Source organism: Lichenostomus cassidix, chromosome 7 (assembly GCF_008360975.1).
Source record: "Lichenostomus cassidix isolate B80296 chromosome 7, HeHo_3.0, whole genome shotgun sequence".
NCBI classification, from domain to species: Eukaryota; Metazoa; Chordata; class Aves; order Passeriformes; family Meliphagidae; genus Lichenostomus; species Lichenostomus cassidix.
In genome coordinates, this window is record NC_139488.1 from 6,694,643 (window position 1) to 6,924,904 (window position 230,262).

General features: G+C 38.4%; 1 protein-coding gene and 1 long non-coding RNA gene across 10 annotated transcripts; one reads left to right on the forward strand and one right to left on the reverse strand.

The window, feature by feature from the left end:
• The first annotated feature begins 24,587 nt into the window (after positions 1-24,587).
• On the forward strand, positions 24,588-163,336 carry GULP1 (GULP PTB domain containing engulfment adaptor 1). Of its 9 annotated transcripts, XM_085065971.1 has the most exons (15): positions 24,646-24,713; positions 25,759-25,807; positions 43,343-43,396; positions 91,644-91,732; positions 103,025-103,086; positions 124,437-124,508; positions 132,620-132,718; positions 134,877-135,014; positions 136,267-136,383; positions 136,757-136,849; positions 145,456-145,680; positions 148,485-148,623; positions 154,570-154,664; positions 156,437-156,472; positions 161,292-163,336. In XM_085065971.1, the coding sequence occupies exons 4-15, from the start codon at positions 91,705-91,707 to the stop codon at positions 161,361-161,363; spliced, it is 1,176 nt and encodes a 391-aa protein (XP_084922097.1). In that variant the 5' UTR covers positions 24,646-24,713; positions 25,759-25,807; positions 43,343-43,396; positions 91,644-91,704; the 3' UTR covers positions 161,364-163,336. The 9 variants fall into 9 exon arrangements, with proteins under 9 accessions (XP_084922098.1, XP_084922096.1, XP_084922101.1 ...); XM_085065970.1 differs by lacking the exon at positions 25,759-25,807 and having other exon boundaries at positions 24,598-24,713; XM_085065975.1 differs by lacking the exon at positions 25,759-25,807 and having other exon boundaries at positions 24,598-24,713; positions 156,437-156,447.
• LOC146434446 (uncharacterized) lies at positions 103,958-109,239 on the reverse strand. The gene is made up of 3 exons (XR_014853386.1): positions 108,967-109,239; positions 107,584-107,712; positions 103,958-104,380 (listed from the first exon to the last, which is right to left on the reverse strand). It is a non-coding gene; the product is annotated as an uncharacterized LOC146434446 (long non-coding RNA).
• Positions 163,337-230,262: the final 66,926 nt, after the last annotated feature.

Here is a 230,262-nt window from a genome sequence, read left to right on the forward strand (position 1 = left end):
GTCACACATTTTCCCACACCCTTTGCCTCCCTAGATAGGAGCTGTTCACAACTACAGCTTCATTCTCAGATATTTGCTAAGGTCATATAACACAGAGGAATATGTTTTTCTTGAGCTAAATCTTTAATTATAAGAAGCACTTTATTTTTTTTTCCTTGCTAAAGACAGAAGAAATGATAGCAGGATGCATAATTAGGAAATCCACATTTCCCATTAACAACGTAACAAGTAGAGGAAGATACTCATCATTTTTGTGAAGTACAAATTCCGCCTCCTTTTCACCACTATTTCTCATGGTTTTAACAGCATGACTCAGCCATTCATGAATTCCAGTACCATTTCACAATTTCCATACCCAAAACCTCCAACCACCACACCACCCCCCAGGCCATGTTTGCAAACAGAAGGTACCATGAGGCACCTTCCCTGGTTGGCTCACTCACCAGCTATGCCAGGAACTCATCTTCCACGTGGTCCAGGAACCTCTTGGCCTGTCTCCTCCTCAGTGTGTTGTATTTCTAGCAGAGACCTGGTAAATTGAAGCCCCCCAGGAAAAAGAGGACCAACCCCACCCCAGCATGGACAGAGCCTGCCCTTGACCCGGGCACTTAAAGCCTATTGGTGCACTGAGGACCATGAAAACTGCTTGGTTGAAGTTGATGAGATTCCTTGCAGCTGAGAATGATTAGCACACCTGCACATCTTGGCACAGCTAGATAACCTCTTACCTGAAGGCACTAATTACTTTTACTGTAGCTATCACAGCTAATACTAGATTTTCTCTAGCTAACAGAAACCTAAGTACATTTTGCAAGGCTTTCTCCAAGGGATTTTGACAAACTCCTCAGTGGATAAACTGGGAGTGACTTGTCAAGGCTGGTGACATATTTTATGCCTTCTGCATTGGTCTTTCCTGCTGGATTTGATAAATCCAGGTTTAGTCAGGGAAATCAGAGAACTGCTCAAAGCAAACACTATGTAGCTTAAACTGAGAGTTTGAGAGAAGCCAAGCTGTCTTTGTGTCTGTTCAGAACAAGATTAGGTTTGGGCCTGTGTAAATCACCTTAGGTACAAAATTGCAAGACTTGTGACAGGGAGCTGTGGACTGTGCTTACACGTGCCGTGCTTGTTCCAACTGGGACTCAGTTAGGGAGGCCTTTGAGAGAAGGCTGATTTGACAACACCAAAACACAAAGCCACAAAGTCAAGCAGGTTTGTATTTTTAACACAAACCACTGTTTTTTCTTCTCCCTCTGAGAGCAGCATGTCCCTCTAGAGAGATATGTCTGCACAGCCAAATGAAGTGTGACTATAGCACATGTAAGCACACTTATGCTAATATTCAAATAACAGTAAACCCCTAAATATTGCTGAAGGAATCAAGCATCACGTCTCGGCCAGCTCTGCACCATATCCAGTGAGTCACCTGATAAGTATTTTAGCTGCTAATCCGGCTCAAACTCTGTGGTTACACCTGAGGGTGTAGATGTGGTTACAGTTCACAGCAGTCAGCACAAATATGCCAGTTAAACCTCGCTGTTGTGTCATGTTACTTGGATATAGCCTAAAAAGCTTTGCATGTGTTTGTCTCTGAGTCATGTTCAATGCTTTCTAGAATATCTTCAACCTGTTTCTGAGCCTTAATCAGGAATTAAACTTGAGATCTCCATGTGACTTTACTTCTGGAGGCACAAAAGCATCAGTCTCTATCATTGCTGCTTCAGCATTTTTGATAATTCAGTCTTAAGCTGGGCTTTCAAAGCCATTGAGAAGAAAGAACATACTATTTGTCTAATAGAGCCACTAAATATATTTATTACATAAAAATATTCATGTGTTTAATGAGATTTTCTAGCTACAAAAGCAGCATAGGTATATTAAAAGTAAGTATTGTATAAATTACCATATATATAATATTAATAATCTGCTGGTGGATGTGATTATTTTATGAACTAGAAAGATATTTTTGTTTATTTTTGTTATAAGCAACTATCAGGTTTCCAATGATAGCAGTAACCTTATCAGAAGTGAAACAATATATTCCAATATCCAAAATTATCTGGAGAAATTCAAAGATAAGGAATTAAAAAAAAAAACAAACAAACAAAAAAAAAAAAACCAAAAAGCAACAAAAAAAAAACCCCAAAAAAACCAACCCACAAACAAACAGCCAAGCAAAAAAAAAAACTCAAAAAAAGCCAAACAAAACAAACAAACCAAGACAAACCAAAAAAACCCCCACCACCACAAAACTCAAAAATCCTCCACCGAATTTTTAAAACAACATTGCTTCACTTTAGTTTAAAATAAGCTCAAATATAGAACATCAACCTAAAGTTCATAAAAATACAGAAAATCTACAAAGCTAGAGTATATCAGTTGCCAGAAAATGCCAGGAAACTCACCTTTCTTGGGAGGACTATGGTAGCACCTCATGTGGAAGCAATCACAAGTATTTAAGGCACTGCAAAAACAAATCCAAAACTACACTTTCACAATTACTTTTCAGGTTCACGTACCATAGAATTATACACTGTTATACTGAAAACACTGTGATCAGTGTTTTCACCCCTAGTGAAGATAAAATATCAGCAAAAATATGCTTAAAGTAAGAGCAGATAACAAAGTAGTTTGTAGTAAAAGCTATACCATTCTAAAGACACACATAACTGCAAATGCATTATTGCCCCTAAAATGAAGGGGGAGAGAAGCACCTGCAATATTTACCACAAACTACCCACAGGCACTAGAACAAACACAAAGCACCTGGGAGCTAAAGGGGCTTAATAAATAATTTTAAAAGGCCTGAGTGCCTCAAGGGCCCTGAGGGGATTCACCTGAGGGGATTCACTTGAGGGGATCTACCTGAGGGGATTCTCCTGAAGGGATTCACTTGAGGGCACTCACCTGAGGAGATTCACCTGAGGGGAGTCATCTGAGGGGATTCACCTCCCCACAGGGTTTCACCTGAGGGGATCCACCTGAGGGGATTCACCTGGGGCTCCCTCAGCACCAGGACTACATTAAAACCCAGCCCTAGGGCTGCTCTTACCTTGCTCCTGAGGGCCTGGGTTGTGGTTCTTGTGATGTTCCTGGCTAAATGGTGGTTTTTGAGCTGGTTTTGGCTGGTTGGTGGCCCTGGTGCTCCCCTGCTGTCTGGTGAGTCCTTCTTTTCTCCTTTCCTGCCCTGTGGGGCATGCCCTCCCTCATACCCTGCATGAGGGAAGCTCCTGTGTTTAGCTCTCCTCAGACATCAGCTTGCCCTTCCTGAGGGAACAGCCCCACTCTTACTGCTTGCTTAGGTATAAACCATGTTTTACTTTAGTATTCCTAACTAAATACATGTGGGGAGCAGGATTTTTTGCCCCAGTGTCTAAAGGCTCCACAAGCCATGTGGAAAAAGCAATTGCTGCCTTTTGCTAGTTGGTTATTTTCCCCACAGTGAGTACAGAGGTGATGGCAGCTTTTCTTTGGGAAATCTAGCCTGCAAAAGGTGAGGCTTAGGATATCTTGTGGAGGGAGTGGAAAAATAATTTGGCATGGATCAGAAAGGACAGCAATAGTTGCTTTAAAGTTCAACATAATTTATGGAGGATAAGTTTTACAGTTCTTTGGTGTGGGCTATTAAACACAAGGGAGTGTGCCAATAAGCAGACTGAAAAAGCAGTTTCTACCCTCCTTCTAAGGACTAAGAAAACTTTTCTAGGCTGATGAGAGACATGGGGACTCAATGCTGGTTATACTTCCTCTACAAGATATAAAGGTGTTCTTAAGCTTTTTAAAATTAAAGTAGTCTTATCTGCTATATACTAAAGCTTGTATTCGTTGAGGGAAAGGTTACAATAAAGATATGTATAGTTGTTATCTAATTGGCTCTCAGGGAAAAGAAGAAGAAGCTGACAACTTGCTTCAGTGCCCCAGCTTGGATCCCAATTATGTGGACATTGTTTTCTTTTCCACAGCTACTTGATGAAGCCAATTTCTCTGCAAAAGGTATGCCACTGTACAAACTTCAAGTACTCTTCTGAATGTTAAATGATAGCAGGAGGGGAGCTGTGGGTCATTTCTGCTGAAACTTTGTATTCTGAGATACATCTGTGTGCTTCTCACATTAGCAATCAGACTGGTTCTTTGACACCTCTGTTTGTTAAAGCCTTGAGCATTTCATGCCCATCCAACCTCACAGGTAGAGCAGGGAAACCACAACAAGCCGATAGTGGAATTAGTTACTGATAGTGGTTACTGATAGTGGAATCTAAGCTTCATGTTAAAAATGCTTTCAATTGTACATGAAAAAAGGCTTTTTGATTAGAAATATGCAAAATTGATTGTTTTTGCCAAATAGTGACAAATACGTAATAGCTGATGCTTTCAAATTTTTGAAATGAAATGTGAATGATTGTTCACAGCTTTGCTTTCAAATATTGATTTCATATAAAAATTAGCAGGTTACAAGAAATCAGGTTTTTTTTAAAGGTTTTGTTGAAAGAAAACAGTATCCACATTTTTGCATAGAGTTTTTTTTGTTGCTGTTTTCAGTCTGGCTTTAGCCTGGTAAATTTGGTCTTGTGACCTTTTTTACTTTATAGTTAAATGGCATTAACAGGACTTTCTTTTCTCAGAAATCCTAAAATCAAGAGGCTGTTGCAAGGCCTGTTTAAATACAGTATAAAGAACTGTGACAAAGGAACTATTTCAATACAGTATTTAAAGATAAAGTCTGCTTTGATGATGTGAGGTTCTTGTGGGGTGACTCATTCTGAAAGCTCTGTGTCTTTCTACCTTGACCCTGCAGTACCTCTCTGGTTCCCCTGCAGTCTGCTGCACCAGGGAGTTCAGGAATTGCATAGTTTCTGTCAGGCAGTCCCTGCCTGGATTCTATCATGCCATTTTCAGTTTGCTCAGGTATCACAATATGAATGTAGATTGAGATTTCAATGTCATTTCTTTGCCAAATGACACTTCACGTAGTTGCTTTTCAATGCTCATATCAGCAAGATGTTCCCATGCTTGATAACTTCTGTAATGCTGACAGTAGCAACAATAGTCTTCCTGTATCACCTATATCCTTCCAAGAACATCTCCAATGGGTGTTTTTACACAATTGTAGTAGATGAAAATAGCTGTGTGTGCTCTCAGATAGGTGCCAGGTAAATTCCTGGGGCAGGAGGGGTGAGAAGTGTATTAGGGGAGAAGCCCTGAGGTAGTGTTGGGGCAGAAAGGCTGAAAGCAGAGTTTGACTGGTGAGCTGCAGCTTGGGCAGGGGAGCAGCTGCTGGGCAGGACTCCAAAAACTGGATGAACCAGAGGGCACTTAGCTGGAGTCTGCTGCAGCTCAGCCAGTTAATTGAAACAAAAGCTGGAAGCAAGAAGCTACTCAGGAAATACAATGACTGGAAAAGTGTTCTTTGCTAATACTTATTTCTAGCTATCTTCTGTAGATCATCAAATGTTTTTCTACTTAGCAATTATCCTTAACTATACAGATCTACAGTTCAGCCTTTCAGATATTCAAAGAGAGTATGCAACTGAAGCCTGGCCCTCACAATGTCAGAGGCTGTGGTGTGTAAGGAAAGTTACCTCTGTTAGTCTACTGTAGTTTCATGTTATGAATATCTGTTGCTCTGATGGCTATTTCATCTGACATGAACAAAAGGAATGAGACAAAATGCCATCAGTGTTATAGTGAGCTCAAAAGAGCAAGAAATTACTTACTTAGGACAGATATGTCTTAGCAAATATCTCTGTAGAGTGGAACATTTTGCATTTGGTAATGCTAACTTGTACTTTGGGGGTCTTTGGAGATGGTCATTGTCCTTGCATAAAGTCTACTGAGGTGTTTTATTGGATGTTTGTAGGCCATGGTTTAAGAATCTGAGGCTTTCCATTTGAATTTCCTTGACTTTGTGATATTTCATTCAGAATGCTGTTTAAGCACTTTTGTTTGCAGGGCCTTTTCTTTCAAAGACCAGGGTGTGCTTTATGCCTTAAACTGAAGGTAAAATAATAAGCTAATTATGTCCAAAACTGTTTTCTTAAGTTACTTTAAATAGAAAAACTAAACAACTTAATTACTTTGCATTCCTTGGCTTCTTTGCAATGATCTGTGGCAGTCAACAAAGCAAATTGAAGTGGAAAAGATTTTGCTGTTGTAATGTACTTGCAGCGCAATGTTGCAGTAAGCTATTTAAAAAAACTAATTGAAAACTGAAATCTAGAGAAGTTGCTATGCAGCTAATATGAAGCATTTAAAATAGTGCAGATTTATGTCTTGTTTGGAAGCATTAAAATGTTCTGAGGGTCTGGGTTTTTTTCCAGTTTTGGGTGAATACTATGGTCTTTCATCTTTCTTTTAAAAAAATTATACTTTTACCCGGAAACACAATATGGTAACATTTTAAGAAGGGAAAAGGAATTTTGACTTTCATAGGAACAAAACAAATGGAGGAAAGAGCTTTGTACTCTTATTTCCATGCAAGAGCTGTATATACAGGTAAAAAATAATGGAATAGAAGACAACATAGTTATTTGTTCATGAATTGTCTGCACTTGTTGTGAGAAATTTTTGATTTCTTATCAGTTTGTGGAAAGACACTCTGATCTATATTTCTTATGCTTTGTATTCCTCTCAACAGTGCTAATTGCTATTCCAGATATTATGGCCATTAATTGAACTTCAGTTGAAAAAACCATTTTTTTCAGATTCTGCTACAGGTCTAGAGAACAATATTTCTATAAATAAGATGAAAAAGTCCAAGTGGCTTGCAAATTGTTCTGGTCCCTAAATATTTATACTGATTTCTCATACATCACTCTGCTGACTGAATGCAAAGTCTGTTGACCTTAAGACTGAAGTTTTTTCATCTCAACTTCCTTGATTTTGTAGTATTTGCCTCATTCTGATTGTTAATGATGAATAATTATTCTAATGCATTTGGAACTGGCAAGAAATGAGTTTAATGCCTATATCCTCTAACACCCATTGCCTATTATAATAAGGGTATGCTGTGAAGGAAAAAATGTTTCACTTTTTTCTTGGCATCTGTTGGAACCTGTAGCTGAACAATCCACGACAAAGGATTTCTGTCTACGCCAACCAGGAGACCAGGTATTTATTGGTTTGGGTTTCTCTAGCAGATTCTTCATATCTGAGACATTTTGTAAGGGTATCATATTCTACAAATAAAACTCCTGTAACATTTTCATTTTCAGAATAAGACTACCGTAACAAAACAGCCCCCCAGTGAAGTGTTTATTATTTGGTGACTTCAAACATTATATATATACTATGTTAGGAAAAAAAGACAGCCAAATTCAACTTTGTAGATTTAAGTTTTCTAAAGCTATAAAACCCCTGGCACAAGTCATGTACAAACTGCAAGTGCATCCTGACAAATTAGGCTAAAAAATCTGGTTTATAGAATTCATTCTGGAGCTAATATACAAAAATAAAATGGAAGACTTGCAAAGTATTTATTTGGCAAGGAAGAATGGATGTGGCTTTTCTGCCTATGTAAATAAAAATGTCAGTTCCTTATAATGGCACATTGCTACAGTTCTTACATGGCAGTTTCATCAATCTTCTTAAAGCTTTACCTTAGATCTTGAATGAGTTCTTATCACTGTAAAATGCCACTGCTTTATGCTGTACATGATTAAATTGCTGGACTAGGCACAAATTTCTACAGAGCTACATTCTGCAGGTTTCTAGAGCTGCTCATTTAAAGTGTTTGCTTGCACAGACTAAATAGAAACTTTTTTAAAAGAAATTTTTGAGACCTTTGCCAGTGATAACAGGGAGAGAATGAGAGGAAATAGTCTAGAATAGCAAACATGAGTGATGTTTATCATCTGGATTCTAAAAGAGAAGGAATAAGCTCTTTGAGGAGACAGTATTCTTCAGGAAGGACAACACCAATTACCAAAATATCCCACCTTTTTCACTTCTCCTTAAAAAGAAAACCATGCAATAAAGTCCTAGGAGGACTATGCAACCATGCAACTCAACTGTCTATTTTGACTGGAATAACTAGCACATTTCATTGCCTGAAAAATTTGGGCTAAAGTGAGTTTACAAATGTTGGATCCATTATGATGTTGGTAACAGATCTGTTCTTATTGGAATTCCATAATTTCCTTCCACAAAAGAATTATCAAAGACAGGTGTCTTTTATTCATATCACATGTATGAATTTTAAAAAAAGTGAAAATTTATTATTTCTGTAAGAAAAATCTGCCCTAGGAAGATACTTCTAACATTTCTCTCTAGCATTTGCTGTACTTTCTTTTTTCCACCCCAGTCCATTAGATTATCATTATCTAGGTGTTGTTTGTAAGCTATTTTGATGTGCTCTGAAAAATCTCAGGATGCTGTTAGGAAGTGCAACACAATGGCAGTTTCATCAGTCTTTTCCAATTCCCTTACTACTTTTAGTCCCTTGATTGGGATTATGGCTGTCAAGAAAATAATCTGGAGAACACAGAGGAGTATGAGGTTGGTTTGTTGCAAGTTTAAAGTTAAAATAATAAAAAAATCTTGGCCTCTTTCCCAGGTACTTTACATCACTCATTTAAAAACATTAAAAAAAAATCTCTTCTGTATTAAGTTATACAGAGCTAATTTCAGAAATCTGAGCAGGGCTCATGCCTGTACCGTGGAAGAATTGTGTGTATTAATTTCAGTTTTGCACTGAACCAGAGCTATTCCATCTCTGCTTTCTAGTAACCTCTACTTTCTAGACTCCAATATAGTAACATATGCCAAAAGAAGTAGGGGGAAAATTTCAAATCACAATTTGTTATATCAGGGAGTACTATAGGGCATGAATATTTTCTTGGAATTTATTAACAAAAATCAATAAATTGTGTTGCTTGTTTCCAGCAATATCCTTCAAATAAGACATTTCTTGTTTACTTCCTTTTCCTTTGCTAGTGGACATTGACTTTCCCTTTTTAAAGTGATACAGAGATTTGACCAAATGTATTGCTTGTTTCAAAAGGGATGAGTCCATGACATTTGAGGAGAAAAATAATTTTGCTGGTTTCAAATCTTGTTTGTAACAGTAAGATGCAGTATTATGAGCAGCAGTTCCAACCATGAATAACAAACAGAATTTAAATTAATGCACGACCGCACAATATACATCAATTGATAAATTGTGTAAGAATGAGTAGAATCAGTTTACATGTTGAACTACCATATTCTCTTCGTTCTCCACCTCTAAGCTGCCAGAAGATGTTTTTCCCCATTTAAGATTTAGTGATGTAGAAAAAATCACATTAGCTAGACACCAGTTACTTATTACTGTATCATACCTGATTGATGGGGTTTATTTTACAATCATCAGATTAGATGTGAGGGGAGATAAATTAAAGAGAGGCGGGGGAAGTTTTTTTTTGTGGTGTCATGTGCCTACTAAGACTACCCCTAAAAAGGCTAATGAGGTTAATGCACAGCAAGCTACAACAGCAAGCTACTTTGAAAACCCCTTGCTACTTCTTTGCTGTGAACTCATAATGGCAGTGTTGTGCCAACTTCCAGAGACAGGCAAGCAACCTCGAAACAAGTTGATTATCTGCTGGGACATGGTACATCCTAGAATAAACACGTGAATGAGTTACATTTCAAGTGGTTCCAGAGCAACTATCGTTCTGCAGGCTTTCAGAAATTGCCAACACAAAAGAGAATATGAACTTGGCCTGGTGAAGGCTCATCAAACAACTCAGGAAAGGCTGTGGAGTATATCTACAGGCAGGTTCACTGAGCACATAATCCAATTTGCTTATTTTCTGCTCGCTTTGTACCACCCCATCATCCTGCTGAACTGCTTGTGGAGTTCATCTGTGTCTCACCCTACTTGACTTTCTCTGAGGATTTCCTATAGTGGAAGTGCTGTAACTGCCACTGTCTTCAAAATATGCTACATGAGCTTGAAAAGGGTTCAGATAAGGGAAGAGTCAGTATTTTAACTCCTGATAGTGTTTTCTGTGTACACTTGGGAAGCGAAATGTCTTAGGACTTTGACCTTTTGCAGTTTCTTTGCTTTATAGTTAATAAGAAATTATTAGAAACTATCAGAATAGTTGCATATCACCACACTAAGATTAATGTGGGATTGATTTTTGCATGGTAAAAGTAGTGTGTAATCCTGCATTTCTGAAGTGTACTCAGTCTTTTTGCTGAATATTGCAATGTGCAAATTTTCTCTCTCGTTCTCTATTTCTTGATGTTTGGAAGCTGAGTTAATGCTGTGACTGTTGAATGCAATTCAAGCTGTAGGAAAAAAAAGTAATCTATTTTAAGACTAGAACACTAGGAAGTGAATAATTCAAATGATAAAATATTAAGACATGTTTTGCAGCCAGTGAAACAACGATCTAAAATTAATGCATAGACTTATACTTGCATGGGATTTGGGGACGTAGGAAGACATACTTCTAAGAAATGCAGAATAGTGAACGCAGCTTGTGTGCACAATTACAACACACAGCTCTGTCCAAGTTAAATGTGGCTTTAATCAGTTTCGGCAGTGGAAGTGTAATTCAAATTAGAGTTTATATATGGTGCAATTGGCTTGCAAGGAATATCCAGTCTATTCTGCAATCATGTAATGAAAAGGGTCACAACCTCATCTGTGCTTTGGACTTTTGATGTATGTTAAGGTGTTTTGCCCACTGATGTAATGTAGTAGATTTTAGTGTGAGTAAAGGCACTGACTTTCTCCTGGTGCTAAGAGAGAAAGACCTTTATCTGAGGACATTTTTTTGCCCAGGACCAGCCTTAAAGCACATTTTTGCCTGATTTCCATTTTGTAACATATTTTATCTGCTTTAATAGCCAAGCCTCTCAAACATAATCATGTAAAGAAAAGGTGCTGTTTAAGGCATCATTAGTAATAAAATATCACTAAATGATAGGCTGTGTTATGCAAATACTGTCTTAGTATTTCTTGATGAGATTTTTATTTATTACAAAAAATTGCTTTACTAGGAAATAGTTGAATCTCTCTGTAAGCAGTCTACAGTGTCTGTTTGAGTTTGTTTTTAATCTTAAAAGTTTTTCAAATTGTGTGGTTTATGCCCTTTACCATTCATAGGGCTGGGAAGAGCAGGGTTGTTTTGTTTTCAGTCTGCAGACACATATAGAATGAGGAATGAAGTGCAATCAGTATCCCTAAAATATTAATTTTAGTATTCAGTGCTGCTGCCAACAAAATGAAGGGCCAAAGTTCTTATGCATTAACCTAATCTTGCAGTATTTGAACTGTGAATAATTTATACAATTTTCCGAATGCTGTTTGCTTGATGACTTTTTTAAATGCCAAAACCCCCTTTTCTATTAGCATATATTGATCACCAGATTTTATATAAAAGTAACATTCATCATTTTATTCCACCACTGCACTTAGGTTTTTTACATCACTAGAAATTTCATGGACTCTTTTAATTCTAATCTTAAATGCAAAATGTTACGGAGCAATTTTCACTTGGACAGTCACACATGTTCAGAGAGAATTGCCAGATGTTTTTAGCATCCCCTTATCTAATCTGTGCTGCTTTCCATACATACAACAGCAGATCCAAAGAACTTTACTGCTCAGTGCACTCACAATTTATTTTCCCAAGGATTTTTCTCCTGTTTATTCTGCTGCCCCACAACTGGACATTGCTCTGCACAACAATCTCATCATCTAAAGTTTGTTACAGATCACAAAATCAGACTCAGAATTATGGTGAAAATACACATCCAGGACTACACTTTTGCTAGCTAATAACAAATTCCGAACTTAATGTGATAGAATAATATTAGTCAATTTACTGTAACCTACACTCCTAAATCAGATTTGGTCTTAAAGGTCAGCTTTTCTATACCACTAAACTCTCACAGCTCTTAGAAGTAATTATGATTACACAGTAAGTTTAATTAAAAACCCAAAGCAACTGAGCCTATCAACTTTCAAACACTACAAATAATTTAAATTATATAAAAGCTGTTTTTTTTCTTCTACCAAGGGTCTCTCAGTTCCTTTCCTGTGACTTTGTATGTATTATGAATTCACAAAAGAGGAAAATTATGCATATTCACCATTGAAAGCTTTTTTCCTGCTCAGGAGTATCCTTGCACAGAACATTAACTAAACATGTTGGTAGTTCTGTTGGTTTAATGCAAGCCAAGATATAAAGGGAAAAATAAAACAATGGTAATTTGTTTTGATTAAATAATGTATAGATTTCTATCTCTTTTTCTGTTCTAAATGCACACCTTACAATTCAGGGAGGGAATAGATATTTTTTCAGGCTCGTTTCTAACACAAATATGTGATTTGGGGCCTTTTTTTAGCAGAATGCTCCTGCTTTTGTTTTATCACTTGTTCCTTCCATAGAGCTGTCTGAAAGACTGGCTTTCTTGATAGAACAAGGGAGTTTGATAAGGTCTTATCCATCCATCGTTATAAATACAAGCTTTTTATTTCCTTCTAGATATTTTTATTAATGTTTTCTAACCAAGGATATCAAGGTAATTTTAATTTAAACTGCTGACTTGCAACGGTGGTCTTTTCTATTCTGGAATTTTTCCTTTTCTCAAACAAAAATATTTTTGCAGCAAAGTAAATCTCTTCTTTCTGAAAACAGCTGTTTAAACTTGTGATTCTGGACACTGTGTCTGTTTTGCCATACTTCAGTTAAACGTGAAAAGTTTTTTTTGGAAATGAATACAAAGACTTAAGCAGTATTTTTGACTACTATTGATGTTAAGTTTGTTCAAACTTGAAACTTTAAAGCCACTCTGTTTCTCATGTTCCCTTTTCCCACTATTTTTATTTTTATAATGCTTTTTTCTCTTTGCCGCATAAGAAAAATGAACAGACAACAGAACCTCTGTGTTCTGCTGCTCATATGCTGAACACATCCAGTCTCTATGCATTGCAACTAGGACATGAAATGCAGCTGGTGTTGATTTCAGTAAGGAGACACTCATCAACCATCCTACTCTTTAATAGAATTGCACAAGGACACTCCCAATTGTACTGACACTGAAGATGTCCCCAAAACAATGACACTGCAATAAGATGGCAAAAATAGCTGTGCCTTTGAGTGTGTATTTTAAATGCACAAACTTTGAATAATTGCATCTTCTCTGTGTAGCATAGCAAGATCCATGATGAAGAGACAAATGCAGCGATATGTGATGTTATTTCCTAGATTCAGTTTCACAAACACTACTATGATTTTTTTTTTTGTTGTGGAAATCATAGTACCCTACAATGTTTCTTCTGTTGTGTTTATTATATTGTATGATCATAATTTCAAAAACTCATACTAGAAAAAGTATGAGAAACTACAGTGGGAAACAATGAGATTGCTGTGTAGATGCTAGGTGATCTTTTCACTACCTGATTCCAGAACCTGGCTTGGGACTGGTTTGGGTATGGTATAAAAGGCAAGATTAGTGCAAGGAAAATCATATATGTGGGCTGACATTCTCATCTCAAATACACCTCTCTTTTTATAGAGATGGATTAGCAATTGTCAGGGAGGGGAACATCAACTTGTTTTGCTGCTGAAGTTGAGATCTTTTTCTAGTAATCTCTGATAGCAAACAGTTGATGAATAAGTGAAGTGTATCCTTGTAAATCTAATCTGTTTTATTGTCTCTTCTTTGGGTCATCTGTTAGCTCAGTTGTCATTACTTCCTTTTCCTACCTGTTTCCTTTTTCAGAGTCTCCTCTAGTCTCGACCTTTATATGCCTACTCTCTTAAGAATTCCTTTCTATCCACCCTGGACTTGTGGATGTGTGGGCTTGCTAGACTCCATTTATTGCTGCTGCTGTTATTTTAGTCTTTTGCTGTCAGCTGTGAATAAAGGCAAGAGGCTTCCTTTACCCAGTTTGCTGGCACGTGGCATCACCAGACTTCAGACTGCAAGAATGCAACCAAACATGGCAACAAATAGCTAAAGGAAAAGGATATTTCTGCTCCAACTTCAGGAAGACCAAGGATTTTGATTTTTGTTACTTCTTTTTTTGCTTATTGTTGCCTCAGTTCCGGGTGGTTTTTTGCAGTTTCATTTGGAGTTTAAAACCCCCAAAATAGCTGCATGTGTTAACTAACTCTTGAATTAATCTGGCTAGTTAACTCTTGCTGTATTTCTACAGAGCTATAAAGCTATATACCAAAAATGCTTTCAGTTCTTCTATTAAATTGCGTTTAATATGAGAAAGGGATTAGTAATTAAGTCCCAAAATTTTCTTTGGTAATTTCTCTTTGGAGATGCTGAATCATTCCTTTGAAGTAACAGTGTATGCTTGCTAGATTTCAAAGAAGATAATAAAGAATGTTAAAATTTGGCTTTAAAAATACAATTTATATGCTATGAGTTCTCTACAATAAGCATGACTGATTGTGGGTGTACACTGAAAAACAGTATTTCTAAGGAGAAAAGAACTAATTAAATCCCCCAAAATGTCACATTAATGATTAGAAAAGACTTTTGTTTGAAAAGAACAAAGACATAAAGTGGTAGAAAGTGAGCCATTCATAGCTTAATTTATGGTTTTAAACCTAAAAATAATAACCTAAAAAAACCCTAGTTCCCATCATTTGAACAGATAACTTCTATCATTGACTTTGCAGTGAATACTAAGAAATTTCTTCATTTGCATTTTATGAAGAGAAGCCAACCCGGCATTCCTTAGGTATTTGTTTAAACAAAGGGTGATATCAGATCAAGGACAAAGCTAAAACTGGAGTGGTTTCCTTTATATGGAAGAGGTAAATAAATATCCCACTGTACAGTGTGATTGCAACATATGATTTCTGTCAACCTACAGCTGATTTAAACAGCTCCTGAAATCTTAATCTGTTTCTTGTCTCTCCCAGTTGCAGTTTGCTCTCTTTAGTTGTCCTAATCAGTCATTTTTAAGACCCTGCTCTCAAACAGGCAAGTTGAAAAAGAATAAATGAATGCTGCATTTCTAGGGTGTTCCTTTTAACTTTCAAAACGTGTATCTAAACTTGTGAAGAGGCCACACAAAGAGCTCAGCAAATAGAAGGTGAGAAAGCAAGTTTTTAAGCGTGAAGAAGAGTGATCCTATAAAATTCTTTTTGCCATCAGGAATTGTCCTAGGAATCACACAATGTTTCCTTCAATCCTTTGTGCATATCTTCAATTTCAGCCAAGCAGCTTTAAATGGGAGAGTTTCACTGGTTTTTGTTTCCTTTCAGTGCTCACATCAATACAGGGGAAATGTACCCATGTGGAATGTGTTTCAGTATTATTTACAATAACTGATCCCAAGCATGCAATACTTCCAGCTAATGAGCAATATAGATTAAAGGCAGATGTTTGCTGTAACCATGAATTTGGCATTCGCCTCATAGCAACATATTTAATCTGTGCTGTATGTTTACTTCTTGGTATATTGGTTGCCAAGCAGTTGAAGTTCTCTTCTGCTGTAGTTTAAATTTTGAAAAAGGCCTCAATCTTAGAATTGCAGAATCCTAGAATATCCTGAGTGACCCACAAGGATCCCCGAAGTCCAGCTCTGTCCCTGCACAGGGCATGCCAAGAATCCCATCATGTTCTGGAAAGTGTTGTCCAAAAGCTTTTGGAACCCAGAAACTTTAAGAGTTCAGGCTTTGTGCTGCAACCACCCTTTGGGGGAAGAGCCTGTTACTAATATCAACCCAAAACTCCCCAGAAACCTTGTGCACCTCAGACACACAGAAAAGGTAAACTGGTAGTGCTGATCTGTGTTTCATACGTTGGGCAGAGAACACCAGGAAGTCTGAGATCCAGAAGCTGCTGGAGGCTGAAACTCAGCAGGAATTTGATTCTGGGTAAACCTGTGCCACTTACAAAACTGCAGGAGTGAGCTAGCAAGTTTAAATTCAGGATCAGCTGAACTCTCCTGTTGTAACACCTTAATGATGTTGAGCATGTGTCAGACTCCTCTAGCAAATAGAGAAGTAGGTGCAGCGTGTCTACTTGGAATAAAGAGGTCCTGGGGGACAGTTAGCCATTTGTCTGACTTCTTATTGTCATCTGACCATGCATGAGATGCTCTGGTGCTCTCATCTCCTCTCAGAGCTTAGGTCTAGTCAATGCTTGATGCTGAGGAGTTGGCGTATGTTGTGTGAGCACAGGATGGAGGGGATCCCCAAGCAAGCAATATATCAAAACCCACTAACTATAGGTCAATATTTAATGATTTATCATAGAAGAATAGAAAGTAAAGTATTAATAAAAACAACCTGTTACCAGAAACAAATAGAAGCAGAAATAGACAACACTGGTTTCAGATGAAAAATAAGCAAAACTAGGATATAAAAAGAAAAAGAGAAACAGCTTGATTAGAGTAGGAGAAAATACACTTTCAGGGAAACTTATTTTGTCTGATGACATGGGTGAGCAGGACTGCACTGTCCTGCTCAGACATCCTTCAACTTGATTAAGGTAGTGAAGAGATTACAGTGGGGTGGTAGGAGAGTTTTTGGGGCATTGCTGCTTTGTGTTGCTAATATTGACCATATAATAATCTAAAATTACTTGCCATATTGGTACATTAGGTTTTTTGAATATCAAAAGCTGAAAGACTCTGAAAAGAGATCAAAGGAAGACAAATATCATGCTGAATTGTCTGTTTTGTTTCTACAGCTAAGACATTCTTTAGAAAAGTTCAGTGACAGGCTGGAAAGGAGATAGCAGAACATTTTACTGTTTTGCTGTTTCTTTAGGAACTTTATTCCTAATTTTATTAGTGAGGCTATGTTTTGCTTGGTGGAACAAATATGCTGTTTACTAGGATATTGGCATGGGTGGGATGGGCTACCCAAGCAGGTATTGGAGTGAGCAGTGAATACCAAAGAGCCACTCCACCCACCTGTGTGGGAGTGTGAAAGCACATGTCTGTCACTGAGCTGTAAGGATCAATCTGTGAGCTGGTAGTGGGAAGCATTAACATGCAAAGATGAATTTACTTGCTAGGTATTACCTAGCAGGAAGCAGGTGGTTGGAGAAATACTTTGCCATTGCAGGAGGCTAATGGCTGATTACTGATGGCATTAGCAAAATCAGTTTTTTGATCAATCAGGTTTTTTCCCTTCGTGTCCTGAGGTGAAGGGAGACTACAAGGTGCAGCAGCCAGAACAGCAAGGCCCTGTTGCCTTTGGCATGGTTATAATATACAGCTCTGTTTTGCCCAGCCTCATGCTGCACTGCCATAGATCTATGAACTGTTTGCTCTTTGTTCAATGGATAAGCACCCATGACTTTTTTGAAAATAATATAATAATAACATAAACCTTTACAAATTAGAACAGTTATTGCTTTCAAAGGGATGCTCAGACTCCTCTCTGAGATGTGCTGAATGTTAAATAGTCACTAGGGGGATGTAGTTCTGGATGAAGTTAAGGTTTATCTTGAATGAGTTTTTATCACAGCATTAAAATGCTGCTTCATCAATAGCAATTTTTAAACTTTACCTGAAACTATTGCACTCCATGTAATATAAACTTAAATACCCTCTCCTTGGCATTTCCTTTGAAAGCTCAGCTGGGCTTTTTGCCTGAGCAGTTTCAGATTAATTTTAAGCAATAGACCTTTCAGAGATAGCCTCACATATGGCCCAAATTCTGAGAAATGTTTACTCATTAACTTATAATTATTTGTTTTAATGAAAAGCATCTGAAGATCATTGTCAGGAGCAGAACTTGAACTGAAATGCTAAGTGCATCTGGTAAAGGGAAGCCAGTTTTAACCTCCACTTGTGGCACATGGACAGTACTGACTGGGGGATTGCCTTGTCCATAACTAAAGGCAGACCTGTGGGACTACTGAAGGCAGGGCCACCAAAAACCAGTTTAGTTCTGCAAGAGTAACAACTCCCAGACAAACAATAGAGTTACGTGAGAAAGTTCAGCACAGTACCATTCAGAGATGGATTTGTAGGTATGTTTTAATGTTCTCTGGGTTGCACAAGCTCTTCACACCTGTTACTCTGTTTTATAGAATTCACTATTGCCTTTTAGACAAGAGCTGAATTTTACCTGCAACATTAAATTTCATTCACAAGCTGTCTATAGGCTTAGCTGCTTTTCATCCTAAAGCATAAAAAAGAATTACTATTAAAGGACAAACCCAAAAAAATGATATGAGATACCTACCAAGAAAATGGAAATAAAGTATGGGTTTGAAATGTTTGTCAGAGAATAACACAAAACTTTCATGGTCTGATAGCTATGGAAATGTGTGAATTTGTGTCTGGTGCAAGCAGTTAAGACTTGTGAATGTGTTCATAAATCACATGTATCAGTTACAAAATAAGGAATCATTCTATTGTTCATTTCTCATTCCTGTAACTCAGGTAGAGTACCTTGGAAGTTGATTCAAATAGCTAAGCAAGCCTGTTCCAAGTCTCTATTTGCAGATGTTATCTCAGGGGGCTGCTTTCCATTAAAAAGTGTGGTGTTGTGCTCTCCTTGCCTGAAGATAGCTGTTTATGCTGGGGAGTCTACACCAGAGCCTGACAATCAGCAATCCAAACTCCGAAGTGATGCTTCCTCATGTTGTTTTACGTAAAAATTCACTAAGATTCATTGTCTGATATTTACCGAGGATTCTTATGAAGCACACTCACTGGAAGAGACTAATGGCACTCTCTGCTTTCTAGACAGATATATTCCAGTACAGAGAGCATACATAAAAAAATATTTACAATGCTAAACTTTTGCGAATAACATTTTCTATGAAAAACAAGTAAGCAAGAAATTTCATGGTTTTGGCTAGTGTTTATGACCAATGATGAGACCAGTGGGTTTAAAAATTATGGTACAGCTGACTACAAGGGAAGCATGTTCATTTCTACAGCACACAAATAACACTGACAATTCATTACACTCCAAACTGTCAGCTACAAGGTAGATCTAACAAGATGTTTATTCTTTCTCCTACAGATCACAAAAACATGGTGTAGATCAAGGCTTTATTTCTTTTTGCAGTGTTAGGTTCTTTGTTTCAATATTAATCCCATGCTGCCTTCAGCTTTCATCATTCCTCTAGCCTTTCAAAAGTGTTACCAAATTTCTTTTCTTGTAACTTTTCAGTTATACATGAGAAGTAATCCAAGGGTTTTTATGTGCATATTGAATCTACACAGCACTTCTGTTGTCCATTACTGAGGCTGTGATTTGTATCTAATGTAAGTAAAACTCAGCCTTAACTTCACATGCATCTACATGCAGTCTTCAATAAAGTAGAATGAAGTATTACAAAATGAAAAGAAAGGGAAGATTGGATTATAACCCATGTGCATAAAATATTGATTTGGTCTTGATTAAAGCCTCAAATAATGTTTGTTTTGTGAGGCCTTGCCTAGGCTATTTTAAGATTTTGATTATTTCACTTTCCAATTTACCTGTTGATAGATGTTGTAGTGTTTATGTCAAGGGCTTAGAGGTTCTTCCAGATCTCTTTCCAACATTTCACCCACAAGAGGTCCTGAAAGCAAAGGCTTTCTATTTTGAGGTTTTATTCCTGTACAAATGTTTTATTAATTATTGCTCTCTTTGAAGTGCACAGGAAAAATCCTTGTGAGTTTCATGGGAGCTAACTTGAAATTTTTCTTTGGTTTACACACCCTTGAGTAAATTTTGGTTACAAATTTTTTAAAATACTATAGATATTTTTAAAAACTTAAGTCTATGTGCAGTGGAGAGAAGAGTAATGGTTTCTTTGATTCTTTGTGTCATGAACTAATGGCATGGCTAGTTTTTTAGGCCTTAGTGTTCTAGGATTTTGTCATAGGCTAAGCCACTTAAACCATTCAGGTAATTTCGTGTGTTCTACCACACTTGAAAGGAAAATTTGCTCAGAAAAAAACCCCAACCAAAATAAGTATGTTCTACATTTGTTTTCTGCAAAGAATACTATGTTATACTTCAGTTTTTAATCAAAATTCTCTATTGCTTCTTCCTTTTCTCAAAACTTTAGAATGGAGTGCCCAATGTCTCTTTGTTTCTCTCGGCTTTGTTGGTGGGAGATTTATAACCAGCATTATTCTGTGATAACTTCTACATGGAATATTGTTTTTCTATTATGGAAGTAATTTCTAGGGGTAACTATAGTACTTTTAATGTCACATACTCCCAGAAAAAGCTTCAGGGATACAGAGTCTGACAGCTTGCAGGATGGAAACTCTGGTAGCTATGACATAAAGGACCTTCTTTATGTATCTTGTTATTCCACAGTGATCACCAGCTCAGGTTTGCAATGAGCATCAGTAAATCAGTCACCACCACCTGCACTCGAGCATTGTCAGCAGCTTGTTTTTTTTCATCCATGTAGTACTGCTTTCCTCAGGCTCTGAATGGACTCTAACAACTCAATAGTTAAGGCATCTGGATAAAATTGAGTAGCCTGTGGCACCTGCCAAATCAAAGTAATACAATAGTTCTTTCTACACGTTAATATTTACAGAGATGGGAAAAGGAGTAACAGCATAAAAAGCAGAAAAAAAAACTATCAAATATCTGGCAAGAACCTTTTAATTACTGGGAACATAAGAGAAGCACAAGAAATACTGTGATTTTGAGTGAATAACGCTTCACATCTTTGAAACATGACTGCACTCCCAGTTAAAGCTAGAACAGATATCTACTCATGTTTTCTCTCTTTCCTGTCTCCATGTCACATCTTACCTATATAAGCCTCTGTCATAAAATCTCTCCCTAAAGAGTCTTTTTTAAAAATCAAATCGAAGTAAATTTGATGTAATATGATGTTATATGGCTGCTTTAGAGAGACAAGCATCTCCTCTGATGATCTGGCAAACAGTAACCCTGTTATGTGGTTGGTTAAGTTTATAGATAAGTCAAATAGTTGTCAAGCTACTCAGGTCCTTCTGTGATGCCTAAAATGATCCCACTGCTAATGATGTCCTTTCCTTGACTGAAATACAGAGGCCTTTCTTGTTGTTGTTGTTATAGTCTCCTCAGTTAATTAAATCAATTTGGTGTTGCGGCATTTGTTTACAAAGTGGCAATTTACAGTTTTCTGGCAAGGTAAGGAAAATTTTAAATGGGGATGTACATTGTACTGCTGTAACATTAAAGGAGGTAGGAGTTGAATATGAAATTGAGAGTAACCTCCCTGTCATTGCTTCTTTATAAGGAGTACAAACAGCGGTTGTTTTGGTTTTTTGTTTCATATCCTTGCAGAGTTTTGTTATGTAGCTTTTGGTCTGTGAGAGATGAGAGTGCTCAGAAGGGTGGTGAAGTTCTCAGTTTTTGTAATTGCTGCAATTCTTTAACATTTCTTTCTTTCTAGTGACTATTTTCTGGCAAATCAGTTCAAGTGATAAATATTTATTCTTTAATATTGGCATAGCTCTAGGTGTAAATGAATTCTGATTCCATTTCTTTTGCTTATTCTCCATGATCTCCACCCTGTCACCTCCATTTGTTTACATGACTGCCATTTACAATCTCATGAGAACAACAAAACCAAACCATTCATGAAGGAGCCAGGGTGCAAGCCTGAAAGCTGGAGAGGCACCTTTTACAAGGCCATGTAGTGATAAGACAAGGCTTCAAAGTGAAAGAGGCAGGTGTTGATTAGGTACTAAGAGGAAATTCTGGGGGTTGAGAGATGCTGGAATAGATTGCCCAGAGAAATTGTGAGTGCTGCATCCCTGGAAGTGTTCAAAGCCAGGCGGGATGGGGCTTTGAGCAACAGAAAGGTCTCTGCTGATGGCAGGGGATTGGAAACAGAAGGTATTTAGGATCTTTTCCAAACCCAACTGTTCTATTTGTTTCTGAAAGAGTTTTTTTTGTCTTTTCTCTAAATAACCTCTTTTCATTTCTTATGTGCCTAGATCTTTGCTCAACTTCTCTGCAGCACACAAGTGTGACAGTCCTGGGAATAATCTGAATTTGTCCACTTGGATTGTGGGGGATCTAGACTATAGAGCAAGTCAGTTTTATTCTATTTGCTCCCAGACTTTTGCTTTACAGATCACCCCAATTATTTACTAAGAGGAACAGGTATAAATGCTAGAGTTCAAATATTTTTTTGCTCCACTTTTCCTCTCAAATAATGTCCTCATTCTACCCTGAGGTTCCACTGTTGATGGGGGAAAAAAATTACCATAGAATAAAGATATCATATTTTCTTCTCTTCCCTTCAAATACTATGCATCAAATTTAAGTTGAAAAGAGGTTTGCTCTACATTCCTTTTATTTAAGCATTTCAGTACAGATTATGTCAAAAATATATCACGGAAGAAATAGAAAGCTTCCCATATACTGAGTATTTTTTCTTGTGCTATAAAATGTCTCATTTTCTTTAAGAAAAAAATTTTGCATGGAGAAGAGATTTTGAAAAATGTCATTTCCTGGCTAATATATTCTATTCGTATTTTATTTAAATTTATGTATCAAATTATATATATAATTTGATTTTGGACAAAATCTACCCTGACTTCATCCACCATACTTTATTTCAGAAAAACCCATAAGTAAAAAATACACCTCTGCATAATATTTTATTTTTAGCTTCTTCTGGTGAAAATTCTGCTGTGGTACCAGAAGAGAATTTTAAAGTGCCCTTAATTTTACTTGTCTTCTGCATCACCTTCAGAAAACTCATGAGATGTTTCCACAGCCAAAATGTTTTCTCTTTGTCTAGAGTGGGCTCTGCTTTGCAGATGACAACTGAGCTTGTCTAATCAAATTAAAACCGGTACACTTACTGAACAAGTCTGAGCACTTGTTTATGATATGAAACAAAGACCAGCTTTGGATGTATGTTATGGAATGCCAAATAGATAAAGATGCTTCCTGACACTGAAATGAACTGCAGTTTTGCCTAAGGAAGCAGTACATGAACTGCCTTGTTGCTTTAAAAACCAGCAACATAAGCATGAAAAACAAGCAATGGAGGTCTAAATGTTTTATTACAATTTGAGTCTGCTGCTTGTACTAGATGAGTTTGTGTCTGTATCTCTGAGAATCTGCTAAAAAAGAAAGTTCTGGATAGCAGTTTACTTTTATTTTTCTTCAATGATTTCATACAATTCCTAGATTATCTCTCTTCCCATCCTCCCTGTCACTGTTTTTGACAGGGACAAATGGCTGAGGAGCTGCATGCAATGCAGTTGTCAGCTCCAACAAGATGCTGCAGAGTGGTGTATGGGAATAGCTGTCAGTAGCAACAAAACTCAAAAAAAAAAGTTTATTTCTGTTGGCCACTCACGCGTAAACTGTGAATGAAACGTGTTTTGCTCAGATTCATCATGTCTTAATGTTGCAGTAAAGACAGGTTTCGTAGAGGTGATTTTTGCTTGTCTGGGTTTTCTTCCCCACCTAAAATGTGTAAGATTTAGTACATGGATGCTGAAAACAATTCCTTGCTGTGATGTTATTTAGGATATAATGTTCATATGATTTGCCCAAGTGTTTTCCATTTTCTTTCCTTCTCAGAATGCATTTTCTATTTATCTTTTGGAATTTAGCTTGTTAGTTTCCTAGGAAAGTTTACAAAACTCTAAAACCGTGTGAAAAGTTAGCATTTGTTTCCTTTACTTGAGAGAACCAGCTGATGAAAAATTTCAGATGTTTCATTACGTCCAGAGCAGATAAACTACTGACTTGCTTAGGTTTTGTGTACCTATTTTGGAGTTTGATTGTTTTCTGTTTTTATTTTAGTCATGAGTGGAAAAGGCAACCACACTAATTAAATTTTTACATAATTCATATCTATGCATGTAATTATTTAGAGCTTAATGATTTAAAAAGCTACCTCCTCTTGACTTCTACCCTTCACAGGTTTTTTTCCTGCCATGATTTTTCCACTCTGAACTGTCAGTTGCCACCCTGGACTGTCTTCCATCTTGCCTTTAAAACAAGAAGAATACACCTGCTGCAGACAAAACACCTTTGCTTTGATTTCAGTGACATGTTTTGTTCTGCTCTCTAAATTGCCATTCTTGAGGTTTGTCTACTGATTAATGTAAAATGAAAGGCATCTTTCATGTGCTGTTAAAGACAATCAGGGAGAGGAATAATAGATGAGCTTCCTGCCCTTCCACAGACACTACATGCCCTCTTACTGGCAATATCATGGCAGGAGAATAAGATATCATAATATCATGGCACCAGGAATAAAAGAAATACGGCAGACATGAATTCCTTGCCTTTCTACAGGAAATACTTTGTCCCTAACTTGCACATATCATGACTGTCATAAAAATATATTGGTTTACACTGTTCTCATGTTTCTAAAGCACATTTTAATGGGTATTGCGTGCTTCAGACATTCTCCGAAGTCAGAGTGAGGTTGCCCATCTGTACCCTACCACATTTATTGCAGCTTCAACCAAGACTATCTTTAACCAAGACTGTCTATCGTCTTTTCCTTGGAAGATGCTTCCCTGAGGATCGCAGAGTTACTCCTTGCGCTCCTCACTTTCCGAACTGTTGTCCACTCTTCACGCCCTTTCCTGGCGCTGTCCGGGCTCTGCCGCGCCGGCGGGAGGCAGGGGGAGCCCGGGAGCAGCGGCGGCGGCCCGGCCCGGCGGCAGCCCGGCAGCAGGCGGGGTCCGTGCCGCCCGCCCGCGCTGACGTCAGGAAACTTTCGGGGCGGCCGTGGCCGGAGCGGGCGCCGGGAGCGGCGCGGAGCGGCGGCGGGACGGGACGGGGCTCCTCCATCCCCGGCAGGTACGCGGCGCTCCGCGCCCGGCGGCACCGCGGGGCTCCGTGCCCGGGGCAGCTCCCGCCCCACCGTGCCGAGGGGCAGCTGGCGGCCGGCAGCCACCGAGGGACGGAGGGACGGGTCTGTGAGCGCCTGTTGATCGCCGCGGCGGCAGCGCTGCCCCGGGCTCTGCCGCCCCGCTCTGCCGTCGGCGGGGAACTTGGCAGGGGCGGACGGAGCTCGGCGGGGCTAGCGCGGTTCTTTGCGGGGCGAGCGGAGCGCGGCTGGCGCCGGGGCAGCTGCTCGGTGCCGCGGGTCCCTCGTCACCTGCGTGGCGGTGGCTCTCCCGAGGGGTCCGCGCTCCCCGCCCCGGGGCGCCGGCAGCGGCTGCTCCCAGCCGGGCACCCGCACCGAGCCGGGGGTCTCGGACAGGCGGGCAGGGCTGCTTGAATTTCAACGAGCTGCGAATAATGAGATGCCTTTCATTCGGGGTTGGGTTTTTTGCCCGTAGTAAGTACAGTAAAGCCTTTATCCGAGGCGGGGTTTTGTTTTCCTCGTGAGGCTCTGCCGTGGCAGCCCGGCGGTGCTGGGCGGCAGCCGAGCTCGCTGCTGGGGCTGCTCAGCGCTCCGCTGCTCTACAAGGGAGGATCTTCGGCTCGTAACCAAACCCAAACCACCAAGTTAATTTTAACTCCGCGTGTGTCGGCAGGGTGGAGTGCTGGAGGAGTTTACTGGATCATCATGTGGATAGAAAGAAATCTGAGCGAGGACTGCAGCCCTGCCTTGGAGTCGGGGAGGGAGATTCAGGGAGAAATTCTCAGTTGGAGGGAGGCTAAAAGGTGTATGACAATTAGAGGAACGTGTAAAAGTATACTGCTCGTTCAGTTTCACCGTCCCTGTTATCTATTGGAGGGCACCGAGAGTCAATCAAAGGCCCGCAAAGGTTAATTGTATTCTTTATGCAAAGGAGTTGGTCCCTTTCGGAAGAACTAGATTTCTGGGGTTTGTTTTCAACTTAAGACACTCATTAAATTTCTAATTTAAATAGCATGCAACTTTTAAACTTTTCAGTTCCTACAGTTCCATCACAGTTGCAAGTTGTTAAAAAGTCATCTTTATGGTAAGAAAAAGTTATAAGATATTGGAAAACCCCTAGTAAACGAGAGATCAAGGCATATATGAAGGTGATTATGAAGTGCTTTGGATGTGCAGAGATTCACGTAAAATGTTTTAGCAATATATTTGGTTTATTCAGTATAAATATAAGTAAGTATCTGTATTTATGTATTATGCAAATATTGATGAGCATCTTCTCTTGGAATTTTTCTGTGATTTCCTTCCCCTGTATGTTAGACTAATGTGTAACTTGAGTTGCACCTTTCAGTTGTTGTGGTGAGTGATAAGCAGTACTTCAGAGCCACTTATGGTGTCAATCAATATCAGACAAAATAATTTACCAGAAAGGAAAAAACCAAAACTTTTTGATGGTCAAGTTTCTATTTTTTATGACAATTTCTAAATGAACAGTAAGTTTTGCCTAAGAGTTGAAGATTTACTTAGCTGATTTGTCATGTAGGAGTATGTGAGGTACAACTTCAAATGTTTGGAGATTATCCACATGAAATTAGAGAAACAACAAAACAGTGGGGAAATGCTCTCATGATTACTAGCCATACACTTTTCTGGGACACATTTTAAGTGTGTGAATGCGTTAGTGATTATAGATCTCATTAAAGGCATATGTTTACATGAATGGTTCGAATAAAGAGACTGATTTAGGGGTTAAAAGCCCTGCATTATGGCACAGTGTGAGGGATGCAAGGGACAACTTTGGTTTGTGCTCTCAACAGAGCTACAGTGGCAGGAATATCAGTGGAAGGAGAGTGGAAATAACCACAAACAAGCACAACTCCAGTTGCCGGAGAAGTTAGGATGACACGATTGGGTGTGTCTTGTGAGTGATGAGTACAGAAATTAAAACTGTTGCAACAGTGAGCTATGATGTGATGTTCTGTATAAAGCATTTTGAATCTCATGGGAAAAAGCTGCTACTGGAGGACCAGAAAGGAGGATGATGTAGTTAACAGGAGTGGACAGTAAGAGTGGTTATTACACAAACCACTGGTTTGTACTGCATCCTCAGTCTTTGGAGGCAACTTTGTAACCTCTTGGAGGGTTTTTCTAGAGTTCAAAGATTGTGCATCTGCTGTTCTGCAAAACACTCACTTGATGTGCCATTTCAGAATTTCCTTTACAAGCTCATTATAATTTGCTACTCTGTCACCTGTAGACAAGGCTACATCTCGTGGTTCAATAGCAGTTTGTAAACATTGTTTGTAATGTACAATGTTTGTAAACACTACTGGATGCTCTAAAAGTCATAATCAGGAGACTTACATGAAGCGCTTGAGAGGTCAAATACAATAAACTAGAATTTGTATTATGATTATGGAATTAGTTTTTCTCTTGAGATAATCCTTCAAGAGTGTATTGCTTGAACATATCATAAGAAAATAATTAGAACTACCAGCTGAATTAATTCAAGGAAAACTTCAGCTTGAACTTGGGAACTCACATAGCTTGAATGAGAATAGAGAGAAACTACCTTATTAAGTTGTGGTCAGACCTTGTAGGACTTGTGGCAAGATTATAATTCTGTCATTTTTTTCAGGAGAACGAGGTAGAGCACTGAGAGCTGAAAAGTCCACCAGGTTCTGTTCAAAAAAAATTCCAGATCCTTTAGTATTTTCAGTTATTACCAATGCATGGCAGAAGATGAGTGTGTGTTCCATGCAAATCAGCTCTTGAGACAAGGCAAAAAATCATTAGTTCACGACTTAATAGAGTTGTTGCATAAGGATATGCTAATTGAGCACAAATAAGAATTTTCCCCATCGCCTTTTCTGCCTTACTGTAATCTGATTTTGGAAGGGATAAGCTCCTTTAGAGAATCAGGTTGTATTCCAGAAAAGAGCAAACAATACTGCCCCTGTTAGAACATGCAGTGCCTCTGCATAGCTACCGAACAATATTTTCTTTGGTTCTCTTACCTTTGGTATGCGACTTTCCATGCAGATATATCTGTCAATATCTTTGGAAGTCTTGTCCTTCCTAGTATCTCCTGAATCCCTGAGATCAGAATGTTGGCTTTGTTCATGCAGATAGTTTTGCTACCCCACTGCCAGTGCTTCCTTGAGCATTCTGTGACTTTAATGCTTCATCAAGCTGTTTTGTGGATTTGCTGTCATAGGATGGCCAACTTTTGCCATTGAGTGTGCAGCCTTAATTTGTGGTTAGTCACTGCCTGTGTTGGTTAGGGCTGGGAGGAAGAAGGAGGTAGCTTCACTGAATTGCCTGTCCTTTTGTGGTCTATGCTCAGGGCACAGACCTGAATGCAGCAGTGGCATCGCTACTGGGCTACTGTGCACCCTTTCAGTCTCAGACATGGAACTGTGGACCTTGTCTGTGCCACTGTGTTTGCCCATGGGCACCAAAAGGACTCTGGGAATGGTGGGTTGTAGCTCTTATGTCTTAAAAAAAATTTAAAAATAAATTAAGCATTTTAATGCACTTAGAATGCCGTTTTTTGACCTAGGCTGCAGCTCCACCCCATGCAATAAGCAGACAGTCCTCTGAAATTCTCCTTCTTGCCATATGGTTTCAAAGCCTGTTTGTTACTCTAAACTGAACATCAAGAGTCAGGAGACATGTTACCATGGGTTTTATCCAGGATTCCAACAGAGAGGTTCTCCAGCTGAAAACACATCATGAATTCCCAGGAAAGAATTTCCACTTTCATTCCTCCTCTCCTCTGCTGGTTCAAGCAGATGTTCTTATCACCAAGCTAAGAGGGTGCTCTGAATTGCAATATGATTGTTTTGTCAGGCTGAAGTGACTTTTCTGATGTGTAATTACATATTAGGTAAATACAGAGAGAATGTAGAATTTTTAGCTGAAGGAAATAAGCATATGTGTAGAACAGACAGCACCTGGGTTTCTGACAGCCATCTAAGGGGTTTTCATGGAAGCAAGACACAGAGCTAGGGCTGTAATACCTAGGGTTTCACACAGGCTGCTTGATAATTTGGCAAAAAGTACTGGGAAGCCCCTTAGATTAAGCCACTGGATTTCTTTAACTTCTGTAATGTTCTTTTCTGTTTTGAGGGGCAGCCATTAAGAGACTCTGTCATTTAAATTCCAGAGTCTGACCGATTCAGCTTATTAGTATAATCACTTGGTTAGTCCTGCATTTCTTTTGTGTTGCACTCTGATCTTGCATATTCTGAGAACTGAGCTGGGTTTTCTCCATTTACTATCTCACTTGGAGTTGTAAAGATTCAGCAACATCTGTGCAGCCAAATGTTTTTCTGTGTATTCTGTCAGCAATACCTGATCAACACCCTTGCCTTGCATGAGTGTGCACAAGTGTAATTTGGTAAATAATTCTCTTATTAACGCTCTGGTTGGAGACTGCAGCTGGTTCAGTTGCTAGAATTAAGGTGTGGGGTTTTTTTAATTTATTTTGGTCGCCAGAAATTAGAACCATAATCTGTGGAAATTGTTTAGGTATTCTGGTTATTCTTGGGCTGTAGAGATATCCTGAGCAATGCAAGTAATAACACTTTTATGTTGAAAAATATGGGACTTCTAAGGCAAATCTTTTGATGTTCAAAAGATGGCTGTTTCTAGCTTGCTTTATTGTTGGTACTCCAGTACTTGGGAGTAGATCTGGATTCAGGAGCCTAATCTCCAAGGTGCTTCAATCTTCTCAGAATTCCTAAAATAACATGAAAACTGTAGAACTGCATGCAAATTCCTACTCATTCTTTTTAGATAGAATAAAATAGTTTTCTGGGGACTGTTGAGTTCTCTGGAACATTTCAAGATCTTTAATGTGATTTTTTTTTTTTTAATTCTTCCTCTGTTCTCTCCTTCCTCCTAGTTTTAATGGGGAAAATTCTGACCAAAGGTAAAATTCCACAGTATCACAGTGTGCAATGCAGAATCCTGACTAGTACCTGTTGTGACATTTAATATTCTATTCTGTCTCCACTTTTGTTCTTTTGCATGTAGGTATCAGATCTCCAGTTCCTTCTAGGCAGAATGGGATGTTAGGAGCTTATGCATTGTGCTTAAACTTTCCAAGTGATCTGCTCTAAGTCTGTGTAGTCCTTAAAGGTTTTTTTCAGAGATCTCAGTAGTCTAGGCAAAATCAAAATTGTTTCCCTCTAGAGACAAAGGGCTGGGATGAGGTTGCTGCTGCTGTGGGGAAAGGTGTCTGCAAGGGAGGTGTTTGCTCATTCTCATCTCAATCTTGCAATTCTCCTTGAGGCAGGGGAGGCCTGGGGAGAGCTGCTTTCTTCCCAGCTGCAGACCCTGCTGGCTCAGCTTTGGCAAGTCACTGTTGTGCTAGTGCTGGTAATTTATATCTGCTGCCCAGTGTCATTATTGGCTTTCCTATGCATAAAGGTACTCCTGATATTAATGAATATATTTTCTCTTTTGTCAGATTGAGAACTTTTGTTTTAGGGGTTGTGTCTGTGTGTGTACATTTTTTGAGGAAGGTATCTCTTGAAACAGCAGCATCTTTTACTTAATCTGTTGTGAAATCTTCTGGAACATATCACTGAAGTGAGGTAATGAGCCTAGATAAAGGACTGTGTTCCCAATAAAATAGATTATTTTTCCTGCAGTCGCATCTCAAAATGTTGTTTGGAACAGCAATCATCTTTGCATGCCAGTTACATTAGTAGTTGTTTAAAAAGTTTTTTGTGTTCTCAAACCTATTTTTTTAACGTTTGTCCAGACCTTGTTTCCAAATGCCTTGCTGTGCAGATATGTGCTGTCTCTAATACTTTCTTCCTACACACTGTGTTGGCAGCTGTATGCATTCAGAGATCATGAGTCAGGTTCCCTAACAAAAAAAAAGAAAAAAAAAATCATAAAAATAATGAGCTTTAAAATATGAAAGGCTCTGTGAACATTTAGTATTCTTTTCCTTCTTTAAAGCTTTTAATTTACACAGGTATGTAGATCTGAGCTTTATTTTGTATTTAAAACAGATTTTTTCTTTTTTTCTACAAGAACTCAAAATTTTAGGACTTGGATCTTCAAGAAAACATCTCTTGTGAGACGTGCCCCCCGACTGAAAATTCTAGGTGATAGCCTTTCTCTTGTCTGCTTGTAAAATTGATCAAGTGTCAGACCCATTGTTTCCAAAGCAGTAGACACTTGGGATTAAAGCTGAATGGTGGTTTCATGTTGCAGGGTATGCTATACACAAGTCATACCTGTTTTAGAGTTACTGCAGTAAAGATTAATGTATGAAACCTTGTTAAAACAGAGCAAAAACTGAGAGTCGAAATGCATATGATGCTGAATCTTTACTTGGGACAGAAAATAGCAGCAGGGGGCTGACGATGTAGCCAGCAGAAAGTTTGAGACATTAACCCCCACCATGGTGCCCCTTAATCTGTTTCACATGTGTAAGCTCTCAAGCAGAGCCTACTGTGGATTTGTAAACACAAAGGTCTTTAATGTCTGAGATTGGGACAGCCTTTTTCTTGATTCAAGCAGCCTAAAAATTGCATTACTAATTTTGTAAGTTATGTGTTGCATTAATATTCTATTTATCATGTTTTGCAAATGTGCTTAGGATGGACGAAATACTTTTCCAACAAATTGTGCAGCTGGAGCTGTTACTAATTCCCTAATCTTTCTGTGCCATATAGTAATTGCACTTAATTGTTTGCTTTTGCTGTGTTTTATGGTGTGAAATGCAATATGTCAACACTGCTAAACAGCTATGTCAGTGCTTGTAATGCTGATATTCTTGAAAGAGAGTATTTCCAGGTTTCACCTGACTGGATGAAATGGCTCTTGTGTAACTAGCAGTGCAGTGCTTCATACATCTTGCAATTCAAGGTTGTAGCTGGTTTTTCTCAGTGATAGGTTGGTTTTGTCTTTGTACGTGTTTTTGTGCAGTGTGTTGGACTGGTAAGATAAGAGACAACATTTGAGTGGGGCTGGGAAAGTGACAAGAAAAACATTTTCATATACAGCCATTTAAAACTTAGTATGCTAGCAGTTAAAATTCTCACTAAATTGCTTGTGGTCCTTATACTTCAGTGGAGCTCTTCAATGTGAATTCTACTTTTTATTTTTTAAAAATGCTTATTCGGTTTATTTGGGGAGCAAAAGAACTCACCTAGAAGCATTCCAGCTTGTAAAAATGCTTCTCCATCTTCTCCCTCATGCCATTCTGTGATGGGAGCCCTGGTTTTGGTTTAGTCCCCACACATGTGAAATTGTATGTTGGAAACCAACCAGTCTTGGAGAGGGTATTTGGGGACTTTAGTTCCTACCCTCAGTTGTCTCAGGGACTGTTGCTACTGCCCTGAAAGACAATGGAATCTGCAAGCAGTGCTTTAACCTGGCCCTACTGACTGGCAATCCCCTGTGTTTGTCACAAGCACTCAGTCATTAACAGCAAATGTTATAACCTAGAAGAGCATATGAGCTATTTATTGTTTTCTCTTTCAAAATTAAATACATCTCCCAGAGGTCTCGGCTTCAATCCCCTCGTTTTATGGCTGAGGATATTGAATGTAGCTATTAAGCTGCTAGACTGGTTTTGTATTAGTAATTTTCTCTGATATGAAGAGTAATTGCTGAATCCAAATCATTAGCTGGCATTTCAGCCATGCAGCACTGAACGATGTGCTTGCATTGGTAATATCCCCAGCTGTCAGTACAGCTACATGGCTCTTTTTTTACTGGTTTTGACTGGGATGGCACGAGACAGCTGGTGGCTACAGACACAGCAAATCTGCCAGTGTGGAAAGCTCCCAGAGTGAACAGAGCCTGCATGGGTGTTGCAGTGATCTGTCGGGAAACTGAAGTGCAGTTGACAGCACTGTTGATTATTCCTCTTAGAAACAAGCTGGTGTTTGCTTGGCTTTGGTGCTGACTGGCAACACAAAAGTGATTTAACTGCACAAGTGACAGTGCTGCTGCAAGGAAGGAGGATTTCTCTGTCACAGTGGGTGAGGATAGTGTGCTGGACTTTTGAGGAACTGCTGTAATGCCCTGTGTTCTGCATTGTGTTTCTTCTCCAGTCTTGCACAAAAATGGAAATGCTGGGCATTATCCACAGCAGTTGATATAAAATTGTCACATTGCTTAGATTTTCACTTCTCTTGTTGGGTTTCCTGAGGAGCAGGAGAGGGTGGGACTACTTAGCAATAATATGATGTCATGGCATCATGCTTCATGTAGCTATGTATTTAAAATAGATAACTAAGAAATAAGACTATTCTACATGGACACTTACTATAGATAGCAAGCATAGTGTGTCCACGCTAATACACACACATAACTTTTTCCTCATGTAACTGATAGCCTTCAATCTTCTCTGTCTTCACAATTACAATTTGCACCACAAATTCTAAACCCAGCCTCGCATTCAGAAAAGACTGACAATCTTTAGTGAACAACTTGCAGAGCCTTACTTAAATTTTTACTTGTCCCAAGCTTGAGCCTAATTGAGCAAAGGATATTCTAAGAGCAAATGTTACTTTGTTGAACTAGAACTTGTGTAGCCTAGTGTTGGCCAAGGTGATCTTTTAAAATGGAATAGAAAGCTCCTTCCTGTGGAGGCTCTCTGACAACAGGGACTTTGGGGGAGACTCTGTATTTGATGTACTTTGTGTCTCCAGGTATCTTTGCTGGGCACTGATTTGCTGGCATGTTTAAGGATTTCCTCATCTGTGAGACTTGCGGCTTGAGTCTAAATTTATTTTAAAGTCCACTGCTGGAAGAATCTGAGGTACTTGAAACAAAAGTGCAATGTAATAATGAACAGTCATCATCTAAGCTCTTGACTTCCAGAATTCAGAGCAGAGTCATGTTTTGATGACTTAAGGATATTGAAATTTATTATGTAGCATTTTTCTTACCATTCCTGGAGGATATCCTGAGTTTTTGTCATTTAATGGCTTATGAAGAATTTCTAAATAAGACTTTCTCCCCCTTCCCATTTTGGAGTTGTGTTTCCTCTGAAGCATTGTTAGGCTTGATTAGGATCTAGGAAATTTTTGAGTAATGAGTCAGAAAAATAAACAAAATCTGAGCAAGCAAAAGCTGAGGAATGGAAAAGACTTTTGGTTTAGATGAGTTTAAATCCCTCCAGCTTTAAATCAATTGTATAGTTTCCCTCTCCTGCATGCACACCTTTTCCTTCCTTTTTCCTTGTCCCTTTGCTTCTCTTGCCCTTGCACCCTCAAAAACCCCCAGGAGAATAGTTGTTATGCCTTACTGAGACAACTTTATGGGTTATGGTGTGTCTGTGGGATGTGTGTGCTTCTTTAAAAGGGCCAGAAGGGAAAGCTGTCAGCTGTAACAAATCTGTCATGTAAAAGATGGAAAGCAGTAAATATGCTTATAGTTGTAAACACTTGTGATTCCACAGAAGTCCCTTCTGTACTTCTTACTCAGAAAATTATCTGTGCTGTGAGTCTATGTGCTTTTCAGTTTGAGATTCCAAATTTTTTGACATTGTAACTGAGCTGTGATTAGAAGGTATGAAGAAATGGACCATGAAATAGATGTTTAGTGAAAGATAAGTAGAATCATACTTAATAGGATTAGAGGAATGTATTTGAGATGTGTTATGTTGCTGGCATACACATGACTACTTAACCACTGAAATAATCTGTTGCTATTTAATCCAAATCAATTCCATTTGCTAGGTCGTCTGGAAGTTACTTTACTGAATAAGTTACTTAGTTGCTTAGCCAAATGGCAGGGGGAAAAAAATAGTCAAACTACCCAAGAAATATGCCTTGACAGGAAAGAACATAATGAAATGCTAAAGATCTCAGTTCTGAAAGAAATAAGTGGTTGGCTGGAAATAATTGCTTGAATATTTTGAATTCATTATGGTGAATTTTGCCAGATGCTCTTGAAGAATATTTATGTATGTTATTTGCTGTGGTGTTTCTTGTACTTGCTGCAAGGCATGTGTACTTCTGGGTAATTTGATTCTGTTTGTTTATGGTCTAAATACTTCTTTTCCCCCCAGACAGCACTATTCAATTGTGTATTATTTCAGCTGCTTTTTAGTAAACATTATACAAATATAAGTCCCAGGCAGTGTTTGCCGAAGGTGGAATCAAGTGTATTTCTTCTTAGCTGACAAACTTGGTGGAATCTTGACATATCTTGACAGATTTCTGAAATTTGTATTTCACTGTCTATAGCTGGGAACATTTTGCAAGGCAAGATCTTTAAAGAGATGCTGCAGCTCAAATACATTTGTAGCATGTCTGGAGAAAGCAACTTACTAACTCTACTCTGAGCCTCTGACACTGTGGAAGGGTGAATGATAGAGTGTTTTCTGCTCACTCCTATCTTGTCACTTATCTGGAAATGTGTCAGTTGTTTGAGTCTGCCCTGGCACGTGGATATTAGGAAAACTTGTACTTATACATGGCAAAGTACCGGCGGTGCAGGAGCTGAAATGTGCAAAACTGCTTTGTGAATGACTGCAATTATATGGTTACTAGCTCTGTTTTGTATGCATGTAGGAATCTTGCTTGTGTCTGACTTCTCAGGGTGTACCTGGTTTAGAAGTTCATCCTGTAGTTCTCAAAGTCGTTTGAGAGAGAAATGATGCCCCTGAAATCATGGCTAGAGTTTTTCTCTGTATGTTGCCACCCTTCTCCTCCCTAGTGCACCTTCCTTTGGGTGCTGGCACAGGTATTTTGGTATGGCATTGGGAACTGGGTCAAGTATGACCAAGAACTGGGAACTGGAAGGAATATCTTCATTTTTACATGTTCAGTCTGACTGTGGAGAAGCAGAGTAAGATGCAATGCAATTACTTTTCCAAGCAGATAAAAACCCTAGGCATTGGTTTGTCGTATGCAGGTTTCTTCAGTGCTTGCAGTGTAGCTCATGGCTGACCTGACCAGAACAGATTTATCCAGGTGAGCACAGTTCCCACCTGGCCTTCACTGATACAGTTTTATGCTCTTCAAGGCACCCCATTTAGTAAGTGAGGATGAACAGTGCTGTAGCATGGAAAACCAGTGAGCTTGTTGTTATTATATCCAGTTTATTTAGCTTTGTCATGTATTCATGTTCCTATGTGTATGTATTAGAGAGGTTTGTTTTGTTTTCCTGCTGAGTTCAATCAGAAAACAAAACAAAAGCCCAAAACAAAACAAAAAACTCCAAACAAACAAAATTAAAACAAACAAAACCCCACTAACCCCTGCCCCCCCTTCAAAAAGAAAAGAAGAAAAGCTTTTTTTCTTAGTTCTTACCTTTCTTTAAAAGTGAGGAAAGTATTGACTTTTGAATGCACCAGAGCTCACCTTATCTATTAATTAACCCCAGAAAAGAAACAGAAATTGCAGCAAACATAGTGGCTCTGGCTTGTCCAGTGACTATTGACCCCCATTCACCCCCAATTAAAATAAGCTACTGTTAAAGATAGAATTTGGACTTTGAATCTCCCCTTTCATAAGGTTTATCATAACATGGAACAACATGCCAGAATTTAATTGCCTTTTGGCAGATCTTTTTACAGTTGATGGTGTTGCTGGTGCTTGAATGCAGAAGCGTTCAGGTGTTCAAGGGACTGATCTTTAAAAAGAAGACAGACTATTTAAGCTGTTTTTTTGAACTAGTCTCTAGTGGATTTGGGCTGCAGCAGAGTAGTCCCTTTTTTCCTTTTGTCCCTCTCCCTGGCAATGATTCTGGAACTTGTAGGAGTGCTCCAATAAAATTTTCATGCATTTCACAAAATCTGATGAATTGTTAGAAAAGACAGATTGACATCAGTGTCCCTGTAGGAGATGTGCAGCTGACTGGAGGATGATGTGGTTGAAACAGTGAATTCTTGCTCATCACCTAAATCTGCTGATTTTTAGTGACAGTTAGCTGTAATAAAACCTCTGATAAGATTTTTTTTGATCACAAAGATTTATCCATTAAGCACTGTCATAATGGATGAAACTTTTCCAGCACTTTATTTTGGAATGGCCTTACAGGTGCACAACATTGTGCATTTTAATGTTGCTCTCTATCATACTTACGCAGTCCAGTCATCTCTATTATTTATCTTCCATTTTTGTCACATTTTATCATATTCTGTTTTCCTGAAACTTTTGTTTTAGCCCTGTTCAGTCTGCTTTTTGGAGCAGACACATTCTTATTCAGCTGTGCTACAGCAGAATTGCTGTGTCACATCCAATGTATGTGTGGTATATATGAATTTCTTTGTTTTGCCTATGTCTCTTCAGTGCTCCGGATTTTTTGGGAGGGGACTATCAATCAAATAGCTTGCCTGATTTTTTTATTGGAATTCTCAGTTTTCTGTAGGTGGCCTCTATTGCAAATCCACATGTTTCCAGGATCTGCAGTCAATTTTTATTCTCACAAGTTCCTTCAGGAGTCTGGACAGCTTTAAAACTGGATAGCTTAGTTGTGTTCAGATGTCATTTCAGTATTCTTGGTTCAGCAATGTTCTAAATGACCTCTTCCTCTATCTGCACAAGATCAGACTTGCCAGGTTTTTTTGTACTTATTTTTGGGGGTTTTATGACTTGGCATGCTTTGGTGCTCTCAAATGAAAACAAAAACTAATGGAGAAAATCTTGTGTGCTGCCTCTGTTCTCCCCTTGCAAGCAGCTATGTAGTAATCTGTCTAGAGGCTTTGAAGGTTATTATTATTACATGAAAGAATTTTTAGGATCTTGTTGTTTACTGAGTTGCTTCATCAGCTGTGTTTGTTTGATTTGTACTTTTTCTCTACCGTAATTCTGTTGCTTTCTGTTTGATGCTTGTTCACTTGGTCTGTGCTTGGAGGGATTTTCTTTTTCCTTATGTTTCATTTTAACTGGATAAAATTTTAAAACATTAGATTTTGCTTTCATGTGGTTTTTTTCAGTACCTGTTTCAGCTGCTGATTTTTTATTTATTTTTATATTCTCAATTATTCCCTTTATATCTCTATTTCTTCACCACATTTTTAACCCAGCAAACCCAGGACATGGTCAGTGATTCTTATGTTCTCATTTGCTGATTTCTACAGCTCAGTGTCACTCCAGTGTTTTCCTTCTCTCATTGAAACTGCATTTGTGTGTCCATCTGCATCACCCAGTTCACTTACAGAAGTTAGTGATGATTTAATTAATGAAAACAAGAATTGGGAGTCAAAGGAATATCTCCGCATTTGATCTTTGTGCCTGACATCCCTATCTGTGGTTGCTCAGGAGAAATCAGGGAATGGGTCTGACGCAAACACTGAGGATGCAACTTCCGTCGCTACTATGTTTCATAAATGCTCTTTTCCTCTGACTGCTTTGTGACTCTCCACATATTCAGACTTCTATTTGTGATGTGATGTAGATGATAGTTGATAAACATGTACCAAAACCTCCTGGGTTAAAACAGGTTCTGATGTTCTTCTCTGGACAAAAAGATGAGTCCTGTTCAAAATTCTTTTCCTTTAATCTGTGGCATTGTAATGATGTCATGAACAGGACATTTTTAGCCTCTTGTGATTTGGTTTTTTTTTTTTAATACCTAATGTTTTACAAAGGAGGCTTTTCCTATTATTGTTCTCCTCTGTGATGAGAAATACAAATGTCCTGAGGAAAACGCTATGTATAATTTTAGCTGAAATACACTGCTAATCTAAAGACCAAATAGGACTCTAAGATGTGATGATATCTCAAGTTTCAAAAAAGCAAGTCTTTTTGCAGAGTTATGGTAACTATTAGGGCCAATATGCTTGAAGTATGTTTTTCTCCATTTTTCAAGTTCAAGGAAGAAACAACTATTCAACTGAAAAAAAAGAAAATCTGTGTTATAACTTCTGTCATGGTCGTAATCATAGCTGGGGGGACATTTTTAGTTGGTTGGTTGTTTTGTGGTTTGTCTGGTTACTTGGTTTGTTTTATATGCCATAGAAGTAAATGGAATACAGTAATCCTGTTGTCCTGGACTTTGAAATAAGAGTATCATCAGTATCCTGCTTCTTTTCCAGTCCTAAAATGCTCATTGAATATGGTGATACCTGTGAAAGGAAAATATATGGCATTGTACAGAACTCTGGACTGAAAACACAAAGAATATGATGAAAGATTTCTTTGTGGTGAAACAAGGATTTAAAGTCCTTCAGTCCCCAAAAAGGCTTGATTTTTACAAATCCAGAATTTGCTGTCCTGTTGTATTATAATCCAGGTTTAACAGAAGTATATTTCCATGCTAGCCAGCAAGTATGTCACAATGTCCAGTTACAATAGCAAACAGACTGATGATCCTTGAGGTGTGATTATGATTCATTTTAGAAGCTATTTTTGTTAAGATAAATCTGAGTAGTTAGTAGTTTTGTAAAGGTGGATGGCTGTGCTGGGGTGTGGATAATGGAGATTTTGATTTGTAAAGTAGCAAAGCCAATATAATTGTTCTGTTGTCCTTTATTTACTGCTTCTTAAATTGGTTGTTGGAGAACATGTAATTACACTATACAAAAGTCTTCTGCTGAAATTACTTTTTAAGTCACTGAAAGAGATTTCAACAATGCATGTGGGGCTCTTTTTATGTGCTTATTTTTAGTTGTGTTTGTTGAACTCTGATGCTCAATGCAGCAGTGTCACATGGATACCAACAGCTTAATAGGAGTAAAGAAGTCGGGAGAAATAAAAATACATATAATGACAGCTTTTGTCAATCTGTGAAGAGTCTTCTAAATTGAGAAAAAATGTCCAGTCCCATGCTTGAGGTTATGAACTTGCACACCAAAGAGTGCAGACATAACTGAACACTTACCTTTCTATATTTCTGGATGCAGTGATGGCTGTCTCTACATCAGTTGTTAGTACATGAGCATGGTCAGAATCTTTGTAGCTTCTTGACAAATATTATTGCTAGAGTTTTATTCGATTTTCTAGCACTTGTCATAAGATATTTAATGTGCCATGAGATATCTGGAGTAACTTAGTCATAAGTTATTTGGAGAAGCATGTTGAGAGAGGCCTATAGGTTAATTTTCATGTTAGCTAGTAGGTTGTAATTTTAATGAGGAAAAAGGGTTATGCCTGTATGTTAGGCTGAGGAAAGCTGTGGCTTTATGTAAAACTTCTGTCTGCCTTGCCTGGCTTGCTTTGGGCTGCCCCTGTGTGAGGAGCAGCCCATGGGTTTTATGTGAGCTCTCTGTGGAGTGTCAATTTTTTCAAGGTCTGGGTACATATGTAAGTCACTGTGCTCCCAGACATAAGCAGAAAGGGTTTATCTTGCATGTGATAGGAAGACAGAACTTTAACCTTGAAAGCTTATTGCCCTCTCCAGAGCCTGAAATGGAGCTTAACCAGTCAAGTATCATTCTGGAGAATCATTCCCACCCCATTTTTCCTATTTGACAGTGGTCAAGGTGCTGTAGGAAGCTTTTTGCTGATGTTAGGAATACCTGCCTTTAGCTCTTGGCTGTGATTTGAGCAAGTGCTGACTCTCATACCTGAAATCAAGGGCAGCCTGCTTTGATCATAAGGTACTCCACACTTTATTGCTCTTTAGGAATAACACCTGAGGGTTTGCACATGTTTCCTTGGCAGGTTGTTTCTGTAGTTTCTGCCAGGTTTTACTGCACCTGCAGCAAATCAGTTCGAGTGTAGCTGAGTTTAAGCTTCTCCCTAGAGCAGACAGTGAAATGCTTGATGATCATTTCAGACTGGGACCCCCAGTTCTGTCATGATGAGTAGCCACACTGACTAAGTGTGAAATGAGGACAGCACTATTTGGTAAATACATTCAAGTTTGTGGACCATACAGTGCTCTGATGAGTGCTCTGGTGAAAACCAGAGGGTTTTCTCTCGTGAGCATCCTCTGGGTTCAGGCTGCACTTGAGGAGTTTGTGGTAAATAATGCACCAAGCTTTGCAAAGAACCATCAGACAAATGCTCATTTGGTGTACTGCGTCTGTTTTGTGTACTGAACAAGGCAATAGCCTACAGAAAAAGTAATCACATACTGTCATTATTGTTACACATAAAGGAATCCCTATTATGATCATATAGACAACATTTTGCCATTTTACAACAGGGGGCTTCAGAGTCAGTTGGCAGGGACTCAAAGTCCCTTTCTTATCCTGGACTGTGCTGGTGGCTGGGCATGTATTTTTGTGACAGGAATTTTCAGCTGAAGCATCCACTTCCTGCTATGTCCTCTGCTCCTTCAGGAAGAGGCAAGTTTTCTATCTTATGGGGGAATTCCTTTGGTCTTCCTGTTGTGCAGCCCCTGCAGATTTATCATACATTTGATTAACAGCATAGCTTCTGCCAAAGGGAACATTGGCAAATACAGGATATGTGAGAACTTTGCAGAAGCTGGTCATGCTTGGAATACTTCATATGTTCTTGTTCATTATTTAGGTTGTTATTTTTAATATAATTGAAGAAGTTGACTATCATAGATATATTTCCTATTGGAAAGCTGGGGTTATTGCCCTTATGGGGTTTGACAACATACACTTTTGCAGAGTCATTGTGTTTGGATCAGCTCTTTCTTGTTCAGTGTCCATGACTAATCAGCTTATAAAAAAGTCATTGAGCTAATATCTTATAGAGAAACCTGTGATGTCAGATTTGATCCCCTAATTGCTCTCATAATTGGCATTTATTGGAGCTCTTTCACAAGCCAGGGCAACAGAGCTCATTTGTTTTGTTTAGAATGTTGTAAAAACAATTGAACTGGCAGCTGATTACAGTTTTCTATTCAGTAAGCAATTTTGGAAGACTGTGGGCTAGACAGTTGTCTGATTTGCCTAGGTTGTAAAAGTTAAATGTAAAGAGAGATGAATTTTCAGCATATGGCTCTGTGTTAGCAATTACATGCATTAGTGGTTTAGCTGGTGTATTGTGTCTGCTTTATAAATGTTTATATTGCAGCTTTCTGCTAATAGATATTGATGACAGGCAGCGTTATGGAGGCACAGTGTATGGCAGTGATCATTAGTTATGGCCCAGTAAAAATCCAGCTCCATGTGTTTGGTAGCATATCCAGCTCTAACCCATGCTCACAGAAACCTCAGCTGTTCTGTTGCTCCTTAATAATTTAACACGAGGTCATTGTCAACTGGGATGTAAATGTTTAATATTTTATGTTGAGCATATTCAAGTTTTAGAGCTCCTTAAGCATAAGTGAGCCTGAAAATGAAATTATGCTGATGCTTACATAAAACTTGTCTTATTAATTCTGAAATAATTTGGAATGTTTTCTGATTGCCTAAGTACATGTACAAAGGAAATATGCAGTCTCTTTGTCTGTTCTGAAACTGCAGAGAGCTCTGTGGTGAAAGACAGCTTTGAAATGTCACACTCTTGTCAAGGAAAAGTAATTCATTGACCCTTGTCCATAAAAATTGGTGAAAAAGTTGTATAGTTATGACCAGTCTCTGGATCTAATATCTCAAAAGTGTGAAGGACATGATAAGTTTGAGTTAAGCTATGATGGGTGTTCTGACACTAAAATATTTAACTTTTGCCATATGGCTTCTATCAAATTCTGTACTTCTTTCTCAGTTGCACATCAGCTCTGCACAGCATGGGGTTTGTGGAACAATCTCTTCAAGCTGCAGACACAAAATTGAGCTTTTTTTCAATTATTTGCTGGTTAGAGAGAGTCTTCTGGAATTGTTTGCATTAAATTTTTGTTACTGTAACAATGAAGGTATAATGTCAGTTAAAAGAATAAATGGAGTATTTCTGGTGGCACTGAAACCAAAGCATGATTAGCAAGTAATTAACTGTCACTATTATGAGTTTGCATGACTTCACTGGCTGGATCCCAGAATTCTGGATTTTTCTTCCTGGTGAAAAAGATCAAGGGCTTGTCTTGGATGTTGAGTTCAGGTGGCAGAGTACAAGTTCCTGTGACAAGTGTGAAAAATGACCTGTGGACCTTTTCCCAGGTGCATGAGCCTGAAGGGCAAGGACTGCTGAGCTTTTCTGTGCCTGCAGTGAACACATCCCTTTCTGCATTGGAAAGCATTTCGTTTCTCTGGGGATGTTGATACAGGCCACTGAAAATCATCTTTTCTGTTTTATTCCTCCACATTTTATAACTTTGGAGAAAATGCCTCTGCTTATGAATACTTATATTTTAATCTGTAATATGTGGGGGAAAATGAATGTTTATGCATTTGAGATTATTCAACACATTGTGCAGACAGTAAACATACACAAACTCCCTGTACTAGACGTAAAGAAAATTACTGAAGATTACCCAAAATTACCCAAAAAAGTCACTTAAGTGATTTGTAATAAGAGCTCATAGGAGCCTCTTAAGTTGTTAGGGACATTTGTAGTGGATTTGTGTCCCAGAGAAGATACCTTACTGAAATGCTTACACCCATTGAACCCTTGGGAGTTAATTAGTCCTTGGCACTGGCAAATTTTTCCTCTGGGGTTTAAGTGCAAAAACTCTCTCAGATCATATCTTGGTTCATGTCTGACCAAGTATTAGGCCAGATAAAGCTGATGTCCAAAGTATTAGTTATAAATGCAAGTATGGGTTGAAGATTTAAAAGTAATTTTATAAGTTACAAAGAATTTGATCCAGTGATTTTGATTTCTGAACTTTTTAACAGATACCTTCGAGGTGAGATGCAAGACACGTGGAGAGGAGGGAACCACTAGATCAGGTTCAGTAATCTTTTTTTATTTACTGTACATCTACATTTGATCATATAAATGTGCTTACTGATGCTGGCAGCTAATCTCTTATATTGGTGTTCTGATGTAAATAGAGTCAATGTATATTTGTTGTTGGATCAGAAATACTACAGGAGGTTTTGGTGTGCTGTTTACACAGGGGGAAATCCATAGACACCTATAGTACTTTAGCCATCTGAATGCTTCTGTTGTCAGTTCAGGGCTCATGAAACTGTAATAGTTGTGGAGTAATGAAATCTAATCCTTATCTTAGACCAGTGTGGATAAGATCTTTCTATCCAGCACATATCTTCAGACTATGTCAACTTTTATTATTAATTCATGGTTCCTTGATGTGCCTTTTCTTCAACATCATTTATCTGGCTTTCACAGGCTGATTATTTTATCTGTTGCTTTACTTTTATTTCAAAACTTGACTGGGTTAGATCACAGAATGTGCAGATGTAATTGTCAGTGCTTTAGGTGTTGTGTCTGCTCAGAGTGAGGTTGACATCAGTGCTGTGAGAGAGGACAGAAATAAGCTTTTTTTTACTGGGTTAGTTTCTTACAGAGGTGTAGTGCTTAAAAAGTTACACTTCTGAACTTCTGTTGAATTTGTTCTGTTGGTTTCATTTCCATTCAAGTCACTGCATTCTGGTATAAGGAGCCAGGATGACTGGCCTGGCCAGGTGGATTAGTAGGACTCTGTGGTTAAGATTTGCTGTAGGATTTGGGTTACTGGTTTAAATTACAGGCTGTGTTCTGGGGAGCTGGGAAGGGGAAATCCCTTCTAGAACTTGACAAACACTTTTATGTGCTGAAGCTACACAAGTAGCTAAGTATGGATTTGTTTGTGATGAAGTCATAGCAAGACTTACCATAAAACTGTGATTATTTTTGTTTTATTACCTGACTTCCATACAAACCTTTTTAGTTATTTTCTCTCAAGAGGAAGTCAAATTTTATATGGTTTTTGTTAGAGTATAATTGCATTTTTGATACAAGGCATGTGATTTAATAAAGGAGTGTGGGGTGAGAGAATGATGTGCTCACATACTCTGTCATGAGCAATATTGAACAGCATGAGCTGTGCACTCAGAGCCTGGGTGGGGAGCTACACTGGGAAACAAGGGATGGTGCTCTGGCATATGAAAAGCATCATAGCTGATGCTCAAGTTTCTTGACCAAAATATTTTTGAGAAATTAATCAGAAATACCTAGATGGTCTGATATTATGCCACAAACTATGAGCTTTGGCCTCTTAGCTTAATGAAAGTCTTGTATAAACAGGTTGCTGGGATTTTGCAAGTTGGTTTGAATTTATTTGGGATTTTAGTGGTTTTTCATGTCCTTTTTTTTGGGGGGGAGCTTATTTTTAACATAAAGATAAATCTTGTCTATAAAGAGGTGACAAGAGGTGTATAGGTAAAAAGAGGTGACAAGGCAGCATTTGGTGAGTCTCCAGCCCTTGCCCTGGTGTTCTCACACATCAGATTGAATTGGTCTATTGCAGAATTTGGGAGATATGAGAAAGAACCCAGAAAAATGAGTTCTGCAGAATCAGCACTATGCTGAAAGTCTTATAAACTTCAGATCAGGCTCCTAAAGATACATTTCAGCTGTGATTGTTGGTGACAGAGAAATATAAATGGGCCCTTTCTGCTTGTGCTTGTCACATGGGACAGTCACTCTTTGTGTAAGAGTCTGTATGAGCTTCACTTACTTGCCTTTTTTCTTCTTTCTTTTTTTTTTAGCTTTTGCCTCTCTGCCCAAGAATAAAGCCTCATATTTTAGTACTTGCATTGTGAAAATTGCTAGATATGTTCAGTTACAGTGAGCACTCTTCCAGTGTCTTGTTAATTGGAAAAAAAGGGAGGGAATAAATAGAAAGCTGTTGTTTATGTCTATTATCCCTGATTACTCTTACTAGCATGCCAAATATCTAATGAAAAACTGCCTTGTAAATTGTTCGTTTATTTATTTATTTGTTGGACAAAGCTTGGTGTGCTAATGTGATCTTATGATTCCATAGGTCTAAGCTAATATACTCTAAGTGGCATTAATCTGGAGCTGTCTTGGCATCTTTAACCCCAACAGTGGGATTAATGCAAGACTTTGTTGTCTTTCCGACTTCCTGTCTGTCTTTACTATTAATTTCCTCAGTAATGCTGGTTGTTCATTATGCTGAAATTGGAAAGGAAAAAAATCTGTTTGTTAAGTTTATAAAAATCTGTGTGATTTTTCTTTTTTCTTTTACAAAGTGATGCTTGTATTTATCTAAGGTGAGAAGGGAAAACAGTGGATCCTGTATGGAATGAAAAAGGAAGCACATTTCCAGTCCTTTCTACACATCCAGATGTTTTTACCATAAGAGAAGCCTTCACTGTAACAGATGTGCTTTTGCATGAGTTATATTCATCCTGTGGGATGTCTAGGTGTACTAAAGCATCTTTAAGGACAAGGTGGTAAACCTCTGACTACGTTAGGGAATGTAATCTGGGTTTTTTTGGTTTTTTTTTTAATTGTTCTAAACACTGGCATAGGCAGGGTTCCTTGACACAAGGAGGCTGTGTTGATAAGCCTGTGTTTAGAACCCTGATATCCATTTCCATGTCACTGTGTATCCTCCCTTTAGATTTGGAGGTGATTCAGTTTAGCTTTCACAAAAGAGAACCACAAATTACTAACATCGTACTGAAGTCGTTAGCTAACAGCCTCAATTAGCATAAAACACAAAATCAGAATAAATGCAGGAAGAGCAAGACTGACTTAGCCTTGAATCTTCCACTGTGTCCATATCACTGTGCTACAAGACTTCATTCAGTAGACCTAACAGACAACTGGAGACTCAAAATGTTAAAGAATAAATTCCATTTTAATCTCTTTTGGGGTAAAAACCACCTACTTTTGGAACCAACTTAGTAATTAGGCTGAAACAGCATAGATTAGCCCCACTTAAAGTGGAATTTATTTATTTGGAAGCAATTAAGTTAACATAGAGTCCACTCAGCTTGGGGAAGTGTTTGAGTGTAGGGGTTTATGTCAAAAAATGTTAATGCAGTCTCTGCACTCTAACTTGATAATTTAACGTAACTTTCTTCCTTCAATTTCTCATCAATTCAAAGACAACTAGTTTTCTGTAAATGAAATAGCTCTTCCTGGTAGAAAGAAAAAGACAAAACTGTCTGGATTGAACTTTGGTTCCTAGTTAGCAACAACCAGGCAGATAAGACATCCCCTCCTTTATTACATTTGAGATTTCCAGCCCTTCCTCTTTACTACCTAGGAATTACCAATAACTGCAGCACATTTATCAGGAAAGTAGTTTGTCTGGGATTAAGGAAGAGATTGAGTCATTTTCCCCACTCTGATTTGAGTCAAGATTCACAGGATGCACAGATGCATCCACCTGTCCTGGGGAGGAGAAGAGCACTTTGTGGTGTTCTGACCAAGGAAGGAGCAAAGAAACAAGATCACAGCTGGTGGAGCCACACAGGTGTCAGGAAGGCACTGGGTAAGGAGAGGTCCACTTTGTGTGGGAGCTGCTGAACTTTTTCATTTTAAGAAAGGATGGGAATGAAGGAACCCAAGACTAAGTGGTCTGGTGCTACCATCCTTTTGTGCAGTGGAGAAGAGGACAATATTGGTCACAAAGTGGCCCTAGCTGTAGACAAAGTGAAGGTTGGGGTCAAAACTGGGTACTCTTGTGAGGCAGGGCCAGTCCAATGCTGCCTGTTTGCCCTGGCTGGGGCTTTTTGGTGCTGTTTGTACCCACTGCCTGGGGAAATGTTCCCTCATAGCAGCTGTGCAGGAGTTCTGCAGTGCCTCGAGCTCCTGCTGCCATGTGCAAGATGGGAAATTGGGTGCTGAAAACACCTTGCCCTGGGTATTAGGAGGGATTAAGTGTCATTTCTTCTTCCCTCAAGAAATCCAAACTCACATTGCTGCTTTAGTTGCTTTTTGCTATTTGACTGTGAAGTATAGGGCATTGTATTTTTTGTGGCAACTTCAGGTTTCCAAGCATGTTGTGTCAGGGTCTCAAGAATCCTCTGAACATGTGACTTCTCTGTTTTCTGCTGGCACAGTAGGTTTAAATCTGGCAGTAAAGAGTAATAACATTTTAAGTTGAATATGTCTGAAGAATGTGGTTTGGGCATGTATTTCTAAAAACAGGATCACAGGTTCAGGTTTGTTTCCACTGACAGACCATTTTGAAAAATTGTTCAGTTTATGGATAATATTTTCAAATTTCAGGTTTTCACTAAGCAGGTTAATGGTGTGTGTTACTCAGACAGATTGCAGTGAATGTGCAAAGAGACCCAAAAAGATCCAGTCATCCTTAACTTCCTGTGAAACCCTTTGTATGCTGCTGGCTACAAGAATCAAGCTGGAATTTAAAGGGAAGGAGGGAAGAACTGAGCCCTGCTGGCTGTGCCTTTCCTCATGGGATGACTGCACTGTTTTGTATACAGACCATGAATGAAGAAGTGGTGACTGCAATTTTCCTCCTTAGCTTCATGTCCAGTTAGAAAAGACAAAGGCTATTCCAAATGTCTAACTTTCTGGACTGCATTTGAACAATGATCTGATAATTCTCACCTCTCTCTTATTCTCCCTTTTTCTTGGAGGGGAAGGAACTAGAACCCTTGGGATGCATCTGGGTTTTAACATCTGTTGACTGTGGTGCAAAATCCTGCTGTGTTGGTGGCTTTGTAGCTCTGCAATGGAGTGAACTGTGCTCACAGGACACTGTGGCTGAAGGCTTAACCTGGCACACCCTTTTGCAGTCTTTGGGGCACAAGGGGCAGGCAAAGGCCACCTCTGGAGGCATTTTGGCTTTGTTTTACTGTTGCAGATAAATCTGTTCCGCAATGTATTCATTGTCCTGTGACTGAAAGAGCGGATGTTTTGATTTGAAAGGGAATCTTGTTTGTAGTTCTTAAGTATAAACAAGCTGTGGGGAGGAAGCCTAACTGGAAAGCAAATAAACCTTACTGGACCATCTTCTGGTTCAGCAAGTTATAACCCTTGTGGTGTTTGCACCAGTGACAAATGTGTATGTGTACATGTATTTTTAGCTGGGCTTCCATAGGGCCCCCTGCTCTGTGTGGGTTTGTTTATGGTTCTGTTATGCAAACCATGGGATATTCCCAGCTCTGCTCCCATGCTGGTTTAAGTTCACAGCCTGGCTCTATGTGCCCCCCTGTGAACTGCTGGCTGGTGCAGGGAGCAGCAGCCTGGTAAACGATAGAGCTGTTTTTCCACCTCAGTTTCCTCATAAATGGCTCCAAATGCTACTTGCTTTTCCTTCCTCACTTCAGCAAGAGCAGAGCAATACAGAGCTAGGGTTTGCTCTTCCCCAGGCTGCTGTGGGTGTGACTGATGGAACACAGCCAGAAGAATTTGGCAAAGTAGCTGACTGTAAAGGGAATAATCTCTTTTTCCTGATGATGGATGGCACTTAGAAGGCAGCTGAGCCTAAAAGCCATTCCTCATGCTAAGGCTCTTCAATGTGCAGGTCAGCCATTGAGCCAATGCAAGCCTTCAGAATGAGAGCTAATAGCTTGGCAGGTTATGCCTGACAAGCAGCAAGTGATTTGATTTTAGTTCTTTAGAGTGTGGGGTTTGGTAGTCATTTTGTGGATTGTAATATCTAGCAATTCTAATATTTTTCTAGTGTTACATGATGATATGTTTCTAAGTTCAGAAATATCTTAAAGCACAGTCAATAAGGAAATCTATATTCATCTTCAAATATAGTGCATTTCTCTAATATCTAAAAAGTGATTTTTATTTAACTGCTGCACATGCTGTTAAGAATATAGGATAAAAAAATATACTTCAGCTGAGCAGTTGTTAAAATATTGGCCCCTCATTTTTCTGTGGAGCAAATTGACAGCTACCTGGGACAGAGAATCATGTGTTGCTCTCAAAGAAATGGTCATGGTGTTGTGGCAGTGAGATTGGACAGGAAAAGCCATAGTGCAGTAAAGGTACATTCATATAGGAGAAGAGCTGGAAAGTCTAATTTGACATGCAACATTCATAGCTCTTGGAGAGCTTATGTTATGTTTCTTTCTGATTTGGTAAAAGAAGAATGCTGTCTGGAATACTACTGGAGGAAAGGCTTCCTGGGAAATATCCAAATACTGAGTTTACCCCTGCAAGTTTTAGAGCTGTTTCTTGAAGAGATCTGGACTTTGAACAGCTGCTTTTCTTTGAAGCTGGAGTTTGAGAAGATGAATGAAAAAATTTTTATATTGAAAGACCATTAATGATAAAGCATCTACGTAAAAAAACAAAGTCATAAACCTTTGTAAAATTTGGGGTTTCTCCTAGGAGATATGGGACCCAGTCACTAGCAGTGCTATCTATTGCTCTGTGAACACAGGCAGTTCTAGTCTTTTAACTGCTTGTTAAGTGCTGTACTTCTGTTTAAAGGGTTAGGTTTTGAGATCTGTTCTCCCCAGAACCAAATAATTTATTCAAAACATAGACTTCACAAACAGTTTTGTGAGACTGTATTCTCTTAGCAGCAGCATCTTGACAATAAGTACTTGTAGTGTCTGAAACTCGCTGCGTTTACCACTTATCTGTGATGCTTGAACTGATTTGTTAATCACAAAGCTGGAGTTTTGTTTTACACAAATGTATTGACACAGTAATTATAAGTGCAATGTTTTCATCTTTATTGTAATGCCAGTTTTATTATCCAACATTTGACAAAATGTTTTCTAGGAAACAGACATATTGTATCTTGATACACATGTGCACTCTATGCAGTTTTCTTAAGAATGTTTCAGATTAGCAGTGGCTTAATGAAGTATTCAGGTGAAGTAGGAACCTCATTTAGACTTTCAGACCAGCCAGGAAGATGTCTTGTATTCTTGTAGAATGAACTCCCCTTACAGTTTCAATTCAGTGAAACTGAATATGGCTCTTAACTAGCTGTACATCAGTACATTCCTTATTCTACTTTGTAGACTTAAGTATAGAGTTTAGGAGTTAAGTACTTCTGTGGTCCTAGGAAGTACTTTTTCTTAAAATCTTGTTCTAAATTGGCAAATGCATTCCTGCTTCTTTTCTTACCATATCTTGATGTTATGAGGACAGCAAAGTATTTGCATGGTGTTGTTATTGTGATCTTATAAAATTCTGTGGTAAAACTAGGGTATTTGCACACAGAAGGAATTTCTCCCTTCTCAAATAGTTATGATCACCAGAGTTTGGAGAGCAGTGGTTTCTATCACTTAGTCTCCGAGGGCTAGTTTAACATAATGACAGATGCAGGAAACTGCCTGTACAGTTTGTCAGAACATCCAGTTAGTGATTGAATATGCTGGTGGGATTTAATTGAAATAATGCTAAGACTGTAACCCCTGAATCAGGGAACTGGCAACCTTATTTACTGGGGCCTTGGTGACATTAGAAATATGTTCTTGCTGTTCTTGCTGACATTATAAATACTTTGAGTATATGGACACATTTGAAATTTAAAAAGTAACTAAGCAAATTATATTTTTGGGAAGATCAGGAAGAAAATGTGGGTATGAATACACTTTGTGGTAGCCCTGGTGTGCCTGTAATGGGAGATTATCAACTCTGTAATCTTTTGTTTGATTTATGGGAAATAAATTGTGGAATAAACAGGAGATTGCTTGCAGTATGGGTATCAGTTCCTGCAGACTGTAGAAATAATGAATATATTAGTGTTTTATATGCAAAATAATGTGTTCTCATAAAATTTAAAAAGTAGAAATCAAAAATGTTAAGGCTGATGCTTTAGCTAAAATTTATCCACTCAATTTAGGGTAACCCTTGGCAAAATCTTTGTTCTTTCTTTCTGTATGTGAAAGAAAGACATACCACTTAAGGTTTAAGCAAGAGCTAGAGCAACAGATGGATGATGGTATATGTAATTTCTGCTTGGTTTAAGTTTACAATACTCTTTAGAATTTCTCTGATTTTTGAGGAGGTAACAAACCTAGTGCACAGAGAGAGAGGAATGTGGAATATTCCTACTGAATTTTCATAATTACACCTTTTGGTAGATTGATGCTCCAGGCTTTGACTGCCATTGTGCTAATATTGTGATACATTTTTTTAATCAAGCAGTTAACACAACATTTTGTTACCTGATCAAGCAATACAGTGGCATAAGACATGCATTTTCCTAGTGCACATGGCATTGCCATACCATTATTTAGTGTGCTTTGGTTTACCAATACTTCCTCATTTTTATAAATTCAGGGAATGCTGGTTACTAATATCTTCCAAATAGTGACTTAGCCAAAAATTAGCTAAGGATTATGAACATAACTGTTTCATTTTGCTTTTGTTTGTACCTGATGCTTTCTGCAGATGTTTCTGTTTCAGATATTAGATCTGACTCAAGTAAGTAGCATGAATATTGTTTGGAAGTAGTCTCTGGTTTTCTTCTGTGGTGTCTTGGTATGGCTGGCATTTTTCCTGGATGTGACTGTGTCTGCATTCTGAACTTGACAGCCCCAAGCAAGCTGCTTTTCCTGCAAGGTCTGTGAGGTTTTTTTCATGGTCAAGTGCCAATTATTTTTACCAGTCTTCGTTGTGAATCTTTCTGGAAGGTTATGAGGAAGGAATAGGATGGCTTTTCACAAATTTATTTTCTTAGACTTTAAAAAGCTGCCTTGTTTACAAAGGGTGGGTGATTGGTCATCCCTTGCTTCTTGTGGAAGAGGGACTCTTGTCCTGCTGTGCAATAAGACATGGGAAAAAATATACTGGCATGATGCATAAAAGGGAAATAATGCCTTATCTAGACCTTTCCCTTAACAGCAATGCCCTTTTCTATCTGCTTCTATGGAAAAAAAAAAAAAAAGTTCATCTCTACCAGGGTTCAAATGTATCTGAGATAGAGGGGGTAGACTTTAAGATAATACGAGAGTGCTACTGCACAACCTGGACCCTGACCACCCACCCAGAGTGATGCCTCAAACCAGCTTGCCAAGAATGGCATTACAAAAGGGTAGCTCATGTTGTTTGCCTTCCAAGTGTATAAAGAAGAATCAGGAGAAGCTGCAAAAATATATTTGTCTTCCAAATAACCATGCTAACTTGGTATCTATATTGTATTGCTGACATATATTTCTGGGGTTTGGCCACACCTAGAGGAGACACCCTTTAGTGCTATATTTCTCCTCCTTATCGTAGATCTCTACTCATGTAGTAGGAGGACTGATAGCAGGGACATGAACAAATCTGTTTATTTTACTTCTCTTATCAGGGTAATTGCTAAATAAGTGTTGCTGTAACTGCAGTAGTTAAAGTCACTTAAATTTAACACCTGAGTCTCCCAAACTTCTTGTCTTCCCTTTCACAGTTAAAATTTTGTTTTGCTGCTGGAAATAATCAAACTTAGGGAAATAAAGGATGAGCTTTTTCTTTTAGTTGTAGTAAAGAGAAGGCAGAATCATAATTTGAAGAGTACCTTATTGCACAAGTTTTGCAGACAGGGATTGTCTTAAGTATACAGAAAGGGCTTGCCCAATATGCACTTAGAAACCCCATGCTGCTGTTTTGGGAAATACTCCTATTACAGACAATTAAGAGGACTCATGTAAAAAACAGTTTATTTCTTTCTCAAGGCTGTGTACTCAGCATCGTGAAATCTCCATGTGTTATGAAACATGAAATTCCAGAGGTGGTAATAAAAAAAAAAAATAAATAGGCTGCTAATCCAGTTTGTCTCTTCTTGAATTCCTTTACAGGTTATAGGTTTAGTCAAAAGGTCTTCTTTTGTGGTTAGAGTTGCTGGGGGCCAAGTTGGAGCTGAAAATCTCCTGGGTGTCAATAGAAAGTGGAACAGCTTGATGTGAATCAAATTTTCTTTTAAGACTGCTCTATCAAAATTTAGGCTCATCAATATTCTTCCCCTTGCTGTCCACTAAGACTTTAATAACAAACATAGAAATACTCTTCTGAGACTTTTACAGTCTGAGAAACATCATGCTTCCAAACCTGGTAGTTTTTATCTCTTTTGAGGTGGTCTAGAAAAGAACTGGGAAGATCAGAAGGAGAGGTGAAGCAAAGGAGTGCTGCTACTGACTTATTGCACTTCCTTGGCTCAATAGGATTAGTACAGTCCCAGCTGTTCAAAGTAGCAGCCTGAAGGTTGCAGTCACAGTATGTGTTTTTGTTTTGGTGAAAGATACATGATCTTTTGTGACTTGCTTGAATGAAGTTTAATAAGGTCCAGTATCATCCAGGTGAAATGAATCCTGGCAGCTGCTTCCATGAGGGAATTTTTATTTGAAGCCTCCTGGGTGGCAGGTTTCATGCTGTTTAGTTGCAAGATCTTTGTGTTCTGCCAAAAAAATAAGTATGTATTCCAAAATATTCCTTTTTTTTTTTTTTTTGTTAAACCAGAGAAGTGTCAGTGGTTTTCTGGTATAATGGAATGAAGATTTTCTGCTAAGCAGGTACTGCAGACACCTTGTGTCTGACAGTGCATTATGGCATGTTTGACAATGTTGGAAGCCAAGGAATTGGAATTATATTTAATGCACAGCTTGTTTCTCTCAAAATACAGTTTCTGTTTTTGTCAACCTTACATAAGAGGTGTTAAATGAAACAGGTGAGCTACAGCAGATGGTACCCCTGACTGTGATGACATTCAGAAGATGTCTGTTCCTGCTCCAGAAGTCTCAGGCCAGTGTAGCTCTTAAACTATCTTTCAGAGCAGTTGTTTTCCTTAGTGTTCTTCAGCTGATTTGGGACTTTCAGGCCCATGTAAATGAATGTGAGATGCTCTGATGTGTCTGGCTATCTCAGTGTCTATCTGAATTACAGTTTGAAGGTCTTGTCAGTCACTGATGTCTGAAAGAATGGATCTGTAAGGAGAAGTGTCCTCTGTGACACCTGTGAGTATCAGCTGGAGGTGCACCCTGGTTCTGTGTTAGTGAGAGATGGTGAAAGGTGTAGCATTGGTACAGAGAATGAGGTGAAATATAAATGGAGTAGGTGATTTTTGCTTTGTCTCCATCTTAATGAAGTTTGATAAAAAAATACAGCCATGATCATGGTGCCTGCTTACAGACAAAGCTCTTGAGAACATACAGTTGTATGACTGCGGAAAAGAGCCATAAAAATGTGTAAAAGATTGGCAATTAGAGACTTAACGCTTTTCAGAAAGAGCAATTATAAATGCCTTTACAATATAGGGAACCAGCAGGTAGTAATGCTTGTGTTCATTTGGAGGGAAGCACATAACAAGTATCAATCACTAAAACAGATGCTGAATAACCGACTTTGGAGGTGAAGCATATGTTTTTGACGATGAAGATGATTCATCTTTTGGACAAACTACCATTTGGAAAAACACTGTAGCCATCCATTGAGACATTGAAATTGAAAATGTAAATTTTTGCTATAGCTTTTCAAAGGTGAAAATCCTTCCTAGATGAAAATTTAATGGCCTGTGACAGGTGCAGCAGGTAATTTTGGTCATGAAATTTAGAAGTACTCTTGTTTCCCAGCATAGCATTCTGATGTGCTGTTGGCTGTCTCATCTGGAACATTCTCTTTTGCTTACTGTTTTTTTCCTAAAGTGTGGTGTTGATCCACAGAGATGCTCCCAGAGCACTTTTGTAACTGGTCACTTATTGGCATTACAGAAGCTTCTTCTTTCTTAGGAAATGTCTTTAATAGGCAGCTTCTCTTTGATTTGTGCTAGTTGAATTTCTCAAACTGTTCAGAAGTCAGTAGCTTCCTGTGGCAGTGTTTTAAAAATGAGCCATTTCTTAGGCTTGTGGTAGGTGCAAATTCACTTTGTCCTTTTTGTTGTTGTAATTAGCCATACTAGAAACAAGGTTTGGTTTCTAACATACTGATAGTTTAGCTTTTTCTTACTTATGGTTCCAGGCTTTAGTCAGAAATATTTTGCTGCTTTCACCAATGCATTGAGTTGAATGCCTAGCAGAGCAGTCTGTAGCATTGTAACCTTCATGTTGTGGGCTCTTCTCATTTTTGTACAGTTGAAAACACAGCTATGTTCTTTACTCAGGAGCTGGGAGATTCAGGGGATGGAACATCTTTCCAGTTTTTTGTGTAGTGGTCCATTTAATTTCTCACTGTGTGGATTTTGTGTAGTATCAGAGGTAGTGTTTAAATTCCTGTAGTTTGGCTTTAACAGCAGAACTGACAAGGCTGGCATGGTGGGTGTGGACAGGTGCCTTTTGGGTTGCCTTTCGCTGAGGTAGAATGACCCCTCTAAAAATACTGGCTTGCCCTTGAAACTGCTTTGTTTCCATTTCATTTTGTTGCATGCTTGCAGTCCTTTTTAAGAATGTGGATCAAAGGTACAAAGTGGGAGATGGGAAGCAACTCCCTTCCTTGGGGCACACGAGTCTGCTTTAGGAGAGGAGATCCCAGAGACAGCAGGCAACCTGGCAAGTGCTGCAGAAAGTCACAGCTCCCATCAGGTGACAGAAGGAGCAGTGAAGAGAAAAGCCCCAGAGACTCTTCGGCTCCATAAGGAAGAGAAGCAGCTAAATTAGTCTACAGACTGACAAACCTGCTGAGCCCAAAAGGAGCATTCACTGGCAGGGAACCAGTGGGCAGGGAGAAGGCTTTGTCTTTTTTTGGATCAGTCACAGTAGGTTCTCTTTTCTCAGCTGATTTATTATCACACGCTTTGATGAAGCTGAGATTTTTGGTTTTAGCAACCCCTGGATGGTTTTTGGCAGCTCCTCGTAGGACAAGTTCAGTTCTAGCCCAGGCCAGCATGAAGTTCTAGGAGGGCATCACACAGCAGTTAAGTAGGACTCAAATGTGGGAGGACTTGGACAACAAAAGCTGTAGCTACTGTGGAATATATATCCGTGGCAAGAGTTAGAAATTTTAAGAATGGTTGTGTGGAATTAGATTAATATGCTTTGTGCTGTCCTCTGTGTGTACTAATGTTCTCCTTTATTATTTATTGAGGAAGAGTGTAAGAATGAAATAGCACATAGGGTTCCTTTCTTAGTGATCTATAAGTCAAGGACAGCTTGGATCAGAGGATTTCTTTTGTGCTTAAGGGAAATGGATGGACATTTTACCCCATAAGTTTGTTCAGACATTTTATGAATGCTTGAAAATTTGGAACATGCAAAAAGCATGAGACCAAGTTAGTCTATGCATATGTATTGAATACATAGGGGGAATAGTTATTGTAATGGTATTGATATAGTTGGCAAACATCAGTACTGCTTGATTTGGCATGTGGATTTAAACTGACTGCTCAAGGGGTTAGTGGACATCTGTTCCATGTTTTAGCACACCAGTTGAAATCATTAGGTAATGGTCCTAGCTGTATGCTATACAGTGCTAACTTTGAAAAAAAACATGCTGCCTTTTTATTTCAGGCTTTTTTTGTGTTCCTATTAAATTATTGATGTGGAACAGGAGAAGTGGCTCTAAAGTTTTGCTAGTTACATATATAGTTAAATGGTGTGTTGCTTCCAGAAAAATGAGAGGCTGATGTAGGAAGGCCTTTAAAGGAACTGCTCAAAAGGAAATTGAGCACAATAACATAAATTGAATTTAATTCCATTGGGTAGGAAATCTAGTGAATAGCTGGATTGTGAGAGAACAGAGGTATTGTAGCTATTCAGCTTTTAATTAAAAAGCAAAGCATTCATATATTTTTTCCTTTTCTATGCACCATGAAAAATGAACAGTTGTACTTGACTTTGTAAAATACATACCATGTCTTTGTAGAGGAGTGCAGGGGAAAGCATGCAACATCTTAGAACTGACCTATAAACTTTGTGGTTGTGGGATTTTTGAGATAAATGGGTGCTAGAAATCATTTTGATGCCTATCAATGTCCCATATTCTTATGTAAATGTGACTTTGAACTAGACCTATCTGAACTGAGAGGATTTGCTGATACAAATTTGAGAAGATCATACTTGAACTAACTTTTGGAGTATTGGAATTTTTTGGAATTATTTGCTATTTGGCTTGTCCTTCTCAGTAAATTTAATTATCCTTTAAATGAGGCTCCAAAAATTCTATCACTCGAAAAAGATGAAGTATGTGCACTCCAGGAAAAACTCCAAAACTTGGGTTTTTCTGGTTTGTAGGGGGAGATTTTTACAAAAAGCGAGAGAGGAGGGAAATGGTCTTGCAGCACAGTTTTAGAAGTTTTTTGATATGTGAGCACGGATATCTAAAAGTCTTAGGTAGCAAAAAGGGAAGATTGGAATAGAACTTACCATAAATGCCAGGGTTAGATGTTGTGCTGCTGGCAGGTGTCAAGAAAGAAGGCAAAGAAATATTTAGGGAGTTTGTGTTATTGACACATCGTTCTTTGAGAGCTGCTGCAGCAGCCATGGGAAGGGAGAGAGGGTTGGATAGCATCGGCAGTAGGAGAAAGGAGCTAACTGAAAACCCCTTGATCTTCAAAACCCCACTCAGAATGGCTGTGAAAGAGAGCTTCATGTATAACACAGGAAGGTTGCCTCCAGAAGTTTGCCATGCAGAACTGCTTTATGCTGTAATTCCATGTTCATCAGCACAATACAAGTCAGCGCCTGATTTAACTGTTGTCGCTTATGGGAATTGAATGTTCAGAGCCACATCTCCTTGTGTTTTCCTTTGATCACAAAGTCAATGTTTCTTGCCCTAAATATGTTTAGTTTTGTTTGGTTTCACCCACAACAAATAGCCTATTTTATTGTGATTATTTGTGGTAGTGGTATAGGTTTGATACACAAAGGTGTCCTTGGGATTCTGTTCTGTTTACAAGTCTCATTATAGAAAAGCCATTTTGACATGTGGCTGCTAATTGGTAAAGCTGTGATAATTTCATTCTACAGATACCAAATGAAAAGCATTTTTCAAATAAGGATAACTTTTTAGTGATTTTCAACATATGTACTTCAATCACTTTGAGAGTTGTTAATAATTCCTTTAGTTAATAGGGAAAAAATTATCCCTTGGGCTGCAGTGCACTAGAACCAGGTTTCAGATTACACTTGGCTAGAGGGAAAGGCTTCTGTCAACTTCCTCCCACACCCCAGCTACCTGTCAGGGCAGCTTAAAATCTGTGGGTTTTAATGATTTCAGATGACATCCAGGGCATTTCTCACTTGGGGAAGCTGATAACCTGCAGAGGCTTTGATGAGCTGGTGAGAGGTTTTCATGTCTCCTTCCACCTTGCTGTGGTACATTAGTGTCTTTCCTCTGTTAACCCAACAGTTTTGCTTTGGGCTGTTAGGAGTTCTGTGGGAAGTTGTCTTGGTTGTAACAGGCTTGGGTGTGGGTGTTTGTGCTTTTAAAGTTTAAAAGCTACATTTGTTTTACTATAGAAAGTAGCCGGGTGAAATGAGGGCAGGAGAGCTTTATTTAGTGTCCCATATTGCTCTCATGAATGCTTGGGTATCACTTTTGTGGTTTTTGCAGTTCTATCTCTGCTGGCCTGCCCTCTTCCCCACCACGGAAAGTTTGACTTAACAGCCAGTAGAGTAAGTAAAACAAGTGAAAAATGTACTATGAGACTCTGAAGTTTTCTTCACCAAAGAGTTCACTGTTACAAAATGCTGATTCCATATTTTGCTAGTCTTTACTAAGTATCTCATATCCTGATGTGTTCCTGAGTGTACATATCTTAATGTTTTTGCAGTTGGGCTACATTTCTCTTGGCTGTGGCTGTGTGGTCATTACTGTGCCCTAGGAGATGGTCAGCTGCATTCTTTCAGCATTTTTGGTTTTCATATGCTTGTAGTCCAGGCTTCTGTGGAAAAACATCTGTTTACTGTTGGACTATGTGAATACATGCCATCCCCTCACAACCTATTTAAAAATGCTATCCATGTTTTTCTTCTCTATGACGAGAATGTATTATGGTTTTATACCTGGCTGTTTTGAACAGGTAAATATTTGCTTTGACCGCTGCAGGTTTAGGTTGCTTTGAATCTGAAATGGAAAAATACAGAGATCAAGTGTTTGGGGTATTTTTTTAATGTTATTTCATGCAGAACTGCCTACAGCCAGAGAAGATAGAACTGAGATCAGATGGAATTTTTGCAGGCATATTGGAGGGAGCTTGTGTTGGGTCTGGAGATGGTTTCCTTGTTGTCCCCTTGGAACTGGGATTGTATGGGGCGTCACTGGTTCTGGTGGCTGTATGACCATCAGATCCCCAGTCTTCCCTGTGGGAACCCTCAGAGATGTGTGGTTAGAAGAGCTGCATTTTGGGGCTTCAAACTACTGTCTGACTGGAGGAGCTCCATCTACTCCTGGTTTGGAGTATATTACTTGGTGCACACATGCTTTCGAGAATCCCCAAAACTCAAGATGGGTTTTCCCCACTTGACAGTTGTGCTTTTGCCCATTATGTGTGTGCACCAGGATTGCCCATGGTTATAATGAGACACCAGACTTTGTGAAAGTTAATTCAATATTGTGTTTTACTGAAATTTAGGAAATGTTAGCAAGACTACAGTTCTCTAATACAGCCTGAGTTTATTTGTACCTTTTTTTTTTTGTCTAGTGTGTGGTATTAAACTGTGCCTCTAGGCATGAAAAGGTAATGCATATCTTAAAGAACATGGCAGAGTATCTAGCAACAGACTTGAGAAGAGCAAAGTAGAACTGTCCAAATGAGTCCAGCAGGTTTTTACCACTCTGTAGTATTTATGGGGAAGTGAATGGTTAGAGGTTTGAACCTGTGTCTGAAGCAGACACACCTGTAACATGCACATGAAAAGGGGTGTCCTTTAGTTCTTTTTGCTAGGTAGGAAGTGTTTAATCATAAAATTTACCAAATGAAAGAGTACTTGATAAGCTTTTCATCTCATTTGGAGAGAAGCAATTGATTCAAACCCTAACCTGGCAAGAAGTTGATGGGCTGAAGTTATTATTAACATTACTGCATGGAAGGCTATGGAATTGCAATGCTGGCTTTGAGTCTGTTTGTCCCTCTGTACAGCCAGTACAATATTTGGACTTTTTTTATAACAGAACTGTCTTCAGACAGCATTTAGAGGTAACATTCCCTAATTTATTGAAGTGTTTGCCAAGCATGACCTCACCAGAACTCCACCACTGTGGTGTTTAACTGGAATAATATGCTGTCCAAAGCCAGCAATGGCAGTCTGGTGCAGAGCACATAATGCAAGGTCCCCTCCAGAAATTGTGCATTGTCATGTCTATTGATCTCCCATCATCAGTCACTACAAGCTGATTGCTCCCATATCAACAGACAAAGGTTCTAACCAAGAAAACAAAGGAGGGAAAAGTTAAAGGTGGTTAAAATGGTTTTGAACAGGTAGAGGAGACCAAATGACTGTGAAATGAGCTGTATAATCAGCATATTTCAGGAAGACTGGAAACAAGTAAGAACTCTTAATTTCTGTGGAGATAATTTTCATCCATCTTACAAGATCAAAACAAGCTTTAGTGTGGAAGGAAGATGGGTAATGTGTACCTTATCTTTTCTCCTAATTAACTTAGTGTGTATTTTCCTGCTTCTAGGACAGGTGAGACTGAATGCACTTGCAGTGATAAATGACCTTGGCCTGTTCATCCATTGCAGGGGTCACTGCATCTGAACTGTGACAAAGCCAAAATACTGTGTTTTAGCAAGATACATTAGGTGTTCATTTGGAACTGGAGTAAGATAAGGTGCATTTCCTGTGCCTGACTCTCACTGGGGATGTCTCACTTTTGGGGCAAGTGGGTTTGCTTAAAACTAGAGGATGTCCATGTGAAATGCAGCTGTGGTGGCAGAACTGTGCTGCTTTCTTAGAGGTCATTGCTGTAGTGGAGTTAAAGATGAAAGGGGAAGCATTTTGATGTCATGTAAGGGGAATCTGTAAGCAGCCTCCCAGACACGCATAAATAGCACAGGGTGCCTCTTCCTTCAAGGGAACTCATGGGGGTTGCTGACTTGTGTGAGGAGTCCTTGGGGAAGAGTGATGTATGGCATGCAGTGAAGCTGTCCTTTAGTCTGCACTGCTGAGTGTCTGAGCTCAGGCTGACCATGGCATCCTTAACCTAAATGGGTACTGGGTTACAAGGATGTTATCTTACTGCTTGTAACATCTCAACTGACTTTGCCTGAAACTTTTGTTTGTGGGAGATGTTTAAATTTAATCCTATTAATAGCTTTGGTTCAGGGGTAGTTTTTGAGCTTTTTATCTAAAAGTGTTGTATTCATCTAATATGTTTTTTCACTATGACTTAGGCTTATCTTTGCTTTATGTAATGTGATTTGCAAAACAGAGTTGAAGAAGGTCTGGCTTTTAGGTCACTCATTGCAGCTTTTGTGGTGGAAAGTATCTGGCAAATAAAAACCTGAGAGAGCTTTAAAAAATTCAGATGAGAAGTGAACTTTCTCACCTTAAATATATTGCACTTGTTATAAATCTGTGATTATACTGTTGGGAAACCTGTGCAAAATACTATTAGAGAGATAATTGTTTTACTTTATTTCTAAAGGGTTTTTCTGTTCTGTTAGCACCTATGAAATATCTCTATTGTAGTTTAAAATATGGAGTGAAGCTCCAATTATTTCCATTCAGTGTATTTTAGTGATTGATAATTAATTGTAGATTTGTAGTTTGGCAGTCTTGTTTTTTGTACTGCCTCGCTCACCTTTCTCAATACAGAGTACTTATTGACATTTAAAACATGTCTGAAGATAGAAACTTCAATTTCTGTATATGACCTTCTCTACCATCTTACCTCACACAAATGAATGCTGAAATGTTTCTCAGTTGACACAGTAGATGTCTGCATAGTTTGTCATGTAACTTATTCACCACCTGTGTCTAATAGCAATTAGAGTTTTTCTTAAAAGAAAGAGGATGTTTCTATGGCCAGGGCAATTTAAGAAGTTGCTATGGATGCCAAAAATGTTGCAACTGCCATGTTCCATGCATTGTGGTGTGAAACTTGTAGCTTTGCACTTTGTTTCTTTCTTCTCTTTCCTGGATTATTCCTGAAAAACAGAATGAATTATCCAGGATGAGGCTGGGTGATGCTTCTAAAATCTCCCTATGTCATGCACTGACCAAGTCAGTTTTCCTTAAAATGGGGATAAAGTTCTCTAAGTGATGGTTTTGTGATAGTGACATAACCCTGAGATTTTTAATGAAGCCCATGACCCTCATTCCCTGCACTGCTTCCATCCACAAGGTCAGTTGTGGTTCATGTTCTGCTCTTAGTTGGGTGTTCCATGCCTGTAATTAGGGGCAGTGTGGATAGAGCCAGGTGTATATAATAATATTGTGTCCTACACATGAAGTGTAGCCAAGAGCAGAGCAACTGAGAATCTTTAAAACCATGATAGTAGTAGAGAAAACACCATTATGTTTTTCCAGAGTAATCTATTATTTACTAGATACCTGATGCTTTTTGTCTCTGTTGGTTTGAGTTTCATTTTCTTTGTGATTCTACTTAGTTACTTAGCTTTTTTTCCTTCCCTTACTCATCAATTTTGTGTTATGACATGGTCATAAAATGGAATAATATAGTAGAGGTTGAGAAATTAGATGCTGTCTACTGTGCCTTGATCCACAGGAGCAGTTCAGAATTGTAGGAGAGGGGTATGTATGTATGTGGCACCAGTGCTTGCTATATGATCTCAAATTACTAACAGAGAGGATCATTCCCCAGTTTGAATCATGTATATTCAGATTTTAGGCAAAGATAGTGGTTCAGATTAAAATTTTGGATGGATCTTTTTGCCTTCTGACAGATGCAGCATTGTTAGTCTTTCATGTTGGCAACTGCTTGTCTCAGCCTGCCCTTGCTGATTTGATTTTTATTTGTTTGAAGGCTTGATTAGAAGTGATGTACTGCTGGAGTGTCTGTGTATATTCTGAAGGTGTCACTATCTCATACAGGAATCCTGTGGGCTGAAATAACTTCCTCAGTCTGACTTTACATGGTGCTCTTTATGGCTGTTGTAATGACTACAGCTTGTTTGTTTCTAATCAAATGAACCCTTGATACATATTCATGTGCAGATGGCAGGGGCTCATCTCTGAACCCTGCCAATCCTTTGCACTTGGTTGAGAGTCAATGTGTGAAACTCTCTAGGTTTGATAAGGCATTTTTGATCAACAATCATGAATATTACTGGGTGTTAACATCAATTTTATTCTTGAGTTTTGATAGCAGCACCAATTAACATCTAGCGCATCATAAGATATCAATTTTATCCTTTGGATAATTTCTGTACTAAGGGCATTTTCTCATATGAAATGAAGGCATTGTCAGCTGCTCCAAATGTGACTCTGTGTTAATATGTGTTCACTGTCAATATTGTCAATAAGATATGTTATTTAGTTGGGATTGAGTTAGATATGATTTGGAGATCTCAATCTGGTTTTATTTACTGTTTGGAAAATTTCAGATTGTTTGGGTTCTTTTCCCAAGTAAAACCAGGACTGAAAAGTTAAATAAAATTGTATTTTGGTGTTAAATGTATTTGTTTACCACTTTCTGTCTGAATACGGAGCAAGTGTATTTTATTACTGGGAAGTAACATGACCATTAGAAAACGGCTTAGGCTACAGTATTTATGTTGGCAAATTTATTTTCCAGGCATAACAGTTGTGTTTTGCTTCTATACCCATTTGTGGAAAGATGAAATCATCATAAATTGTATTTCAAAGGCTGAGATGCTGAAGTTACTCTCTTTTGTGCAGCTGGGGACTGTAGGTTGTTGGCAGACTGTCATCTGCAACCTGGCCTTTTTTAAATAATTTCTTATAAATCACAAACATAATCAAACTTTTATCACCAGATAAAGCAATGCTTTTCTTTAAAAGTGGCCTCAAATGAGTAACTTGTCAGAATGTTTAAATCAAAATTCCCATCTAAACCAGAGAATGTGCTTCCTTAAATCAGCTCAAGGCAAACAGGTGACAGACATACAAAGACAGGCTTGAATTCTAGTTTTGGTTTTATGAGACTATTAGTTTAGAGAATCTGCACTGAAAAATTAGTGTGTCAAGTTGCTTAAATAAGGTGATGTGACTGTTCCTCTGGGGGTGTGGAGCAGGTGTCAATCAGTTCCCTGTCTTTTTAAAGGTTAGTTCTCTATCTTTTCAAAGGTTTTAAATAATAAAATTGTTGCAAGTGTTGGAATAAATTTTTTGGTGCTTACTGAAATGCTCATCCTTAATTGTATGATGCCTGGAAATGTTTCTTGGCCTCAGGAGAGTTGTGAGGTTGGACATAGGATTGCCTCCAGTGTGCAGACGTGTTTAAGTCCAATCAAAAAGAAGTTAGGATACCTGATGAGGCTTTTGTTGGCTATTTCAAAATAGTCTTAGTTTGTGTACAGTGATTTGGCCTTCAGTAAAGCCTGAATATCATGGCTTTTTCAGGACTGAATAATTAGTTTGAGAGTTGAGTAGTTGAGTCTAACCACAGCCTTGTATGTCTGTTTGCACATCAGTTTAGCAAGCTGGTAGTTTTTGGATGTTGCTCCCTTAACTCTCAGCTTTGTTTACTTAAGATACTAAGTACAAGATGGTCTTTTTTTGAAATCTAAAAGAATGTTTCCCAATGCTCTGTGGGGTGGGAGGGAATCAATTTAATAAAGTCATGTACTTGAGATTCCCTCGCCACACAGTTCCTGTGTTGTTTGTGTCTATTCTTCACATTCCCTATCTCTACTAGTTCCATTTCCAGCTTTAAATGTGTCTTGAGACAATGTTTATAATTGCTGTCTTCTTTTTTTACTGATGGAACAAATAATGTCTGGAGTACATACTGAAATATTGCTTAGTACAACTAGAGTGTTGTTTGGGCCTTTTTTTGTGATTTTCATCTCCAAATGAAATTTGTTAGTGGTGTTTTATGAAGGTTCTATTGAATATTTAACATCTCCTCTTAAATGTTTGATTCCTGATTTTACACTTATGTGACTTTGCTATCACTACACCAAATTTCCTGGTTGGAGAGACAGATTTGCAGTGTGTCCTCATGGCACCACTGGAGTTTCCTGCTGTTTGCATGGTGAGTGTGGCACACTCCAGGCTGATTTCAGCTGCCTGCATTAATTCTGCAGTCCATGTGCAGGAGGAGTATTTCAGGGTAATGCAAGCAGTACTTGGAACTTGCCAGGATATAGCAGCTGTATGAGGAAACCATCCTTGCCAAATGGTAAATCCTGCACTGCCCAGGGTCACAATATAAACCCTTTTTTACAGCGAGGTGGGGCCCTGTGGGAATAAATTCAGCACGGTGCACAACAGCTTTAGAGGGCAAAGCTGCTCTGGGAGACAGAGGTATTTTTCCAAAATGGTCTTGCATGAGTCATTTTGAGCTGCAAGCAATACTATAATTGCACTGTAAATTGTACAGAGCCAGGAGTTCTGAATCCCAGCTTCTAAATCGAGACGTTTGTGTCTCTTGACTGCTTCTGAGCTTTGCATTCTTCTCCCTGTCCCAGTCCCTCTCCAGCTTGGAGGCAGGGAATAGAGCAGCTGAAGGAAAGGTTGCTTGCTGGCTTTTGTGGCTCTCCTGGAAACAGTGCTGCTGAGATTGAGACTGAAGTGTCCAGCACAGAGGAGTTGTGTGTGGCTGCACTGTGCATGTGTGCACACAGCAATGTGTGTGTGTTTGCAGGTGTACACTGCATTCCTAAAGACAGAAGGGATAGTAATTCACTGCCCTATGCATTTTTAGAGTGATAGTGTGAACATTTTTCTTTGTTCTTGCAGTCTCATGAGGCTGTCATGATCTGCTTGAAATTATTTTGTCTCATAGATGTTTTGGAGCTGGCATGTGGGTGGGCATAGATCAAAAAAGCTTTTTTAAAACCTCTACATGGATTAGAATATTCCAACAGTCCAAGATTTTGGTTTGCATTTGTTTTAAGACACCATGGACATTTCAAGATTTCTTATCCTGCCATTTTCTAGCAGTATATAAATATTAAGTGGTCAGAGAATTTTTCTTGGTTTTGTGGCATCTTTTGTAATACCCATTAAAGTGCTTTTGTCTTCGTGAACAACTATCTCAAATAGATGTATATCTGCAGAGTAGTTTACATGAGAATAAGGTGTTTGTATGTCTGCAAAGACTGGCTGTGGAGGAAAAACTTGTGTGATCATTTCTTAGATTATGAGCTCTAGGCTGGCTGTCCACTGTGAGGCCACTGTGTGTTAGTTGTCCTGGTAGAACTGTATGGAATTCTGGTTTGATTTGATTCCATTTAAAGATTTTTGGAGAATACTAAAGTTAACGAGGTATAATAAAGAAAGATTTGCATGTGGTACATGCATATCATACAGCAGAACATATTTCAGTTTGTCAGCTTCCCCTATTTAATTTGCCCTCTGAGTTAAATACCAACTACAAAGAGTTGAAAACTCCTGTGAGTCTCCTTCCAATATTTCCAGGAATGTTTTGCTTATTTATTAAGCTTGATATGCTCATACCCTCTCCATTCTGCATGTCTCAGGCACAGATGCCATGTAATGGTCAAATAAGAAGTGTAATATTTTATCCTAACTCTCAAATTGCTGTCCTGTCTACATTTTATGCTTTGTTGTTCTTTCATGTTTTTATGGAAAATTCTGTTCAGCACTCCTGCAGCATGTAGTTTGTCTACATTGTTGTTTTTTAGTGAGAATAATAATGGAAGAAGCACAAAAAAATGCAATGATGTTACCAAGAAAAACAAGAAATGAGATGTATTGTCTGAAAATCAGATGGGTTCATTGAGTGTTTTGTTCACTGTGGCAGTTAATTCAACCCTGGTCACAGCATTGAGGCTCCTCAGTGAGTCACACAGAGCTGGCCTGTGTGCTGAGCAGAGTCATTCCCATTAGCCAGTGACTTTTGCAACCTGAATAAAATGCCCTGTGCTCTTTCCCAGGATCTGCAGGGGTGTACAAAGGAACAATCTCTGCTAGTCCTGCAGCTGCCTGAATACCTGGTGAGACAAATCAAAATGTGTGTAACTCCAGAAACAAAGCATAGTGGAAGCATCCTGTGGCAGAGCTGGATATATTGCTTGTTCCTCCAGTCCTAGACACCTTCAGAATATCCCTGGGAGAAATGTCCCCAGTGCAGAGGAGCTGATAAATATTCTACTTTGATGTTTCTTCTCTGCTAAAGAGTGACTGCATCTTTAGTCTCATCTTTGCAAATACATTATTACTTAAGGTGTGAGAAATTACTAATTTGGAAACTTTATTTTCTTTCTCCCTTAGCCTTTTCCTTGTGTCAAGGACAATGTGGTTTTGAACTGTAAAAAGCTCGTTTCCTTTGAGAAGTACTCTAACATCCCTCTCCCTGAATTAACTTCAAGAGACAAGATTGGCTTAGAGAATTTTTTTTTGCCAGTTGGTCTACTCCCTTTTATATCATTGAAAGCTTTTAGCACCATGTCAAGTACCCTTTTTGAAGCCTGTATGAGCAACAGGTTGTTTAGACAACCCTCAGCCTTGTCATGACATTTCTTTTCAACTTGGATAGTGTTGCTGATAGCTAATTCATGTTCTGCCTGCTTCCTTCCATAATCTGCTATAGCTCATTGTTTTATGGGACTGCTCTAACATTTATATTGCAGGGTGGTTTAATTCCTTTGAGTGCAGCTTTGCTTTCTCTCTTCTATCTTCTAGAATTTACTTTAGGCCTTTACATGTTAGCTTGACTAATTATCCAGGATTATTTCACATTACAGCATGGATCAATTTTTTTTCTTTTTGAAACGATGTTGTCAGCATTAATCTGTGGGTATGTAAGTAAAGCTAATTTTAATGTGAAATACATAGACACCAAATTCCTGAGACACACAAGACTTTTATTCCCATCTATACAAAAGCAGGATCTTGTAGTCTGTTGAACCAGAGAATTTATAACAATTATTTTTATGACCTTGCAAAAGAAGAAGGTTAAATACTTGGCAGAACAAAGGGGAGACTATTAAGCACATTAAGATTCTGTAAGATTCCAATAGGGAATTCATCTATGAACTGAAGAAACTAGACAGGGATGGGGTAAGCAAAGTTGGAAAGGGGAGTTTAGGAAGGACAGCTTCCTTAGCTGTGGCTGTTGGAGACTGTGGAAACTTTACTGTGGATTTAAGATTTGGAATTTTTTTTTTTAATGTTATAATCAAAGTAAATGTACTTTCCTCAGATGTGCTGTATAAGTCCACTAGGACAAGTGTGGTTATTTATCCTGAGTTTTCAAAGAGCCAAGTTGAAATGTTTTGGAACATTTTGCTCTGAGATGATGTCAAGCATACTGCACCTCACAGATTTTATAGCTTTCACTAAAGGCTGTTTGTTGTCTTCCAAAATTGGCGTAGTTTCTATGAAGCTATAATTATAAAAGAGGCATCCTCCCTCTCTTAAAGGAAGAGTAAAAATTGAGTATTTAGGAAGGAGTTGTACTACATCCTGGGACTTCTAGAGTTTGGAATGTATTTTGATAGCTGAGATGTGTTATTTTATGGTGTGGGTACTACTGAAACTGTGCAGGATTGCTTTTGGTAGGTATAAGTGAGAAAATACTGATTCTGACAAAGACAGATTTTTGGCCACTGTAAGAGAGCTAAACACAGCCAAGGTACTTCCATGTCTTTCTCTGATAATTCAGTTGAAGAACATCTCTATATGGTTTCTGCAATGTCTGTGCCTTGAATATAAACAGTGAGTTGCCTTTCTGCTGCACACCCGAGTCCTTTTGCCCACAGCTGCTCTATAAATATAATTCCTGAAATATTGGTTACAGTGACTGTGAACAATGCAATATGAAGGAGTTTCTAAATAAATTTTGCTGGCAGGCAGCTGTGTCAACAGCTTCAGGCGCTATGGGGTGAACAGCAAATAAGCAGAAGGGAGTAGAGCCATTTGAGTCAGTGTATCCCAGTTCCTCTGCTCCTTTGGATCTAACCTTGAACACTGCATTAATGAGTGTTGCCTTCCAGAGTGCCCTATGCCCTTTTCTCTTGTTCTGCTTTAATGTGAAAAGCACAGTTACCATATAGTTACAAAAAAAAAAACAAAACAGAGAGAGGCAAGCAGAAGTGTTTGTACTTTTTTCTTATTAAACAGGGTTTCAATCTCATGAGTGAGGTGTCAATCTAGGTGTGAATGACACTTAAATATGTGTTTCAGACTTGACTTCTGGGTTAGATCCTGTGTCAGTTGACAAGAAAATATTGGAGTAGATGCTGTCTTTAAAACTTGACTTTGCAGAGGGGGAGGCTGAGAATTTAGAGCTTCTGCTGTCTTCAGAGGAATAGGAGGTGCTCAGCTGTACAATCTCAAGCAGAATCACCATGTCATTACATGTGGAATAAGTTAATGGTTTTATCTTCTGCCTGGAATATCAAACTCTTAAAAAACAGTTAAAGCTTAGAAACAAAAATCCATTGCTGAAAAAGCTGAAATTGCCCTCCTCTGCCTTTTCACTTGATTTTTGGTTTTTTTTAAAGAAAAATCTGGCTAGTAGAGTATCAATAAGTGTAGCATTTGTGTGCTGAGTTCAGTACTGTCACAGTGATGAAATGGTACAGGATACATTTCACATCAGATCAAGGGAAAAGGTATCTGGTAGCTTCAGAGCACATTCTCTTAGACAAATGACCTTCAGCACTTTTTATCTTGGTATCCCTATGAAGGCATGATAGAAGCAAGTGCAACAGGTGAGTGTGATGCATTGTATAATTACTAAAACTGACACACATTCTGTTTGGCAGAATAACAAGGCAGTGAAATTATAATGTTGTGGGGCAGTGTACAGCCTGTTTGGGAAGCTTTCTGATGTTTCAGCACTTGGCTTGTGTTCTACCAATAAACTGTCATTAGTTACACTTTTGGGGTCTTCACCCCTGGGTTGGTGAGGCAGCACTGACCCTTGGTGACACTCTGCTGTGTCTCAATCACATCCCTGCTCTCCATGAACCTTTAGCAGAGCTTCTCAGAGGATCTGTTCCATGATCTTCCCAGGCAAAGAGGTGAGGCTGACTTGGTATAAAGTTTGTCATCTGTTTTGTTATTGTTTCTCCTTATGTTTCTATGAAGATGGAAAGATTATCTGATGGTAAGAATTACATGTTTGATAAGGAATTGGATATTTGTAAATTTTATCACCTGTTCTTTTGTTGGAGTGGAGTCTCAGGCTGTAGTTGTTTTTGGTGGTCTCCGTGCTGTAGCTGAAAAGACATCAATATTTGTGGCTGAGAAATCATTTTTAAACCCTTGAATGCAAGAACTCTGTGTTCTTAGTAACAACTCAGAGCAAAAAAAGAAAAAAGGAATATGAAACTGTAGAAAATTGTTAAATAATGTGCTAGAGGCTTTGGTGTCACCTGGTTTTACTTGCCAGCTTGACTAATGACATAGGAAAAAGGGAAAACATAATTAATTGGATTGATTTTTTTTTTTTTTTTGGCAAAACACAGTTGAGAACTAATAAAAAAACCCCTGTGGCAATTAACAGAGAAAATGGTACAAGGTGAGGAAGGACTGCATACTGTGATAAGTTTCTGGTAATTTTCTTAAAGTAAGGGGGGGAAAAGAAAGCAGCCATGTCAGGGAAAGAGGAATGAAGTAGAGACACAAGAAATGAAGGAAAAGAAATAGCTTGGATTATATTCATCTCAAAGATAGTTTTTACACCAAGGCAGCAAAAGATAAATCAATGAAAGGAGTATATAGAGGATGTAAAGTCATTTATTCATTTCATGGATCAGAGAAATAATATTCCCCTGCTGATTAGGTAAAATTCTAGGTTTTGATATCTCAGTACTTGAAAATTAACAGATCCAAGAGGATTGGAGGGAATAGTATAACTAAATATCTCAGAATGAATCATCAAAAAATCAAGATTCAAGCTAGCATGGCTTATTCAAACATTCAGTAAAGAGAGTGTTTTCATGTCCTCAGTTCTGCATGAGAGGGGATTGAACTTCCTTATGCTGAAAGAAGATGTGATACCATTCCTACAGATGCATTTCCTAGAATCTGTGGGAGTGCAGTAATGTCTCTTTTATTTTTCTTTTAATAATTATGAGCCTGCCTATCAGTTTGTCCTTAAAGGGCTGGGATTTTTGTCTGATTTTGCATGGTTTGTGCACTTCATATTTAGTGGAATTAAATTTTAAAATGGTCAAACTACTGCTCTGTGTGTTAAGTGGTTATTTTGTTGGTGTAGGGCAGATATGGATATGGAAATTATGTTAAAATATATTAATCAGAATTCCTATTTGAAAATACAGATCTATTGCTCACAGCGTTTTAGTTTGATTTACACCTTTCCAGCAGAACTGTATTAAATTACATGGAATATATTTCCATTTAGCTGTTGGCATTACATTTCTGAAAATTAGAAAACAATTACTGTGCTTTGATAATACTCTAGTTCACAACTAATATCTGTAATTTCTTCTTTTTATTCTACTACATCAGAAACTATAAAGCAGCAGTAACAAAGGTTCAGAAATGCTGGCAAATGAGTGATCTCTTCCACATGAGAATTAGTGTCTGCTCTGTACCTTGGCAAGAAATTGGAATGCAGAAGCGTAAGCTGGTGTAATTGTTGCTGTGCAGTGTTTTGCAGAAAAGGATTAAGCAAGTATTTTAATTTTTTGTGGTTTAGTAGAGGAAGGTTTTTAAGAAAGGAGTGAATGACTCAAGTTGGTTTTTTGGTTTTCTTTTCCTTATAAAGTGCTTGTAAGAAAGACAGAAGTCGATATAGTTTGGGGGTTAGAGAGATGCTCATGTTTTTTCCCCTATTAAACAGCACCCTTGACATGAGGCCCACTGAGCATCTATCAGAACTGAGTTGTTGACCCAAAGCTCCCCCGGTGTAAGTAACTGTGTTTCAGCAACCCTATTGCTGAAAGAGAATAATGCTTGTTGGAATGACACTTACAAATTGGCTTTTCCTTTTCCCCGTTTTTATGTCCCTCCTTTCTCCACAGCTGATAACTCAGATGCTGCAGCCCACTGGAGCTGCAGTCTGCTTGCTTCACTTCTCTGTAGGCTAGAGAGAAAGGCTTGCCTAGGTAAAGGAAAGGCAGCAGCTGTGAGTTTCCACTAATTTACTGGGGGGAAAAAAGCAAAACTTGGGGGTCTGCAGTGCTATGGTGTGTTAGAGTTTATTTATAGAAGTGGTTGTGGTATACTTGTCAAAAACATTAAATGCTTTAAATGATTTCCAAGTGTGGGTAGGGAACGGGGAGCCTCTGGAAAAAGGAATGTTTTGTTTAGCTTAGGGAAAGGAAGATGAGCTGAAACAATGTTTGTCAGAGCTGAAACAATGTATCAAAGTTTAATTGTAAAAGCAATTGTTTAGCCATCTAGTGATTACCAAAATCACTCTTGGCTGGCTTTTTTTGGTCGCTGGAGTGGGGTCTAGAGCAAGTGATTGATTATAAATCCCCAAAGCCATTGAAGCACCTCTGAAAAAATGCAGAGGTTGGCTGAGGCTGTGGATGCTGCTGGCTTTCCCAAAGGCTGTCTTTACCAAGGCCCCAGCATAGCTCTGGCAATGATATTACAGCCTCTGCACAGCACTGCCCTGCCTTCACTGCTGATCCAAACTGATCTCCCAGCTGCAGTTTCTCCTGACCTCCTTGGTGCACCATGGTGTAGGTGGGATGCAAATACTGTATTTCAAGTAAAGGTTCCTTGGATTGTGAGTTATTGCTATGGCATTATCTTGTAGGATGACCAAGGATGGTCTCAGTCACTGCTAGTTTTCAGGAAGTCAGTGAGTATGCTTGTGACTTGACTGTTCAGTTGTTCTGACAACAGCAACTCAAAATCTCTCCTCTGGATGTTCTGTATTCGCCTTTAGGTCTGCAGGACTTCCTGATGGGTCTGTCTTTGCACAGCGAGGGGCAAAACCAGACCCATTAGCAAAAAACGTGGTTGACAGGATTCATAACAAGTCCAAAGCACAGAAAAATTTTGTAAAAATATTTTGAAACAGATTTATAAAAGATTCTTAGATACAAATTCTTTTGCTGATTTGCAGCAGGCTTATGTAGTGTGTGGAATTCTGGGCTTTAAAGACAAATCTGGTGTTATGTGCAAAGGTTTTATTTTAGGAAAATTGAGTCCTTGGGCTTTTAAAGGTGTATGCAGTTTTGGTGTCCATCATTTATTGAGCAAATGAAGCATTTATCACTGTAAAGTTAGAGCAGAAGTTACATGGAAACACACAGACCTACACAACCTTTACGGCCAGGGTTAATCACTGACATTTTCAAAATCAGGGAATGACCAGTGATAGGATATAAAACACCCAAGACAGTGAGCAAGTTCTGACTTCACTGTAGTGGAGTAAAAAGACATCTTTCACTATCTGTTACTTTGCAGAGGGTTAAGTTTATTTTTACTGTAGGAGTCATGTACTGCAGTAGTAAATAGTAGGAGATTCTGGCATGCATGACCTGGTTCAGCTGGATAGCACTATTGATTTGGTTTTTCAGTGCCTCTGCTTTAGTTAATTGTAACTTTGTTTTCTGATTCTTGATTAGCTCGGTGGTAAGTTGTCATTACAGCATTCAACTCCCTAAGGACATGATCTGTAAGGCAGACTTTTCCAGTGGAGGATCATGATTCAACTAGTTTACACATAATTTAAACAGCAGTTGGCCTAATACCCTGAAGTGGAATTTGAGGTACTTGTAGTCCAAGAGTGTAATACCATAAATTAGTGTCTGTGTGAAGCACTCTTGAGAGACCTGCAGGAGAGGCCAGTGGGATGTGTAATGCCCCTTGTGCTCTTTTCTCAACAGGAAAGTGAAGTTCAAATCCCAACCAAGATTAAGAAAGCAGTTGCACCAAGAGCAAAACTGCCATTTAACGTTTCATTGGGAAAGCTTTGTTTTATCAGGGCTGCCATAATATTTGTTTGCCCAGACTCTGTATTCAAAATTCTTTTAATGGCCTATTCCAATAGTAAATGGGCATAATAAAAATGTCTTCATGTGGTTAGAGCACGCTAATGAACTCTGACTTTTGCACATACTGGTGCTCTACACTCTGTGTAAGTTTAGTGCAGTGCTGCCTGCAGTTGCTTTAAACAATTTTTAAGAGAGTTTGTCTCTGCTGTAGCATCTAAATGGCTTGTAAAGCAGAGCTGATGTCTCACAATGCCTCTAGAAGCAGCAAATTGAGCATAAATGAGTTTAATTTGTGTCTTTTCTGACTGTTTTGGCACAACCTGTCTGTGGGCTGAAGTGTGACTGTCACCACACCTCAGAAGGGATCATTATTTGCTGAAAGGTTTCTGATGTACAGGGAGGCTGGGGTTTCCAGTCCAGTACCACACTACAAGGCAGGGTGGAAGGTGGCAGAGACAGTCCTGCTGCTCTTCTGCTTTCCAGTGTTTACTGCCCAACCTCACTTTTTGTTACATGGGATTGGAGAAAATTTAAGACAGGTTTTTGAGGGTTTGTGGGGTTTTTTTGTTGTTTTCTCAGCACAGTTTCCTGACAGGAACTGTTTTTGCCACTGCAGAAAGGCACTACGAGTAGGAGTGTTTGGACAGAAGGCAGCAAGGAGCACAACTGCTCTGAGAATGTGTTAAATCAAATGTAAAACTATTTATGTGACTAGTGATAGAGTAACATCAGAGCTGCACTCTTTGAAGGGCTGCATTTCTGATTTCCAGCCTGTGAGGTTGTAAGTAATTTAAGTGCATTAGCAAAGGTTTTAAAGCATCTGAAGCTATTGTCTAGATTGTTTCTGGGTTTTTTTTAAGTAGATGTACTTTCACGTGAAAGAGTCAAAACTGTACAATAGTGATAAATAACATGGTGGGTCGTGGTTTGGATATGGTGTTCCCTCAGAGGATGGTTGGGCACTGGAACAGACTCACCAGGGAAGTGGTCACAGCACCAAGCTTGAATTCAAGAAGTGTTTCTCTCAATTATCTCAGACACATGGTGAAATTCTCAGGGCTGTCCCATGCAGGGCCAGAATTTGGACTCAATGATCCATCCCTGTGGGTCTTTTCCAACTCAGGAAAAAAAGTAGTAGTATGTTTTAATAAGCTATATTAAGTATGCATAAGTATTAAATATGTACACCCAAAAGAGATTTTTCCTTAAAGCACCTAAAAGCATATGTGCATTTGTGTGGTGTATGTGAATGATGTTCTGATGTGAGTAAAATACATGAAGATAGTGTTCAAGTAGGTGGGCAGAGTTATTTACCCAGTCTGGATTCTGAAAATTTTTCCTGTAGATCTTTAGGCCTTCAAAAATCACAATGAAATCAGTCTTCACTGCAAGATATTTGCATGATTGTGTTTGGGGTTTGTTTTCTTGTTGTGTGTGTTTATTTTGTTGATTCAAAAGTGGATCCTGTTTGTAGGGGACATGAGTTTCGGTGCACCCATAGAAATCCATGTGCTCCATACTCTTAACTGTGACCTGCTTGTTTAAAGCTGTGTTTCTGTGTGCCAAGCTGCCCCCATACCTGCAGCCTGTGCTGCTGGATCTCTGCCTCCCTGACTGCCAGACTGGCTTTAGCACTGCTTTGTCTTGGTTCCTTTATTGCCTGTGGTGTGGGCAAGGAGCCAGCCGAGGCTGCAGCCAAGTGATTCAAAATGTGAAATGTCTTCCAGGTCTGGTTCAGTGCATTACCTGGAGCTCCTTGCAGTCACCTTTCCTGCAGGCATCCTGCCATTTGGGAGAGTCACTCCTTTTCACAGGGCCATTTAACTTTTGAAAGTTTGCAGGGGGTGAAGATTCTGCCACATCTCTAATTAACTTCTTATTTATGGGCAATTATCCTTTTTTTAACCTGCATTATTGTTGCATTATTGTTATTTTTAGTTCAGCATTAGGCTTTAGTTTCTCTGCAAGTAGAGCAGTTATATCATTTTAAAACGTTTTTATCTCAAACTTTTTGCTGTATCATTAAAATAAATGGTTGAGTTGCAGTGCCTTTCGGCATTATACATAAGGTCAAACTATAACTACCCTTTAGTTTAAAGTATGTTTGAGATGTAATTCTCGCTGCTCTATCCCTTTTAATTTAAATAACCAGGAGAACTGAGGCCTTTCCTATGGAAAAAAGGGCTTCATCAATATGTAGATGTGCTCTGTCCTTCAGAAGTGTCAGCAGCCAGAGAATCTCCATGCTGTAGCTGATAAAGCTTTTGGATGCCCTGCTGCATCAGTGTTTACAATTAGCTGTAATCAAGCAGAATAGCCCAACTGATGTTCTGCAGGACACCAGCAATGAAAGGATGCCCCAGCCATGACCATTCCAGGAGGAGATAAGTCTGTCTGAATACAGGTAATAGTGATTAAAAAAAGCAAACAGACAAAAATTGGATGGATTTTGTTCTTGCATTTGTCTTTTTTCCCAGTTGCCCTCCCCAAACCACAAATACTGTTGGAAGGGTGTTTGGAAGAAATCCCCATGTCTGTCATTTCCCTGTGCACTCTTTCAGTGCTTTCTTGGGTTACTTACATTCTACTATTGGTGCTACTCCTCAAATCTGCTTGTTTTATTCTTTTTATTAGAAACCCACAGTGGCTTTCAGTTCTTGTATTTCTAGAGGTGCACTTTTCTCTAGGAGTAAACAGATGAATCAAAGTATCAGAGGCCAACTCGAATAGTTTTGTGACACAACTCTATAGTGTGTTTTACTTTCAGTAGTAGAGATCCAGACAGAGGAGTTACACAGCTGCCCTCTCTCTAACCCTCAATCTGGTTTTAACTGCAAGTCTCCTCCATATTTGAGTCACATTCAAGTCAATCCATTGGTGGTCAGCAGCTCAGTGGCTTTGCACTGCAGATATTATTAGGACTTTTTATTCTTTTTGTCTGACACTGGTTAAATGATATGTGAAATTGAAAAATTAATTCTGGACTTCCAAATGCAATCTGTTGCTGCTTGTTATTTCCATTTATAAATTACTTTAAGATCTTTCTCCTTGAAGTTAGCATTCCTGACAAGTATGAAAGGGGTTGTATTTTTTCTGTCCTTCTGGAGAAAAAGATGAACTGCAGTCTTTTAATTTGCTGCTCTTGAGAGAGGGAAATAATTACATTTCATATCTTGGCTTGGTATGAAAATATGTAATATTCTTGTTAAGACTGAAGGCACTGTCTTGTAACTCGTGTTTTATTTGTTCTCCCATTGTTTGTGTTTTGTTTTACATTTATAAATCACTGCATGTAATTCACTTCCACTACTGGAAAATGTACACATTTGTTTATTATGTCAATTAATGTTTCAAGGTTGTTTCATTCTGTTATTTTACAGACGGATGATACAGAAGTATCCTAACTAAATTAAAAAAGCTTATTATTTGCATAAGTATTGAAGCAGTAAAGTGCCTTTGCCCTCATTTGGATTACTTCCTTTTTGTAAGGAGATGCTCTTTCCATTTCCTGCTCAGCTTTAACTGTGTGGTAGTGCAGGAGTGGGAAGACTGGAGCTCCTCAAAGAGTATTCAAGGGCCTAGATCCATTAGAAGTGATGTTTCCACAATCCTGCCAACTTATTTTCTGATTTTTTTTTTTTTTTTTTGGGACACTTTTTTCTGCTCCTGGAGTGGCAATATAAAGGCCAGCTAGTCTTACAAATGTTTGAAAAACAGTGTGAGAAAATGTGTGGGTGTTTTGAGAGCAAGTCTCTACTTTGACAACTCAAAAACTTGATGAATGATTTAGCCATGAATAAAAATTTACTTAATCGCCTCTCTAAACATATATCCTCTTTACATCATCTATAGTTTGCATTTTTAAGTTACTATGGGATTTGAGATGAAGATGAAAATCCTACCAAAGGAGAATTCTAATAAATGTAATTTGAATATTTGTAAATCTAACCCAAAATCCACTTTGACAGGAACATTAAAATTTTGTTCTTTTAAAAGCAACTACCTAAATTAAAGGATATCAGAACTGAATACCCAAATAAGTCATGTTTCAGTGGTGTGGAATAACAGAAAATAAAGGCTTGCTGTGTTACTCTTTTTCACACTAGGACATTTTTTGGAAAAAAATATCAAAGTACTTCCCTGAAGTTTGCCACACCTTTAATAAAAGCATTTTGAAAAAAAAATTAAGAATATTAAATGCTGTACTTAAACTTTTAGCCTCTACTCTGAGGTTCATGGCTCTAGAGTGGCAAGTAGGGATGCTGTCAGAGGCTCTCTTCTGCATTCTGCCTGCATCCCTTGCTCTTTGGGAAGGTTTTATTTTCCTGGGTGAATTTAATCCTTTTTGCAGACTTATTGCTCTGAAAGTAACTCTCTGGCACGTCCATCATGGTGTGTTTGCTCTGCCATACTGAGACATGAATATGCAGGACTTTTTTAAAAAGGCATTAGTGCCTGAGTGCTGCTGTGCCTGTGGCAGCAGTGTCAGCAGCTGGGCTGAGGTGACAGCCTGGAGGGTGACTGTGGTGTTGCTGTGATCTGTGAGGAGTTCTGTGCTACCTTTCAGTAAATGCCATGGCTCAGTGCTTTTGCCATTTCCCATCGCTAAGGCACTGTGTGTTTGGTGAGTTGTCATTCACACAGTGCTCCAGCAGATCCCCCAACAAGTGTTCAGATAAAACTGCCAATCTTAAAACTCCATTTATTGCTCCCCTCTGCTGAGGCATTCAAAATTAAAACAAGCCTCTTATTCTTCTACACCTCTTGATTGTTTCACTTTGTGGGTGTTCACTCAAAACACAGTGTTTCCAGGTGTTGGCCTCCCAGCACCTGATTCTGCATTTTCATACCTGCTTGTAAATATGGTCTCTCCAGAGTTTCATCCTTGAGTGCTAAATGGTGGCAGAAGTGTCTTCTCAACATCAGTCTCTGTGTCTCTGCCCTCCTGTCTATAAAATGAAATTCTGAGCTCTGAAGGTGGCAAGTCTTTATTATGTGATTAAAGGAGGTGTCAAATATTATGATAATGGCTGCTCTATGGATATTTAAGAACTGATAGCTAAACTGGGTGATTTTCTAGTAAGTCAATTGCTGTTCACCTTAGAGAAATGATTTACTGCAGTTTAGAGGATTTCTGTTAATCAGATAAGCCACCTTAATTGCACAGATAATGGCTTACTGACAAGTGCAAGATAAAACATGGTATTTTAACCTCGAGTCAAAGTGGTAATTTGTTACAAATCTAAAGGCAAGTCTATAATTTATTTCTTTCCTTTGGAGAGTGGATCTCATTGCTCATAAAATTATCCCTGATTGATAACATAAGACTGACTTTTTATTTGCCAATATCACAAGGCTGTTTTGTTATGCAGCTTGGACTGCACTTACAGTGATACTTGGTGCTCAAATTTGGATGCACTGGGTAGCTATCTTTTCAACAGCAGAAATTCAACTTAACTCTTGCTGAAGAAGATGCACACATCTCTGGTGTCTGTACATCTATTGAATAAAGATAGATCTCAAAATTACCTTTTTTGACAAGGGGAAGTAGCAGTGTCTGCCAGCAACTTGCCATTTATCACCAAGGAATTTCTGTACAATTTGGTTACTGACTTTTTGAGTCTTGAAAAAATACCAGTTTGAAACTAACATGATATAGAGAAGTAAAAACAAGTACCAAAGGGTGATTCTTTAAGCAAAAAAACAATCCCTTTGACTTGGAGATGAAATGTGCAGATCTTCTAATGCCATGAACTGTCAATTTATGATTTTGATCAACATCTTATAAAGGAGTATTCACAAAACAGGCAGATCAATAGATGTAAATGTCACAAGTGAGGTTGTTCATGACCCTGAGCAAAGCAAAGATTTGGTTTCATGCGAATGAATATTCAGTGTTGGAAACCTTGGACACAGTGCTGGAATTCAACTGTGTACAAAAAAACCACCAAAACCCCTCTATTTAATGTGAGTTATGACATAGAGTTGACAGTGGCATGTGGATGAGAATTTAGGGCAGAACTGTCTATCTCATGGAAAGTGACCTAAGGGATGATGCACAGACAACTTTTATTGGGTTTTCTGTGTGCATTTTCTCCCTTTTGCCTTAGCCAATAAAGCAGAAAACTTTGCAAGGTGCCATGCTTTTGCCAGGAGGCTCTGTAACAGGGCAGGCCTGTGCTTGTACCCCATATTCACACCAGTCTGCAAGATCTCCATCTTGCTAGTATTTTAAATAATACAGTGGCACACGAGATAGTGACTTAGTATCATAAAATAGCAATAAACCCACAATTAATCCAGAGTTTCACAGTAGCAGCAAACAGATGAATAAAATGGTGTACTCAATGTATGCTTGTTTCCCAAGTCAAATAGTTAAGCAGGTTTAAAGGTATGGTGGTGAATCAATCCTCCTTTTATTCCAGGCATTTGGAGGAGAACCTCTTGGTTCCAAACTTCATAAATGAAAAATAAGAGTATCATTTGTCCAGGACCTTGCTTCAGTGACCTATCCACTGTCATAGAGCAACAGCAGGAAATATGAGCTGCCCTCAGTATCAAAAGAATTAATTTCAGCTTAGATGGTCAGCTAGGACCATTTCAAAGATGGAATACCTACTTCTGTCAAGGAAGGCATAGCATGTCACAGTCGTAAACAAAGTGAAGAAAAAGGACTGGAGGTTTGGCAGAGAGATGGGCAATTTCTGTCTGCAAATACACTGTAGTACCTCATGGCTCTTTTACTCCCAGCTTCCAACATTACTTCCTCTTCAGTTTCTTTTCCATTGATCAAGGTATGTAATTCCCTTCTAGCTTAAATAATGCCTTATTCTATCAGTTTTCAAGAAAACTGCTAATTAATAATGTTTGGTTCCATCTTCTCCACCTACCCCCCTATATTTCTTCATATTTTTTCTTTATGCATAGGAATTTATGTTGTAGTTTACATTGGTATTTACATTGAGGAAAAAGGTTTCTTTGAGAAAGACTTTTTCTCAAGTGATCTCAATGCTGCTGGTTTTTGGCTGCTTCCCTTTTTTTTGTTTTAAAAGCAGAGTCCTTTTAATTCAGCCCTTTTTGTCCACGTGCAGGAGACAGTGGAGAGTGCACATCTATGTCTGTGCCTGTGTAGTAAAGCAATTTCCCAAGAAGAATGAGCTTTACTTGAGTTTTCTTACATAAATTTTCTATTAAAACAGAATGAGTTTTAGAGAAGTGTGGAAAACTGTAGCTAAAGATGTGATGTGTTTGAGCAGGGTATTTGTAAAGTTGGCCTGTAACGACTATTCCATCTTAAAGAAATTCTTGCATGTTGCTGCATTTCTCAATTATTAGCTTTGTGCTCATTTTTTACCAAAAAAGTTGTAACTGCAGTAGAAGCAAGACTGTTTAAGATCATAATTTCACACAAGTTTGGTTTTTTTTTTTTTTCAGTACAGCTAGCTGTTTCTTTTGAAATGAACTGTGAAATACATAAATACCAGTAGAAGTGCACAGCTTGCTCTCTTGAATTGTCATTCTTTGACTGCATAGCAACATTAAAGGCTTTTGGAAAAGCATTGGCAGAGAGTTCATGAAGTTGTGTTTGTATATGAATCCAAAACATTGAGTAATTGAATTTTCTTTGGCAACTGCCTGTAGTATTTGCATGTGATTGTCCTGGAAGGAGCTTAAAGAATCTGAACAGTTGTGATTCACAGAATCAGCAGTGTCAGTGAATGTTGTTGGGGGAAGGAGCAGAGGAGATGGGCACAGGGTTTGGTGCAATTGTGGGATACAGGCTGCAGTTTTGTGTTGATGGTCCTGCTTTTGTTTCATCAGCTCACTTTTAGGTTTGGCTTTTGAAAAAAACATTTTCTCAAGTGCATAACTGCAGTTTGTGTTGTGTGCTTTCTCCCCTTGAAGTAGAACGTTGATAACTCTCTAGGAGAAGATTCTCTCTGGCTGTGTGTTCTGGGGGTATCATGGAGTAAAGGAATGGAGCTGGAGCTGTGGTGCTAATGCAGGAGGACAGCTGTTAGCCCTGCCAGCTGTGCTTTCCAAGCAAGTCAGGCAGCTCTGGGTGCTCACGTGCCTCTTGCTGACTGCCAGGGACACATGTTAAAGATGTATGAATGTAGTTTAGGTTCTGTTAGCCTGCAGGCTTCACCTGCACAAATACATTTGAAAATCTCACTTTAAAGGGGTCACATTTGATACATTGTGAATTCATACCCTGAATTGATGAGACCTTTGTAGTGAAGCTTAATTTGATTAAAGGACTGAGGTGCTGTGAACAGAGCATAGTTTTGCTTCAGTGTTTGCTCCAGTCACCATGCTCAAAGCCATAGACCAGAGTTGGTATCTCAGATCTGTAGACAAGGAAAAGGAAAATAAATTCCTGGCATGGGCATTTTAGCCAGTCAGTATGGAACTCTGGCAAGGGTCCATTCCCATCTTTTCAAATATTGTATTTCCAAAGTTTGAGGTTTGGTGTTTTGTGGTTTTGTTGTGTGTTGTCTCTTTGTTAATTTTGGTTTTTTTACTTTTCTCCCTGTGTCCCCAGTCCCCCCAGGTTTCAAGAGGAAAATTTAAAATTTTTCTTTGACAACATGACATGTGTTGGTACTTACTTTTCACATCCCTCTTCTTTTACATCGCTTCATTAACCTATGGAATCAGCCACTGAATGTGATGTTAGCAGTTGTCTCAATTTCCTCCCAATACTTGGGAGGATGATTCTCTATTTCTTTCCCTTGCTTCTGGAGGTTCAGCCCAGACTGGCACCTGCCTGGGGAGGGAGTTGCTGTGTGTAGTGGTTTAAGGATCATAGTCAAGTGTCATGTGCTTGTGAAGGGTGGACAAAGACAGTCCATTGCCAAATATTGAAGCTGCCTCACTGAGGGTTTTAAACTATGCAGAGCTGGATAAGCTGTGAACATGATGTTAGGCTTGCAGCATGTTTCAGCTAACTGGATGTTAACTGGAGCAGGACTGGAATTGTCCCAGTCCCAAACAGCCAGCACCATTCTGTGTGTGATGTGATCAGAGTTTGTTGCTTATCTATCATGTTTTTAACAACTTGCATGTTCTCCTTAGTCCCAACCATGTTAAAAGATACAGCTAGCACTTGCTGGCTTGGAAACTCGGTTACATATTAGTCTGTGTTTTGGTACTTTACACTGAATTACTCTAGGATGGATCACTTGCCAAAATCTTGAAATAAGATTAATGACTGTAATGGTGTGCAAAACCTGAATGTTTCTCCTGAAGAGACACTTTAATGAACTATTTGACTATATGCTGGATCTAAAAGGCAGAGATTAGATTAATTTGTCAGAAATATGACTTTGGTTCCCATGCTTTTTATATCTGTACTTTTAACTTCATACCATAACCTTATCAAAATGATTGGGTTCTTCAGACTGTATTCAGATAAGCTAAAGGAATATAATGTGATAAAGCCTAAAAACCAATATAATCTTGTTTTCAAGATAGTCCCTCTGAGATTCATTGAGTACAAGTGAGAAAATGGATATTGCCAACTTCTCTCAATTTTGATAACTGTTGAAATCACTTAATAAAGCCCATCTTATCTGTATAAATAAAACTGAAAACTGTCCTTGGGGCTAGCTAATTAAAGAGAGGAACCTGAACGTGTTAACCTTAATGAGAAATCCATTGATTTCAATAGTAAGGGTTTGTGTTCAGTATCATGGATTTTAAGTATTTGTGAAGTGAATGACACTTTTTAAACTCTTGTTAAGTGAATAACACTTTTGTATGTCATTCTTCCAGCAGTATGTAATATGTTAATAAATGGCTTATGAGAAAATAACTTATGAGAAATTTTTACAATAGTGATTTTTTTTTTTTTTTTCATCATATAACCTTTAGCACTGGAGCTAAGTGATGGTCAGCATAGACATACTTCATAGCATTCTGTATGCCTAGAGTTTGTACAGGGATCTAGTTCCTCTTTGAGGGACAGTTGTGGGACAAGGGTCTCCAAATTAAAGAAAAACAATATGGAGTTTAAATTCTGCAGATAAAGAGGTTTAAATAAGGTATTGTATTGTACTCATATCTGTAAGAGGATGATTTCTGCTGATTTTGTATTGATCTTTTGCTGTAAAAAACATGTCCCATAAAAACAAAAGCCCAAAAGCTTTTCCTTTTAAAAGAAAAAACCCAAACTAATTTCAGAGTTAGGAAACCATTCGGAGTGTCATAGTTCAGATCCCTTGAGGAAAAGGTGATTGTTTTTATTCATTTTGCATTTATAATAAATTCGAATGAGCCTGTTGAGCTCCTGGAGAGAGGACTGCAGCCAAGAAAATATCCAGTGTCTGCTGTACAGGAGTAAAGAAAATAGAGGGCCATGTGTGGGGAGATTAAAGCACATTTCTCCTCATTCTTCCCTTGCAGGTTTTTTCCCTGGTACCTACCCTGAATTTTTCTGGTTGCTTTTGTCTAAACAGACATCTGGGGTTTTCACTTTGTCTTAATCGTCTTTGGAACATAAGTGATCAGCTTTTGAACTTCAATTAAGGTTAATGCACATTGAGGGAAGCATGTCAAGTGGTCTTCTGGGACCTGTTGAGCATATGTGCACAATGGTATTTCTGATGCACTTCTCAAGATATACTTTGGTAGAGCAGAAGAATGATGCCTTTTGTTAAACTCTTGTACCTCTATAACAGATCTGCTAAATATGATGAGTTTTACTCTAAGTGGATCTAAACCTATTTCTAAAACTGGTGTGCTTTATTTGGAAATTTACCTTCAGAATACCCAATGAGTCTTTTGGTCTCTGATTTTTTCTGTCAGCAGCACTTTTTACAGTGTGATTATGAAAATGCAATTAATGCAATAAATAAAACTGGAAAAAATTCAGAAGATTAATAAAAATTTGCTGCTGTTTTGAAACTCGAGAGTATCAAATACATTCCCTCCCCCTTAAAGAAAACACAAGGAAGGGCTTGAAAATAATCTGCCAGTAATTAAATAAATAGGTTCTCTGGATTGCTGTGGAGCAGTCAGCTCTTCCAGAGGAGAAACAGTGATGCCAGCACACAAGTAACCATTATCATTGTTAGGGAATATTTTTCTGTTAACTTTATCTATCCACCCAAGCAAGGACTGTGTGCAATTCTGGCAAATGATTCATCCTGTGAGTCAAAAGCTCAGGTGTCCAGTTATACTTTCCACCAGAACTGGTTTATTTTTAAGAGCTGTTCTGTGTTTACCTGTCCATGGTGGAGCACAGTGATGAATCTCATTCTGTTGCTGTTAAAAACAGAACACTAACCAAGCTCCCCAGGCACACCATCATCCATCTGAAAGCAGTGGGACAGGCAAAAATCTCACTCTGATTCCATCTAGATGATCAAATGGCTAATGGGATGTGAAATAGAGACCCTCTTGTCTGCAAGTGAGCAAGATGTTTGCCATCTGTCTGTCTTTTGGAAGCAGATGAAAGTGTCTGAGTACTTCAGGAGAGAACATGTGTAAAGCCTTTCTACTGGCTCTAAGTGTCTGACATTTGTAAGTTCTTGTACAGTGGAGTAAAAATTAGGCTGACAAGACTGAAATCCTTCATGTTTGACTCAACACTGGTGCTTGTGGACTGGAGACAAAAGAAAGCTTGTCTTACATCTTATATCCTATTATGATTATTCTGTCATAATGAACTAAATAATAGATCCAGTTTCTGCAGAAGAGGATGCTGTTGTGTTTGAAATGACTCCTTTTGTTTAAATAGCGTAAACTCCCATTTGTTCCATGAGTCATGTAATCCACTAATATATATCAGCATAAATGAGCATAATAAAAAAGTAATTGTTTACCATAAATGTGCTGGGAAGTGCAATATTTCTTTCAAACCATTAGGAACAATGTAATTTTAAGACATCTAGAGAACAATTTTTGTGGAACAAGTGTGTTTTCTGTTTGTCTGGGGTTTTTAAATGTTGTTCCATTAGCAACTTGTCTGAGGATTTATTGGTACTTGCAACAGTTTTAAACACATTTTCTTCATAGTTCTATTTCAATTTATTTTTGTTGTACTTATTGATGTTGGTATTTCTTCTTGCTGTAAAACAAAAGTTAGTGATAACCTTGCCTAAGGAATTGTTTTTGCTGTCAGCTGTCTGAGTGATATCCCCTTGTCACCTGTTTACTCATCTCTATTTTCATTTTTTTCCTATTGAAAGGAACAGATTATTTTAGGGAATGGAAGAGTAAAAAATCACTTAGAAAAGTTTTTGGGAAACTGCTATGAAATACTTGAGTTTCACATAGATTTTCTGCTTCCTGGCCTGTCTTTGATGTTGATATTTATAGCAAAACACTTCTGTCTGCTTGTCCTTGGTTTCTGTGAATACTTTTTTTGGCAGATCTACTGTATGAGGAATGCTTTACCTGTAGTCTGAAAGAATTCTTGCTGTGGCCTGAAAAGCACTTGTCACAACAGTACTACATTTATACTAGCTGAGAGAGGGGGAGAAAAATAAAGGGCATGTGTGACTCTTACACCTTCCTGGTAGATTGAGGAGCTTGGGGAGAGCAGGGTCATCTCAGAGTGCAGGAATATCTACACCCTTCAGATTAGGATGTTCCTGCCCATCCCCTCCACAGCCGGAGAGGCAGTGTGTTGGAAGGTGTGTTTCAGGGATGTGACTTCCAGCTGTTTTGGTGTTTGCCTGACTATTTCTGTCCTCTCTTCACTCACGGCAGGTGAGCCCCAGTGACACCTCTGGCACTCTCTTCATTCAGAGCTGCTTGGGCCCTGTCCCGTTGGGAATATTGACATCTGAACAGCAACATCTGCTTTGGTAGTGGGAAGATATGAGTTTTAGATCTATCTACCAGTTTTCCCCACCCTGTACTCTGCAAAGTTGAAAAACTATAAAAGTAACTGTATTTCTGCAGGTTCACCTTCAGCTGGAAAGTATGGATGCCACTTGGTTCTGGCTAATGAATGCTTTTGAAAATGTGGTGATGAACAAAACCTTAAAACTAAACTTTTCCAGTGACTGAATACTTTCCTTTATTTCTTTCCTTTAATTAATTTCCTTCATATTATTTACTTACTCCATTTGTGCTTCTGTGAGCTATAAAGCACAAGCATAGGCTAACAACTTCAGCTGACTGAAAGATTTTCAATGTTGGTGAAGCCCATAGAGCTGTGCTGGTTTTGAGTTATTTTTCCTGGAAACTTTTGTAGTGCTAAATTCTATTTAAATGCAGTTTTGGTTTACCGCCCTACAGACTGTTCTATTATTGTTTATAAACATAAAGGGCATATATGTTTTCATAACCATGATTGAAAGGGCTTGCTGCTTTCCAAGCATTTGGAAAGGCTGCATGACAGTGCAGGTTTGGGTCTGCACTAAAATATGTTCATTGATATGCCATTGTTAATTATTCTACTGTTTCAGGGGAAAAATGGTTGTGGCAAGTTAGTGTTTTAGTTACTTTCATACAAAAGGAAGGGAAAGTGCCTCCTGATATTAAGATGTTTACTTGGGCTTGTGTATTGCTTAATGCGGTCTTGTATTATCATAGTTTTTTTCTTTATGTCCCAAGTTATATTAGGGTAATATTTTCATGGACTTTTGGTCTAAATCAGAGAAATACTTACAGAGCTGTTACTATATTCCAGTTTCTCATCTTACATTCAGAAATAACTTTATAAGCCTGTCTCATTGCAAATCAATGAATCACACATTCCTGTGTGCTGCGGCCTGTTTTGAAACAGAGTTTGAGACATTTTGTGCTTCAGTCTTTCAGGAATGTTATCCAGTATGGTTGAAAGGCTGGGATCTGAGAGGGGGAAGAGTCTGAATCTTCACATCTTCTGAAGCTAAATTTGTCTTTGTATGGAACTGGATGTGTGTGTGAGAGGGAAGGGACAGATTGGACTTTTATTTTTTATTAAGGGGACTAGGTGGGTGAAACTTGTAGTTTTTAGGGAGGTTTTGTTTTAATTATTTGTGAAATGAAAAAGAAGAGTACAAAAGAAGGTTCAGGCCAGGTAGTTGATATAGCCCATGCCATTCAAAGGGACTGGCTGTGGGGGAAACCCCAAATAAGTCCTCAGGAATACCCAGTTTGTAAGAGGAAATACGAGACAAAGGAGACAAGTTACATTCATGGCTGGTTTCTTCCCCTTCCTGAGTATTTTCTCTCTTGGCTTCTCTTGAGACATCTCTCAATTTAGCCAACATATCAAGCCCCAGCATTCTGCAGGAACCCTCAGGCATGTGAAGATGCCTGTGTGAAGTGCAGTGCTGTTTCAGCAGGCAGGGAGAGCTGCAGCCTCTTGTGCTGGCAGCTGGAATTCTGCCATTCCCCTCCATTGTTCACTGCCTTTGCTGCATAAAGCACAGGAGACAGCGACCAACAGGATTGGCAGTGTTCAAAAGTAATTACTGAGTAGTCTCAGCTCCAAATCTTGCCACCCTTGCACTCCCCAGTCCAAACAGCTGCCAACATCACAGTCACCAAGGCCACTTGTTTCGTTGCCATTCTGTCACCCCTTGCCATTCTGCACTTTCCCCTTGCTGTGACAGCACCCCACCGTGAAAACCAAGGGGTAAATGACAGTAAAGAAAAAGGAGATGATGGTGTTTGCTTTCCTGTGACTACTTAAAGTTTGATATGACAGCTTAAACACCCACCTGCCCAGGACATAGGCCCATGTCAGTGTTCAGACTCTGGGTTTCATGTCTCTTCCTGCTCAGAGTGCTGGTCTATTACCGAGATTTTTTTAGTTCAACAGAATTATTTTCTAAGCCTTTCCTTTCTTTTTTCCTTTTGTTTCTTTTCCCTCTGCCCTGAAGGAAATAACCTGATATTGCCCAGATTTTCCCTAGTTTGTACCTGTCAGAACTCTTCATTTTTTGTCAGTTAACCATTTTCTGAAATCCTCCACGGAAGAGAAAACCTTCTGTTTCCCAGTACGTTTTGGTTTCTGGACCAAGCTGAAGAAAGCTCTTCAGAGTAAGGTGGAGAAACATTCTTTACCTAGGTGTGTCTTCCTGAGTGATGAGTAATGGAATGGCTTGGTCCACATTCCTATTCCCTAGTGCCTCTGATTGTTATGACTGCTTTACCCTTGAAAGTCAAGTGGTTTATGTGGAGGACTCTCCACTCATGCTCAGTGCTCCCTGTACCAGAATGGGATTTTCTGTCTTGCCTTCCTTTTGGTTCTTTACAGGCTGGTTTGTTCCAGTGGTTTTGTATGCTGAGATTTGTCAGAAACACAGTTGTTTGTTTTCTGCCAAAAAAACCTGTCTACCATCATTTTCAGAGAACAGCTTGCTTACTTCTTTTATTCTTTGTCATTGGAACATTGTGAACAAAGATACTGCAGGATATGTCTGAACATAACTTTGCTTTTCTGACTGAAAACTTACCAATGCTGTGTATGACAGTCTCATACCACCCTCATGCCCCAAGCCCAACTGAGGAGATTGAAATGAATGTTGTGGTGTTTGGGTTGGTCTTTTGTAAATAGAAAATCTTCGTGGAGCATTTAATTATCTGCTTTTTCAGCATCTAAGAGGCTGACGATTTTGTTCCTATTAGAGTTGGAGGGAATTGTGAATGCAGTTTTGTGTAACTAATTCTGCTTCCCTATTTAATAACATTTTCTGTGTGAAGTGGAAGTACACTGATTAAGTGTTTTGATATTGTTTGTTGCCTAAGCCACATCTGTGTTTTGTTCTACTGATGTTTTGTTGGAATTGAAATTATGAATGTAGTTTTGGCAATACTGCCCATTTTTAGCTAAGTAGCCAACAAATTTTGGCTTTTGTTAGTGTAGGTTACTTCAGTGGTAATGTACACTCGCTCTTGAGGAAGAAGCATATATTTAGGAAGAAGCATATATTTAGTTACACTCTTTTAAACAAAATACTTGAATGGTGATCTCTACAAACATGGCCAGCCAGCTGCCTTGTGATGTGCCTGCAGAGTTTCTATTTAGAAGATGCTCTGTGCAGTAACCATCTCAAATATGTTCCTTAGCAATCTCTTGGATGAGGATAGGAATACACAAAAAAATGGCATTCTGAAAAAGGACGTATTCCAATCCAATTCCCTCCATTCCCATGGGATTGTGGGGAGAAGAAGTCCTGCTGCATCAGTGATTAGCTGACAATAAAACTGAGGTTTTGTTGGTTTTTTTGCTTTTTAGCTGTAATCGGCCATGTGTTCCAATTTGAAAAATATCAAATATTTATGTGGAAATGTGGGTATAATGGCTTTAATTGGTATTGAACTTATTTGAACAAGAGGGGTAAGCACCACAAGCATTCATGAGCAGCATAAAATATCTTGAATTAATTTGTTGGTCATCTTAATGCTGACATTTGAAATACTGGCCTAAGTTTGGGTTTTATTCAAAGCCAGAGGTACTGTTCTAGTTGATTAAAAAAATCAGCTAATTGCAAGGTGTTTTGATTTTCGTTTTTTACAATCCAATATCTTCTCTTTTTCTTTGACTGTACTACTTGGAAAGCAGAGAAAGAGAAGGGACACTGGTGCAACTTTTGCTTGGAAGATCTGAACAGAATGAAAAGTAGTATAATGGGAATATCTTTATATGTGGTTGTAAAAGGAAAAGGTCTACACTGCAGAATAGGATGGTCTTGAGTAGCTTCCTATGCAAGGGATTTTGTTTTGTTATATTGATAAATAGTAAAATTCAAAAATAGTATTCCATGTCAAAAATTAAGTAAGAATTTACAAGTGTATCCATGATTTTAAGGGAAGAAAATATAAGTTACTGTACAATCTGAGGTAAATGAGGTAGATCTTTTTAAGGGAAGAAAATACATATGACTGTACAATCTGAGGTAAATGGAGCAAGAAGTTAGTAGCACTGATAGGAGGTAATTTTTCGGTGTTGAGTCCCTGGGTGCCGAAGAGTCTATATATTGTATTTTTTTTTTTCCCCTAATGTCAAGCCCATGTGAAGACAAAAGCCCAGCCTGAAATAATCTGACAGCCTAAATGACCCAAAACAGGGCACTGCAAATGTGAACTGAGGGTTTTTATGGAGTCCTGTAGTCAGCATTCATTTTAAAGCTCTCTTTCCAACCTGTTTGTGTGTGGAATTTGTCTTCACGTATATTTACAATACCACCTGCTCTGTGCCTCTGAAATCTTAGTGAGAAGAGCCTAAAGGACCTTAAAATGTCTTTCTGGGTGTTTTGGACACAGATCTTCTCAACACTGAGATCTTTTCCTCAGCAAAGCACATCCCTGCTTTATTTCTCAGAATTGTTTCAGAAACCTTAGGATCATTTGCACTGTCTTTAATATGAAGATAAATAGGACTTCAACTATAGTAATGGAATTTTCTGTTTTCTTATGTGTGTTGTTTGCAGGTTAAAGTGGGGAGGAAGAAACCAAACCCAGAAGCATCATTGACTGGATAGATTTTCCAACATGAATCGTGCTTTCAGCAGGAAGAAAGGTAAATATTTTAGCTTATATTTCATGGAGACATAAATAACCTTTAAAAATAATTTAGAATATTAAGAATTATACAAGGAAGAAATAAATTATTGAACTAAATTATCTAGGTAGAAATGAGCAGCCTTCTAGAAGACATACAGAGCAAAGCATTGATTGATAGGTACAGAGCTTTCTGCATTGTAAGGATTAAGTTGAATTTTGTATTTTTTTATTCCAGGATGTGTGTACATACACACACACACACATAAATATATACATAAAATGCATACATTGTTGTCTTTTTTTTGCCTGCATACACCAAAGGATGTGCTGGAGGCTTTTAAAACCTCTAAGAGTCAGTGACTTTTCTTTATTCATTGCATCCTTATTCTTGGAGAAGCTGTTTTTTCAAACTGTGTTTAATATACTTGAAATATCTCATGCAGCAGGATATTTTTTAGCTGTAAGAAGCTATTCTGGATTTGTAGCAATCTGAAATGGCATGCTTTCCAAAAGGATATCAAACCACTAAATATTCAGAGCTATAGATGTTGCTCCTCTGGCTTGCTTAGTCTCTTTTCATGGTCTGTTTATGATTGAACATAAGTCTTTAGAAGGAGCATTAAAGGTGCAGCTTTTTTTACTGACAGCTTTGTTGCTCTTTCCCCCATTTGTTTGTAAGGTAGAAAATGCTCAGGAGATCTCATTTCTTTATTTTTCACATTCTCTTCTAAAGGTCTTTAAGTGTGATACACACTGAGGTGAAGCCCTTGCATTAATAAGTAGCTGTAACTTCAGTTGGAACTGAGTGTAAATATTTTATGTAACAAAAATTTCTGCTTTGGCATCAGCATCAAAGCTGGAAATAAAAGGACTCTGCACACCTTAGGCCAGCCTGAAATGACAGCATCACTGCATCCTTGTGTATCTAGTTAATTTATTTGTTAAAGCCAGATGAATCAAGGTCAGAGAAGTGTCCAGATCAGCACATGATCACAAAAGGAAGATACACTTACTCACAAAAGCTGCAAAATAGGCTGAAAGATCACTGAATGCCCCAATAGCAGGAAAAATAAGCTTAAGCCCAAAGCCTGTGCTCTTCTTCAGCACTGATATATTCCCTTGTGTAGTTATTTATAACCTCTCTGTCAACAGATCTATACTTTTCACATGCTCAATAATGTTGCCAAGCTTCTTCCAGATCATTTGACAAACCATTTCTATATTCTTTAATTGTGGAATTGTGGATTGATTTATCACAACTGAGAACGAAACTTGGGGGTTGTAGATTGTTTTGTTTAGGAGACCATATAATTATTCCTTTTTCTTTTTCCTGATGACTTCTGATCATGTTTAAAACTCAGCCTGCCATGTTTCAGAAGCAGACCAGTTGTTGTATTGGATATTTTTTCAGAGTTTTGACTTGGATCCAGAGTGCTAAAATGGTCTGTCACTATTTCTTATTGCCCATGGCAGTTTTTGTCTCTTGCCTTTATCATCAGGTTGTGAAGTTATATTCTCAGTTTCCTGGGATCATTTTATGGGTTTTGATTAATTTCTTTCTTTTTTCATTTCTTCATAAGAAAATTCTTACTGACCTTACCTAAATTTTTGGAGTTTCATGTATTCAAAGATATTTGCTTTGTTGTTCAGTTAATTTTGTGTGCTCTTCTCTGTTGCTTACCCCAACAAGAGAAAAATATTATATATAGAAGCTGTCAGGCACAATGAAATGCAATTAGTGTGGATTCCTAATAATGGTTCAGAACCTGAGGAGAATTAAGAATTCAGTGCTGTCATTTATTTTACTCATAGTAAGACTTGTGACATTTCTATTCTCATATCCTAGGGAAAAAACAAGTTTCAGTTTAGCAATTGTCAAGAATATGTGAAAATTATGTATTTTTAATGTAAATTGAAGTTCAGAAGAGCTTGGGTCTATCAGTGTTCACGTGTAATAACTGCACTTAAAAACAAACAGGTTCAAACAGGTTCGATTGCTGAATTTCCTTTATTGCATATGATTTTTCCCCCCAAGGCCTTAGAGATACAGTGATTTCTGTTTCTTGATGGGTTATTTGTGGGTTTCCGCTGTTCTCAAGGGTGTGGATAGTTTGAGGAGTTAACTCTGTGATTACTGTGGCTTCCCAAGCAGTTCATGCTAAACCCAAACCAGGTAGGGTTTGTGTGAATTACAAGTTTGCACTGCTCTGGTACCTTGAAGCTACAGAAACTATGGTCTTAAATATACAGGATTGTGAGGGGAATTTCAATAGATGTAGGTGATACTTTGATAATGGCAGCAGATAATTATATCTGAATTGGGCACATTTATATAATCAATGTTCCCTAATGTTGACTGTGATGATCACCCTGTACAAGTCCTTTAGTAGGATGCTGATAGGGAAGGTAGTTGCTAGTGCCATGGCTGTTATCTTTTCTCACTGGGCAAACTGGGGACTAGAATGGCTGGGACTGTGCTGCTCCTGCTGATTTTTGTGCTTGCTGTTTCTCATGCCATCACCTGATTCAAGCAACAAAACTTTCCTTGTAAAGGTTCACGAAGTTATTTGATTTACAGACGTTGGTAGACAAAGCAAGAAAATAAGTTATAAAAGAAGCTTTATTTTTTTGCCCTTTTTTTCTGTTGGAGGCTGGATAGCAATGTGTGCTTTCACAAAAGAACTGCAATGAATTGTGAGTTGCGAAGACAGCAAGTGAGCTCTTTTTAAAATCAATCCTGGTCCTTTACAGGCAAAACTTTCCATAGATAAGATGTGTGGGACGAGTGTTTATTGAGAGACTCTGTTATGGGAACAGCAGCTTTGTCATAAATCAGAGCAGTGCTCTTGAGAGCACAGACCTTCCCTCTCAGCACTACCAGCACCTCATTTTGCAACACAATTTTCTACTACAGATATCATACCTAGAGCCAGTACACAGTGTAAGTTTATTTTTGAGGGTCATGTTTTGGGCATGAGACAACCACTTCAGCTGACAAGGTGTGCTGAGTGCTCTGGCCTTAAAAAAGTGGTAAAACCATTGCCTGTCTGACTGCCTGAGATTAGGTACAAACCAGAACTAGACACTTTGTATTTCAGTTGGAATTATTTTTACTTGTCTAATAGTCATTTTAGTTGAAGGCTTGATTGATATGCTTAAATGTCAAATTGAAAAAAATCAAGCTTTTCATCTTTCATCCTAGTAGACACAATGAAAAATATGAGAAAATGTAAAGTTTAATTAAATTCAGCTTGTTTCAGAAAGTACTTACCCAGGAATGATAAATAGATGGAGTCTTTCAGCAGTCCAGGTGTGATATCTGTTCTCTTCTGTTACCTATGAGCTTCTATAACAGGGAAACAAATTCAGGCACTAATATTGATGAAAAGGTTCATTTTAGGTTTAAAGCTGATATCAGTAGTTGCTGGTTTAAATTGCATGTTTTAATATGGGGAAAAAAACCCATTCAAAGCAACATAGCATCTCTCTTGATTTCAGTACAGTTTGGTTGGACTAACAAATAGGTATGTATGGAGAAAATTCTCAGTTGCAGAACCACTATTGGACTGTAGAAACTGTACAAAACCATTCTATTTTGCATTCATTAATCGATGACTGCAGTAAATTTCATTGGGAAGATGGATTGTTTTTTTTGTAAGGATTTATTTCCTTCTCTCACAAAAACAAATTGATGAATGATGTTATGTATGTTCTTGTTGCTTTGTTATTACAACAAAGCTTGTGAAAACATTTGTGTATCTATCACACTATCAGGAGATTCCTTTTGTCTGATTTGGGGAAGGGGTTTTGAAGAGTCCTCTTTCTCATTTAATTTTTCCTTTAAAGGCAGGTGTGCTAGCATGCTCACTTTGAAATGCTGTGGTGCAAAAAGTCTGTAGTGCAGGTGGAAGCCTGTTTAATTTGAAATATGTGTCTATCTTGATAAATTCAGTCACTCTTAAGTAGCTTAGGGATATCAGTGTAATTCTCCTGCAAGAGATCTCTCTAAATCCTACATTGTTCTGTAAATTTTTCTCATTCTTAGTGTATTTGTGTCTAAACTGAATTACTTCCTGGTTCGTAATTTAGACTTGATTTTGTGACATGATTTGTTTGCACATTTTACTGATCCTGTATCCTTCTATTCAAAGATGCTAGTGTAAGAACTGGTGCAAATAAGTAAGCAAAAAATAACTAGTATTTCCTGCCTTTTGCCTCATTAGAAATATGAAAGAAAACTACTGTTCTTCCAGACAGACATATCTAAATATGCCATGACTGTAATCCAAACCCTCTGTGAGCAAAAGATTGAAAGTTTTTGAGTGACACAAAATAGTGCTAAAAATGTAGTTATACGTGTCAACCCAATTACAATGGCTGAAATGGGTGAGGTTGTGGAGGATGTAGGAGTTGAGTTTAGTCTTTTCTTTATTGCACCCCAATGGTCCTCTTTCATCCTCCTTCATAAAGAATGTCAGCCTTATATTTCTGATGACATGAAGTTCAATCTATGCAGGAATCTAAATTTTCTGGGATTTTTTCCATATGGTAGCAGTTAATAAGGTGGATAATTGCTGCAAATTACCAGCTCCTGAGATGTAGATGGTCTTTATAATGCTAAATAGAATATAGCAAAGCAATGGCCTGTTTTAAATCATAAGTTTGAGCAATAACATTTCTGTGCAATGGCTTTTTATGGGTCTTATTTATGCAAGTGTAGACAGATGCATTTAATGGCAGGGGCTGACATATACAAAACTGCAATCAAAGGTTATGGGATGCTCTTTCATGTGAATGGACTGACTATAATATGATCTTTATTTTTATTATAAACATATGCTGCATTCCAGACATGACAAATGTTTGGTTTTATACTTTCTCTCTCAATGAGCAGACAATAGGTGAAGGCCCAAAAGAGTGAAGGGGATAAGTATAGTCCTAAAGTAAATACTTTCCTTCTGTCAGAGTCTATTTCACATCAGTGTCCTCAACAAATGCCCTGTTGTGTGCTGGACTTCCACATTACGAGTAATGATAAAAAAATAAAGAGAAGGTACTCATGTAGTTTTAAAGGCATGTAAGTAGCCAAAGGCTCCCCCACTGTGGTCTTCAGACATCCTTGTGGTTTCACTTTGTTTCATAAAAACATTCACTTTCCAGGTGAGAGAGGGGGGAAAAAAGCCCAAAAAACAGCAACCAAAAAAACCAACAACCCAACAAACCAAAACTAGGTCTAAATTTCCTCCTCTGCCACTCAGAAAAAAAGCTGCTGCTTGATGTCTATGGGATTTTTTGAGTAAAAATTTTTTCAGGAGTGAAATGTGGAAGAAGAGGGTGCTTTTTTGTTGTAACAATTATTTCTGTATTCAGCTGGTCTCAACACGAAAATCAGTCACATTAATAGTTTTATAATACCTCCACAAATAGGTCATACATATTCTGTTCATATTCTGTCATACATATACTGTTCATTGGCTTTCTAAATACGGGGTCATGTGGCAATCTAATATTCAGTGACCAAATCCCTTTTTGGAATTGATTTCTGACTGTTTTTTGAACTATTATTTGTGCTATTGCTCTCCTTCAGCTGTGGCAGCACCCATTCAAGTACATCAGCAAGGAGACCTGCTGGATCCACCCTCCTTTGGCAAGGACAAAAAGGTCTTCTCTTGGTGGGCCAGGGAGGTGCTCAGTCATGACAAACATTTGTATGCAATTGGACATCTATTTACTGTAGTATATTCCCATTCTCCAAGCTGAAGGGACAGCTGTAATTGTTTAGGGAAAAAAGATTACAGTATGTCTTCAGAGGAGGCATACAAATGAGAAGTGTGCTTTGGAAACCTTCTCTGAAGGATTCTTGGGTCTGTGCAGCAAAGCTTGATTTTTCTTTTCTTTCTGGTATCATGAAAATAGGAGGATAATTTCCTGTTGCTTATTTTGTCTGCATTATCTTCAAAAAGGTATTGCAGAACTTATCTATTGCCTGCTGTAAAGAATATTCTCCGCAGGTTAACAGTGATATTTACAACAATAACTGTTGGTTACTTGTAGAAACCCTAAGGAGCTCTTTTCCAGAGCACATCCATGCTGCTGAGCCATAGGCACAAGTACCAGCTTTGGAATGGGAACAGCATGGAAGGAGTCTGAAGCTTTTTGCCTCCTATCCTATTCTAGTGTACTCAGCCCCAGCCTAAATGCTGGAGTTACCCAGGTACACTGTGAGATAACTGGGTGAATATCTAGTTAAGACAAGTTATCTTATCCTGTGCGAAATAAATTTGGGGTGTACCAACCAGACCTTGACAGGAATCACTTTGTTTCATATGAATATGTCTTATAAAGCTATTTGAAAAATTGCAGAGGACATTCAAAATAGATCACTCAGGAAAATGTTATTTTGTGAAATCCAAATCCCTTTGGTACATAAAAGGATGTACCTTAGGTACACAAGCAAGAGGCAGCTACAGATATGCATATTTTAGTTGCTCTCATTGGTTGCTCAAACTCCTTTCTTCTCCTTCCAGTTGGAATTTTAAAGAAAATTCTGCTTTAACTTTTATATCACATTATTTCAGCATCCTGGAATAAGAAAATTAAAATTCTGTTTTATTTGTTTTGAGATTGTCATTTATGCTCCTTTTCCTTTCTTTTGACCTATCTACATAATGTTCTTACTTTAATGGTAAAAAATTTTTCAAAAGCTTGCTTTTTAAACATTTTTTACAAGTTTAATTTATGTTCTTCCTAATTTATTTATAGTAATACTGGAGTAGTTCACTGAACTCCTTTTCTACAAAAAGACCACAAAAGTGAAAGATAGAGTTGGAGGTTTGATCTCTACACACATCTTAGTGAAAATTTGCAAAAAATAAATAAGGCTATGCCAGTAATCTCTTTTTTGACTTCAAGTAGAAGCTTTTATCAAAGACACAGTGTAGCTCTTTTTGTGGCTAGAGGACATGAAGTATGAGCTAAATAGCTCAGATTTATTTTTATTGGGTTGTTCCCTTTAACTTGAGAAGTTGAACTTGTTAAAAGTTCTTAACATCAACAAATCAAAAGTGCAAAAGCAAAGATTTGCTAATCACTGGTCAGTTGCACTAACACTTCAATCCTATTTTCCTTTATTGCCAAAACCTACATACTAGCACCCATATCTCAAAAACATAAAGTACAAAATGTGAAGGTTAGGCAGTGGATGTTATTTTTGGAGGAAATGCAAATACTAGGCTTGTTTTCATTCTGTAACTATGCCAACCCAGCATTCTATGAGACCATTTTGCAATTATAGCAATCAGCTGTTTAAAACCATTCACAAGGTCCTAAATATTATGAGAGAAGGACGCAGGCAGAGCATTCTGCCAAGCTCACTCTGTTCTGGGGAGATACAGCTCTTTTCTTGGCAAAGAGTAAGTATGCATCCAAAGAACATCTTATGTTTGTGGGGGAAAAAAAGAAATAACAAAAGTAACTTTTTTGAGCTATGTGTATTGATAGGCATTTTTGTCTATACGTTTTTGCTGCAGTGCAGGAGAAGGAAAGTTTTATTTAATAGGTGATAGTTCTTGCAGGTCCCATTTTGAAGGTTTTCTTTCTTTACAGAAAAATAGGTAATCTAGGAATAATGAGAGGTAACTATGTATACACACTGAAACAAGTAAGCTGTTTGTTGCTGAGGCAGTAATACCTCCATGTCACACTGATCTTGTGGGATGATTTCTTCTTAAGGAGACCCTTATTAGGCTGGTTGTCACATGAGATATTTTTTCATATTAAATTTTGTGAAACAGGAAGAGAGTTCCAAGATTTCTTCTGTTAGCAATAAAAATATCCACTGCTGTGAAAAGTTTTTGATCCAGTAAAGAATAAAGGCTTTAGTTTCTACTTTTTAGAAATTACTGTGTTTTTACTCCAACACTAGAAAAAGAAGTTAAAATCAGAGTCTTTCTTTGTTCATCATACTAAATGAGTGGCCACTCGGTCTCATATGCTTTGATAAACACTTTAGAAACTTTAATTAATTAATGTTACTTAATGAATTAATAATGACAGTGGGGTTTAGGGAGGCAGTTAACTAAAGCTGCACTGTGAATATTCCCTTCTACAATCTCTTTGGGCAGTAAAATGCAGAGAAATTAATCTCAAAGGGAGACCAATTTTTTGGCACTGCTATCACTTTCCTTTTTGGTAGCTAAATGGTCAGCTGTGCTGTTATCTAACCTAATGCCATCCTCCCCTAAGTGCAGCACAGTTGTTCTGGGCACTTGGAGTCCCCGAGGCTGCTGCCTTCAGTGTGTGATTTGCCAGCACATCCCTCTTTCCTGCTCTCCCAGCACTGCTGGGGCTCTGCAGTGGCTCACACATGGAGCCTCCTGATGGTGTGATGACCCAGCAGCTGATGTGACATGCAGATTGCAAAGGAACCTCACCTTCTTAATGGGAAGGGGCTGGCATGATTCAGGGGGGTTGGAAAGGAGAGAAGTCTCCATTCTAAACAGCATTAATCCTCTGCCCATGGAATTGCTCAGCTCCTGGTTTCACCCTTGCAGTTGTCTGTGAGACCCGTGGGTCTTGTGGTGTTGATTTGATGCATTTTTCCCTTAGCAGACTGGTGTGTGCTGGCAGGGAGCAAAACCTGGGAAGCTCTCACCTAAGTCAAATTCCCTTGCTAGTCCTGGTTGATCAGGGCTGTAATTTACCCTGTGTCCTTGAAATCAGAGTGGTTCCCCTTTTTGCCACCTCTCCACGCAGTGTGAACACCCAGTGTGTTCGGAAAACCACTACAAACTCAGACTGCTTCTTAGAATTTCTTATATCTCAGTGAAGCATAGGTTTTACTAGACTTTGAGTGGCTCAAACTGGTTTTCAAAACCTCATAGTTCTCAGAAAACAACTGGGCACTTATTTAAACTTTAGTGTGAACTCTAAGGGAACCTAGATTAAGAACTTCAGACAGGAGCTAAAACAACTGTGGTTTTCACCCAGTGTGATAGCATGACTTTTTCACTTTCCATTACTGTGAGTATTACATGCATGTGGTTGTCAGGTTTGGTTTCATCTGGGCTTTTGGTCCTTTCTTTAGGACCTACTGTTTTATTTAGCTGAGAAGTGTCTAGAACTCTTGCTGCTGTGTAACTAATAAAATAATAATATGAGCTGTGATTTTTGTCGTAGGGTTTCATATTTTGCTTGTTGCTTCAGAATGAATGATTAAGGTTTAAGCCGTGAAAACTCTTTAAAAATTAAATTAAGTGAGGGATCATGCAAACCACAAGCCATATCTACACCAGATATTTGACCAGTACTTGTTTTGTATGTTTTCTTTTAAGTAAAGCTTTGTACATGATCACAATACTGGAAAGATTACTTGATGCTGAATTAAGACCAGCATTTCACACCTGAATCCCAAACTAAATAACAGTGTTTTCACATTTGCATTTGCCCTGATGGGAAGAAGGAAGGAAGGAAGAAACATTTGCAAGGAAATGTTGGTTTTGATGGTACATGTCTAGTGGATTTTCTGCTTGTAAAATTGCTTTAAAGGCTACAACTCTGTCACTTGTTAGTGCTGGTACTGTGCATAAAATGAGTGGAGAGATAGAGCTTCAGTGCTCTATTTTAACTGGATTTCCCTTTGTAAATGTACAAATACCACAATATCCCTACTGAAGCTGGTAAACAACAATGTGCAGGAAATGGATAAATTAACCCTTAGTATTAGCAATGTGAATGCACGTGGTGGAGCTGCAATTGGCCTGGGCTTTGGGCTCTCTCCTGGGCTCACAGGCTTTGTTCTAAATTCACAAATTCACAGCCATGGTTACTTTGCACTTTCATATAACATCAGCCTTTGATATTATGTTAAAGTAGATTCAGGTTTTAGGTGTAAAAATATTCTGCAAAACGAGTTCTTGGTTCGGCAGTCCAATCACCAGACACAATTGAAAGGAAGAGACACTTAAATCACACCCCTGGGTGCTGCTGAATGGACAAATCATTCTTCCTTAATTAAGAAGTGATAATATCACTCTTCAGTAATGGAGCTGAACATTACTGTCATCTAGAATGAAATTCGCTTAGGGGAGAAAAATTTTCCCAGCTTTGCAGTTCTGATCCTGTTACAGTGGTGACTGCTGAATATCTTGTTTAACAGTTTTTTTGCTGCTGCATCTTCTAAAATATTTAATTATTGCTTTAGTGTCAATCAGTGTCACAGCTTTTGCTCTTCAACACTTTGAAGTGAACAGGATTTTATTGTTTTTATGTGTAGCTAACAAAAACGTTAGTAATTAACTGCAACTCCCCATAAATGCAAAGGGAATTGAGGATATCCAAGGGTAGAATTTTGCTTTAAGCTGTTATCCTGTTACTCAATAAACTTCCAGATTTGTGACTTTAATTCATGCTAATTTAAAACAGGATAATCTCACAGTAGAAAACACTACTAAATGTTCAATATGTGCAGTAAAAAATACTAATTGGAGTTACAGAATCTCCCAAATGTATGGTAATGCAAATTAGTATTTTGGAACATTTTTTGTTTTCTTAAATGCTCTCAAAAGAGGAAACCTTGAAAAAATGCTTCTAAGATTGTAATAAAAAGGAGCTTTTTTTTAACATTTGGAATTCTGCTTTTAAATTGTGTAGAGCATTCAAAAAGGACATAAAAATAAGAGGGGAACATGTACTTGACAAATAATCACAGAATAATGTTAGCATGCAGCAGGAAAAGTAAGAGAATAGCAAAGTCTTGTAATGTGAAAAGTAAAGTATGCAAATTTGTTTAGCATATATATGGAAAATTTATGGAAAACCTAGACTTATGAATGAGTGAATCTGATGCACACCCTTTTTCTTTTATAAGGACTAGGGCTTTCTTCTGTCCCTTACAGCTTGGATAAGTTTGTTTGTCCCTTTAATGTCTTGATAATTAATCAGAAAAAGCACATAATTCATCACAAAAACATCATTAGAAGCACAAGGTGTAGTCACTGCTTTTAAACAGCAGGATGCAGAAAATACTGATCTGAGGCAGAAATGACAAACAACTTTAGATCAATGAATACATTTGCAGGGAGGATTTCTATTTCTTATGGAAAATCAAGTTGTTAAAATAGGAAATGAGTCCAAGAGAAGTCAGCAGGTTCTTTCATCTAAACGTTTGGGAAGGTGTGAGATATTTCCCTCCAGCCCCAGATAGTTGTTTGATTAAGAGGAGGATTGTTGATCTTTTCCACAGAGATATTATTATAGTTAACAATTGAATAACCTATTCAGTGCTTCTTTTTATTTTGCTTTTCTGTAGACAAAACATGGATGCACACTCCTGAAGCCTTATCAAAGCATTATATTCCCTATAATGCAAAGGTAAGAAAATACAAAGTTATTTTCTCCTCATGCCTTTAGAATGCAGCACATTCTGTCTTGTTTTTAATTTGAAAACTTCAGAGACATAGATTTGCCAGATGAAATAATGAAGAAAAACTTAGCAAATGTTTCTTTTGCAAGTGAAAATGTTCTATTTCTAATGGCCAATTGATTGTTGTTCTAAATTGTTTTTCTAGAAAGCAAATTGGTGTTCCTCTTCTGCTTGATGCTGTTTCTTTAATGGATGAAAATTTTGAATGCAAAGTAATTTAATATCAGGCTGCATGCTTACAATCCTATAAACATTAAAATTAATTGCACACTCTTATTTTGAACAGTTGCAAAGGCAATGAGCAACAATCCTACTTGCTGTATATAATGAAATGTCAAATACTCAGGAAATGTGGTAGAATAATAATGGGATTTTTGTACTGTTATTTATTAAATATTTATTTTAACTTTTATTTTCTTATTTCAAGTGCAATGGGATAAGTATATATAACCAATGCTTTGATTTGTCTAATGACATCCGTTGAGGAAATGCATTTCACCTAAACACCATAGAACTTAAAGGTTCTTAAATACTTTCCTAAATACCAGTATAGAAAATAGTTTGCTAAAAGGAGGAGGGAATATGCAGCCATCAGCATAACTCAGAGTAAACTGAGTCATCTGCAATTACTTGCTCAAACTGAGAGCATCATTCATTAAAAGTGGTCTGTTCTGGGTAAGGTTTTCTTATGATTGGTATTTCTTCATATAAAAACCTTTCTTAAAATAATCTTAATAAACATCAATGTGAAAATTCGTAATATTAAAAATTTATCTTTCTTAATAGCTATAAAATATATTTCAGGTGCTAGGAGTCAGGTTCCTGTATGAGTATTGCGTACTGTTATGTCTGCAATGTTCTTTTGCTGAGTATTGCCACACAGTGAGCAAGAGTTTGTAGTGGAAAGGGGAGTCTTGTTCTCAGAGTTGCCAGGTTTTAAACTTGTTTTTATTTTGTGTGTTCTCCAACTGAATTCTTGTCCAAAGGATGTATTACCATTTCACTGAATAGCCTTGCCAGACACCTTGGCTTTACATTACACTTTTTGAGAGGGAAGATTACTTGCTGTGGTGACTGTGCCATCTGTTATAAGAGCAAGCTGAAGTCATGAGTTTTTTCAATGCACTGAACAATGTCTGTTCATTTCTGGTCTTTGAGAGAAGAGAAGAAACCTCCCTTATCTTTCAGTGTTTCACTGTCTTGCTTATAGAGCATATCTGGTGAGTAGGTGTCAGTGCAGCTCTGCAGAAAAGAATCAGAATAAAGAAAATGGTGATGAGATGGTGGGAAATGTACAAAAAACAGCATTAGCAACTTCTGGGGCAGAAGAACAGGATGGAGAATTCCTGTCTAAAGAAAGTCTGCTTTAGTTTGGGTCACAGTAGAAAATGATAATTTAGAGCTGTCGGTTATTTCACTAAAAGCAAGCAAAGAATTGCTCTGCTCTGTAACTGGAGTGTAAAGGATGTGAGATTTCCCTACCCTGGTTTTTTTTGTCACCTGGAATAAATTTGTGCAGCTTTTATGAATTTAGCTGGTGTATGCAGACATAACATTATTAAAACTGGATTATATTCCCACCTCAAATTTCAAGTATCATTCTCATTACATTCTGCAGTGTTTTTCACTTTAAGAGGAAAGTGTGTATCTATCAGTACCTTACTTGGGTTTTGTATAATAGTTATTTTTATGTGAAATATCTTACTGGTTTCATATCTTGTAACTATCTTGTGAAATAATGATTAAAAACTCAGAATTGTCTCATAAGTATTGAACAAGACGCATTTTTCCCCAAGTGTTCATATTGTTCCACTTCCAATTCTCTAACATTCAGTTTGTGCATCTTCCATATTTCTTGGGAAGAAAAGACAACACTTGATCTGATTTATTTCAAAAGGTAATCATGTGAGTGAAGAATGACATGTTGAGAAAATCAAATCTGAACACCTGAGAGAGCAAGTAATACCAGAGTATGGAAAGTAATACCAGAGATGTTATTTGTCCATGAGTGAGCTGTGTTCTACTCCATGGTTTTTTTGGATGCAGATTACTGTGGGTGGAAAAGTGGTTTCTGTTCTTTATAAAACACAAAAATAGTTCCTCTGACGCTAATCCTCTGAGATGATCAGAATATGGAGAGCTTACTGGGAAAGGTGAGATTTGGTTGATTCCTAGGACAGCTTGTTGATAAAACACAGTTCATGACTAGACTGTTATCTTATTTAAAAAAAAATCCTAGCAAAGTTAACTGGAAATGAAAAGAAACCTGCAATATTCAATATTGACAACTGACCTTTTTTTTTCTACCTTTTTTTTTCTGACCTTTTTTTTTTTCTAGTTGGAGAGGATCCTTTAACAGAGAATTAGTAATGTCTTGTTATCTCTTAGAACATACATCTTCAGGATGATTTATGGCCATAATCCTCTTTGCAAGAAGTCATGAGCAGAGTTGTTTCTTCTGGAAGTAAAATCCAGGAGCCATGAGTGTCCTAAGGAAGCCCTTAAATGTAAAAACATCTTGAATCCCTCTCTCTTCCACTGTACCCATTCCTTGTGATACTTGGCTGTTTTGAAATTTGTGTTATTATCCCTACAGTAAGGACAAAAATCTCTCTTTTGCCCTTAAATTAATTATATTTGAGATCAGTTTCTTTTCTGCAAAACAAAAGTGATCAAAGTGTGACTTTATAATGGAATAAGACTGCAGCCTAAAAAGGACTGGTTGTTGTCATCACATCACCACCCTGAGTGGTGCCTTTCTGCCAATCCAAAGCCACCAGCAATGTTTACTATGTCTCTTTGTAGTAATTGCATCTGTAATCCCCTTTAGAGTCACTTGCTTATTTTCTGGCTCATATCAAACTTCCACATGCCCAGCTTTCCATTTTGCAGGGGAGAGGTTCTGCTTTTGCAGCCTGGTGTTTATGTTGGCTGCTGGGGAGGCAGGGGGTCAGTGGCTCTGACCTTGCACTGGGCACAAGTGCTGCTCTTTTTCATGACAGTGATGGCAAAGTTAACCCTTGGAGTTTGTTCTACCAAGAGATGTCATGGCTCCCTAGAGCTCACACAGCCACTGTCCTCGTGCTTGCTTCACACTCACTGTCAGTGGTGTTATGTTGTCATGTGCATATTTGACTCCTGGTGTAATTTCAATTTGAAACTTGAAAGTTAAATGCACAACACAAAAAAGGAATTAGTAATGGTTGGACTTGATGATCTTGGAGGGCTTTTCCAACCCACATGATTGTGTGATTCTGTAATAAAAGACCTCCTTGGCAGTAACTGGAACTATTAGTCTTCACTGTAGGACAATAAACAGTTTATTTAGATTTTCAACTAAATATAATTTCTTATTCCTCTTATTTTTTGTCATTGAGGAGTGGCAAATAATACTCTTCTGGAGCAGGCATTTTGGACAAGGTTCATGGGTCAAATGATGTCACTACTGTAGCAGGGCTTTAGGTGCCCTCATGTCCTTTAAATATCTGCATTTTGCTATCACTAGTGTACAGTATTATCAAAGCCACATTTTTGTGGCATAAACTGCACTTCTACTACAAATTCTTTTTGCTATTGCTGTAGAAATTCTTTTTCTATCCAGTCAGCATACAGCAGAATGATCATGACTCTGTCATTAAAAGTAATGGAAAAATGTCAAATGGCAAATTGTATGTCGCTTTCCCAAGTCAGCAGAGATACAGGGCACACTATGTAAAAGTATATTTAAGATATATGGTCAAATTAGATATAGCAAAATATTTCAAACAGAACATAAAAATGTTGCAAATTAGAAAGTATTGCAATAGAGAAGTGCATTACAAGAAATAATTCAGTTTCCTACTTTAAATTTATTATAATTAGAAGTAATAACTTAATACTAATTAAGTTCCATTAGAGTATCAAAAATTTCTTGCATGTGGTCATAATTAATTTAGTGTTTAAGCACAAGAAAAATTACTATTATGAAAATACCCAAATGAGATAGGAAAGCAGAAAATTGTAATTTTACAAGGGAATGCAAATTTGAACTACTTAGTAATTTCTGAAACATTACAGCCATTAAACTTGGGGCTCATTATACCAAAGATGAATAAACATGTAGATGAAGTATAAAATATTTAAAGTCTGCAACAGGTACTCTCAACAGACTTTGTTTGATCATTCTTACTCTCCAGAAGATTATCTCCTTCAAGAAATTAATCAGATTTATGAGCATTTCCCTTAAAGTCCAATTGTGTATAATAATGCAAGGCAGTTTAGTATAATGGCTAATGTTTCATTTCTTTCCTTTTTCAGGAAAAACAACCAATAGAGCATATGTGTTTCAGTGAAATATTTTTGGTAGGTTTTAGCTAAAAAAAAAAAAAACAAACCAAAAACCCAGAGTTAATTTAATTGGGGAAGTGAGATAAAAGCAGTGGTCATGCTTGTCAATACTTTATCACCTCCAGCTGAAGGACAAAACATTAGCTCGTGGTCTTTTCTCCAGAGCTCTCATCTTCTCTAGGGTTCTTCTTGTCATCCTTTGGGCTTTTCATAAACTCCATTTTCCTTGAAATTTCTGAGTACTGTAACTTCAGTTACAAGTGTGAAACATTTTCAATACGAGTAAGTTTTGCAAGCTACAGTTTCTGGGCAGGAATCAAAAATAGATCATACCAATTAGCAGCATTCAGCATAGGATCTGAGAAGTAATGGAAGTCCCTCTCTCAGTAATGTGTTAAAATGTTAAAACTGTAATGAAGCAGGACAGAGACAGAGCCCTTCATCTACATTGAAGCTGATGTTTACCCTGCCACAGCCCTGCACTATTCCCTATCCTGAGCAAGTGTTAGGTTTCCTTTGTACCTAAGCACTTTGTTGCTCTCACATAAGTTGCCATCACATCCATTCATTTAGCTCCCTGGCTGCTTAATTACAGTATTTTTCATCATCTCTGACTTTGAGCAATCTAATTTTCACATCTCTCATCAAGGAAATATTATTTTTGAACAGCTTAAAAGCTTTAGATATCTTTTTTGTACAAAATTCTAGAATCAGTTATTTCACTTATTGATATAATATCTAGCAACTATAAACTGGATTGAAAATACAAAACTGCAAAAGATTTTGCTCAGTGTTGGACTTGAAACACCATCAATTTTAGGAAGAGGCAATGTCCTGTGTATCCTTGAATGCTGGAGCTGTCCCTTGGCCATGCTGCATTTGTATTAGGATTTGCTTTGGAAATTGAAATGGAAGGATCTACTGCAATATAGGTTGGAAATAATCTCTGGAGATGATCCAGTTGATTCCCATGTGAGAAATTATTTCAAAACCAGCTGATACCCAACAGAGCCTCATGCAATTGAGCTTTAGATGCCTGTAAGGGCAGCAATTCATAGCCTCTGGGCAGCCTGCTCCAGGACATATTCCCTGCCATTATGACCTTTTTTTCCTTATTTCTAGTTGTATTTTTCTGAAGCTTGTGACTCTCAGCCTTACACATGTGTACATGTGACACCAGACTCATCGCCTTTGGGCTGGACAAGCTCACTCCATTTTCCCTCACCATCACCTTCCTTGTCGTGTTTCTCACGACTTTCAGCCCCAGCTGAAGTTTGGCTTTTATCAATTCATCCCTGCATGCCTGGAAAATATATCTGTACTCCTCCTCTGCTGCCTGTCCCATGGGCCCCTTCCACACCCTGCCATTGTACCTGTGCCAGCTGCAGCTGGTTGCTCTGTCAGGTTTTCAGGCATGCAGGAATGCTTTTGGGAATCATGCAGTCCAGCTGATGGCTGCCTGGCCTGTGGCTTTAAGAGGAAAGGTGATGTTGCTGTCTTACTAAGAGGCTTTTACTACCCACAGCAGTTAGTCTAGATCCCTTTCACGTTGAAGTCAGGCTTAGTTTAAGCTTCCAAGTGTGAACGCAGCTTAAGGAAAACACAAAACAGCCAGGGCTTCACTGACCCTGCAGGCCTGGAGAGTTTCCCCACTGGTGTGCCCATGCAGGGAATTGCTGAATGTTGCTGCTTATGCAGGCCTGGTCCCTTGGTGGTACAGGACTGTGCTCAGCATTAGGAACTAGGATTCCAGAGTTTCTGGAGCATGGGTTGTTGCCAGGTTTCTCACTTTGTTTAGGTATGGGGAAGAATCAGGCCTAAGTGTAACCTTAAGCCGTCTGTTTCTTTTTACTTCAAAAATGGGTTATTGCTGCCCGATTTCATCTTAGAATCAGCTACAGAGGGGCTAGAACCTGGAATTTGTATGACTTCAGGATTATGGGGCACACAGTTTATATATGTATGGTAAGCTTCTTTCTGGCTCAAAGCTTTTTGCAACTTTTTACTACAAGATTTGATTTCCTAAGTGTGTATGTTGTTTTGGTTAAGTTTGAAAACCTGCAGCGGGGGATTCTGTGGTACTGATTTCTCTGGCATTTCTCTGATTTCTCTGGAAGACTTGTGTGGATGGTAGGATTAGCAGAGTATGTTGGTGAGCAACATGGTAACTGAGACCAAAACTGTGCCAGGTACATTCTTTAGATTATTTTTGTTGTATAAATTATTATTCTCTAGGTAGATTATGATTATTAGATTATTCTTCTAAGTTATGATTCTTGGTATAGACGAGCTGTTTGTTGGGATGAAGGACAGCCATGTGTTCAAGTGTTAATCCAACAAGTTGTGAAAGTAGAACAATATATTTGTTTTTATAGAAAAGGCAAGTAGTTTTGTTGTAATACTAAGAGCAACTCTCAACAGCAATTCTTCATAATATGGCATTTAGAACACAAGTCCTGTGAGGGGCTGCTGAGGGAGCCCCAGCTGTTCCCAAGTTGTTTAGCCTGAAAAAAAGGAGGCTGAGGGAAGACCTTGTTGCTCTCTACCTGAAAAGAGTTTGGGTTTGGTGTCTTCTCTAAGGTAGCAAGTGACAGGACAAGGGGAAATAACCTCAGGTTGTGCCAGGAGAGGTTTAGGTTGGATATTAGGAAGATTTTCTTCACTGAAAGGGTGGTTAGGCATTGGAACAGGCTTCACAGGGAAGTAGTCTAATCACCACCTGTGAAAACATTCCAAAAAACCCAGGTGAATGTAGTGTTTAGGGACGTGGTTTAGCAGTGAACTTGGCAGTGCTGGATTATCAGTTGTACTCAAAGATCTTAGAGGCCCTTTGCAACCTAAATGGCTCTGTGATTTAGCATTGAACACATCTAAAGCATATTTTTAAAGACACCATGCTAACTAAAAGTTTACAAGTAAGTTTTGAACAGTTCCATCACTGGCCTTCCCCAGTATTCTCAAAAGAGCTGAGCACGAGGTTGTTGAGACAAAAGTCACAAAATCATTAGAAGCTTTGTAACAGCTTTCCAAATGTCATTTTCTTATTCTTCAGAAAAAGACTAAGTTAGTATTTGAGTATTAATATTCCCTTTACTGCAAAAGATGCTCAGAGTCAGGAGTTCCTCAACCCTGGATAAGAGCAGGCATGCCCTGACTGACAGGCAGTGAGTGATCTGCCTATTCAAGGCAACTGAATACAGCTCAGAGGTCTGCCCACAGAGAATTAAAGCAAAAAAAAATGTACAAAGAAAGAGGGTGGATGCTCCAAAGACCTTAGGGTCAACAAAGATTTACTCAACCCTCCATATCCCTCTCTGTTCCTTCTCTGTTGCTGATATTTATTCCCTTGCCTCTCCTTAAGTCTGCTTGAAGCTGCCAATTAGCCTCATTAGCATGTCCTTGGGGATTCCCTCTGCAGCTCTGTTTCCATGAGAGCTGTCAGCTGGGGCCATGTGAGCTTTCTGTAAGAAAGCTTCAGCCTCTGCACTGTCAAGTATCGAGTGAGCTGCATGTCTGACACTGGAATTAACAGGCTGTAGGGTTCAAACATCTGGATTATTGCACTCGTGGGCTAGGTGGCCCACAGCTGGTTATAGACTGGTTTGCTTTGAATTAAACCAGGCCTGCAGATGAATTGATCTTTCTTATCTCCTATATTTATTCTCAGCCTTTCTATGAACTAGAAATAGAGCTGGTTTATAGAAAATAAGAGAATGGCACAAGTTTTTGAACAGAAACTTCTGCAAGGGTGTACAATTTTAAAAACAAAAACAAGAATACAGAAATCTGTCCAAGAGCCAGACTGTTCCCCATTCAGGAAAAGTTTCACATATGCTGATCTCCAAGAGGATTCATCCTCAATAAACCATCAGATGAGCCACCAGCTGCAATCTCTGACTTTATTAACTTTAATAAAATAGTAATGTGCATTAGTCAGCTGTGGATCTTAGACTGCAATGAATATTTCTCTCAGAAATGCCTCCTTCAGATTACTCTGACTCAAAGTGTTAAACCAATCTTGGCCTGTTTTAAAAAGCATTGAACTTGAGAACTTAAAAAACTTTGAACATGAGAATATTAGGTGTAACTTAACAGAGAAACTAATAATTTCTGGTTTGGGACATAGCAAAGGGGAAATATTTGCTTTAGGTAATTTGTAAAGCTTTGTTGGAATATTTTGCATTTTCTCTAGCAATTATTTGCCACTAAAAGGGAGTGATGGGTTACATTGGTCTAAACCTTATTTTCATTTTCTTCTGTATAATTTGCGTATATTCTCTTCATTCTCAATCTTTAAGGAAAATCAAATCTGGGCATTTCCTATTGCTTTACAACTTGTTTTTCAATTTCTTGCTGTAGTATTACTGAGAAGAGGGAAATGTAGAAATAAGAATGTCCATCAGATCTTTGAGATGTGTGGAACCAAAGGCTGCATTTGAAGGAACAGATGATAACTTGAAGGATGAACCAGAAAGGTCCCTAAACCCAATCTTGTACTATTGCTATAGCACCTAATGCTTCTGAGTAGGGAGAAACTAGATCAGTAACTCAGCAAATCACGTTAATCAGACCTAAAAGATTAGGTGGGAGGGAAATCTTGTCACAAATAGAGGTTTATTGTGGAAAAATCCATTCAAATCAGGAATGTGTAGGTCTTCTGAAGTCAGGATTTAGATGCTAAATCCCAACTTGCAGTTTATGAGGCACTGAGGACCTGAAACTATTAAAAGCAAACATATTCTCAAGATGAAAAAGCATTCCCCAAAATTGCATATGCATACTTAATATTCAAATTAATCTTGAAAGGTTTCAAATGAGGTGTGGGTTTGGGGTTGAGTTTTGGGTTTGGAGGAGAGGAAGGTGGGAAATTTCGACCTCTTCACATGTTTTTTACCTTCAAAATGTGTTGAAGCACTTTGAGTGTGTGCTGTGTAACAGAGTACTCTGTTAATTTTGTGCTGGTTATAGCTTTTTATTTGTATCAGTGTTTGCTGTTTGATGTGTACAAGGGAGAATAGGGTCGATGCTTCATATTGATTTTCATCAGTCACACGCAGAGGTACTAACTGAAATGGTGCTGTGCATTTCCAAGGGGTTACTGCAATTTATCACAGTTCATTAGATCATAAATTCTTTGAAGCTAAGGGCTATCTTTTTGATGTTTGCACAGCCTCTAGAATAATGAGGCAGAGGCTCTAGGTGCTACCCTGATGCAAATAGTCATAGATCAAAGCTCAGAATAAGTAAGGCAACAGAAGACCTTGGACTTCTCTCATGAGCTTTCTTCTCCGTTGGGATAATTAAATGATAATGCAGATAAGAGATGGGTGACTTATTATCCTCGGCTTAAAGATAAGGAACTGAGGTAATACTGCAGGTTTTCCACATATCTGCCCCAAATCTCTGTTCTCAAATCAGACCACAAATTTTGAATTCTGCTTTCATGCCTTGAGCTCAAGATTAAATGTCTTCCCAATACCTGCTCTCTTAGTGAAAAGGATTAGGTTGCTATTAAGAGAAGAATCCACATCTCCATATGAAGGATTTCAAAATACACTGTTTACTGATTCTATGTTCACCTAATGATGTGAGTATCACTATAATGATCTAGACAAGATTAATTTTACCACTTCAGAATCAGATTGAGGTCTTTTATTGAAAAACATAACGTTTTTTATGAAGTAAGAAGTGAAAGCCAACATTTTTATTGGATTGCCATTGTAAAATAATTCACAGACTACTTTCCATCTCAGTTAAACAGTTCATCCAAGCTGTCCATCTCATTTGCTGGTGCATCTAAGGTCATGGAAATGGTGGCTTCATGTCATATCTGATGTTATCATGTTGAAAAAATGAATGAAAATGAATTAAGAAGTCACTATTAAATATTTTTGCATTTTGTTAAAATAATCTAATAAAAAAATCCAGTTTCCTAATTCGTGCTGTTCAGGAGGAAGAATATTTCCTCTATTTAAATAGTGCTCTTCACATTTGTTAAATGATAGCACAAAGAGACAGTTCTTTCTGTTCCAAATATTATTTTAAAATAAATGACTCTCATCCTAGCCAGATTTTGAAAACCTCTTTTATCGATATTCAAGTGCCTGAAGGCTAGGTGTTGAATTATAGTGATCACATCTGTTTTATAGCTGTCTTTCACGAGAGATGTGTGGAAAAAAAGAGTTTCTTCTAAAGAACAGATTAAAAGGAGGGACTATAGACCATCTTGTAAAACAGAAATCATGACAGAGAAGACACTTGCAGCTCCCTGGAGAAAAAGTGAAAGATACAGTAGAGATAAGCCAATGTCAGAAGTGTTTTTCTTGTTGAGGCTCATTGCCTGTGTAGCACTTGCTTCCAGAATCTGTGGTGGAATCAGAGAGGAGGGATTCAGAGCAGGGTTTGAGTTCTGTGCAGCAGGACATCCACAGACAGTGGGCCAAAGCTATGCTAAGGGTTCATGCCCAGCCTTTGAAAGAACAGTTTCTAACATGTTTGTGTTTTTCCATAAAAATCTAGAATGTAATTCCCAAAAAATCTGTGAACAACTTATCTTGTGCTGTGGTCATGAACCTGTAGTAGATGAAAATGCTGTTGAACTGCTGTGGTTGAAGTGCCATTTCCTCTCCAGCCTTTGCTCTTTGGTTTGTTGTTTTTTCAGCTTGCCTCCCAGCTGTGCTGTCTTGTTGCTATTGCAGTCAACAAATAAACTTTTCGGTCCAAATAATCAAAGCACCCAGAAGCAGTGCAGCTTGCCCTGTCCTTTTTCTTTTATTCCAAGGTACCCACTTAAAGATGTTTTCTCAGAACTTCAAACATGATGCACTTTTAAGGGCACAGCTACTGCTCTGCTTTGTCCCATGTGTTTTCATCTGCTGCATGGACTTCTCTCTCTGAAGGATTAGTTCCTTCCACTAGTAACTAATTTGATTTTGACTTGGCTACCCCAGTCAAATATTCTCTGAGAATTTCTGGGGGTATTCTGTGAATGCAGCAGCTCAGAAAGATGTCTATATATGTCATTAGTATAAAATTACCAACACGGTTAAAGAAGTAGATGGAGCTTAGAAAGTAGTTTCTATGGGCAGAGAAAAAAAATTCCTTTTTAGTTGAACGCAGACATCTTTTCCACTTTTATTGAAATGATGGTATTATTTTCTGTGACTGTGGCATTTAATTTAGCACATTTTTGTAGATTATCCATGTGATTGCAGATTACACTTTGCATACTGACTCAACATATTTTCCCACTCAAGTTACTTTACTAATAAAATAGTAGGCTTTTTCTTTTTTTACAAATTTAGTGGTTCTCAGTATAGGAAAGCTCCAGTTTAGGAAAAAAAACAACCAAGCACAGGAAAAACAGCAACAAAGGTGTTTCACACTTCATGTCCCTGTCCTTTAACATTCCTCAGCACCTGCATCTATCCTGTGGTGTCTCTTATCTTGCCCACAGAATGTATGTTTAAATGATTTGCTACACACAAAGTAGTTATAATACTAGAATTTAAAGAGCAGATGATCTTCGCTGGTAATGATAGCTTAAAAAAAATTGAGACTATGTTCAAACTTTGGGTTCCTTGAAAAGAATACCAAAATTGCATTATATTTCCACGCTGCTAAAGCACTAGTGCACAACACTACTGCACACATTCATGGCTCTTTCTTCAGAACAGCTCTTTTCTGGTGTGCTGCTTGTCCTCTGTTTGACAGCACATCGATTCTCTGAGTCAAGAATTAAATCAGGAGTCATTTATTCTAATTATGGTGCAGTAAGCCTCGCAGTATTAAAAGTCCTGATTCAGAAGGAATGCAGTGTCCTTAAAATAGGCAATATCTTATTTCACATTAAACTGGAAAAGGTCTTTAATAAACTGAGAATCATGGACAATAGTTATTTGTTCCTATTACTGAGGCTGTCTGTGTTGAAATGAGGATTTTGTTCCTAACTGTGACTTCTGATTTTTTTGTCCCACAGGGAATTCCTGTTTCTGTGTTTGTAATGTCATTGCATGTTGCCATGGCAAAAGTGTGATAGTACAAGTTCAGTATTATGTTAGTCAGGAACAAGGGAGGTAGAAATTAGATCAAAATAAACTTTAACCACAAAATGAGAAATGTCTGTGGAATTTCACCTCTGCTTTTATAAGATATTGTTAGTGTTTTCCAGTACAAAAGAGAAACTTCAATACTTTTTCATTTTTATTTATTACTATATGTATATGTAACATATATATATGTATATAAATCCATCACAATTCCTTCCAGAACTTGTAGATTTTTTTTTTTTTACTTTCAGCAGAGGAAGGCTGTAATAATTCTGTGTCCAGCTTCAGTTTCTGTAAGCTGAACGCTCAGAATTGCACAATCCCACCTTGAACTGGCACATGGAAACTCCTGGCTGTTCTTGGACATGTTGTTGTGAAAGAAAGAATCTGAAGCCTGTGCTCAGAGCCCTTGCTAGCAATGAACTCATCTGGGAAACATCTCTTGGAAGGAGCAGCCGCTCTGAGTGGTGTCTGGTAGCTCCTGTGGCTCAAAGGTGAACCCCAGAACTTCTGAATGCTTCAAAATGCTCCCCCTTTTAGAAAGCTTCACCTGATTGGTGAAGCAGAATGGTTTTGCCAGTTTTCTGAATTAAGATGGCTTTTGTTATCAAACACCAGACAGCATAGCTTGGTTCCTCATAAGGGTTATTTGTCATCTCAGTTCATTTTTCACTCTTTTTGGGGAGGTTTTTTTTGATAGGCCTAATAGTTCTAACAGGAAAAAAAAGTCAGCAGGACAGATGGAGCTTGGGAACAAAGTTCAAGCTTTAACATTGTGTATTTTATGAAAAAAGTGAGATAGTTGCAGAATGCTAAGAGAGCTGACCAGTAGGTGCTGCATTTAAAGGAGCAGTTGGGTTGTGAAAACCAAGGTGTTGATTAAGCAGTTATTTCTGACTTTTAAAGTAGTCAGAAACTGGGACAGTGGCTTTGGATGATTTCTGCTGGGTGTTCAAGTGGTTGTGAGAATAGCAGCACTTGGGATCCTGATCTTGCTGTTCCTTTAATTATAGTGTTTTACTGGAGAGGTGTGTGCTTTGTGAGGGGCCAGGGGATGTGGACATCTCTCCTTTCTGTGTGGGAGTGCTGCAGAAAATGAACTTTAGCCTCAGTTTGGGTAGAGTGGTGGCTTTACACAAGTAGTAAGAGTTTTTCCTATCTTGATACAGAATATTGGTTCAGCAATGAAAATTCTTGCAGAGCTAAAGATGTGCTATGTTTTAAGACTGACCAAAAGAGCAGTAATAATTTGCAGATGGTGCGTTTGGGTTACTCAGACATCTCCTGGTGCCATGAAAGCATCTGACAGTTTCTCCTACCAAAAAAAGAAAAAAAAATTAAAAAAAAATTGTTCATGTGTGTAAAAGCCAAAACTGGAAACACAGAGTATGTCCAAATTTAGGCACAGTAAATAAATTTCGGAAATGTGTCATTCTTTCATTTACTCCTTCATTTTGTCTAACCTCTGAGCACAGGATTCTTGCCTGTGAAGGCTAAAGGACATTGCAACATGCACGAGGAAAGAATGCTATCAAAAGAACCTGTGTGAACAACCAGGGAATGTATGGTGAGAAATTATGTTTTCCAGTGATAAATTTGCTCTTGCTGCCATTTTCTCCTGCCCTTGTTTATTACTTGCCAAATGTTATCCTTGACTTTATTTATCAGCTATGGGAAGTGCACCTGGGATTAAAGGGAAAACAGGCCTTCAGCATGATATACTACTAGTATTAGCATCACTGCCATTTGTGCACTGGCAAAATATTCTTTTTTAAGCCCCTTTCCCATAGATCAAAGTTTTTAAAGACTTTTTTAAAAGTGACTTGAGCTTGCTGGCCTTTTTTGCTCCAAGCTGGAGTATCCCTAAGAGATATCCCTATTATCCCCCTGCTGCTGCCTCCTCACTCAGAGCAGGAGTGAAGGATCAGCTCCAGCTAACAAGTGTTTTCTGTAGTGACAGTCTTGACAAGATACATGTGTTACCTTTTCTGCTCCCTCTCTATATTCTAGCCTTCTCTTATCTTCCTTGTGTTGGTCCTAGCTGTATTAGCATTATTTTATCTTTAGGATTAGATGGGTTAATGCTGAGCACAGCTTTGATAGCTGTGTTGCAATCCGGTTTGATTTTTGATTTTATCCTCGTTGATAGCTCCCTTAGCATGTGACCACACTGATCTCTCAGGAGAAGATTTAAGTTTTGATCGTTTACTGAGTGTGTCCTAAAGTCTTCTGACATTCTGCTTGCAAACAAGCTGATTTTGGTAATAAATATGTATATTCCTATTGTAGTTTTCTTTTTCTGTGCCACTTCCCCTTCTGGCTGCAGTGGGACTTGAGGAAGAATGTGACCTGGTGTAATTATTCCATTCTTTTGCCTTTAGGGTTACACCAAGCTGGATTCAGCTGACTTGGACCACAGGTTTCTTCCAGTCAGCAGCTGTATAATTTCTCTTCTCACTGTATCTGAACATGGGTTAGAGAACAGATGTAGGCAGGATTAGGGATGCCACATGTCCTCAGTTTCTCAGGTATCTTTGTCAGAATATTCCTAGCTGTTCCTGTTTCCAGGTATTTGGGCAGGAGCCACATGCAGGTGAGGTGTGTTACTCCAGGGAAATGTCTGCTATCTGTGTCATCTGTTTAAAGATCTGTTGAGCTTTAATGATCAAATAATGTTCTTTATTATTTATTTATAGATCCAGACTGAAATACTGAAATGACTAGTAGTACATTTGATGGTAGAGAGCTTTTAATTACTGCACTTGTGGAGAATACAAGAAAGTACAAATTAAACCAGTGTGGCATTTTGAACTTAATTATTTTATGATCCTTTCTCTAACACTCCCTTTTTCTCCCCAAACATTTCAATAGCTTATTAAATAGATTTTTCTTACTTCATGTCTTAATTGCTGTAAATATTTTCTATTGATGGATGAAATACCTGGTAATATTTGATTTCCATTCAATGACCCTTCCTTTTCTTAAATGTTTTTAATTGTGTGTTTGTAGTATGCAATAGTACTTGAACAACTCCCTCAAAAAATGCCCAGAATTTTTTTCCTGTGTCAGGGGAACCATTTGTGCAGAACATTAGATGTCAGACAAGCAGGGGATATTCAGGGAATGTGCTGATGTCTGTGCCACTTTTCTGCCTCATACTCACATGGGATGAGTTGGATTTCTGCTCTTATTTGAGTGGCAATCTTGCCTGGTAGTTGTTTTTTAAGGTGTAACTAGAAAAGTCCTCCCCAAAGGAGAAACATCCAAACATTTGTGTACTCTGGCAAAAGCACGTATTTGTAGAGAACCAGGGAAGCTGCTGCAGGTGAGGAACTGGGCTGTGGGATGGGGCAAGAGAAGGAACCCAAAATACAAAGTGATGTTTGTTTTCTGGTCCATGTTGTCCTTCTGCTGTTCCATTGCTGGAGAAGGCTCACGTGGGCAAGGCTGAGCAAAAACTCTGCCTGGCCTATTGAGTGGATGACAGCTTAGACATTTGTTCAAAACTGGCCCCACTTCTCTTTCATTCTTGTTTTACACACCATTGTTCTGCTGTTAGCACAATGTGGACGCATTTGTCTTCCTTTCATCAGTAAATCAGCATCCCTGTAGAATGGAGGAGGTAGAAGGAGCTAATTTGTCAAATGCTGGCAGCAGGTATCCAGTAATTTTGCATTGTTGTTTTTCATTTCTTTACTGTATGAGTTTCGTAAGTACTGTTTTTGTGTAATTGTATTGAAGTCTGCATAAAAGAGAACCTTTAATATTCAGGAATTTCAGAGTAAAAAAGAAATGTGGCATTGTGAATGACTGGGGTTTTTCTAAAGTGAAATGTGATGACAAAGGAAAACAGATGTTGTTTTATTATTAAAATATCCTACACTGCTCTCTACTGGAGGAGGGGAAGTCTACATTAAATATTCAGAAGTGCACCTAAAACTATTTCTTAGTAAAGAGTCAAGTTTCACAATTTTTTTACTCTGGTAAAACTAACTTTTCCTAAGCATGGATGGAGTTTTTTGTTTTCCCCTCTAAGCTTTGAAGGAAAGCACCTGGATATGCTTTTCATGTCAAACCAGTAAAGTCTTGAGTCAAAATCTAAGCTACAGGGGGGAAAATTATTGGGGAGTTTCCTGCTAATGTCAAGGGAGAAAAGTGAACTGCTAACCTTAACAATTCACTGGCCTTACTAATACCTGCTGGGCACATCAGAACAGCAGCAGGCTTGGCAGAACTGCCAAGGATTCTGGGTGCCTGAAGTCATCTTATGTTTGAATTGACTTTTAATTGAGCCAGCAAAGTAAAAGATTATTTACCTTTGATTTTAAAAGTTTCTTCAACCAAAGTACAACCCTAAAAGTTGGTTTAATAATTTCACAGTGGAGTTGGACCAAAACATGTCTTGTTTGTATTAAATGCATAGGGAAATTTCACCTACACTCTGGAAAAGATATTCCCCACAAAAGGTCTGTCTGATAGCTTGTTGTGTAAGACAGCCCTCCTGGCCACTACAGGGCTGAATGATAAAACATCTGTTGATTTTAATATGTTGAAACTGTGTCTGTTAATTCTCTGCAGCTGCATTATCTTGCAAATCTTTGCATGGGGAGTGAACACATCTGGTTGTCTGCTAATATTAGATATAAACAGTTTGATCTGAGGTGTTTGTCTTGCATTTGGCTGGCCAGCAGCTCACTTTCTTGATGGCAAACATCACTGTACTTTAAAGGAACACTTAAATGGTTCTGACTGATAAGATCTGTTGGCTTCATAAAAGTTATTTCTGATTACAGACAGCTGCAAGTGAAATGACAATTAGTAATATATTTGAAAAATAACCTTTCATCAGTTTTGTGGGGAGTATGCTCGGAAGGATGGCAGACTGCAGTGAAGAATGTGTGGTAAAGAAAATTGCTTTAGCTTGCTTTATGTTATACAAAATATTAAATGTCATCTTCTTCCAACTTCTTCAAGTATCCAATGAAAATTCAGTGTCATCATGATGAACTTCTTAATACTAAACAACACAAATATTTGAGTCAAGTGGCATGCCTAAATGATGTATCACGTCTGTTTGAATTGGCTTATTATGCATGGAGTACAACAACCTGAAGAATAATCTTTTTGCTAGTTGCAGACAGTAAATAGATGTAACAGTCATATGTAAATATTTTCCAGCTGTATTATGTATTTGAACACATTACTTATGTAAAGAACACTTAAGCATTTAATTTGTTTATTAGTTTGCCTTTAGAATTAATAGTGAATAATCTAAAGGGAAACTCTCATTTTCTGTTTCTCTCTTCTGCAGTTAAGTGCAGGAGTGGCATTAGCTTCACTCTCGGGAACCACTTAGGTTTCATATGCTGGTTGTTCTGCATGAGCTGGTTGCAGAAGGGAACCTGAAATGCTGAGAAAAAACACAGACTCACCAAGTTCCTATCTAAAACTCTGGATCAGTTTTGCTCCCTAAAGGAGCCTGGGCTTGAAAAGGGAAGCTTCATCTTTTGCTTTGAAATTTTTTTGCAGGAACTCTTCCATGATGAATACTTGTGCTATTCATGCCACAGCTGGACCAAATTCCTGGTGTCAGAAATATTTGTTCTGTGTGTTTGTGTGAGGTTTGGTGAGAAAAATCTGCTGAAAAGCCCATAATGAAGTGGCCACCTTCCCATTTCAAGAGGGTGGTGAGTTAGCTGTTAGATACTTCCCTTAGAAATTCTGGTGGCAGAATGTCTGCTCTGCCAGGGATTGTGCAAACGGACAGTGACCTTGGCAGCTGAAGCCCCAGCTTTGCAAATACATGTGTTTACTTAGCTTAACTATCATGAGTAATACCACAGTAATTGGTACCTAATATTAAATAGAAAATGATGATTGATGACATGGAAAGGGTACAGAGCAGATGAAAAAGCAAGCACTTAAAAAAAGCGATAAAAAGCCTCCAGTTAAAACATTAGCTGTTTGTTAAACCTATATTGCACAGTCATTCTTTTGTTACACTTAGAAAATAACCTCTCTTGGTCTGAAACTCTCTATATCTTTCCCCAAATAGAACAATCCAATTAATACAAATATTCAGAATATCTGCCCTTAATTGCCAGTTTTGCTTTTATTACTCTTACCAAGAAATAAAGAAGGGAGGTCAAGCATGAAATGTGTAAGCAATTTGAACATACCTGAATAAAAAAAAAAACAAAAAAAACCCCACAACTGCAATTGAAAGAGATAGAAATAATTACAAAGAGTGCAATCCATAGTATGGCCTTGTAATTTTTGTTTGGTATTAGTATTTAAGCTCCAAAACTTCTTTGTATATCTGGATTAAATGCGTTTTAGTGTATTTTCCTATGCTTAATGATTTATTATGCACAAGCTTGAAATTCACATCCAGTTCAAAACTGCTGAGAGCAATAGAAATTTCAGTGGTGATGCTTAATGTCAAAACCAGCACTCATCTGGAAGACAGTGAATGATTTACAGATTTCTGGTGGGTTACGTTCTGTAAATGCTGATATAAGGCTCATGGGGTTGCTGTGTTCTCTGAGTCTGGGTTGTTTATTTCTTTCATAACTTATTGAGCAAACACAATGAGTTTTTCTTCAGGTTTTGTCAGTCTTTTAAACTGCTTTCAGCAGTTTATCTTTCTATTTAGAAGTCTACTTCTCCCTCCCCTCCACGATCATAAATGGTAATTTCTGGTTTGGGGAACATTACTGTGAGCTTTAAAATTCAGTGACATTTAACAGATTCCCCAGCTGTGGCACAAGCCTAATTTGATGCTTACATTTTCTGAGGCAGTAATGTGAATTAGCATGAGGCACAAGCCCCTGGGAAATCTGTATTTGTGCAAGGTACTGTTTGTGGAGAGATTGGTCTGCTGCTGGGATTGACTGGATACAGCAAGATACCTTCATCCCTCTTGGACTGGGAAGCAGAGGAGAGAGCTGGGAGGGGAGTTATGGGGAAATGACTCTATTGCTTTCTTAGCTGTCTCAGAGTTCGGTCATCTGGGTGGAACCAAGTAAATAAAAAATGTAGGGCAGCCCTGTGCCCTTCTGGAGAGGTAGCTGCAGGTGAGGCAGCATAACCTGGGACAGCTCTGTGTGTGACCCTGTTCCACCCAAGGCCTGGCCCTAAATCTCTATTGAGAAACAGCAGGCTGCTTGCACTGACACCAGCACTGCCAGTTTGAAAACAACACCAACATTAGGACACAGGCATGGCTGAAGCCTCTGTCTCAGCTGGCTTCCACTCCTCCATGGGCAGCAGTGACCTGTGCTCTGCTCCTTGAGCCTGCTCCACACTGCAGTGTTGTTTCCTGTGGTTATGCAGGTTTCCTGCTCTGGGTATCACGTACCTCGACCTGCTCACAAATTTACAGCAATTACACTTCTGCCTCTTCTGTGTTCTGCCAGCTGTGGTGGATATAAACATGTTGTGTGCAGATACCTGGTCATATCGGTGTTTCAGCCTTCCTCTGGGGCTCTCATCTGATCTGACCCACTAATTTGGCTTTTTTTCTTGCTTATATTCACTCACCTTTTCCTTCCTGTCTCTGCTATGTGCAGTATCCATCATGTCCAAGAATCATTCTTCCTTCTCTTCATGCATTTTGTACATCTATCACTTTTCCAGGGAAGCTCATCGCCTTGGTTTAAAGTCATCAGAGATGCTGCGTGAAAGACATCAAATCAATTGCAGAGGCTTCTGCTTTGTTATTCCAAACCCTTGGTCTTGTGGCTGGAGAATTGTGATAGTAGGGAATATTGACAGCAGATGTGTGTGGTGGCTTGATTTACACACTGTTGTATTCAAGGTGGCACATCATATTTCAGTCTGCAGCAGAGGTCTAATGAGGCTTCATTATTAGTGGAGCTGCACAGTTCCTCTGCAGGAGTACCTTGAGCACATTGACTTCAGTAAACATGTTTGAAGTTTTTATTTCTATTAAACCTTCCAGAGTTACTCCGTTGAAATTAGCTGTATCTTTATAAATTTAAGTTCCTTTTGAAACAACTAGGACTGAAAACTTGTATGTACCTCTGTGTGTCATGGTACACAGAAAACTGTGTACTTTAGAAAAAAGGCAGGTTGTGTTTTTTTCTAGCCTTATTTTAGCTTATTTATGTACATGGTGTGACTTAACTGTACTTCAGTGTGAAAATTTGGCAATTGAAAATGAGTTGGTGTATTACAGAGATGTGTTTCAGGCAGGAATATCACACCTTTTATAACACTACAGTACAAGGCAAGCACAATTGTACAGAACATAAAACCATTTCAGTGTACAAATAAAGAAATTATATGGTCCCTATGCAATATTATCCTTTATATATGAAAATATGTGGTGGGTTTTCATTAAAACCTTACTTGGTGAAAATATGAACTGTAATAGAAATTACTTAAATATATGACTCTTGTTTTCCATAAGTTGAAGCCTAGTTCCTGTAAATCTATGAAATTACTATACCAAGCAGTTCTGAGAGGAAAATCAGTTATTTTAATTTATCTTACCTCTTAAATGAACATTTTAGTGGCATAGTCCAAATGACTGGCTCATGTTGATGCATGGGAAGTATCTTCTATCGGTATTTTTTATGCATTTTTTCATTATTTTCTAAATAGAGTTATTACCAAAGTGGTAATTTCCCTGTGGAAAAAAAGTACTTTAACCTCAAATTTACAGATTTTTTTAGGTTTTTTTTTTTGAAGTCAACTTTGATAATGCTAATATTTGTTCATAATTTAATTCTGGTTATTTTCTTGATTATAAACAGCTGTGTGAAGTTTTTTCATTTATCAACTACAGAAACAATTGCCTTTTCAAAATGCTATTTGGAAATAATTGGAAAATAAGATTACTTGAGTTCATTAATCCTTTAAATGCATAACTTACTGCTCACAAATTACAATCTTTTCAGTTTCTTGGCAGCACGGAAGTGGAGCAGCCCAAAGGCACAGAAGTTGTAAGAGATGCTGTTAGAAAATTAAAGGTAAGAATTTTTAATGAAATATAAATGGAATATAATTATAACCTCTCTTCCTTGCTAAGACACTTGGTAAGTTTTTTAGGTGAATTCATTGGCTCTAGAAGCAGCTTTTACTAATCTCTTTAATGTGGGCAGAAAACATGGGGAATCAATATTGAAAAATTTGATTGTGTTATTACCATAATTTTTAAAAATGAAGAAAGGAAACACGAAGGTACTAACGTAGCTCAGCTTTTAAGACTGAGGTTTCCCTTGATAAAACCATCTTTAGATTGATTAATCACTAATCATATTGAGGTGTTGAAACATGTTCTTTGCTGTTGTTTTCACTCTACCAAAACAGTGCAGCTGCCTTTAAAGGTTTGTTTAGTCGATTCTTGGAGTGTTTCATGCCAAAGAGATTTATTCTGCTGCAGTTAGTCAGAGTCATTTTCAAGTGTTTTAGGCTAAAGTATGACTCTTTTTTAAGCATTGCAGTGCTCTACCAGTGGAAAGAAAATGTGTGGGTTTGTGTGCACCTTGTGTAGTTTGTCTTTATAAAATTCCTATACCCTGAGCAAAGTCAGTATTGTGCAGAAATCTGCCACAAAGTTGTGCTGCTCTGGAGAAGTTTGGCTTCTGTTTTCATGGTGTTTTATTGGACTCCTAAGTAAACCAGGCACTGAGTGTCTCTATCTCACTGGTGAAACCCCAGCTTAGCCTGGGCTCTCACTGGTCACTGAGGCTTTGGGTGGGTGGAATTTGTGATTTCAGACATGGAAATAGTTTGTTCTGAAAGCAGCTCCAAAAAGGATTTCAAATTACTGCTCTCAGAAGTGTTGGCAGAGCCAGAAATGCTGTGTATATATTTGTGTGTCACTGGGCTGTGTAGATATCTGCTCCTTTTACACCCGTTCCCTAAGTAAACCACCTTGGAGATAGAAGTCCAAATAGTTGCTGCCAGAATTACACTATTTTCTTCAAGTTCGGGATTTTAGAGCTTAGATGTCAAGTATTGCATGTGATCTTACATAATCCCAAGTTTGTTAGAGAACTTCCAAAGAAAATAAAGATGGCTTTCGGAAGGAGTTGAAATATCTTGGAACAGAATTCAGAGAGCAATAAAAAGGCTTTTATGTTTGAACCAATCCCCAATTAATTGAATACTGATTTGGAGACTGACTTACATTGTGCATCTGCATTCTTTGAAGAGAAGCCTAGAGGTACTGGACTTTATTATTAAGCACACATCTGTAGCTTGTTTTTAGAAAACGCTAATTGAAAATTTTTAAGCAATTAAAACAGCTTGGAAAGTAATTTCTTATATTTAAAGAAATATTGAAGAAATATAAAGTGGCTTTGGGCGTAGGAGAGTTTTGAGAAGGCATGTAGCTTGTGATGCCATATTTATGTTTTTTTTGTAATAGGGATTTGCTTTTAATTGCTATGTTATTAATCATAATTTGTTCTTAATTAAAATTAATAGCTAGCAGGAAAACAACTGACACTTCCTTAATGTTTAGAGCTATTTTTACAAGTGACATGCCTCGCTCTGATAATCTTTGGAAGTTATGTGCTTACAGTGATGTATAGACCATGAAATATTGCCACCAGAAAGCATTTTTCTTAAGCCCTCATGTCATCAAACTTTGTCAGAGACAAGATTTGATGTACAACTGTTCACTTCTTTAAATCAAAAGCCCTTAACTCAGCACAAAGCCTTGGGCTGCCCAGCACAGAAGCTGCAGCTGCCATTCCACAAACTGATTTTTCCCAGCAGGTGGAGCTGATGTTCTACAGAAATAGAAAATATCTTGGACGAACTTTTTTTTTGGTGCTTCATCATAGTTTTATCCCAAATACTACTTTTAAATTTTCTGGACAATTTTTCTGGGACAGTTGCAATTAGAAGATAGTTGCTTGGGAAAAAAACTATTTTTAATTTTTCTGGAGGATTCTCCCATTTTGTTTAGGTGGAATTCCCCCTTGTGTTTTCCAAGTTCTTGGAGCTGTACTGCAGGAGAAAGAAGAAAGTTGAACACTAATGTTTTAAAATGTGTGTATTTGTAAGATAAGGTGAACTATTACCATAATTGATTACAAACCATGTTTTCCTTCAAGTTTTCTAGTCAAACTTATTTCTAGAATGAAACAAAACCTAAAGCACATGGTACCCAGATGCTGTATCCAAAGGTGCCTACAGTACTCAAATCTCTACATGTTGTCACATTACACTTCATTTTATAAAGTTAAATGGTTACTTTCCTTGATTAATGAAGGTTATAACTTCTAGATCAGACTGTAGGAATTAATTTGATCCTTCTTATGAAGTGTTTGAAGAGGTGGGAACAGGTGGAAGGAGCAGCATAACCAGAGCAGGAGTGAGAAAGCTGCATGGTGGAGCATGAGGGAGAAACCAGAAGTAAATGCCTGAGTTTTGGGCTGTTCCTTTACAGTCTCACAAGGGATGTTTTTGTGAGGGCCAAACTTAAGGCTGTTCACTTACCCAACTTTCAAATCATTGTCCTTTTTTCCTTCTGCTTTTCTTCTGCAAGTGGAGATGACCAGACAAAATGCAAACAGAATTAATCACTATGAAACCACTTGAAATATTTTTCACCATGTCCCTGACCCTTCAGGATACACAAAGTGAGGAGTGCTCGTTCACACGCTTCCACACATGCTGAGATGGTGTCCTGCTGCTGCCCTGGAAGGACCATCAGTGCATTTTGTTCTGAGCTCCCTCCCATGTCAGAGCTCACTGTCATTTGTTGTTCAAAGGACGGAGGAGGGTGGAGTGCAGAGAAGCTTTTAATATTGGGATAAAGGGATTTCCAGCCAAGCCTTACAGCCATGACTGCTCTCTTTGAAGTTCTGCAGAAACCGAATTTGTGGTTCAGGACCAGTCAAGAACATCCTGAAAACCAAAGCAAGGCAGATGAGAAGAGTTGGATAAGAAAATACCTGTTACTCTGCCTCTCAAAAAACTCTAAAATCCAACCCTTCCCCCCCACCCCCAAAAAATCAACCAAAACCAAGCAGAAAAAAAATACCAAAAACCCACCACCAAAAATCTCTAACAAATCTGCAAAACTCTATGGCACCAAACAAAATAGCAACCATAAAATCTCAAAGCAACAAGAAAGCAGTCCGCCCCCCAAACAAAACACACAAAATCTTTCAGGAAGTGAGAGATGGGAAAAAGACTGCACTGTGTTGTTTTCTACACTGTGGATAATAGATGGATAGCCTTCCTCTCAGTGCAATGTGTGTTTGGAAAATAAAATACAACATATTCCATAGAAATACACCTCTGGATGGCTTTTTCCCTACCCAGATGATTATTGAGAGATTGAATTTTGCATAGCAGTGGCCTTTGCATCCTTTTCCTCCTCCTGACAGCTATTTTTCAGAGGCCACGATTTCATTATAGCCCCATCAAATGTCCATGAGAGTTTGGACCACAACATGCCTAATTAGATGACATGTAGACACTACAAAAAAAAAAAAAAAAAAAAAAAAAAAAAAAGACCTGCTGGGTGTTTTTCAGGTGTCTTTCCTTATAATGAATTTTGTAATGAAAAAGAGGAGGAAAAGTATCTTCTCCAAGCCAGGTTACAAAGCTGTTTCCCGGTTTATACAATGACCTTGCCCTGAACCAGGGATCTTTTAAGATGTCTGTGTGAAGTGCAATGTCTGATGTCTCTCTGCTAGCCCTCATTAAATGAAGGAGTTGAACCTCTGTTCCCTGGGCTGAGGAGTAACACCCAAATCACAGGAACATCTCCCTTTTGATGTCCCAAGTACTTTTAATTCAATATTGAATTGTGCAGGGAGGTGTAAATATTAAAGAGAAGCATATAGTTTTGATTGCATGGCTTAAATTGACTTACAGCTATATAATTTGTCTTAACAATTATTTCTTTAGGTACAGTTCCCGGCTATTTTGAAAACATAATTATTTTTTTCCTCACAGTATTTCTGCTGGTTGTGGTTTGCTAAGATGTGATGCATAGACACATCAAATTTAATTTTAATAAGACTCTTAGAGTATCCAATTTTCCCTGCTACTGTAATAAATTACAAAATACATGGGCGGCTTTTCTTTTTTTTTTTTTTTTAGTTTTGAAGCTAAGTGAAACTGTACAAAATAGGTTTGTGTCTGTTGCTTTCCCTGAAAGGCGCCGTGAAAACGCAATGTTAATTCTAAAGCTGTTGAACACAACCTAGCCCATCCCACTGAGCTGGACCAAAGCTGGGTTTCGTGCCTGAGAACATTAAATGTATAAACTAACAGCTTAAGAATTTGGCCCATCATGTCTCTTCTCAAGCCATGCTGTGATTCATTATAATTTTATATCATTTTCCATTTTGATGCCAATGGGAGGCTACAGATTTTTACAGTCTTAAATAATCTTGTTACTGTGTGAAATAGAACTATTACTTTGTTTAATGTTTGTACATCTCCCAGGTTCAGAGATCCCTCGGGGTCCTCCTTAGGTAGAAGGAATGAGTAGAAATAAAGAAAAGAGAAAAGCAAGTTACCTGATACCTGACTCAGTGAAGGGATGTGCTGTTCAAACTCCACAGAGGTTTGGGAGGTGGCTGAACTTGGCATTCTGGAGAATGTCAGATGTGGAAGAAATTGCTGATCAGTATCTGTGTGTTATCTGTTATTGCACAGGACAGGGAGTGGGCAGGAAAAACGCTAAGAAAGTAACTGCCACAGAGTTTCTGAATTAATCTTTGTGTGCTGTTCAGTCACTGTATCCAACTAAACCTTTGATTAAAAAACTCATTTGTCTGGATGTCTGTATTGAAGGTTCTTTTGTGATTGGTTTCTTTCCCCATTAGCTTGTCTTTGATTTGGTGGAGTTTCTTAAAGTGGGTTTTTCGGCCCTCTGCTAACTTTGGTAAATATCCTGTGATATTTTCCTCTGTTTTGTCAACATCCTTCTGCATTTGAAACCCTCAGAAGATAAAACTGGAGTGTTTTCTCACCAGCAGCTGATGCAGTGCAGCCATTGCTGTCATCTTAAGGATCTCTTTGAAATACCTTCCCAGTTTTAGTTTCATTAGCAGGACCACAGATAGTGGAAGGCCTGCCATGTTATCAAGACTTCATTAATTCCTTCCTTACAGGGCAGTGTCCCAAGAACCAAACTTTGTTGCCAAGTGTGGGATTTGCTGAGTTGTCTGTAGGAAAACAAACAGGCTCTGTTGGGATACACCACAGGCTCTGTGGTGTTGTGGTTGGTGAGAACACCTCTGTTATTTGCCCCTCCATCAGCCTTTGTGGGCTGCAAGCTTCCTCTGGAATGATTTTAGATTTCAGATCATTAGTAATATTTCTCCCCTTTTTTCCCCTCTTATTTTTTCTGCCTGCAGATTTTATCAGTAATTATTTTTCTCCTGGTCATTGTTCAATAATGTCATGCTTAAGAAATAAACCCTGCTGGAATACATTAGAAACATATCTTCCCAATGACAATTTCCTGTTTACAACTGCATCTGGAGACTGATGTAGCTAACTTAACTCATACTTTCTTTCTATTGCTTCACTTTCTTAAATATAATGGCGTGCAAAATGCAGATGCTTTGTCTACTTGAACAAACTGCTTTTTTTGTAAAAATATTGATCAACATTAATTTGATCTCATTTGAATTCTCTAGTCCTTGAACAGGATTTATGTTTTTTGAGAGTGGAGACATGGTAGGGTCAGTTTGTTTACCCTTTTTTTAGAATTGGCACAGAACTCTCTTCTGGAACTTCCTCAGTGTTGTAAAGTCTTTTTGACTACTTGGAGCAAGCTTTGGCCAGCTGTTCTAAAACTTGTGCAAGTTATTCCCATCCCTTACTTTAAAACCTTTTCCTTTAAAACTTCTTAAAAAAAAAAAAATAAACTTTTTCATGTAGTAGCAGTTGTTTGAGACTCTGATGAGATGATTGCCATTGGAGAATCAAGCATTCCACCATCGTTCTCAATGTATACCACGAGTTTAACTCAGTAAAACCAATTATTTGTGTTTTCTCTGCCTTACTGCACAGAATACTTGTGCATGGCTCATTTGCAAAGGGACATTTGCAAAAGCTCAGGATTCACTCAAGTTTCAGGCTGTCTCAAGTTTAGATGTCCTCCAGGGTTATCTGTTCCATGGGTTTCTTTCTGTTGGAAATTGAGATATCCAAACTGTCCTGATGATGTGTGGACTTTGTAGTCATTCCATTTAACACCTGGCAAAGTGCAGAGTACTGAGAAAAGGGATCACTTATGTCCTCAAAGTCCCATCCAGTGAAGGGACATCATGAAATTACAAATCAGAGAGGAAATCCGGTGGAGTACAGGCAATGAATAAATGCATGATCTGAAAATTACCTAAAGACAGCTTAAGTTTTATATTAATCTTAGAAAAATCATCTGTGCTAATAAAGCAATGTTGGACTATCTTTTTCCTATTTAAGCACAGACTTAAACAGGTAAAATTTGCAGTGTAAAGTTTAGAACAGATTTTGTGGGGTTTAATGAGTGATTTTTATTAAAGAAAAAGTATTTTTTCTCTGTAGTAAATTTGAATTGTCATTTGAAGTCAAGAAATGTTGTTGGCCCAAATGCTGTAAACCACCAATTATGATTTTTTTTAAATTTTATTTTTTACAAAACGTTTATTTTAAAAAATTTATGTAGGGAATGGCACAGCTTAATGAAAATACAGGAATTAATGTGTATTAAAAGTTTATATATGTGAGACATGGGCTTGAACTTAAATAGGAGAATGGGAAAAGATGTGTTGCAAGAGGCATATACATGATACTGAAGAGGCAGAACTAGAAACTATATTTTCTATACTTTCATCTATTTGGTTTTCACTAGTAAGTCATCCTGTACAAACCCCTATCAAATATTTGGCCAGTGACCATAGCAGACCTAGAGGTTGAAAGGCAGAATGGATGTTTAGATTTAAGAGTTGGTTTTTAATGGCATAGAATGGTTTAGGAAGGGCTTTTTGGGGTTTTTGGGGTGGGAGGGGGCTGTTTGTTTTGCCAAGTGTGTGATACTTATCAGCTATTGTGATGCATGAATCAGTCATGATGTGTCTGGATAAGTCCTGTTACTGTATGGTTAATAAATTAATTATAAAATAATGTTTAACTATTAAATGTCCAAGAAATATGCCTTCAAAATGAAGAATAAAATTGGGAGGAAGAGAAAAACAAGTTCATTTTGTGCTTTTCGGGTGGTCCTCAATACTAGTTAATTATTTGCCATGAATGAAGCTTGCTATAAGCAAAATGAAATGAGATATTGACAGTCATACTGGGTAAAGTAGTTTTGTTATGAGAAGATTTTCCAAGTACTAGTTGGAAAAGGAACAGAGCAAAAATCCAAACAGAGCAACATACAGAGCAATCACACATATTTGCTGAGAAAGTTACCCAAATTTTGGCCACTTCTTAATGTTCATGCAGGAGCAAATTCAAGATACTGATTTTTTAGGTAGTGTTCATGAGAGAAAGAGAGGAAGGTAACTAAGAGCAAGAAAAGGAGATGGAAAAGGGTGGAAATGTATTGAATAAGACACATTACCCAAGCCAGTCATATAAAGTGCTGTCTAGCCAACGTCTAGTGGGCTGCTGGCAGATAAATTCTGAGAATAAAATAACAGAGATCAAGTACTTCTTGGGTGTTGACATCTGTAATGCTTTCAAACTGACCCTGTTTGAAACAACTGATTCCTTATAGGAGCATCTGGAAGAATCCTCTGTGCATGGGTACAGAAGTGAGTGTAGAAATAGTGTGCAGCTGCTAAACAAAGTATTCATGTTTCTGCTGGTATCACAGGAATCTCATACAAAATTTTCAATCACAAAAAGCAGATAAAAGTTACAGGAGAACATGCTAAGTAATTTTAAAATACTTTTTTTTCTGAGTTTTAGGAGTATTCTGTAGTGTGCAGTTAGAAATGCTGGTCTGTGCCCATCTGAAACTTTGGGAATGGTTGGTGTTGTTTATGGGAAGCTTTTTGAAAAAGGAAGGAAACAACTTGAGGTGGAGGAAGTTGAGAGCAAATGAGAATTAATAAAAACAAATAATCTCACTATAAATGTGATTGCTGTTGTTTTTTTCATCTTTTAGTTTGCAAGACATATCAAGAAGTCTGAAGGCCAAAAGACGCCCAAAGTTGAGTTACAAATCTCAATCTATGGTGTCAAAATTCTAGATCCCAAAACAAAGGTAAGAAACTATATGCTTTTTTTCATGCTAAACAAGTAAATATTTATTTCGCTGTTTTTATGTTTTCTTTGTTTTATATTTTTTAAATTATTATAACAAAAGCCATTCTGTTGATGGAAAAAGTCTTCTACAACACCATGTTTTGTTACAATACATGGGTGACATCTTCCCAGGAAGGTACCTGATAGTCCTGAAGGCAGACTGTAGCTAATGTGCTATTCCATTTTTTTAATCCTTTCACAGCAGGACTTTAGAAGTCTGAGAAAGATCAAAACAATGTGCTAAGTAAATGTTAACACTGCATATGATAAAAGTCTTTCTGTACATATGTTGAATATTGAATTTGAAAGAACCCTTGTTCCTGCTCCTTAATTGTGGAGTAATTGCTGCATTCAGGCAGTGGCACTGCCTTGTCCCAAATGGTAGCTGCTGTTCAAGGCTACAACTGCTTGCTGCCCATTTTTGCTTCAGATTTTTGGTACACCCAGAACTCAACAGTTCATACATAAGGAGAGGGAGCCAGAAATATCCATGTCAGCTCTAACTGGAGTTTTTGTATCTTACTTATGCCATAGGGCAGATGGGGGTGCTAAACTCCATATCCTGGCAAAAACTCTTTAAAAATAACAGTTTGTAATGCCAAAAGATCTTAGTTTTCCTGCAGAGATTAACTGAAATCTGTGGGATATATGTTCCTGGGGGAGTAGGAACATTCTAATCTCTTAGCAATGTTGTTATTGCAACTCAAGTAGTAACTAACTGTGAGTAGTTCTTTCTCCCCCACTTAGTTTCTTAAAGCTGCATGAATATTTGAATCAAGTTTTCCTTCTTTTTGTACAATTTACTCATGCTTTAGGAAATTATTGCAATTTCATATTATCACGGCTAAGGCTTTTTTTCAGTGTATTTTTGAAACAAAGCACTTCAGTATGTTACAGAGGAAAACTGGTTTGTAGTCACATAGTGACCATTAACTGCAGTAGGAGCAAGAGGCCAGCTCATATATCAGGACCTGATTCTATACTTGGCTCTCAAAAATAGGATTATATAAAAGTGGTTCTGTCCTTAAATAATTTAAAATAGTTATCTGGATCTGTAAACTCCGGGGCAAGCATGTGTTATATTATTTGTGTGGTAAAGAGCTACAACAGAAAGATTTGGGATTTGGGAGACATAGAATACTGAGAAGAACAGCTGTAAAGACTGAGGAAAGGAACTCAAGGGAAAAAGATTGCCAATAAGGTGCATTTTTGGATATGTGATTGTGTGCAGAGAGGGTATGGCCTTGTTTTTGGGCTTTACAGCGAGCTGGGAACCCCAGTGCTGCACAGACTTTCTTTTTTAACAGATAATAGTTCACATCTAAACAACATATTTTCCTTTAAAGCAAATGCTGCTTTCCCATGTAATAAGCCAAATAAAATAAAATACCAAGAAGAGACTTTGTGAAGAAAAACAAAAAAAAATATTTGAGATAGTTTTTTTCAGTTTTGTCAAGCTCTCTCAGCTGAAGAACATTGCTATTGCAACTTTTTAAATAGCTGGAACTTGCTATTTAATGGAAATTGAAATACAGTAGCAAAAATGTACAAATAATAATGCTAAAAAGCTGCTTATGTGGCACATCTCATAAACAGTTATTTGTATGTCAGATTTATTCCTGTGTATTTGGTTAGCAAAGTAATTTTATTTCTGTTTTCTATATTTAATGTGGCAAGGTAAGGACTCATTTCAGTACAACCATTTTAACAAACCTTGGGAGATGATGACATTTGAAGATGTTGTGTATCTGGAAAAGAGGACAGATTATTTTACATAGTCAGGCCCTAAATAAATGGCAGAGGGAGGCAAGGCAACAGTAAAATCAATTTTCTATAACAGAAATTAATGTTCAAATAAACACTTCCAGATAAATGCTGTCCAAATAAAAACTTCCTGTTTACATTCAGTAAAAACAGGAGCTTTTTTTTAGGAGATGAGTTTGCTAACTTCTGTTACACTTTAAGTCCACTTTTGGATTCATGTACAATAAGAGGCATTAAAAAATGTTATTGCAGCTTGCCTGCTCTTACCAGGAAATCCAGAGCTTTCCTTTGTGCATCTTCACGCTAAGCAAGTACAGTAATTTCTTACAAGTTACCTTTCTGTTTGTTTGCAGGAGGTCCAGCACAACTGTCAGCTCCACAGGATATCCTTTTGTGCTGATGACAAAACTGACAAGAGAATATTTACTTTCATATGCAAAGACTCAGAATCAAATAAGCATCTGTGCTATGTGTTTGACAGTGAAAAGTGTGTAAGTATGCAAGATGCTCTATGAGGCTTGAGGTGACTGTTGTGCTGATGGGTCTGCCTAGAAATCCTGCTGGAATGCTTAATTAAGCCAAGATACACAGCCTGCCTTTTAATTGGGACACAGTTTTTCATGCCAATATGATGTCTTGTAAGTTAGGTGCATTAAGTCAAGGCAGAGTGTCCTTCTTCCATGATCTGAGGTGGTTTTCTGGGATTCTCTTACTGCCCAGCTGAATATCCTGGGGGAAGTATCTGCAATACTGGGAGAACAAGCTCCATCCCACCAGGCTTGAGATGTTTGCACAGCTGTTCTGCAGAGATTACTGCAGCTCTGGGGCTGAGATACTCCTGCAGGCTCTTCTGCTGATGTAGCTCCATTATTTAATACTGGGGGTTTTTTGTGTGTGTGTATGTTTTTTGAGTTGGTTTGTTGTTTCCTTTTTTTGGTGGTTTTTTTTTTTTTGGTTATTACTTACTGTATTTACTTTCTCTACTAAAAGTTCTAGGGAGAGTGGTATATCCATGTGTTCACCTGTTATTGGTCCTGCTTTGGCATCACTTTTCTGAAACCTTTGTGTGCTCCATCAGCTTCCTGTAGGCTTCTTTTACCCCCATAATTTTTGAAGTAGAAATTCTGCATTGGCTGTATAAACACATCATAACATAGGAAAAGAATCAGCATAGAACTAGTAAATTACTGTATTTTTCAAGTACAAATGCAACTTCTGGGGAATTTTTTGTTTTCTGTATTTATGTAGCTGGAAATAATTGTGCAGATAAATACGTATCTGCGGTATCCTGAGTGAGTTTATATTGTACTTGCAAAAAGAAGTGTTGGAGTCCAGATTTAAAACCAATAAGGGCTCAAAACATCCATTAACATGAAAACATTATTCCATTAAATCTCAAAGAATTTACTTAATGATTGAACAGGCTGTATTTGCTTCAGAAGTCATCAGGAAAAGCCATTTTGCAGCATCATATCTGTGTTTATGGAAATTGACTATGTAATTTATAGTGTCAAGTCTCCCTTCTTTATCCAAAGTATTTTTATGTTGCTTTCATAGCATTTTGCCAAGGTATTTTGCTAAAGAGTGTTTGTCATGCTCCTTTGTAGTGTTGAATTCATGGTGGATGGGGCAAAGCCTTTGAATATGATACATGGTGTAAAGTCTTTTGTGATCATCTGAAAGGAAAGAAGCTATATAAAATATTCCGAATATACTAATTTCAGTCTTGTGTTTTATGTAAAGGCAGAAGAGATAACTTTAACAATTGGTCAAGCCTTTGACTTAGCTTACAGGAAATTCCTGGAATCTGGAGGAAAAGATGTTGAAACAAGGAAACAAATTGCAGGTTTACAGAAAAGAGTAAGTTCTGAACTATGTTGTTTTTTTGGTTTTTTTTTTTTCAAGTACATGCTGCTGTATTTTTGTTATCTGTTTTATGAAAGCATAATTTCCAGCATTATTCTCAGATTGCTAAGGTAAAAAAAAAAGAAAAACAAAAGACCGGGGGGAAAAAAAGTGTTAAACAGTATTTTATATTTTGCTGTCTTGAAAGGATATTAAAAAGCAAGGTTGAAATATGGAGGATACTGAAATTTAATTTTGTTTTTATAGTCAGATAACTAGTTAAACCTTGATTCTAAATCACCTGGTCTCAGATGTTTATTTTCGGTGGATGCTGCTGTTGAAATCCATGACTATCCCAATAGCTGTTGAATAACCACTTGCTTTGTAGATTCAAGAATTAGAAACTGAAAATGCAGAGCTGAAAAATAAAGTTCAAGATTTGGAAAACCAGTTAAGAATAACACAAGTCCACGCGTCTCCAGTAAGTACACACCGTAACTCCTGCATCTGCAGTCACTCTGTATTTATGATCACTCTCTGAGCATTATGAGCATCCCTGCTGCTCCCAGTGATTGCCACTAACATGCAGTGATCAATAACATGGCTGTTGAAGTGCAGGACTGAACTAACAGTGACATTGTGACAAGCCAACCAGTGCCAATTGCAGTCTCTCAAATTGTGGTTCTTCCATCCCCTGTCATACCTATTTGTTGCTGCCTAAGGACAGAAAATGCTCACTCGAGTAGAGATCTGAAGGTGCCAGCTGAGGGTGGAAAACTGCTCTGCACTGAAAGGATTTGGTTCCTAAACACTGCTGGGGAGCTCCTTGGAACTTTGTCACTAGCACATGGTCACCTGTGACTGACAATTTGCCTTTCCAGGGAGTCAATAGGTGTTGGGAACTAATGTCAGGTGGTAGGGAGAGAGGAGCAAGTGTGAGTTCCTCACTGGAAGTTCTGCCAGCTCTGCAGTTCCTGTAGGTGATCATACAGAAGTTTGTTTAAATTGCTGGCTGGCAGCTCCTTGCATCTAGGCAGGAACTCCAGAAACACAGCTTGCACTGCAGACTTGTCCCAGTGACTCCCCTCTTCTTACAGGTGTGTTCTAGCTGTACAGCTTCATGCAACTGTGAAAATAAATTTCTTAATGCATGGCTGGCAAAATCGTAGAGAAAGAGGAACTGCTTTCCAGCTGTGCATTCTGGACCACCTTGTTGGTGCCCTGAATTCACAATTTCCCCTTAAATGGATGTTCAGAAACTCAGGCAATGTAAAAGGATGTTTGCAGTGGTGCTGACTGTTTCTCAGTAGTGCTGTGCACTCCCTGGATGTTGATTAGATGGTTGTTCCCATGAGGAGCTGCCATTTTATTTTACTGAAATCTGTTTAGAGGAGAGAGCACCATAAATAATAAATACTGTGTTAACTACCACAGTGAACATTTAAATTATGGATGTCTTCTCATTTATGAAGCATTCAGTGATAGGTAATCAATTTTAGTGCAAGATTTAATATCAGGTTAGTCAATTCTTTAATCTTTTATTTCCCTCAATTGGTAGGCATGTTTTATTTATGAATATAATAACTAAATGAATATTTGAATGCAAATAAACAGTCTCTTGAATCCATTGTAATCAATGCTTGCTTTTCAGTTAAAGAACTTTGTGATTTCATTAGGCAAAAAAAAAGGAAGAAAATTATTAATAATGTCCAAAAGATACCCACCAAGCTCTATCAACTTCAGCACCTTACCAGGAGACATCTTTCCAGCAGATCCCTGCTAAACCAGCTCTTGGGGAGTTGGTAAATCAGAGCTCTCAGGTGTGCTGGTGTAAGAATAACTCCAGGTAAAAGCAACAGTTGGGCTGAGAATGAAGGAAGGAAAGGCCTGGTGAGGTTGCCAAGTGACTTCAGTGCAGAGAAAAGGAAGCACAAATATTTTTAGGGCACTGTGAGTCTGTTAAAAGGATTATCAGTCAGTGTGCCTGGAATAGCAGTGAATGTGATGACACCTATCTCTTGTTTTACTCTGTGAGCAACAAATATGTATGAGAGAAGAAAATTACGAATTATTCATAAGACAATTGATTGCCTGTTATACTTTGCAATTATTTTTTACACTTTTCGTTCAAATCAAATATGATTTCAAGTATGATTCAGCAAATTCTCAATTCTTCATAGAAAAAATAAGTGGTGCAAAAAAATTTTTCTCCTATTTCCACATAATTTCTGTAATGAAAAAGTTCACTCTAGTTTTAAAAGAAATAGAGATTTTTTTTTCTGAATTTAAACTTACAAGTTTTAAGTTGTTGTTAAAAATCTGTATTGCTACTTCTCTGTCTTCATAATTAAAGCAACATCTGTATTGTGATCATGTTGTCAGAATATAATTTTCAAACCAGCAGATAGTATTTTGTGAAATAAAATAACTTAAATGAAGGTGAATATCCAACGTGGGTAATAATGCCTCACCTGAGCCCCTTTCTAAGCACTTTTGGTTGCATGGGGGGAAGCTTCCCTCCCTGCAAATAGTCTTGGGGCTGTGAACATAAGATAATCCTTCTCAAGATTTAAAGCAGATTTATTAAACTATAGGTTTTAAGTTTTCATGCAGTTTTCATATCATGCTGTTGAATTGCACAGAGATGCCAGTGCCTTACAAGAGATTTTTGAAGCTTTTCTTAGATGTAATAACCAATTTGATTTTATTGCTGGAGGTCCTTATCTGGCAGTCCAGCTATTCTGTGTGCTGAGGTCTGGGGAAGGGATTGTTTAGTGGTCAATTGAAATTTTATCCAGTTTTAATTGATCCTATAAACCTTATATGATAAAAGAACACAAGCCTTTAACTGGCATCACAGCAGTCTGTAAAGAAATGTTCAGTTTCAGGAGCCAACTACAGATGGTTAAAAGTTGCTTCTGTTTATGCCTAAACAGTACCTTGGATTTTCAGTTCTTGTGCTTCCCTTTCTGTGTTTGGTTGTTTGCATGCTGTTTGTGCTCTCTCAACATTTGCAGATGTGCTGAAGTGCCTTCCCAGTCCTGTAGGTTGTTGGCTGTGCTCTTGCTGCAGTGATTAATGCATGGCTAGGCAGCCCCTGGCAATCAGCGGTGATGTAGCACTCAGCAGCCAGGGCAGGAAGGAGATTAAACAAGGAATTCCTCAGCAGAGCAGGGGGTGCTGCAAGGGCTCTGGTGGCAGTGCACAGAGGTGACAGTGAGCACTGACATCACCCTGTGCTGTGTCCTCTGCTCCCTCAGTGCCCAGCCCAGTGGAAGCAGACAGGAGGCCATGGGATCTGAGCAGCCATAATAATAATCAGGCTGACAATGGGGTTGTGTTTTCCTTCCCCAGGAGGGCAGACTTGGCGGCATTTGGAATGTATTGCCCCTGGGGTGTGAAGCAGAGCTGTGACAGACAGCAGGTGATGGCACTGCCATGCTTTATTTGTTCACATACTAACCCAGGACAGAATGCCTTTCCCACCTGGCACTACCTGGGAAGCCATGGTATCGTTTGTATGCGGTGCCAGTCTGTCATTTCTATATTCCTGTTTCTTCATTCTGAAGTGGATTGATTTTTGTGTCTTCAATCATTCTAGACACATTAGTCTTCCTGTTAATTTTTAATGAAATGGAGAAAATATTTTTGAAAATTTGAAGTGCAGCAGGCTTTTTGTATTATATCACTGACCCATGATATTGTTGTTTCTTTTTATGGTTTTGGTTTTGGATTTTTTAAAAAGCAATGCAATTCTGTTTTTTGTGGCAGCTCAGTCTTCTGATTCCCAGACCATTTTCCCACAAGTAGGACCAGACTACATTTCCTGTTCTCACTTCAGTATCAAAAGAAAATAGAATGTGAGACCATCTTTAAACTGTGGATGGATAAGTTAATATGTGTACGGTTTTAAACATGTGGTTCACTGCACATTTGAAAAAAAACAAACAACCTAGTGTCAACATGTTTCAGTTCTGAGTAGATACATCCAGGCTGTCATCTCAAATAAACTTTTCTGACTTCCTGTTGTCATTGCAAATAGGCTTTCTAGCTAAATATGAAAGCATTCATAAAGCCATTTGCTCAGGAGCAAATGCAATACCATCAAGACTTAAAATTCAGATCCTCTATTACTTCCAAAATGTTTTAAAAACTTTTTGTCTATAGATTCTCAAGGATGGCACTTTAGATTTGTGCTGCTCAAGACGAAGTTAGGTGGGCCAGGCTGGACTGCAATATGTGGCTTTGCTGACAGATTTACTTCTCTAAAAGGAGTTGGCCTTGTGCTCACATATTGAGTTCTTGGGTAATAGTGTTGAACACTTTATTTACAAAACATAAAGCTCAAACATCTGAATTTGCTCATCCTGGACACCAGAATGTGTACAAAGTTTATCACACATGGTGACTTATCCAAAAATCCCTCCATGGTCTAAGAGAAGAAAGTGCCAGCAGTGAGTTCTAAGCTGAAGCTTCATTTTAAGCACAGAATAAAAAATATTTTGAGTTTATAATTTCCCATAAGGAAACATATTTTTCCAGCTGAAATATCTGTTACTAATTGTTTTAATTAAATTATTTTTAAAGTAATAATAATGAATTGGAGTATTAGGATATTTACTGTGCATCCTCAGTTGCTCTATTAAAAAAAACCACCGAAACACTTGCATACGAAAATTGAAAGTAGTAATAATTTTAAAAAAAATAATGACTTTTCTCTCTTCAGTTTATAAGTTAAAGGCTTGTTTGGATGTACAAAGAGAAATCTAGTCTGAAACTGCTTTTCTGATGATTCTTGCTTGTATTGCAGTATTTTTGAAGGCCAACTAAGGGTTTATTTGAGGACATATTTTAAAATGATACTGACAGACTGAAAAGGGTGCAAAATACGTGTGAATAATTATAAATTGTAAATAATTCAATTCCATACACTTTGCATTTTTGCAGTGTGTAAATGGGTGAAAAGAACTGACAGCAATCTAGTCATGCTTTTGAGGGATACAATTGCCATCAGAATTCTCTCCTTGCTTGGTTATTACTATCACTCTGGAATTTTTTTCTGTAGCTGTTCTAAATCTAGCCATATGGCCAAATCAACATCAATCTAATTTGGGTGCTTTTTCTGTCAGTTCATAAACTCTATGGGAAAAATAAAATTTCTTTCTGAACCTATAAAAGAAGCTATTAAGGCAATGAGATCATTGTTGGAAATTAAAGAGAGAAAACTGGATTGTATAATGAAATACTTTTGCATAAAATATATTGTGAAAGTTGAACATCAAATTATCAATCTCACGCCTTTTCACTCAGTATATTGTAACTAATTAGGTTTATGTTTGCTCAGCACATTCAGTAACTAATAAACTGCTTAGTGATCATTTTTCCTGCATTCGGGTCGATGGTTTTGAGTAGTCTTCCTAGAACTTTTCAAAGTTAGTCCCTTAAATGACTGTGTTTGCCAATGCAGAGGTGTTATGCAACAGAAACTATCACTTTTTTCTTTTCCTCAGTGGTTCTGTCAAGGACATGCAATCCTAAACTGAGAGTTTCCTTAGTTTGCCTTTTGAGCTGAGCTTCCATGTGCCATGGGAAATGTTGGCATGGGATGTTTCCTTTGTCTCACTCCTTTGCATGCACTGCTAAAGTTCCTGTGACTTGTGTATGTTGTTTGCTTTTCATCTGTTTTAGTGGCTTGGCAATGCTTTAGTTGCTGGTCTTTTTTGCATTTGGTCTTGATTATGTGAGGACAATTGGATTTTCATCTCGCTGCTTGCTTGTGGGGACACTGCTCCAGTTTGTATCACAGGAAGGCTTTGGATGCTGCTGCTATGAGGAAATGTAGCCTCCAGAGCTCAGGGCAGCCCTGGCACAGTGGGTTCACAGCATGTCTTGTTTGCTGCTGTCTCCATGCCTAGTGCTGCCCAAAGCAGCCAGGGTTCCCTGAAAACACTGAAATGGGGGAGAAGCAGGATTGAAAGGCAGCATATGTTGGGAGGAGCAGCCCCAGCAGGAGCAGTGTTCTTCCATTCGCCATAAGGATTCCCAGGGAAGCAGTGTGTAATGCATACTCTCGCATGGAGGTGGTGCAAATTCCCTCCATTTTTAAACAGAGCTTTAAAGATACTGATTGATTAGACCTTTTCTCCAAGTGTTTTGGTTGTGACCTAGAAGCACAGGCCACCTGCACACTAACATTCACTGAAAAGCTTTAACACACTCATGGGAAAACCACAAGATAGATGTTGGAACTGTATGCAGATTTCAAGAAACATTTTGGAATGTGTTTATGCATATCACTTGATTCCTGTTTCCATCCTGATTGCCAAGTGGGAAAATACACGTTTTTTCTTTGCCTATCTTCAGCTTTTTCAGATTTATAATGTTCTTTGTTCAGTTCTTTTAGCACTTATTCGTGAGGGTATAAAAACCTGTTACATTTGTGATGTTAAAGAAAATGAATTTGAAATTGCCTATGACATACTTCATGTCACTGAAAAAGCACTAAATGAACTGAAAATGTAGCAGTTAATTAATGAAGCTGCTAATGCTTATACAGTATTTTCTGAATTAGTAAATTATGCATTAGTGTGCTCTTAGTAGTCCCAAATATCAGGAAATGAGCAGATTCTTAACTAAATGCATAACTTTCAATTTTAGGTCACTCACCATTCCCTGGAAAATCACTGCAGTTATCCACTGTGGTGGTTCTGTCTATTACAGAATAGACATGTTTTATGTTCTAAGGAACAAAAACATTTTCTAATTTATTCTAATTCACACTTTGGTGATTCCTACGTGGATATGACAGAGATTGCAATCAGTACCCAGAGACACTCGTGAAAACAGATAATTTTGAAATTATTTCCTGATTAACAAAATCTCAGTCATATATTCTAGTATGATGGAGCCCAACAGTGCATCATTCTCAGTAGAATGAGCCAAAAATAAATCCTTTGCAAGCACATAGTTACATCTAATCATAAAAGAGATTGAATCCACTGAACTAGTATGGTGATTTCATTATAACTTCTTGTTTTCTTGTGTTAATGAAACGAGGCCCAAATTGGAGCTATCAATGCCACTATTACTACAGGTGTTGCACAGTGGGAACCTCAGAAAAACACAATTGCCACACAAAACGATAATTTATCTATCTTTAGTATACTTTCTTCCTTTATAATTTGGCATAAGAGTATTAATTCTCAGGAGTTACACCCTTCTTAGGTTGCATTCTTTAGACTAGGAGTCTCCTTTTCTCCCTCTGCACTTTGTGCATCTGGTGCTATTCCCTGTTCCCCACTGTTGAATACACTTCCCTGCTGCCCCTGTGGTGTCTGTGGGCTGCTTGGATCCACAGGGCTGTGAGCACAAAGCCCATCACCCTTGCAGCTCTTTCTGAGCCTTAGGATGAGATGCAGAGCAGCACGCCCTGCACAGGTCCAGCACTATGCTGCTCTGCAAATGAAGAATTCCTAGGCAAAATTCACTTCCTGAGCAGGTGCGTTCCCAAAACTGTCCCAGGAAGCTCGACACCCTTTATGGTGAGAAGTGTCCTGAGAGTGTCACTGATGAGACCTGTGACTGCTCCATGTTGAGGGCTCTAATGACCCCAGGGGTGTTTAATTGTGGTTTTGTACTGAATTTTTCCATTGCCTGGGTTTGATACATGTTCATCAAACTCATAGCTTTGCTGCTTGGTGTCCCATGTGCATTTTGCTGGTTTCTGTGTGACTTTTCATGTGAAATCCACGCCTTCTTATGGAAACTATTTATCCTTTGCTGTTTTGCATTTCAGTGGAGAATTTGGCTTTCTTATTTAGACTGTGTTTAGTCTCTTCCAGCCTTTGTTATGAGATTTCTGTGCAAACTGTGTTTTCCCATAGTTATGTATGGCAGCAGGGATTCCATGGCAGTAATACGCAGCAGCACTGCAACTCTTCTACCTGTAGTCTGGTAATGCTCTTGAAATAATAATCAAAATTCTGTCCTGTAGGTTTTTTATTTCTTTTTTAATTACCGTTCCAAACCCTCCATTTCACAATTCCAGCAAGGAAATTTTTGAAGTTGGAATAAAATACTTTGTTTTCTTTAATGCTAAATTGCAAGTTTTGAGTAGGGAATTTTGTGAGGTTTTTTCGGTGTTTCAAGTATGATATTGTTACTACACTTGGTCACCTGTACCCTTAGCCTGGTTAATCTGGAAAGAAAGTGAAGAAAGAAGCTGAGATTCAGTTCAAAAGGATTTGAAATGTTTTGTTTTCTACATAACAAATGGAAAAATGTTTAAAATAATTGCTTGACTCCCGTTCTACTGAGTTATGCAAACTTCTAGTGAAATAATCATGAAATACCCATTGTGTAACATTACAAAGGGAGCAACAGCAGAGTTCAGAACTTTTGCTGCACTCATCTACCAGTGCCTCAGCCTGGGCCAGTCACAGAGTTTCTAGGCTGGAATTTTTAGGCTGGAATTGCACTTCCAGCCCAGGTGCAATTCCTGCCTTCCCTGTGTGGAGCTCTTGGCTGTGGCCAAGAAGAACTTTCTGCACAAGAGTGCAATCCCTTCTGTGAAGATCCAGAGATTAACCTGACATCTAAAGATTTTGGTTCAATTGTGAGCTGTTCTTTCAGCATTGGTGGGATGTAAATGGTAGGTTTTTTCTGGCTTAAAGAGAGAAAATTCTGACCTGTGCAATAAGCAGCACAGTAACTCTTCTCCCCAGACTTGTGCCTACTTGCTAATTTACCAGTGCAGGTGTGAGGGATTGCTGACACCTTGTTGAATTTAGACATTTATTAGCATCTCACACACACTATTGAAAAAGTGTCTGACTTCATTTTATTGGGTGTAATAATCAAGGAGCAAGTTGTCTTTATTCCAGTTGGTACTGGGTTACCTCTTAATGTGGCATATTCTTATATTTTGTTTTGAAATATTTTCAAGTTCTGTATCGTGTAACTATAGCACTGAACAGCAAGTTGCTGACAAGCCTTTTTGAAATATGTAATGTGGTTTTTTTAATCTTTCCTTTCCGTTACCACGTTCTGTTCCTCAGAATGTTTTCTCTTTCTGTGATTCCTTTTCAGCTGCTGCACATAAAGTGTGATAATGATGAACATATGTTTCAAAGACCCTCTACTTTTTTCTGGTGTAACAATGAGGATTCACCTCCTTGTTTAGATATCTCTTCCATTACGCTTACTCCTAGGAGTTCTCCTGACTCTAGACTACCACCTGGATTGTTAATACCACCACCTTCAAAAAGTGGTCTTCCAAAGCCTGCCAGTGAATACAGCTGCCCAAGACCTCGTGTAATCTTGCTGTGCAAAAGCTTTTTCAGTTGATTTTTTTTTTTTTGCTTTTCTTTGTTCTCTGTTGTGTATTAACTTGTATTAAGAATGTGCATTTTGTACAGTGGTTAAAGGACAGGGAAGGTGAATCTTAGGTTCTCTAGGGGTGCTCTTAAAATATGGAATTTGTGAAGATATACTCTTATTTTTGCAGAGCTTTTTCTCTCCCATCCCCAAAACATAAATTTCCAACGTGTTTAAATTAGTCTGTTAATTAATGATCTCTGCTATGTGTTAATATTTTGGGGGTTTTTTCACATTAAGAATAGTTATCCAAAACAATTCTTCAGGTCCAACTTCACGGGCTTCCTCCCCCCATGAATTAATAGAAAAGCAATCAACCATTAAATAACTTTTAGCATACTCTATAAAAACTGTGCAAAATGAAGGTTGAAAATTATTCTAAAATATGAAATGGGCATATTGCCTGCTTTTTTATATTAATATGCTTATACTCTCAACTTTTCTTCCATTTGCAAATAATATTTGGCTTTATTTGGTGACCATCCTGGCTTTCTGCATGTGTTCACTAAATAAAAATGCTTCTTTTGCTCATAGGTATTCCAAATACACATTTCTTAATTCACTTACAGTTTTACTTAACCTATATCAGTAGAATTAAAATGGCCAGTCAGTGACTTCAACAAAATGGAATATAGCTGGAAAATAAGTCTGAAGTTTGGGTTTGCTTTTTTGCTTAAAAGATGCATTTGTAACTTAATGTAAATACTGTTTATCTGTCTTCTAGGTAACCATAAACATTTAGCAAATAATAAGATTCACCATTAGCACTTAGGATTTCTAAGACATTCCAGGATTCTCCATGAGTGTTGATGGAAATGTGGGTTAATATGAGTATAGTTTTATACCCTAAACCTGATCCCACCTTCCTGATGCAGACAAAAGCCTGTCTACACTCAGAGACAGCTCTGGATGAAAGAAAGGATGTGCTTTTTACATGTTTATTTTGGGTCCAGCACATCCACTGCCCTGCTTTGAGTGGGAGCAGATGATATCCAGCAATCTCCCAGACTCAGATTATCTGGTTCTCTGCAGGTTAATGCAAGGTCCATGGACACAAATAGGAGCCTGTTGTGTCTAAACTGCACTAAAGTCTTTTCACAACATTCTTTGAAATTCCAGAGTTCTGGATGGGTTAAAATCTTAAAAACTGGTTATTTTATGAAGTTAAATCAACTATGGCCATGCTAGCGAATAGCAATGACTGAGATTTTTTTTTTTAAGGTATAAAAAGAAAAGCAGCATGTTAAATGTAGATTTTTTTTTTCCTTGCTGTGTTATTATCTGGGAAGACATATCTCAGGTTGTTTTAGATATTGAACAGTTATAGATATCTCATAATCCAATTTTAAAATATGAATCCAATTATAAAATATTAATTCAAAACTCCTAAGAATCACAGAACCTCCAAGAAATAGGAAATGTAGGACTTGAGAGCCCAGTGTTTTTTCCTCTTTAAACAGTGCATTCAGAGGAAGGCTCTGGATCAATATTGCTTCCCAGCAGCCAATGCACAGAACCTCCAGAAAGAAAAAGAGGTAGTTCAGGTCTGCCTGTAGGCTTGGCTTAGAAATCTGGGATGTGAGCTGTCAGAGGGCACTGCAGTGCTGCAGCACAGGCACTGGAGAAAGAGCATCCCAAAATAAGGGTTAGGTCCATGGAAGAAAGAACATTCCAAAATAAAGGTTAGGTCCATGGAGCTCTCAAGGATAAGCAGTGTTAAAGCCTATCTGCTTGCCAGTTGGTGGTGTTTGTGTATTCTGAATAAAAGGATCCATGGGACTAATTTAACTAGTACTTTAAAATTTCCATGTGGGTAGTTTGGGCAAACTGAGTCTTGTTCAAAAGCTGCAGGTTTTCCCTGTGCCTGGCTGGCCTTTCTAATACACATAGTGTGGGGTTTTCTGTATTGTCTCAGCAATAACATGAACATGCAAACTAGTTTTGCCTTCAGCTTGTCAGTCTCAATTTTAACCTACTTCACCCTCTGTCTTTAGTGTTCAGTGTATTTTGACTCAACTGTGTCTGGCTTGTGCCCTGAAGTAGTGGACTGGTGGCAGGAGGAATGAACCATTCAAAACTTAACATGTGTAGAACTGTAGTAATTGATGGGTTTGGGGTTTCTTGCTTGCCCAGTATTCTTTTGAACCCTTCCAAATTCCTGGGCTTTTTGTATGAAATCTCTTCGTTGTGACCTTAGAGGATGAAAGGTTTATTTTGGATATTAATACCCAGTGTCTGATCACGTGTCTAGGTTATAACTTATAGAAAAACACATTTAAAGTTTCATCATACCAGTTCCTCTAGGCTGTCAAATAAGAGACCATGTAAAGAAGAATTAGTAAACAAAAACTATTGGGATTGTATATTTTAACTTGGTTCTGTGCTCTCCAGAGCAGAGCACGTTGTTGTTGCCATATTACCTCCACTGGGTCTCGTGAAGGTGTCTGTGCTCATGTTTGCAAGAGAGAACTGCTTGTCACAGCTTTGTCAGGTGTAACTGTGATACATTTTCAACTGAAAATGGAAAAATTACAATGCTGCTTTTGTACTGGGGAGTGTTAGCATGTGTCAGTCTGTACTGCAAATGCCATGTGCTTGGTGTCAGGAGCTGGGGTTTGCATGCTCATGGTTGTTTTTAACTTTCTTTGAAAATGTGACTCTTTATCTGCATGCTGAAGAATTCAGTGTTGTGATCTTTTTCATGTGAAACCTTGCCCTAATATTTATTGTCCTTATTGTAGGCAGGCAGTGTGACACCTAAATCACCCTCCACTGACATCTTTGATATGGTTCCCTTTTCTCCCATATCCCCTCAGTCATCAACACCTACTCGCAATGGTACACAGCCTCCTCCAGTACCCAGTAGATCTACAGAGATCAGTAAGTTTTGTAACAACTGACCTACTTTTTGCTTACATTATTTTTTTTTAATAGAGCATCTTTAAAGTTTTACGTACGTTTTGCATGAAAAGCCAAATACAGTTTTTGTAAATCACATTCAGTAATGCCTTTTCATCTTTATACCATCTTCCCGAAGCCCTTGATGTTGCTGCCAAGTTGCATTATAAACAAACTTGCTGTGAAACTATGACATATACACTTGGAAGGAGTTTGGTTGGGGATTTTAACTTGGCTTTTCTTTTGCAGTCTCTTTTCTGTACTTCAAGGAATGTTTTCAGTTCCTATTAGTTCTTTCCTTGTCAAGCCACAGTTCTAGCATCTAAAGCCTCCATTTCTGGGGAAGACAGCAGGTGGAGTAAGTATGGTGATGGTGATGCACAAGGGAGATCTGAAGACACCCCTCAGGAAGGAGACTGTCTTGGAATGCGGTTTTCAGTACTATTTTTTGTATCATGTACAGCTTTGGTTTTTTTAGTTATAGCTGATGAGCCTCTCCAGATTGGTCAACCACTCCTAAAAGGTTTCCAAAAGATTATTAACAACAGCAATTTTATTTTGCAAAGGTTTGAAAGCATCTAGGGTAAGGTTCTTGATTTCAGTGGGAACCTTTTAGGAGTCCAGAAGTATTTCTAAAAGCTTTGGAAATCCCTTGAGGGAGAGGAAAGTGGAGCATGCACAAGTGATATTAGAGGTTGTAGAAATACCAGTTTGTGTGTGTATTTTGTATTCCCAATGCTTATTTTAGAGTGGATAAGGAGCATTAATGTTACTGCCTGCCACCATATGGAGCACTTTTGAGGAAATTGTGCCTGTTTTGGGGCAAGTCTCTCGGATGTAGAATTCTCAGCTGTGAATGGGAGCTGTGCACTAAAACAATGCATTTCAGAACTTCAGTCAGTGAATGTCTTCCCTCCCCAGTCCCATATCTGATGCACTTTCTATTTCCACTGCTTAGAATGCCTGTCACCTTCTAAAGGGAAGGTAGGTGTTGAGGTTCTTAATTCAATAAAGAATCCTGTTCTTTTTAAAGACAATATTTTAAAATAATCAATTAATTTCTGGGGGATTCTCAAAAGATATAACAGAATTTTACTTCTATCAAGTACAGTCAATGTTAACTATTTTCATACAATTTAAAAGAATATTAGAATATTTTAATAGAATATTAGAACATTCTAATAGAATATTAGAACTACTCTATTGAGAGAATTTTGTGGTTTTGTAATAAATAATTGAAGTGCACCTGCTTCTCTGAAACTACAGGTAGTACCATAAAATAGATTTAAATGTGCATATCCAACTTCAAGAATGGTGACTTAACTTGAATTGAATTACAGGTCAAGATTTTACTTTTTTAGCTATTGTCCTACCTCAGTTCCATTGAAATTGTGGGTAGAAATCTTGTGGTAGTCAACACTCAGTCTTGAAGTATCTTGAAATTTCCAGCTATATAGGATTTGAAATTGTTTAGGCAGTGGGTTTTGTAACATTAAAAAAAAGGCTGCTTATTAACAGTGATATGTATTGTTTCAAGTAGTTGCTTCCTCTGCACTTCATTGATTTGCATTCAATTGAGGTGATGTAGTTCAGAGATGCCACTTCAGGGAGAGATTGCCAAGTCCATCATGGTCTTTATACTTTTGATCTTTGCCCTTTCAGTCTGTGTCACAGCACTTTCTATGTTGAAAATTACTGTTTTCATCAGCTATTAATGCATTTTGGCATATTTCAGTGTGTCATTTGAAACAAAAGAGGAATATTTTGTAATCAAACAAGGGCTTCACTGTCTCAAATGAGGAAGTTCATATCCCAGTAGAACCTTGTTCAGGCTGTGCAATGTCACATTACTGTGACAGCGTGCAATAATGCATTGCTCTGTGTGGTGTCTCTGCTGCCACCAGCAGCAAGCTGGCATTTCTTTCTCCAGTACAGCTCAGAGGGCTGGCAACCAAGAGGAGACAAAGTTTGGAGTCTCCCACTTTCTGAGGTCATCTTTACGTATTCCTATCTCTACTTTCTTTGTCACTGCATTCAAGCAGGGTTGTTTTGGTGAAATTACAGGGTGATTTTGTTGGATTTTATGATTTTATAACTTTCACCTTTATCAAATTCAGTAGTAAAGAAGCAGAAAGGTAAGGGTGTGCTATCTCTTTGTGTGTCCTCATTTATTCCCTTTACCTAAGTGGGGCTCATCTACCTGTTACCCAGGGAGGGCACTGAAATGTGCTTTTAAAAGCCAAAGTTCACCTTACTCATCCACTGGCCAGCGTGACAAATTAGCCAAAAATAACAGTGCTGCCCAGGAAAGAAAGGGACACTAGTAGGAAAGCACTTTGGATTCCTCCAAGACCAAGGGTTCCATAGATAATAACTGGCACCAGGAGGACAGTTCAGCTTCCCATAAAGAGAAATTCCTAGAGTTTGAATCTTGCTTGCCAGTTCTTCCTTTGGTAATTTCCCAGAAAAAAAATTGTGGGGTTATAAATGGTACCTGTGGCTTTGTCAAACTCACACCATATAGTTTTAAGAAACCCAGAATTATAATTCTAGAAGAGAACAACAGTGGCTTTTTGGAAAGACAGCTATTTCCTAGGCATTTAAGCTTTTAAAAAGGAATTAATTATTGAGATTTTGAGTTCATATTCAGCGGTGTTTCAACAGGGCCACTCAGTAAATGTGTGCTCACTACTGGCTGTATCAACGATAGCAAATAGATGGGTTTTACCTATTTTAAATGAGAAAATGGCATAATTTTTATACAGGAAGTTACAGATTGGACAAATGCTGACTCTTTAGGTAATAATTGCAAAATAGTGCAATGCAACCAAAAATGCAATGCTGCAGACCATGCTGCTGCTTCCTCATGGGGTAAGGGATTGTAAATGTCCTTGTAAGTTATTTGAATGGGCAGAATTAATTTATTAATGTTATTTTATTAAAGGAGGAATTAACTTATGTGTTTCTTGTTCGCACAGCATTATTTTCATATGTCAGGAAAGAACTGCAGAGGATTATTCTCTATTGAGTTGTTCAATATTTTACACCAATGCATCATGAGCAATCCAAGGTCACAACTGGCAGATGTAGAAATCTGCTCCAAGGTGCTCTTTTTCTGCAGATATTTAAGCTTATGTTGTCAGAGTAATGGCGGTAATAATTTCAGAAGAAAAAATTATGGAGTAGCCAGCAGCTAAAAGAAAGGCTTTCTGGATTTCCCTGTCTCAGTTCATTCCAAATATTTCTTTGGGTGTTTGTCTCTCGGTGTGATTCATTTTTGTCACCACAGCTGCTCCAGTCCATCTGGGGAAAGCATGTATCAGCATATCTGTGTGCTTGGATGATGGCTAAGGTAAAGATTGGGATGTCCATTGCATCAGGAAAAGCCAAATTATTTGTGTTTTTGCTTAGTAAAAGTAAACTCAAACTCAATTTTGAGTTTATGATAGAGCGCAGGTTGCTATTCTCCAGTATTAGGTATTTGTTCTCTTGAATGTCAGATTAGTCCCAGAAACAAGAATTTATTCCTTGTTCGTGTCTTTCTGTGGTTTGAGCTGAGGATATAAAACATCAGCATTTCATGGCTTTTGAATTTGTGGGTCAGTTTCACAAGCTGTGAATTTATTTCCATCCAGAAAGGAACGAGAAAGGCAAAGGAAATTATTCGTACTGTTTGAACAGATCATTTGCAAAGGCTTACTGGTTGCTGTTTATTGGAGAAAGAAATGCCTGTCTATGCTACAGTAATCTGGGGGAGTGTGCCAGGCAAGATACTCTTGTTCTAGTTAATTTTCATGCAAATACTCTGGCCTGAAATAAAAAATTAGCAATTCATCACATCTCTGCTAAAAAGGATCCCCACCTACTCATGAGTGGAGTGGGCACTGGCAGATAAGCTTATGGATATCCCAGGCAGCAGTGCAGCTCTGCAGGGATGAAATCTTCATATTTCTCCATTTTTACACATGTTGTTCAGCTTCTGTTCCCAAAACAAATACTGATAGTGCTATTGAAAATGTTCCACTTTGTCCCTCCCTGACTCTTAGCCCTGCAGTCTCTTTTATAGCAAACAAACTTTAAATGCTGAAAAGCAGTTGTTCTGTGGACTTGTTCAGCTGGTTTGCTCAAATGGATAGCAAGTTATAACAGAAAGAGTTCCCCAAGTAATAGCTTTCCACAGAAAGCCAGCTAGGTAATACTTCTTTATTTTGAATTTGATTCTGTGCAGGGTTTATTAGGCTCTGTCACTTGGAATAAGTCACACTCTGGTTGATTTTAAATTCTGCCTCGAATACAGTATAAATTCAGAAATCTTTCATATTAAAGGAAAGAGTGACATTAAAGGAGCTAAAACTTCTCCCGCTATTGAGCTCAAAAGCGCCTTTATTAATAAAAGCCCAATAATAAGGCATGAATGAGATAATATCCATAATGGGGTACAAAATACTTCCTTTTAAAAATAATCATAAATCATAATTCAGTTCCAATAAATGCAGGCATTTTGTCCTTCAACATTTTTCCCAAATACGTTCATAGAATGTATGCTAAGCCTTGGTGTTGGAACTGTCTGCTTTCAATTGCCTGACCACAGAGAAAACTGTCAGCTCCTTTTAAAGATAAAAATAAAGAAAATGGATCTAGATAATGAACAAAAAGACTATTGAGGGTTCTAAAGTAAAAGCACTTTTTTGCCCAGTAGAGGTTAGATTGCAAGGCAAAGCTGCTACACATCTGCAGGTTATTTGCTGGGAGCATCAGAGCATTTCAGGACACTGGTTGTACTGGAGCAGACCCATTTTGGCTGTGAAAGAGGCAAAAGATGAGGGACAACCCAATTTTTACATTAGATTATCCTAGTTAAAGTCTCTTTTGCACGCAGGTGGTCTGCTTTTGCCAGGAAAGACTGGATTTCTTCTTGGCTCAAGCTGACTCTTGGAATAATGCTTTCTGATCTGGGCCATCTCCTGCTCCCATGTGATAGTTTGTAGCTGTTTAGCCACAGTTTTTGAAATATGTAATCAATCAAGTTCCTCTTCAAGTTTTTGTGTTTCATTATGGGAATTTCTGTACTTTGTGGGAGCAAATGATGATAGTTGCCCATTATTTAAAATGCCTGATAAACAGCCTGGTAACACCTCAGTGATTTTGACCTAAAAGCCCTGGGAGACTGATATGCACAATAAAGGTTGAAGACCCTGGAGAACTTTCAGTACTGAGAGAGGGAAATTTGTAATCATTCTATTTATGGATCCAAATTCAGTGGAATTTTAGCATAAGAAACAATTCATTATCCTGTTTGGGTCTTTTTCATTCTCTCTTTTTTGATGTGATTTTATCCAAGGTTTTAAAACCCTTACAATTTTTAGTTTTAGCTACTACTTGTTTGTTGAGGAACTGTATCAAATGAAAGCCCTGTGTTGCCTGAGTAAGAGTAGTTGCTTGTCCTCACAAAAACATCCTTAACCTGAGGAGTGGCAGACAGGGGACATGAAGGTTACCTTGTTAGTAATATGTTGTTGACATCACGTAGAGATGAAATCTGGCAACTCATTTCCAGTTGTTTCTTCTTCCTTTTTGAAGCTCCTCATATGCACAGACTGCAGAGCACACATCAGTCCAAGGTGCTCTCTTCAAAAGGCACCAACTTCTCATCAGATCTCTAGAAGGCACAAGCGTTAAAGGAGGTGAAATAGAGGCTTAAACAGAAGTTTGGTGGTGTTCTTGGAAAAATATTTGAGTATTCAACTTTGGAAAACTGCCCCCAAGACCTGACTTTGAAATGGGGATGTTAAAGGTTGCAGTTAACGAGCAGCCTATCTGGTGGTGCTGTTACTCAGCTCAGAAGGCGATGTGAGCTTGGCTTTTTCAAAGCACTGCTGTCATAGTCCATGCCTGTTCTCCCAGTGACTGACTTTTCTCTTGTTACAGAGAGAGACCTTTTTGGAGCAGAACCTTTTGACCCTTTTAGCTGTGGAGCAGGAGATTTCCCTCCAGACATTCAGTCCAAACTAGATGAGATGCAGGTAACTACTGACTTCTGAAGTTTTTGCTGGCTGTGTGCCTATTGAAATACATGTTTACTGTGTTCTGAAAATGTACTCCACAATGCCCATGCTAATGTATAGAAAAAACCTTATTTCTGACTGTTCCTGTTGTAAGTTTACCTCCTGGTCTTTGAGCTGGAGTTTGGATTTGCCCAGAGAGCCTTACCTAGTACCAAAATAGTTGGCTACACTGATGCAGGGTTTGTCAGCAGTGTAACCAAAGTGGTTTGGGAACCATTCCGTGGGAAGGGACTGAGAGAGCTGAAGAAGAGCTGAGCCAAGAACTCTCCAGATGTCCTGACCTTGCTGCTCTTCACTTCTAGCTATCTCCACATCCCAGTGTACCTCCTCTTTCCTTCAGTGACATCACTGTGTTTTCTCCGTAGGCAAACTTAGGTGCTTACAGTGCCATGACAATTTTCTGCTGCCTTTAAAAGCAGCTGCATGGCACTCTGGGGCAATTAAGTTTTTGAGAATTGACTCAGGAATTCTGAACTGATGTGGTTTTATCAGAAAATATATGTTGATTTTGAAACACTCAACAGTATCCATTCAGTTATTGACCCAATTTTGAAACAATTCTAGGAGAAAGTCCTCAAGTTTTGGAACAAATCACACTCTGCAGTCAGACTTTCAAAACTTGTAGTTCTTTGCCAGCTTGCTTATCTCTATTCTTTTTTAAGCAGCATGCCAGCAAAACAAAAGGCTGAAAATAATGGAAACTTGAATTTCTAGAATCCTCGCTCCTCAGCAGATAACATTCCCAGGGTTTCCAGCCCTCTTATCTCTTAGGAGCCAACAAAGTCCAAGGACATTTGCTCTTGGGCTCCTTCTGTTCCTCTCTCCTGCCTGGGGAGCAGTAGAGGCATTTTAAAATGGCTTAAACAAAATTTAGATACCTTTTAATTTTCCTGAGTAAATTTTCTATATCAGTTTAAGTGGCTTCACTCACAAACTCTACTCCCTGTGAAGTAAGAAATTTAGCTTCTTGGTCCCCCATATAATTTCAAAGAGCAGCTAAAAGTCAAAACTGCCTTCTTTGCAATTCCAATAGAATGCTTGTGTTTTGTGACTACTATAATATTGATACCAAGCCCTTGAACACAAAAACCAAATCTTACAACACCTCACATTCTTATATTACCAAGGTTTCCATTGTCTGTAGCCTGTTTTAGAAAAAAAATAAATTATAGCAACTGTGGTTGCCACTAATAATGGTATGTCAATATTTACATGTCACATATTAAGAGTTCCTATTATGGGTAATGTTTTGACAATATTTGGAATTGTTAGCCTATAACACTACAAAATGCTGTCACCTCATAAAACATCAGGGAATGGAGTAGTAAATGCCTTTATCAAAGATGTTTGAAGTCATGAAATGAAAAATTCTCATCATTGTTTGCCCTCTCATGATCTAAAATTAGGAGACAACCAATAACAAAACCTCCAAGCATTACTGTGTTTCTGTGTCCTGTTGCAAAGAAAGGCATTCCCCCCTAGAATGTCAGTCATATACTCTGGTATAAAAATTAATTAGTGGGCCTTTATGTAGGAACAAAACTTGTGATGTATGACCCAACTGAGAACAAATGTAAAGCTGAAGGGTTATGAAAACCCCCTATATTCTAACTTTAGCCAAAACAAAGACTGTGTACAGTTGTTTTATTGTGTGGTTGGTGCAAAGTACAGATTGAAACTTGTTTTTCCTAATGTCTCTTTTATCTCCTTGTGCTTTCCTGGCTGCACAGCGTCAGCGATGGTTGGTATATCATATTTTAATAATGGTATTTAAAGCATTTACAATTGAAATGTGCATGTGTTTGTCTTGTCTTTCTATTTTTATAGAAATTCTTTGTGTTTATTTCTATGTGTTTATTTATAAAAACTTCTGAGATTTGTGTTTTATATACACGACTTGGTGTCAGGGCTATTTTCATTTTTAGGGTCATACAATCTATAAATTAGGGACAGATGATGGTAGTTTTCTTTAGTCAGTCTTGCCAGGTGCTAATACTAAGCCCCTGTTTTCACTGCTGTTTGCTTTCCATGTGTACTCATGAAATCTCCAGTTGTCATTATCAGGTTGTCACTAGTGAAATGGTTTAAGCAAAACCTTTGGGACATAGATTGTGTTAGTCCAATCACATTTGTGAGCAAGTTTTTGTTTGGACATAATGATTTAAAACTTCTCAACAAGCAGAAGAAGCTTTGCTCGACTCAACACTTGTTAGACAGTCTGTGAGGAAGGTGAAAGCACAGAACATGTAACATGCTCTGGAAATCCAACATTAAGAAACATGGAAGAGAAATGTGGGCATCTCTTCTCTGAAATGCCAAGTGGAGGAATCTGTTGTCTTTGCATGATGGAAGTACAGCCTGAATTTCAGTAATTATGTGTTCTATTAAATCTATAAAGGTAAGTTCTTTACAGACACCTCTGAAATAGTTCCAAATGTAAACCTGTTCCAAGAGGATATTGAATCCATCTCACCCTACAGAGGGTGGCAAGCAAGGCTGCCTTGGTACCTGGCAGTGACAGCCTGATGGGAGCAGCCCAGTCCAGGCTCTCAGCCTACTTCTTGTGTGGAACATGTGAAGTGTCTCAGCAAACACACCCTGTGGGCAGAAAAGCTGTCCTGACACAGCCATGTGCTGGAAGGTGATTTGTGAACAAAGAGGGAGAGGAAAGCACAGCACAGAAGAGGCACTGGACAATAAACTCTTGAGCAGTGGGTGCTTTTCAATGCATCCTCTATTCTGAACTTAATGAGTTCTGATAAAGTTCCCTGGCCTCTAGGGGAACTCTCATATTTTCAAACTTCAGTGGGGATCCAAATTTCACACTTAAGCGTTCTATTCCATTTCTCAGTCCAATCTCTGTTGACCTTTTTGGAGAGCTTAAAACTCAAATGTGTGCCGAGATGTGACTTTTACAGCTCAGACCTCTCTCTGATGACTGTCCAACCTCCTGCTTCCCTGCCCTCTTATGCTGAAACATATTTTCATCTTTATTTTGACTGTATCCAGACATTAATAAAATGAATGTCTATTTTCCCAGAAATCTTACAGTGAGGAGAAGTTTCCCTGGGTCATTAATCATACCAGCAGCAGCTGCTATAATTTATTAAAATCTCAAGGTAGTTGATATCAGAAAGCTTCCAGGAGCTGCAAACCATTCTCCCTGCATGCCCTGAAGTAGTCAGTAGGCTTGACGTCTTTCCATCTGAAATAAGTTATGCTCAGCCCTCTAAATAAGCTTCTAGAGATATTTAAATTTGTCATTGCTTCATGGGGTTTGTGCTGACTTAAGCTCATTGAGTGAAGTCACTGTGAAGTGATAAGTGAGACAACTTTGGAGCCATAAGGTTGACTTTGGCAAATTTATCTCCTGATAAAGTGGAAGTTCTTTGTCTTGTACTGCTTTCTGGTTTTAACCAGAATAGCTCATATCTTTTTATCCTTGACACCAAAAGAAAAAAAAAAAAAAGGCTGGTTTTGGAAGAGGGATTGTTCTTGAGCTGTTTCTAGTGAAAACAAGCTTTGCTTCTCTCTTTAAGCTATCAATCACATCCCTTAGTGCAATGCCATTACTTAGCAGGATAACTAAACTGTCCGGTCCTCGTTTTAAAATGCCTTTAAAGTAAAAGAAGCTCCTTGAGGAGGATATAAACACAGAAAAAAAAAAGGCACAATATCAGTGCATGCTTCATAGCCCTTCTTGTTCCCTCTCCTGGCCAGTATGGTGTACCATGGGGTAGCCTTTTTCAGCATTTCCTGAAAATCAACACATCAGAGATTTTTTCAACTGCAGGAGGAGTTTCTTTTCCTGAACCAATTAATTTTTTAGGAATATTGGTTAAGACAATGCAGCTTTCCTTCGTTTATACACCTAAACACTTTTCCTCTACTTAGATATTCATGAGGAAAAAATCTGGATTTTACATTCCTTTAAAATGTGAAAAATGCCCTGCTAGCCACCTGGACTGCTTTGATGCCTTCTCTGTGCTGTTGGGTTTTTTGGCTGTCATGAAAGTTCAAGCTTGCAGAATCTGACACTTGATGGCTTTGGTGTGGTTTAGAAATGACCATGGAAATTCCATGTCCCTGTTAGAGACACGAAAGTGCACAAACCATTCTTCTCAAGAATGCAGCTGGTAACAGCACCTGGCAACCACATCACTGATTTCTTTTAGGACAGACAATAGTTCTTTGTGGTAAGAAAGCTAAAAAGCTTTTTCAATGATTATGATCCATAAAGAGTAGCAATCTCTTAATGGATTAACATTGATCACATTGCAAATATGTGGAAATGTAGTTGTTTTAAATGCAAAATATTACAGCTTAAAAGAAGAGGAGGACTAAATGAGTGGGATAAGTGGCTGGAGTGAAGCTGCAGAAGGAAAGGTCGAGGCAGCCATGTTTCTTCAAGAAAGTGGAAATAGTTCTAAGTCATAGCAAACACAAGCAAAGTGCTAAGTGACAAATTACCAGTTTGTGTGGAAAAACTCAACATGCTCAACGTTCGAGCAGTGAGATGAGTGTGCTTCCAAAATGCATCATCTGATTTGCTCTTCACTTCCTGGAAAAAGGGCATTGGAAGTGAAGCTACTAAAGACACCAGCAAACCATCCTTAAACTTACAGGAGAAAAATAAGAGCAGGCAGGACAGGAGTGGGATGGATGTTCAGGGAAGGCTCTGGATGGATCTTCCGGCTGGCTCAGGGTGAAGGTGGCTGTCCCTGTTAAACAAGTTGCTGCTGTTGTTTTGCTATTGGAGCTCATCAAGCATCCTCAGGTTGAAGCACCCTCAGCAAATCAAAGCTATATCCTTTTTACAAGCTCAAAACTGGAAGCAGCTTCCAAAAGTTTGGCATCCTAGACACGCTGTAACTGCAGGGTTTAAAATTTAACAGATTAGACTGTAGGGCTCATTGTCTGAATTCCCTTTCTGGGCAAACAGTCTTCCTTTGACTGCAGTTACATCAATTAAAAGTACCCTTTGGGTAAATGAACAGTGTCTGTTTATAACAAGATGTGTTTGACTTGGAATTTCAGCTACCATTTGCTTTGAAATATCTTCCGCATCTAATGTTCTTCCTTCCAATCGTTTGGAAAATACAGAGAAAAAAAAAGCTTTGTCAGCACTGTGTCAGCCAGGTAGAGCAAACTGGGCAGCAAAGTTGGGAAATGTTCACACCACAGTACTACCACTGGCTCAGCATCTTATGGTATGGATCTGCCTTTAGGAAAATGCACCTTTTACTTGGAAAATCTCAGACCATTTAGTAACCATTGCCAGGAGGTTTGTTCTGTATCTCTGCTTTACTCTCTTGATAGCAGTAGCTGATGGGTTTATTAGATATTCATACACTTTTCAAAGGTTAGCCTGGGATTTGAATTTGTTTGAAATTAAGCTGGTTTGACATGGGATTTATCTTCTAAACCCAAAAGGTATGGTCTTAAGGTACTGCTGTGCATGGGAGAGAAAGCCTTGAGTTTGTGCCTAATCCCCATACAGAATGTTTTACAAACAGATTTATTTTGTTTACAAAATGTTTTCTTGATGGAAAGACCTCTTATTGATTTCATAGCACACAATCAGCATTTTCTCACTGAACTGAGCACCGTGACAGCTGCCACTGGAATTGATGTCCCAGTGACATTTCTATTCAGAGCCTGTTTCCAATTGCTTAAACCTTCAAAGTACTTTCACACAACAGACTGAAATTTTTTTGACTCCAAGGTGGCTTTTGAGGGTCAAGCCCCAATTATTCAGCTTCTTTTAAAGCAAAAAGAGAAATGAAAACATGAGCATTTTTTCTGCATTAGAAGTGCAGTTGTTACTTTATAACTAGTGCAAACTGAGTACCTTTAGCAAGCCAAGCATGTACAAAAGTGTACAAAAAAAGTATTTGTAGGATTAATTTCTTTTCCACGGGGGAGGCGGTAGCATCCAGCTTGTAACCTCTTCTGTGTTTCTACTAATAAAATGAATGTGAGTAAACCCAGGAATTTTGGTCTGAACTTTTAAAGCAACTCATTGCACTTTCTAAATACCACTGCATTTCCTGAGCTCCATGCCTTTAAAGGCATGGTTTGTGTCATTTGCAGTAAAGCAAGTATGATTTGATTTGCCTTTTTCAAGAATGTAGGAGACACCTGGGATCAGTAACAATGTCCATGACTTACCTGTATTTTTTGAGTATAAATATAGTGAACTCTTTGCTCATCTAGCCCTAATCTTTTTGGCTTATAAATCCTGTTGAATTTTACAAAGGAACAATGTGGTGCAAGTCAAGCTTGTTTCGATTTCTGTAGACCTACATACACGAATGTTCAATATTGTTATTCTATGGTATTTTCTTAATTTTATGTAGACATTGTAGCTATGCTGTTGTATGGTAAACGTCTGTTATAAGTTAACCACCAAGATTTATTAAAAAGTGGCTAACCAAACAATGTAAATGTTTGTGAATTCAGGCTGAAGTATCATTGCAGTTTGTCTGCCTAAATATATGCTTGAATTTAAATGTTTTTACAAAGCTAGTCTAATCCTCCAGAACTCACTTGGCTTTTCACTAATGATTTCTTGTTTCATTGCAGGAGGGGTTCAAAATGGGATTAACTCTTGAAGGCACAGTATTTTGTCTTGACCCACTAGACAGCAGGTGCTGATGCCAAGAAAGTCAATGTGAAATTCCTCCACAGTGGGTTTTTTTATTTCTGAACACGTACTCACAGATACTATCCATGTGCCAAAAATTGCTTTCTTTCAACATGTAAACTCTTGTGAGGCTTGCTTCTGTAAAACTCCAACTTAGTTCCAGTCTTTCCCTGTACAAATGTAAAAAGTTGTATTTGTTTATGAATTATGAATTAAATCACGCTGTTGTGTTTTTCTTTTCTCTCACATTTTGCCTGAGTTTACTATGCTTTATGACAATTAGCTTGGAAAAGTTCTTCAGAAAGGTCACACATACCTCTCTCTCTTTGCAAATGTGCAGGCATGATTTTTACATAATATTTTACCTGGCAGCATTTTGAAATTATGCTTTTAAGGCATTATTTAATATTCAAGCAGTAAAATTATTAATATCTATTACAAAAATTTCAATTTGCAATGAAAAAGCATAAAATACTGAGCATTACTGTATGCTTCAAAAGTAAATCTGGATGCAGTGTAATTGATTTCCATTACTGTGTGTGGTTACTATGCTGTACAAATGTTGTCATTAGTTTATAAAATCCAGACTTTAGGTCCTTAATTCATGCTTTAGAAGCTAACAAGTTGTTAGTCTGCTAATTAGTGCTTAATGAGCCTAGAAGAACTGCTTAATTGCAGAATGAACAAAGTATCTGCCCTTTGTTTTGATATTTTATGGGTGAAATGTATGTACTTTGGAATCCATTACATGCTAGCCATAACTTAAAATGAAGATTATGGCCTTGCATTTCCTTAGGAATTCATGTAATTCTCTTTATCAGCAGGCACTGGGCTCAGTTTTGTAATTACTTTAAACACCTGAGTGTTTACAGCCAGGCTTTGTTGAGTATTTTTTTTTTGCTCTCTGCTTTAGTGTTACATGTCTTTAATTTTGAGGCTTTCTGCAAAGAATCAGCTATGAGTTAGTAAGTCCTTCGTACCCACTGGTTGTTCATGTTACACAAATACCTGCACACCAAATTCTCAGCTGCTGGTGAGATGAATGCTGACATGTCTATGCATACTCTTCATTAATCTTTATCATAAGCAATAAAATACCATCTTAAACCTATCTCAGAAAATTATCATCATTAGCTCAATTCTAAAACTTTCAGAGCTCTAGTATTTTCCCCTTAAAACATACAAACGTGGAAAAGCCCCCAAAATTTTCAGATTGTTTTTTAAGTTTTCTTTCATGAGAGGTTTTTTTTGGTGACACTTACACTTTTGTCCTTAACAGTCCCAGTTTACAACAAAACCACATTTTTCAGTTTTATCACATGTGTTTTTCTGCCTTGTTCAACAAAGTACTTGTACATGTACCTTTGGAGTCCACTAAAAGAATGGGATTATTCCTTTGCTGGGTTTGACACTTCCTCAGGTACCTTGCTGAATGGGGGCCTTAACATCCTACATTACATCAGTTTTCCTCTCTCTTCTTCTTTGGTCATAATTCATATAGAGTATTATAGAGAAATATATATATATAAATATATGAAATCACTAACAGATAGAATAGTATATGTTTCATAAAGAAAAGTCTTTATAATTTTGTTTGTCATATAGTATTTTGGAATTTGTATAATGAGGATGTTTAGTAGCCATAGCAATGGCCTTTTTTAACAAATAGAATTTGTATTTTTATTGTACTTTAAAAAGCTTTACATAATAAGCATCTATTTAGTGGTCATTTATTATCAATGGTAACACTAAGATAATATTTGCACATTTTAAGGAACCTTTTTCGTTACTGATTTTTATGATAGTTGACTGCAAATGGCATGGTTAAATCTTACATACCTGGTCAATACATATGCAGAAATACTTAAATCAACACAGCGGTGCATTTTTAATTTTTATGTGATCCAATTGGAAACTGTATTTCTATGTAATCTCAAATGTCTGTTTAATTTTGCCTAAAATAAATGTTTTTAAATAAATTGCATCCTAGAACACAGTGTTCATTCACTAAAATGCCCAGTTGGAAGGGAGGGTGGAGAGGTGCTAAAATATTGGGCTGGACCTGCCACAAAGGATGGTTAAGTGCTGGAATGGGTCAAAGTCACCTTTGGACAGGATCTGATCACACACAGGGTAGAATGACTCCAATCACTCTTCCTATTGAGTTTGGGCTAATCTGCAATCAGCAGAGAAAAATCTTATTCTATATGCAGCTATATAATTCTGATGACTGGGGAGTAATTCTCTCTGCAGTGCTTCCTGGATTTAACTGACTTTTCTTTTTGCCTTTTCTTCCCCCCATTCTTTGCTCAATATACTTGACTGACTATTTAAGGAGGGAAGGATGAAGTTTTCCTGAGCCTAGGAAAACAATCTCTGTAATGCAGGTGTGTTAATGGGGGAGGCTGCTGCAGATCCCATCGATGCTTTTGAGAAAACTGATTGAAACCATCTGGTAATTTCTTCCCTTGTAAAACTTCCCTCCAAGCTAATGTGTAAAAACCATCTAACTACTTGTATTTGTGGGAATGGGAACAGCCCATGGGAATGGTTGCTGGCAGGTAAGGAGCACATGGCATCATCTCCTGTGGGCTTTAAGTACGACCTGTTTCTCCCTACTACTGTCAGTGTTCTCTCACGGATAGTGGAATAACATCTTGTGCTACATCTTCACACTGTTGCTTTAAAGATGTGGAGTTGAGAGCAGAAAAAGGAGCCCAGGTGGTTGCTCTTGCTTTGGTCAGAGTGAATGGGAGTTCTGCTGCTGCTCAAAACACAGTGCAGGTTGTGGAAGTTTTCTTGTTACAGAGAGAAACATCATCTCCTAGTTTAGAGCTATGGTGCTAATGAGTCATGAACAGGACTTTCTTTTGACTTGTAAATTTTCCTTCCAACAAAAATAAAACACTAGTGCAGCTTTGTGCTGTCCATTTTCTTGACCTTTTTTCTTTTTTTTGGATACCTTTTCTTTGCCTTTTTATTTTTTCTTCTTTAAACTGTAGTCACCTTGTCACCATGCAAACTGTGACTGTACCACTTCTGTGTGATATCAGCTGTGAAATACCAGGTTTTGGTTCCACTTGACTGTCCTGGGCTGCCATACCAACCGACAATAATACCTAGAAGCAGAATTCCTCCTTGCTTTATGTTTCTTTTGTTCCTATGATATGAACTTTTTTTCTTCTTACCAGCTTATTATCCTATACATGAGTAAATGAGCTGCTTAGGTCAGAATTCTGAAGTTAAAGAGCTGAAATATGGTGAGTTTGTGTTTTCTTTTTTTAGCCTTTGGTAAATCACTGAGCAGAACTGCAGGATGTTCTTGGCCTAACTCATCTTTATTTCCGATGGGTCTGTAAATGGCTCTTGTCCTTCCATGTGACAGATGGGGTTTGTGCTAAACATATAATTGATCAAATTGGCCAAGATCAAATCCTTCATGTGGTAAAAGGAATCATATTCCATTCTGGCTTCACTGATGGAAAGGAAGAAGAGAAGGAGAAATTCTCACACTTGCAGAAGCGTGGTTGTGTAATCCCAGGGGTGACTGAATGTGCCAAGGAGTGGGCCTGGCTCTGAGACTTCATTAGGATGATTAATTTTCAATTTGTGGAACTGAGTATGGTCTCATTCTCATTGAGCAGCGCTGCTTCACAAAAAGAGTCCCTTCTGCAAAGGAGGAGAGTGTCAGTGCCTGGGAAATCCCTGGTTAAACACCCAGAAGCCCCTATTTGCACTGTATCTCATTTGTCACCAGATTGTCACCCTTTGGACACGCTCTTGAGACAGAAGATGTGTTAATAATTGGAGGAAAGCTCTCAGCTTTCTTATTTTCCCACTTTGGGGTTTTGCTGTTGCTTTTTACAATTAGAAGATGTAGAAACCACATTTTACAAAAAAAAAAAAATTAGAATAACTAGCCATATATTTTAAAATGCATCCAAAAATACCTGCTAGTAGGTGTTTAGTAAACTTCAGGTAAAAAGCAGCAAGTTAGCTTTGGCATTTTAATTAGCCTGCTTATTTCCCCTTTTCTTTTTAAGACAAATTCCTTATGAGAGATTTACACGAGTTACATTGTCAGCTGGTGAAAGGTACATAGCAGTTCTCATCAATGAAATAGAGACCAGGATTTCAAATATGTGGTTTCATTCAGTTGTTTTGTCAGAGGGAAAGCCTGACATTTGTAATACGTGCTGCTTTCCTGGGATGCTTCAGCATGCAGAGTGGTGGAGCACAGATTAAAGAAACTGCACATTTATTTATTCTTCAGACCAAAGCACTTTCTGGAAGTACAAGACACAGTGGGATTCATGGACTGAATACATAATTACTGTGTGTGATGGGGTAAAGGTTTCCAAATGTTTGAAGATGCAATTTAACTTTAGTGTTTAAGAAATTTCTCAAGAATCTAATTTACAGTAGTTAGGGATAACAAACCCTGCAGGCTAAGTCTCCTGAAGTGGATTCTGGAAAGGACTGGATTTACCTAATGTGAATGGCAGCAACGAAAGTCAGTATATTTCAGTCTTTAGACTCTGTTTTCTTTTTCTCTCACATTTTCCACTGTTTTTTTCAGCAAAGCTTATGGCTTGCAATAAAGATTAGGTAGGAGCAGAAACAGATTAGGAAGGAAGTATAGAAGACAATTAAAAAGGAACAAAATATCATCTTGTGCCAACATTAAGCATTTTAGTCACACTACATTTCTTTGTGAAACGTAACTGATGTGAGAACTTTTCTTGTTCTGCTCCATCACTTTTCATGCCTATCTCAGGAGAGCACGAGGGCTGCCAGGAAGCTGATTTGCCACGTTTGCAGCCCCCAAGAACTGCTCTTGGAGCTGTTGGAGTGTGCCAAAAGTGAGGAATGTTGCCCTGTGGCCTCACACAGAGTAGGTAACTCAGAGTGAGCCTTGTCCAAGATGCAGCTTGCTACAAGCTCCAATTTCTATTCATTTATCCTAACTTCTGGTAGATTGTACTGCATTAAAAGCCTGGCTAGGCTGTATATTTGACCAAGTCTTAGAATGGACCCTTTAGAGTTTTCATTGATTGAGTTTCCTTTGCAGCTTCATGCTACACACACCTTTCTCTGACCAAAAAGAAACTCAGAAGTTCTGTTCAACTGAGTACTTCTAAAAGCTATCTCTGGTTTTAGCATGTGTGACATTTAAACTGTGGCAAGTTTTATTTCTTTTGTGATTGTACTCTGTTAGCATTTTATTCAGTAAAAACAAGACACTTTTTGAAGCTTCTGCACCATATCAGAATTGGAATATTTTGAGTTTGTTTCACTGAAAATAACTGAATGCGTTCTCTAGGGAGCTAAAGTGGTTTGCTTTGGAATACTATTGTGCACTTGAAATATTTTGGTGTTCCTGTATTTTGGGGTTTTTTTAAGGAACTTCATTGTTTTCAAATAAAGCAATACTTGACACTGTGAAAAGACAGAAAATCCTTAGCCTGTGCACTGCAATAAAATAAGATTCTAAAGATAATAGGTCCTTGGGGGGAAAAGGCAACAAAACCTGTATGAAGGGCCTTCATAGGCTAAAAATCTGTTTGGTTTTTTTTCTCCTCATCATTAATATTTAGAATATGTTGGAACAATATTATCTCTTATATACATTGTAAATGTTTTTGTGGTGGAAGAGAGCCACCATAATGGCAGATTAAAGCCACCTAAAGTGGAAACAATGCAGGAATGGGTTTCCCCCATTTTTGCAAACTTCATTAGAATATTGTGGAAAAAATATAATAAATCTGAGGTTTTGAGACACTTCATCCCTGTAAAATAGTGACATGATCACATACACTTTGGGATTGGTAAACCAGGGATGCAAAATAAGGAACTGCACTTGGCAATAAAGGTGAGAGTTTTTGAGGTAAGTGAGAGTTTATGAGAAATTGTCCAGGAGCATGGAAATGCTCTGTGGGATTGCTTGTGTGACTGGGCTTAGCTGTGCTGCATTCGTGAGTCAGGCTGTGTTTATGTAGTTTAGCTGATTATCTGCCATACTGCTGCTGAGAAACAAAACAAAACAAAAATTTTTTTAAAAAATTAAAATTCATTATGTTCTTTCCAGATTTTGAGTGAAGGTCTCCTGATGAAAATTTTTAATGTTGACTTTACAAGTTGCATTTCTATTTTCACATCTTTAGTCTACAGTAAAATCTGTTCCTCGCTGTGTTAAGGATTTTAGCACTCATTCTGCACTTTGGTAGAACCTGCAGATTGCCCTAATATTTGATGTGAAAAGATTGACCAAGGCTGTGATCTCTGTCATCACAATTGCATGCTGTGGTAACATGGCAATGGCTTGATGCATGAAATTGGAATAATGTGATGGCATAGAAGATTCCACTCTTTAATGGCCCTTTAAAAAGTAGGTATTATAAAAAATGGAATCTTATTTAAAAGTCTGAATTATGTGACCAAAGAGCTAAGTAAACAAGATAAATTGCCTCTTGGAACTCTAATAAATAAACCAGTTAGGCCACTAAAGCCACATGAGTCATAGAGCCATAATGAATGTACTTGAAACTTAGGAAAACAGGGATTTGTTTTCTCAAGACCACTGATTCAGTCTCTCGCAGACCTCCCTGGCTGAAATGTTGAATGCCAAAGGGAAGAAGATCCCACACAATATTCTAAGCAATATTTGACTCTGATCCAGGAGTCATCCCGAATCTTCGTGTGTGCTCACAAGCAAACTGTTATGGTCACATGGGAAGCAGTGAGAAAGGTGATGTAAAATGAAAAAGTTAGTGTGAGGGAGATTAGCAGCAGGAAAAACCTGAATTTGCATGACTGCACAGCCCTCTGAAAACATTCACATGATGCTTAACTGCTCTGAAAAGACATTTTGAGCATCTGTGAATGTAAATCTGATAGAAAAAAATGCTTCTGAGCAACATCTATCAAGGCTCTACAACTACTGTGTTACTGATGGCTTTCATTTTTCAGAAAAATGTGTGGGCAAACTGTTTACAACATTTCCAGTGGTATTTGCTCACGGATCTGCTCACACTGGATTGGGAATTCTGTGCACATAGTGCTGTGCAAACGAGGGCACTGCAAGCTTTTCCTCCAGAGACTGATATTCCAGGGGCACCTCTGGAGCCAGGAAGGGGCAGTTCGAGGTGGCTGCATGGGAGGTGCTTCAGACCCCACAGCTTCTGAGCAAGAATTCAGATTAACAGAGCCTTTGTGGAAATGTCAAGTCAATCTCCATCAGGATTTCAAGCACAAGGCAAATAGGTGCAGACAGACAGGGAATGCATTCCAGGCACTGGCCTCTCTCTCAGCTGTTACAAAGCAGAGAATATTTAAAACTTTCTTTTTCTCAGCCTGAGGGGAAACCCATGAGAAAAGCAGATATATTCTTGTAGAATTTAGATTAAATAGGGACACATTCTGGCTCCCCAAATTTAATTAAAAAGCACAAGGACAATAAGCAAGAGAGAGTTTAATGAAATGTATAAAAATTGTATTATCCCCATGTTTTATAAATGCAAGCCCTTATTTGCAAGCCCACAGAGTATTCTAGGTTCTGTTTGAATACTACTGGTTTTTCTTATCATTGCTTAGATTTTATGACTTCATTTTTTCATAATTTCAGTTTTCCTAGAGAACATTCTGGAAAGCTGTGGTGTGTGTGTGTTGGGTGTGTATTTCGACATTGTGACATTTCTGCTTAGAAATAGTGGCGAGACTGTTTTTATTTAAAACCTAGCATCCAGCCTTCTTCCTGGGAATCACAAATTGCATGTTGGTGTTTCAAAGGGTAAATAAGCCTCCAAGAAAAGTTGAAAAATAACTCCTGTGGTTGGCTCCAGGGAGCCTGCTGTTTTCCAGGAATGCTGGATTATTTTGTGTTCTACAATTCCCTGTTTCCTTACTGCTGTGCTTTTTTTTCCCCCCACACCTTATGCAACAGCATCACACGACTTGAGCTCTGCCTGGAGCTGATCCAGGGCTGCACTCCTGGAATGCAGTACTTCAGAACACTTTCCAGGAGAACACTGCTGTAAGCAGGAGTTTATGGCGAGTTTGTTCCTGTGGGCCCCCAGGGAAACAGTTCTATGCATGAGACCTGACCAAAGGCAGGGATAATTCAAGGTGCTGGAAATTTTGCAAACTGCTTGAGGAGCCTACTCCACTTTTTCTGACCAAAGGTGCCTTTGAACAGTAATTTCCAGTGCTGAGAGCAGCTGTGCAGGTGACCACAGCTGTATGCAGCTGGGAGTTTTACTGGGACAGGCCAGTTAAAACCTGGCAGATGGTGTCACTGCAAACCCACAGCTTGATGCAGCCACCTCTGAAACTATTTGCGTAGCTTGGTTTGAAATCTGCACATTATGCTAAGATCTGTTTTTTCCTCCTCCTTTCTGTAGTAATGCTTTAAATTCTTTTTTAGGGCAGCTTCTTAGGGCAACATTGGTACAATCTTGTAGCCTTTTTTTATCCAACCAGCTATTGAATGTTAGTTTTATTCTGGTGTTATAGTTTTTATTCCATCGGTGCATAATAATTATATGCTAGAAAAACCTTTCCAAATTTATAAAGTAGGAAAAGAGTGCCATACCTTTATTTTATAGGAATAATTTCTTATTAAATTTCTTGTGTGATGCTCTTGGATTGTCTTCTACAAACTGCCTTTTCAAAGCTGATTCATTAGGGGAAAGTGTTTACCTTTCAGTTGCACTGCTATGTTGGATGTTTCCCAGGGTTTTTACCACTGTAGGTGTGGGGGGATCAAACCAGAAAAATGCTTCTGTATCTTTTTCAGTCTCTTACTGTCATTGGATGTCAGGCCAATGTCCTTTATCTGCATATTGAGATTTAGATGTAAGATTTTATTTGTAAGCTGTATCTTCTTCTTATATTGTTCTACTGCAGTGATCCTTATTCATTTAAACTGAAAGAACATCAGGAGTACAGGATAAAGATGTTCCAGGCTTTCTGCTCTGGATCCAAATTCCAGCAGGCCCAGGTGTCAGGGGGCTTCACTCTGGGCTTTGGCACCCCAGTGTACACCTTGAGGGCAGTTGTGGGGTCTGACCTCAGCATGTGTCTGTTCAGGTGACCCTCTGGTGCTAGGGTGCCCTGCATAAACTGATGAGGTGTTTAGATTGGCACAGCCACATCCATTATTCTGGGCTCTTGAATAGTTTATCCTGGACTTGGTTTTCTGCTCTAGAAAAGAAATCCTCTATGATAGGGCTTAATTGGGTTTTTTCCCCCTCAAGCTCAAATCAGTTCCTGTGGAGTGTCTCTACCACCACAAAGAGAGAAGCCAGGCTTACAAGCAGCACTGCTGTAGGACTTGTTTGAAGTGTGAGCATTTAAACCTCATGAAAGGCAGACTAGATACTTCTGATGAATCAGTCCCAGCTTCCAATAAAGTCTGTCTGGAAGGACTTTCTTTGTGTGGCTGCCATCCTGGTCCTCAGCAGTTCAGTTGAGGAGGAGATGCTGGTTGAGGCCAAGCCAAACGTACTCCTGCTCTCCACAGGGCTGTCTCAGGAGCAGGCTGTGGCTATTGCAGATTGAATGCACATGGGAAAGTGAATTGCTGCCCCACAGACTTGGCTGCTTAAGTATCCAGACTCTGCCACCCACACAATTCTCCATGACCACTATTCCTGTTAATACTTTCATCCTCCTGTGTCTTGCTGAAGGCCCAAATGCCATTTCCTAGAAACTCCAGAAAAATTACCAACAGCAATGCATTCTCCAAGTTTATATATTAACTCAGGGTAAAACCACACATCCAAGAAGACTTCCAGCTTCATCTCCAGCACTGATTGATGAATTAATTCCCATATGGGCCACTGTCTCTGTCATAGCAGTCTCAATTCCCGGTAACTCCAAGACACTTAGGATCCTGTGCAAGTAGTTTTTAGAATGTTTTTGTGGTCCAGGTCTTCCCACAATCTTCTTTCTTCTTCAACTGCATTAGGTATAAGTAGCTTTTCTTCTGAGTCTTTGCTGGTGTGGCCAGAGGCTTTCCTGAGCTGTGCTGTGGGTGAAACACTCTTTAGTCAGAGGTGTCCCTGTGGAGAAAAGGGCAATGTGTGCCGCAGGGATGCCATCTGTCCATGCACAGACTGCCAAGCCTGGGGCTGGGCCAGGCCAGGCTGCGACAGCTTTATCAGCTCCCTTTGGAGGTTGTGGCTGGAGTTGGGGTCTGGGCAGTCTGGCTGGGTGAACAAGTGTGAGCACAGAGCTTGGCTGGAGAGAAGGTTGGGTTGGGGACAAAAGTGACGAGCTCGCACATTAGCAGCCTGTTACTGTAATTAAAATGGAGAGAGAGGCGCAGGAAAGACTTGCAATTGAGGACAGTGAAGGGAAAGGCAGGAGGGAAAGCTGTGAAATTCTGTCTTTAATCACTTTCGATCTTGTGTCAGCATTTTCAGCAGCTGCCAGAGAAGCAGTGAACCACATTCTGTGTGAAATTAAATGTGCACAGCGCAGGTATTTTGGACTTCTGTGACACTTGGTGCATCCATCTTTGCCTTCCCTGACTTGCTGCCTGACTTCATATCCAGGGATTGGTGTGTGTAGAGCCCATGGCAATGCATGGGGAAAGCATTCCTTCTCCAGTCAGTCTGTGCTCCCAAATCATAGAACTTACTAACTGCAAGGAGCCCCTTGCTCAGAGGGATAAAGATTTATGGTGGTGAAGGGGAGTATGTTTTTATGAGATCATTTCATGTATTATTATGCATTTAATTTAATTAGTATGGTTTCCTAATAGTCTCTATTGACAGAGTATAATAAATTCACAGTGGTTCTCCCTGTGACTGTCTCATGTGTACCCTGAGATACCTGACATATAATGTAGACACTTACCTCCCCCAGGGTTGGCAGACAGCTCCTCCCTGGAATAATTAGCAAAACATGTTTCTAATCCCATCTCCAGGAAATTTAGTTGATTCCTGCTTCCCCCTGTGAAAGAAAGAAAATATAGATATGCGTTTCATAATTATATAATTATCTCTGCCTATGTGAAATCAACCTGCAGATTGGAAAAGAAAAGGAATGTTTTCCCTTTCTAAAGAAAATGGCAAGACTGGCTTATCAACACAGTAAACTACAGCCCTTGCCTTTAATCATGCAATTATTTCTGTATCTCTGTGTTTAAATGGAGATGCTTACATATGTATGTCTGTATATGTACCTTCAAAAGAACAGAAAAAAAAAACCAACTCACAAAATCTTTTGGTAGAGCCCACAATAGCACAGCAAGTAACCAGATGAAATAGATGTAGGAGGTTTAGTCTTCCTTGCTGCCACATTAGTGATGCTGCAATCTACCACCTTATATACCGTAATGACTTGATTTATATATATATACCCTTATGTACATTTGATACATAATTTATGTCAACTTTGTTTTGTGGATATGGAAAGAGTAGGAGAAAATAGAAATATTTGTATTTACTCTAGCATTTTCAGTGAAGAACAAAGGGGAGTTTCAAAGAAAGGGATCAAAGAGGCAAAGTTCTTGCTGAACTAAAAGATGTTGGCTTGCTACAGCTTGAGATATGTTGTGATAGATGTGTGACATATGCTGTTATTCTGAACTGGCTAAGGCAGCCTTATGTAGAAACAACACAAATATTACACATCAGGGAGTTACAGTGAAAGGGCAGTTTTGTCAAAATTATCACCACACTCTGAAAAGGTTTTGTTGGAAGGCAAGTCAGTGCATTTCACTACTTAAGCACAGCTAGCTCTAGTTATGTGCAGGATGTGTTCTCTCTGTGTCTGTGTTTTCACATATAGACATCCTGGTACTTGGGTTTTATTAAACAAATCAGTAGCATTAGGGAGAATTACTTGCCAATTTTCTCTCTTACTCAAGTCATCCTGAGAGTCTGATATTCCCAATAGCCTATTGTGGTAAAGCAGGGATGTGCCACCGGGAAGGGAATACACTCCTCAGTGTGACTGACTGGTAAGTTTGCCAGCACCGATTTCTAGTGTACCAAGTTGTAAGTCCTAGTCCTCCTTAACCAAGGTCGTTCTTTCTCATTCACACAGAGCTGCCACTGAAAGGACAGAGTACTAGAGAACACAAAAGGGGGAAGGGATGTTTTAGAGAAATAGGAAAATAACATGATTAATATGTTATTCTTTCTTCAACTATACACAGAACAGCATCATCCAAAGCCACCATACAAAGGGTTAAAAACTGTTCAGAAGACTTTTTTTTTAATCTAAGGACATGAACATTATTTTAATTTTATCCTTTACCAATCTGATCTAGCCACAAAAGTGTATAGACACGTAGTATGCAACCAACATTTTCAAGGCAAAAAAGCCCAAACCATTTAAAATTATGGAAGATTTCCTTGGTGTTTTTTCTGTTGAGCTAAATTACTTTGCTCTGAGTTGATCTTTTAGCTGTCTTTAGCTATCTATTTAGCAAACTTTAACCAAAGTTAATTTCATTAATACTTCCAGGCTGCAATATTTTTTGGTCAGACACTGGTGAGCTTTTTTGCTTCTCATGGTATCTGAACTCAGCTACGAGCAAAGCTTTCAGTGCGGTCATTGGTAATCTGACCTCCTTTCACATGACATGACCACAGGCTGAACTCTGCAGCGAAGATTTTACTTCTTTGTTTCATCCCTGATCTGAAGTGATACCAAGTTTCCGTTGTTTCTGGACAAGCTCAAATCCAAGCTGAACTCTAACATGTTCTGTGGTTTTGACCTAAGTCAGAACATGCAGTTTGCAAATCTCAGGCAGCTCTGCTAGGAAAACCTTGACAAGCGTCTGCTTCATTTTACTTACCGAAATCCTAGATTAATTTTAGTCACTGCCCAAGCTTTTGGCACACCAGGGCCATTTCTGTGCCCTTTTAGCAGCTTGGCAGAGAGAGAAGCTCATACTGAATTGGTCATCATTTACTCTATGACCATGGCACAACAGCAGTGATTTGTTATTTTTTGGGATGCCCCATCCTATCTATGCATGCAGTAAGAGGCTGAAGAGAGCTGAGCTCAGTGAAAAGCAGAGCACAGAAACCCTTCCAAACCACACAGGTGCCACAGACTCTGTGCCCTCAGATAACTGAAATAACCATGTCTGAGCTGAGCAAGAAGGGTTTCATCCACCTCCCTGTGGCATGGAGTGTGTCCCCTGGGGAGTAGCAGTGACATCCTGTGGCTCAGGAGGACTGGGAAGCACTGATGTCCTCTGTCATCCAGGTTTGCTGATGCTGCAATGATGAGTTTTTTTGGTTGGTTTGGCATTTGGGGTAAGTTTTTTTGTTTGTTTTAACAGATGAGGAAGGGATCTTCCCATGGGATTAGGAGTGAAGCGGTCTGAAGGGAGGGGAGTTGGGCAGGAATGTTTCCTTTACAGGAAGGGAGGATAGAAGTGAAGAAAGATGAGAGTTGGAGAAGACAGCTAGGAAGAGTTCTGGGAAAAACAGCATCGCATCTAATCTATACATCTCTCTAGGCTGTAAACCAGATAATTCAAACCACTTGCTGTTAAACAAGGAACTTTAAATCCCTTCGAAGACAGCAGCTTATGAAGTTAGAAAAAAACCTAAAATTAAATTTAAAAGTGTCATCATAAGGTATCTTATGATTTTATGCCATTTTAAAATACTTGCTCTTCCTGTAATTATTTTTTGGCAGATTGAAGTTAGTAAGAAATACTCCTTTGAGAAGAGTCCAGTGTATAATTCTGGTTCTTTCAAGACACTGAAATATCTGTAGGCCACTTGGTACTACTACTTTAAAGTGTGGGTATAAAATCCCTGTAACATGTGAGCAGAGTGCAGTTTATTTTCACACTGAAATTCTCTTGCAGGCTCGGTAAGAGGCTGCACAGTTGTGAATGACAGCAGGGAAAGGAGTGGAAGGAGCAGTTATCAGTACTGCTTGCTAAATCCTCAGCTGACCGAGGCTCTTCAGTGCAGTTGTTTGTGTTTATTGCTCTGGATGGATTGCCCATTTAATCCCTCTGCTTACATCTCTGCACTAAAGCACATCACACAGCTGCAGTCTCAAACAATCACAGGGGCCACACATTTACAGACACCCAGTCCCAGCAGGAGCCTGCAGTGCTCCAGAGCAGCCTTTCTGAAGGATTTCCTGCTGAAATCCTAACCATGGGGTAGTCATTTACTTTCTATCACATGCAGATGGCTCTTGTGTGGCTTACTTTGCTGCAGCAGCATTCTGTGTCAAGGTGACACTGCACCAAACTACCACATGAGTTGGCAAAAAATGTACTGATGTGTTGATTAGCCTCTTCTATTTGGGTGTTAGTTGATTTTTGTTTTATTGGTGTCCTTATGGAAAAGCCAATGTGTTTTTTCTCAGACTGCTTTAGATCTAAAACTAATATTGCCACAGATTATTAAATTATCTAGGCACATCTGCTGTTTCCATCTGTTAAGAGAAAGTGCAATGTCATCTTTTTATTAGTTTTAAGTGACATTATGTGCTTCACTCGGAAAATTTTCTACCTGGACAGAGGGAACTGAATCCTGAACAGAATCCTTTGATTTGTACAAAAGCTTTTAGGGTCACTCTCAAAGATACAGGATTTGTAGGCTCCCCTAAACCTGCTGGAGGTGATGTCAACTCTTCTGTATCTGATCATGCTTTCCCACTGGGGAAACAAAAACAAACAAAAAGAATTTCTGTGTAAAGAATAGAGCTGGGATTAGATAAAGCTGGACACTTAGATTTTTGATTTTGAGGGAAAGCTTCAGAAAACAAGGCATCTGCAATAAGGAGTCTTCAAAAAAGCCAGCCTTACAGGGTGTCATGGTGCCAAGTGTTGGGTTTTCCTGAAGGTACCAAAGGAGGTATTATTTATTTATTTATGTATTTATTTGCTTTTAATCCATGCTGAGGATGCTTTTTCCATCTCTTTTGGTAAATGGTTGATTTCCTCTCTGTCGTGAGGTAGGGATGGAGCATTATGCCGCAAATCAAATTACTGAAGCGTAATTGAAAAAGCAGCAGTGCCACTCATCTATGCCTCTCACTAGAACTGTAAACAAGATAATTAAGAGCACCTTGCTATTAAACATGAAATTTAAAAAAATAATAATAATGGCAACAGCTCATGGAGTAAAAAAATAAAAAAAAGAAGTGTAGTAATAAAATAGTTATCTTTAAAGATACTTTACCAGGGTTTTCTTGATTTGGAGATCTAGAGAAGAAAACTCCCCCATGATAAATGATAATTTCCAAATTCTTTTGTCAAATAATCATTATCGGAGCCTTCAAGCAATTCTATCTTCCCTAAATATTGTGACTCACAGTGCAAACTACTGTCTTAATGAACCTGTCCTGCTGTTTTATATCAATATATTACCTCCAGCCATGGCTCTATCAGTACCTCACATAGCCATTAAATAACTTTTTTACTCAGGTTATTTCATTTTTTCCATATCTCGTTCCCCACTTAGCTTGAATCAGAATACTTTACCTGAACTGTCTCACCAATCCACTTTCAGGCTGCCGTCACAGCAATATTGCATGAGTGACTCTGTGAGCTAGAGAACACCTACTGGGAGAAACCTGAGCAGAAAACATGTGCAGTGATGAGTTATATCCAGAGAGTACCACAAAACAGATATTGTAAAAAAAAGGTAAGTAAATACGATTGCGGTCTTAGGGTTGCATTTATTTTCAACTTAAATACTGTAAATAAATGCAGTGAGTAAATAAAATTACAAGTGAGATAATAAATAGAGTTATTCCAAGGACATTTATGTTCCCATGCTTCTAGAAAACTAGTCTGTACTTGTTATATCAATTTTATAAGGTATCTTGTAACTAAAACAGGAACTCTGCATAATTGTGTATTCAAATATGTGAGTAAAAATATGCAAGAATTAAATCCTCTAGGATTATCTAAATTAAATTTTGCAGTTTCTTATGACATTTCTGTTGAACCTTATTATTCTTTTAATAAAACCACAGAAAGTTCCCATGGGGAGTCAGTTCTAGAAAAACTCTATAACATTGCAGAGATTACCACAGATAATAATAGCCATCCTATGCAATCTTCCGTCTTCATCCAGATCTCCATTTAGAGACTGAATACTTGGAGAAGTTTTAGACAGCTATGAAGAAAATTGCAGTTTCTGGTTTCTTTTTGTTGTGTCTCATGTTTCGATTTATATAATTTATTTTCCAATTTTCACTTTCCTCTCCAAAATTTTGTTCACGAAAATCATCAGGCTAATTCCTTATGAAAGCAATGATCTTCTTTTCAGAAGATTCCTTACTGAACAAATTAACACAGCCCATTTTTCATTTTGAGTAACAGTTTTCTGTGTGTTGTTAAAGAATTAAGTGATGTTGATCAGAGGAGGGAAACAAAAGGTTTAAAATGCAGAGATCTCTAAACACCATGCAGAAAGATGGTGCTGAAATTCGAACAGAAGACAGGAACTGGGATCCTGGACAAAATTTTGTTGAATACTACTGCAGGACCAGAACAAAATCCTGATAAAATAACTAGAGGTTGGCCAGTCAGTGCACTTCAGAATGAAGGTGTAGAAAGCAGATTATCTTCTCACATCCAGGAGATGATAGAGACTCCAAAACAGTCCAGTTGAAGAAATTTGAGAACACAACACAAAATGTATCACATGTCGTGTTGTCATAGTGTATACAAACCAGAACAGAACAGTGGTCACCCTCTGTGGGAAGCCTGTGGTGGTTTGGAAGTGCCAGATGAGAGATCACTGCATTGGCAGACCAGTGACAATTAGTTCAGGAAGGGTGACAGGTTCCCAAGGCAGCCAAGATTTTGAGATCTGTCTGCACCCTTGTTCAAAGCTAACAGACAAAAAAAAAAAAAAAAAAAAAAAAAGATTTGTTTGCATAATATCTGGAACAAGGTCATACATGAAACAGAGAAAATTCAAAAGAAAGCAGATAGAAATAAAAGGATCTGAACATAGCCTTCGCCAGCCTTCTTTGACTTTGAAAGAGAGCATGTGTGCCTTTTCCCTGCTGTCAGTTAAGAAACTTTCTATTGCAAGAAATTTTATACAGTTCCCTTGGGGAAAAAGTTTCTTTCTGTCCCCACTGAGGCCTTGCCCTGGCTCAGTGTCCTGCCTTTGCCTTGTGTCTGCTGCCTTGCCCCAGCTGTGGCTCCCTCTCTGTTCAGCCTGTGCTGCGATGCTTCCCTGTGGCAGGAAGCACCCAACTCCAACCTCTGGGGGGATCAGAACCCCTGCCTATCTGCAGGGATCGATGGCCATGAGCTCCAGGGTATGCTGGAATTGTTATTCCAGAAGAAAATTGACAGCTTCTTAAATTTTAAGCTGAACAGAGGTTTGCAACCTGAAGTGCTGTCGGTGATGAGGGAACAATGAAATTAAGAGGACGAGGAGAATCAGAAAGTCATCAGGTACAGAAGGGGCTGGTTGGAGCAATGGAACAGGGCTGGGGGTATAAGTGAGCATTGGGCACCTGGCAAAAAAATTTGTAAAAGGATCGCTTTTTAGCCACAGTTGTGGAAATTTCAAGTTGAATACAAGGACATGAGATATCTGATGCCTGAAGAAACACTCTTCCTTGTGTGTGGCAAAAACGTACTCATTTGAGGAGTGAGAAACTGCATGTCTCAAGTTTATGCAAAAAATATAAACCTGTCTAGACTCCAAACTGCAATTTCTGGAACCCCTGTGAAGGGCAAGATGCAGTAAAATTGATTGAATTTATTAGACTAGTCACAGTCATTAGACTACAGTATTAGTCCTAAGCAATCCTAGATGGATTTTTTGCCAACAACAGTATTGATTCTGAGAAAAATGTGATTAAATTGCCATTTAAAGGTCATTTAAGGATTGGGATATATAATAGATGGCTTACATTGGCCCTAAATAAACAGCAAACGTCAAGGAAATTATTAAGGCTTTTGCTTGTGCCAAAGATTATAAAAAAATCTCTAAGGAGACCATGTCAGTACAGTTCCTTGGAATATGTACAGATAAGCTTAGGCTAGGGGAAAAAAAAAAAAAAAGAAAGAAAAAAGAGGTATTTGGCTTAATCTCAGACAGTAAGAACATATTTTCAAGACCTTCTTTAATCAAATCCACTTTTGCTATATGCAGTGTATTTAAATGAGTGCCTGGCAGATGGCAGCAGCTTAGTGAACAACTTCACAGTTTTCTGCCTAGCAGGTTGGTAAATTCCAAGTATTTTTATCTTCAGTCTAGCAGGTGGGTAAGAAAAACGTGTTCAAATGATTGCTTACCAAAACATAAAAAAGGTGACAAAGAGGTGAATGTTTTGGTTAGCACTGAGTCACAGTGTCAGCACTGTTAAAACATTCTGCACAATCTCCAGGGAGTGCAGCAGAGGAAAACAAAAGAGACTGAGGTCCAGGAGCTTCTATTTTATGAAAGTTCTATCTGTGCCAGCCTGGTGGCAAACCTCTTGAATGCACATTCTTCTAAGGTCTAATTTTTTGTTACCTTCAAAGGGTGTTGTTCCTGCATCCAAATTTCTTCCCTTCATTTCTTTTAGAGCTTTCATGCTCCTCTCCCCTTGCCTGAGCTGTCCTTGTCCCAGATGGTCACATCCCCTTCCTTCCTCACCTCCCAAGCTTTCTCCACCTCTCCAGGCACTGATCATTTCCTCAAAGCCTTCAGCCTTGCCCCTTGTTCAACCCTAGGTGATTTTTTAATGCTACTAAAATCTTTTAAATAGGGCAGATAAGAAGGATATAGCATTTAGACCAATTTTCTTATTTTCTTTCTGGGAATAAAAATTGTATGATCACCCACAGTTTAAAATCAAACAGCTTAATGATTTCTCTGGCTGAATAACCTTGGATCATTTTTTTTAACGTGACCAGTTGATGCATTGCACATCCCTCTGTCCAAATAGAAAACAACATAGTCAGAGGCCAGATTTGCAGCTGATTTAAATTGGCGTGGTTTGACTTTATTCAATTGAGTTTTGAACAAGGTCTAGCTATGCATCTAGAATTTAGGATCTCTCCATCCTGCTTCCCATTATCAAAACACTAATCAAAAAAAAAAAAAGAAAAAAGAAAAAAAGAATTCTATATATTTTCCAATTAATAGACTAAATTAGATTAGGTGAGACCATGTCATTTTTAATTCTATCATTTTTATGATAGAGTAGAACATTAAAGTAGAACATATTTTAATAACAGCCCAAATATTATTTAATAATAATATTTAAAGTAGAACATATTTCAGTAATAGCCCAAATATTATTTAATAATCATATTTAAAGCACATGCAATTAATTAATGCAAAACACACCAAGAAATTCAGTTTTAGAATTTTTAACAAGATCTTTGCAGCTGGGAAACAAAAGAATATAACTTTATCACGTTGAAATAAATTCTACACTCATACCAATTTGCTTAGTGAAAATCTAGAGAAAGTGTTGTATGGGGGTTGTAGGAGAGGCTTATGCCATTGCTGTGACTGCTTGCTGGATCATTTGCATCTAAAATACTTTGCAGTTTCCTCCTCCTTCTCAGGGAGGTGCTGATGCCTCAAAGAAGTATCAGAAAAAATGAGATCATTATATTTTTTCAGGAGGAAGTTCTGACCCTTCTAAATGTTCACCAACATTTATATTTGTATAAAAATGGGATCTGCTTCTTGTAACCTAAGTTTATACCTTTCCAGTTCTTATTTTCTATTTCACTCTTGAACTGTCCCTTTGTGACATCAAAATCAGCAACCAGCTGCACATTAGGCTGTCAGGGGTTGGGTAAGGAGTGGGAGCATTAGGACTGGAAGTTGGATTCCAAATTGTAGTGAAGGAAAACAAGAAACCTTGGAAAAACCTCCCCTCTTCTTTTTACAAACCATTACAGGCAATGTTTGGGTCTTCCATGAAATATGAGCCCTAGGAGCCATGCATGCAGAAAGATGAGGGGAATAAAAAACTGGTTTACTGACTGCTGCCTAATTTTTGTTGGGGTTGGTTTTTTGTTTTGGGTTTGTTGGGTTTTTTTTTTTCCCTTTCCCTGCAGAACAGCCCACAGAAAATTAAAACAGTGTTTATGTGTTCAGCTGAAAAAAAATTATCATGATTTGCCATGAGAAGGTCAATGTGTCCTGGAGAGAAACAAAGCTAGCAAAGACTCTGCTGTCCTTTCCCACCACCATGGGAAAGCTGTCATTAACAGCCTGGCTTTGTTCCTTCCCAGGCACAGATCCAGAGTGGATACCCTCACATCCATCTCGGGTAACACCAACCTCTCCATGAACATCATAGAGTCAAGGTCCCCCTTTCAACCACCCCTGCTGAGGAAAAAGTCACAGTAAAGACACGTGGATTTTCTTGTCCATGTCAGTACTTTAAGGGTCATTACATAAGCTGGCACCAATGTCTTGGCTTTCTAGTCTCTGAGAACTGTGGTGACCATCTGTAAGATCTGAATTTTGCAGCTGTATTCAATAAGACAGTGTTGGACTAAATCTTGGAAAAAAGTGCCTAATGCCAAACTGTCTATCACTGTCAATTTGGCTGTGCTTGAAACTTGCAAATATAAATTTCCCTGAACAGTTGGGAAACAGTAATAAAGTCGAATGTCTCATTAAGCAATACGTGCTTCAGCCTAATGAACATATCACTCAGGAGATAAAGGATGAAGCATAATTAATGACATGTGATAGCACAGAGATTGTCTGGGCCACACTGACCTGTCTTTCAACTTTAACTCTTAGAAGAAAGAGGTTATTTTACATAAAAGGGGAGAGTTCATCCAGGGCTTGTCCAGGCCAGCACTGCCAAATAAACCAGATTATGACAGTGGTGTCATGCAGATAGCAACTTTCTCTAAGGCCTTCCATGAGTTTGTGAAACATGAGAGGGTTTCTAATTTACTTTATGAGGCAGATAGGGGAACTGCAGTCAAAATCAAATGCAGTAAGTGCCTTCAAATAATTCAGGCTTAAACGAGTTCTTGAGTCCCTGGGGGGAAAAAAAGCATATAAGGAACAAATCTTGTAAGTAGTCTTACTCAATACTGCTGAAATTTAAGGCTGTCAAATGTCTGCAGAAAGGTAGGAATGAGGCTGATCCTAAATCACTCAATAGCAATGAGACTTTGCCCACTGACCTTTTGGCCTCATATTTAGATGCAGCAGTTTTTGCCTGCTGATCATTAAAGCTAGAGGTATCAATTCTAACATAAAAGCATCATCTAGTAAAACTCACTGGGGAAAAGAAAACTGAGTGAAATGCTCTTGCTTACTGTAAAAACTTGTGTTGGCAAATATTTGCTATTGTACCACTTAAGCTGTAAATCTTACTTAAAATAGGAAATTAATATTGAGGGAAATTAATATTGGTAGATGGGAGCAAAACCACTAATGTAATATTGACACTTTGATTTCCTTTTAATTGCTGTTTAAATTATGTATCATATTATTTGAAAGTTCTATTGCTACTGAAATTAATTAGTAAGATTAGCCTACAGTGTAATGGCAAAAGAAAAAAACCAAATGCAAAGTAATCAATTTTTTCTATTACTTAAACATCAGATTCATATTCTAAAACTAAAATGCTTCAATTTTGGAAATTTAAACAAAGCAAGCAGGCTAGCTTTTAAAAAGATGAAATATAAACTGTCCTTGGAGGAACTGCAGTTTACAAAAATCTGTGCCTGTGTATTGTTTAGGTTGCTCCAAAACATGCAGCTTGAGGTGCAGTTCCGACATTTTATAGCTTCATTTTATAGCAAAGGGCAAACAATAATATTTTTAAACCATTTTGAGAGATAGATAGATAGATGGCTGAATGGATTTAGATAGATAGATTACACAGATAGAATCATGCCTTAAATATGTAATGAGTGGAGATTCTTTCTAACTGAGCCAAAACCAAACCTGGCATTAAATCCAGTAAAATTTGCAGTACAGGCACTCTGACTAACGCAGTGTAGAAATCTGTCACTATTCTGCAGTTTTCTCACGACAATCCTGATATCCCTGGAAGTTTGATTCTAACCAGCAGCCCAGTAATCCCTGCAAGCCATGCTGTGATTTCCTCTCCCTTGCCTGTGAGATCTGCTGCCTGTTGATTTGAAGAAGTTTGCTGGTAAGTTCTAGCTGCCTCTCCCCTGCCCTTGTTCCCCCTTCAGGCGTGTGTAGCCCAGAGCACCCTGCCAGGCAAAGACGTGACGGAGAGGCAGAAACAGCCTGTGTGGAGCATCTGTTTGGGAGCCTTCCTGGAGACACATCCCTGCCGGCTGCTGATGGAAATCATCTGCAGGAACGCGGAGGGCGTGAGTCATGTGAGCTCTTGGGGCTTCATTATGAGAAGCAAATTGCCTGGGTCCTCTTCCTCAGCAGCTGCTTCTACAAAACAGCAGGCAAAATGCGAGCAAGAGAGGTGCTTCTCAAACACCCACGTAGGAACGAGCAGCTTCTGCTCCGAACGCGTGGCTCTGGTTTGTGTGGAGCCAAATGGTGGCCTACTTATGTCTGTGAGCAGGAAACACTGAGAAAGAGTGAACATCTGTGTTTCTGCACAGCAGGAAAGCAGGCTGTACAAAGGGGATATTCCCAGTTTTCAAACTAGAGCACAGGTATGGATAGAGTAGATAGACAAAAGTAGCTTTAATAAGGCAAATCTTGTGGAGGAAGGCAGCAGGACTGACTGCACTAGAATTTACCCCAATAGTGCATTTATAAACAAGCATGCTTGGGTTTTAAATAAATGGAAACTCTGGTGGCTTAAGATAACATCAGCAGCACTTTGTGGTGCCAGTATTGTACCAAAAACCCTTCCAAACCTGGTACAAGATTTACATAACCATGATTAACACAATCATCCCATGAAATGAAGCCCTGCCAGGTACAGGGTTGGCCTTTCTGTCCACGGCCTGGGGCTGAGCATGTAGGCATCACTTGTGCTACATTAATACTAACAAGAAAACTGCAATTATCCTGCATAACTGTGCTTGCGTATTTAGAAGAGGCATGTTTTAGCCCATAAGAAAACACAACTTGCTGGTGAAGCAGGGACAGATTTTGCTCAGATTTCAGCATCAATAGCAAGGATGCATTGCAAAGAGATTGTGTTTTTCTGCAGTTACTGAACAGCTGAGATGTATTTGCTGTGTGGTTAAGTATGAAAACATTTCATCTGTTTCTGTTGCAAGACTTTTCTGAAGCAACTCACCACAGATGAGCACAGTACCTTTTTTCCCTGACTCTTTCCTAAGGTCCTCCATATTGACACAAAAACACATGTATCACACTAGGGGAATTTAACTGCGGTTTGCTGCCAGGATGAATATAGCAGCTTGGTGACTATCCAAGAGTATTAAAAATTAAGACCTTAGTAAAAGCTTTTATATGGCAATTGTTGAGATACCACAGCATTTCCTGTTTCTAATGCAAGGGGACTGTGTGGAAGCTGTTGACAAACATTATTTTTGTGCTGGGAACCTCTGTATTATGTCTGGATCTTTAACTAAGTTATTCTATGCTTTAGCACAAACATGTGACGTGTGGCCATAAAGCAAGCACGTCAGTTGTTTGCAATTTCTGGGCTACACAGCATGACTGCAAAGTATGTGATGAGGCTGGGACCCTGTCAGATAGATGAAAGCTAAAAATTCATGTGGGGAGTGACTCCAGAAGGGACATGCTAGAGGTCAGGCTGGAGGAAGAAAAATAAATGCCTGCAGGAACCCCAAGGCAGGAGGCAGATAGGGAGAAGCTCCTTTTTTTTTTTACAAAGTGCTGGAAGACACACTGAAAGAAAAGCAGAAAACACAGAAGCTAGACTATAGCCCAGGCTGACTCCCAGATCCTCAAGGAGTCTCAAATAAACAGACAATATTTGGAGTACAGACATATCCAGCCAGGTGAGGGAAGCCATTGCTCCTTTCCATGTGGCACTGGTGGAGTCACATCACAAACAGTGTGTCCCTGTGTTTGGGGCGTCCCAGGACAGGAGGGATGCTGATGAGTGCTGATGACACTAAACACTACCTGTGCCATGCTGCCCAGTGGGTAAGTGGGGAATGAGCCTCACTGCACCTCATAACCAAGGGATAAATATCTCGGCAGGTGGGGTAAGCTTTGCATTGGTCCCAGGGCCAGGGAGGAGGAATGAACAGTAAAGGACTTAAAACTTGCCATAATTTTTCGTGTGTTATCTTATTTTTATCCTTCAACACAAGAAATAGAACACCCTTCAACTCACAAAGTTCAACACCACCTGGTTCTGTTTGTGGTCAATTTTCAACGGGGGATTGGGCAGCATTGAGGGGACGATTGCCAGCTATAGTTTGTCAAAAATTAAGAAGAAGAAATTCAAAGTTGTAATAATCAGATAATCAGAGTATTTGTACTGCAGGTTGCTTTTTGCAGTATTTCTATGTTTGCAGATGCAAAACCCAAATAGTGCATTGGCTCTGCTTTGGACACAAGTGCAGGTGTTGAAATTGTCTGTAGAAAGATTCTGATGTGGCCAAAGAATGCTGTCTACAAATGTACACAGTTATTTCATTGGTATTTAGGCTATTGTTTATAAAGAAATAGACAGATAATATTATGAGAGTTTGCTTGTTTATGATTTTTGGCCCTGTAGATAATTTCTTAAGGAAAAAATCCAGGAGGATGTGTAAAAATCTTGTTCCATTTTATTTCTCAGTCATTTGATTTGGGCTATTTATTTATTTACCTATTTTATTTTCCCCTCAACTGTACTTTCTGGAAAATACTCATGAGATGTGTGTTCTGAACGCTTTTGTTTAATCTTAGCTGACGTGGCCATCTCAAACACATGCATACTTGCAAGCTGATAGACCTGGTGTGTGCTTTGAAAGCCACACATGTCACTTTAAGAGGGTAATTCAAAAATCTTTTTGTGCTTTTCTGACGGCCTGGTGGGGTGTCTCATAGGTGTGTGTTGTTTGAAGATTGCCTTCCTTTCCTGTGTTTTGTTTTTCTTATTTCATATGCCAAAGTAATTCTGCTTAATTTGTTAATGAAACAAGCAGGTTTTTAAATTTACATGTTCCCATTTGTAAAATAGGGTGTTTTACAAATTGAACATGAAAAATTATTATTTAAATGGTGTTTATTGTCTTCAGCTGTAGTGTCCCATATTGTGAACTGCAGCCACTCCGGCTTTGTCTCCTGCTCAGTCCTGTATTTCTGGCACAACTCACAGCAGCACCATTTGGGGTACTGAGGCAAATGCGTTTGGATTAGGGGTCACTTTGGAAACAAATCCTTAAGTTTTGAGGGTTTTCTGTTGCAGACTAGAACAAACAAAAGGCCTGTCCATGTGCATGCATACTACTCATGTGAGTAAGGGATCATAAAAGGTCTATTTCTCTTTTTTTGATCTGAATCTGTGACCAAAAGGGAACTGTGGATTTTATCCTTGTGCTAAATATAGTGACCCTATGATCTTAGGTCTGTAGCTTTAATGAAACTTTCTCAAAACCTTTCATTCCTTTTCCTTAAGCTACATGAGGACTTGCAGATATAAGCATTGTTGGTTTGGAAAATCTTTTCCTCAAAGTTTGATAAGAGCATAGGGAAATGTTTTTGTGAAAAGTTGCATTTATTCACAATGGCAATTATTTCTGTCAACCACAGCTAAGTAAAATATGGTGTCTATTTTCTGAAAGACATTATTATCAGGCAAAGCTGTTATTTTCAGCTTCAGCATCCAACAGTGCCTGGATACGTTAATGGCTTGTATTGAATGCAGATAATTTAATTCCAGATCCTTTTGGCTTTCACAGAAAACTGGCAAACTAAGTAAATATAAAACACTTTTCTATCCACTAAAGCTTTTTATGAGTAGAAATGCATAAACATGCAACTTACTTTTAATGGAGTTCCTCCCTAAACATTCCAGCCTCATAGAAAGGGTCAGACCCTATGGAAAATGGGCAAGAATTTGAATTAAGAAACCCCATAATTGTCCTGGTTGTGTAGGATGCCAGACCCAGCAATGGGAAAGAAGAAGTACTTTGTGCCAGCTTGGATTGCTTGGGACCAAATGCAACAGCAACATCTGATAAGCAGAAAACACTCCTCATCACCAGAGTCCTGCATATGTTGCATCTTCCACTAAAATTGCTCTAAGGGACACGAGACCCATGATCACTTCATGGAAAAGACTCATATTGAAAACTCAGCTTTTATAAACCATCTTGAGACAGTGAATTAAATTTTTTTCTTTTTCATCTCTGCTAATTTTTGTGCTTAATTTGCATTGTAAGTTAATGCATTGAATTTGATAGATATGAAAATACACTTAACTGTATTTTGCTAGCGAAGTGGATACTTCAGCTTTATTCTTTAACTTAAAAATAAAATTAAAAAAAAAAATAGAAAACCAGACCTGCCATCTGGGATGATTATTATTGTTTATAAAATTTAAGTAGTTTAGTGTAGTAAAGCCAATTAGATAATTCTTTTGTTTAAATCTTGTCCTAGAGCTGAGAGAAGTCTTGGCTACAAACTCAAACCTCTAAATCAGAATCCTCCTCAGCTGATTTCATTTATGTATAGGGGATTCCAGTCAGGATGAAAAAATCTACATGTTCATGTTCCATTTGTGACAAAATCCACATGTTGTTCTCCACTTTGTTTTGTTAAAAGCACAAGGAAATGTAAATGATAAAGTATAAAGATGTAAAATGGATAATCCAGCCACCAGTGGCAGAGCAGGACACTGGGATTTGTTTGCCTTTGGTTTTGAAAAATAACATTTCTTTAATCCTGTGCATCACTTGTGTTTAAATCACATTGCAAACCAATGGTGGATGCAAATACAGCCACTGGCCTCCCCACACTGCTTCGTTCAGAGAAGAGATTAAGAGTCCTTCATTGCACACAGAAAGTGATAATTGGACCAGGAGGGCACTTGTAGCATCTCAAACACTAAGGTGAGAGAACAGGGTGATTTTTCCTCCCCCATTTCAGACTATATGCTGTCAAAGATTGGTGACGTGCAGTAGCAAAATCCAAAAATAAGACAGAAAAAGATATTAGGAAAGAGGGATCTGTGGACACAACTGTGTCCTGTGATGACTATGGAAATATTCCATGGCTTATAGCTAGTCCAAAACTTTAAGGAGGAAAGGGGATCTTGATGGGAAATTTTTTTTTCAGTGAGAATTCCAAGCTGACCTGACAGAATTTTCTTTACCAGAATTGGTGAACATGGGATTCACTGCCTGCATCAGTGAGCAGGTTGCTGAGTGCTGAGTATGTGACAAATAGCGTGTGATATAGTCATCCAGTTCCCCAGATAATCTCTGCCAACCCTGATGAACAATAGCATAAGAAAGGAACAATAGCTGGCATGCTTATAGGAAATATGGCTTATTGATACTTCTAACTCTGTTGTGCATGACAGAGATTTTATATTTTTGAGCTACAAAAGTAAGGCTTAAAAGTACAACTTCCTCAAACGTTGGAAGCACATGCAGATGGTGGCTTTGGCCAGTGTGAGAGATGGAGCCTGGGCTTGCAGAGCTGTCAGTGCCCCAGGGCTGGGCATCTGTTCCAGGTGCCCACAGACACGGTGTAAATTATTCACCTGCTCACTGAATTTCCTGGGTTGCAACACTGTGACTGCCAGTCTGAGCCGCACTGAAATTGCCTATGTTTGCAGGTCCCATGTTTAGCAGTGAGATGATGAAACTTGTGCACATTTTTCTGTTTGATCCCACGTTTTCAAGCGCCCAGTTTAACCTCATGTATCTTCTCAGGCACCTCTGAGGTCTCATGGGATGGACTGATTCCTGAAATGATCCTGAGTTTGCTCTGTATCCTGCTTTTCCATTATGGCCACCAAATACTGAATTGCTGCCAGCAACACTCACCAACATCAGACTGTTGCAAGTCTGGTTTAAGAGCCTCCTTGGTAAAGGAGTGCTTCACCGAGGTCTCCAGCATCTTGCACAACAAGCCAGCTAGTTGAAAAGGTAATCCATTATTCATTTGGGTACTATTTTGCTCAAAGACATGCACAGGACAGCTATATTTGGCGTGACCCTGGAATTTTTCACAGCAGTTGTGTTTCTCTCCAGGTGCCTGGCAGCCAAGGAGCCGAGTGTGGAACAGCACATTGCCTCATAGAACTGAATAGTTCCTGAAGCTAGGAGCTCCTTTTTCCCTAAAACAAGAAGCTCACATGGAAGGCAGCTTCTGCACCTGGCATTCCGTAAATTAAATCAGCCAAGGAAGCCTCAAACAGGTTGGTGTGAAAGCACCTGGCAAAGTGTTCTGTGCCAGACTCCTGGGAGTAACGGGGAAGTTATCACTGGATACACAGGCAGGAGCTATGGAGAGATGGCAAAGAAGTGCTTAGGATGGGAATATTCTCTGTCTATCTGCAGAGCACTAATAAGATGTAACAGATAATGGCTGTGGTATCAGTTGCTGACTGTCCTTGGATATTTATATGGGACAGAAATGTGCTGCCTACTGGCCTGTGCCTCTCATATAGCCTCCATCTTGGTACTGCTAGGGGTAAAACACAGGGTGGCTTCTGCTGGGGACAACTCCTTGTCCCATGAATATCCTCACACTCTGCAGGAACATCCATCACAACTGCCAACAGACATTTTCCCAAGTACTCATTGCTATTCACTGGCCTAATTAAATGAGCAGAATTGCTTCATTCCACTTCTGGTGTAAATCTTGTGATAGTTTTATCAGTATCATGCTGTAAACTTTAATGCTGTAATCAGCACAGAACATATCTGCCTATTTCCAGAGCATTTGAAGGGCCAAAATGTTCCATTTTTATGTGCAGTTGGTTAGATCATTCTCTCAGCCTCCTCTCTAAATGGTATTTTATTGCAATTTTAGTTTCTCTAGACATCCTACAGTTTCTAGTGAGTGCTAATTTAATTACAACACGATTTTTTCCTACATTTCCTTGAATTTTTTTGAGTAAGAGTCAAATTTCTTAGCTAATAGTGTCAAGGATACTATTTGTCGACAGTTCTACAATATTCAGTGTTAAACCTGCTAACTGTGGACTCATTAAAGAATAAAACATTTCAGTGCAGAAGCTGCAGATTATGAGGTCTCTTTGCCCACTGTGACCTCTCCACAGTTAGGGGAATACTAGCTCTGTCCTTTGTTCTGCCACCACAGCAGAAAATTGTTTCACAAAATAGATATTTGGGCTCTCCAGTGTATCATTTCCTCCTAAAATGAACAGAGACCTGAAAAATCAGAGATTAATCTCAGAGATCAATTGTACTGATACAAAAAATTATCCTATGAATTTCTTTTAAATCATATTGTTCAACTGTTTGAAGCAATTATGATACCTAAAGTGAATTCCCAGCACTTGGCTTACATTTTGTCTTCTCTTTTTTTTCTTTCATCTGATTTAAAGCTAATCTTCATTTTTACCTTTTAATGACAATTTTATTTATCTCACAACTTTGAGAGATTAATAATAACCCTTGATAAATGAAAATAGTAGTATTATGAACACAGACAGACAGACAAGACACAATCTATCATGACCATCTAAGAGGAAATCTATAGTACCACGATATGATGTGAGGTTTTTTGCGTTAGGTTGGTTTGGTTTGGTTTGGTTTGGTTTGGTTTGGTTTGGTTTGGTTTGGTTTGGTTTGGGGTATTTTTTTTTGTTTGCTTTTGTGGTGGAATACCATGTATGTGGCTTAAATACCTTCACAGTATATATATAGCACAGGACCTTCCAAGCCGCAAGGAAGTTCTGGTCTTACAAACAAGGGGAAAAGTACTTTTTGATATGGATTACTTTTAGCAAGCAAAGAACTCTCAAGAGACTCAACTACTTAAGCTCCAACAACCTCAGAGGTTCGGCTGTGACTGGTAGAGGTGTGAACCAAAATTCATATGCGTCCAAAGCAGATAACCTGTTTGAGAAATCAGCTGCAGAATTTGCTGATACATTCTGAGGTGCTGATAAATGAGATGTCAGAGTATATGCTTTTGAGCAGGGTGAAACCCAAGTATATATAAGGCAGTGATGATGAAAAAGCTTGGGAGGATATCCTTAGCACTGCATTTTAACATAATAGAATAAAAAGGTGAAAGATATAAGAGCAAGAATGGATCAGTAAGAGTAAAGCAGGCTTTTCACACTAATGCAAAAAGTTCCTGCTTAAAAGACTGAAAAGTAATTGCCAAATTAAGAAGTTACCATTGAACTACAATAAAATATATAGTATATAAAATATATTTCTGGTCTGGACCTGTACTGCTCCCCTCTTGTCTCAGCTTTACTGAAAATGTCTCTCTCTGCACATTAACCAGGCTGCCTCCATTAAATTACAGTATGGTAAAATTCCCTATCTGCAAGAAATCCGTGCTTGAACCTCAGTTAATGCCATAAAAACACATAAATATTTCATAAATCATTTCCCATTATGTATTAAGAAAAAATATCTTTGAAGGCATAGGTTATAAATAAATTTAATCCAGTAAATTGATTCATGTCTGAACTGCATTCCCCAGCACTCTTTCAAAGTAAAGTTAAAAAGCATTTGTTTTTTAGGTGAACTAATTACCAACTCTGGTCATTCCTTGAATGACGTGGTGCAGATTCTGTCATTTCTGGTATAGAGTTTTTGAATGCTGTATTGAAAGACCATAAATTTAAATACTGGTGGCTTATTATCAAATGTATCTTATTTTTTCCTTAGTCCTCCATTTGTTTCCCCATTCTAAAAATATGTTATAAAGCATTTGAGTTATACTGCAACTACAAGCTTCTTTTTTCATATATATTTTCCACCAATTCTCTGTAGACGAGGATTGCAAAGTTCAGGACTTAAATTCTCTTATCTCTTGCCTTATGCATACATAAAAACAAAACCTGTTAACTAGCAGAAGGAGGGTCAGAAGAAATGAAAACAAACCTCATACTTGTGTGTGCTTGCTTCCTTTCCTCCCCACTGAAAGAGAAATAGGAGAGAGTCATTCCACACCTCTCTGTTTGACTAAGGCAACCATTCCCTGACTAATATAATAAAATAGATTTCCCAGGGGACAAAACATCAGGCTAACAAAATATAAATAAAAAAGGAATGTGGGGAATGCTCAACTGGTGCATACTGGCTATGAATGAAAAAACAGCACACCCTACACATGGATACCACCATTTGTAGATTAATTTATGTAAATGTCATAGGTCTTTAAAGATAGCACTAAAATAGTGTACTGTAGTTTATGGAACAAATGGGATAAACTTCATTGATTAATTTTTTGTATTTATTGAAACAATATGTGACTGCCCAATCACATGTTATTTTGAAAGACATTCGGTCATAATATCAATTTTATTAGTCCTTTCCTAATTAATCACAGTAGCTCATTGAGTAAACAAAAAGGCATTTTTTAGAAACCATCAATGACATTCACAGAGCTGACAGTCATTAAGTTGCCATCATTTGTGTCTATGCTGTGCTTTTGTGTTTTACCATGTCTGATTACCCATTTCCTTGTAATTTGGTGAAAGTGGCTTACTTTTTTTATGTGCTGGGGCAGCTCCTCCTTTGTTAACATCACCAAAGTGTGGAGGATGGTCACAGAGTATATGCAGCATCTTCTGGTGTTGCTGCAGGGGTGACAGCCATGAGGTGCTGTAAAGAACAAAGTAATTTGAGCTGAAGAAGTGGATTGGCATCAGAAAAATTGTGGTGGATAAGGCAGATCCCAATAGGATCATGAATGTCATTCTCCTTTTTTCACTTTTAAAGAGTGAATATGCTTGGCACTTCAAGGAAACCAGAAATCCCTCCAGACACGTTAAATTCCAACTCAGCTTTATCTTATTAAGTAACTAATGTGATCCAACCACCCCTATAAACACAAGAAGTGCTGAACAGAAGAAAAATAGCCCTTTTTACTGTGAATAGTACTTTGTTTTGGACTTCGTGGTATCTTTCCCTGCAATAGTCTATGCAGTATGTGAATTCCATTAGCCCATTTTCTGAAAATAGTGAAACACACAGTTAATGTAAACATTCTGGTTTCATTGTTGGGCTGTGCTACCCAGGCAATGACAGATGACATTGAAGTGGATATACCTTTTTTCTGTAAAAAAACCAAGCCAAACCAATATGTTTTGGTATGTGAAGCGTGTTCCACATGCAAAACAGGAAAGTGAGGCAACAGAGTGAAGCGGAGCCCAGTCCTGCAGTAAAAATGATGTCCTGCCTCCCTAGATTTCCTATGATAAGAGGATTTAGAAGCTTCCACATCAACTTCAATGAATGCTGAAAAACATTCCTAAGTGCTTTGATCCTAACAATCGTCCTGCCACAGGCACCTATCCTGGCTCTAAATGCTCAGCATGTTCACACTGAGAGGGTTTTTTAGAGGTCTTCAGAGAGTCTGGATGCATCTTCAGCAAGTGCACAATGACCCATGTGGGGGTTCCAGGCAAGCAAATGAAGTATAGGAGGACAAAGAGCAGCTCTGTCCTCAGGCAGCCAGAAAGGCAGGGTTTGGGCACAGCCCTGCAGGAATTCAGCTGTCCTGCTTCTGATCTGAGCTGGAGCAGTTATCTTTCCACAGTACTGGATGTGCTGGTTTAAGTCTGAGAGGCTGTGAGCCTTGTGCTGAGCTTCAGGTGGAACACGTGGCTTGGCTTTGTCTGGGCTGTGCAGCTTTTTGCACTTTCACACTTGCTGACAACCAGAGTTACTGTTGAGCCGAGGATGCTTTCAGCCTTTTAGCTTCAACCACTGCAGAACATGCAACAGATTCTTTTACTCAGTTTAACTTGTGCTATGTCACATTCTTTCCCCGCTGGAAAGGTTATTTCAACATCTTGCTGATTTGTTGCATTTGCTTTTCCTTGCTCGCTGTCTGCTGTCCTTAGCACAGGAACTTTGCTTCATTGAAACCTTTACTGTAAGAAGGCTGAGATCACTTTCCTGAGTACTATTAGGTGGAAAGCATTGCCTGAGTGTTTTGTGTCCCAGGACTCATTCTCTGCTGTTATTTAAGGACAACTTTAAGGCATGTAGTCATATGTGGACTAATTGCCAACCTTCAAGGCTCTTGCTAGTGATTTATACACTCTGCCAGTACAGTTAGATCCACTTCTATTGCAAAACCTTATTTTTATCTTACCTAGATATTCATAACTCTGCTCCCCTTATTTAAAAATGTTGGAGTTTTTTGTTTTTTGGGTTTTTTTTTTTTTTTCCGGTAGCAAAGGTTCACCAAGATAAAAATACATTTTAATGACTGACTTTGTAGAATGAACCTAAGAAATAATCTCTGCAGGAATTTTATCCTCCCATTTATCACGTTTTAAGGATGTTGCTTCTTTAAGAATTGAGACCAAATTGCACAATATTTTGTTTCAACTCCGAATCCATATTTTCTTCAGTTCCAGTCTCCCCCCTCTTAGGCTGCAAATCTAATGAATAGGTCTGATTTACAATAGGGATCATGAGAAAGCAGAAGAGGTCTTCCTGCTGCTGTCTGCTGGTCACAGACAATTCCACTTCAGTCTCCATTCAAAACAAAACAAGCTGCAGAAAATAAGTGTTTCCATGAAAAATAGACAGGGACACATCTGCCATGGAAAACAAGAGATGCCAGTAAATAAAGAAACTTCAAAAAAGAAGCTGTCCATCCTCTTTTATCAGAGAGAGGAATAAAATATTTACAATGCAATATATTTATAAAATAAATAATATTTACATTTCTCTGTTAAGGTAAATGAAAGACTGTGCTTTCATAAAAACTTGTCCACTCTAGTTTCTGACATCTTCCTCATTCTGATGAAGGAAATAATGCCTTTTCTGAGTGTCCAGAATTTAAAGCTCTCAACCCACCATGATTAAACTTAGAAACATACATATCATATGTGATGTTCTGTTCCAGTTTTAGCAATATGTTTTCTCCAGGATCATATTTTTCACCCGAGCAAATATAGACCAATGTGATCAAGAAGAGTCAGAGCAAATCAAATCTGTGTAGTGACATGACATGTTGCAGAGCACAGGTAGCAAAGAACTTGCTGCTCCTTTTTGGTTGCAATTTGTGAGACTGCTGGGAAAGGAGATTAATCATTTGGTTACATTTGCTGCATGTGGAGGAGCTGTAGAGCAAATAAAAGTTTTACAGCTCTCTAATGCTTCTGCTCCTGAGGTTTTTCCAAGACAAGAGTTACAATTTATGTACAAGAAGAGCAATCAAAAGTCCCTAGATTCGTAGAAGTAATGTCACAGGGAATGTAAACAAAGGTCTTAAGATCCCAGTGTATTGATTTTTAACAAAGTAAAAATTAGATGCAATGCTGTTTTTCAATTCTTCATTACTGTGTCTTCCTAAGGAGATAAATTTGAATTCCAGTGCAAAGCAAATTCAAATGGGGATCTCAGTTTGGTCTCCAGTAATCCAGTGTTTGGGGAATATCATGCTGTCTTATATTTGAAACTGAATTATGTACCAAATACGCAAGGTATTATTTCATCCTACAAGGCAATACCAAAGTCAGAGTGAATGTTTATATATTGGCGATGACCTGGTTTTTAAAGTGGACACAATTATAGCAGAAATTGAGGTTTCCTCATAGGATTTTGTGATTCAGAAAAACAAACCATGCCATATAAACAAAAATGCTTCCAGCCTAAAAGCATGTGTATCAGTTTGTTAGAATGATGATCGCAAAATGGCACGTGAAAATAAAGATTTTTAGTAGAAATCAATCTTAGGTTTTATTTTCATGTTACTAATCTGAAGTTGTGTAGTATGTAAATGTAATATATAATAAAGGGAATAAAATATGTTTTAGTAGCTGAATTATGCCAGAACAATACAATTCATGAAAATAGTTTGTCTCAGCTAGAAAGAATTCAGCAGTGTTCTCAGAAGAATATTTGTTCCATGCAAATCAAGATGGATGTAGAGGACTCAGAGCAGACTGGATGCAGGGAACTATAGCATCTCTAGCTGCATCAATCTTGTTTCCCAACAGCCGAGGCCTCTCAGCACTATACGTGTCTGAGGCAGTGCTCAGGCATGCCGGATCCCTGGCAGACAGTCAAGGACTGAATCAGACACGGAATTTCTCAGTGGCTGCACCCACTGGCAAGCTCTGCATAGCTAGGCTCCTCCTGATCAGCTTCCCCTCCTAGGGTCACTCGAGGCCACAAGGAGCTGGCTCAGAACAGGCTTCTGCCTCACTTGACCCAATGGGAAAAAGGGTGGAGAGGCTCTCAGGTACATTTCTTTGTATGAGAAACCAGCTGCTCCTTCCACTGTGACCTTGTGGCATCCTAACCCTAACCATCGAAATCTCGTTTTGATTCCTTGAGTTTCCTCTCACCAGGTGGTTATTTCCCCTGGCAATAGGCACCTGCTCTGGCCACATCTCTGAATGCCTCAGGAAGATAAAAGTGCAGGAATGGCCACTGCCTGTCCTGCTCCTTCTTAATGTCCTTCCTAATCCCTTTTCTTCAGGATGCGACCTTATCCTTTCATACAAGTGTGGTGCTCCTTCCGGCTCACATGGTCCACCTGTTGGACAGACTGCATCCTGCTATTTATTTGGGATTCACTGCCTGTGCATAGAGTACAGTCAAAAGTGAATACTGTGATAATTCTGGCTTGCAGCCTGTTCTGAGTGAGCTTAATAGCGCTTAGTAGCAAGTCCATGATTTTTGCTACAGCTTTATCAGCTCTAGGAGAGACCAAGTCTTGTTGCAATGTCTCCAAAGATCTGAACATATGTGAAAAAAAAAAAAGAAAACCAATTGTAATACGTATTTTTCTTACTAATTTTTATTCTATTTTAAATTTTTAATGTTTTAAAAGTCACTGATGGGATCTAATTTTGCGCTTCACAGTCTTGCCTATCCTGTTTTTACATAATTATGTAATTGAGGGATTGTCTTCTGGAAATTAGGTGCTGCATGACTTTGAACAAGTTGCCTTCTGTTGTTGGTATTTTGGTAGCCTGTATGGAGTAGGGAGCAGGTGCTGGGGTAAAAGGGGAGAGCATGAGTGGAAAGGGTTTTTATAGAGAGATAGAAATGAAAATGATCTTTAGGAGGACAGAGAAGGATGAGGTATATTGTATAATTATTTGGGTTTTCAACATGTTCTTCCCAAGCAGGCTCACAAATGGTGTTTATACGAGAAAAGAAATCTGTTTTCTATGAAATGGATAATGGAAAATATAAGGACTATGATAACTCAAAATAAGTTAATACCCTCTTAAGAGAAATTTGGAAAATTATTGGATTTGTAAGTCTCTTTGGTTCTTATGGTTTCTATTGCTGATGGCTCTTTTTAAGGTAGGTGAGTTGATTTTTGATGAGCCACTCTGGGTTTGAGACAAGCATGAGAGAAGTTCTTAAAAACATTGACTTAATTACACCATTCTTCCCAGGTCACTGGAACTGACAGGGCACAATGTGTAGCAAAAAGTATTCCTTTTTCAGTTGATAATTACATTTTGTGTAAACACAGACCTCCAGGTCCCAAGCATCTGTCCTGACTGAAATATAAAGTGGATAATTTATTTTCAGGGGGAAGCTGATATGAAGACAAAATACAGTTGTTTCAAAAGTTTGCTTTGAGTAAGCCCTGCTAAATACCCTAACAGCCTCTGGAAAAGGGGACAAGCTTCTGAACATGCTCTTGCATCTGGCATCTGCATCACCCAAAGCATTGTCTCTACACATGTTGGGTGAGCAATGGGTGCTGTCATTCTAAGCCTTGTCATTCTAAGCCAGGCTCCAGTGAAAGTGCAGCTCCTCCAGCTTCAGTGCAGATGTTTTCCATACAGGAAGTCTCTAATCCAAACTTTCCCTCCTCTCCTCTTGCTGGCCTCACATGGCCTTGTTGTGCTCTTTGCTCATTCTGAAACAATTATATACATTTGAATGGCAGCCAGACTGATTGCAGCCTGTTTTTTAAAAATTAGCCTGTAGTTCTGACAATTGCATTTAGCAGAACATTCTAATCAACCAGGCTGAAGGTAGAATAAATAATTTAATTTTTCTTGTTAATGAGCTTAAGTATGATGATCCACTGAGTTAATCCTATTTGTTCTTCAGCCATGTCCTGAAGGTCCCACACTCAGGCACAAACCATATATAAGCATGTCCTTTTTCATAGTAGAAAATTTCCAGATTGCACCAAGGAGGCTTTGCCAAAGCATTTCTCTGAAGTGTTTCTATTTTTGAAAAAAATTCAAGGTGAATCCAGAAAGATGCTGTACAGCACTTTGCTTGTGTTATAACTTGTAAAGCCCAATTCAACAAACCAGTTTTCCTGTGATGAAATATTACATTCTTGCTTTGAAGTGACAGGGTGTCAGGGTGACATGAATTGCAGAAAAAGTTTCATAGTAGAGCTCAGGAGATTTGTTTTCAAGGACTTGCATATTCCCTGTGTTTGCAGAATTAAGAGACAGATTTGTATTATTTTTTCTGGTGCCAAAACACACAGGAAAGTACACATAATTTACTGGAATACAATGGGATAAGGGAACCTTCTGAAGTATTTTATTTAGGTTTCTGTTCTGGTTTACATTTGCTGCTCTTTTTTTAGTGTTTTTTTCTGGCAATTGGAATGGATCTGAACTTGCTCTATCCTAGAATTTATAGAGCCTCTGAGCATGTGTGTGGCGTGGGTGGCTTAGCAGTACTTGCTGGATCCACAAAAGGAAACTTTTGCATGTAATAAGATGATACATTTCACAACTGCTATGAGGGTGAGCAGGAGCAATCTTAGTACTTAATTGATTGAAAAGACCTGCTTAGTGGCCACTATTAATAATATTTTTTTTAATCTGCAGATTTCTATTTTGCCCATTATGTGGCTTAATTAGAACACACTTCATGCAAACCAGGGATTCCTTAAAAAGCCCAAACACCCCATGTTTGTTTATTCCCTCCTTTCTGTGTTACACAAAGGTGGAATAGTGTTTTTATATCTTTAGCTGCTCCCATGGAAATTCCAAGACACCAGTAAGAGAAGATCTACAGTACATGAGGGCCATGAAACACACCAAGGGGCATGGACTCCCTCAAAACACCATTATACCTCCAGGCTGTGTCTATATAATCGAAGTGTGCCTGGAAATATTTGTAAGTGCTGGGCTGGGAGCACCTGTGCTAGTGAAGAGAGCTTTACCTGGCATGAATTCATCCTTTTACAAACAGTGCTGTACCCAAAGAATTCCTGGGCACTTTTTGCTGTTTTGAGAATTAAATTACTGCAGTGGCCATTCCCTCTAGACAGACTTCCTGGAACCTCTTTTGGAGACTGAAAGCAGTTGTTTAGCATTGAAATAGGCCATCCCAGTCCACTTGGACCAAATCACAGTCTCAGCAAAGTTAATTTACTGGAGCAGGTGTAGCCAGAAGAACTTCTACAAGAACCAGAAGAAACTGATATTTCCCCAGGCCTTGTGCTGTCATGGAAGGTTATTTTGGAAACAAAATACTCAACACCTAGTCTCTGGGATAAGGAACATGTGCTCCTTTGTGATTTTTGTGATATTAGGTATTGTACCAAACTAACAAAGTGATCTCTCTGCAACTTGGTTGCAACTGATCCTTCATTTTGGAGAACAGATTTTAAGTTGAAATATTTCCATCTCGGCTTCTGTCCCAGTTTATTTCAGTTTCCCACAGACCTGCTGAGCTCCATTGTTGTTGCAAATGAGAAATAGGGAAAAACCACAATCATCCTGAAGTTTCAGGGCAAGATGTGTTTGAAAAACAAACTCATCACACTGGACCTCAAAGGAGTAGGTCACGGAAAGAATAAAAATCACATAAAGTTTTTAGTAGAATTTTGGAGGTTTGCCAAGTTAGTGTAAATCCTCAGGAAGATGGAAAATGTTGACTGACAGTTAACTGATTAAGGATATATTCTACCTCTGGTAAGAAAAAAACAAAACAAATGAAAAACCAGTTAAAGAAACAGATTGGCCACTTGGAGACTTCTGTCATAAGCCAAACAAGAAAAACCACCCACAGAAATCAGTGAAGAATCTAGTCTTGATATAACACGGGTAAGTGGTTGTATAAGCTGGCGACTTAAACAATACATTAATATTTTTAAATGTTGGTTATATGCAAAATTCCCAACTAAAGTCCAGTCTAGTGACATGGAATAATTCATGCTTCAGAGGTAGACAAAATTAGTGAGAATAGTTTTGAAGAAGTAGAAGAAAACTCAAAATATAGGCAGTGTAAGTGGAAGAATTTACAGAGCAAAAAAATTTGGTTTCTTACACCAAGTTTCCTCCTAGAAAAAACACAATGAGAAATATTTGTAATCACTAGCAAAAACAAAAAAAAAAAAAAAAAGTAGAAGTCCTGCAGTGCTGCTGGCTGGCTTCCAGACCAAGGGGCAGTCAAATGCCTTTTCCTCCCACTCCTTTTGGTGCTAGCAGGAGTCAGAAACTCTGGGGCCAAAAGCAGTATTAACAGTGTAAAGGTCTTTTTGGATCTTCTAAGCAGAGTATATTCAATCCTTATTTTTTTGACTTTGGACTGCTCTCTGCAAATTTGTGATAATTTATTTTCAGGACATGTCAGGATTGCTTATTTCTGCCTTTCACTGTTTTCTGTCTTTCATATCTTTTATTACTCCTGTTAATTGTCACTCTCTATTTTTCCTTCCAGGAGAATAATTTCCTCCCTTCCAGTCTGTTCTTCTGTAATTCCTTCTCCATCTTCCTCCTAATCTATGCCTATCATATCTGGTTTTCCTCACAGATCTCCTTGTCCAAGTTTCCTTCCTCAAAGGTAAAACAAATTAAAGAAGTTTGAAACAACTTATTATAATATTTTGTAAATTATTTGTTCTTCTCTCTTCCACATTATCTCTTCCCTCAAACACTTGCACTCTGACATCTGTATAATTTATATGCGCTTTTGTGTAATGTGCTCTTGAAAAATTCATTATATGCAAAAATTCATTATATGCAAACTCTCTTTTGCAATCTTTCACTAGCAATATGGTGATTGATAACATTTTGGAATAACTCAGAAGTGACTCAGAGAGTTTTGGAAAGGTGCAAAGTTTTGAATGTGTTCTTGAGCATGTAATACGACCTTGCATATCTGTTGCCTCTTGGAACTGGAATGCACATAAGTTGCAGCAATGCAATGGAGAGATGATCTTTCCTTGTCTAAAGGGTCTGTCACAACAATTACTGTGAACTGACTATTGCACAAGGGAAGCCATTGCTTGGAGGTTGGTTTCATAGTCACCCTACAGGTATTGTCCTACCCTACAAGTTTTGTTTTCAGTTGAAGGGAGAGGCTTATTAAGAGAGCTTTACCATGGCAGTTTTCCAGATGGGATTTATTCATTAAGAGCAGTGCACATGTGTATTGCTGAATGCAAGCCAAAATGTGACCTTCTCGAGCAGAAACCACAAACTGAAAAATAGCCCTGTGTGAGGGAATATTAAGTCCAAAGACACCAAGCACCTGGCATCTGGTGTTTATCTAAGCATTGCGTTTGGCTTTGGCTACTAATCTCAGCAATATCTGGGAAGCTGTTGAGGGTCCAGTTGTGACACACCATGGTTTGGATGACTACTTGCTTTTCATGTGGACAAAATTCTTCATCTAATTAAACCCTGAAGGTCTGATGATGTTAGGTATGTATAGTGAATGCCAGTAACATTTTCCCTTTGATCTCAATGGGAAGTGTTCCCACTTCCAAGAGGAAAGATTTACCGAAAAGGACATTCTCCATTAAATAGATTTTCTGTCTGTAATGACCTAAAGTTCTACCAGGTCTTATTTAAGTTTCAGGTTTTGCTGCCTACCACCTTTCTGTGGGATAACTTAAATAGTGCTGAAATTTGTCCTTGTGTGTTACTCAGAAATGAGACTAGGTCAAAGCAAACTTAGCATTGCTATCACAATAAACCATTTCACTGTGGTTTACTGGAACAGTCTGAACCTGGCGTGTGCAACATTTTCTGTGCAGTGATTAATATCATGTGAGCCAATGGCTGAAATAGTTACAAATGAAGGAAAGGAGCTGCAGCAAAGGAAATATGGCAATAATGACCAACTTACCACAAGAAAAACTGTGATACACCTCACACAGCTGGGCATCAGATGCAGAAAGCAGTAGTCCCACCTCTGAAAAGGTCAGAGGGCAAGCTATTGACCACATAGGGTAGTGATCCTTTCCCTGTCTAGACATCTCTGTTCTGGCCATTCCTGTAGCCAGCAATGCCACCAGCTCTGGGGTTTCCCACAACAATGCAACCATCCACAAGGTAGTCCAGCGCCAGAAATGTTCCTGGAGTACTGAAGAGCAAAATGTATCTGGACCTTGCAATGTCTGAAGAGACGCTTAGGACTGTTGGGAGTGGGGCAGTTAAGGACACCTGAACACTGTTGTATTTTCTGCCAGGCCTCTCATTACTCCAGACACAGCTGTTCAGACTGTATAGATTTGCTTCCCTGTCACCACATTTCAAATTGACTTGGCTTAACTGTTGTTATTTAAATTATTATTTTTGCTCTTGAACTCAAGGGATCTTACACTTTAAGGGCTTTGTAGACTCTCCTGAAGTTAATTCTACTTTAGAGAATGTAGCTGACTAGAAGATTTTATACCTAAAATCTTCCTGTTAAAGATCCAAAAGGGCACTGGATATGCTAGGATATCAGCTTTTAACAGAAACAATTATATTTTGTGGTTCTTCTGGTTAATAATTCACCTGACCTTTTTTAACTCTGATTTTTACTTTGTGTAAAGAACTAAGAAGTTGCATTTGTATTAAAATAAAAAAAGTTACAGCCACATGTCTCTCAGCTGGTCTGATCAGCGCTACTCAAATTGGCAAGAGCGAGGAGAAAAAATTCCAGTGAGAAATCACCTGAAATCAGAAAGTCACTAGGTCAAGCTAAGTCACCAAGTAGTCACTTCTTTGACCCTGGCCAGCTGGTATTGCTCATTCTTTGTAAGGCTCTGAGGCAGATCTGGAGGCTTCTGCTGGCTCAGCCCACAGAGCAATGAGTGTTGTCAGCTCACTGATGCTGAGGTCTCAGCAGGCTGCACAACCCTGGTGTTTCTGTCAGAGGTGGAAACAAGTGAGATAAATTGAAGTTGTCTTTCATTGCCTTTGCTTAGTTTGTTAGTGATTTTGAATCTGAAAGGCAGCTTCTTCAAAACAAATAGTTCTTTTGATTTGAGTCAATTTATTGAGCTGCTTTAATGAGGTGCCAAAAGTAAAGACGTTTAACACACATTGTTCATTGAATGTGGGTGAGATTTTGCTGAGGTTTTGGGTTCAGATGGCAGGAGATTATGAACTAAGGTTGTTATATAGGTTTAGAAATAGACAGCTGTAGGGCTGGTTCAAGCTTATGTCCTGTACAAGACTAGTGAAATAAAGCTTCAGGCAAGGGCTAGTGATCAAATCAGAGTTAGTGCTCAAACTGAGAGGAGCCTCAAAACTAGATTTTTTTCCCCCAGAATGAAATTATAGCTTTTATTTCGGACCCAATGAGTTTATTCTGTCTGTAGTGGTAGCAGTTGGTGACCTGTGATTAAAGTTGAGGCTAAGATTAGCATTAGGGTTAAGTTTAGTGCAGACAAGAGCCAAGGAACAGCTCCCTGTGAAGCTGCTTGCCTGGTTTTGTGTCAAAATGTTGGATTTATAACTGATTCCACTGCCCAAAGAGGATGATCAGTTAGGCTCAAATTTGTATTTTAACTGGCTGTGTTTAAAGAGCTTGAACTGCACAAAATTGAAATATGTTTCCCTCTCACAGCAAAGGAACAAGTGCCAACAGAAACACCCTAGTTAGGTTCTTTCAGTTGCCAAGAATTTCAGATTAGAGGAAAATCAGTATATTGCTGGATTGAAATTAGCATTCAGACATGTCACATGCTGCAGAACTATAACTCCATGAAAGGAAAAAGCTTTTCACGTGGATAAATCAGGCCTCTTGCCTGAATCCAGTCTCTCTAGTTTATCTGCAATGCTATGGTTAAAGACTCAGGACAGCAACGACCTAAGCAGTGTTGCGAAAGGCTTGGGAAGCCACTGGAGGTGGATGTGAGCCAGTGCTGAAACCGGTCTCATGACAGAGTAATTGCTTTATGGATGACTACAGGACAATGACTAGGGGTCAGAATTTCACTTGGTGGAGGAACTAAGAATTATTTTTTTGAATTAGCAACATTGTGTTGTAGCTAATGAGTTTTCAGGTGCTAATGGGTGTGGGTCGACACACAGTGTCAGCAAGGGCTGGTGCTCTGGGGTTAGATATGGGTGATAGAAAAAGATGTTCCTAATGCAGGCTTAGTCATAGCTCCTTGGCTTTCCTTTCTGCCTGACCAGAGATCTTAAGCTCGGGGCTAGCTGTAGGGCTGGCATGGAGCCTACAAGGGCTTTTGAATCAATGCTGCATACTAGGCAGCAGCACTGGGGATTTCATGTGGGAAGGAGTTTCTGTGAGTCACACTGCTCTGCTATCTCGAGTCTATCTCATCTGGAGTAAAGGGGAGGATGGGGGCCAATGTTAGGCAATGGCCTAATGTTTTCTGAGTGAAAATGCAGATTTAGAACTAGTGCTAAGCGGGCCAAGTGTGTTTGTGTCAGACAGGACTTGCAAAGGTTGCCATTTTATGCACATAACCAACTTTTATAATTTCTTCAGGGAATCTAGAAGAGAGTGTCTTGTGCTTTCACTAGAGATATTGCTGGTTTGGATATGTGGTATTCCCTTCACAAAGCAGTGATACTAGTTAAGACTACCAGTCTTCATATTTATATGAAATATGTGAAAAATTTCTGTGCTATTAGATAATTATTTATGACTTTCAGTTTGAAGGTTTTTACATAGTTAAATTGTGTAGATTCCCTCCATTAAGGCATTGCCTTCGGGACAGGTTTACACTGTGTAGTGTTAACCTGAGACAAAAGTTTCTCCTCTCTGTGGGTATTGCGTTTCTCCACGTAGATGCATTAGAGTTACTGTGCCACATGGGTGATGGTGTACAACTCTCTTGCTTCCATATGAGAAGAATCATGGGCTCAGGAAGCAGTTTTGGGAAGAAAGTTGGATGTATATCCTCTTCCTGTTCTTGGGATGGAGAGAAACAACATAATTTAGCAGAAGAATAAGAGTTCTCACCATAATCCCTTCTCACAATAAACACAGTTATCTGGTTTCTTGAGTTAAATTCACACCAATAAACATAATATGAGTTCCCACAAGAACATGCCCAAGGCAATCCTCTACAGTCTAAAAACCATCCTAAAAACTATCTGAAAAATGCCCAAAATACAGCTATTATCAGATTTTTGTACTTGTCCTGCAGCCTAAGAGTTCACTTCTAATGTGACATTTCTAGCCCTAGGGATGTCCAGAGTACTTCTAAGTATCTGTAACCTCAGAGTTACTATTCACTATAATTTTATGCTGTTTCATGTAGGGATAAAATCTTTTCTCATTTTGATGACACTGGTAAAAATGAAAAGTTGCTGAGAGTGTAATGCAGAAGCTAGTGATAAGATTTTTAGACATTTGTAAGATAATGCTTATGTTGACAACAGTGGAACTATGCAAGTACTTAAGGTTTTGTTCATAAAGTATCAATGTGGCTGATAATTAATTGTGATTTTGCAAAAGGTCATATAGATGTTCGTTACAAAATAGGTCCTCTTACCGGCTAGCTCCTCAAAATCAAGCTGTTCACAATTTTCTGTATCTCATTTTGATGCCAAAAGGTTCAGCTGATGTTAAAACACTCTCGTGTTCTATAGCACATTACTTTTTCTTTTCTTGCCTTACTCCCAACCATATAATCTCCCCACATTCAGAGTTCCCTTGTTTTCTGAGCAATTTTGTAGCACTTGGCATGCCTTTTATATTTTAATTGTGTTTTAAGATGGTGGCATAAATAGCAGTAAATGCTTCAGTTTTTCCATAGCTGCACACAAAGCTAGTATTTTCAGTAAAATTTAGGGAATTAGACAGTCAAATCCCAATAAAATTCAGTGGATGCTGGACACAGAACTGGCTCTGCTGCTTTGAAAATCCCAAGAGACTTACCATTTTCTTTGCTTTTACTAAGTAAATATATCATTCTTTTAAAGCTAAATGTTTAGAAATGAACTGAAACACCTGTCCTGAAGAGATCTAAATATTACAAAAATGTAGCAGTATAGGTCTTGCAACAATGTCCATACTCTCTTTTCCATCACTCCTCCCTTTGTAAACGAAGGACCTGAGGAGCCAGCAACTGAAGTCAATGGAAAGTGAAGCTGCTGAGCAACTCTGTAAACAAACTCTCACAGCTCAGTGAGGTATTCACAGGAAGGCATCCAAAAATGTGCTTTCTGTTTGTGTAGTGTCTAAGTGCTCCATGGCTGATACCAACCCTAAGCGCAAAGGCAGAGCACTCTGGAATGAAGGGAGATGTGTTAGCCAGGGGTTTCTTTCAGCCTTTCAGACCTCAGGTGTACAGCAGAAATAACTGTGATTTGAGAGTATGGAGTTTCCAGCTCTAAAGGCAAGGGCACTAATAGTTATGGGTGTTCATTAATTCCAAACCAAAACTAAGGCAGAACACAATTCTTTTTCCCCCAGAAGTTTTCACTGCTTTTTCTTTCATAAAGTTTACTATATGCTGTAGGATATATTCATGTCAGTTTGTGTCTTCTGTTCATTTTCAGAAGTGCTATAGTATTTCTCTTGTCTCAGTGCAGGACATTTTCATAGATTGAAATTAACAAGCCATTAAATTAAGTAATAAGCCACTGTTTTTCTTTTTAAATGATTTTTTTAAAAATTTTTAACAATGCATGTAACACATTCTGCTTATTTTATGCATCCTCACTAAGCAGTAACATGATGTTCCACTTAGTACACAGAGATTTTTAAAGGGTGCTTTCACTCAGGCAATAGATTCAAATGCTTAGTTGCTTTAATGGAATAAAACTGGTTTGAAAATATTTCAGAATCTCAGCACTGCAGAAATCATTTTCCCTATTCTGATTGTCATACAATGACAAATCCATTTCCTCAGTAGTTATCACATGGTGCATCTTTGAACAGCCATGCCCAAGTATCTGTGTGTGAGAAACTTATTTTTTACCTCTTTTCACCCGCTCTGGACTGATCTACTTACAGTGCTCCAAAGACTGAGGAGACACAAAGCAACACCCATGAAAGTAGTCAATCTGGTGCAGTGCTGGGACTTCTAAGACACAACTGTGAATGGAAACAAAATCTGAAGAACGGGAGGGAAAAGATGATGATAATAAAATGGATTATACATGGCCTTCTTCACTTCCCAATTCCTGGTTGTGGGAAGTGCCAGACTATTCTGAGAGGACAATTTTGGGACAGAGATGTTATCCAGTATGTGTGGGAGAGCTACAAGACGCCAACTTCTCCCACCCTATCTTCGCTTCTGTGCCAAGTTGATCAGCTGCAGATCCAAGTCATGCAGAAAGAGAAAAGTATATTTGTTTGGGCCCAGGTCCATGGCTTAAAATGCTTTTTCTTTTTCTCCTGTGTATTCAGGGAAACCTGATGACTTAATTTTGATTTAATGGCCCTACTGCTCTGAGCTCTCCACACCTGCTATGATTCAGCTAACTTACAATACCAAAACCATTAAGATTATACAAGTATTTTATGTCCTATATGACTGTTTGAGTTGCTAAACATGTTTTGTGAAACTTTGATACAGTTTGGATGGCAAAACACTTTCTGTTAAATAAAATAATAAGGAATCTGATGTATCCATATGAAAATTGTAGGTCTAACATTCATGCTTATATGGTTGTATGAGCTATGGTGTATAGAGGCCCCTTGTAGAGAAAACAGGATTTATTTAGGGCAGATGCAAATGGCAGGCAGACACAAACTGTCTGGAAACGGAACACTACTCCTGAAGCCATTCCTTCTGGTGTGAGCACTTGGGCAGCAGTGGGGAGGGAGCAATGTGCCTTCAGCGTGGTGCCCACAGAATCAGCTGCAGGATGTAGGAGTTGAACACCTTCCTAGGCCCTTTACCCTAGGGAGGGTAAAGCTCTTTACCTTGCCTGTTTCACAGTGACCCCACTCCTTCCTGTGGAGGAAGGTTGGCTACCCATGCTGCCACAGCCCACAGCTGGTAGCACTCACGGTCACGGTGACAGAGGCACCTTGGCCAGCCACAGCCTCAGGGATGTTTTCTGCACCTCCTGCAATGTTTAGGCTGTTAATGGGCCAGAGCAAGAGATTGGCACCAGAACTGAAGCAATTTCCTACTTGCAGACTCATTGCAGGGCTTCTGCTCTGCTTTGATTTGCCTCTTGCAACTCATCCTTTTGAAAAATAGATCTATATTGGACTAGAAAACCAAGGTACGATTAGGCTTGCATACCCTACGGATTGTCCATTTGAAAAGATGTTTTCTGCTTTTGAATTTTCCTATCACATTTTTGCATCTCCCTATTTCTTCCAGATAGCTGGTTCTCATAAATTATGCAATGAGAGTATCACTCAAAATAAGGACAAGTGATATCCTCCAAAGAATTAATTTGAGGCTTTAACTAGGTCATTCCTGTTTGAGGCCACACAGACCATTATTTTTAACATGCCCCAGTGAAAATAGCCATCCTGCAGAATGTCTAGGGAAATGAAGAAGTTCTTGAGAATCTGGCTAACACATTTTGTACTGGAAAAGTTAGAGAAACCATTGAGGAGGAAGCTATACTAGGAAAAAAAAAGACACAAAACAAATCTAGCAGCTGAGATGAAGGATTCAGTTCTCAGAAACCCATGGGGTGTATTCTTCAATTCTCTTCTGCATATTTCAGTATAAAATCAAATTCTCTCTGGGAAGGTAGAAGAGGAATGAAAGGAAGTATTCTATCTACAGCTGTCAGAAAGAAATACACAAATTCATTTTACTTTTGTCTCCCAAAGTTGAAGGTAAAAAGAATAGAAAAGGGTAATTTTACAGTTCAGGGAATATTCCACTTGTTTGTTATTTTAATAGTCCAAAATGCACAGTAAATCTTTAGAAGAAGCACCATCTGTATTGTAATCTGAATACACCAAATTGAATTGGACCCTTGCTGTTCACAAATACAGGTTTAGAAGTAAAAAAAAAACCCATTGCTAATTGCAGTGTGCTAAAAATCAGAGGAAAATAGCATATGCATAACTGAAAAGTTAAATATAATCCAAAAAGTTTAGGTACTGTTTTATACAAATGTTTTCTGTTGCCCTTTTGGTTTTCACTTTTGTGGAAGGAGATTTTGTGCTGCCATTAAACTTTGCAGCTTTAATGGCTACTTTTCTCCAGCTTTCCTTAGTAGCAGCTGCAACAGAGTGTGTTTAACAGCAGGAACCTTGGCCTGGGGAGCCATGAGCCCAACTCGGTGAGTACTTCCAGCATGGCTTTTACTCTGTTCCTCTGTGCTGACCCAACAGCCTAGCAAACATTTCATTATGTAGGCTCTGTGGGACGTGTGGGATACAGAACAGAGAGCATGAAAGGGTAGGAACACTTCACTATTATTTTCTTATTATTTTGCAGTTACAGAATGTTTGGCAAATGATGGTACACAAAGTTGCAAGGCAGATGCTATAAATTGGGTCAGTATGATATATATGTCTGCCAAAGAGCTGTTTAAGTACATTTTCACTGTTTCCAGCAAAAATAACAAGAGAGAAGTAAAGACATCGTGAAGTAATTATGTCATTTGGAAAGAAAATATAGCAGGGATTTTTAAGACATACGTGCAAAGGGAAGAACAAATTGAACACACACCATACTCGAAAACTTAATGGAAAAGGAGTAATCGATAACACAGAAACAAAGTCATTATCTTACCCTCAATTCAGTCTGAAATCCAAATTATGTCCTATGTAGGGTCACAAATGAAGGGAAAGGTAGAAACTGCTGTCCTTAGTTAGGATACTATTTTTAATTTCTGCTGCAGGAGCAAGGAGGTTTTGTAATGACAAACGTTTTACAAACTAGGGATTAGTTGAAGCAGTAGAAGGCAAAGATACCTAATCAATTCAGCTATAATACAGCACTGAAGGCATCAGTCTTGCCTAATCCCTAAAGTGGGGTACTACACAAGTATCCTCATTGCGCAACAGTCTCTCAGTGCTGTTTGCTTTTACTTCCCAAAGAGTGATCTGCCCATACAAGGAAAGGGGTACACTATTAACACAGCTATCAGAAAAAGCAGAAATGAGGCTGAATACAAAAAATAACACTTTTTGAAGATGAAGCCACGCACAAGAGAGTAAGGGACAAAATCTCAATGTCAAAGGACAGAAGAAAAAGCTGAGAAAGGAGACTCCATTGTAAATCTCAGGGGAAACTCCCTGTTACGAGTGCCAGGAGACAGCAACATGGGGAAATATAGCAAGAACCAAGGCCACTTGATAATGGGCTGGACTGAACTATGGTTGTGACTAAGTCAGTCCTAAGTGACTAATTAGATCCTTTCCATCTCCAACGTCTCCAATAAAACCTCTGTCCTAAAATAAAAAATATCTGTAGACAAGCCAAAGCAGAAAAAGATGTTTCCTCTAGAAAAGACCCAAGGGCCTTGAGGGCAATGCAGATGAAATGATTTTGGTTTGGAAGGAATTAATATTGTTATGGGCTGTGGGGGTAATCAAAATCCCATAAAGGAAACTAGTAAATTGCTATTTACCCTAGAATTTATAGGTGATAGTTAGCTGTGTGCTGTGGAAATACGATGAGGCATGTGTTTAAAGACTCATGTATCTTTATGAGTGCAATACTTTGTTATCAGGCTCCATGCTGCAAGTCATCAAGGAGGCTCTACAACTTCTTCCTTTTTTTTTCTTCTTTTTTTCTTTCTTTTTTCCCTTTTTTTCCCCTCCTTTTTCTTTTCTATTTTTTTCTTCTTTTTCTTTTCTTCTTTTTCTTTTCTTCTTTTTCTTTTTCTTTTTTTTTAAATTTTAAACAAAGTGGCTGATGATTTTAAGGATTTGCCAGCAGGTTTGTGTTACAGTTCCTAAGTGTATTTTCTAACATTTAACTTTGCCATGCTGATCTCTATAGGCCCCTCTAGCTTGTAACTTCACAGTGGGGGTCGTGTTGGAGCTGACTGAAGTGTTCAGTGTTAAATTATCTGTGGCTATATAGCCCTGCCTCTTCTATAAAGGGAAAATATTTCCTATTTGACTGTATTTGCATTCCTATTTGCTTTATGCAAATACTTCTGAGAGCTTTATGGCTCACTGTCTACAACATGCCACTTTTCATGCTATTCCTTTTTTGGTCTGGAAAAGTTTTTTAGGGTTTTCTTTTTCCTCTTTTTTGTTTTTAATACTATACTCTGTAATGCTGCATTACTCACAGCAATCTTCTACATTTAACCATTTTATGGGACTGTTTAATGGCTTTGAGTTATGCTTAGAACTTGTAAAGTCACAGGTTATCAGTGTCAGATGACCCAGTTTCTTGCATTCATAGGACCATTTTCTGTTCAAGATCTTTACAATTCTTGTAAGCTATTTACAATTCTTTTAAGCTATAAAGTTCTTTGAAAGCCACCACTTCTTATAACATGGGCTCTTCTTTTTTGAGCTTTGTTTTGAATATTCCCAGGCTGTTGTGTGAGGCAAATCCGAGCAAAAGTAGAAAGAAAACTTCAGAATACCCACAAAACAGGAAGAAAACAACAGAAAGATGTCATAGATTAGAACTATCTGAAGTTGAGAAGAAGGAAGCAGGAGTTTGGAAGTAAAAGATAATTGTACTTTTGCCATAAGCTTGGCCCCCAGCTCTGCCTTTGTGCATATACAGAGCATGATGAGAAATTATTTTCCTCAGGACTTGCATCCTTGTTATTTATTATATCCCAGCAGCATGATGTGATGTGCCAAGATCTCAGCTGGATTTGGCCCAATATTCCAAAATTAAGCAAGTAAATGGATGCAAGTCAAGTTAAAATTTTTTTCATAGAGTTCAAAAGTGAATTAAGTTATCCTGTAGCTATTCCTTCAGTCCATGTTGCCCAGCTTTCAGCAATTACTAAATGAAATGCAGTGTGGCACTGCAGACCTGGGCTCTGCTCCCACACATCATTCTTCACCTCTTCTTATTCACATTTCCGAGCTCCAAGGGGGCTTCTCTTGTTGAACTCTCCCCTGTCTCACATCAAGAACAGCCTTTTGGCTCAGTGGGCCTAATAAAGCACTTAATATGTTCTTGCACAGTTTTTGTTTTACCTCTGTGGTAGGTTTGCATAGGTAGTAAAATAAAAAAGATACTTCTGGTAGCTCTGCTGAAAAAAAGAGCAAGTTGCTGTCAGAGCAAATTTGCATCCTGACCAGCTCTGAAGCAAGTTCTAAACTATCCAAGGCACAAGATGAATACCTGGCATTTACTTTCTCCTTCCTAGTCTGTGTGGGTAAGAAAAACTGGCACGAAGTATGTGGCTAAAGTTGAGCAAATTCTTTGAATTTCATCTGGTTTAAATAACTGGAAGTTTTTCTCTCATCTTGAAACCATCTTATGAAGCTATTTATAAACTTTCCTCCCAATATGGGGATTTGAAATCATGCTTCCTATTACCCAGTAGGGAGGCTTAGTATCAGGCCTTGAGCTTTGGGAGTGGTTTGGGAGATCCTTTCTTCTTTCTTTTAATGCTTTACTTGCATTTATAAATGAATATTTCATAAGAGAAAGGACAAGAATTCAACAGCACTCATTTCCTAAATGCAGAATGCAGCCCACCCCTGTATTCAGTCATTTTCAGTCCATCTTAGTGAATTCTTCATTACAGGAGACAGGACAGACAGAGGAAAATGAGGAATGTTCATCCCAGAACAGCAGGCACCAGATCAGTTAGACTGTGCTACCAGGCCTTGAATACTTGACTCACTGTATCAGAGACTGTAAATTATAAATAACCATAGAAGTAATTTTTCCATAAGCAGAATTATTTGCTTACTCATGTCTGCCTGCTGTGCAAAAGCAATGGAAAGGAAGGCAGCTTTAATAATAATATGAACCAAGTACAGTTAGATGAATCTTTCAATTTACATCTGGCATTCATATGATGCAGAACAATAAAAATATTAATAATAAAAGCAAGAGTGGTGTACATTGTTCAGAATCCAGAAGGGAAGAATTAATTTGCCACACCATTTCTAAAATGGGCTGGCAGCCTTTTGCAGTGTTGAGGTAAAGGAATGTGAGCCACAAACCTCTGCTTGAGGATATAACTTCTGTATAACCAGAAGCTCTAGGTAGAAAACCTGTTAAAACCTTGATCGCTAATGAAACTTCTAAACAGGCTTATAATTGTGCCAGGCTTTATTAGTGCAGATGTACCCTTCTATTGTATATAGGATGAGTGATTAAAATAAACTTGCTTTCTCCTTCTTTTAAGGAAAGAATATTAAATTCAGTCTGGGATAGAAAATAAATTCAAAATGTTGTTTGGTTTTGGACTCTATGCAGTTCCCCCAAGTCAGGCTAAAATGAAAAATGATTGATGCTAACACTCCTTTTGATTGTATAATTTCTATTTTCTCTACCATTTATAACATATCTAGCTCTTGTGATTGTTTGTAAGATGTGGTTTTGAGCTGCATTTATTGTTTGGATTTACATCATGGATCTGACCCAATGCTATGAGGATTTGCAGATCCTGTTTTGAGCAGATACCTGCTGAGGCAGCAGCACTTCATCTTTTTGTTTACTGCAGTGGTCTTTGAGCCAGGCATTGGTCATAATTTATAATTCTACTTCCTGTCCCTCCACTATTTCTTCCCATGACAGTAGACAGATTCCAGAAAGGAGAAAGGCTGATAGTTTTAGTTCTAGGTTCAGTCAACAGAAACTTTTTATACTCTTTTCATAACATAAAAAAATTGTCTTATGTTCAGCTCTGCCCTGTTTCTTTATGTCTTCCTCATGACCACACAAAATTATTGCTTCTACAGGAACATATGTTGTGAAAGCCCCAGGTAATAAATTCTTTATTGTGGCATTCCTCTGCTTTGGTGCCAGTATGTGCAGAACTTGTTTTAGCTTTCTGTGTTGAACTCAAATGCTGAATGTTTCCTGGAAGATGCACATCCTTCTCGTTCTCATTTCTCATTCACTTCCTCAGTTGATGTCAATAACTATTGGAGAAAGAGCCTCATATTCCTCAGAAATTAAGGCACAGGTGAGGAATAACTCTCACACAAGCTACGGCCTGAAGTTTTTAAGCATTTCAATTCTGCTGAACTGCACTGCTGGGAAACATCTAAAGTTAATGACAGAGATTGAAATATGTCTCTAAATTCATAAAAATAATGGAAAAGCAGTTTTAACACAGCAAAAATATTGAAGACACTGTGTGAGAAGAAGGCCCATACTGTACCACATTAAGCTTTCTTTCTGTGAATCTGAGTACTGTATTCCTGAAACCGAGAAGACATTTTGGAAGGGAAAGCCTTTTTCATCACTGGATGCAGAAGTGATTAATTGTTTAGAAATCTAGCCACTTAACTCCAAACAGTAACAGTGGCATCAACTTTTCCACAAGGAAAACCTTATTTTCCATTCCAAAAGGACACAGTCCCTTAAAAAATTGGCATTCCTTGACTTGACAGCAGAAGTGTCTCCAGCTGGAGGCAGTGTGGTTCCTGCTGCTTGTGAACTTCCTTCCCAGGTCTGCATCACTGCTGCTGGAAGGAGGTGAGTCCCAAGCCTTTGAGTGCTCTGGTCATGCTGTTATTTTGTTCATGACACTCTAAATTTCAGCTCTGTTGTTGTTTCTGTCTGGTGCAAGGGTTGCTCACAGCCCACAGATGAGCAGGATCCTCTTTTTTCTTGTGGACGTATCTCATTGTTTCATTGTCCAGAGTAAGACTAAGTGAGGTGGTGCAGGGAGGAATCTGGGTAGCCACAACACCCTGTGGTGCAGGAGCACAATGATGGCTCCTACACTCCTCTCAAGGCCGTGGCCAAAGTGTTTTCATCTGCATTGCCTTCCATCAAAGGCACAGAAGCCATCTTCCCTGAAAATGGATGCCTATGTTTTTGCTTGTTTGCAGGCAGTAAAATGGGGAAGAAATCTGGAAATAAGTAGAAGCAGCATTCTGTCCCCGTGCCTAAAATCTATTGGCATCCATGAGTGTTGCACAGAAAGTGTGTGCTAGGAGCAGCAGCAATTCAGATATGTGAAGTGAGTATACTCCTGTTACTGGAGGTGAAATAGGAGTTCAGGGAGGAAGGGGGAGTGCAGGCATGTTTGGAGGCTTGCTCCATTTCCAAATCAGCATTTGCAGAAATCCCACAGCTAGCCAGCAGTGTGGTGTCTCTTCCAGCAGCGCTTTGAAGGGTAATGCAAAACCCATCAGAGCCTAGTGGCATTGCAGAGTACAACTTGGCAACCTTCAGCATCAATGGGAGCTCCCAGCCTGTTACCAGCAACCAGCATCCAAGAACACACTGAAGGCCTAAATATTCCTACACACACTGCATACCATTCAACAGTACTTATAGTTACCGCCTCCAAATACAGTATTTGGGAGGAAGCTGTTGGGTTCGTTTTCTCAAGACAGGAAAAACATATTTCCAAGCAGGTTTTAGCCCAGCTTGTTCAGTCTGCCCTGAATAGATTCTGAGAAATCTGCATCATGACGTTTCCTCCTGGACTCAAAGCAAAAGCCATGCACTCATAATGTTCCCTGCCGTGGAAGGAAACAGTATAGGAAGTGGGCAGGTGTAAAAGAAACTGTAAAGCAGAATTTTGCTTTTACTTCCTTTAATAATACCAAGAGTGGTGGCAAGAAGGGAAAAAAATAGATCAGTCCTAACAACCTTTTCATATTTAGCTCAGATTATCAGCATGAAGTGAGAAAAACTACTTTCCAAAGCATATACACTGAAATTCTTCTGTTAATCTTAACCCTAATTTGTGGGATACAGAGGAATCCCTCACAACTGTATTAATTGCAGACAGTAAAGAGCTAGTAAACTATATTTTCTGGAAACTAATACCAAACTAGAACAAGGCAAGGCTTTTCATGAGCATTAGATTAAAACAGAACAAGATCATTACTATTTTATCAGATTAATTGGATGACTTTGCCTCCCATGCCTAAGATACAACTGGAAACACCTGGCTTCAGGGGCATGGTGGAGTTGGGGCATAATCAGGTAACTTGCTGCTCTGCCTGAAAAATGGACATTTCTTCTGTGCCCTGCCACTGCTGTATGATGGAAAGTGTGTGGATGACTCCTTTTCCAAAGAGATTTAAGCCCTGGAGAAACATTCTGGGATCTTGATTTTGGGGGAAACATTTTATTCTGTTTTCAGTTGAAGTACAGGAGGAGTCTTTGAGAAACAGTAGAAACAAGGTGAAGTATTACTGGGGTGAAAGATGCTCAAGTCCAGCCTCCAATACTTCTTTTATAGGAATTCATAATGGGTCATTGTTAGTCACTATACAAAGAAGTGCTTTGATTTTTTTGTTTGGCTTTATAAAGAGGTGCCCATGCTTTTATTATTTCCTAAATTACATTATTAAATATATCCAGTTAAGTAAGTATGAATTATGTATGCTTTCTTGTTGTCTCTTCAATTTAACTATAACAGTTTAAGCAGCTAGGGAATGATCTTGTGCCCTGCAGCAGGAAAACACAGGAATTGAAGTTGTGGAAGAGAAGAAAAAGCCAAGCTAGTCACTCCACCCATCTTCTATAGAGCCAAGAAATAGAACTGGACTATTAAAAAAAGATGTACCTGTAAAGATATTCTGTGAGGCAAGATCATTAATATTTTAGTGAAGTAACAAAATGTCTCATTAGCTTGGTTGTCCATGTTCAGGGGACGTGGTGCAATCTATTTTGTCTTAACACAGAAAAGGAAATAGAAAAACACTAAGAAAGTTGTTCAAGTAAGCTGTGATTTATATTGTGTCCTTTCTTGGTGATTACTCTGTACATAACCATTGTTGGAGCAGAAATTAAGAAAAAGCATGCACTTTCCATAATTTATTTAGTAGTTATATAAACTTGTGCTGCACCTAGGATGTCATTCATACAGGATATTACTCATTCTCTACTCTCAACACTATAATCCCTTCAAATCTGTCAACCTATAGCAAGAGACAATGCCTGGAAAGGCCATTCAGAGAGAAAACTGCAGAGGAAATAGCACTAGCAATTCAATATATATCAGTCACCTTTCCAAGTCAGTGCTAAAGTGTTACCCATTAGTACAGTATTAAGAGAAACAGGGCTGTTAGAGTGGCTGAGTAACACCCCCAAATCTGTTCCAGTGTCTTCCTAATGAGTAGAAGGCTGAGGATGTAGAAGGTATTCTCAAAGCCTGCTTCCTGTTGAAGGAAAATTGCCTTGGCATAGGATCTCTGCAAGACAGCTGCAGGCTGCTCCCCGGGGAAGCCATTCTAGGCTCCACCAACAGAGAGTGGAGCCAAGGCTAAAGGCTGGAGGAACATGCTGAGAGCTTAGCCTTTGCATTACTGCAGATGTTTGGAGTGGCACTATAATCCTCTTGCACAGGCTGAAATGTAGCCCAGGTTTTGAACTGTTGAAATTACATTGCAGTTGTGAGTCAATCAGGTGGACAAGATGAATTTTAATATTGCTCCTTTCCCCAACTTCCTGACTCAATGAGCTCCATGTGGAATCTGTGTGCTGGGCACTCCTCACAAGGGAGAACTGGGAAGAGATCTCCAAGTTGCAGATGACTAAAATGGGTCAACATGCATGATTCTGATGGTGCTTGTGTCTGTGACAGACATATAGGTGGGGTTCTTCAAAAGCAAAGCGCAGGTGGTTGTCGTCTTTGGTCTAAGGGGACAAAATCTCTCTTCCCACAGAATACTGCTATCTATTCTCCTTCCCCTGAACTGTTTCAGGTCAATAGCATGTTTACTTATTTTCCTTTTTTTTTTTTAGTCACAGGATGGATTGTAGTTTTTGTACCTACCAGAAATACCCAGATCTAGACTTCAAGAAAATCCCAATCACTACATTCTCAGCTGCCTAAATCACACTGCTGTTTGTTCAGCACATTGTCCAGGTAAGTCTAGGTAATGTCAAATCAGGCATAAAACCCTTCAGGTTAATATTAAATTTACTAGTAGATAATTTTTACTACTTCAAAGCTGCAGTTTTATGATTAGGCTAGTATAAAGCCTTCAGATATGAAACAAGTCCCAAAGAATGAAAAGTAATGATATTTATCATGTTTTTGATTGATACCTTAAGCCCAAGAAGTTTGTGAAATATGACTGGAATATATATAATATTGGTCTATAATAAACCAATCAGACTCTATTTGTTTTTTGATACTTAAGACTTGGTGTATAAATAATCACTAATAGAAGAGAAATATACCCATCTAATCCTAAATTTAAACTTTCCTTGGATAATATTGAGAGTTAATCTGTGTATGAGGTTCAACTTAACTTTCAGCTTTTCAGTGTGCCATGCTTTTGAGAACACTAAGTAAAAAATATAAATATTTCAAGGAATGTCTATGGACAGTTTTAATTTAACATATCATTTTTCATTCAACAACTGAAAAAACAATCATATTTACTTTTTTATTGTTAGTCTTGCTCAGGGTTTCTGAAAAAGCCAAATGAAAATGTTCTTTTTTCATAATGCATCAGATTGTTCTGAGTTAACACGTCAAAATATGTCAAAATATCTGCTCTGAAATGTCAGTCAGAAATTGCTGACACAAATCAAAACTAGTGGATTTTATGCATTATCAAGTGTATCTCAAAAGTAATTTTCACAAAGCCCTCCTTTCTTTTAGAAATTAGAAGCAGTTCTTTGGCATGTCCTTGAAAGCTTTGTTCCCTGCTGCTGAAGTACTGACTTCCTTGTTCACCTAAAATGAGGCAAAACCTAATTTATGCCAAATAATTGGCGTGCATTGACAAAGACTTCAACTAATTGGGAGCAATTCAAAGATTTTTCAGTCATGAAGTAATTTTAAATACACTGAGTTTGTCACACATATTTGGACAGACAGCAGTAGTAACATTTTACTTGAATATGTTCATTCAAATGCATATTCAAAGCAGGGAAACTGGAACAATTGTACATCACTTTTGCAGGCATTTTGCATAATTTATATTAAATTGAGTTGGAGAGTGGGCAGATCTGGATAAGAGTTTGAATGCCTTAAAATCAGGTACAAGAGGAAAGGGGAGTTAAATGCAACAGAATTTGCATTTTGGGTAGTTTGGAGGCTACAAGTTCTGCAATGTGGAACTTAATTCAGAGGAGCAAGGTAGGGCAAATGAATGTCCAGTGCAAGTTGCTCTGAACAAATTTTATTTTATATGTTATTTACTTTAAGTAAGGCATCAGTGTTCATCATGTGATTGCTATCTAACTCAAGGAATTTTAATTTTTTTTGCTCTTAACTTTATGACAGTCTGAAGGACTTTATACATCTGATGGAAAAGAGAAATTTCATCAATGACTTTACTCAATTTCAAAGAAAATGTGAAATCAGTTGCAGTGCTCAGCTAAGATAAAAATTAAGATTGTAAAGGTTTACCGCGGCTTTGCAAAATGTGGAAAAATACTGAAAAAACAAGACATTGAGGGATCTATTATAGAATTAGAGACCCAAGTAGAACAATCAGACCAGATTAGATCCTGCTCTGATGATAACATTTAGTTGTAAGCTTGTAGCTAAAGTGAAAAGTTGTCTCGTTCAGACAAGTAGTTTGGTGGCAAAGGTAGGTGACAGCAGAGTTGCACTTTTATTGATCTGAAGATGTTAGTTTTTGACACTCAATAAAAACAGTCTTTGGAGTGCTTATTTTGTGACTGACCATATGGGAATATATCATCCTCTTTCACCTTCTAATGGGACAACAAAGCCTTGACTCAGACAAAGTGAAAGGAGTACAAACCAGACTGTACTACTGGCTATTTCAAAGTAGAATTCAAGCTTAAAAGAATCAGCAAAAAGTTAATGTTCACTTAGAGGAAAAGTTACAAAACAAGATTAAGTTTGTGGCTGAAGAATGACTTTCATATTTAAAGAAATGAAATGGCCTTTGTCCTAAATATATCTGTGCATGTCATACCCTATAGAAGAGAATCTTTATGGCTGAATGCTTTTTTGTCCTTCCAGAAAAGAATCCTTCCAGAAAAGAATCCAAGCATTTAACTAGATTCACAGAGAATTTCTCAGAAACCTGCAGTCAGCCACCAAGACAACTGATGGTGTCCCCAGGAATAAAATGGATATAATTCTTGAACAACTGAGTGCCTGGCCAAGTTCTAACATGGGTGAGTGCTGACCATAGAGGGTTTATGTCACAGAAGCCAAAACCACTGTGTGGGACGGAGTACCACATCATGCTTGCCTCCTGTGAAACTTTGAGTGCAGTATTCCTGAAATCAGGAACACATTCTTGTCTTTTTTTATTACAGGATACCGAAGTTTTAATTGTTGGAAATCTGTCCACTCAGCTCCAAGGTCTAGTAATAATGGCATCAAGCTTTCCACAAGGAAAACCTTATTTCCCTTTCCAAAAGCTCACAGTCCCTTGAAGCAGGAAGATGTGCCAGAAGTAAATAATCTGATGTTGAAGACATCCATAAAAAAAGATTCTTCTTTGGCTTTCATGTTCTCAAGAGCAAGAAGTGACATGTGATCTGCTTAGGGATCTCATTAACTGTTAATTGTTGCCTGATAAAGCTAAAATCTCTATGTGTTTTTCAATGCTGAGTTATCATAGGAAATACTGGTTAATCCCACTGAAAATAATACCTGTATGCCAAGTAGTAAATGTTGTCAATTACTTACGATAGATACAGAAAAAGGAAAAGGTTTATGCATAGTTCCTTTTTATTGGAAGTCACTGTTTAACTCTTTTGCATTTCGAAACCTCTGCATTAGCTTAATCTGTTATCTGGCAGATGTGGAGAGGAATCAGAGCAGTTTGGGTGTGGGAGATTCTTGACATAAAAAGAGCTCCTGGTTTATGGAAGCAACAATACATATAAATACATGACTCTGATAGAGAAAAGGTTAATATTCATGGACATGATTTATACCTTTGAGCTGCAACAGAATTAATGATAGACTCATCAGTTTAGTAATACAGTGCTTATAGAGTGTATCATTTGGGGAGAAGCACCAGGAGAAAAATGTGTCTTAAACACAACCATTTTGCTGTTTCTCTGTTGCTGGAACAACTGAGTAATTTGTTCCATCTGTCTCTTAAGTTTAGCACACTGTCCATCATAAATTCGGCCACATCTGCTGGCTGGCACACAGGGACTTTTTGTCAGGCTGAAAAATGCTAGCTCCTTTTATGCAGGTATATGGAGCATGTTGTCTTTCCTCTCTACTACTGAGCCTACAGTCACAGCGCCCAGGGGAAAGCTAAATGGACTGTATTTCCTGCTGGATTTATGCATGGAAGCATGTGACTTGAAGACATAATCAAACTTTCACAATACCTTTCTAGAAAAAGACCCTGGTGTTTTGAAGTGTTGCGATTTGGGCAACTAAACTGTCGTCTTTCTTCCCTAATTTAAAGAAGATATCACATTTGTAACTGAAAAAGAATATTTGAAAAGAGGGAAGGTTCTGTGTAGCAGCCAGGTAAGGTGCTCACCCCTTTGCTTAAAGTGGGAGATGAGCTATTTTCCAGATTGTGACTAAATTTCCCTTCGTATTGCCAGATATTTCCATTTTTGAAGCATCATCTCTGTCAGGAAAAGACTTCATTTGCTAAAACAATTTTTATTACTCTAAGCCTATATTGAGCATTGTTCAAGCAGGCAGTAGTATTATATACATTCCTGTGAAGTTAGCTGAAACTTGGAGGCTATCACATTTAAAAGGAGAAAAGTACAATAGTTTCTGCTTAACAAATCAATGGATTAATTACAACTAATAATTTGCCTTTAGTTTGCTAAATAATGAAGAAGAATCATGATGCTTTTTTGGATTTTGCCATCAATCTTTGTACCCACACCTGTTCTTTACAAGAGAATAATAACATATCAGGGAAAAAGTAATTTCAGAATCACACTTTATATTATAAAAGCATATTGGAATGAGGGTGCAAGGTGTCAGAGCCAAGGGTTTCCATCACAGGTGAAGAAGTTGCCTTTCCCTCTCCCATTTAGTTCTTTTTGCATATACATTTCATTACAATATCATATATTTGATTGCTGTTTCATTATGTTTGGAGGATTGAGCTTGCCCATTAAAAAGCAATTTCACACAGTGACCTGTACTTTTATTACTGTGATCTTGTCATATGCTACCTAAAATAGAGTATTATGAAGTTATTTGTGGACTGCCTCCCATGAAGTCAATGGAATGCAGAAGTATTACCCAGAGTACCACAAATGAACCAAACAGTGCAACATCAGAGGACCTAATTGTCTCAGACACTGCTGTTTCTTTCTCAAAGCATAGATATGCACTTTCAAAGTATGGCTTTCAGCAACAGTAGGTTCATCTGTGGTTTGCCTGCAGTTGTGCACATTGATTTTGGACTTGATGATCTCAAAGGTCTTTTTCAGAGTAAATGATTCTCTGGTATGCTCATGCCCTACCTGGACACCTGGGATGCCTACAGGATCAGACACAGACACTGCCCATTCAGTGGCAGTGAGTTTTATATTATTTTTTAGGGTGGAATTGTATTGCCATGACTGACACCATCCTTTCTGGTTTTTATCCAGGAGATAGGTAATCTAACGCTTCATTCATTTGATTCCATACAGCTGCTGCCAGGGGTGAGGCAAGTGCAAACAAATTACATTTTCCTTATGGATTTCACAGAACACAGAATGATGCAAGAGTCTCCAGGGTGGGGGGTGAACTGTGCCACATGAATAAAAATTTTGCATAGCAGTTTAAAGATGAAAACTAGGTGGCTGCCAACAACATGAATTATGAGTTTTCTAACCTCTTGAAGTGTGATTCTGAAACTGTAATAAGACAGACAGCCTTTACACCTCTCATAGTAAAAGTAAGGATTCTTGAGCAGCTGTCTGTTACAGGAAGGGAATATGAAACATGAAACATCACCAGCATTTTTTTGCATACAAAGAGGGGGTCATAGGGGGTTTTTATGTGTTTTTGCAAAGACACAAGAGAAACTGACATCCTTGATGACAAAGACCAGTTTTGACACCTATCTTCAACTGCACTGTAGATTAAACTTGTTTGTCCAGGCAGTAACTGAAATAACATTGACATTTCTTTGTAATGCAGAAAGAGAGCATTTGTAGGATAAGACACTTGTTTTCTCAAACAATGCAAATGTTCAGCAGTCATCTCACTCTTTGCATTTTAAGTGTTTGTGAGATTGATACTGACTGGTCCTGTTCTCTCACCCATTTCTACTGTGCTCCTCTTGAAAGAAGGTCTCTGCCACACAGAAAGGGAGGAGTCCTTTCACATAACTTCATGCTCCTGAGGACATAGCAGAGTTTCCTCAACTGCACAGGCACAATGGCTTAGATTTCTAAAGGGAAAGAACTCAATTTACATGTTGAGAAACACATGTGACAGGATTTTCTGCCACATGCCAAATTCCTCGGGCACAGAAAAGCATCCAGCCAAGATGACTATGAAGGATCTCTGATCTTCAAGGCAAACTTGCCATTTTATGTGTCACACAGCCACCCAGCCAAATCATCCAGTGAGAGTACAATAAGCTTCAGTAGCTTGGCTTTATGTTCCATTTTAATATCCAGCACATGTCCAAGATGTCTTTGGAGAAAATAGCAACTGTACCTGTCAGATGAAAATCTGAACTCTCAGGGGCAGATTTGGTATGGAGCAAAGATTTAAGCCAAAACCCAATAAAGTTAGTGCTAGGCTTCTTTTCTTTCTCTTTAAAGACCGATTTCCAAAACGTAGAACAGCAGCTCTTTTAAATCAACAAATACACCCTTCCATTAGCAAAGGGTTAATCATGCATCTGCACATTCCAGGGCCTTGCTCAGTCTGACTTTGGAAGTGGCATGTCAGGTGGTTTCATTCCACCTGCTGAAACAGGGCAGATATTGGAGGGGGAGCTGAAGTGGACAGGTAGGAGAAATTGCTATGCCATCACAGAATCACAAGATCGGGTACAGTAAATCATACACTAGGTTTAAATTAAATTGTGCTCTAATAGCTTAATTGCTTAAGAAAAATAATATTACTAGGTGAAGACACATTAAATAAATGAGTTAATTACATGCCCACTTGCCTCTATGCTAAGCATGACACATCAAAATGAATTTCTCTGTGCTTATTATAGGCACAGTAAAGCTCTATGGAACACATTATAGAGTAAATGATTTTGCAATCTATTTCATTTTGTACCTTTTTAAAATTCTGCTCCAGGTCCAAATTGTCTGGATCATAAAAAGCACAAGGACAAGGAATGCTAATAAATAGGACTCAACTAGAATGTGCAGTTAAGAGTGAATATTCAGAAAGCAGTTAATATTGTGCCTCCACAAACAACTTTATGCATTATCTGAAACTGGAAGTAAACAGCATCTTAACATTGAGGTGTAAGAATGACACTAACTTAGGAAGTTTGGTGTGCCCCAGACCAATCCACTATAAGTGTAAAACATAGGACTGCAAGCACAAAATAACAGGTAGTTTGTGATATCTCCTTATGTGGCATTCTGGTATGTATATTTTTACCAGATTCTGAGTGTGACATTGTGATGAAATGACCTGTCTTCAGGTATTTCTAGGGTGTTTTGTAATCATTTAATCCCTTAGAAATCAGGCAGCATCACTGATTTGTCCTACCAGGGGCTCTGCCTCCCTCCCCTGGACTTTGATAATTCCTTGAGTTTGTATTCAAAATTGAAAATATGTGAGAGCAGGCCTGGCTCTCAAAAACATATGAAATACCAGTTTCTGTATCCCAGAGACATGGTGTTTCCCCTCATTACTGCTCTATGCTTAATGACGCCGCCTACAGAGAGCTCTTCATTCATTGCTCTTGATAGAGAAGAGTATGTGGTGTTGGGACTTTAATTTCACTGATTCCTTGTTAATTTACAGAATGCTGGTATAAATAATAAAACAACAACTTCTTATATATGATTTAAGTGGTTAAATTGATAGATTCAGTTCCTTTCTTCTGATTGGTATAGAAATTGGATTTGTTTAATGTGCTTGAACTGAGTTACAAAGAACAATCATCTCACAGTTTGGGGAAAATACCACATGAAACACAGAAATATATTGAGTTCTACAGTTACACTGAGAAAACCCTTTTTCAGCAAACTTTACATTTCCACTTGTCATTTTTTCCAGTGATATGATATAGTTCACCGAAATCCCTGTAAAGTCCTGCCAGAGAGAGAGAACTTCTGGATTTCTGCAGCATTGTGAGCTTTCACTGCATGCTGTGTCTATCCCATGGATAGAGGATTGATCATGTACCACATTTTGCTGCAAACCAGCATATAAATTAATGAAAGAGATAGTGGCCTTCAATTTTCAGGAGGCTGGTGTAGTTTTTGGAATATCCCTGGGTCAGCATATGCATGTCCACACAGTGTCTAAAGAAGGTTTTATTTTGTCCTGTGATACAGCTGTTTCTCATTTTCATCTTGCAGATGCTATCTTGCTTACAGGGCAGCTTAGTTGAAAAGCTGTGTTGACTCATAAGACCAAGATGTACAACATTCAATTGTGATGAAAAAGTGCATAACCCCTTTATCATCCACAGGGCAAAAAGCTTGAAGTCAAACCAGGAGCAGAAGTTTCTAGGTCCAGAAGAAGTGTCAAAGCTCCCTTTTTCTGTGAAGCATATTCGACTATTAAAAGCTTAAAAAATGTGCTTATTCATCTTATTATTATGGAAAGTCCTGGTGACTCACTGCATGGGCGAGAGAAGATGGTTTAGTTTAGTTATTACTGTTTGTAATTGAGTTTTCTGTTAAGATGGAAACAAAACAGAAATAATGTGGAAGATTCCCTGAGTGTACAGGAGTTAAAGAGCAGGAGAGCATTTACAGGCTCGTCCCTGACCCAGTCAGATCCTAACACTGAATAAATGTGCCTGAGACAAAAAGAAGGGGAAAAAAAAAAGAAAAAAAGAGAGGAAATCTTAGTTTTTCCCCATCCTCCCTAGAGCCACGAGTCGGAACAATGGAATTTCCCTGGTGGGAAAACAAAGACATAATGTCTAATTGCTAGGACATAAAGACTCAGAGGGAGAGCACGCAGTGGCCAGGAGAGCGGAAGAGCACTGACCCAAATGGTCAGAAAGACAGGAAAGGAATCTCAGCTCAGAGTAGTTCAAGCACAAATAGTTCAAGAACCCAAGCACAGCCAAAAGAAGGCTCAGGAGTATTGAGGCAAAGCAAGCAGACAAGTAGTTGCTAGTCTGGTTTTTATACATTTGTCTATCTGAATACACACAGATATTCCCCAACTAATGAAAGACAAAACCTATTAATCTAATTTCCTTTTGTCTTCAATCAATATGTACACCTATAAATACTGAGATCTGAGAGTAGATTTGCTCAGACTTCCAGGGAACAAGGAGAACAAGCCTGGGTAATGGAGATCTAGGACAGGGAATGCAATTCTAATGACTGTAAGAAACAGGGAACTCATTCCCTTGAGTGCATGCTCCAGCAAAAGCAGGAGCTGAAAGCTATTGTTGAGATAGGACTTGGCTGTTGGAGTGGCTTCTATACACAGCAGACTCACAAGTCCAGCCAGTGGAAACTCCATGAGGTTGTGAAAGAGGACAGAGCTTGTGTTAGGAGATAAGAAAATTGTTCTCAGTAAAGAACTCAATGAACTCAGCTTTCCTTGTTATTCTCAAACCTGACTTCTCCTAAAACTTGTTGATTCAAGTCAGTTGCCAGTTCATTTCTGTGGAAACCAAGCCAGTCCTCAGGGAATAAAAAACCTTGTGTTATCAGTATTTTCACTTCATATCTTTTGGTACAATTTTCTTTTCTCCTTGATAAATTTCCTCTGTGCACATGACTCAGGTGCAAATTCTCTTTTTATCCTCTGAACACCCCAATATTTAGACTTCAGCATTTGAAGGAATAAATGTAGGTTCTCACCTTTACTTTCATTTTTTTTCAAGGCCAATATACAATATAGCTTGGAGAATACCAAATCCCAGAGAAAGGAGAGGACTAAAAGGGATCAGAAAAGCAACAATGCACATCTTTCAGAATTTATAATATTTGATTTAGAAGGACATCCTTGAGTTAGGAGGACGCACAAGGGTACTAGTGGTGTAGATTCAAACAAATCATACAAGCTTTTAATGAGGAACTAATTATGTAGGGTTTTTTCAGAGTGCTTTATAAACACTAATTATGACTTGCTCCTAAATTTTCCAGGTGAATAAATAGAACTAGGAACAGATTAGACAGCTTTCTAACCTCTGTGAGCGAGTCAGCAACAGGCTTAGCAGCAGGTCTTTTGAATTTTTATTGATTATTACCCTGCTTAAAACATTACTCAGTGTGGAAAAGACTGAACACCTATGGGGCAAAGGAAAGTTGCTTAAAAATATTTATTAGAATGGTACTGGTCAGTTTAGATAAGAGTGCAGCCTTCTGTACCTCCAGTTTTTATGCTAAATTTCCCCTTCATTCTCAAGAAGCAAAAATGAAGTTGGCCTCTGTTTTCCTGGAAGAGAGGAGACCTCTTTGATATGTTTACACACCATCAATCACTGCATCTGGGAGGTAAGTTGCCCTTGGCTTTCTGCATGTGTCCCCAGCGTAAGCAGATAAAGACAACTGCTTTCCCATGCCAGGATTCCACAAGCACAAGGGCCAGCCCTCCACTTCTCTTACATTTCTCCCTTCCCTGCAATCTCTTCAAAAGATCCTGTGCGTTGGAAGAGCCAAGTTAATTATTTTAAAGGTTCCAATAGTTTATTTTTCAGAAAGATTCTCAGACGTATGAATCACCAGGAATAGCTGTAGTTCAGGAAAAACTTCTGGGAGTTGGATGTAACTGCTAGCACTTGGTCAGAATCAATTATATGGGACCTGGAGGCAAAAGGAAGGGCAAAAGCAAAGCTTTCCAGTGCCCTTTGAGCACACATGGGAGCCTAGGAGGCATTTTAGCTCAGCTTAGTGACCAAAAAAAAAAAAAGAACAACAAAACCCAAACACAAAACAACCAAGGTGTAAGTTTTTGATCCTGATTTCAATGTCTTTGTATTAAAACAGAATTGACATGCACTTGTGCTGAACTCTCCTTTGAACAATAAGAGCTTTGCTGAAAGGGGGAAAAAGTTTGTTTTTTTTGTTGCCTTTTTCCTTTTCTAGTTTGATATTCTCAAGCTGTTGCAGTGGTACAAGCTAAGCTTTCATCTTTAGTCATGCAAACTCTATGCCTCTAATAAAAATTCAAGCAACAAGGAGTAGTTTTAATATTGAATAAAGCCAGCAAAACTAGAACACAGTAAATCTGTGCCACAGAAGTATGTTTCTGCAGAGAACAGAGTATTCACAGGATTTGTGGTAACACTATATGGAATCAATTTATGCCTGGCAAGGAAAATAAAAGTATAACATTTCTTGTGCGAAGGTTTTTCCATATTCACTCCAATAGTGTGTGTCATTAGGTACATCTGTGACAAAAACATCACTTGAAGCAGGCTAGGAAAGAGAAACCTTGGCTCACTTACCCTATTACTTCATCTCTAGGGTTTGCCCTGGTGCACTTTTCCAGTAACATGATATTTGGATAGACTCTGCATTGTCTTATATGAAAGAAGTTACTATAATAACCATCTCCCTGTGCTCTATGATTTATCTGTAATTGTTTCATTTGGCTAACAAAGTTATATCCAGTAATTTTATAATAATGTACAGATTAGTCCATGTAAAATCATCATACTTGTTTATATATCAGATTAATCAGCAACTTTTCTTGGTTTAGGCTATAAACTGTTATCCATCAGTGCTTTTGTGGACTGAAGAATCTGTGTTGGGAGTTGTCATTTGTGGTTTTATGGTAAATTATAAATTACCCTTGGTGTGGCTATATATTTTCATTTATAATTGTTTATGAAATATCCAATTGCAATTACAAATTGTTTTTAAACATTTCATCTACTATACTGTTATTTCACATTCATGTCAATCCTAAGGTTTTAAAAGAAAATATAAGTCAATTTTGTGTATTTCAAAAAACACAAAACTGATTCGACCTTAAAACACTCCACCCATTTTAATGTTTTCTCCCAAAGACTCAGCAGCAGCCAGTATCATAATTTGCTGAAATACATTATATACTTATGAGTCATTTGCTGTTGTATTTAATTCAGCAAGGAGGGAAATGCAGAATCCAATTTGAGAGAGGGACTAGCTCTTAAAGCATTTTGTGCAGAATGCATGCTAGAGCTCATCCTCCAGAGGACTCTCATCTGTGAATCTTTAGTGAGAAGAGGAACTTGTGACAAGAGTAGGATTTAAACCATTCAGTACTTCCTGTGGCTGATTTTAAGTAACTCCTTTCCCAGGATGCTGATGTGGGTCCTGCTCTTAGCAGCCTTTCTTAATCTTGATTTTTATTTCAGAATTCTGTAAGACTTCCTGCGCAATGGAAGAGAAAATACTAAGGTGTGCAGGACCCTCCACTGCAGGGAGGTCAGGCTTTTGCACAAGTCATTACTCAGTTTGGGTGGGGAAGAGTTAAACTGGCTATAAACAGCAGACATCTATGTTGAAAAGGTGTGAAGGTCATTTTAGATTATTTCATGTATAGTAAGTTGGTTATCTTTCTTTCCACCCATTCCTTGTGCTTGTTTATACTCTGTGGAGATAGCTGATTTTTTTCTCTAAGAATTCATACTGCAGGAATTAAATTTATTGTCATGCAGATTTCCTTACTTTCAAATGAAACCTTTCAGTTCCA

What these genes read in the sequence shown, in the direction of transcription:
- GULP1 (XM_085065972.1), top strand. Translation starts at nt 91,705, where the DNA reads ATGAATCGTGCTTTCAGCAGGAAGAAAG. An exon ending in ATATTCCCTATAATGCAAAG is followed by an intron (nt 103,087 to 124,436) that starts GTAAGAAAATAC and finishes CAATCTTTTCAG; the next exon opens with TTTCTTGGCAGCACGGAAGT. An exon ending in TTGCAGGTTTACAGAAAAGA is followed by an intron (nt 136,384 to 136,756) that starts GTAAGTTCTGAA and finishes CTTGCTTTGTAG; the next exon opens with ATTCAAGAATTAGAAACTGA.